The sequence below is a fragment of the Artemia franciscana genome, chromosome 12 (genome assembly GCF_032884065.1).
Source record: "Artemia franciscana chromosome 12, ASM3288406v1, whole genome shotgun sequence".
In the NCBI taxonomy this organism is placed as follows: Eukaryota; Metazoa; Arthropoda; class Branchiopoda; order Anostraca; family Artemiidae; genus Artemia; species Artemia franciscana.
This window is the reverse complement of record NC_088874.1, coordinates 9,502,259-9,790,616: the sequence shown is the minus strand read 5'-3', so window position 1 is coordinate 9,790,616 and position 288,358 is coordinate 9,502,259. Positions and strand designations below refer to the sequence as shown.

Here is a 288,358-nt window from a genome sequence, read left to right as displayed (position 1 = left end):
GTCCTGAAATCAATTTTGACTCCTAAAATGGGCACTATAATTTCCGGTTTCCAATTAAATGAGCCCCCTCCGAAGTTTATACGACCATTCCTTCCATATGAAATGCCTCGAGAAAAAATTGGAGCCTTATAGATTTTTGGCTGATGGGGGGAGGCAATTTGTCATCGGATCCCTTTTGACTCTTAAACAGGGAACTAGAACTTTCAATTTCTAATAATTCGAGTCCCCTTCAAAAATTATGCGACTACCTTTTTCGTAGAAACCTTATATGCCAACGGGGCATAAGTTACAAACCTTCCCCCGGGTTTTGAGGGGGGCTATGTTGATTTTGAAGTTTGGGAGTTTTGGAGCTTTTCTGTTTTCCTGAAAGCGTTTTTTTTTTACTTTCAAGGCATTTTTTCCTCAAGATAATTGTCTGCTTTGGGAAACGAATGTAAAACCAGAGATTTCCCAATGCAACTGTGCCTTGGACAGCTGGACCAAGAAGCAATTGATTTATTATGATTCGGGGAATAGATTCTGCGTAACAAGCTATTGATTTTATGTTTCCAATCCTTTCCACTAGAGGGTGTGCAATTATCCAACATTGTTATTGCCTATTACTCTATTAGACGCAATTGCTTTCTAAATTGTATTAAGGTTCTAGCGTCACCTACACAATACTTTGTTTTGATTCTCAAATAGCTTTGTAAGACACATACATGTACATTGTACATCCATTATTGTACATACAAGTTTTATTCAAAACAAATTCTCAACCATCATTGAACTACGTTATTCTTAGGGCACTGAAATTTATATTATACATGTAAGAAAGGGTATTTTCAACTAGAAAGTCGTTCAATCGAGGATTGTCAACATAAATGCTGAGAAATTTGCTATAGGTATATCCAAAACATCAAAAATATTATCCTGCAAGAAAACCATTACTTTTAATTAATAAATCTAGATCCATTGGCTAGGAGGGGGCAACTTACTAGAGGTAAATTTAGGGGAGCACAAGACTTGTGACTTAATTCCATGTTTTGTTCATTTTTGTTGGTATTAAATTAAAAAAAAAAGTTTTTTTAACTGAAAGTAAGGAGCAACATTAAAACTTAAAACGAACAAAACATTACCCCGTATATGAAAGGGGCTGTTCCCTCTTCAACGCCCTGCTCTTTACGCTAAAGTTTTTACTGTTTTAAAAATTAGAGTTGAGAGAAAGAGTCAAACTTTAGCGCAACAGGGAACGTTGAAGAGGGAACAACTCCTTTTTTTGCTGTAGCAAAAAACGCGTTGTTTGCCGTAGCATAAAACAGCAAATTTGCAGTCTCCAGTATTCGTCGTCATTACCTCTAGGATTAGAATTGGCCAGAAGGGATAACCCGCAAATTTTGGCTAGGAATAAATCACCGATTTTAATGTTCGGAGGATTCATGCTTAGTAAATAAAAGATTATAAAGTGAAAGAAACTTATCTTTCCGTGAGGGCTGAGCCCACTATTATATCCAAGTGAAAGAGTAAAACTGTCCAAACTCAGTCCAAACTGTGCGAGGTCGGCCCAACTGCTAATCCTTCTCTACACTAAAAAGTGTAATTAACGCGCAGGCAAATTATATCCAATTTTCTCTATACACTACACTTGGCTATCGTATCTAATTTTCTCGATTCAAAACGCCAAAAATCTGATTGTGTGATAAATTCAAGTATCAGATTGCAAAATTTCTGTAGTCACTGAATTAATTCATGGCTAAGGAATCAAGTTCAAACAATTCAAAAGTTAAAACAGGTGTAATCCCTTTGAGAGCTAGTTCAATACTGCAGCATATCAGTATACTGCAGGCATCTTCTTTAAATTAAGTTCATTTTTTTCGGTAATCTCGGTTATAACGTTTTTTTCTGATATTATGAGAAATAGAAACATTCAGATCGAAACAAAGAATTTTAATTTTATGAATGGCTTAAGAATATTCAGTGGAAACTTTCAGGGCATGATGAGGGGGATGTAATTTTCCCCCCAAGCAAAATCAAAGTATCAGAGAAATCAATTTTTCATAGTATAAAATTTAAACAAGAGGTTCTAAGCCCCCCTATCTTGAGAGACCAGGGGAGGTCAGGTAAGAGGGGCGTTTACTGCCATTTTGTAACATAAAACATTAATTTTTGCTCAAACAGGATCAAAATATCAGAGATATCGATTTTTCATAGTTTAAAGCTTCAAAACAGGAGGTTTTAAGCCACCGAACCTATTATCGAACCTATTGTGTCGAACCTATGGTGACACCATGACATCACAAGGAAGTTCATATTGTCTGCGGTTAGAAGACTAGCGACAAGGAGAATCAGTATATACATATAAGCCTGCAACGTAACCGCGCCAGTGCCCGGTGGTGAAGCCAGGCGTGCCGGGGCTGGGCTCCTTATACTTATATTAATGGAAACCAAAATACCAGAAAATAGAACGTTAGTATAACGGTATTACGTGAAAGATTTAGACCAAAACAAAGATCTTAATGTAAAAATGTACAATACACAATAATGCACACATAATGCATCGAAAATGGCGGATAATAGTGGAAAAATAGACTGTTGTCGGTATATTTTCCTAATCATTATTTTGGAATGGAAAAAATCACATCTTTCCAAGTGAAAATAATATTTTCAATATTATTATAACAATAATTATAAAATCTTACCGAAATCTTTGTAAAAACATAAAGCAACAGTGAAAGTACAGAAAGGTAAATTCTTATCCTCTGACCACCGAAGCGCTTTCTGATGTATTCAGGCATGGTTACTATCCCACTTGCCATATATACTGGAACAAAAAGCCATCCCAAGATAATCGCTATGTAAATAGCCTGAAAGTAATAAAACATTTCATTTTTTAATCAATTATAAAAACACAAGTTTTTTTAACAGCATGTAAGGAGCTTCAATCAACCTTAAAACTATTATTCTGTCCATGAGGGTTCCCCCTTCCTCAACGCTTTCCTCTTTACCCTAAAGCTTGGCTTTTTGTCAAAATTTGTTAAGAACCACTGCTGAAGCACAGGGAATGAAATAAAAAGTTTTTGAAACCACTAAAGACTTTTGTGTAACAAACAAGAGGATTGAGGAGAGGGCAGCCCCTAATTTACTGGAATAATTTCTGATCGCTTCAATTTTTAACATCTTATTTTCCATTAAAACGCCTTTTAATTTTCAATTAAAACCCCTTTTTTAGTCTTCTTGCTGACCTTTTCTGAATCATTCTGGGTTGTCCCCCCGAAAATTTTCTCTACAAAAACTCCTCTCTCGGAAAGTTCCTCCCAAACAATTGGAAAAAAATCCTCCTATTCTCGCTGAAAATTCCACCAGAAATTTCAGGCTGGAAAAATTTCCCACAAAAAAATCCCCCCGTGGGCTTCCCCTCCAACACACAGCCGAACAATTTCTGTGTATTCTCCATTAACAATTACTATATGTAAACAATTGGTCAGTTACAGAACTTAAAGTTCTTTCCCCTCGACTGTGGCGGGGAGGGTCATGTCATCACCAAAGGCATAGTTATTGAACCTTTAAACTATGCTAATCCACATAGTTATTTCGAAATCTGGATCAGATGTCTACTGGGGTTAAGAGGAGGTGAGAAGGGAGCTAGCTGCCCTCTAATCTTTTAGGTCACTTAAAAAAGGCACTAAAACTTTTAATTTCCATTCGAATAATTCCTCTCCTGGTCTTTTAGGCCTATTGATTCCATAGGATCTCTCCTAGAAAAAAATAACCAAGAGGCAACGCTCTAGCGTTGTCTACACTAAAGAACCATTAGGCTTCAACGTTTTCTTAACATTTTTCTCCAGAGGCACTTCATATAGAAACAATGGTCATATCCTTCAAAGGGGACTTAATCAATTGCAGATTAAAAGTTCTAATGCCCTTTTTAAGAGTCAAAAGTGACCAGGGGAAGACAGTCAGCTTGATATATTTTGAGATAGTCATTTTGCTCAAAATAGTCCAGAGGTCAAATAACTATACCATCGTGGGTGAAATAATCCCCCATAGTCTCCAGGACAAGGGATGCAAACTATACAAGTTACCCATTATTAAAATATAAAGAGTTTTTTTTTATCCTGGCATGTTTAATCCCGGGTCTCCAAAAAGGCTTAGGATATTAAGGTCAAACCTTAAAGAATTGATGAGAGGGACGTCGAATACAATCAAAACACACTATTTGCATAGTGGTTATCAATGGGGATTATCAACAGTATCTAAGGAACGGTTGTAGGTATTAATTTAAAAATGTCACGATATGTTGAGTGGATTCCCCCTCAATTTCCATTTTAGAAGCTCCCTCCCTCATCAATGACCAAAATGTTATTTAAAACATTTTGTTAAAAACAGTCATGCAGTCTAATAGCCATGCCTCTAGGGATACCATACTCACCAAGGCCTCGAGACAAGGATTGCAAATTGTGTATTTTATGTAAATTATATATCATGTTTCAACGCTTGGAAAATGACATGTCTGAAAAGTTCGATGATGATCATTGATTTGTCTCAGTTTCATTTTTTTTCACAACAAAGTTAATCCCAGACTGAATAAGGCTGAACTTTATCCAACAAAAATTACAATTATCCACTTTTCAAATTCCCTCTCTTCAAGAGCGTCGTCTCAGTTTGATCCTTGAATTTGGCCAATAGCTTCTCAGAAGTGATAAATACAGATCGATACTACCACCAGTTTTAGTGAAACATCGAAGTACTAGGTTGAAGAAAATTGACAGATTAGTAGCACCTCCTTCACGCACAAATCGTTTTTCCAACTCATTCATCCCTTTCTTTGTATCAAAGTATAACAATTGTGATTTTATCCTATTTGTCTTCTGATTTTTTTTTCGTTTGATTTAATCCTTTTTTTTGTAAGCACAAGCGCCATTTAGTTTTATGACTACGAGAGATTGTGCAAATAAAACCGATTCTATTCTATTCTATGCTATCAAAAGGAAGCATCTACAATATCTCACGAATAGATAAGGGTGTTAATTTAAATCTTTCCTAGTAAGATTTCGGAAAATATTGAAGGGCTTGTTAAACTAAATAAAAAAAAACACTATTTGCATATAGTTGTTCAAAAAAGAATATGTGCAATATCTTAAGGATGGCCAAGGGTATTAAATAACAACTTTCATGGTATGTTGAGGGGGATGTTGAAAAGTGGTCAGAGGACAACCAACTTTCTCCTATGCACTATTTATATTTACCTATCCCCAAAGAAGTCCTATCAAAATTTTAACTAGTTATCTTGTTCGAAATAGTCTAAAAGTCAAATGACTATGCCTTGGGGGACGAAATAACCCCCAGAGCCCCTGGAACAAGGACTGTAAGTTAGGCAGGTCGCCCATTGTTTATAAGGTTGGCTATTGGGAAAAGGGTGAATCTTTGATCCTAAATCTTCAAAAAGGCCTAGGGTATTAAGGCGAAATTTTCCGAAAGCGTTGAGGGAGATGTTGAACAAAATCAAAGCACACTACAGTAAGTAAATTTTATAGCGCTAAAAGTCGTAGGGCCTTGGCAATACAAAACAAAAAAGAAAATTCACTTTTAAATAATTAACATCACATAAGCATAATGTAACATAAGCATTATGTAACACAAATAAACATAAGTACAATTAACAAAAACCTACTTCTGTGCTCCAATGGCAGCCTGCGAAACGGTCCTAACGATTTCTCAGGCTGTCAACCTGATTATGCAGAATAGATGTCAAAAAGGGCAAAGCAGCAATATCTAAGGAAAGCTTGGGGATATTCAGTTGAAACTCTCAAGGTTAGTTGAGGGGTGTCTTGAAGAGTAATTGGTGGGAAAACAGCCCCCCCAGTTGCCCTTTTAGATACTCTCTTCGATGCTTGAAGAAATTTTCAAAAGCCTTATTTTTCGAAATAGTCAAAGGTATGACAATTATGGATACCATGTTCCCCATAACCCCCTGGGCAAAGAATGTACATTAAGCATTTTATCTGTTTTTACAAGCAGGTTTTATCACTGGGAAAGGCGAATGTTGGATCCTGTGTGTCCAAAACGACTATAGATACTGAGGTAAAATTTCGGGGAATGCTGAGGGTATACAGAGCTAAATCAAAACTCACTATTGTGCATCCAAGTTGTCAAAAAGGCGCATCTGCAATAACTTAGGAACGGGTAAGGATGTTAATTTGAATATTTCCTGGTCACCACTGCTGCAACTGTTACTGTAACTGTGACTACTCGCTACTGCTTGTGACTTTGACTAAGATGACCTACAACGGTGACTACAACTACTTTTGACTGCAACTGCGACTGAGACTATCTTTACTGGTGACTACTTTGTACTATTACCGTGATTGAGACTACTTTTACTTGTGAGTCCTTTCAGGGGAATATTGAAAAAAATCGAAACACACTACGTGCCTGCTGGTTGTCAAAAGGACCTATCAACTATAGCTTACGGAGGGCTGAGGGTATTTAGCTGAATCTTTCAGGGTATGCTGAAAGGGATGTCGAAAGCTGTTTGGAGGACAACCACCCTCCCCCGAGCCCCTGTTTAGCTTCCCTATCGCCGAAATTCGATCAACATTTTGATATGGTCATCCTGTTCGGAATAGTCCAAAGGTCTAAGAACTATACCTACAGGGATTCTAAATCCTATGAAACTCCCGGGGTGGTGGTTGCAAATTACGAAATTTGCCCAATGTTTGCATACGGGATATATAATTAGAAAAGTGGGATCGAAAAAGGTCGGTCCGAAATGCTCTGGTATTAAGGTGAAACTTTAAAGAATGTTAAGGGGGACGCTGAACCAAATCAAAAGACCATCTGCGTGCATCCATATTGGAAATGGGACGCATCCGCAATGTCTTAGAAAGGGATAAAGGTATTAACTTGAAACTTCCAGGGTCAAGATTAATCTTGGCCTTAAAATTAATCGAAATCATAAGTTACCATTCCTAAATCAACTTCAAATATCAATTGCTCCTGGCAATCACTGCTAGTAGTTACTGTTTTAAAACAAAATTTGACATTTTTTTCAAAACAAGTTTTAAAAATTTTTATTACTATGGGCTGCCGCTCGTCTTTTATTACTAGTTCAAATCCAAAATCTTTCGAAACGTACAGTAAATATATTAGTAAAGCATTCTATGATTCAAGTAGTAATTCCATATGCACTTTGAGCGCACAGTACCCCCTTCAAATCCCTGTTCCGATGTTATTTTAAACCTTCTTCAAGATACAGATGCGCGTCGTAGGAAATGTTTACAGGTGTCTGAAACTTACTTGGGGTTGACAGTGACGCAATCTTGCATGACTTCGCTTCAGTATTAAAAAAGAGTTCAATTTGTCAACATCAAAGATACCTTAGTAATGGATACTTTTACTGTATTGGATATTGGAGATGCCAACAATAGCGAAAAGAAACCTAGAGTACCTAATGTCGCAGTAAAAATTACCAAGGGTTGCCAGCTAACCCTAGAATGGGATGAGATGTCTGTACGATATGTCATAACATATCATTAAGCAAATTCAAGTCAGAAGAACAGTCATGCTTTGCAGCAAAAGTGAATATAATGCATAAACAAAGATTACAGGACAGATTAAATGCATTAGTGAATATGTTAAAGACAATGATCTACATAAATATATAAAAAATGGAGTAAGTTTATTACTAGCGAGATTTATTGTTAGTCTATAATCGGTGGTGATATTAACAGGATTAAAAATGATTGGATTTGAGTAACAAAAAATCTTAAGGGATGTAGTGACTTCGGAAAAATGTTTAATTTTAAATGATGATTTTCTAGAGTTGATTTTCACCAAAGGAAAATATTATCTCAAAGAATGCTTAACGATATAATGAAAAATCACTCTCTATTTTTGGATTATAGCATGATACTTATACATCGTGGTCCAGATGCATTTAATCAATTTATTATATATTAATTGAAACAAAGAAATAATATTATTTCGCTTCGAACCTTACCTAGATGGCCATTTTTCAAGGCAACAACAAATAAGTAGAATAAGTTTTGTGACATCACTCTTCATCCTCCTAGAAGACTTTCATTGTCCCTAAACGTAATTTAAGTATATTTTCTAGAGACTGGTATCGTCGTGGTTTCAAACTGTTTTGGGAAGAAGTCAAATTGTTTCACTTCAATTACTGGAATAATAAAAGATACTGGCTTTTGCAACATCGCTGTGAAGATACAGACTACTATGATTATAAACCTACAGACTTTTATTCGACTCTTACAGATAGTGATTCTTCATATGAGAATTTCGTATGTGACATTGCTTCAAATAAACAAATTGAAATACGTGAATTCCAGACTGTCAGGGTTAGCAAGGAAAAAAACGAGCCCCCTCCCACCAACTATTAAATTTTGTCCGGACCAAGACTCCCTCTGTAATCTACAAATACGTCTTGATCTGAAGTAAAATAGTGACCATGTGTCAATACCTTCACATCGCCCACACGTACATAGACTTTATTCGATTTGGTTAATATGGCATTTTTTTTTTACTCGAACTGTGTAGTTTTTTTTACTCTTGGAACTAATTTATTCTCTACACAATTCCTATAAGTAGGCCTACTCAGATTGAAATTTTCCTGTGCACAGTGCTAAGGCACTGCATAGTGCAAACTTTTTGGTATCCTCGCTGTGTTTTGTCACAGAGTACACCTGTGAACCTGCAAGCACTCCTTGGGATATCAAGTCACTCCCCGTCCCGGATTTAAAATTACAACTTATTTTGGGCCTGGCACTTCACTAGTTCTGGGTAAATGGACACGTCCCAGTTGGTGTAGTCCGTTTGAGGGCTACTGTGCTCACCATTTTCTTAATCATCCAATAAACATTCAGTTTTAAATTTTGACAATAATGAATCAGCATATCCATAATACACCAGAGCTTGCCCCCCCCCAGGCAATTGGAGCTTACACACATTGTAATAAAATTCCAATGTGAGTTTTTTCGAAATTTCTAATATGTTACTGCCAGCCGCAATGTTTTTATTTAATTTGACATTTCTTTTCTTCTGTGTAAGAGGACCATATTAGAGTCTATGATCATGAACAATGTGAGATTCAGATCTGTAATGATTCGGGCACAGTCTTTTGGGTCGGTCACGACGTCTCGGCGACTCCTATTGCGCGAACTTCCACACCTTTTTCCAAAAGCCAAATTTAAAATGAACTTAAAGATTTCTTTTTCGACCTTTGTTTTTGTTCGGAACGTTTACTGACAAAAGTGTCAATAAATGTCTTCATAATGGATTCTGATCAAATTTGAGGGCTCTTTGAATCTTCGTGACATTGAAAGCGTTGGCCATCGTTAACCGCAAAAGAACGTGATTTACAGTAATATTTTGTTTGGAATGAAGGTCGGCAATAAGTTTTTGTCTTGAAGGTGTCCATTGCATGCCCCCATTCACTGCCAACGATAAATTATAGGGTTTCAATGAATCCCTAGGCACCGTTCTATTTATGCACCGGAAAACAAAGTCCTTTACCGAGTCATGAAGTTCCCTTGGTATTTTACCATCAATTTCAAAAAACAATCCTTGTGGTCCATTCTCCTCAATAGAGGTAATATCAGGTAAGTTTGGCTTAGAAGGATAGTCCAGCCCTGTGTAATGCCCCCAGGGCAAAGAGAAGTGAGACATTGCCGACAAATAAAGGGAATTCATATCCTAGAAAACCACATTAGACTTTTCACCGGTGTGGGGTCCAGTCTGATTAGTTTCCAGGATACGATCCCCATGAAAAACATATCCACCCCGCATTGATCTCTCTACAAATAATTGCTGATCCACGTCGGTGATCAGACCTATTTTTGTATTACTGATTTTAAGAATTAAATCCATCCCAGATGAGGGTTTGAAAAATGACAACCCAAATCTAACTCAAATTCTTCGTAAATTTTACCCGTGTTCTTACAGACAATATCCAAAAACGTTAGTCACTGGCCAGGTAGATTTTATAATAATCCTCCATGTGTTTACACCCTCCCTTAGCCAAAACGGTTTTAGCAAATTCATAATCGGTATTGGTGCATTGACGATCATGAAGTGAATCATAAAACGCTTGGATAGTTGGTAATTTTCCCCACGTAGCCTCGAGATGGAGTTGTCGTACTGAAATGATTATATGCCTTTACACATTAATAAATCATAAATTTCACCATTTTGAAAATGCTGTTTGAGGAGAGGAAAACTATTCATCAGGCAAAAATCATCACTTTTTTTTACTTGAATCAATTGGCTTAAAGGTTTGGTAAAGAAACTATAAAAATCTTAAAACTGAAATTTTATTCGAGTACTTAGTACCATTTCAATCATTTTCCATTTGAATCCTAAGAGTAACAACTTCAGCGATGACTTGGGTATGATGTCACAAGAAAAAACCTATCAACCAATGTGCCATCTACAACTTCCCCTTTCTTCAAACGTGCCGACGCTAGTAATATCAATTTCAAATAAAATTTGGAATTGTGCGTGTAAATTTGTAGAAGATATTGCTGCCTAACATCTACATTACACGATTGATACACCAACACACGAAAGTTATTCCCTCTCGATAAAATGGGATCACTGAAGTGATCATGGTCGCGGACTTTCATATCCCCACTACCCTCGACAATTTTTTCTTGCAAACCCAACACAAATCTTTATTTTTAAAGGCCAACTCGTCTTTCGTTGAAAGAGTCATTGGATAATTTGTACTGGGCAGCCGTGACATTGACTTATTATCTGTTGTAATAAATGCAACCATAGCTGCGCCTATACAATCTTCCCCATCCAATGTCTCAAGTGCCTCTATCAATTGTAAGGTATTACTCGAGTCTCTTTGTCCGTGGGAAAAAGAGGCCGCAATGGCTTCATATTTTCTAACAAAATTAACACCAACATATAAGTAGAAATCCAATTTTTCTTCAAAGTTCAAGAGGCGTCCATTTCTTAAAGATGAGTTGTGTCACTTTCAGAATCTGATAGAAGACTGATGATATTTCCGTTCTATTAACCAATTTATATATCCCCCCGGAGACAATGGAATCAATTGGTCCTCAGTTAGAATAGTAGCATATTTTTTCCAGGAAATAACGGGGATTCTTTGTTCTATAAAATCAATTTCTCACACGGTTCTTTAACGGTTGTGGTCAAAGAAAATGGCCGCAAATTTGCTTGTATAAAATGGCCGGTATAATGGGATGATGCAAGGATCATGTCCTTGATTGGGTGGGAGGGGCACCCTGGTGGTTTTTCAAAGGAAATCTTGATTTAGTGGGCGGAAGGAATGTTTTTTAAAGAGCATTCAAAGAAATCCTGGGGTAACGAAGCCCCTTTAGGTTTTCAAAGAACATTCAAAGAAACCCTGGGGATCTAGAAGGCCCCTGAAGGTTTTTAAAAGACTCTCTATGAAGCAACAGCCACGGTATTCCTGGAGTAAAGGACGTCTTGGCGCTTGTGTGTCTTTTAAAAAGAAAATATGACATAATTAACAACTGTGTCTCTTAGAAAATATTCCCTACGACGTAATTAACACCTACGTCTTGAAGAAATTAGAAAAAATTGTTGGAACCGAGATTTAAAGAGGGTACAGCGCGGTCAAAGAGCCTATGATATTACCGATGATTTACCGATTTGAAAGATTGCTTGAGCGATCTGGAGTAATTTATTTTAAAATGGCAAATTTATGTTTTAATAGCTGTGTTTAGGCACCAGGTTTCAATAGTTTCGGGAAAATGGTGGCAAAACAGATGATTTTTTCAAACAGCAAATTAATTTGAAAGTTACAAATGTGTTCTTCGCAAAGAAAGTTATTTTCGTAAAATAAGCTTTTTATTGTTGCCTGTGAACTTGAATAGCAATTTTTTAATTGTTCGAAATAAATATAGACTTCAATAAAGGACAGATGGCACTCTAGACCTTAAGAGGCTTGAAGGGCTGTTATATCACTTCTTATTGCGATAATTTGCTGCAAAGAGATAAAAGATGAATAGGGTCGTCAATCCAAAGTCACTCCAACAATTTGCAAAGCTAAAAGGATTCCAAGCGAAAATTAAAGGAGAAATAAATATAGATATGCTAAAAAGCTCTTTAATGAATGACATGTATGCATGTATTGGATCAACGACGCTTCTTGACTATTAAGGTCTTTGTGTCGGCCTTGCATTGCTTTGACACAAATCAGTTCCTAATCAGGGTTCCGTATTACCAAGCTAGGATCGGACCCACTGCGCCACAACAGGACTTAATGAATGACAAATTAACGCTCATCTCACAAATTTAAAGCATATTTGGTACTTCCATATTACAAAGTACACACTCGAGAATTTGGATCGCGAAATAGCTTTTCACTGTCCTTATACAAGACAATTAGCTTTGACTCGCTGGAAAACTAAATTGTTGCTATATTTAAATTAAATATTTAGTTGGTATTTGGTTAGGTTAGGTTAAGACAATTTGGTATTTAATATAATGCGCTCTGTACCGCCCCCCTACCATAATTTTTTGTTGTAGTTTTCATAATTTTGCTACTAAAGTAATGTATTTTTCATCATATACTGTTTTTTTTTCATTAGCATATACCAAACCTCACTTCTCAAGCGTGTACCATACAGTGCGGAAGTACCGCATATTGTTAGATATGACTAGTATGTAAGGACAAGATAACTTACACTGAGTTCATAAGCTCCTATGCCAATACCAGCCGCTGCTGCTGATCCGGCAACACCGACGAAATGGCCACTTCCTATATTGCTGGCAAATAGAGATGCCCCAACCTATAATTAAGAATAATACCGAAGACTTAGGCAACAAAAATATGCATATTTCTTAATAGCCCACAATACATGTAAATTCATTTCTTGTTCATTTCTAGATAAAATATTGAGCCCTCAGGTGCTGACTAAATTAAATGCCACATTGTTTTACGTGAGAATTTGCGTTTTCATCAAAACTTAATTAGTATTTTGTTTTATTTTTATTAAACTTGTTTTATCAAAGCACTGGTGGTACTTTAGCCTCAAAAATGGTTTTAAAGGAGACTTGACTCTAATCATACTTGTGATAACTTCTGTTCGATCATTTTTTTCTTTTTAATTCTGCATTCTATAGCTTGACAGATTGTTATAATATTACCTACTAGCTTACCCGTTGCGTATGCCGCTATATTAAAATAAATCAAATTCAAGAAAATTACTCCCTGGAAAATTCCAACGAGGAAAATCCCCTCAAATAAGCGAACTCCTCAGCTTTCCCTGAGCGAGTTTCGATTCCCGATTTCAAAATGATGCATAAAAATGTAGTTTTAGATAAAACAGTGGACCTCATTTTATGACGGTTATTAAGGCTAAATTTCTGGAACCCTAAGAGGGCCCGTGATTGAAACAACAACATCACTAAACATGCATGTCTATTAACAGCGAAAGAACAAATTAGTGTTGCACACGCGCAAACCCTTTGTGACTCTCTTTCAATGGCTGTCTCTGTTTTCAGCATAATCATCATAATTGTTCTTTTATGCTCTGGGATAAAATTGCAGTTTCATTTCCAACAGTCTTCCGTTAAAAAAAACATTTGCAATTGGTTGCATTTATTTTTAAGAATTACAAGATACCAAAATCAGACTTATTTTGTACAGCTCTTATCAATTAGTTTGCTTTTGTTTTTATTTACATTTTAGTTACGAGACTTCCTTCATAAAAATTTTCCCCTAATTTCTTCGTATCGGCATACAATTTAAGAAAATTAATTGCTTATAAAATAATAATGACTCTAGGCAATTGTTATAGGTACACAGTAATGAAAGCTTAATAAATGAAAAATGTCTCGTACGAAACATATCAATATATTTAGCACAAATTAAAAGGATAACAGATTACAATTTACACAATATACGTTTTGGAAATGTCACTTTATCTCGTCGGTTGGACTCTGAAGCCCTAACTGCATGGAAAATAGATCAGGGCTTATTGTATCAACCAAGTGCCCCCTTTGTCTTATGGAGGGACTCGGTAAAGGGAAATGTGGCATCCATGTATCGTTCTTCACCCACTTCGTACACATGGGACAGTGATAGGAACTTGGAAAGATAAATTTCTGATTCAATTGGAAATTTAAATTTCTAGCAACTTTGTAAGAATTGAAAGCCACTGGATTGAAAAAAGATTCAAATTTTCTTATTAAAAAAGAGGAAAATTTTTTGTATAAAGATAAAAAAAAAACTGAATCGAATAAAGGTTTGATCAATATTGACATGTGGGAGAGGATCCTACTCACTTTGGGAAACGTCACTTACATCTTACTTATCTGATGGAATAGTGTAATTAAATTAAAGATCCTAGAACACTTTTTGGTAACAAAAGAGAACAAATAAACATAGAGAAGGAAACAAAATGAATAGAGGAATATAAACGAAAAAATAAGTAAAATAAACAAATTAAACTAACTTGTTTATAAACAAAGAAATAAACAAATAAACCAATGAACATAAACAAAGAAAATATGAAATAAACAAAGAAAATAAACAGCGGACAAAAACAATAGAGGAAACTGACTACGCATAGCCTGTAAAAAGGACATTGGAAAGGTCAACTTTATTTTCTGAATTCTGACTATGAATAAATTACATAGGAAAAATGAGAATTGTTCTAGTATTATTTTTTATTTACGGACGTTTGCGATCACTGGACCACTAAGAGGGTGACTTCTCAGACTACTACTACTACTACTACTAACTCACTGCAGCACCAAGCCGCCTGAGGCCAACACAGCTACGCACGCTCCTCCTCCAACCTAATCTATTTAAAGCCTCCCTCTTTACACCCTCCGAGGAAGTTCCCATTTCCTTTAAATCTTTATTTATTACATCCTCCCAACCCAGACAAGGACGACCTGCTTTCGTGTAGCCACAGACGGTTGGCCAAAAAGGACAATCTTCGGTAATCTGTCATCCTTCATCCGTAGAACGTGGCCTAGCCATCTCAATCTTTCTTTCATTATAACCCTAGAAAGCGGGATTGAACCACATTTTTCGTACAACCTACTGTTTGAAATACGGTCAGTCAGCCGGGTACCTAGAACAATCCGTAGGCAATTTCTCTGGAAAACATCTAGTAAATTTTCATCTGCTTTTCGGAGCGCCCATGCTTCAGAGCCATATTTGACCACTGTCATCACTGTAGCTTCCAATATTCTAATCTTGGTTTGCAGACTTATCTTTCTATTCTTCTAAACTTTTTTTTAACTGTGAAAAAACACCCTGAGCCTTAGCTATTCTACTTTTAACATCTTCACTGCTCCCGCCATCTTTACTAATAATACTACCAAGGTAACTGAAGCTCCCAACCTGATCAATCTTTTCGTTGCCTAATGTCACTTGTTCATCTTCACTTATTCCTAGCCTTAGTGACTTGGTCTTCTTAACATTAATTTTCAAGCCTATTTTAGCACCCTGAACTCGCAAAACCTCTAAAAATTCATTCTTTTTGCTCACACTTTCATCTAATATGCTTAAATCATCAGCATAATCTAAGTCCAGGAGAGTTTCCTCCCCACTTGATTCCGTGGTCTCCAATTGCCTTTACTGTGCTCCTTAAGACGAAGTCCATCAAAATAATCCATATAAAGGGGGATAGAGCGCAACCCTGCTTAACTCCTGATTTAATACAAAACTAGTTGCTAACCTCATTTCCTACCTTAACCACAGCAATATTATTCTCGTACATAGCACAAACCACTTTAATGTATTTTTCAGGTATACCATATAACGATAAGACCTTTGTTAACGCTCTTCTATCAACAGAATCGAAAGCTTGCTCATAATCGATAAAACTGAGGACCAAAGGTGTTTGACAACGAAGGGACTTCTCAGACCACTTACTAATACTGAACGAACATGTTTATTAAAATATCTGGAAAAATTTTGATCCTGAATATTGATGAAACAGAAACGTCGACATCGACATATTCTATATTTTAGAGTTTTAAGTTTTTTCCATTTCAAGAAGATCAGTGACAGAAAAATACCCCCATTTTTGTCTAAGTCCTTACAGTTGTCCTACGTGTGGAAAGATGGATGATTTTTTGCATCATTTTTTAGGGAGGTGCAAGGAGTTGAGGGAATTACGCCTGGAAATATGTGATAGGAGGGTCGAGGAAAGAGATTGGATTTTGGAAATTTTGTAAAATAGGGGTTACTTAGGGGTTACGTAGATACAAATAAAATCGGAAAGTTCGTCTTGGTAGGTATGAGACGTAGTGATGACTTTCTTAAATAATCACTTTTAGTGTTTTTCCTTTTACGTTTTTTGTGCCCCGGCAGAAAGGCGCCCGGTAAGTATATATAGATAGACTATATCTATATATACTATTATACCTATTATATACCTATTATATACCTATTATATATACCTATTATAAATAGCCTATATCAATATACCTATTTATATATACCTATTATAAATATAATCCAGCATCAAGCATCTTTTGAATTAAAATTGAGTTCCCAGGTTTTCCTAATGTTTAAGACATATAGAACAATTGTGTATATAGATAGTGTAACTTTCAAATTTTCAATTTCAAAGTCAGTTTTCCATTTTAGCATCTTTGGTACTTTAATACCATTAAACCAACAAATGAAACTCAGTATCTTACTTTGGCCATGCAAAAGACCCATTTGATGAATAGCGTAATGAAAATTAGCTAAGATTCTCAGGCAATCAAAACAGTTCGTGGCAACGAAGAGTAAGGAGCGACTCTACTCAATAGTAACCGAAACTATACAAAATTTTTTTAATGTCAACAGTTACAGAAAAAGAATAGGATTTTATTGGGATTTCAAACATACAAGATCTATTTAATTAAGTGTTACCGATCAAAAGCAACGGGCCTGAGAAAATTAGCTGGAGAAAAAGGGGATAAACACCCCCAAAAAGTCGAAGAATCTGACTGAAAATCAAATAATCAGTTTTAGCGTATCACAGAGCCCTACCATAGAGGTTTCAGGTCCCATCTGCAAAAATGTGGAATTTTGTTTCTTTGTCATGAGAAAGATCATAGTTTTTTTTTCTTCTTTTTTGTTATTGTTGTTGTTTTTTGTTTTTGTTTTTTTTTTTGTTGCCTTTTTTCCGGGGGTGATCGTATCCATCCTACGGTCCTAGAATACCAGGAAAAGACTCATTCAAACAGAAATTAGAAGTAATAGTTTCCTTTTTAAGCGACCAAAAAGATCATAGAAGAACTAACCCCCCTCTCGCGCCCCCTTTTCCCCAAGTTTGTCGAATAAAGATTTTGAGATAGCCATTTCGCTCAGTATAGTAAAAAGATACAATAATTATGTCTTTGGGGATAACACTGGTTTTGAATAATTCTAAAGCCATATGAAAATATTATCTTTCGGTTTATTTACTCGGTTCCTTGGCAAAACATGGCAAGAGGCCACTTACTAAAAAATGAACTCTCACCCATACTAACCGAAACTTTAAAAAGACGTTGAATAAACTTTCAAATGAGGAAGAATTGTACTTAAAAGCTAATCCAAGAATGGTGATTATTATGCAAGTGATTATAATTGGTAAAATTTTGGGAAAACAAATTTATGGGAATATCAAAAATTAGAAAAATATTATTAAAAATTTCAAAAATTAGCCTGAAGCGTTACATAAATTATGTCGGATCGAAGTAAAACTATACCATTAGAACTACCATGGACAAAAACCTATTTAGGAGAATTAGAGTCCCCTATCTTGAGTAGAAGGGGAAATCACTTTTATTGCCCAAGATAAACGACCGCCTGTCTGTATATTCGTTTGTCTGTGCCTGTATGACAAATATAACGTAAGAATACTTTACCAAAATCCAATGCATATTTCTAGATGCCAAAAAGTATCCACTTATATTATCAGTTTTTGATCGCCATGAGGCCTGAAAGGAAACGTAAAATTAAGATACAAAAATTTGAAAGCTGAAAAAAAAGTTGAAAGCTCATCCAACAGCTGCTCCAACAATTAATTTGTTTAATTAATTAATGTTTAATTAATTAATTTCAGAGATATACTTATCCATACCCAGTTTGAGTACTGTAAATCATAAAAACGAAACGTCTAAGGAAGTAGTTGGACACTCACTAAAGATTTTCAATTACCCCTCTCCCCAGAAGGAAAATAGAAGGAAAAATGCTTTCTCTAACACAAATGCGATTTCTTTGCTATAAATTGAAAAAGTAAAACAAAGAAGAATAGAAGGAAAAGTGAAGGAAACTGTAAATGGTTGTCAAAACGTTGGGATTCTTTTGCTAAAAATTGAAAAAGTAAGATAAAGGAGAATAAAAGGAAAAGAACAAGAAAACTGTATACAGAATGTTGGAATTCTTTTGTTAAAAGCTGAAAAAGTAAAGCAAAGGAGAGCAGAAGGAAAAGAACAGGAAAACTGTAAATGGTTATCGAAATGTTGGGATTCTTTTGATAAAAACTGAAAAAAGTAAAGCGAAGGAGAATAGAAGGAAATGAAAAGGAAAATTGTACACAAAATGTTGGAATTCTTTTGCTAAAAGTTGAAAAAGTAAATCAAAGGAATTTGGAAGGAAAATAGAAGGAAAACTGTAAACGGTTATGAAAACGTTGGGATTCTTTTGCTAAAAACTGAAAAAAGCAAAGCAAAGGAGAAGAGAAGGAAAAGGAAGAGAAAACTGTAAACGGTTATCAAAAGGTTGGGATTTTTTTGCAGAAAACTGAAAAAGTAAATCAAAGAAAAATAGAAGGAAAAGAGAAATTAAACTGTAAACGGTTATCAATACATCGGGATTCTTTATCTAAAAACTGAAAAAGTAAAGCAAAGGAGATTAGAAGGAAAAGAACAGGAAAAATGTAAAAAAAAATGTTGGAATTCTTTTGCTATAAGCTGAAAAAGTAAAGCAAAGGAAAATAGAAGGAAAAGAGAGGAAAAACTGTAAACCAAATTTTGGAATTATTTTGCTAAAAGATGAAAAAGTAAAGCAAAGAAGAATAGAAGGAGAAAAAAAATAACAGTAAACGGTTATGAAAACATTTGGATTCTTTGGCTAAAAAAACTGAAAAAGTAAAGCAAAGGAGAATATAAGGGAAAGAGAGGCAAAACTGAAAACGGTTATCAAAACTTTGAGAATCTTTTGATTAACACTGAAAAGTAAAGAAAAGGAGAATAGAAGGAAAACTGAAAACAGTAGTCAAAACTTTGGGGTTCTTTTGCTAGAAACTGAAAAGTAAAGCAAATGAGAATAGAAGAAAAAGAGAAGGAAACTGTGAACGGCCATCAAAATGTTCGAATTCTTTTACTAAAGACTAAAAAGTGAAGCAAATGAAAATAGAAGGCAAAGAGAAGGAAAGCTGTAAAGGTTATCAAAACATTGCGATTTATTTGCTAAAAACTGAAAAAATACAGCAAACGATAATAGTAGGAAAAGAAAAGAAAAACTGTAAATGGTTATCAAAATGTTGGAATTCTTTTGCTAAAAACTAAGAAAGTAAAGCAAAGGACAACAAAAGGAAAAGAGAAGAAAAGCTGTAAACAGCCATCAGAATGTTGGGATTCTTATGCGAAGAGCTGAAAAAGCAAAGCAAACGTGAATAGAAGAAAAAGAGAAGCACAACTGTCCGCGGCCATCAGAATGTTGGAATTGTTTTGCTAAAAGCCGAAAAAATAAAGCAAAGGAGAATAGAAGGGAAAGAGAGGGAAAATGTAGAGGGTTATCAAAATATTGTGATTTCTTTGCTATATTCTGGAAATGTAAAGCAAAGGGAAAAATGTAAACGGTTGCCAAAATGTGTGGATTTTTTTTATAAAAACTTAAAAAGTCGACTAAGGGTAGAAATTCACTCAAATAATAGTTTTTAAAATAATTCTTTCGAGGCCACTGAATGTCTCTAGTTTCAAATATTTAATTTAGTATCAATACATTCAACGGTTGACTTTCCTTTACAGTCTGAACTGTGTAATCTTTAAGATACACTTTGAGCATAACTGAGACTAGATATTTTGTAGAAAACTTTACCCAATGGGAAACGCTTGTGCACAGTTCTGCAGACGTAAAAAAATTCATAGCAACTAATCCTAACCAGGTTAAATTGGGATCAAACAGGCTTATCTTGTTACAATGACCAAATACTTATTTAAAAAATGAAACCTTTCAGTTATAGGCACACAGTCAAGCACAGACAATTGGTCCCAGGGTTGCCACCCCTAGTGATTTATCACTATTTCTAGTAATTTTTCGCATTGCCAAAAAAAAAAAACTTTGCCAACTCATTACATAGATCACTGCATTATCGAAGAAAATGATTAAATCAACCAAAGTATCACTTAAATCTAGTGATTTTTTCACCGGGTGGCAACCCGATCGATCCCGTAGCAAAGGTTTACCAGGTTCTGCAGAATTATCTTTGCCAGCCCGTCTAGTAATTAGGTTGATGCAAATAAATTCGATAAGACTCCCTCCCATGCGATTCCAAGAAAGTTGGGTCTACTGGATGACCATATATTATGCACGATACATATTTAGCCGTGACCCCCTCCTCCACTGGGTCATGTTGAGTTAAACCCCCAGTCTTACAACTACCCACCCAACACTGAACAGTGTATTCCACGAATCTGCCCCACGAAACATCCCTCCTTTCCGAGAATTTTCGATTTAATTCTTTTTAAATTTTATCAGTTTCGTCTTTTTAGCCTGTTTTGACACTACGCAGTTTAATTACTTTGACAAACGATTGATTTTTCATTCTGAGAGTATTGTTTTGACATTTTTTTGAAGTTTTTTAGTTTTCTTGTTTTTTATGATTTTTGCTCCTTGTGTTTTTTTTATGACTGAAATTGCAGTTCGACCATTCGAGGCCTATGATAGAAGTTTTCCAGTTTGAATATCCTATCAGATTCGGAACAATAATAAATAAATAAAGGCTAAACTAAACTCTGCCGACAAAGAGAAAGAAATAAAAAAATGAATAAAACACGACAAACGGTCAAAATAAAGGGGCATGTAAATAAACAGAGGGCAAAATAAAATTGCCTGTTCACATGGAAAAATGGCTATCAAACAGTTCGTGGTAACGAACTGTAGTAAGGAGCAACCCGGCTCAATAGTAACCAAAACTCTAAAAATCGAATTTTGATACCGATAGCTACATCAAAAGAATCGCATTTTAATGCTGATTCTAAATATATAAGTATCATCAAGTTTAGTCTTACCCATCAAAAGTTACGAGCCTGAGACAATTTGTGCTATTTTAGAAAATAGGGGGAAACACTCCCTAAAAGTCATAGAACCCTAGTGTTGAAGTTTCAAGCTCCTATCTACAAAAATGTGGAATTTTGTATTTTTTGCCAGTAGGCAGATCACGGATGCGTGTTCATTTGTTTGCTTTTTTAACCCCGGGGTGATCGTATCGACCCAGTTGTCCTAGAATGTTGCAAGAGGGCTCATTCTAACGGAAATGAAAAGTTCTAGTGCCCTTATTAAGTGACCGAAAAAATGGGAGGTCACATAGGCCCCCTCTCACGCTAATTATTTTCTCAAAGTCAACGGATCAAAATTCTGAGATAGCCATTTTATTAAGAACGACTTACTACCCCATAGTCCCCGTCGGAGGGGTTACAAGTTACAAACTTTGACCCTTGCCTACATAGCAATGGTTATTGGGAAGTGCACAGGCGTTTTCAGGACGATTTTTTGGTTGGGGGAGGGGTTGAGAAAAGGACGATATGCTGGGGGAACTTTCCATCGAGGAATTTGTTGAAATTTTCCATCGAGAAAATTTCCATGAAGGGAGCGCAAGATTTACTAGCATTATTTAAAAAAAAAACAATGAAAAAATAAATATGAAAAGCTTTTTTTTCAGCTGGAAGCAAGGAGCAGCATTAAAACTAAAAACGAACAGAAATTATTACCCATGTGAGGGGCTCACCTCCTCCTAATACCTCGCTCTTTACGCTAAAGTATTTTTAGTAATGTCAACTATTTATTCTATGGCCTTTGTGATTCAGGGGTCATTCTTAATGAATTGGGACAAAATTTAAGATTTAGTATAAAGAGAGAAGTACTGACGAGGGGGCAAACCCCTCATATATGTAATAAAAACATGAGAATACAAAGGTTCTTTACGTAAGCTAATTTATAACTTGCGTATATCTTTTACTAATAAAAAGATTCATAAAAAATTAAAGGTTCCAGTTGCCTTTTTAATTAAGCGAAAAATCGCAGGGCAACTAGGCTTCTTCCCCCGCTCTTTATTTTTAAAAATCATTCGATCAAAATTATGAGAAAGCCATTTAGCAAAAAAAATATGCAAATTTCATTTTAATTATTCCTCTACGGAGAGCCAAAATCAAAACATGCATCGATTCAAAAACGTTCAGAAATTAAATAAAAAAAAAACAAGTCTTTTCAACTGAAAGTAAGGAACGACATTAAAACTTAAAACGAACAGAAATTGCTTCGTATATGAAAGGGGCTAAAGTTTTTTACTGTTTTAAAAAGAAGAGTTGAGAGAAAGAGTCAAACTTTAGCGTAAAGAGCGGGGCGTTGATGAGGAAGCAGCCCCTTTCATATACGAAGTAATTTCTGTTCGTTTTAAGTTTTTATGTCGCCCCTTACTTTCAGCGAAAAAAAACTTGTTTTTTATTTAATAAGAGAAAGGATAAAGTGAAAACTGATTTTATGGTTCGTAAAAATAATAAACTGAATGTAGAAATATCTGTCTAAAATATCCCTTTTTTTCAATTTCATGGTCACAGCTTTAGACGCTTTACTTTCAGAAACATAATATAATTTTACCTTGAGAAGGGGTGGACACTAGCCAAGAAACTCCTTAAAGTTAGGATAAATACCGAAAAAAAACTCCATTCAAGGGGTTATACACTTCCAAAAACTGTACACACCAGTGGACACACTTAGAAATACAGAAGAGAGAATAATGAGGATTTTTTCCCAAGACAGTGAACGAACAAAACCTATTTGAATATTTCGGCTCTATATCTGAGGACCGTCTTCAGCAAAGAAAATAACAAACAATAATGCACTTACAATAAAAGTTCTCGGTTAAAAATCCAGTTTTTAAAATAGCCAAGGCATCATCACTTCCTAACGAAAAGTTCAGCCAAGACTGTGTGATAAAAGCTATCATTTTACAAGCTTAAACGGTTCATTCATTTCACTAACTTTATTTATTAAAAATTTGAATAATTTCTTATTGCGATTAAATAAAAAAAAAACGTTTGACTCTTTGCCACAATTCTTCTTTTTAAAACAATTAAAAGCTTTAGAGTAAAGAGCGAGGCGTTGAGGAGGGGACAACCCATTTCATATACGGAGTAATTTCTGTTAGTTTTAAGTTTTAATGTCGCTCCTTACTTACAGTTTAAAAAACTAGTTTTTTTATATTTAATATCTGAACGTTTTTGAATTAATGCATGTTTGATTTTGGCTCTCCACCATAGGACTTGTCCAATCTTATTGAATTTTTTGTATTGAATCAGATTAACAGATTATTAAAATGAAATTTGCATATTAATTCCTTTTTTGGCTAAATGGCTTTCTCTTAGTTTTGATCAAACGATTTTGAGAAATAAGGGGTGGGTTAGGAAACCTAGTTGCCCTCCGATTTTCTGGTTACATAAAAAAGCAACTATAACTTTTAATTTTTAACTAACGTTTCTATTAGTAAAAAATATACGTAACTTAAGAATTAACTTACGTAACAAACTTTTATATTCTTGTGTTTTTATTATGTATATAAGGGGGTTTGTACCCTCGTTAATGCCTCGCTCTTTACACTAAATCGTAAGTTTTGTCTCAATTCTTTAAGAATGACCCCTGAATCAGACAGGCCGTAGAGTAAATAGTTGAAATTACTAAAAATACTTTAGCATAAAAAGCGAGGTATTTATCTCCTCCTAAATACCTCGCTATTTATGCTAAAGTATATTTAGAGCCCCTCATATGCGTAATAATCTCTGTTCGTTTTAAGCTTCAATGCTACTCCTTACTTTCTCCTTAATTGAAAAAACTTTTTCATGTTTATTTTTTCATTGTTTTTTTATAGTAGTTTTAGAAAATCCTGCGCCCTTTCCATTGAATTTCTTTTCCCCCATAACATATTTCTCCAAGGAAAGATCCTCCCAGATAGCCCCCTCCCCTCAGCCCCACCTCTAAAACCAAAAACATCCCCCTGAAAACGTCTCTATACTTCCCAATAACGATTATTATATGTAAACACTGGTCAAAGTTTGTAACTTACAGCCCCTCCCCCAGGGACTGTGGGGGAGTAGGTCATTCCCAAAGACTATTATGGTTTTTGACTATGCGGAACAAAATGGCTGTCTCAAAATTTTTATCCATTGACTTTGGAGAAAAAATGAGCGTGGGAGGGGGCCTAGGTGTCCTCCAATTTTTTGGTCACTTAAAAAGGGCACTAGAACTTTTCATTTCCGTTAAAATGAGCCTCTTGCGACATTCTAGGACAACTGGGTCGATACGATGACCCCTGGGGAAAAGAAAAAAAAACAAATAAACACGCACCCGTGATTTGTCTTCTGGCAAAAAATACGAAATCCCACGTTTTTATAGATAGGAGCTTGAAATTTTTTCTATAGGGTTCTCTGATACGCCGAATGCGATGGCATGATTTTCGTCAAGATTCTATGACTTTTACGGAGTGTTTCCCCCTATTTTCCAAAATACAGCAAATTTTCTCAGGCTCGTAACTTTTGATGAAAAAGACTAAATTTGATGAAACTTGTATATTTAAAATCAGCGTGAAAATCCGATTCTTTTGATGTATATTTTAGCATCAAAATTCCGTTTTTTAGAGTTTCGGTTACTATTGAGCCGGGTTCCTTACTACAGTTCGTTACCACGAACTGTTTGATATTTGCCTTTTCTGCAGCTAATTTATCCAGGGATGTATTATTATTTAGGTTTCGTTTGATTTCGATTGCCTCGCGGACAATTTGTTTGATTCCCAGGTCATTGCTAATTAGAATTGTTTCGTCAAATGGAACACAATGGATGTTCTATTTAATATAAACCATTATGTTCTATATCATAAACCATTATGTTCTATATCATAAACCATTATGTTCTATATCATAAACCATTATGTTCTATATCATAAACCATTATGTTCTATATCATAAACCATTATGTTCTTTTTGACGAAACAATTCTAATTAGCAATGAGCTGGGAATCAAACAAACTGTCCGCGAGGCAATCGAAATCAAACGAAACCTAAATAATAATACATCCCTAAATAGAGACTTGTGTGAATACACACTCAACCCTATGTACAAAAAATTAATTATAGAAAATAACCTAATTCAAAATAAGACAAAAATAGGAACGAATAAAAACAAGCCCAATCCCAACAGAAATACAAGATTAGCTGCAGAGAAGGCAAATATCGCAATAAGAAATTATTCCAATTTTTAATAAATACAGTAAGTGAAATGAATGAACCTTTTTAGCTTGTAAAATGTTAGCTTTTATCACACAGTCCTGGCTGAACTTTTCGTTAGAAAGTGATGATGCATTGGCTATTTTAAAAACTCGATTTTTAACCGAGAACTTTTAATGTAAGTACTTATTGTTTGTTATTTTCTTTGCTGAAGACGGCTCTTAGATATAAGGCCAACATATTCAAATAGGTTTTGTTCGTTCACTGTCTTGGGAAAAAAAAGTCTCATTATTCTCTCTTCTGTATTTCTATTATGGAAAGGCAGTGTGGTCTTCGTCATTATTTAGGGGACACACTCCAAGTTTGGGGAAGTGTGCTTTTTGTGGCGAGAATAATGCCATCATAATTGGAAAAGGAATGGTCTGGAAGGATATGCCAACCGTAACAAAACAAGGAGTGCTCCAAGATGTAGACTTAGTGATAGAAAGCAGGTATTTTTGGGTCTTTTGGGCATTTTTGTTTCTGTTTTATTAATTATTATTATAATTTATCAATTTGATTGATTATAATTTATATTTTCGGATATAATCTTTGGAAAAGAGTCATTAGCCTTAATAACTTCTTGATAAACAAGTTGAAAAAAGTAAATATAGGTCGGCAAAAATACTCTTTTATTTTGAAATAAGGCAAATAAACTTGTGGATAAATTCAGCTTTGTCAATTATTATTAGAAATTAGAAATTTAATATGATTGATTATAATAATAATTTTCTATAGTTTTCGGATATTATCCTTGGAAAAGAGCCATTAGCCTTGATAACTTCTTTGATAAATACGTTGAAAAAAGGAAAATATACGTCGACAAAAACACACTATTATTTTTAAAAAAGGCAAATAAACTTGTGGATAAAGTCAGGATAACTGAATAATTCTTATCATGAAAGTGAATAATTCTTATCATCTATAAGGTTATCAAATAGGTTAATTCTTATTGGCTATTTAAAGTCTCTACAACATTTAACATTCTCTTTATCTATTGTTAATTAAACATTTGTCTACGAATTGTAAGTAATAAGTACTTTAATCACAACATTCAAATTTTTAACCTTTTTTGTCATGCTGCCAGATATATGACGTCAAACAAGCTGAAGAACTAAATTCTGAGAATAAAATTTAGTAAGAACAAGTCTAGGAAACATTTGAAGTTGTCAAACTTGTTTTGCCTTCATGAGGGATTTTGTTCCTTAAAGTATTAAATAAAAAAAAACAAGTTTTTTTTAAATGAAAGTAAGGAGCGACATTAAAACTTAAAACGAACAGAAATTACTCCGTATATGAAAGGGGCTTTTCCTCCTCGACACCCCGCTCCTTACGCTAAAGTTTTTTATTGTTTTAAAAAGTAAAGTTGCGAGAAAGAATCAAACTTTAGCGCAAGGAGCGGGGTGTCGAGGAGGAAAAGCCCCTTTCATATACGGAGTAATTTCTGTTCGTTTTAAGTTTTAATGTCGCTCCTTACTTTCATTTAAAAAAACTTGTTTTTTTTTTATTTAATTTCTGAAAGTTTTTGAATTAATGCATGTCTGATTTTGGCTCTCCGTACATAAATTTCTAAAATGAAATTTGTATATTAATTCTTTTTTTGGCTAAATGGCTTTCTCTTAGTTTTGATCAGACGATTTTGAGAAATAAGGGGTGGGGAAGGAGGTCTAGTTGCCTTCCAATTTTTCGGTTACTCAAAAAGGCAACTAGATCTTTTAATTTTTAACGAACGTTTTTATTAGTAAAAAAAACGTAACTTAAGAATTAACTTACGTAACAAACGTACATAACTTACGTAACTTACGTTACGTTTTATCCCAATTCTTTAAGAATGACCCCTGAATCAGAAAGGCCGTAGAATAAATAGTTGAAATTATTTAAAAAATTTTTAGCATAAAGAGCGAAGTATTTATCTCCTCCTAAATACCTCGCTCTTTATGCTAAAGTATTTTTAGAACCCTTCATATGCGTAATAATCTCTGTTCGTTTTAAGTTTTAATACTTCTCCTTACTTTCAATTGAAAAAACTTTTTCATGTTTATATTTTCATTGTTTTTTTTTATAGTAATGCTAGAAAGTCCTGCGCCCTTTTCATTGAATTTTTCTTCCCCCATGAAATACTCCTCCAAGGAAAGATCCTCCCATATAGCCCCCTCCCCTGAACCCCACACCCAAACCAGAATCCCCCTGATAACATCGGTACACTTCCCAGTAACCATTACTGTATGTAAACATTGGTCAAAGTTTGTAACTTGCAGCCCCTCCCCCAGGGACTGTGGGGGGTAAGTCATCCCAAAGACATAGTTATTATGGTTTTCGACTATGCGGAACAAAATGGCTATCTCAAAATTTTGATCCGTTGACTTTGGGGAAAAATGAGCGTGGGAGGGGGCCTAGGTGCCCTCCAATTTTTTTGGTCACTTAAAAAGGGCACTAGAACTTTTCATTTCCGTTAGAATGAGCCCTCTTGCAACACTCTAGGACCATTTGGTCGATACGATGACCCCTTGGAAAAAAAAAAAAAAAAAAACAAAAAACAAATAAACACGCACCCGTGATTTGTCTTCTGGCAAAAAATACGAAATTCCACATTTTTGTAGATTGGACCTTGGAATTTTGTGTATAGGGTTCTCTGATACGCTGAATGCGATGGTGTAATTTTCGTTAAGATCCTATGACTTTTAGGGGGTGTTACCCCCTATTTTCCAAAATAAGGCAAATTTTCTCAGGCTCGTAACTTTTGATGACAAAGACTAAATTTGATGAAACTTATATATTTAAAATCAGCATAAAAATCCGATTCTTTTGATATATCTTTTAGTATCGAAATTCCGTCTTTTAGAGTTTCGTTTACTATTGAGCCGGGTCGCTCCTTACTACAGTTCGTTACCACGAACTGTTTGATTGTATAAAAATAAACTAGTTTTTTTACCTGAAAGTAAGGAGCAATATTGAAACTTAAAACGAAGAGAAATTACTCCGTTTATGAAAGGGGCTGTTCCCTTCTCAACGCCCCGCTTCTTACGCTAAAGTTTGACTCTTTCTCTCAATTCTACTTTATTAAACAATTCTACTTTCTACAATTCTACTTTCGTACACGGAATAATTTCTGTTCGTCCTAAGTTTTAATGTTGCTCCTTACTTTCAGTTAAATCAAGCTAGATTTTTTATTTTAATTTCTGATAGTTTTTGAAATAATGCATGTTTGATTTTGGCCCACTGTCCATAAATTATTAAAACGAAATTCGTATAGTAATTCTTTTTTTTTGGTTAAATGGCTTTCTCTTTGTTTTGATCAGACGATTTTGAGAAAAAAGGGGTGTGGGAGGAGGCCTAGTTGCCCTCCAATTTTTCAGTTACTTAAAAAAACGTTTAATTTTTAATGAATGCTTTTATTAGTAAAAAATATACATAACTTAAGAATTAACTTACCTAACGAACTTGTATATTCGTATATTTTTATTATGTATATGGGGGTTTGTCCCCTTGTTAATACCTAGCTTTTTACACTAAAGCTTAAATTTTGTCCCAATTCTTTAAAAATCAGAAAGGCCGTAGAATAAATAGTCGAAATTACTAAAAATACTTTAGCGTAAAGAGCTAGGTATTTAGGAGGAGAAGAACCCCTCATATAGGTAATAATCTCCGTTATACAATCAAAAAAATCACTCTGAAAACGTCCGTACACTTCCCAATAACCATTACTGTATGTAAATACTTGTCAAAGTTTGTAACTTGCAGCCCCTCCCCCGGGGACTGTGGGGAGTAAGTCATCCCCGAAGATATAGTTATTATGTTTTTTGACTATTCTGAACAAAATGGCTGTTTCAAAATTTTGATCCGTCGACTTTGGGAAAAAATGAGCGTGGGAGGGGCCTAGGTGCCCTCCAATGTTTTGGTCACTTAAAAGGGCACTAGAACTTTTAATTTCCGTTAGAATGAGTCCTTTTGCGACATTCTAGGACCAATTTGTCGATACGCTGACCCCTGGGAAAAAAACACGCACCCGTGATCGGTCTCCTGGCAAATAATACGAAGTTGCACATTTTTGTAGATATGAGCTTGAAACTTCTACAATAGGGCTCCCTGATATGCTGAATGCGATGGTGAGATTTAAGATGGTGTGATCGTTAAGATTCTATGACTTTTAGGGGTTGTTTCCTCCTATCTTCCAAAATAAAATTTTTATCTTCCAAATTTCCTCAGGCTCGTAACTTTTGATGAGTACGAATAAATTTGATGAAACTTATATATAAATCAGCATAAAAATTTGATTCTATTAATGTATTTATTGGTATTAAAATTCCGTTTTTTAGAGTTTTATTTTCTAATGAGCCGGGTACCTCATTACTACAGCTTATTACCACGAACTGTTTGATAGTATCGTCAGTTTTTAGACGGATTGAAAAACCTAAACTCGGCAAATAGATTATTAATAATCATATTTAGCAATAATTTAGCAGTTTCATTCAGAAACAAAATAAGTAACAATAAATTCAGAAACAAATGCTTAAGTAACAATAAAATTTTTCTCGGTATTTCTAATGGTCTTTTTATATTGTTTTTGTGATAATTTTGTATTTTTGCATAAGATTCGTTACAATAAAACATCGAAAGAACTATTTCCAAAACCCATGGATAAAATTTAGCACAGTAACAATAACTTCACTAAATATCTGCATTTGCTATCTTTGGCGTGCCTTAAATGAATCCAAAGACCATTAGTCTAGGAAAATTGTGAAAAAGAGGGGTCAACCTCAAACAAATTCCTATACAAATAATTATTTCACTGCCCGACCCAAAAATATGTGCTGATTCTGAATCCAGAAAGCTTACTGCTCTAACTTTTTCAAAAATTTAATTTTTTTATGGTTGAATTTAGGTTGAGGCGAAAAATGCTGATTGAGTAAATACCAGGAACTACGCTCTTTTTTGGCTGATGAACATGAAACTAAATTAGTTGTTTTTTTTTTTTTTTTGTTTTTTTTTTAAACTGAGATCACACACTGAACTAATTTGCCAACTGCAAAAATTAAACTAATTTGACTGAACTAATTTCGCCACCTACACAAATTGAACTAATTCGCTTTATTGTTACAGTGACAAAATGTAAAAAGACGCCAAATATTAGATAGTGACGGTTTTTCATTCACCACTAAAGCCGGTTTCTATTCTTATAAGCTACTCATATTCTTAAAAACAAAAAAAAATCAACAACAACAAAAATTTAAAATTAAAAAAAAAATTAAAAAAAATTTTTGATAAAAAGTTCTTGAACCTTCTATTTTAACAGTTTCGATTAATAGTTTACTTTGATATCTGTTTCTCCAGTCATGGCTACTTATGGTCTAGATTCTTCAAAACAATTGCAGCTAATTGGAAAAAAACAGCAAATTTAAAACTTGAAATGACCAGAAGATACTTTGAAGAAGAGGAGGACTTTCTACACGCAAACCCCAATTTCTAGCATCAAAGTGGGTCTTACACCAACTACTGCTGTTAAGAAACTCACTGCTGCATCAAGTTGCACCAGCACCAACACAGCTATGCACGTTTATCCCCCATCTCAGTATGTTTGAAGCCACCACTTTAAATCCTCACAATAAGTTCTAATTTCCCTTAAATTCTTCCTTACGACCCCTCTCTCTCCATTCAGGAACCAAATACATTTGTTTTGGTTCTCTATAGTTGGCTGAAAAGGATCTTCAGAAATTTGTCATCCTTCATTTGCAGAACGTGTACAAACCATCTCAACCTTTCTTTCATTACATCCCTAGAAAGCAGGATAGAACCACAATTTTTGTGATGCTCATTGTTTGAAATAAATTCAGTCCGAGAGGTATAATTCTTAGAAAAAGAGCCCAAAGGAATCTAATTATTCTGAAAAACATCTAATAAACCCTCTTCTGTCTTTCGGAGCACCCAGCATAGCGTGAAGATCAGAGAGTTGGGTTAAGGTAAGTTCTAATCCTCTCTTTAAATTTGATAAGTCTGGAGAGAGTGATCAGGAGAGAGCGAACAAGGTGGGAAGTGGGACAGAGCTTAAAAGAGAGAGAGAGATAGAGATAGAGAGAGAGAGAGAGAGAGAGAGAGAGAGAGAGAGAGAGAGAGAGAGAGAGAGAGAGACAGAGAGAGAGAGAGAGAGACAGAGAGAGAATAAATTCCACAGAAATGAATACACTATAAATAAAGTACATACCCACATTCCAACAGCTAGGACGAAAACAAAATATAGTCCAATTACAACAAAATCTGGCCATTCTAAGCGAACCTGAGACATGACGAATCTTTAATGATACTGCTCTAGACTGAAGTTGCACTAAATTCTTCCTAATTGTATTGTTTTGCCGGATTTGAACTTTGGCCGTTTCCTCTGAAAGTGTAAGTTCTAAGTCCTATCTCTAGCAAATGGTAATAAATTCAGAACAACCATAAAACAATAAACAATTCCAAACAGAAAATAAATAAAAGCTGAAAGGATTTTGGGTTAGGTGGTAAAAACGATATATATATATATATATATATATATATATATATATATATATATATATATATATATATATATATATATATATATATATATATATATATATATATATATATATAGTGGGCACTTCGCGCCCCCCCAAGCCCCTCCCCCGCGTGTGTAAGTCGTTACGCACCATATTAGTTACGCGCAATTGTAGCTGTGTCCCTGTGTCCCACCTATGAATATATATATATATATATATACAAGCCCCCCCCGCGCGCGTAAGTTGTTACGCGCCATATTAGTTACGCGCCATTGTAGCTGTGTCCCACCTGTGAATAGAGATATATATAAATATATATTTTTAACTACGTAAAACATGCGAATATACAACATTCTTCGCTGTCCCATTGTCTGTGCATATAAATAGCATTTATATTCCCTGTGTCCCGGTCGTCATTTGTGTCCTAGTGTCCCAGTTTGTATTTTCTCTTTGAGTGTCCCGGTCGTCATTTATATTCCCTGTGTCCCAGTGTCCCGGTTGTCATTTGTGTCCCGGTCTGTAATTTCTATTCAAACAATCCCTGTGTCTCAGTCGTCAATTATATATCCCGCCTGTGCCCCCGGCGTCCCCGTTGTAGTTGTTTCCCTGCGTCCCGGTCGTCATTTATATTCCCGGTCGTGATTTGTGTCCGGGTGTCCCAGTCTGTAATTTTTCTTTGAGGTTCCTGGTCGTCATTTATATTCCCTCTGTGTCGGTCGTCATTTGTGTTCCGGTCTGTAATTTATCTTTGAGTGTTTTTTCTTTTTAGTTTTTTTAGTTTTTTACATTTTTTCAGTTTTTTTTTTCTTCTTTATTTTTCAGCGTCACTATGAAGTACATATCGCCGAACCTTTGTTTTTTAACTTAAATCTGGTAGGCATTGATGACTTTATCCAAGTCAAAATCCCAAACCCAATCATCATCGCTATCATTTTCAGTTTTGATATGTTTTGACTCTCGCTTTCCAGGTGGATTTTCATCTAACTGCGCGGTTTTGCGTTCTTTAGCCGCAAGCCTGTTTTCTTGCTGTTCTTGGGATTCCTCGGCACGCTTTCTTTTCTTACTTTCTCTATCAGCTGCAAGCCTGTTTTCTTGCTGTTCTTGTGATTCCTCGGCACGCTTTCTTTTCTTACTTTCTCTATCAGCAGCAAGTTTTTTGGCATAGACTCTTTGAGCAGCTTTCTCGGCTGTTGCCATTGTAGGTTCTTCAGTCATTTTACAATTAAACATTTTTCCATGAACGCATGTCTTAAATACCATTAATGACGTCACCGTCATAGCAAAAATGACGACAACTAACTTCATGACGTCAGCTGACACAGAAACATGACGTCACCTGATCCACAGACAGACACACAGACAGACAACTTATCAAGGAGGCACACTCGTGCCTCTATAAAGAGGCGACACACGACAATGTTAAGCGATCTTCGGTTCCAGTGGTCGCAGACGGATGGGGAGGGATGCATTTCGTAGCCCGAGCTCCAACTAAGAAACCTGCAAAATTTCATCCCCCTCCAACTTTTTCTTCATGGGGAAAATCTGGCCGAAAGTTTCGACCTGTCAACCCAAGCCCCCCTTTAACGTTGTCCGATCGGGCTGAAATTCACAAGTTAAGGTCCCCTAGGGCCCAGGAGCTTATCCGCGAAATTTCAGCTTGATCCGATAACTCCTTCCCTGTTTTCCAGAAACCACCCATTAGCTATTTAATTAACGGATTTCTTTCCATAAGAGCCCATGTTAATTTGAAATTTTTAAAAGCTATTGAGAAGTTATATTTACACACATGCAAGTTATTAGCTCAGTTGGTAGAGCGTGAGACTTTTAATCCTCGGATCAAGGGTTCAAGTCCCTTACGGGCGGTTTTTTTTCACAACATCAAAAAAATTTTGATAACACCTGGACAGCTTATCATTTGAGAGATAACAGAATATTAGCTTCTTATGAGCAAAAGAAACATTTCGGTCATGCTATCTATTTTTTTTTCTATTTTATACAATGATTTAAAAGCGGGGGGGGGTTTCCTCTCCTAATTCCTGTACGAGCAGTACAGGAATTATTAAATTACATCCACCATGGATTGTAGAAAAACGTACAGAAATAATATGAAAAAAACTTCGTTTTCTTAAAGAGTTAAAGAGGCTGCGTCCCAAAGTCGAACCTTAAAACGTACAGGAATTAGAAGAGGCAGTTGGGGGGCTGCCGCCCCCCAAACCCCCAGCTTTTAAAGACTCTTTTGTACAGGTTTTTTTTGTGGGGGGACTTCATTGTTACTAATTACTAGTTTCGGCGCAATGGTTCTCCTGTCCTCTTGTGTTTAACATTTTTCGAAGTTATTCCATTATTCATTCATTTCAATGTTTTGTTAATTAAAAGAGGGCCTTTCCCAAGCCAAGAGCGGGGGGTTAGCAAAAAGACAAAAAACCTGTACAAAAGAGTCTTTAAAAGCTGGGGGTTTGGGGGGCGGCAGCCCCCCAACTGCCTCTTCTAATTCCTGTACGTTTTAAGGTTCGACTTTGGGACGCAGCCTCTTTAACTCTTTAAGAAAACGAAGTTTTTTTCATATTATTTTTTATATATATAGATATATATATATATATATATATATATATATATATATATATATATATATATATATATATATCTATATATATAAAAATAAGTTGTCTGTGGATGGATGGATGGATGGATGTGTCAGGTGACGTCACCTGAAAAAACTGGATCAGGTGACGTCAAAACTGAAAAAACTAAAAAAAGGCAAAAACTACAAAAAAAACTAAAAACTAATAAAAAAAATAAAAAAGCTAAAAAACTAAAAAAACTAAAAAAAGGCAAAAACTACAAAAAAAAACTAAAAACTAATAAAAAAGCTAAAAAACTAAAAAAACTAAAAAAAAGGCAAAAACTACAAAAAAACTAAAAACTAATAAAAAAAATAAAAAAGCTAAAAAACTAAAAAAAACTAAAAAAACTAAAAAAAGGTAAAAAACTAAAAAAACTAAAAACAAAAAAAAAATAAAAAAGGTAAAAACTAAAAGAACTAAAAAAGAAAAAAATAAATGACGACACTCAAAGAGAAAGCGACCAGGACAAAAGGAATGTTCGATTAGCAATCAACAAAGCACCGGGACACAGGGAGTATAAATGACGACCCGGGGGAAACAGGGGGATATAAATGACGACCGGGACAAAAAAACTAAAAAGAAAAAAAAACTAAAAACTAATAAAAAAACTAAAAAATCTAAAAATCTAAATAAGCTAAAAAAGAAAAAAAAAGGAAAAAAATACAAATGACGACCGGGACACAGGGAATATAAATGACGACCGGGACACAGGGACACAACTACAACGGGGACACCGGGGGAAACAGGGGGATATAAATGACGACCGGGACAAAAAAACTAAAAAGAAAAAAAAACTAAAAACTAATAAAAAAACTAAAAAATCTAAAAATCTAAATAAGCTAAAAAAGAAAAAAAAAGGAAAAAAATAAAGGAGAAAAACAAAACTAAAAAACGAATGTATATACAGACCGGGACACCGGGATACAAATGACGACCGGGACCCGGGACACAGGGAATATAAATGACGACCGGGACACAGGGACATAACTACAACGGGGACACCGGGGGAAACAGGGGGATGTAAATGACGACCGGGACACCGGGACAGGGAATGGTCGATTAGCAATCACCATCAACAAAGCTCAAGGGCAATCATTAGAATCATGAGGTATAGATCTGAATACAGATTGTTTTCCCATGGACCATTATATGTTGCATGTTCAAGAGTCGGTAAACCTGACAATCTATTTATATGCAAAGACAATGGGACAGCAAAGAATGTTGTATATTCGCAAGTTTTACGTAGTTAAAACCATATATATATATATATATCTATCTATATTCACAGGTGGGACATAGGGACACAACTACAATGGCGCGTAACTATTATGGCGCGTAACGACTTACGCGCGCGGGGGGGCTTGGGGGGGGCGCGAAGCGCCCCCACCAACTAGGTGTTGGGGTGGCGCGAAGCGCCACCCCAACAGCTAGTATATATATATATATATATATATATATATATATATATATATATATATATATATATATATATATATATATATATATATATATATATATATTTGTTTTTAACTACGTAAAACCTGCGAATATACAACATTCTTCGCTGTCCCATTGTCTGTACATATAAATAGATTGTCAGGTTTACCAACTCTTGAACATGTAACATATAATTGTCCATGGGAAAAACATCCGTACAATCCATATTCAGATCTATACCTCATTATTCTAATGATTGCCCTTGAGCTTTGTTGATGGTGATTGCTAATCAAACATTCCCTGTGTTCCCATCGTCATTTATATATCCCCCTGTGCCCCCCAGCGTCCCCGTTGTAGTTGTGTCCCTGTGTCCCAGTCGCCATTTATAGTCGACAAACATGACGTCAGTCAACACACACGTCCCAGTCGTCATATGTGTCCCGGTGTCCCAGTCTGTAATTTCTCTTTGAGTTTCCCGGTCGTCACTTATATTCCCTGTGTCCCGGTCTGTATATACATTCGTTTTTGAATTGGTATATGATGAAATAAATTGTTTGTTATTTTCCTTTTTTTCTTTTTAGTTTTTTTTTCTTTTTTCTTTTTAGTTCTTTTCTTTTTCTCTATTATTTTTCAGTTTTTTTCCTTTTTTTCTTTTTTTTTCTTTTTCAGTTTTTAGTTTTTTATTAGTTTTTAGTTTTTTTTTCTTTTTAGTTTTTTTTGCTGCTTTTACCCTTTTTTTAGCTTTTTTTATTTTTTTTATTTTTTAGTTTTTAATTTTTTACCCTTTTTAGTTTTTTTTAGTTTTTTAGCTTTTTTAGTTATTTTAGTAGTTTTTACCTGTTTTTAGTTTTTTTTTCTTTTTTAGTTTTTTTTCTTCTTTTGTATTAATGCTAAAGCCAAGGTTCGAACCCGGAACCTCTCGGACCTAGAACCTGGAACATAACGCTTTACCAACTCAGCTACTTCGGCTTGAATCCATTTACCTTTTTTAGTTTTTTTTTTATTTTTAGTTTTTTAGTTTTCTTTTTTTCATTTATTTGTCAGTTTTTTTCCTTTTTTTAATTTTTTCTTTTTCAGTTTTTAGTTTTTTTTAGTTTTTTATTAGTTTTTAGTTTTTTCTCTTTTTAGTTTTTTTGTAGTTTTTACCTTTTTTAGTTTTTTTTTAGTTTTTTTTACTTTTTAGTTTTTAGTTTTTTACCCTTTTTTTAGTTTTTTTAGTTTTTTAGAAATTTTAGGTTTTTTAGTATTTTCTTTTTAGTTTTTTTGTAGTTTTTATCTTTTTTAGTTGTTTTTCTTCTTTTGTATTAATGCTAAAGCCAAGGTTCGAACCTGGAACCTCTCGGACCTAGAACCTGGAACATAACGCTTTACCAACTGAGCTACTGTATTTGTATTTGTATCGGATTAACGACGCTTCTTGACTACTAAGGTCCCTGCGTCGGCCCTGTAGTGCATTCCTGCAGCATGGTTCGATCTCTGGGTCCCGTATTACCACCCTAAGGTCAAACCCACTTCGCCAACACAGGTAGTTATATAACTGAACTACTTTGGCTTGAATACATTCGTTTTTGAATTGGTATGTGATGAAAACAACTATTCCTTAAATCCTCCAAACTTTGGCAATTACTCATAAAATGTTCCAGGTTATCCCCATACTCCTCACAAAGTGGGCGGGCACACTTACCTCCTGGGTAATCAACATTGTAAAAATTTCAATGTCGTCTATGCAATGGCACACAATTCGCTGCCACCTACAGCTAATATTTCAACGCTCTACGTGGTAGGTTCAGTCTCAAGTAAAGCTCCTCTTCATATACTACTTTAATCTGTTTATAAAACCTTTGAGTAACTGACTTCTGAACGTCGACATCAAAAACCTGGATTACCTGGTCCATAAGCCGCGAATCTAGCAATTTTAAGCAAGGCATATGCTGCTTGTCAAGAAAAGAGTACCATTGTTACAGAGTTCCATAATAATAATAATAATGTCAATAATAATTTATTCCAGAAACAGCCCGTGGGCCATAAGAAATTTACATAACAAAAACAAACAACAAATTAACTAAAATAAATTAATACTATTTAAAGAAAACGCTCACGGTGTGTGCGTTGGGGAGGACCCTTAGCTTGAAAAGATTACCCCTGGGAAAAACTTGGGTAATTGAAACGTAATTCTTTAAATATACTATCTTTACCCCCCTCCCTTTTCTTATAATGTAATTTAAAGAACATTAATCTAACTAACAAATATTGAATATTAAGCCAAAATAAAAGAACTAATGGACATGTTTTTTTATATAATTTAAAGAATATATAGTCTAAGTAAAAATTGAACATTGGAAATTATACTGAATTAAAATTGATATCTACTAATTTTAAAACATGCTTTATGTCATAATACGTCACGACATAATATGTCACAACTAATTTTATGAATTTTAAGGTAATGACATGTAGAGATGGCAGGGGGCTTAGGGGGTCATAAGTTTGAAAAACGTGGGAATTTCATGGGATTACGGAATTCAGATGTGGAAAAAGTTTTTTAACATAAAATGATTCCAAGTCTTCTGGCCTTCTTCTGCCATATTATTCCCTTAAGAAAAGAGTTTCATAAGGGTGCTATCCTTGCTAATTATGGCCTAGATTCTCATGAGTACTTAAAACACTTCCAAACTCGATGATCCCATGAAATGCCCGTGTTTTTTTTTTTTTTTTAACACACATCTAATACACGTGTCCCGACAACCGCTCTGATTGTTTTGTACTTAGGGAGGGAGGGAGATACCTCAAAGAGTGCATCTTAATGCCGAAACATCTCAGCTCTCATTGAGCCATAAGACAAATATTGAATTAGTTTTAAGGGAGAAACGAGGGTAAGGTGGAGATAGAAATTGGAGAGATGGGGTGGTGCAAAAGAAACTTTTAGAAACGCATCAGAAATGTGAAATTGATATCTATTCCCTTATGATATTTGGGAATATTTCTGGTCTAAGCTGTTATTATGAAAGCAAAGAGTAACATTAAACCCCAAAATGAGCAGAGTTTATTCCGTCTAGGGGGGAGGGCTACCCCTTGCTCATACACACCTCCACCTAATGGTCTTAGAAGCTACGGGAGGTGCTCATTAGACGAGAAATTGAGAGTTCTAGTCTTTTTTAAGCTAACATTGACTGGAGACCAACTAGCTGCGGGGAGGTGGGGGTGTACTTTCCGAAGGGTGTTTCTGTGAGGGGAGGGGGTATTTACCACGAGGGGTTTTTTGGTGGTATTTTACAGTGGGGTATTTTCCATGGTGGTATTTTTCACAGGGGGCGGTTGTTATCTGGGGGGGACGCCAACCATCAATGGTCTCATGCATGACAAAGTCAGTCTAGTAGCGATGCTCATACTTACGTAGTTACTTATAAGCCAGGAAAAACATGTTTTTCATCAAAACATATTTACAAAATCAAGCTAATTACCTAGATTCAGTCGGAATTTGGAATTTCATTTGGTTTCTTTTAGTTTTTTTTTCTGAATTAAAGAATTATATATTCATAAACGTTTATGGTAATTTTATATTTTTATTGTATTACATCTTCTTGTCCCCAAAAATGGTGTTAATATTTCTAAGAAAAGGAAAAAGAATAAGAAAAAAATGATGGATATTAGGTAGTAACTGTTGTTATGTTTCCAAGAAACGGGAGAAGAATAAAAAAAAGGGTGCATAGTAATTAGTAACTGTTGTTATAATTAATATTTCTAAGAAACGGGAAAGGAATAAGAAAAAAATGGTGCACATTAGGTAGAAGCTGTTGTTACAGTCAATGTTTCTAAGAAACGAAAGAAAAACAAGAAAAATGAGTATATTACTCAGTAATTGTTATTAGTAACTGTTGTTATCATTAATGTTTCTAAAGAAGGGGCGAAGAATGAAAAAAAAATTGTATATCAGGTAGTAATTGTTGTCATAGTTAATGCATCTGAGAAAGGGGAGAAGAATAAGAAAAAATGGTGCATATTAGGAAATAATAGTTGCTATAGTTAATACATCTAAGAAAGGAAAGAAGAATAAGAAAAAATGGTGCATATTAGGATGTCATTTTTGTTACAGTTAATGTTTCTGAGAAAGGGAAGAATAATAAGAAAACAATGGTTCATATTAGATAGTTACTGGTTATGGTTAATGTTTTCAAGAAACGTGAGAAGAATAAAAAAAAATGCTGCATAATAAAGAGTAACTGTTATTACACTTAATAATTCTAGGAAACAGGGAAACCATAAAAAAGGTGCACATTAGGTAAGAGCTGTTGTTAAAGTCAATTTTTTTTTTAAGAAAAGAAAAAAGAACAAGAGAAATGTGCTGTTTACTAGGTAGTAATTGCTGTTAAAGCTAGTGTCTCTAAGAAAGAGGAGAAGAATGAGAAAAATGGTGCATATTAGGTAATAGCTGTTGTTAAAGTCAATTTTTTTTAAGAAAAGAAAAAAGAACAAGAGAAATGTGCTGTGTACTAGGTAGTAATTGCTGTTAAAGCTAGTGTCTTTAAGAAAGAGGAGAAGAATGAGAAAAATGGTGCATATTAGGTAATAGCTGTTGTTAAAGTCAATTTTTTTTTTAAGAAAAGAAAAAAGAACAAGAGAAATGTGCTGTGTACTAGGTAGTAATTGCTGTTAAAGCTAGTGTCTCTAAGAAAGAGGAGAAGAATGAGAAAAATGGTGCATATTAGGTAATAGCTGTTGTTAAAGTCAATTTTTTTTTAAGAAAAGAAAAAAGAACAAGAGAAATGTGCTGTGTACTAGGTAGTAATTGCTGTTAAAGCTAGTGTCTCTAAGAAAGAGGAGAAGAATGAGAAAAATGGTGCATATTAGGTAATAGCTGTTGTTAAAGTCAATTTTTTTTTTAAGAAAAGAAAAAAGAACAAGAGAAATGTGCTGTGTACTAGGTAGTAATTGCTGTTAAAGCTAGTGTCTCTAAGAAAGAGGAGAAGAATGAGAAAAATGGTGCATATTAGGTAGTATCTTTTGTTACAGTTAATATTTTAAGAAAGGGAAAAAGAATAGGAAAACAAATGGTTCATATTAAGTAGTAACTGTTCTTATGGTTTTTGTTTCTAAGAAAGGGCAGAAGGATAAGAAGAACTCAAAATTTGATCCGGCTAAATAAAACGATAGTGTAGTCCCCCGTGGGAAGGTGTCCGATGAGCAGAATATATCAAGGGAGGAATAGTTGCCTTTTCTGAATGTATTCGCAGTGGCGCTAATTGAGGGAGTATTTTCTTTACCCTCCAAGAATTATTTGCCAAAAGGATTTTGAAAATTACTTTTTATTGTTAAAAATTAAAAAATTAGTAAAACTATCTCTCGTGATTTTAAAGAATATTTTTGTATTTTTTTTTACAAAAGTAGACAAAAAATTCTTATCTATCACATTTTCATTTATTAATGCCTCTGTACCTTGGGTACCTAAAGCGGCATAAAGGAAATTAAAGTCTGATCCACAAATAACCGGGCAACTATAGTGGGGGAAGAATAGAGGCACACCTTGTCTGAATTTTCATGTTTTTAACGAGTTTTCGTCAGTCTTTCAACATTTGTTTCATTTGGATACTGTTTTGCTACAGAAGAGTGAAAATAAGGTATTTAAGCTTTTAGCAAAGCTATCTTTTATTTGGGATTCAAATGACAATACATATCAACGAGTACGTAATCTATATATATAAAAATAAGTTGTCTGTGTGTGTGTGTCGAGTGACGTCATGTTTGTGTGTCGACTGACGTCATGTGTGTCAACTGATGAAATTACATACCAGGACACCGGGACACAAATAACGACCTAGACACAGGGAATATAAATGACGACCGGGAACCTCAAAGAGAAATTACAGACTGGGACACCCGGACACAAATCACGACCGGGACACAGGGAATATAAATGACGACCGGGAAATAGGGACACAACTAGAACAGGGACGCCGGGGGCACAGGCAGGATTTATAAATGACGACCGGGACACAGGGATTGTTCGAATAGAAATTACAGACCGGGACACAAATGACGACCGGGACACAAGGAATATAAATGACGACCGGGACACTCAAAGAGAAATTACAAACTGGGATACCGGAATACAAATGACGACCGGGACACAGGGAATATAAATGACGACCGGGACACAGGGACACATCATTAGAATAATGAGGCATACATCTGAATACGGATTGTTTTTCCCATGGACAATTATATGCTGCATGTTCAAGAGTCAGTAAACCTGACAATCTATTTATATGCACAGACAATGAGACAGCGAAGAATGTTGTATATTCGCATGTTTTACGTAGTTAAAAACATATATATATATATATATATATATATATATATATTCACAGGTGGGACACAGGGACACAACTACAATGGCACGTAACTAATATGGCGCGTAACGACTTACGCGCGCGGGGGGGCTTGGGGGGGCGCGAAGCGCCCCACCAACATATAAATTTATGTACCATACGTACATAAAGCAAATATGTGGGCAGTGCGTTTATAAATAATGGAGTTTGATTTCCGTACATAACCCACATCAATATATTGGGCTGTCTTCAAGCAAGAGGCACTGAAACGATAGCGTCTAAGAATGACCTTTCTCCAGCCTTCCATCTTTAAATATGGGTAATGGATGATGGTAGAAAGGGTAGTTGTAGATGGCTGAAGTGCTGTATTACCATCTACCCATGTAGATGGGTAAATTGTAGAAGATCCAAAAAAGCAAAACTTAATCTTTTTTAGCCCATTTTTCAACAAAAAGTGTAAGCAATTGCACCCTTTTGTGTGTTTGAAACGATATGGTTGCAAACATGTAGAAAAATTGGGACGGAAATGACACATTTATTAATTAGTGCATCGGACACAAAATACAAATTAGAATATCACATAATCACAGAGGTTCTTTAGAATAAACAGAAGAAATTATCCGAAATGAAGGTACCACGGATATAAAAATATAAACATTTCAGGCTACCCTTGACCCATCTTAGGTCTGTTCATACCTAAAAACCATGATAGTTTATGGTTTTCTTTTCATTATTTCAAAACTATGACTCTTTATCAAAATCATGGCTTAAGGTTATGGGTATTGTAATATTTCTGTTAGTGCTGGCAAGTCAAACTGTCAAAGTCGAGTGGATTGGTATGCTGAACTTAGGATCCTTTGTCCTAATAGGTAGGGTTCCTAGTGTACCCAACTATTTGGTTTGGGATGGGGGTCAGTGGCTTGACTCTGTAAGCTCAGCCAGAGTCGACCCAGCTCTAAATGGGTACCTGGTGAAATCTGGGGACGGTAAACAGGAAGGATATGCGAAAGCACAGGATAGCGGGCCTCCATCCCCCTGTTGCACTTTCTGGCTGAAGGGTCTTGAGACGGTAATCAGTACCATCGATTTGGACCTTAAGTGTCTAGTGCCGCATCCATTACCTTTTTGCTTTTTCTAGTCAAGCTGTGAAAATAGATAAGAAAGGGTATGGATAAGTTTTTTTCAAAAAACAATTGTTAAATTTGACAATGCTTTTCGGCCATGTTTATAACATCATCAGTCTTTTGATTCCCAGAGACAACTACACCTCTAAAAGGAATTTAGAAACAGGTTCATAAGCTGCTTGGTGTCATATGTGTTGGTTTGTTTGGAATGATTTTTCACACGTTTCTTTTCTTTTTAAGGGGATTCGATACAACAAAATCATTCTCCAGCTCTCAGCGTCGGCTAACTGTCTCAAAGACAAAAGGTTGAATAATGAGTATTTCAAACACCCCATGGAACTAACAAAGCAATTTTCGTAAAAATCAATAGTGGATTTTATATGTCAACAGTCCGAAAGTCTAGCAAGAAGCAAGTTTAAAATGAAGAAAACGTGCAACTTCTTGCTAATTGTTGAGCAAAGCGTTGTCTACTCAATACGCGTACATGGTAAATAATACGCTCCCTATATCGCCAAGGTTTTCAATCGAAGTAGGAGGCACAACAGAGAACTCCTAAAAACATCAAGCTAGTCAAAGGTGATTTTTAATTTTTTCCAATCAGGTATTCTAGAGTTGTTTTAGGGACTATTCTTTCCTGAACTTCAAAAATAAAATTCTGCTCTATTCAATAAAAAAATTACACTTTTTAATGACGTAAGTTTCATTAAATCAGAATGTTCCTATCCCCAAGACAAAACGGATGAAGTTAAATGGTTTTCTAAGATTCACTTGGAATTAGGTTTCGGCTTTTAGTTTTTGGCGTTTAGTCGGATCTCTTATCTAAATCCTACAAGTTAGGGAAAGACCATCTAACTAATTCTAAATAGATTTGGGAATAAAAAATAATGTGTCGTAAAATTGAGGTATTCAATTTTAGCTATACTATATAGCTAATTTGGTTGAAATTAGATGAATGAAATAATTAAAAGCAATTGAGGCCTGGAACAGATACATGAGGTCAGAGGGGGTGACCCTCCTCCTAAGACACTTCCGGTACACTTATTCCGCTCTTTTTCTTTTTATAATCTTTTTTAAAATAAACTTTTTAATTTGGTGCCCACCTCGAGTCACATTGGCCCCCTTGGCTCAGCAGCCCCCTTACCTAAGATTTCGCTCTTGATCTGTTAGAGATTCAGACATGAAACTGCTCGCACGATCAGTTTACGAATCATTTCGTCATAAAATTAATCACATAATTAAACTTGCTTGCCAGATCTTCATCTTCAGAATATGTTTTCTTTTTTCCTTTTTCTGGCAGATTTGTTTTATTCTCTTTATTGTGAGCCCCTCGATTTAGTGTATGGTGTCTGGGCTTCAATGACGGGGATACGACAAGGTCACTTACGACATTGATTTATGTTAAAGAGTAATTATTTTTTAACTGCCCCTATCCACTCCCCACTCAAAAAAATCTTAATTTTAGTTTTGTGACTATTTAAATAGCCAATGGCCCAATAGGGCTTCCGTGTGAAAAATCTGTCTATCTATTTATTTGAAACTATATAGCTAATTTGGTTGAAATTGGATGAATGAAAGAGTTTAAAGTAATTTAGGCCAGGAACAGATCCACAAGGGATTTTAGTTTACTAGCGGGTGATAAGATCTTAATGAATTTGATATTTAGAAGGATATCATGTCTCACACACGAAAAAGAAAAAATTAGACATATATGTAAAAAAAAATCCACCTTCAGTAGTTAATATAGATAAGAACTGGAACGAGGCCTAAACCTTGCTCACTCATCGAATTACCTAGGACAAACAGTTTTTCCAAATTCATATTTTGGAATATCACATAGATTCATATTACCATTTAAAAAAAATAGCTAGGTGTTGGAAGTTGGTTTTATTGTTAGGAGTGCGGGGATGACGGGGCAGGAGTGGTGCTGGAAAACCTTCATGTTGTTGCCCCTGTTACTACTAATCTAACTCCAGCATTTCATTAGAATTTATTTTCTTATAAATTCTATGTATTTTTAAATCTATGTGTTTTTTAAGGGAATTTAAAGGAATGAGACATTAAATTTTAGTGTTACAAATAATACCATGTAAGGCTATTAAAGGCTAGTATTAAGGGCTAGTAAGAGCTAATACCCTTTACTTCCAAGCCCCCACCCTTATGAGACACTGGTTTTTTTTTTGTAGTTTACAATTCAAACAAGTTTACAAAATTACATAGCTAGGGTTTAAGAATCCTCGAAAAAAGGAGCCCTTGACACAAGTAAAAACCAAATATTCCTTTGCTTGTCGAGGAACGTCTTCAAAGCATTTTCTAGCTGCCAAAACAGCAAGGCAGGACCCTCACATTTCAAGTGCTACTCAGATATTCCGCAGCAACCGGACGTGCGGTTGTTTTTCTGTCTCTTTATAGAAAACGTTGGAATCTTGTAGCGGATCAAGGGGCTGCTTTACAATTCTCTACCTCTTGTAAAAACAGTTGTATTTCCGCTCTTAGAAGTTAGAGTTTTCCCCATTAGTTGATTTTTTTTATCCAACTCTAAAGAAAAAGAAATAGGAATTAGTCTGGTCTACTCATTCAGACAGTCTCAATGAAGCCATAGTAATTTATTCATCAAAGAATCTGCTCGCGTCTGTTGTTAATACATATTTTACTGCTATAGGAAAACATTATTGTCTTTCAAATAGGTTTCTTTGTTGTTTTACATCAGCACCAACCAGATTCACACAAACGAATTGGTCTGACGAAAGCGTTATCTACACCCCTCCCCCCTGTCATTACGCTCGAATCATATTGGCGCCCTTGGTCCAGTGCCCTAAGATTTTTCTCTAGATCCGCCCTTGAATGCGGTAAGTGATTCTTATGAAAGTTACACCATCAGATTTAGTGTATCAGAGAGCCTTGCTCTAAAGGTTCCAAGCTCCCATCTGCAAAAATATGAAATTTTGTATTTTTTTTGCCAGAAAAAAGATCACTGATGCGCTTTTTTTTTCTTATGAAGCAATTTCAATGATAATATAACCCAAATTAGTTGGTACTAATTGCCAGTCAGTTGGTAAGATCCATTGCCCAACCACACGTCCCTGCTATGATGCTTCAACCTGCCGACAACACGATAAAACCACTAAAACAAATAAAGATGTAAAAATAAACGCTACTGGATATCCTATACCACATATTCTGCCTATAATTTAGAATATAGGTACAATATTCCACAATCGTCTCTTTTCTTCATTAAATAAAAAAACAAGTTTTTTTTAACGGGAAGTAAGGAGTGACATTCGCTCCTTACTTCCCGTTAAAATAAAATTGTTTTTTTTTTATTTAATTTCTGAACGTTTTTGATTCAATGCATGTTTTGATTTTGGCTCTGCGCAGATGAATTATTAAAACGAAATTTGCCTATTTATTTTTCTGGCTATTTGGCTTTCTCGTAGTTTTGATTTAGTGATTTTGAGAAAAAAAGGAGTGGGGGAAGAGGCCTAGTTGCCCTCCGATTTTTTGGTTACTTAAAAAGGCAACTAGAACTTTTAATTTTTTACGAATGTTTATTAGTAAAAGATATACGTAACTTACAAATTAGCTTACGTAACAAACTTCTGTATTCTCATGTTTTTATTACATATATGAAGGGAATCACCCCCTCGTTAGTACCTCGCTCTTTACACTAAAGCTTAAATCTTGTCACAATTTCTTAAGAATGACCCCTGAATCACAAAAGCCGTAGAATAAATAGTTGAAATTACTAAAAATGCTTTAGCGTAAAGATCGAGGTATTAGGAGGAGGTGAGCCCATCATACACGCAATAATTTCTGTTCGTTTTAAGTTTTAATGCTTCTCCTTACTTTCAGATGAAAAAACTTTTTCATGTTTATTTTTTCATTGTTTTATTTTTAATAATGCTAGAAAATTCTGCTTTCCCTTCATGAAACTTTTCTTCCCCCATGGAAAATTCCTCCAAGGAAAGTTCCCTCATCATATCCTCCTCTTCTCCACCCCCACTCAACCTAAAAATCCCCCAGAAAACGTCTGTACTCCTCCGAATAACCATTACCATATGTAAGCACTGGTCAAAGTTTTGAACTTGTGGTCCCTCCCACGGGGACTGTGGGGGAGTAAGTCGTCCCCAAAAACATAGTTATAAGGTTTTTTGACTACACTGAATAAAATGGTTATCTCAGAATGTTGATCCGGTGATTTTGGGAAAACAGTTAGCGTGGGCAGGGGCCTAAGTGCCCTCCAATTTTTTGGTCACTTAAAAAGAGCACTAGAACTTTTCATTTCCGTTAGAATGAGCCCTCTCGCAAGATTCTCAGACCACTGGGTCGATACGATCACCCCTGGGAAAAAAACAAACAAAAAACCAAAAAAAAAAAAACAAATAATCACGCATCCATGATACATTTTTGTAGATAGGAGCTTGAAACTTCTACGATAGGGTTCTCTAATACGCTGAATCTGATGGTGTGATTTTCGGTAAGATTCTATGACTTTTAGGGGTTGCTTCCCCCTATTTTCTAAAATAAGGCAAATTTTCTCAGGCTCGTAACTTTTGATGGGTAAGATTAAACTTGATGAAACTTATATATTTAAAATCAGCATTAAAATGCAATTCTTTTGATGTAGCTATTGGTATCAAAATTCCTTTTTTTATATTTTTGGTTACTATTGAGCCGGGTCGCTCCTTACTACAGTTCGTTACCACGAACTGTTTGATTATCTTTATTTGATATACTTTCTCCGCAGTTGCTCAATTTTTCATGGAAGGGAACGTTTTCGCGGGGGAATTTCACATTATCAAAATTTTTAGAGAGCCGAGCCTACCACCATATAAAATATAAAAAATAAAGGTTAAAACAAAATAATAAAGAAACTTTGAAAAGGTGGGTAAAAAGTACATACAATTAGAAACTGACCAAATAAACAAGTTGGTGAATAAGAAAATAAATGAATAAACAGAAAGTTTGCTAATTTACACTCACAGCTAGAAGAAATTGACACATACGATTTCACATAATCGTTCTTTTTAGAATTAAAAGTCCAAAATATTTTTAAAAAAAATTTCATCACTGTCCGCATTTCACTGAATAGACTGCTATGCAGGTTTTAACAGCCGCTTAAAACAAGTTTTAGTGCCAAATTTGTTCTTTGAGCATAGTGGGTGCATTATTCTGGATATTCTATGTGTATTTTTCAAAGGGTATTTTTGAGATTCTTTATATTCTTATCTAACATTAGCTAAGCAAGGCGTGACGCTACAACCAGTCTTTTGAAAGAGAAAACAATTGCCAACACTGCTAACAGTAACTACCATCAATAATTGCGTGACAACAGTCAATTACCATTAATTTATTATTAATTCATCTGTTCAGTCTGAAAGGGAAGATAACAACAAATTTATTCCCTGCGATGGTTATAATCAAGCAGTTTATGGCCAATAAATGTGGCGAACTTCAATTAGGGAAGGGATCGTGCTCATAGCGGCCGAAACTCTAAAAAGAGAATTTAGATAAAAATATTCCCAACGACAGAATTGTTTTTTATAGTGACTCTAAATATAAAAAATTGTTAAGTTTAAAGATACCAAGGAGAAAGTTTATTTAGTTTTGAAGGAGGAAAAAAACATAAAATAGGGAGTGATCCTGATTAAAATTACATCTTCTAATTTAGTATTTCAGAAAACTGTCTTGAACCGGTTTTATAACCCTAAGTAAAAAAGTGAATTAAATAATTCTTTCAGGGATGATGGCGTCAAACCAATAGTTCTAGAATATCAGAAGAGGGCTTGTTTGAACTACAATATAAGGATCTAGCATCCATTTAAGAAGGAGAAGATATTGTGCCACAGCACAATGGGGTTAACAACAAATTCAGACCAATATAGGAACAAAGTGCTATCGAGCATAAATTATGAAATAGCCAGTCAACTTATAATCATCAACAACTATACATTGAGCTTCGGAAACCAAAGAGACTTTGTTACAGAGGTTCTAATATTACACAGTGGCAAATTTGGTCTTAAGTATCCACGCAGTCCATGCTATATAAACAAGTTATGTAAATATTCATTTTAAATATTAAACTGAAGCTTTCAGGAAATGTTAAGGAAGATGTTTTCAAGGGGTTGAAGGGCTGCTAGTTTACCTACCATGCCCTTTTTATTTCCGTTCTCTCCAAAAACCTTAGATCAAAATTTTGAAACAGCCATCTTGTTCAAAATAGTCTAAAGGTCAAATAACTACGCCTGTAGGGATGTCATAACACTCTGCAGCTTTAGAGAGGAATTCCAAAGACAAATTAAACACACTATGCGAATGCAGGTTATCAAAAGGGCGTACATCAATATCTATCGAATGGCTAAGGGCATTGAATTGAAACTTACACATTGAGCCTTCAAACAATTATAGCATTAGTTCTAACGAAGGGGCAGGGGAAAGGATGTATGATTATATATATAACCACTTTTATTTTCCTGGAATACCTCTGGTCTTTGCTGCTATTATTGTGAAAGTAAAGAGTAACATTAAATCCCAAATTGAGCAGAATTTTTTCCGTATAAGAGAGTGGTTGCCTTTTCCTCATCCAAGCCCCCCCCCCCCATAGTCATAGAAATTTGGGAAGATACTCATTCGGTTAGAAATTGAGAGTTGTAATCCTTCTTATAAGTCAAAAGTGATTAGAGACCAACAAGCCCCTGTCCTAAGATTGTTTTGATATCTGGTGCTTTTGTTATCCTCTGCAAAATGTGATCGACATGTTGAGGAACCTATTTCTACTTTCTCTTCGGCAGCTCAATCTTTTGTTTGAGGGAATTTCCTGTGGAGGATATTTATCCGACAATAGGGGGATTTCATGCAAGGGGGATTTTCCACGGGATGGATTTAACAATGTTTTTTTCCTTCTACAAGAAGAAAAGTAAACACTAGCCGTAAAAATCCATCCGCTGAGTGAGCACTTTTTATAAAGATATGGATCAGTGGCCGGTATTTATCCCCGCTCCAACCGGAAAATACCCCATCAGAAAATCCCCCCCGGATATGCATGCAAAATGTGTGAGGTACAATTATTTTGCCTATTATGCTGTAAGAATTGATTTCTGACTTCAACTTTCCAAATACTTTACCCTCCTCCCCCCCCCCCCTATGTGCAAATATATAACCCAAATTGTATATTTCTCATGTATTATGTCACTTGTCCTTGTCTTGTTCCGCACTAAGCTGGAAGAAACTAACGAAGTAACTCGTTTGTTATCGAGTTTTACAAAGTAAACTTGAGTGAGTGGTGCATAATACGTAAGCATCGAAATTCCCCCCCCCCCACGGAAATAAAAAAAAAACTCAAATAAAACTTTCAAATTTGGAAAGCCTTGTTTTCCACAGGAGGTAATTTCTGCGGGGGTGTATTTTCCAAATAAGGGAGTATTTTCCGGGGGGGTATTTCATGGGGGTAACATCAGCGGCATAGAAAAAACGGGACAAAACCAAAGTGTTACTCTCGCAACACAATTAATAATTTTGCACTTCTCATACATTTACTTTCTATTATACAAATCCCCTAAAAAAAACTATGTCGTAAAACCCCCCTGCTTTGCGAAAAAAAGCAAACCCAAAAAAACCAAAACAGACAGTCAAAAGATTAATGATGTCCATTTGTTTGCCAAGACTCGAAAACAAATTGTTGACAGTGAAAAAAATTTAATATTTTGCTTTTCCGCACTGTTATGACAGGACAATCCTAAAATGTATGATGATGTCAAGAACGTACAACTTCTACCAAAACAACTGAAGAATACAATAAACCATACACTTTTGTGTAATGAATGTTCACTTGCTTGAGTGAAAGATTCAATCGATGAGAACCATGATATCCAGTCAGGTCGCAGCTTAGAAATTAAGCTTATGTGACCGCATTCGTAACAACCGTTTCCCGTGAGAAGTGAAAACTTGATACAGGGCTAGGCATCGATATTTTTGGTGTTCTTGAGATGAGACACTTAGTTGGATTTTTATTCCCTTTTTTTTGGAAGTTCCTATTTTTCTATCAGGGCCATCTGCAATAGTTTTTTATCTTTATTTCTTGGTTCAAAAAGTTAAAAATACTTCATTTTTTCTAATTTTTCCGAATTAACCGTCCCCCCACCCCCCAGATGGTCGAATCGGGGAAACGAATATTTGTAATTTAATCTGGTCTGGTCCCTGATGCGCCTGCCAAATCTCATCGTCCTAGTTTATCTGGAAGTACCTAAACTAGCAAAACCGGGAGAAAAGCAAAATTTAATATTTTGCTTTTCCGCACTGTTGTGACCTAACAATCCTAAAATATCATTTCGACAGCCTATAGACATTGAGATTATAAATTCCCCCTTCTTTTTATTACGAAATTAAGATTTTCACCTTCCAGTTGGCTTTTGTGGTAAAACGAACGGATTCCCTCGAAAAACCTAAATTTAATTAAATACTTTTTGGCAGTATGCATCATTAGTAAATATCTAACAGAGACCGCAAAAAGTGACTAAGGCCTGGTTTCAAACTTGTTTGCAAAAAAAAACAGTCTTAATAATTATAAATTATTAAAAACTAAACTATTAAAAACAATTACAAAAAAAGCTTGCTTCCCAACCCAAACCAGAGCAAGCGAACCCAACCACAAATCCACCATTACATCCAGGGGGGCTAGCCCCCCAAGCCCTTCCCCGAATCTGCCACTGCAGAGGCGCCATTTGGAGGGGTCAGGGGTAGGCAAATGCCCACCCCAGATTTTCCAGGGGGCCCTAGCGTCCACCACAAAGGGTCCTTTGCCGGCCATAATAATCCATTTTGTCTAACATAATCCATTATGTCCAATTGATTTGAAATTACTGCACGCCTATTAACCAAAGAGCGTGATGATTACTTGGTGACCCTTGGGGTAATTATGCTATTTGCTATTAATCATTGTAAACTTTGAAAGTAGGTTAGATGCATAAAAAAATTCTCGAGTTCTGTCAAATGCCCATTTCCTAGATGATCACGCGACACGAAACGATTTGGGTGGGGGGGCCAAGATGGAGTTCATGCCCACCTCAAGATTTGGTCCAAATGGTGCCTCTGTGCCACTGTGCCAAAGGCCGGACATGTTTTATTTTATCTTGGCTCAACATTTATACGACAATCCACGCCATTTCCTTTTTATTTGACGACACCATTATTGCGACACCTCCATGCAAATTTCCAGGGAGGCAGTTGTGATTCAAAAAGCACATACACCAAACAGTAGCTGTGAATAGAGACACTGGAGAATTTTCTATTGGCACAATTTTTCAACTTTTTCACTGGTTTGTTCTCCTTGTTTTCTTACTTTCTTCGCGATTTTATGTTTTATCGTGATTAGCCAGTGTCATCTCAGAAATTATTCATCCAAAATGCGTTAGGTACAATTATTCCTTATGTTATGAATAAGAATTGTTTTCTGAATTCAAAGGGTCCAAATAACATTATTTGTAAATATATAGCCCAAATTATATATTTCCCATTTATTCTGTCACTTGTCTTGTCTCAAAGCTAAGCTGAAGGAAACGAAAGAAGAAACAGGTTTGTCCTCGATGTTTTACACAGCGTAAGGTTGAGGGAGTGGTATATAATCAACAAGTAGCAAGAATCCTTCCCCCTACGGAAAAATAAAAATCAAATAAGATTCTCAAATTTGGAAAGCCTTATTTATCAAGCGGGTTGGGTATTTTCTGTGGGTGGTATTTTCCACGGGGGAGGGAATATTTTCCGCAGCAGGTATTTTCCAGCAGAATGCATTTTTATTGGGGGGCTATTTCTCCTCGGAGGGGGGAGCACTTCGTCTTAAGGAGCACAGGAAAGACAATTGGAGACCACGGAATCAAATGGGGAGGAAAAACGCTCCTGGACTTAGATTATGCTGATGATTTAAGCATATTAGATGAAAGTGTGAGCAAAATGAATGAATTCTTAGAGATTTTGCGAGTTCGGGGTGCTAGAATAGGCTTAAAAATTAATGTTGAGAAGACTAAGTCACTAAGGCTAGGAACAAGTGAAGATGAAAAGGTGACGTTGGGCAGCGAAAAGATTGATCAGGCAAGGAGCTTCACTTACCTTCGTAGTATTATTAGTAAAGACGACAAGAACAGCATAAAAACTGGGTTTGCGGCTGATAGAGAAAGTAAGAAAAGAAAGCGTGCCGAGAAAACACAACAACAGTGTGAAAACAGGCTTGCGGCTGATAGAGAAAGTAAGAAAAGAAAGCGTACCGAGGAATCACAAGAACAGCAGGAAAACAGGCTTGCGGCTGATAGAGAAAGTAAGAAAAGAAAGCGTGCCGAGGAATCACAAGAGCAACCTGAAAATTATCGCCTGGCATTTAGGTACAGCCCAGTCGATGATTATAGCTTGAGTAGATTTGTTCAAATCGGGACTATGTCTAAAATTTGTCCCTATTGCAATGCCTTGAAATTCAATGGTGAAACAATGGGAATGTGTTGCGCCTCGGGAAAAGTTGAACTTCCTCTCCTGGCTGCACCACCAGAGCCATTGAAGACTTTACTTACTGGAACTACCTCAGAATCTAAGCGTTTTTTATCACAGATCAGAAAATATAACTCATGTTTCCAAATGACGTCGTTTGGGGCCCAAATCGAAAATCTAGATCAATTTATGCCTACTTTCAAAGTAAAAGGGCAAATTTATCGTAGAGCAGGGTCCTTTATACCATTCTCAGGCAAGAATTGTAAATTTTTACGATTGTACTTCATCAGTGATAGAAATTCTGAATTGAATGCACGTTGCAAAATTTCTCCCGACGTTGAAAGGACAATCGTTTCCCAATTGCAACATCTTTTCCACGAAAATAATAATTTATTGCGTCTGTTCATAACAGCCATCAATTTGATGCCTACTGATACGCATAAAATTGTTATTTTCGCTGACAAAACGCCTCCTGGCCAACATGTGCGTAGATACAATGCTCCAACTGTCGACAAAGTGGCAATCCTTATGGTCGGTGATCAGTTTTTACCTCGAGATATTATTCTTCATAAGCAAAACACTCAGTTGGTAAGAATTGCTGAAACTCATCGATGCTACGATGCCCTACAATATCCTATTATTTTTTGGGATGGAGCCGACGGCTATCACTTTAATATTAAATTGATAAATCCAGCCACTAAATAAGAAATGAACAAGAAATGCAGTGCGATGCATTATTATTCCTATAGACTAATGATTCGGCAGGATGAAGCCAACTATATTTTAAAATGCCGTCAATTGTTTCACCAATACATTGTTGATATGTATGCAAAAATTGAATCAGAACGTTTGCTATTTATCCGTCTGAATCAGACCAAGCTCCGCTCTGAACAATACATTCATTTGCGAGATGCAGTTGTAACTGACGGTAATACCACAAACGTTGGAAAATTAACAATTTTACCTTCGTCATATGCTGGCAGTCCCCGTCATATGCATGAATATGCTCAAGATGCTATTGCGTATGTTCATCTCTATGGTCGTCCAGATTTATTTATTACATTTACATGTAATCAATCTTGGGACGAGATGCAGCAGCTTTTACTTCAAGGACAATCGGCGGTTCACAGACATGACATCACAGCCCGTGTCTTCCGGCAAAAGTTAAAATCACTGATAAACTACATAGTAAAACTTGAAGTGTTTGGGTCAGTGCGATGCTGGATGTACTCAGTGGAATGGCAAAAATGAAGATTGCCACACGCACATATACTAATCTGGCTACATTATAAAATTACTTCAAATAAAATTGATGATGTGATTTCCGCTGAAATACCTGATGAAAATATTGATAAGGGGTTATATCATATTGTTCTACAAAATATGATACATGGACCTTGCGGTGCACTGAACGAAAATTCACCATGCATGGCCAAAGGAAGGTGCACAAAGCAATATCCTCGACTTTTAGTACCCAACACAATTACTGGCAATGATGGTTACCCACAATATAGAAGAAGTTCTACTGAAGATGGTGGTAAAACAGCAATAATAAAGAAGCGTAACGGTACCACCATCGAAGTAGATAACCAGTGGGTTGTTCCATATTCCCCTTTATTATCAAAAACATTTAATGCACACATAAAAGTTTAATACTGTAACTCCGTAAAGGCAATCAAATACATATATAAATACAACAACAAAGGCAGTGACATGGCAGTTTTTGGCTTGCAGTCCGAAATCAGTGATATCGACAAAATCATACAATATCAGGCTGGAAGATACATAAGCAGTAATGAAGCTGTTTGGCAAATTCTTTCATTCCCGATATTCACTTAGCGGTAAATTTACAGAACGGTCAACGTGTTTATTTTTCAAAATCCAACGTGTAACCTAGAGCCCTGAATCCACCGGATACAACGTTAACTGCTTTCTTTTCGCTATGCAAAAATCATCCTTTTGCAAAAAAAACTGCTATATACTGAAGTGCCTTCGTATTACACGTGGAATACTAAAAATAAAGTATTTGAACGTCGAAAACAGGGTAGGTCAGTCGACGGCCAACCCACCATCTTCAAAGATACCACGATAGGAAGACTCTACACCGTTCACCCCAATCAACATGAATGCTTCTTTCTGCGCCTGCTTTTGGTGAATGTACCCGGTCCGACGTCCTTTGAGTATTTGAGGACTGTAACGGTACTATACATGACACTTACGGTAGTGCATGCCAAGCTCTGAATTTATTGGAGAATGACAAACGCTGGGATAACTGCATTATTGACGCGTGCGAAACGTCAACTCTAAGTCAAATTCGTGCATTGTTTATAATCGTACTAACAACTTGCTCCCCTTCAGCTCCTACAGAGTTATGGGGAAAATATAAATCGAAAATGTCCGAAAATATTCTCCATCGAAAACGGTTAGAGACGTCAGACATGACTTTTGATTTTACATCAGAAATTTATAACTACACTTTAGTTATTATAGAAGATTTGTGCGTATGAATGGCAAACAAACGTCTTCAGGATTTGGGAATGCCTTCACCTAAACTTACCGCTGCTGTTTCGACATGTGTAAAATTGGATCGCGAACAAAGTTACAGTACGAGTGATCTATTGTCGTATGTACAAAATAACATTTCTAAGTTAACGTCGGAACAAAAAGACACTTATGATACGATAATGCATTGTGTCGATAACAACGTTGGAGAAATTTTCTTTTTGGATGCGCCAGGAGGTACTGGTAAAACGTTTGTTATAAAACTGATTCTGGCATCAATTTGATCAAAAAATGATATAGCGTTGGCAATTACGTCGTCTGGAATAGCCGCAACGTTGCTGCCTGGTGGAAGAACTGCTCAATCCGCTTTGAAATTGCCTCTGAATTTGCATTCTACAGAAACTCCCACGTGCAATATTTCCAAATCATCTGGGATGGGTAAAGTATTGCAGCAATGCAAACTTATTATTTGGGACGAGTGCACAATGGCACACAAAAAATCGCTCGAGGCTCTGAATCAATGTTATTTTTATTTAAGAATTAACGACGCTTCTTGACTACTAAGGTCCCTGCGTCAGCCCTGCAGTGCATTCCTGCAGCGTGATTCGATCTCTGGGTCCCGTATTACCAAGCTAAGGTCAAATCCACTGCGCCACCACAGGACTCTGGATCAATGTTTGAAAGATTTGCGAGGGAATTCGAAACCCTTTGGCAGCACATTAATATTACTTGCGGGAGATTTCAGGCAAACATTACTTATAATACCTAGATCAACCTCTGCAGACGAAATAAATGCTTGCCTGAAAAATTCTAATTTATGGGCACACGTAAAGACATTAAAATTAACTACAAATATGCGTGTCCGATTGCAAAACGATGACTCTGGACAAACATTTTCAGATCAATTGCTGCCAATTGGAAACGGGAAGCTCCCAGTAGACTCAATTTCAGGACGTATACAACTGCTTGATGAATTCTGTAATTTAGTGACGTCCAAAAATGAATCGATTGAAAAAGTATTTCCAAATATTCTGAAAAATTATAAAAATAATAAATGGCTAAGTGAAAGAGCGATTCTTGCACCCAAAAATATAGACGTCCACGAAATCAACAATATTGTTTGACCAAGATTCGAGACCAGGCAGTCCTTTACAAGTCAGTCGACACAGTTTTGGAACCAAATGAGGCGATTAATTATCCATCTGAATTTTTAAATTCCCTGGATCTTTCAGGGTTTCCACCACACGTGCTACAACTAAAAAGGCGTACCAATAATAGTGTTACGTAACATAAACCCACCAAAGCTTTGCAATGGCACGCGACTTGCCGTAAAAAAAACAATAGAAAACGTAATAGAGGCAACAATCTTGACAGAGCCTTTTGAGGGTGAGGCTGTTCTTATTCCTCGCACTCCTATGATTCCAACGGATCTGCCTTTTCAATTTAAAAGATTGCAATTCCCAATTCGATTAGTATTTGCAATCACCATCAACAAAGCTCAAGGACAATCATTAGAAAAATGTGGTATAGATCTTAATACTGATTGTTTTTCCCATGGACAATTGTACGTTGCATGTTCGAGGGTCGGTAAACCTGACAATCTATTTATATGCAGCGACAATTGGACAGCGAAGAGTGTTGTATATTCACAAGTTTTACGCAGTTAATTTGTATTGTATCTATCTATCTATCTATCTATATAAAAACGAGTTGTGTGTATGCATGTTTGTTTGTTTGTAAAAAGAGCGTTTGCATATGACGTCATTATAAAGACATAAGGCTTTGTATATGCACAGACAATAGGAAAGCCAAGAATGTTATTCGCAAATTTTACGTAGTTCAAAACACATATATAAATCTATCTATATTCATAGGTGGTACACAGGGACACAACTACAATGGCGCGTAACTAATATGGCGCGTAACGACTTACGCGCGCGGGGGTGAGGGGGGTTTGATGGGTGTGAAGCGCCCCCACCAACTAGGTGTTGGGTGGCTCGAAGCACCACCCCAACAGCTAGTAAATAATAAAACTAAGAAAACAAATAGTGCAACTAACCACTATTACTACAACATTACAAATAAGACAATATATCAACAGTACAAATATCATCACGAATAATTCAATACAGTAGCATTAAAAATAAAACAACTAAGACAACAAACTGTGTAACTAAGCCAGCAACTGCAGGTACAACCTGATAGAATCCATTTGACTTTAGTATATTGTATATAGTTCTTTATAAATCGCTGGACAGTTAGCCTTAGCAAAGTGGTCAAACATTTGACCTTTGCCTTTTTTGATAGGAATCATTTTCGTTATACTGTTGCTAAACTCAATGGCATAACCTTTTGTCACGTGTTCCAAATTCAAAGTAATAAATTCTTTACTAAATAATCTCTTCCATAATCCATAATGTACTGGCAGAAACATTTTTGCATCAAGAAATTTTATACGGCAATTTAAAGAAGCCTCTTGAAAATTTTTTCTCAAAAATTTGCAGACGTCTTTCGCCACTTCCGTTATGATTTTCTGACCCAGGCCAGTCCAATTCTTAGGGTTATATTTTGTTTTACTTAAACGGTGAAATATTTCTTCAATTATTGGATGTCCTTTGTTCATTTTAATAGCTCCATTTTCAAAAGTACTTAACAAGAAAGCTGGTAGCTCCCTGGTAGACTTAAGTAGCATTGAATCTAAATCAATATACATTCCACCAAATTTTTGGAGCAAAATTATCCGGAACACGTCCGATAAGTGCTCAGTTCTATGGTATGAATTTCTGTCTATATCATTTACTAGCTTTTTCAAGCTATTGGATGGTAAATTTTCAAAAAACTCTTCAATATCCAAATTAATGAATTTTAAATTTTTATATTTTGACATCAATTTATTCTGGCTTTCTGAACTTGATTTTGTACCGAGCATATAAACCAACACTTTGTCAGGATATTGTGCTCTACAAGCTGCCTCAACTACACAAGATTGTCTTGGATTTAAAAATCCTCTGTTACTAGTTTCAAGGAAAAAAGTCGTACTGAAGGTGTGATATCCTTCAGTACGTTCCTCGTTTAAAGATCTTAATCTATCATCCTTATTTCTAAGATTACTTAAAGCAGGTTTCAGTTTGTCAATGATTGTTAGATTCATCTGTTCTTTATCAACAAGTATTGTCGTATCCACTGATTTTGGAGAAGTTGTAGAAGTTTTTGTATCAAATGCTGTTGAACCATCAGTATTTTCTTCATGAGATACTGCATTGTCAAATGCACGTATTGAATACAATGAACCTTCATTTGTTGATGTATGACTACTACCCTTGTGTTCTTTGTCAACAAGTGTTGTCGAAACTACTGATTTTGGGAATGCTGTGCCCTGTATACATAGACATAGAGTTCCTATAACGTAAAATGCTATAACTCTTAAAATAAAGATTTGTTTCATTTGTGTATTGCAAATAGAAATGCTAACAGAAATAATATTAAAATGCCCCTGTAATGTTCAATGCTAATTTGTTGGTTTACAGATTATATTTTTCATTAATAATTTTTTTGCGGTTCAAAGATATAAGTATTGGCCAGATTTCTTCCAGAAATTTTAATGAATTTAGCCAATTAAAAATCTTTGAACTTTTTTTTATGTTTTTTACAGATTAAGTTAACTTAATTATAAGTGATACATTTACTAAAACAAAACCAATATCATGACACCGAACAGCTTAAGAGTACAGAGCAATTTGAAATTGTAAATGTCTTTGGTAATTGAAAGAAAAGACCCGTATTTAAAGATAGAAACTGTGTAGGAAAATAGTATGGAATTTTGTTAAAATTTCACAGAAAAAAAATTGTAAAATTTTATAATCAGGTAAGCTTATAAATTTTCACGCCTCGACATGGTAACCATGGTATTGAACAATGTATAGCTGAAGTACTTTTTACATTCAACCACTGAACTTTACATTTAATATATTTTTATAGTATATTTTTATAATTTAAAATTATAATTTTAAAAACTAATAAAAACAAAAACTAATTTTCTAAAACAAAAACTGCATTTTCATCTACAAGATTGATGTACGACGTCATAATCGTAGGTTGTAACCATATATGATTTAGATTAGACATTAGAGAAAAAAACAAAAACAATTAACATAGATTGCTTATAGTTTCCAAGAAATACAGTTTGATTGCAATGTTGTTCAATTGAGTTACAAGTGGGCTTTAATTCAATGTGGTAAATTTACAATATTAATCTCAGGAACAATTTAGGTCTGTTATTTATCATGCTCTACGACGGATCCAAATCTTGCCTAAAACCCTGAACTCCTTCATAGTTTTGACTGACAAGGTTAGCATACACAATTCCTCTGTTCTAAAAGATTTCAAAAAATATATAATTGTCTGTTTCCCTCGAAGCTCATCAATGGATATATGTCCTTGTGCAATATCTCATCGTTTAGATTAAATAACTTTCTATGATGTCAGAGTTCCCCGTTATCAGTGGAGGAAAAAGTAAGAGAACACATCTGTGCTGCCCATGTAAAAAAGTAATTTCCCTTGTTATTCAACCCAGGGAACTGAAAGTTTCCTGCATAAGTTCTTAGGCCAAAAAAGTTCCGATAATGTGCTGCTTATTTTGACCCAAAGACAGATTCAGGGGTGTCGTAATATTTTCCAAAAATTGCTTAAATTTATTTTCAAAATAAAACTCTACTATCAATATTAATTTATACAATAGTTACCACTTCTGAGTCACCTAGAAACGATTCAATTGTGAATTGTTCTCAAAAATTTATTTTTTATTCGTGAATGCTATGGGTCGTGGCTCCTTTACTAGGATGCAGCAACTGCCGCAACCAAGACACTGAAACAATTCCTCACTAGATAGCATAGTTTTAGTCTCCTGACGCGAACATTAGTAACGAATCTGTGTAACCCATCAGTGAACATTCATTTTAAGCAGCCACACTCTTCTTTTCTCTGGTTTTGCCCTTCATGCATCCAATAGAAGCATGCCAACGCAGCCTCAAAGAAAAGAACTGTTAAGTTTTCTTACCATTGTTGTGTATGAGCCAGACACTAGGGGCAATAATGTCTTGCCACTAGTGTAACTTGATATTATCTTTTCTTGACTAGTTTGAATGAATTGGCCAACTTTCAGAAACTTTCTGCATGATTGTCCCATTGATTATACGATTGTTGTGCTTAATAGAAATCTGATTAACGAGATAGGTAGACTATAGTGTGAAACCTCTTTCAGAAACAAGAATATAAACCCATTCGATGAATGAAATCTTGATTCATCACCATTTTTCTTAGACTAATAGAATCATTTAGATTTTCACCCTTCTAAAGGGCAGAACCCCACAAAATATTTTTAAAAGCGAATAACATTTTCATTTCGTAATTTTTTGGAGTCCCTTACATTTTATGTGCATGCAATCGGGATTGCTCGGTAGATAGTAATCTAGTAAAAGAGGATCAAGTTTCACATTAAGAAATATAATTGCCCATTAATTATCAAAATAGTTTCCGATCCAAACAAAAAGTACCCTACTAGAATCACCTTGTCCTTGTCACCTTTTTTTACAGGAAATTTACCGACCCTTGGCTTGAATAACTAGGAAAAACTATTGGCTTGAAAAACAACATAAGTTGCCTAATCTACGAGATTCTATATCGACAGCATCTTTGTTTTTTTTGTTCTTTCTTTTCCTCAGATAGCGGGGCACTGCAACCTCGTAGAGCTCTTTAATGGCTCATTTTAAAGGAACTTGATGTGGGTGAAAACCTTTATTGTTTAAGAAATAACGACGCTTATTGACTACTAAGGTCCCTGCGTCGGCCCTGTAGTGCATTCCTGCAGCGTGATTCGATCTCTGGGTCCCGTATTACCTAGCTAAGATCAAATCCACTGCGCCACCACAGGACTGATGAAAACCGTTTGTGATTGAAAAACAATTTTTAAAATGAAATCAATTTTTTACGAAAAACTGCATTTTTCAATAATAGTACATGTTATTAACATCAGGAATGTGTCAAATCGACATGCTTTTGTAATGAACAAAAAACTAAAACAAAATCAATATTTTTACGAAGAAATGAACAATCATATACCAGATAATGGAAGTTGTCGTAGCTTTATTAGAACCATAAATGACGTAAATAGCTCTGATGCTAGCTTAGTCAGTAAGATGGTTTCTTTTGAGCAAGCTTTACGCAAGTTAGGACAATAGCACTACACAAAAAACAGAGATACCATAATAAAAGGAGAAATTAATTTAACGATCAATATGGTTTTATATTAGAACACGATCGTTAGATGAACGAACTATTGCATAACTCCTTATGCAATAGTTACAATTGCCCATAACTCCTAAAAACAGTGTCAGATCAAAAGAAGAAGCACAAAATTAAAACCGTCTTGTTCAAACCATTACATAAGAAACTCACTGTCCCTTGGCTCGAATAACGAGGAAAATCTATTACTTTGAAAAACAGCAAAAATTGGTTGAACTAAGATATTCTGAATATATGGCATCTTTTTTCTATTTTTTTCTTTTCCTCTTCAGCTAGCAGAGAACTGGAAAATCATAAAAAGCTGTTTAATAACGTAAGCTGTTGAATAACGAGGAAAATCAACTCATCAACATGAAATCAGCATGAAAACCAAGAAAAGTTGCTCGGACCACGATATTCTGCGTTCCCATTTAAGGAATGGCGCCCGTAAAAGAAATTATAGCCTAGTAAACAACACAGCATTCGTAAGGGATTCTGATCAATAGATAAATGTCCTGGGTCTGGTCTGATTTGACGGGCGCTTTCGGGCTGAAAATCCTCTTCCTAGGTAATTTATCAGCCAAGGGCTGCCTCCCCGTTGTAGCATAATATTTGTAGGCATGAATATATAATGAGTCGAAGATAATAGGCTGCGTTCTTTGAGGCTGCGTTGGCATGCTTCTATTGGATGCATGAAGGGCAAAACCAGAGAAAAGAAGAGTGTGGCTGCTTAAAATGAATGTTCATTGATGGGTTACACAGATTCGTTACTGTTTTTGCACGTCAGGAGACTAAAACTATGCTATCTAGTGAGGAATTGTTTCAGTGTCTTAGTTGCGGCAGTTGCAGCATCCTAGTAAAGGAGGAGCCACGGCCCATAGCATTCACGAATAAAAAATACATTTTAAGAACAGTTCACAATTGAATCGTTTCTAGGTGACTGAGAAGTGGTAGCTATTGTATAAATTAATATTGATAGTAGAATGTTATTTTGAAAATAAATTTAAGTAATTTTTGGAAAATATTACGACACCTCTGAATCTGTCTTTGGGTCAAAATAAGCAGCACATTATGCAGGAAACTTTCAGTTCCCTGGGTTGAATAACAAGGGAAATTACTTTTTTACATTGGCAGCACTGATGTGTTCTCTTACTTTTTCCTCCACTGATAACGGGGAACTCTGACATCATCGAAGCGCCACCCCAACACCTAGTTGGAGGGGGCGCTTCGCCCCCCCCCCAAGCCCCCCGCGCGCGTAAGTCGTTACGCGCCATATTAGTTACGCGCCATTGTAGTTGTGTCCCTGTGTCCCACCTGTGAATATAGATAGATTTATATATGTGTTTCAAACTACGTAAAAATTGCGAATATACAACATTCTTGGCTTTCCCATTGTCTGTGCATATACAAAGCCGTATGTACTAATAATGACGTCATATGCAAACGCTCTTTTTACAAACAAACAAACATGCATACACACAACTCGTTTTTATATAGATAGATAGATAGATAGATGCAATACAAATTAACTGCGTAAAACTTGCGAATATACAACATTCTTCGCTGTCGAATTGTCGCTGCATATAAATAGATTGTCAGGTTTACCGACCCTCGAACATGCAACGTACAATTGTCCATGGGAAAAACAATCAGTATTAAGATCTATACCACATTTTTCTAATGATCGACCTTGAGCTTTGTTAATGGTAATTGCAAATGCTAATCGAATTGGGAATTGCAATCTTTTAAATTGAAAAGGCAGATCCGTTGGAATCATGGGAATGCGAGGAATAAGAACAGCCTCATCCTCAAAAGGCCCTGTCAAGATTGTGGCCTCTATTAGGTTTTCCATTGTTTTTTTTTACGGCAAGTCGAGTGCCATTGCAAAGCTTTGGTGGGTTTATATTTTTTAAAAGTATTATTGGTACGCCTATTTTTAGTTGTAGCACGTGTGGTGGAAACCCTGAAAGATCTATGGAATTTAAAAATTCGGATGGATAATTAACCGCTTCATTTGGTTCCAAAACTGTGTCGACTGACTTGTAAAGGACTGCCTGGTCTCGAATCTTGGTCAAAACAATATTGTTGATTTCGTGGACGTCTGTATTTTTGGGTGCGAGAATCGCTCTTTCACTTAGCCATTTATTATTTTTATAATTTTTTAGAATATTCGGAAATACTTTTTCAATCAATTCATTTTTGGACGTCACTAAATTACAGAAATCAGCAGGTAGTTGTATACGTCCTGAAATTGAGTCTACTGGGAGCTTTCCGTTTCTAATTGCCAGCAATTGATCTGAAAATGTTTGACCAGAGTCATCGTTTTGCAATCGGACACGCATATTTGTAGTTAATTTTAATATTTTTACGTGTGCCCATAAATTAGAATTTTTCAGGCAAGCATTCATTTCGTCTGCAGGAGTTGATCTAGGTATTATAGGTAATGTTTGCCTGAAATCTCCCGCAAGCAATATTAATGTGCTGCCAAAGGGTTTCGACTTCCCTCTCAAATCTTTCAAGCATTGATCCAGAGCCTCGAGCGATTTTTTGTGTGCCATTGTGCACTCATCCCAAATAATAAGTTTGCATTGCTGCAATACTTTACCCATCCCAGATGATTTGGAAATATTGCACGTGGGAGTTTCTGTAGAATGCAAATTCAGAGGCAATTTCAAAGCGGAATGAGCAGTTCTTCCACCAGGCAGCAATGTTGCGGCTATTCCGGACGACGCAATTGCCAACGCTATATCATTTTTTGATCGAATTGATGCCAGAATCAGTTTTATCACAAATGTTTTACCAGTACCTCCTGGCGCATCCAAAAAGAAAATTTCTCCAACGTTGTTATCGACACAATGCATTATCGTATCATAAATGTCTTTTTGTTCCGACGTTAACTTGGAAATGTTATTTTGTACATACGACAATAGATCACTCGTACTCTAACTTTGTTCACGATCCAATTCTAAACATGTCGAAACAGCAGCGATACGGTTAGGTGAAGGCATTCCCAAATCCTGAAGAGGTTTGTTTGCCATACGTACGCACAAATCTTCTATAATAATTAAATTGTAGTTATAAATTTCTGATGTAAAATCAAAAGTCATATCTGACGTCTCTAACTGTTTTCGATGGAGTATATCTTCGGACATTTTTGACTTCTATTTTTCCCATAAATATGTAGGAGCTGATGGAGAGCAAGTTGTTAAAATGATGCCAAACAATGCACGAATTTGACTTGGGGTTGACGTTTCGCACGCGTCATTGATGCAGTTATCCCAGTGTTGGTCATTCTCCAATAAATTCAGAGCTTAGCATGCACTACGGTAAGTGTCATGTATAGTACCGTTTACAGTTCTCAAATACTCAAAGGATGTCGGACCGGGTACATTCACCAAAAGCAGGCGTAGAAAGAAGCATTCATGTTGATTGGGGTGAACGGTGTAGAGTCTTCCTATCGTGGTATCTTTGAAGATGGTAGGTTGGCCGTCGACTGACTTACCCTGTTTTCGACGTTCAAATACTTTATTTTTAGTATTCCACGTGTAATACGAAGGCACTTCAGTATACAGCAGTTTTTTTGCAAAAGAATCATTTTTGCAAAGCGAAAAAAAAGCTGTTAATGTTGTATCCGGTGGATTCAGGACTCTTTGTTGCACGTTGGTTTCCGTGAAATAAACACGTTGACCATTCTGTAAATGTAGCGCTAAGTGAACAACAGCTGGACTACGTTCATGTATCGGAAATGAAAGAATTCGCCAAACAGCTTCATTACTGCTTATGTATCTTCCAGCCTGATATTGTACGATTTCGTCGAAATCTTTGATTTCGGGCTGCAAGCCAAAAACTGCCATGTAACCGCCTTTGTTGACGTATTTACATATGTATTTGATTGCCTTTACGGAGTTACAGTATTCAACGTTTATGTGTGCATTAAATGTTTTTGATAATAATGGGGAATATGGAACAACCCACTGGTTATCTACTTCGATGGTGGTACCGTTACGCTTCTTTATTATTCCTGTTTTACCGCCATCTTCAGTAGATCTTCTTCTATATTGTGGGTAACCATCATTGCTAGTAATTGTGTTTTATACTAAAAGTCGAGGATATTGCTTTGTGCACCTTCCTTTGGCCATGCATGGTGAATTTTCGTTCAGTGCACCGCAAGGTCCATGTATCATATTTTTTACAATAATATCATGTAACCCCTTATCGACATTTTTATCAGGTATTTCAGCGGAAATCACATCATCAATTTCGTTCGAAGTAATTTTTTTATGTAGCCAGATTAGTATATGTGCGTGTGGCAAACCTCGTTTTTGCCATTCCACTGAGTACATCCAGCATCGCACTGACCCAAACACTTCAAGTTTTACTATGTAGTTTATCAGTGATTTCAACTTTTGCCGGAAGACACGGGCCGTAATGCCATGCCTATGAACCGCCGATTGTCCTTGAAGTAAAAGCTGCAGTATCTCGTCCCAAGATTGATTACATGTAAATGTAATAAATAAATCTGGACGACCATAGAGACGAACATACGCAATAGCATCTTGAGCATATTCATGCATATGACGGGGACTGCCAGCATATGACGAAGGTAAAATTGTTAATCTTCCAACGTTTGTGGTATTACCGTCATTTATAACTGCATTTCGCAAATGAATGTATTGTTCAGAGCGGAGCTTGGTCTGATTCAGGCGGATATATAGCAAACGTTCTGATTCAATTTTAATATACATATCAACGACAAATTAGTGAAACAATTCACGGTATTTTAAAATATAATTTTCTTCATCCTGCCGAATCATCAGTCTATAGGAATAATAATGCATTGCACTGCATTTAATATTCATTTCTTTGTTAGTGGCTGGATTCATCAATTTAATATTAAAGTGATAGCCGTCGGCTCCATCCCAAAAAATGATAGGATATTGTAGGGCATCGTAGCATCGATGAGTTTCAGCAATTCTTAACAACTGAGCGTTTCGCTTATGAAGAATAATATCTCGAGGTAAAAACTGATCACCGACCATAACGATTGCCACTTCGTCGATAGTTGGAGCATTGTATCTACGCACATGTTGGCCAGGAGGCGTTTTGTCAGCGGAAATAACAATTTTATGCGTATCAGTAGGCATCAAATCGATGGCTGTTTTGAACAGACGCACTAAATTATTATTTTCGTGGAAAAGATGTTGCAATTGGGAAACAATTGTCCTTTCAACGTTGGGAGAAATTTCGCAACGTGGATTCAATTCAGAATTTCTATCACTGATGAAGTACAATTGTAAAAATTTATGATTCTCGCCTGAGAATGGTAGAAGGGACCCTGCTCTATGATAAATTTGCCCTTTTACTTTGAAAGTAGACATAAATTGATCTGGATTTTCGATTTGGGCTCCAAACGACGTCATTTAGAAACATGAGTTGTATTTTCTGATTTGTGACAAAAAACGCTTAGATTCTGACGTAGTTCCAGTAAGGAAAGTCTTCAATGGCTCTGGTGGTGCAGCCAATAGAGGAAGTTTAACTTTTCCTGAGGCGCAACACATTCCCATTGTTTCACCATTGAATTTCAAGGCCTTGCAATAGGGACAAATTTTAGACATTGTCCCGATTTGAACACATCTACTCAAGCTATAATCATCGAGTGGGTTGTACCTTAATGCCAGGCGATAACTTTCAGGTTGCTCTGATTCCTCGGCACGCTTTCTTTTCTTACTTTCTCTATCAGCAGCAAGCCTGATTTCTTGCTGTTCTTGTGATTCCTCGGCACGCTTTCTTTTCTTACTTTCTCTATCAGCAGCAAGCCTGATTTCTTGCTGTTCTTGTAATTCCTCGGCACGCCTTCTTTTTTCACTTTCTCTTTTAGCAGCAAGTCTGCTTCCGCGTTGCTCTGGTAGTTCCTCGGCACGCTTTCTGTTCTTTCTTTCTCTATCAGCCTCAAGCCTGTTTCCTTGCTGTTCTTTTGATTCCTCGGCACGCTTTCTGTTCTTTCTTTCTCTATCAGCCTCAAGCCTGTTTCCTTGCTGTTCTTTTGATTCCTCGGCACGCTTTCTGTTCTTTCTTTCTCTATCAGCCTCAAGCCTGTTTCCTTGCTGTTCTTTTGATTCCTCGGCACGCTTTCTTTTCTGACTTTCTCTATCAGCAGCAAGTTTTTTGGCATAGACTCTTTGAGCATCTTCATCGGCTTTTGCCATTGTAAGTTCATCAGTCCTTTTAAACTTAAACATTAATAGATTTCTACGTGAACATATGTCTTAAATATCTTGAATGACGTCACCGTCGTAGCAAAAATTACGACAACTAACTTGATGACGTCAGTCAACACAGAAACATGACGTCACCTGACAGACAGACAGACACACAGACAGACAACTTATTTTTATATATATAGATATATATATGTTTTTAACTACGTAAAACTTGCGAATATACAACATTCTTTGCTGTCCCATCGTCTGTGCATATAAATCGATTGTCAGGTTTACCGACTCTTGAACATGCAACGCATAATGGTCCATGGGAAAACAATCCGTATTCAGATCTATACCTCATGATTCTATTGATTGCCCTTGAGCTTTGTTGATGGTGAATGCTAATCGACCATTTCCTTTGTTGCCGTCGTCATTTATATATCCCCCTGTGCCCCCCGGCGTCCCCGTTGTAGTTGTGTCCCTGTGTCCGGGTCGTCATTTATATTCCCTGGGTCCCCGTCGTCATTTGTGTCCCGGTGTCCCAGTCTGTGATTTCTATTTGAGTGTCCCGGGCGTCATTTATATTCGTCAGGATATTGTAGGGCATCGTAGCATCGATGAGTTTAAGCAATTCTTGTCAACTGATTGTTTCGCCTATAAAGAATATTATCTCGAGGTAAGAACTGATCACCGACCACAACGATTGCCACTTTGTTGATAGTTGCGTATCAGGAGGCATCAATTCGATTGCTGTTTTTAAGCAGAAGCACTAAATTATTATTTTTGTGGAAAAGATGATATATATAAATATATATATATATATATATATTTTCTTTTTAGTTTTTTTGTAGTTTTTACCTTTTTTAGTTTTTTTCTTCTTTTGTATTAATGCTAAAGCCAAGGTTCAAACCTGGAGCCTCTCGGACCTAGAACCTGAAACATAACGCTTTACCAACTCAGCTACTTCGGCGTGAATACATTCGTTTTGAGCAGCTTCCTCGGGTGTTGCCATTGTAGGTTCTTCAGTCATTTTACAATTAGAAATTTCTCTTTCAACGGTCTTCTTACAATTAAAAATTTGTCTTTGAACGATATTCTTAAATACCTGTGTCCTGGTCGTCATTTATATTGCCTGTGTCCCGGTCGTCATTTGTGTCCCGGTATCCCAGTCTGTAATTTCTCCTTGAGTGTCCCGGTCGTTATTTATATTCCCTCTGTCCCGGTCGTCATTTGTGTCCCGGTCTGTAATTTCTCTTTGAGTGTTTTTTCTTTTTAGTATTTTTTAGTTTTTTACATTTTTTCTTTTTTCAGTTTTCTTTTTCTTCTTTATTTTTCAGCTTCACTATGAAATACATATCGCCGAACCTTTGTTTTTTTTAACTAAAATCTGGTAGGAATTGATGACCTTATCCAAGTCAAAATCCCAAACCCAATCATCATCGCTATCATTTTCAGTTTTGATATGTTTTGACTCTCGCTGTCCAGGTGGATCTTCATCTAACTGCGCGGTTTTGCGTTCTTTAGCCTCAAGCCTGTTTCCTTGCTGTTCTTTTGATTCCTCGGCACGCTTAGAGGTAACTCTAAGCGTATGTGCGTGTGGCAACGAGGTTTGCCACACGCACATATACTAATCTGGCTACATAATAAAATTACTTCTAACGAAATTGATGATGTGATTTCCGCTCAAATACCTGATGAAAATGTCGATAAGGGGTTATATGATATTGTTGTAAAAAATATGATACATGGACCTTGCGGTGCATTGAACGAAAATTCACCATGCAAGGCCAAAGGAAGGTGCACGAAGCAATATCCTCGACTTTTAGTATTCAACACAAATACTGGCAATGATGGTTACCCACAATATAGAAGAAGATCTACTGAAGAAGGCGGTAAGACAGCAATAATAAAGAAGCGTAACGGTACCACCATCGAAGTAGATAACCAGTGGGTTGTTCCATATTCCCCATTATTATCAAAAAAATTTAATGCACACATAAACGTTGAATACTGTAACTCCGTAAAGGCAATCAAATACATATGTAAATACGTCAGCAAAGGCAGTGACATGGCAGTTTTTGGCTTGCAGTCCGAAATCAAAGATATCGACGAAATCGTACAATATCAGGCTGGAAGATACATAAGCAGTAATGAAGCTGTTTGGCGAATTCTTTCATTTCCGATACATGAACGTAGTCCAGCTGTTGTTCACTTAGCGGTACATTTACAGAATGGTCAACGTGTTTATTTTTCGGAATCCAACGTGCAACAAAGAGCCCTGAATCCAACGGATACAAAGTTAACTTCTTTTTTTTTTCGCTACGCAAAAATGATTCTTTGCAAAAAAACTGCTGTATACTGAAGTGCCTTCGTATTACACGTGGAATACTAAAAATAAAGTGTTTGAACGTCGAAAACAGGGTAAGTCAGTCGATGGCCAACCTACCATCTTCAAAGATACCACGATAGGAAGACTCTACACCGTTCACCCCAATCAACATGAATGCTTCTTTCTACGCCTGCTTTTGGTGAATGTACCCGGTCCGACGTCCTTTGAGTATTTGAGAACTGTAAACGGTAATATACATGACACTTACCGTAGTGCATGCCAAGCTCTGAATTTATTGGAGAATGACCAACACTGGGATAACTGCATCAATGACGCGTGCGAAACGTCAACTCCAAGTCAAATTCGTGCATTGTTTGGCATCATACTAACAACTTGCTCCCCATCAGCTCCTACAGAGTTATGGGAAAAATATAAATCAAAAATGTCCGAAGATATAATCCATCGCAAACGGTTAGAGACGTCAGATATGACTTTTAATTTTACATCAGAAATTTATAACTACACTTTAGTTATTATAGAAGATTTGTGCGTATGTATGGCAAACAAACCTCTTCAGGATTTGGGAATGCCTTCACCTAATCGTACCGCTGCTGTTTCGACATGTGTAGAATTGGATCGTGAACAAAGTTACAGTACGAGTGATCTATTGTCGTATGTACAAAATAATATTTCCAAGTTAACGCTGGAACAAAAAGACATTTATGACACGATAATGCGTTGTGTCGATAACAACGTTGGAGAAATTTTCTTTTTGGATGCGCCAGGAGGTACTGGTAAAACGTTTGTGATAAAACTGATTCTGGCATCAATTCGATCAAAAAATGATATAGCGTTGGCAATTGCGTCGTCCGGAACAGCCGCAACGTTGCTGCCTGGTGGAAGAACTGCTCATTCCGCTTTGAAATTGCCTCTGAATTTGCATTCTACAGAAACTCCCACGTGCAATATTTCCAAATCATCTGGTAAAGTATTGCAGCAATGCAAACTTATTATTTGGGACGAGTGCACAATGACACACAAAAAATCGCTCGAGGCTCTGGATCAATGTTTGACAGATTTGCGAGGGAATTCGAAACCCTTTGGCAGCACATTTATATTGCATGCGGGAGATTTCAGGCAAACATTACCTATAATACCTGGATCAACCCCTGCAGACGAAATGAATGCTTGCCTGAAAAATTCTAATTTACGGGCACACGTAAAAACATTAAAATTAACTACAAATATGCGTGTGCGATTGCAAAACGATGACTCTGGTCAAACATTTTCAGATCAATTGCTGGCAATTGGAAACGGAAAGCTCCCAGTAGACTCAATTTCAGGACGTATACAACTACCTGCTGAATTCTGTAATTTAGTGACGTCCAAAAATGAATTGATTGAAAAAGTAAAATAATAATAATAAAATATAATAATAAAATATAATAAATAATAATAATAAAAATAAAAATAATAAATGGCTAAGTGAGAGAGCGATTCTTGCACCCAAAAATATAGACGTCCACGAAATCAACAATATTGTTTTGACCAAGATTCGAGACCAGGCAGTCCTTTACAAGTCAGTCGACACAGTTTTGGAACCAAATGAGGTGGTTAATTATCAATCTGAATTTTTAAATTCCGTGGATCTTTCAGGGTTTCTACCACACGTGCTACACCTAAAAATAGGCGTACCAATAATACTGTTGAGAAATATCAACCCACCAAAGCTTTGCAATGGCACGCGACTTGCCGTAAAAAAAAACAATGGAAAACATAATAGAGGCCACAATCTTGACAAGGCCTTTTGAGGGTGAGGCTGTTCTTATTCCTCGCATTCCCATGATTCCAACGGATCTGCCTTTTCAATTTAAAAGATTGCAATTCCCAATTCGATTAGCATTTGCAATCACCATCAACAAAGCTCCAGGTCAATCATTAGAAAAATGTGGTATAGATCTTAGTACTGATTGTTTTTCCCATGGACAATTGTACGTTGCATGTTCGAGGGTCGGTGAACCTGACAATCTATTTATATGCAGTAACAATTGGACAGCGAAGAATATTGTATATTCGCAAGTTTTACGCAATTAATTTGTATTGTATCTATCTATCAATCTATCTATATAAAAACGAGTTGTGTGTATGCATGTTTGTTTGTTTGTAAAAAGAGCGTTTGCATATGACGTCATTATTAGTACATAACGCTTTGTATATGCACAGACAATGGGAAAGCCAAGAATGTTGTATATTCGCAAGTTTTACGTAGTTCAAAACACATATATAAATCTATCTATATTCATAGATGGTACACAGGGACACAATTACAATGGCGCGTAACTAATATGGCACCTAACGACTTACGCGCCCGGGGGGCTTGGGGGGGGGGGCGAAGCGCCACCCCAATAGCTAGTCTGAAATAATTTTATTCTTTTCTATTATTTCATTTTTTAACTATTTTTTAATTCTTGAATAACATTATATCTGTAGGATGTCTTATCATTTCGATGTTTTGAATTACACACTATCTTAATCAAATTATCTTCTAGTAATATTTTATTATTAATGCAATGCTTTCTGGTCACTCGGATCACTGCAACTGAAGACTGTACTAGCTCAACGGTCAAATGTTTGAAGTGGATCTTTCTCGGGGGTCCTTAACTCTCCTTAATCGAGCCCGAATGCCTAGGCAAATATGCACTGGGTTCTGACCGAGTTCAAACAAAGGAAATTCAAGGTTATCTGTCAACTACTGTATTAATTGAAATGCAGGGCAAGCACGAGACAACCTATAACACTTGACAAGACCTAAAACACCTAACCACACTTACTTATGACTTGTGATATATCCTTTTTCGCAGTATAGATAAAAAATAGTTAGAAGACAAAAGACTTAAGACCAAGAGAGCCAAGGCTAGAAAACTTTACCTTTTATACTTTTCCAAAAAACCGCATTTTCCCAGCCAGCTACTTTTCTGTGGTCAACTGACGTGCGCCGAACCGGCAAAAACTTGATAAAGATTTTCGAATGGGATTTCATTGGATTTTTGAAAAAGAATATTTTTTAACATTTAATCAATAATAGTTTATATTCATTTAGTTATACTTATTACAATACTCCCCCATATGAAAAGACGTCCTCGTCTTTTTATTCTAAGTATATGTATTGCTATATTTTTTTTTCAAAGGTTATTCATTCTGTTCGATCCTTCAATCATATGGGTCAATAGACTTCTAATGCTGCATCTATCCCGCAGACAAGTTGGTCTTTAGGTTTGATAAGAGATTGTTGAAATAATTAGCAGTTAACCCACAAGTTTATACCATGGATTTATTAATACCAGTGTCTGCCCAACACTATTTGATTTGTTCTGCACGTATTTGTCTTATGAAACTCGCATGCCCCTTTCGATCGAAATGTCTTTATCGTACACCACCGATGGGATTTGGTTTGGTTAAATAGCCCTTAGAAGACAAATCCACACTTATTCTTGTCTTCAGAAAACAAATCTCTATTCTCCATATCTAATGTAAAATGCAGGGTACCCGTAACGATCTTAATGCGAAAGAACGAATTCCCAAGAAACTATATAGAAACTATAAAGAAAGAAATCTGAACTTTAGTAAAACAAAATTTAAGTAAATTTAGTCTCTTATTCCCACTTACATCTTTTTTTCAATTTTTTTTTTTTGTAAATGATATTACCACAGAAAAATATATGGCTTCCTGATTTTTGGAATGAATAATAAAAAGTTATTACAGCAAGGAGATTTATTAAACTTTACATTAGCATTTAAAGAAATAGATTGTTACATTTGTCCTTTTTTTATATAGACGCTGACTTTACTAGTGGAAAATACTGAGCTAAGGAGGATTACATTGGAAATGCGTGACCCGTATTGCCTTTTCCCCGAAATTTTAGAGAACGAAAAATCCCGCGGGTACCAATACGGCTCTTCTGAATAAATCCACGCTCTCTTCTGCAATGTATTACCTATGGTTAATCTAGTTCCTCTAGTGTGCATCAATTACTTAGCCTAATATTCATGTTTTTTTCCCTCAATATTGCTGTCCTTTTTCAGTTGTTCTTGCTTGGAGCGTGCCGGATTGTAGCGATGCTGCATCCCTCTTATGCATTTGTATAGCTTGGATAAGTTAGTGTCCTACATGTCTATGAGCTGAAAAATAGCATGAGTTTATATATGAAAAAAAGAACTAAAATTAATAGGTTTATACATGCAGCTTTCAAAAATTATTATACCATAATCTTATGTATATAATCTCATATAACGCATCACATGAAGCATTAGCCATAAGATAAAGATTATTCGATACAATAAATATTATTGAATATATTAAAACATGATTTTGGATAATACACAAATTTTTACACATTATTTATAGTGTTATTAACCAACCTATCCAAATCCACACTATCTCCAGTTTTGATTCACCCATTTAATTTTGATACATATTTTTGATTGACGACTACCCTCCAAATGTTCTTCCCATACCTGCTCCATAATCATTTCGTCGACAATTCTATCTAATTGCAGGTTACCTACTTTAGTGCTTTTTTCTTTTATCCTACTAAAATTGCAACAACAGTTACGCTTCGAATGGTGGTTAGCTGTATCTCTCCTTTCTTCATTTATTATTCCTAATGATCTACAGCGATCCTACTTAGTGTTAACGGATACTCTAGTTGTCTCTACGCCGAGCAAAATGCCTTTTTTTGGAAAAACCTTTGGGTCCGTGTTGCAGTACTCGCTACGCCCTTCAATCAAATTCTTTTTACTTGGATCCAAAACAAAAATTTCACTATATACCATTTCTATAGAATCTATACATTTTCCCTTTAGTAACTTAAATGCTCCGTCACTAAAATGAAATGCCAACCCCATTGTGGTTGCTGCCTATATCCATTTAAATAAAAATTATCGCACTATATATACATTTTCCACTAATTGCTCATAGGTTAGTAATAAGACACTTAGATTTTCCATTATTTACAACAATTAAAGAATATTCCTCAATAACGTTAAAAGTAGTGCAACTGTTTTACTAAGAAAAGAAAAGAAAAAATAATTGTGGTTTCTTACATTGTAATGTTTTCCGCATATTATTATCATACTTATTTGCGGTTTCACGTGTTTCTCTTCTCTTTTCTTTCTTTTTTTCAAGAACACACAAAAAAATAATCTATGCATCAGATGTCCAACAGGTAGTCGGCTCTTTGTGCACTTGTTCTTGAAGCTTTTTCTTGGAGCACTTACTGCTGACAAAAAAATCGAATTCCTAGATTAGCTAAATAAAGAACCAGCATAATTGCAAAAAAATAAGCAAATCCGTGAAGCAAAGAATTATTATAAAAAGATATTCTCTCTGTTTCTATTTGGAATATTGGACTATCAAATTTGGTACTCTCCTTTAGCTGATCCAGACTAGTGATCAATTTTGGGTATTCTTTGGAATGGCGTCTGGTATTGCAATTGAATTTAACTTATCAACAACCTTTTGCAAGTGATTGTTATTTTGGCCGTTATTAACCTGTTGCGGGTACAAAATTTAATTCTAGAAAAGGTCTTATTTGTATGGAATTGTAGAAAACGTTTGTCCTGCTATTGGCGAAACTATCAGTGCCTCTTTTGTACTAAGTTGACAAGACGGTGAAATTGTTAAGATTCCGATCCCTGAAATTCGTATGTCTTTGTTGGCTCCCTTTCTGCTGTAATTCTGGCACTTCAATGATTGGTTTTGGAACACTAAAAATAAAATCAGTTTCGTTCACTGGCTTCCATAGTTCTAACTTGACGTTACCTACTATTTCGGCTTCACAAACCTTGGGTAGTGGATTGATGCCATCTACCTCTTAAGATTCCGATCCCTGAAATTCGTATGTCTTTGTTGGCTCCCTTTCTGCTGTAATTCTGGCACTTCAATGATTGGTTTTGGAACACTAAAAATAAAATCAGTTTCGTTCACTGGCTTCCATAGTTCTAACTTGACGTTACCTACTATTTCGGCTTCACAAACCTTGGGTAGTGGATTGATGCCATCTACCTCTCCTAAAAGTTGAATGGTGCGAATCCTTCGGGATCGAACATGGGTCACCGAATTCAGTTTCCAGAGTGGGAGCTTGTTTTGTTGACACTGCAGAACGTCTTCTCGATCAAGTAACATGCAGCTATTGATAGAAATCGCTATATAGGGGAGTAAAATTTGACATGACAGTGAAATTGTTAAGATTCTCATCCCTGAAATACGGAGGTCTGTGATGGCTCCCTTTCTACTACAATTCTGGCACTTCAACTGGTCAGTGAGTGGTTTTGGAACGTTAAAAATAAAATCAGTTTCGCTCACCTGCTTCCATAATTGTAATCTGACGTTACCTCTTATTTCGACAATCAGTTTCGCTCACCTGCTTCCATAATTGTAATCTGACGTTACCTCTTATTTCGACTTCCCATTCCTTGGGTAGTGGATTGATACCATCTACCTCTTTTAACAATTGAATGGTGCAAATTCTTCGGGATTGAACATAGGTCACCGCGAGTCCAGATTGTAGAATGGTAGCTTGTTTTTTTTGTTTGATCGAGCAGAACATTATCTCGATCTGGTATCATGTAGCTATGGCTAGAAGTCGCTATACAGGGGGATAAATTTTAAATTCTTATCCACCAAGTGGTATTAGCAAGCTTAGTTGGAAACGGATTGATTTGATAGAGCATTTATTCCTCGTTTCGAACTAATGGAACTTTTAAGGCAATCAAAACTTCCCGTTGTCGAAGTTCAAAATGAGTGGTCGCCAAGCTGTAGAAATAAAAGATATTTTCATGTTAGTAAATTTATATGAGAGGTCATATGACCTTGCTCATATATCCACACAAAAAAGTATCAGATTACAGTCATTTAACTTGTCAAGAACAGAATATAAAATAGCCATGAAGCTGACATAAAAATTTTCAACTACCTCTGCCGAACCTTTTCTTAACTAAGCATTGAGATGCTGTAGGCTGGCATTTTCGATGGTTTGCAGATACGGCAGCTCATAAAGTGAAAATCGTTTGTGTAGGTGGTAAACAACCCGTTTGCGTAGGTGGTTAAATATTTAACGCCTTTTTTAATACCATTAAACACTTTTTTTGTTTTTTCATTAAAAAACATTTTTTTTTTAGAGAAAGAGGAAAGTGACTCTGACAGGAAGTTTTTAGGAGGAAAGGAAAGTTTTTAGAGGAGAAAAGTGATTCCGAAATTGAGGTTCTCCTGGATACTGCGGCAGAAGATGTCACATCAGAAGCCTTTTTTAGAGGAGGGGGAAATTGACTCTGGCAGGAAGTTTTTAGAGGAGGAAAGTGACTCTGACAGGAATTTTTTAGAGGAGGAAAGGAAAGTTTTCAGAGGAGGAAGGTGACTCTGACAATGAAATCTTTCTGGATGCCACGGCAGAAAATGTCACAGCAGAAGCCTCACAGTTATGTTTGGCACTTTCTGCTGGAGAATTAGAGAAAGGAAAAGTAAGTCTGGATACAGTTTATTCGCTGGTCCAGAGATGCCTTTAGAATAAAGAATTTATTCAGTGTCTTATTTTTTTAGAAGTTCTAATGGATGGAAGAAAAATGACAATACTTAAAGCTAGTTATCAGTGTCAGCTATCAAATGCTGATTAGAAATTCTACTCTATTCTATTCCATCTTGATACTTACTGATTTGATGCTTTTTAATTGAAAGGTTTCTGAGAAACCAATACAATGGAAATGTACCAACTAGTGGTTAATCCCATAATTTTGAGGCCCTTCACATAACTATTTTCTATTTAAGACCATTCACTTGGTTTATTTATTAGCAAAGGAACAAAATAAAATGACAATTTCTAATAATAATTTATTGAAAACTTGGACCTTCTGTGAGACAATGCTGATTTTAAGTTATTTAGTTTCTAAAATGTGTATATAAGAGGCAAATAAAGGGCTTAATACAATTTCATCGATATTTCTCTAAAATTTTCGACACATCTCGGCAAAAAGTACCACTTTGAAAGCTTTTTCTTGTCTGTAAATAGAAACCCTCATTTCCGGCTTTTTTTTATATTTGTGCTCCTCATAATCGGTAATTTTAAAATGATATGTCCTTCAGCCTCTCATCCCCACCTCCAAGAAAAAGTGACAATAACACCCTTGTTTCTAATAATATAGAGGTGAAAGAATATTGAAATTGGTCGAATTTCACTTTATTCTTGATTATGTACGCCCAGCATAATACAAAAAGCCTAGAAATATTGTTACCAACTTTTACACTACCACACACGCAAATGGCTATTCCGAATAAGGAACCTTCCAATAACATACTAATCTATGCGGTTCAACGCCTTATGGTAGAAATTTGACATAATTTTACATAAAGATAAGTTTTCCCTTTACATATTTATCTATTAAAGCCTTCAAAAGAAATTGACAATCTGGTATCCCATTCCCAGTTCTTGAACCTTTGATCGGCTTGTTTCTCATACATGATTCTTATCTTTGTTTAATCAATTAGCTAGTCTGACCCCTAATACTTTTTGTCCTTTAACTAACTTAGCGCTATTAACCGCCACTTCTCGTGTGGCAGCGGGCTCCCTTTCTTACAAAGCAGTCAAATAGTGACTTCTTCCACTCCCATTGCCTCAACCCAGAAGTTAGCGCCTTATTACAAAGAAAATCATTCTCGGTTTAAAATAGAGATTGAAATAAGATACAATGGAATAGAAGATAGAATAGAAATAAGATAGGAATTTGAAAATGCAGTCCTTCCCGTAAACACTAAGAAGTCTTTAATCTCCTCATAACTCACTTTACTTATAAAATCAAACTCATATTCTTCAAAGGTTGAAGAACCACTTCTTTGACCTGCACTGCCTCTTGTATTTCTGAGCATTGATCTTCCAAACTTAATAAGCCCTCGGGCCATTTTTATATAGCCATTTTGATCAAAAGAATTGATAGGTAAAAAAAAAGGCTCCGGGGATGACATGAACCCCCACAGCTTCTGGAGCAACGACCTTATTAGGTAATTTGCCCATCTTTTACACAGCCTATATGATTTACTATTGGAAAATGAGGGGATGATTGATCCTGGACGTGTCCAAATCTAAACTTTGAGCAAATTTAAGCCAAATTTTAATATTGGCTTCTTTTATTTAATTTATATTTAGTATTGTCATAGGAAGTTCCCTTTGTATGTGTATCATTTTTCATTTTTGTTACTCCACTTTATTACCAGGTGGGTCAAAAATTAATTATTTGCTATTTTTGTAGGGCAAAAACGCAGAAACATGGCATCAGATTACCTACAAGAAGAGACACCTGGCAAAGATTATTCGATGAACAGGTTCGCAAGAGACTAGACTTACATTTTTAGTGGTTTCTCACTACAAATGGATGGCCAGGTTCACGAATGTTGCCTACATTTTTGGCCTCCTTAGTGGATTTGGAATGGCAGTTTCGGGAATACCAAATAAATGAGTTCATGTTCAGAACTGAAAAAAAAAATATTTTTTTAGACCAAGCGATTGGTCTAAAAGAAAGTTTTATTCATTTACTTGTCAGACGAAAGGCACAAAAACGAAAAACTTATACTCTTATACTTATATAAGATTATAAACTTATAATAAAACTTATCTTAGTTTATACTCTTCTGTATGTGCCGGAGCATTTAACGCTGACCCTCCCATTCATCATAAAATTTCAAGTCCCCTATCGCCCTCCTCCGCCTGAAAAAATTCGATCACCTAAAAATACTTCGCAAAAGATAGACTTTGTCCCCTCTAAAAGAAAACTATCTTTACAATCTCTATATTGAAAAATGTTTCTTTGGTTTAGACTCTAGATACATATAGTGTAACACTCACTGGTTGTTTGGCCGGCTAGGAGTTATGGAATAATTACCAGTGATCTTATGAACACTTACAGAAAGTTTCGTCAAGATTATTGGCAAATTACCCTTTAAATATGTATCGAAATCTTCAAAACTCTATGATTTATCTTACTTCCTTTGTAAATACACGGACAAGGCAGTCTGAAACCACCCTTTTGTATTTTTGTGACTCGCATCCCCCCTACCCCTAGTAGAAAAAACTTGATACCTTTCCAAGGATCAATTTTCATCTACTATGCTAAATAGCTAAAAAATTACCTATCCATAGCTGAATTTTTTTCAGAGCCCCGCTACAGGGGAAATAATTGGGGTGGAAAATTACATCAACAGAAAAAAACAAGAGCTAAGAGCTCATATGGCACTTGTGACGAGGTCGGAAGAGCCGAGAGCTCATATGGTACGAGGTCGGAAGAGCCAAGAGCTCATTTGGACGAGGTCGGAAGAGCCAAGAGCCAAGAGCTCATTTGGCACTTGTGAGAAGGTCAGAACCTAAAGTTAAACTTTATAGCACAAGATCCTTCTAAATATCAAATTTCATTAAGATCTGGTCACCCTTTCGTAAGTTACAAATACCTCAATTTTCAAAATTACCTCCCCCCTCCCAATTCCACCAAAGAGAGCAGATCCGGTCCAGTTATGTCAGTCACGTATCTTAGACAGGTTTCTATTCTTCCCATCCAGTTTCATCCTGATCTCACCGCTTTAAGTATTTTCTAAGATTTCCGGTCCCCCCAACTGCCCCCCCCCAATTACGTTTGATCCGGTTGAGATTTAAAATAAGATATCAGAGTTACGAGGTCCTTCTAAATATGAAGTTTCATGAAGATCCGATCACTCCTTCGTAAGTTAAAAATACGTTATTTTTCTTATTTTTCAGAATTACCCCCCCCCCCGCCATTGAGCGGATCCATTCCAATTATGTAAATTACGTATGCAAGACTTTTGCTTATTTTTCCAACCAAGTTTCATCCCAATCCTTCCAATCTAAGGGTTTCCCATCATTTTAGGTCTCCCCACCCCAAACTTCCCCCAATGTCACCAGATCCGGTCAGGATTTAAAATAAGAGCTTTGAGCCACGATATCCTTCTAAAAATCAAATTTCATGGAGATCCAATCACCCATTCGTAAGTTAAAAATACCTCATTTTTTCTAATTTTTCAGAATTAACCCCCCCCCCCCAACTACCCAAAAGAGAGCGGATCCGTTCCGTTTATGTCAATCATCTATCTAGGACTTATGTTTATTTTTCCCACCATGTTTCATCCCGATCCCTCCACTCTAAGTGTTTTCCAAGTTTTAGGTTTCCCCCTCCCAACTCCCCGCCCCCATCACCAGATACGGTCGGGATTTAAAATAAGAGCTCTAAGACACGATATCCTTCTAAACATCAAATTTCATTGAGATCCGATCACCCGTTCGTAAGTTGAAAATACCTCATTTTTCTAATTTTTAAGACTTACTCCCCCCCTCCCAACTACCCCAAAGAGAGCAAATAAGTTCCGATTATGTCAATCATGTATCTGGGACTTGCGCTTATTTTTCCCATCAAGTTTCATCCCGATCCCTCTACTCTAAGTGTTTTCCAAGATTTTAGGTTTCCCCCCTCCAACTCCCCCCAATGTCATCAGACCCAGTCGGGATTTAAAATAAGAGCTCTGAGACACAATATCATTCCAAACATCAAATTTCATTAAGATCCAATCACCCGCTCATAAGTTAAAAATACTTCATTTTTTCTATTTTTCCGAATTAACCGGCCCCTTCTCCCCCCCCCCCAGATGGTCAAATCGGGAAAACGACTATTTCTAATTTAATCTGGTCCGGTCCCTGATACGCTTGCCAAATTTCATCGTCCTAGCTTACCTGGAAGTGCCTAAAGTAGCAAAACCGGGACTTTAGGTTTTCCCCCTCCAACTCCCCCCAATGTCATCAGATCCGGTCGGGATTAAAAATAAGAGCTCTAAGACACAATATCATTCCAAACATCAAATTTCATTAAGATCCAAATACCCGCTGATAAGTTAAAAATACTTCATTTTTTCTATTTTTTGCGAATTAACCGGGCCCCCACTCCCCCCCAGATGGTCAAATCGGGAAAACGACTATTTCTAATTTAATCTGGTCCGGTCCCTGATACGCTTGCCAAATTTCATCGTCCTAGCTTACCTGGAAGTGCCTAAAGTAGCAAAACCGGGACAGACAGACAGACCGACAGACCGACAGACCGACAGACAGACAGACAGACCGACAGAATTGGCGACTGCTATGTCACTTGGTTAATACCAAGTGCCATAAAAATGGAAATCAGATTCGTGAGAAGTTGATCTCGATTTATTACACCACTTATATATTAGAAAACAAATGCAAACACACAGAAAGTAGATTAAAAAAAAAGAAAAGAAAGTAAATTAAATATACAAAAAGTAAATAATAAAAAGAAAGTAAATATACATTCATATTTTAAAAGCTATAGGATACATCAAGATTCTAAGCTTTCAAAAAGTTCATATTTTTTCAGCAAGTTCAACAATATTTAAAAATGATCACAATATCAGCTGGGTATACTTCCAACATTTCCTTGAACCCGACTTGATTTATATCACCTTGTCTTAAATTAAGCCACATAAAAGATAAGAAGAAAAATAAAATAATACAGTGACTAACAATAATGAAAGCGTAAAAAAAAAAAGAATTTTGGAGAAAGTTCCTTATCACGAAAGCAGCTATCGTGTATTAAACAATAAATCGACGATACTTGAAGGAGACACAGCTTTAAAGATTAAAAAAATAGCCCCCTTGCCCCTACTGCTGATACGTAACTTACTGATACGTTACTGCTGATAAACTGCTGATACGTAAAGTTTATACAGACATTGATCACTATAACGACACTAAGATGTACTAGAAAACAGAATTTTGGAATAGAGATTATTAGAGCGGGAACTCATTATGATTTTATTAATCATTTTTTAAGATTTTGTTTTATCTTTTTCAAAGTTGCGAATTTTTTAAGGCGCGACTAATTTCCGTCAATATTACCGCATTGAACAGGTGAAATAAGTAAGCAGAAGGAATTAGTTAAACATTAATTAGACATTTAATTTTAATTAATTGAATTTTATGTGTGTGTGTTCTTAATTAAAATTTTGTGTGTGTTCTTAATTAAATTTTAATTAATTAGACATTTAAACATTAATTAATTAAACATTAATTAGTTAAACAAGAATTAAGACAACGCATCCCGACCGTAAAGTTCGAATATTAACCATCTTTTGATATTCAAAGATAAACCCAACTTCAAAGGAAAATTAGACCTTCTTCTGTTGTTTGGGGCCACGTGTTTTCCCCTAATTTTTTCTGATTTCCCCCAAGTGCCCTTTTTAAGTTGGCGCCCACTTCTATTAAAAACTACGCAACTGCAAACAGAGAACTATTCATTAAAAATTGGGCTTTACAATTTTTCCTACTTCTTTAAGAAATATAAAGTTGTGTAAGTTTCCTACTAACCAAGTCGAATAGTCAGTTTACATTTTCACTGTCCTCGGCACTAAAAAGGTACTTATTATAAGGCTATATCTAATGTAATGTACTTAAAATTCGAAAATAATTATATTTTGTGAGTCACGATGCTACAAATGAAACATTGCACTTCATCTTCCTCGCCAACGTGGTCGTGATCGAATAAGCAACAGGTATCAGAAATGTTTTCAGGTGCGGCACGTTATTTTTTTTAGCTTGTCACAGATTTATCAGAATATGGCTAATTACTTGGCAATTGTGTAAATATAAGTCACCGGTAAAAAAAAAAAATACTAAGGTCTTTCATTTCAAAGGTAAAGAATTTAAATGTCCCTAAGAAATTCATAGAAGAAAACATCACAAAATACAAACGAAAATAAATCTGCTAGAATTAACAAAACTTGGATTTTATTTCACTAGAAGAATGGCCGAACCAGTGCTCTGCGAATAAAGCACTTGGACAAAACACTGACTTAACAACTAAATAATTTCTTAGACCGTACTTGTAAATAAAATAGAAATAGATATATGTATAGATATTGGGTAAAACTATAAACAAAACGGTGAAAATAGAGCGAGAAATTCTCGAATATTTTAGCTTCACATCCGGAAATCATTATAAACAGAAAGGAAGAAAAATAGACGAAACAAATCAAATATATGAATAAATAACAGGGCAAACGCTAAACGCGAAAAAACACGCCAGGGAAAGGCAGGAGAAAGCGGGTTCAAAAAAAATATGATCATGGACAGTTGATTTTTAGATGTGAATTTTTTCTTCTTTTTTTTTTACTTTCCGATATATTTTATATCTTTTACGGTATTTGTTTGTATGTTTTAGCAGTTTGGTGTTTCCTTTCTTTTTTTCCCGTTTTCTATTGTCATAACCCAAGTTCTACCCAAATCTTATATATATATATATATATATATATATATATATATATATATATATATATATATATATATAGATATATATATATATATATATATATATATATATATATATATATATATATATATATATAAATTTTTCAATTGCAGTGATTAAGATAACGAACAAAACACTTAGTAACTCTAAACACTTAGTACTTAAGCACTCACAAGAAAGAATCATCACAAGATCATCAAGGGCGTAGCTCCAGCAAGTTTATTGTTGGGGCAAGAGGGATCCATATCCGGATAGTCCAGGGGCATGGGCTATATAATCACTTTTTTTTTCTCCAAATTATTAGCGGTGCAACTGCCCCCTTGCTCCTTCGAAAGGACGCCCCTGATGATTATACACACTAGTTTTTTATATATGATTTGTTTTCACTATTTTTTGCTCTTTGCTATATACAGCGTTTTACATCTATTATGGTATTTTTGTATGTTTTAACAGTTTGGTCATCTCTTTTTTTTTCCCCGTTTTTTCTATCGTCATAACCTAAGTTTTAACCAAATCTTACATATATGAAGTTTTTCATTGTACTGAATAAGATAACGAACTAAACACTTAACACCTCTAAACACTTATTACTTAAGCACTCAAAAGAAGAATTACCAACTAACCACTCGGGACGTTTTTACTAGTGCGTAACAGAAGCGAAGTATCAATCAAAGTTATCTCACAATTGATGTTGATAAATTTCTCAAGGCTTCTGAGTTGTATTTTGGTCTGCCATTTCCCTGTTCAAGTATATCACAGAAAATACCACAACTGCTGCCTATTATCTGAGCCTTGTATAAGAGCTAAAGCCGTGTTCACACTTTCTCTCGGTCAAAGGCGCTCAAATTGGTAAGGGTCTTTTTGATTCGCAAAGCAGTTAGCCGCGCGGCAGCATTGGCGTACCAGCATTCCTTCATGATCTGGGCAACATTGCGCAGAGGCTATAATGAAAATAATAGAATTAAATTACATTAATAATTCGTATTACTGACGACACAATTTTTGTTACAAAAATAAAAAGAGAAGACGCAGCATTACGGCTGAAGTGGAAATCGGTAGACGATGCTAATAGACTTCATCCTTAGAATTTTTTCAATTTTAGTTTCTGGAAATTATTAGGGAAAATTAGTAAGTCATTCGATTTTAGGAGATTAATATATTTGAGGTTCAAATTTGAAAGAATTTAAACAGCTAATGGATTTGGATTTAAATCAGAGGTTTTTTTCGATATCTTTGATTTACATTTTGTTCTAGAGGGTAGGTAATGTTTGATGAATTGCGACAAATAATAAAAATACTTCAAGATTCTTTGGTTATTCTTTGGCATTAATTAGTAACTTTTCTAATGTAACACAGTGAACCCCTTATCCTTTTCAACAAAGCCTCAGCTTTAATTGCAAAGTTACCATAAATTTATCGTTGGAACGCAACAGCCAAGGTTTCAGCAATCATTTTCCCATCCCTGAAGCAAGAAACCTAGCCTCTTTGGTAGGCTTAAGAGAAAAAAAATCACCAACCACTAAGCAACATGATCAACTATATTCAATTTAAGCACCACCAGAAGCAAGAAACCTAGCCTCTTTGGTAGACTTGAGAGAAAAAAAAATCACCAACCACTAAGCAACATGACCAACTATATTCAATTTAAGCACCACCCGAAGCAAGAAACCTAGCCTCTTTGGTAGACTTGAGAGAAAAAAAAAATCATCAACCACTAAGCAACATGATCAACTATATTCAATTTAAGCACCACCAGAAGCAAGAAACCTAGCCTCTTTGGTAGACTTAAGAGAAAAAAATCACCAACCACTAAGCAACATGATCAACTATATTCAATTTAAGCACCACCCGAAGCAAGAAACCTAGCCTCTTTGGTAGACTTGAGAGAAAAAAAAAATCATCAACCACTAAGCAACATGATCAACTATATTCAATTTAAGCACCACCCGAAGCAAGAAACCTAGCCTCTTTGGTAGACTTGAGAGAAAAAAAAATCATCAACCACTAAGAAACATGATCAACTATATTCAATTTAAGCACCACCAGAAGCAAGAAACCTAGCCTCTTTGGTAGACTTGAGAGAAAAAAAATCATCAACCACTAAGCAACATGATCAACTATATTCAATTTAAGCACCACCCGAAGCAAGAAACCTAGCCTCTTTGGTAGACTTGAGAGAAAAAAAAAAAATCATCAACCACTAAGCAACATGATCAACTATATTCAATTTAAGCACCACCAGAAGCAAGAAACCTAGCCTCTTTGGTAGACTTAAGAGAAAAAAATCACCAACCACTAAGCAACATGATCAACTATATTCAATTTAAGCACCACCCAGAGCAAGAAACCTAGCCTCTTTGGTAGACTTGAGAGAAAAAAAAATCATCAACCACTAAGCAACATGATCAACTATATTCAATTTAAGCACCACCAGAAGCAAGAAACCTAGCCTCTTTGGTAGACTTGAGAGAAAAAAAAATCATCAACCACTAAGCAACATGATCAACTATATTCAATTTAAGCACCACCCGAAGCAAGAAACCTAGCCTCTTTGGTAGACTTGAGAGGAAAAAAAATCATCAACCACTAAGCAACATGATCAACTATATTCAATTTAAGCACCACCAGAAGCAAGAAACCTAGCCTCTTTGGTAGGCTTAAGAGAAAAAAATCACCAACCACTAAGCAACATGATCAACTATATTCAATTTCAGCACCACCAGAAGCAAGAAACCTAGCCTCTTTGGTAGACTTGAGAGGAAAAAAAATTATCAACCACTAAGCAACATGATCAACTATATTCAATTTAAGCACCACCAGAAGCAAGAAACCTAGCCTCTTTGGTAGACTTGAGAGAAAAAAAAATCATCAACCACTAAGCAACATAATCAACTATATTCAATTTAAGCACCACCCAAAGCAAGAAACCTAGCCTCTTTGGTAGACTTGAGAGAAAAAAAAAATCATCAACCGCTAAGCAACATGATCAACTATATTCAATTTAAGCACCACCAGAAGCAAGAAACCTAGCCTCTTTGGTAGACTTGAGAGGAAAAAAAATCATCAACCACTAAGCAACATGATCAACTATATTCAATTTAAGCACCACCAGAAGCAAGAAACCTAGCCTCTTTGGTAGACTTGAGAGGAAAAAAAATCATCAACCACTAAGCAACATGATCAACTATATTCAATTTAAGCACCACCAGAAGCAAGAAACCTAGCCTCTTTGGTAGACTTGAGAGAAAAAAAAATCATCAACCACTAAGCAACATGATCAACTATATTCAATTTAAGCACCACCCGAAGCAAGAAACCTAGCCTCTTTGGTAGAATTGAGAGAAAAAAAAATCATCAACCACTAAGCAACATGATCAACTATATTCAATTTAAGCACCACCCGAAGCAAGAAACCTAGCCTCTTTGGTAGACTTGAGAGAAAAAAAAATCATCAACCACTAAGCAACATGATCAACTATATTCAATTTAAGCACCACCCGAAGCAAGAAACCTAGCCTCTTTGGTATACTTGAGAGAAAAAAAAAATCATCAACCACTAAGCAACATGATCAACTATATTCAATTTAAGCACCACCAGAAGCAAGAAACCTAGCCTCTTTGGTAGACTTAAGAGAAAAAAATCACCAACCACTAAGCAACATGATCAACTATATTCAATTTAAGCACCACCCGAAGCAAGAAACCTAGCCTCTTTGGTAGACTTGAGAGAAAAAAAAATCATCAACCACTAAGCAACATGATCAACTATATTCAATTTAAGCACCACCCGAAGCAAGAAACCTAGCCTCTTTGGTAGACTTGAGAGAAAAAAAAATCATCAACCACTAAGCAACATGATCAACTATATTCAATTTAAGCACCACCCGAAGCAAGAAACCTAGCCTCTTTGGTAGACTTGAGAGAAAAAAAAATCATCAACCACTAAGCAACATGATCAACTATATTCAATTTAAGCACCACCCGAAGCAAGAAACCTAGCCTCTTTGGTAGACTTGAGAGAAAAAAAAATCATCAACCACTAAGCAACATGATCAACTATATTCAATTTAAGCACCACCCGAAGCAAGAAACCTAGCCTCTTTGGTAGACTTGAGAGAAAAAAAAATCATCAACCACTAAGCAACATGATCAACTATATTCAATTTAAGCACCACCCGAAGCAAGAAACCTAGCCTCTTTGGTAGACTTGAGAGAAAAAAAAATCATCAACCACTAAGCAACATGATCAACTATATTCAATTTAAGCACCACCAGAAGCAAGAAACCTAGCCTCTTTGGTAGATTTGAGAGAAAAAAAATCATCAACCACTAAGCAACATGATCAACTATATTCAATTTAAGCACCACCCGAAGCAAGAAACCTAGCCTCTTTGGTAGACTTGAGAGAAACAAAAAATCATCAACCACTAAGCAACATGATCAACTATATTCAATTTAAGCACCACCCGAAGCAAGAAACCTAGCCTCTTTGGTAGACTTGAGAGAAAAAAAAATCATCAACCACTAAGCAACATGATCAATTATATTCAATTTAAGCACCACCCGAAGCAAGAAACCTAGCCTCTTTGGTAGACTTGAGAGAAAAAAAAATCATCAACCACTAAGCAACATGATCAACTATATTCAATTTAAGCACCACCAGAAGCAAGAAACCTAGCCTCTTTGGTAGGCTTAAGAGAAAAAAATCACCAACCACTAAGCAACATGATCAACTATATTCAATTTAAGCACCACCAGAAGCAAGAATCCTAGCCTCTTTGGTAGACTTGAGAGAAAAAAATATCATCAACCACTAAGCAACATGATCAACTATATTCAATTTAAGCACCACCCGAAGCAAGAAACCTAGCCTCTTTGGTAGACTTGAGAGAAAAAAAAATCATCAACCACTAAGCAACATGATCAACTATATTCAATTTAAGCACCACCCGAAGCAAGAAACCTAGCCTCTTTGGTAGACTTGAGAGAAAAAAAAATCATCAACCACTAAGCAACATGATCAACTATATTCAAATTTAAGCACCACCCGAAGCAAGAAACCTAGCCTCTTTGGTAGACTTGAGAGAAAAAAAAAATCACCAACCACTAAGCAACATGATCAACTATATTCAATTTAAGCACCACCCGAAGCAAGAAACCTAGCCTCTTTGGTAGACTTGAGAGAGAAAAAAAATCATCAACCACTAAGCAACATGATCAACTATATTCAATTTAAGCACCACCCGAAGCAAGAAACCTAGCCTCTTTGGTAGACTTGAGAGAAAAAAAAAATCATCAACCACTAAGCAACATGATCAACTATATTCAATTTAAGCACCACCCGAAGCAAGAAACCTAGCCTCTTTGGTAGACTTGAGAGAAAAAAAAATCATCAACCACTAAGCAACATGATCAACTATATTCAATTTAAGCACCACCAGAAGCAAGAAACCTAGCCTCTTTGGTAGATTTGAGAGAAAAAAAAAATCATCAACCACTAAGCAACATGATCAACTATATTCAATTTAAGCACCACCCGAAGCAAGAAACCTAGCCTCTTTGGTAGACTTGAGAGAAACAAAAAATCATCAACCACTAAGCAACATGATCAACTATATTCAATTTAAGCACCACCCGAAGCAAGAAACCTAGCCTCTTTGGTAGACTTGAGAGAAAAAAAAATCATCAACCACTAAGCAACATGATCAACTATATTCAATTTAAGCACCACCCGAAGCAAGAAACCTAGCCTCTTTGGTAGACTTGAGAGAAAAAAAAATCATCAACCACTAAGCAACATGATCAACTATATTCAATTTAAGCACCACCAGAAGCAAGAAACGTAGCCTCTTTGGTAGGCTTAAGAGAAAAAAATCACCAACCACTAAGCAACATGATCAACTATATTCAATTTAAGCACCACCAGAAGCAAGAAACCTAGCCTCTTTGGTAGACTTGAGAGAAAAAAATATCATCAACCACTAAGCAACATGATCAACTATATTCAATTTAAGCACCACCCGAAGCAAGAAACCTAGCCTCTTTGGTAGACTTGAGAGAAAAAAAAAATCATCAACCACTAAGCAACATGATCAACTATATTCAATTTAAGCACCACCCGAAGCAAGAAACCTAGCCTCTTTGGTAGACTTGAGAGAAAAAAAAAATCGTCAACCACTAAGCAACATGATCAACTATATTCAATTTAAGCACCACCCGAAGCAAGAAACCTAGCCTCTTTGGTAGACTTGAGAGAAAAAAAAAATCATCAACCACTAAGCAACATGATCAACTATATTCAATTTCAGCACCACCAGATACATTGATTCTTATAATTCTTACGTTTCAGGACCATACTTGACCACTGTCATCACTGTAGCTTCCAGTACTCTAATCTCAGTTCAAAAATTTATCTTCCTATTCATCCAAACTATATTCAACGGTAAAAAATCATCCTGAGTATTGGTTAATCTACTAAAGTAAAACAGTTCAAAATAGGGATGATACCTTTTTATTGACAGTGAATAGATATAAAATTATTTAACTGGATATTTCGAACACATATACAGTGTTCATCATCAGCAGTAAAACTCATCCCTATTTTGAACTTTTTTACTTTCGTCATGGAAAGGCATACTGGTCTTCGAAGTTATTTACGTCGGGTTAATCTACTTTTTGCATCTTCACTGAACCGACCAACTCTAGTATTTTACTACCCAGGCAATTGAAGCTATCCACTTGGTCAATCTTTTAATTACAAAACATCACCTCTTCGCGTCCATTTATTTCTAGTCTAAGTGACTTTGTCTTTTTAACGTCAATTTTCAAACCTATTCTTACACCCTTGAACTCTTCACGGTATGCTCACTTCCCAAAACATAAGATAAAACGAAGCTCTTATCCTCGACAACAACAGGCCACTCTGGAGAAGACTAACATTGCTGACGTCTGGTTCTCTCTACACTGGTGAGATACCAAGTAAAAGCTTTAAGTTAAGCAAGTCGAAAGCAGTGCCAATAGGCCATTCAGCTTGCTCCTATTCTGAACGTAACCTTTCATCTTAGCAAGCAGCATGGGCACATAAAGTATCCCTGGTTTTGACGATGTTGACATCAGAAGCAACGAAAAACACTGCGTCTAGTCAAATTGACCACCGTGACCGGACGTGAAAATGAGTAATCCAAACACTCTACATCACCCGCTTCACAGAAAGAGCATTTTGTTTACTGTGAATTAAGCCGGGCCTTATTATGTTTCCTCTCTACATAATACTAGGTCTCAAGAAGAAATTTTCAGAAGAGTTTTTATTTGAAGGAGACAGTATTTAAAGTATCTCAGTTTAGTATTCCATCATTGTCAGTATTTCAGCAGTCAGAATTCCAGCATGCCATTTAGAAACATGAAGGCGAGTTTTTTTTATCAAACAGTTCGTGGTAACGAACTGTTTCGTGGTAACGAACTGGTAACGAAAAGTTACGAGCCTGAGAAAATGTGCCTTATTTAAGAAAATAGGGGGAAACACCCCCTAAAAGTCGTAGAATGTTAACGAAAATGACACCATCAGATTCAGCGTATCAGAGAACCCTACTGTAGAAGTTTCAAGCTCCTATCTACAAAAATGTGGAATTTTGTATTTTTTGCCAGAAGACAAATCACAGGTGCGTGTTTATTTGTTTTTTGTTTTTTTTTTGTTTTTTTTCCAGGGGTCATCGTATCGACCAAGTGGTTCTAGAATGTCGCAAGAGGGCTCATTCTAACGGAAATGAAAAGTTCTAGTGCCCTTTTTAAGTGACCAAAAAAATTGGAGGGCATCTAGGCCCCCTCCCACGCTCATTTTTTTTCCCAAAGTCAACGGATCAAAATTTTGAGATAGCCATTTTGTTCAGCATATTCGAAAACCATAATAACTATGTCTTTTGGGATGACTTACTCCCCCACAATCCCTGGGGGAGGGGCTGCAATTTACAAACTTTGACCAGTGTTTACATATAGTAATGGTTATTGGGAAGTGTACAGACGTTTTCAGGGGGATTTTATTTTATTTGGGGGTGGGGCTGAGGGGAGGGGGCTATGTTGGAGGATCTTTCCTTGAAGGATTCTGTCATGGGGGGAAAAAATTCAATGAAAAGGGCGCAGGATTTTCTAGCATTACTATAAGAAAACAATGAAAAATAAACATGAAAACGTTTTTTCAAATGAAAGGAAGGAGTAGCATTTAAACTTAAAACGAACAGAGATTATTACGCATATGAGGGGTTCTAAAAATACTTTAGCATAAAGAGCGAGGTATTTAGGCGGAGATATATACCTCGCTCTTTATGCCAAAGTATTTTTAGTAATTTCAACTATTTATTCTACGGCCTTTCTGATTCAGGTCATTCTTAAAGAATTGGGACAAAACTTACGATTTAGTGTAAAGAGCGAGGTATTAACCAGGGTACAAACCCCCTCGTATACATAATAAAAATATAAGATTATGAAAGTTTGTTACGTAAGTTAATTCTTAAGTTACGTATATTTTTTACTAATAAAAACGTTCATTAAAAATTAAAAGTTCTAGTTGCCTTTTTAAGTAACCTAAAAATTGGAGGGCAACTAGACCTCCTTCTCCACCCTTATTTCTCAAAATCGTCTGATCAAAACTAAGAGAAAGCCATTTAGCCAAAAAAAGAATTAATATACAAATTTCATTTTAATAATTTATGTGCGGAGAGCCAAAACCAAACATGCATTAATTCAAAAACGTTCAGAAATTAAATAAAAAAAAACTAATTTTTTTAGCTGAAAGTAAGGAGCAACATTAAAACTTAAAACGAACAGAAATTACTCCGTATATGAAATGGGTTGTCCCCTCCGCAATCCCTCGCTCTTTACGCTAAAGTTTGACTCTTTGCCACAATTCTACTTTTTAAAACAATTAAAAACTTTTGCGCAAAGAGCGAGGGATTGCGGAGGAGACAACCCATTTCATATACGGAGTAATTTCTGTTCGTTTTAAGTTTTAATGTTGCTCCTTACTTTCAGCTAAAAAAATTAGTTTTTTTTTATTTAATTTGGCTTACAGATTCGGCAGCTCGTTGAAGTTAAACACTCGAAACACACAGCTCCACTCATTAGAGAAACAAGTATCGAAACACTCTAGAAATAAGTATTTCATCGAAACAATGACGATGAAACATCGTTTCAATGAAATGATGATGAAATGACAACGAGGAAATCTTCGTTGATATTCAAAACACTTTGAAACCCAATCTCAGTGCTACGCAAGCACATCATTAAACCAATGTTGCATAGTAACTCTTGTCGAGCTAAAAAATATTGGCTGTACAATCAGTTTCAAACTGATTTTTCGCAGAGCCACCTTGCTGACTTCCTGGCAAATTGTGATGTAGTCAGTTATGAGTGTGATAAATCATTCACAGAAATTTGAAGGTTGGGCGGAGTAACTATATATGGCGTTTGTAAGAGTACACTAATTTGTGAAGTATATAGCCCCTTTTCCCCATGATGAACATTAAAATATTTAAAGCAGAATGTAATAGCAAATATTTAATGTAATAGAAATAGAAGAATGTAATAGAAGTAATAAGAAGAATGTAATAGAATGTAATAGAATGTAAATAGAATGTAATAGAATGTAAAGAATGTAATAGAAGAATGTAATAGAAAATATTTAAAGCAGAATGTAATAGCTATCGTGGCATAACTTTGCTCTCGGTACCCGGCAAACATCGCCATGCTGCTCCTCAGGCGGGCAACGAAATATCTCCAACACCTTAGTTTCCACCAGCAAGCTGGGCTCCCACCACGCAGCTCTACTACTGAGCAAATCCATACAATTACACAGCTGATAGAGAAAACTCTAGAATATAAAAGGAAGGCATACATTGACTTCGTCAATTTTCGATCTAATTCCAACACTGTCGACGGACAGTCACCTGATCCTTCAATCTGCTGGTGAACCTAAGAAAATTGTAAATCTGTTCAAAGAAATATACAATAAGACCGAAAGTGCTGTCATTGTAAATGACCAGCTCTCATCACATTTTCAAATTAGAAATGGTGTTCAGCAAGGCTGCTACTCCTGAACTCTTCAACTGTGTCATTGACCATGTTCTCAACAAAACACTGCTGGCGCATCCGTTTGGCATCGATTTTGCTGGAGTTCTTTCAGATGTTGACTTCGCTGACGATGTTGCATCGGTTTGCAAAAATCTCACTGACATCAAAACTACCCAGGAAACGCTAGCATCTGCTGCAGAAAGACTTGGTTTAAATGTAAACTGGACCAAGACCAAAATATTGCCTATGGACAAGACACCAGGCAGCCCCCTGACAACTATAGAAGCGTGGTCAAGATGTTGAAATAGTCAAGCAGTTCACCTAGCTTAATTCAATTGTTTTCTGAAATGGAAATCTAGGTGCAGAGATACAGCCGTCTAACGGAAGCTCATATCTACTCTACCTCGGTAGAAGGCGCTATGTTGTACTCGTAAGAGACTTGGCCTTTGACTCAGTCGCAGATGAGGACAAAAAACTGTCTGGACAAAACACCTCCGCAAAGTCAAACACGTTAGGTGGCTTGACAGGGTAAGGAACATGGATATCCTCCGGTCTTTTAGATTACCACCCCTGTCCCAACAGCTTAAGTTGCACTCGCTGCATTGATACAGTCATTTTCTTCGCCTACCCACTGAAACATCTGCCCGACTTATATTCGACTTCGATCCTACTGCAAACGGCTGGAAACGCCCCAGAGATATACCACGTATTAGATGGGCGGATATCATCCGCGATCTACTCGCAGCGTGAGGGATTGACTCCAGCGAAGCTCCTACTCTCACCCAAAACAGGCCACTCTGGAGACGACTTACGGCGCTGAAGTCTGGTTCCCTCTACACTGGTGAAGCTGCAGAGCTAGATGTTTTAGTAATTAAGTAAAGTTTGAGACAAGGAGAAGCTATCCTGTAGCGCTAAAGTGACATGATCGATAAAATTGTGGATATTTTTAGATCCACAGAAAAAGAAATAAATAACCCTCCCCCCTAAAAAAAATTAACGCAAATTTTAAATGGTCACTTCCGGAGCAAATACTTGTTCTAAAAATGGGAGAAAACGACCTAGTCTTATATTTAAGAAGAAGTGTATACTGATCCTCACCTCGCATGACTGCCATTTATTAGGAATGGAGGGCCGTTGCTTGTCAATACAAACAACTTTTCTCATTTCTTCAATCGTTGGATCGGACGGCACAAGGTCGTAGAAAGGTAATTGAAATTCTTCGTAAATACCTAGAAAATGTTATTTTGATTGAAATAAAGTATAACGAATTTCAGTAGTTTCAGCCATTTCTAACCACTGCTAATTAGTATTAAAAAAGTAGTGCAGAATTACCAAAAAAATTGCCAAAATGGTGCAATGTCTCTGAACTCTTTTTAAATTAATTACTATAAATGAGGAAATGAAACAGCGAAATAGAATCATAATAAATATTGAATCCAAGCTCGACGCAGTGATGTTTTAAAGGGTGTTGAAAATAACTAAATAACTACCAAAATAACTAAAAATCAGCTAGAGTGGCAGATTGCCAAAATACCACAAAATTTCCAGAATAGTAAAAAATTGCCATAATAATGCTTTTTGGTAGGCAAATTCAGTAGGGATCAAACCACAAATTCTCAGCTGGTGTAGGAAGAAGTCATATAAAATTGATTAAAAAAAAGTAGGGACTTCAACGCGGGGTATGATGAAGCTCTAAGTAGAGTGGTTTGGAGGATGTATTAGTCTCAGGCGGTTTTGAACATAGACTAGATGTGCAAAGCAGTAGCATATCTAATTTTTTGGCATTTTCTTTTGGAAAAGAAAACTGACTTGGAAAAGGAAACCAGAAAAGGCGAAAGGAAACTTAAACTGAGTTTAAAAAGAAATGCCTTTTCCTTAATATTTTTACCAAATAATTACCAAAATAGGTTGTTTTTTTTTTTTCAGACAAAATTTTCTGAACACTTTTTCAGTTACCCCAGTTTCATAGTTATTCAGTCATAATACCTTGTAGTGCTTGTACGAGATTTACCAATAACACCTTTATCAATGAGGTGCAATGTCACGAGTAGCAAAGCAAAATTTATCTCAATGCCTTTTCAATTACCCCAGCCTTATAGTTATTCAGTCACAATACCTGTGTAGTACTTGTACCAGATTAAAATACTAATTCCAATAACACATTTATCAATAAGGTGCAACATCACTATATTTTATGTTGCTAATAATAAAAGCATACCTCCAACATTACAACGTCTGGCAATTTCCCACAAAACAAGACCAAATGCATAGACATCAGCACGTTTGAAACCATCAAAATGACTCATATTCATTGACTCATCTAATACCTAATAAATAAAATATTTAAGCATTAAAACTTCAGCAGGCAAAAAGAATAGCTTTCCTAAGTTTCACCGTTAAGGAAACAAAACCTTCTAAACATAAAATTGTTCCAATGATTTGTAAACTTCAATGTTTATTTGGTTTTATTATATTTTACTTAGATGAAGCTGTGTTTAAATAAATTTTCCCTTTTTATTTAGTGATCGTTCAAACCGTTACTAAATGAGTCACACTCATTGACGCGTTTAGTAACTAAACAATATGTACTTACTCATTGCAACTCCATTTAGCTACAAAAACTCTCTTCACTGTCACCATTAGGAAACAAATGAATAACTTCGAAACTTTACAAACTGATCAGGTGATATTACGAAGTTTACGTAGTTTTTTCATTTATAATGTCGAGAAAGTTGCGTTCTCGGGCTATTATTTTCTTTTCTAGCGATATTAGAATAATTATGTAATACAACCCTACAAGGCTGAAAAACCTTTCCTTACTTTAATTATTAGAAAGGAAACGAATATCTTCGAAACTTCACAAACTGATCAGCTGATTTTATGAAGTTTTAGTTGTTTTCATTTATGATTTCAATTGTAGTTGTGTTCTGGAATCAGCCATCCTTCGAACCATTACATTATGGTTCGAAGGTTCGAATTAAAGGGTAAATAGCTGTGAACTCATAGACTCCACTAATACTTTTAAACACTACAATAACTATGTAATACAACCTTACAAGGCTAGAAAAGCTTTCCTCACTTTCAGTATTAGAAAGGAAACAAATACCTTTGAAACTCCACAAACTGATCAGGGGATTGTACGAAGTTTTAGTTGTTTTCATTTATGATTTCGGTTGTAGTTGTGTTTTGGAATTTTATTTTCTTCTTCGGCCATCCTTCGAACCATTACATTATACTCCTGCTCATAGACTCCTCCAATACTTAAAACACTAAAATAATTATGTAATACAACCTTAAAAGGCTGAAAAACCGTTCCTTACTTTCATCATTAGAAAGGAAACAAATACCTTCGAAAGTTCACAAACTTATCGGGTGATTTTATGAAATTTTGGTTGTTTTCATTTACGATTTCGATTGTAGTTGTGTTCTGGAATTTTATTTTCTTCTTCAGCCATCCTTCGAATCATTACATTATACTCCTGCTCATAGACTCCTCCAATACTTAAAACACTAAAATAATTATGTAATACAACCTTAAAAGGCTGAAAAACCTTTCCTCACTTTCAGTATTAGAAAGGAAACAAATATCTTTGAAACTCCACAAACTGATCAGCTGATTTTACGAAGTTTTAGTTGCTTTCATTTACGATTTCGATTGTAGTTGTGTTTTGGAATTTTATTTTCTTCTTCAGCCATCCTTCGAACCATTGCATTATACTCCTGCTCATAGACCCCTCCAATACTTAAAACACTAAAATAATTATGTAATACAACCTTAAAAGGCTGAAAAACTGTTCCTTACTTTCATCATTAGAAAGGAAACAAATACCTTCGAAAGTTCACAAACTGATCGGGTGATTTTATGAAATTTTGGTTGTTTTCATTTGCGATTTCGATTGTAGTTGTGTTCTGGAATTTTATTTTCTTCTTCAGCCATCCTTCGAACCATTACATTATACTCCTGCTCATAGACTCCTCCAATACTTAAAACACTAAAATAATTATGTAATACAACCTTAAAAGGCTGAAAAACCTTTCCTTACTTTCATCATTAGAAAGGAAACAAATATCTTCGAAAGTTCACAAACTTATCAGCTGATTTTACGAAGTTTTAGTTGTTTTCATTTACGATTTCGATTGTAGTTGTGTTTTGGAATTTATTTTCTTCTTCAGCCATCCTTCGAACCATTAAATTATACTCCTGCTCATAGACTCCTCCAATACTTAAAACACTAAAATAATTATGTAATACAACCTTACAAGGCTGAAAAACCTTTCCTTATTTTCATCATTAGAAAGGAAACAAATATCTTCGAAAGATCACAAACTTATCAGCTGATTTTACGAAGTTTTAGTTGTTTTCATTTACGATTTCGATTGTAGTTGTGTTTTGGAATTTTATTTTCTTCTTCCGCCATCCTTCGAACCATTACATTATACTCCTGCTCATAGACTCCTCCAATACTTAAAACACTAAAATAATTATGTAATACAACCTTACAAGGCTGAAAAACTTTCCTTAATTTCATCATTAGAAAGGAAACAAATATCTTCGAAAGTTCACAAACTGATCAGCTGATTTTACGAAGTTTTAGTTGTTTTTTATTACATGAGTAAACCAATACATGGTATTTCACAAACTACACAAAAATACATAAGAGAACTACTAAAAAATAATAAAAAATAAATAGGAAAAATAAACTCTAATAACAACTATATATCATAAGTCCAACGACTGCCCGTGGATATCTGACACCTTTGAAACAGATTTTCAGTCTAAAAAAAAAAAGATCAAAGACAATTTTCGAAATCTAATTCAGTTGGATAAAGCTGAATCTCAACTGTCGCTTCGTTGATACATTAACGTCGTTGGTCTGCAGAAAATAATTTAAAAAAAACTTAGACAGGGAACATGAACCATAACAAAGGCACCTAAGCTAGCTTTAGTATTAGTATTTGAATTAGACACGAGGATGACGGATATCTCCTCTGTCAATTATTGTTAAGACAAAACAATATTTTCGAGACAATTTACATACAATTATTGTCCAGAATATATTGTTAAGACAAAGCAATATTATTCTGGCAGTTGATAAACTATATTTTTCAGACTACATTGTAGAGAAAAACAATATTATTTAGACAATTGACAAACTATATTGTTCAGACAATATTTGTTAAGAAAAAATAATATTAATCAGACAATTGATAAACAATATTGTTATGACTACATTGCAGACAAAACAATATTAGCCCCCATTGAACCAACTGATGGAGATACTAGTGACTCAGATGAATTTTACTTACAGTTACAGGAGCAAATAGACAGGGTACCAGGTAGAAATATGGTGTTTTTGCTAGGAGATTTTAATGCCCAGGTTGGTAGAAATAGGGATAGATGGTATCCTAGCCTAGGTAATTTTGGTGTAGGAAAAGAAAACAGTAATGGCTATAGGCTTATGCAATTTTGTAGGTATAACAACCTAGTTATAACCAATACGGTGTTTGGTCACAAAATGGCCCATAAGTTGACATGGTATTCACGTGATGGTAAGACAGCAAACCTTATTGATTATGTTATTGTAAACAGAAGACTAGCAGGATCAATACAAGATACTAGGGTGTATAGGAGTGCCGTTATTGATGTTAAAAGTAAAGATCACCATCTAGTAGTGTCTAAGGTTAATTTAAAGCTGAAATTTCGGAAGAGTAACTCCCTCCCGGAAAGTTATGATGTTGGTAGACTTCAGGATGAAAATTTGAGAAAAAAATTCCAGGAACAGTTGAGTACTAAACTTGAGGGTTTAAAATTTGACAATGTGGAAGATGGATGGAATAATTTCAGAAAAACAATTTGTGAAGTTGCTGATGGTGTCCTAGGGAAGAGTGCTAAGACAGCAACTAGGAATATTAGTGAAAAAGCTTTAGGTTTAATAGAGAGTAGAAGGAGTTTGTATAAGAATTATCTGAGCGATAGGTCGTATGAAAACAAAAGGAATGTAAAGAAAATGGAGAAAGCATTAAAATATGAACTAAGGAGATGTGAAATGGAGGCGATGGATAAAATTGCTGAGGATCTGGAAGATGCGGCTAGGCGGCATAATAGTAAAATATTATACTGGCATGTTAATAAATTGAAAGGGAGTAGCCGATCCGGACTAGTCCCAGTTAAAGATAGAAATGGGGTCACAATTAGTGATAAGCAAAAAGTTAAAGAAAGATGGGTGGAACATTTTGAGAATGTGCTAAACCGAGATACAGTTGCAGGAAAAGATATAGATGAAAATGAAAAAGTTTGTGATACCTTGGATGTGAAGGAAGATTTGTTTAGTGAGGAAGAATTAGCGACAGTACTAGAAGGATTAAAAAATAATAAGGCCCCAGGTGCTGATAGTATGATTAATGAGTTCCTTAAATATGGTGGCTCTGAGGTTAGGAATAAGCTACTGAAGATTTTGAACATGATTTTTGAAAAAGGGGAAGTACCCAATGATTTTAGGAAAACCTTAATTAAACCACTGTATAAGAAAGGTGACAAGAGTGAATGTCGGAATTATCGAGGCATTAGTCTGGTCTCTGTAGGTAGCAAATTACTGAGTAATATGATACTTTTTAGACTGAGACATGCTGTAGACAAAGTTTTAAGGGAAGAACAATGCGGTTTTAGAAAAGGTAGAGGATGTGTCGACCATGTTTTCACTCTTAGGTTAATAATTGAGAAGTCCCTTCGTTGTCAAACACCTTTGGTCCTTAGTTTTATCGATTATGAGCAAGCTTTCGATTCTGTCGATAGAACAGCGTTAACAAAGGTCTTATCGTTATATGGTATACCAGAAAAATACATTAAAGTGATTTGCGCTATGTACGAGAATAATACTGCTGCGGTTAAGGTAGGAAATGAGGTTAGCAACTGGTTTTGTATTAAATCAGGAGTTAAGCAGGGTTGTGTTCTATCCCCCTTTATATGGATCATTTTGATGGACTTCGTCTTAAGGAGCACAGGAAAGGCAATTGGAGACCATGGAATCAAATGGGGAGGAAGAACGCTCCTGGACTTAGATTATGCTGATGATTTAAGCATATTAGATGAAAGTGTGAGTAAAATGAATGAATTTTTAGAGGTTTTACGAGTTCAGGGTGCTAAAATAGGCTTGAAAATTAATGTTAAGAAGACTAAGTCACTAAGGTTAGGAATAAGTGAAGATGAACAGGTGACCTTAGGTAACGAAAAGATTGATCAGGTTGGGAGCTTCAGTTACCTTGGTAGTATTATTAGTAAAGATGGTGGGAGCAGTGAAGATGTTAAAAGTAGAATAGCTAAAGCTCAGGGTGTTTTTTCACAGTTAAAAAAAGTTTGGAAGAATAGAAAGATAAGCCTACAAACCAAGATTAGAATATTGGAAGCTACAGTGATGACAGTGGTCAAATATGGCTCTGAAGCATGGACACTCCGAAAAGCAGATGAAAATTTACTAGATGTTTTCCAGAGAAATTGCCTACGGATTGTTCTGGGTACCCGGCTGACTGACCGTATTTCAAACAGTAGGTTGTACGAAAAGTGTGGTTCAATCCCGCTTTCTGGGGCTATAATGAAAGAAAGGTTGAGATGGCTAGGCCACGTTCTACGGATGAAGGATGACAGATTACCGAAGATTGTCCTTTTTGGCCAACCGTCTGGGGCTACACGGAAAGCAGGTCGTCCTTGTCTGGGTTGGGAGGATGTCATAAATAAGGATTTAAAGGAAATGGGAACTTCCTGGGAGGGTGTAAAGAGGGAGGCTTTAAATAGATTAGGTTGGAGGAGGAGCGTGCGTAGCTGTGTTGGCCTCAGGCGGCTTGGTGCTGCAGTGAGTTATTAGTAGTAGTAGTAGTAGTTTACGAACAAGTCCTACCTCAGGGGCCATGTACCGTTTTGTCCCCACTCTGTGGTTGAGGGGGATATCAACTTTGTCCATGCCAGCGTCGTAGCGAACTGCAAGGCCCAGATCGCCGATGGCGCAGGAGCCGTTGGATTTCACTAGGATATTCTTTGATTTGAGATCCCTGTGAGCTATTGCAGGTTTTCCTGAAAAGGATTTGAGATTAAATTTAGAAGTACTGCTTTCAGTTAACTAATTCAAATCTTAAATTCACTGTCCTCACAGAAGAAAAAGCTTAAATTAAAGCTGAAGCGTGAAAACATACAAAACATCGAAAATAAAAAAATTCCTTAAAGATTCACATATTGATGGAGATTATCAGAGCCCCATCTGGATAATAAACCAAATTAATCTCCTTTCCCCAATAAGTACCACTCTAAATTTTAACACAGAGCCTGTTGAGGCTCAAATGGGCTAAACCTGCAGGTTTTCTCCGATCAATCCCCAATTTCTACTGGTCTAACGCCCTCCTCCCCACTTTGCAGGCACTGCAATGTAAGAAATGAAACAATTTGCCACTAACTAATTGAACGTGATATACTGACGCTTGCAAAGCTAATACTTGAAAATAAACTTTTAAAGTGTTCCAAACGCCACAATATTCTACCATTAGTAAATAGCCTGGCTAATCTAACCTGCACGAAGGGTAGTCCAACTCAACTCAAAATATCATCCCTGATCATCCAGTTTCTGAAATCAAAGGAGCTACTACAAGGCATATAATCAAAACTGAGCCTTCTCAAGTCAAAAAACTAGCAACCACCCACAATAGTCTCACCCACCTAATAAAAAGACGATACAAAAAAAGGCTGAATGGTCTTGACTGTAAAGCACATTTAATGCCTAACATAAAAAGAAGAAGAAGAACCACAGTTTCATCTCGGTTAAAAAATCACGAAACCCATGCTTCTTATTGTAAGATCTCTGAGGTTAAAATTCAGCAACTAGTCTTTTCATCAGGACCAATTCAAGCTCCGACTTCGTTTTACTCAAAGAAGAAGAAAAAGAGCTTTTATTTTAGTGGTTAGTTTGTTGTGTCTTTATTTTGTCCTGAGGACTTCTATCTATATTTTTTACTTTTTGGCACTGACGACGTTTAAGCAGAGGTCTCGAGCGAAATCTGCTCTAATATCAAACCATTCCTTTCTCTTCTTTCTGGAATTCAACATTAGTTCAGAGCAACTACGTATCCAAGGGAGGAGGCATTACCGGATTTGAACCCCCTCCCCCAAAAAATGTTTGACTCGTCAAAAAGTAACAAAAATGTATAGAGATAAATTATTATACGGTCCTTAAAGTTTTTCTTCTTAGATTCAATGTGTACAAACACATTGAATCTAAAGTACCGTATGTAGCCATCAAGATGGGTGAAGGGGGTGAGATGTCCCCCCCCCGAGCTATAACCAAAATTGGTTATAGCTCGGGATAAAATGATAAAGCGTTTTTTTTTCTAAAAAAAATATCTCAGGTCAAATTTAAGAAATAATGTATTTTAGTAGGTCTTATTGAAGTTCCAACCTCGTTTTTCTCCCAAAAGAAGAAGCATAAATTCAAATTGAAACTTGGAAAACAGACACCATTTTTGCTGTTGGTCAAAAACCTTGCTTCACTGTTGCAATACCAAAGTCTTACTTTCTTCTTTTCAAAAAGTTCGTGGTAACGAACTGTAGTAAGGAGCGATCCGGCTCAATAGTAACCAAAAGTCTAAAAATGGAGTTTTGATACCAATAGCTACATCAAAAGAATCGCATTTTAATGCCGATTGTAAATATATACGTTTTATCAAGTTTAGTCTTACCCATAAAAGGTTCCAAGCTTGAGAAAATTTGCCTTATTTTAGAAACTAGGGGGAAACACCCCCTAAAAGTCATACAATGTTAACGAAAATCACACCATCAGATTCAGTGTATCAGAGAACCCTATTCTAGATGTTTCAAGCTCCTATCTACAAAAATGTGGAATTTTGTATTTCTTGCCAGAAGGCAGATCACGGATGCGTGTTTATTTGTTTTTTTGTTTTGTTTTTTTTTTTTTTTTTTTCCCAGGGGCGATTGTATCGACCCAGTGGTCCTAGAATCTTTCGAGAGGGCTCATTCTAAAGGAAATGAAAAGTTCTAGTGCCCTTTTTAAGTGACCAAAAAAATTGGAGGGCACCTAGGCCCCCTCCCACGCAAATTATTTTCTCAAAGTCAACGGATCAAAATTCTTAGATAGCCATTTTATTCAGCGTAGTCGAAAAACCTTATAACTATGTCTTTGGGGACGACTTACTCCCCACATTCCCCGTGGGAGGGGCTACAAGTTACAAACTTTGACCAGTGCTTGCATATAGTTATGGTTATTGGGAAGTGTACAGACGTTTTCAGGGGAATTTTTTGGTTGGGGGAGGGGTTGACAAGAGGGGGATAAGTTGGGGGAACTTTCCATCGAGGAATTTGTGATGGGGGAAGAAAATTTCCATGAAGGGAGCGCAGGATTTTCTAGCATTATATAAAAAAAAACAATGAAAAAATAAATATGAAAAGTTTTTTTCAACTGGAAGTAAGGAGCAGCATTAACGCTTAAAACGAACAGAAATCATTACGCATATGAGGGGCTCACCTCCTTCTAATACTCCGCTCTTTACGCTAAATTATTTTTAGTGATTTCAACTATTTATTCAACGGCTTTTGTGATTCAGGGGTCATTCTTAATGAATTGGGACAAAATTTAATCTTAAGTGTAAATAGTGAGGTACTGACGAGGGGGTGAACCCCTCATATATGTAATAAAAACATGAGATTAGAAAAGTGCGTTACGTAAGCTAATTTATAAGTTACGTTTATCTTTTACTAATAAAAACATTCGTAAAAATTAAAAGTTGTAGTTGCCTTTTTAAGTAAGCAAAAAATCGCAGGGCAACTAGGCTTCCTACACCGTTCCCTTTTTTCTCAAAATCATTCGATCAAAACTATGAGAAAGCCATTTAGCCAAAAAAAAAACTTGCAAATTTCGTGTTAATTATTCCTCTGCGGAGAGCCAAAATCAAAACATGCATTGATTCAAAAACGTTCAGAAATTAAATAAAAAAACAAGTTTTTTTTAGCTGAAAGTAAGGAGCGACATTAAAACTTAAAACGAACAGAAATTAATTCGTATATGAAACGGGCTGCTTCCTCATCAACGCCCCACTCTTTAAGCTATAGTTTTTTACTGTTTTAAAAAGCAGAATTGAGAGAAAGAGTCAAACTTTAGCGTAAAGAGCGGGGCGCTGATGAGGAAGCAGCCCCTTTCATATACGAATTAATTTCTGTTCGTTTTGAGTTTTAATGTCGCTCCTTACTTTCACCTAAAAACACTTGTTTTTTTTTATTCTTAGGAAAAGAGCTAAAAAGCATAATAGCAAAAATTACATAAGCAGTACTAATTATAGAATCTGAGGAATTACAGCAGAGATTAGATCTTGAACATCCAACCTGAATATCCATGACAAAGGAAAAGATATGTATACAACAGGGAATAAAGTAAGAAATATCGTAACTCATAAAATTTTAATAGTAGAAGAAAAACCTTAAAAAAGAAGATATATCTATTGATACCGTAAAAAACCTGCACTTAAATAGGCATTCAGTCGAATCTTAGAAGCATAGCTTATTAAATCTGTTCTTGAATTTCAAATGACCACCATTTTTTTATTATTAAACTATTAACCCTTTATTTCTCTTTCGAAAAAAAATTCTCTAAAGTTTTATTAAGTTTAAGCAGATGATGTTAGATTTCACCATGCAACTTCGTTCGCTTATAGAAAGTCGTAAAATTTGCGCCGACCGGGAATCGAACCCGAGTCGCAAGAATGGGAATCTTGCATGATACCACTACACCATCGGCGCTCATAAGCTCACATAATTCAATCAATAGTTATTAAATGCTTCCCGGCGAAAAACACCGTAAAGAAGGGATTCGTACATGTGATGGTAATAAACTAAAAGTAATATACCTAGAGAAGGACATGTTTAAGACATGTTAAGAAAACAGTACATGCTTCATAACATGCAGAATAACTGTAGCTAACACATTTTGCATTCAGTCTGCTATATACTATGTTATATTTATCTAATGCATTCTACCACCTGTAACTTGTTTTTCTGGTTCTTGTTGCGTCACAGTTAATTCAATCTACAGGTACACGGGTCGAAACAAGGGAGACGCATTGGGAAAATCGCCAGGAAATAAATAATTTTGGCTATATATGTGCATTTTAGGGGGAATGGGCAAAATATACCGGGACTGCAAGCAATATCCTATTAGCTACAATTAGTTTGCATATCATGAAGTGAATTGCTTTTTTAACATGTTTCCTTCTCCATAGGTCCTTCTCTAAGCATATACCACCTAAAGCACAGTAGATATACACGTCTCCACATAATTTAGCTAGGAAGAAAGTGCATTAATTCATCATTTGATGGGTTTTTTTCCTTTGCTTTACATGCTAGCCTGACACTTTCCTGAAAGGAAACTTCTAAAGAAGTTTAGCTCGTTCTATAGGCTATATATGCAATTAGGTCCAACAAGTAATAAACAATTACCAGTTACGTCTATAAAACCACAGAAGTAACTACGTTTATCAGTTGCTTTTTAGGTTCAATCGGGTTTAGACGTAGACGTAGCTGGTAATTGTATATATATATATATATATATATATATATATATATATATATATATATATATATATATATATATATATATATATATATATATATATATATATATATATATATATATATATATATATATATATATATATATATATATATATATATATATATATATATATATATATATATATATATATATATATATATATATATATATATATATATATATACTATATATACTATATATATACTATATATATACTATATATATATATATATATATATATATATATATATATATATATATATATATATATATATATATATATATATATATATATATATATATATATATATATATATATATATATATATATATATATATATATATATATATATATATATATATATATATATATATATATATATATATATATATATATATATATATATATATATGTAAATATTTTTACTCATATTGTTTTAGATTCTAGTTCGTTTTTTTCTCTTGTTTTTTGTTACAATTTCTTTTTTGTTATCGCTGGCCAGTTCGGCTTTAGATCTTTCAGATAGGACCTGCTAACCAAACAATTTTTTGTCAGGATTTTATGTTTATATAAACTATTTGACTCTTGAATACATAACTTAGCAACACAAACACGATTTGGACAGCTTCCAGGACCTTAAAAGTTGATACAGCTACCTAAAGTTCCTTTTAGGATAGCAATTAGAGGCCCTCCCCGTAAAACTAAGAAATAGCCTACTACCATATGAACAGTTCTTTTGCACAATTGCTTACATATATTCCGGGTAGACTGGAAGCTAATTGACTGGAAAAATACTTGGAAAAATAATTGACTGGAAGCTAATTGACTTATAATTGGTATAAACACCGTGAAAACCGGGTACAGTCTCATGCTCGTGATACAAGTTCCCAAGTGTGTGTTATATATAACTTCTTACTCGGTCAGTTCCACTATAAACCAATGATAAGGTGAGATATGCCAGAAAAATGGTCTCCCGGGGTACAAAACGGTTGCTTAGACTGGAGAAAACATTAATGTATACATATGGCTTTTTAGATAGAACATACTAACCAAATCATTTTTGTTAGGTTTTCATGTTTATATAAGCCATTTCATTCTTGAATAAACGCATAAACATAACTTAAAATAACGAAGAAACGTAAAGAATATGAAATTACAGTACTTATGTGTTATATAATACACATTCGAGAAGTGAAATTTGACAAATGCTAATGAGCAACAAAATATTACGAAAATACAATACTTTAGTGACAAAATTATGAAAACTCCAACAAAGAATTATAGAAGGGGGGCCACACAGAGTGCATTATATTAAATACGTAAACCTAAACTAACCTAACCAAAATACCAACTAAATCTTTAATTAAAATATATCTATAATGTAGTTTCCCACCAATCCAAAGCTAACTGACTGGTATAAACACCATGAAAACCGGATACAGTCTCATGTTCGTGATACAAGTTCCCAGGTGTTTATTATATAACACACAAGCACAAAAATTACTATAGTGAACTATCCAAGGATAATGGAACTTACTTATTTTGACAATGCCTAATACATCTTCATATATAAAATGCCCCATTCTGTGCTTAAATGTTTCACCATTATAGTGTGGGGTTTACCCGTTTTTTCACAGCCCTTTTTTACGGGGGTTAGAGACCGTCTTACATGTGGGTCTGAACCTTCCATAAACTATTTGGAAATTGAAACGCTGCAGCGCAAAATCCTTTGCACAGGGCACAGCTTACTGTTTACGAAATAATTGGGCATTGCGACAAAAAGCTTTCAGTAGTGTTTCTACATGTTGCAAAGAGCTTTAATAAAACATGAAGACTTCCATATTCTGCATTTTTCAAAACACTCCAAAGCATTAAAAAAAATTCGAAAAAATCTACTTGATTTTAAGCATTTGGAATTTAAAACTTGTTCGAACCAAATGACCTTTAAAAAATACCATTTATAGATGTTCTTTCTATTTTAAAAAATACCCCCTCCCACTCGACTAAGAACAAAAATGTCCAAATTCAGGGAAAATACGCTATGTAGCCACCCCTATTTCACCGGTATAGTCACCCCTAATTCTCAAAAACACTCAAAAGCATAAAAACAAATCAATACTTGGAAAAATTGACTAAATTTTACGCAATTGGAAAAAAATTTGTTCGAGATAAAGGACCTTTAAAAGATGCTATTTATAGATGTTCTTTCTATTTTGAAAAAATAACCCCCCCCCCCTCACTCGACTAAGAACAAAAATTTCCCACCCCTATTTTACACCAGTGAACGGTAGTTCGCTAGCTAGAAAATAAAAAAAAAACATATTCCCACAGATACCTTAATAAAACATAAAAGGCAACTCCTAATAGCTCACATTTAAGCCCGAGTCATGCTAACTTATGCATCTTTCGTTACGAATAAGCTATATTTCAACCGACGTCTATTTTCAAAACACTTTAGCTCTGTCCCTCAGCCGCATTATTTACGCAAAGCATCGTCTTGGGAATTATTTACAAATTAGTTACATATTCACAACTTTTGTTCTGCAAATTATCGTTTTAACGTTTTTTTAAATAACGTTTTTCTTAGTAGTTTTTCTTTTTCTTGAATTCACTAGCTAGAAAAAAAAAAAAAAAACATGTTCCCACTGATACCTTAATAAAACATAAAAGGCAACTCCTAATAGCTCACATTTAAACCCGAGTCATGCTAACTTATGCATCTTTCGTTACGAATAAGCTATATTTCAACCGACGTCTGTTTTCAAAACACTTTAGCTCTGTCCCTCAGCCACATTATTTATGCAAAGCATCGTCTTGGGAATTATTTACAAATTAGTTACATATTCACAACTTTTGTTCTGCAAATTATCCTCTACGTTTCTCCCAGGGAGCCGCAATTTTTATCATGCAGAAAATTCAACTAAGTTGACCCTGTTATCTCTGTAGAAAAGCAAGTGTCTGTGTATAATACTCGTCTATTGAAGATGAACCAATCGATGGTCTTCAGTATTAATCCAATAAATTACTAAAGTACGTTTTATATTTGTTGTTCTCGTGCTTATTGTGATTTTTTTTTCCGTTTCTCTTTTATTTATGCTCCTTATTGCTATTTTTGCATGACGGGTTTGCAAACAAATAATAAAAAGGAATTTAAGCTATACCTTGAGTTCCTAATATTTCCATATGGAGATGAGCCAGGCCAGTACCAATACTTAGAGCCATTCGAAGCATTCCTTGAACGTCGACAGTGGCTCTACTCAAGTAATCAAACAGAGAACCGTTTTCATGATAGTCCGTCACGAGCCATAGCTGCGTCCAAGTGCCATTATCTGAAATAAAAACAAAGCTTAAAATATAACAACATCAAAGCCAGACGAATCCAAACTGCTGTCCTAGGGGAGCATGCCCCGAAAAAGATATTTTCAAAATCTGGGAGTAGGGGTAAAAATTCTAGCGGGTCACAGCCCCTCACTAATGAACGTCAATGCAAGCAATACAAAAAGTACACAAAATGCAGTAGAAAAAAATTATTATACCGTTAATCCAAACAAATAATAAAAATAACATTTTTAAACACTAAACAACAGTCACATACATACTGCTTCAGCGCCACCGATAAAAACTGATTCTATAGCTAAGTTTCGAAATAACTTTTAACAAAGCTATTTCTATGTCGGCTTTTTTATATTTCCAGATTAATTTTAAGTTTCGGTTCCATGCTGGTAAGTGAAGCAAGTATTTTAAGAATTTCGAATATGCTGGGAAAGTTTACCCTATCTGTTTCTGTACAAAACTTCCAAATTGTGTTGTGCTCAGGATAATGGGAGTGATGTTGAATTATAAAATGAGCAAAAATCATTCAGTTAAAACATTTTTTTTTACTGCAGACGACTGAGGCATAAAACGACAAAAAAAAGGAAAAAAGCGCGGTCGTCATTCAGACAAAAAAGAGACAGAAACAGTGAGTTCGCCATCCAGACCATTAATTGATGGAGAAGCTCCAAAGAATGCCTTCTCTTGGCACGAAATCGGATACAAAGCCTACAGAAGCAAATGATCTCGTCTGAAAATTAAAAACTGAATCTCAATAACTAATTTGGAGACTTGGGGAAAAATAATAGCAATTTAAGATATTTTGGATTCAGAAAATATAAGAATGATTTTTTCCATCAAGGGAGTTTTCAAAGAAAAGGAAAGAGCTACATTGAATCTAAGCCGAACAAAAATAAAGTTTAATATAATTCTTGTGTAAAACGAACATAAATTGAAATCAATAAATAAAATAAATCCCAAACAAACAGAACATGGTTGCAACAATAGCAGCAGCCTAGTAAAGATCTAACACCGGCCTATAGTAACCAGAAGTTTTAAAAAGACCCGTCTAGTGAGACAAAAATTTTTCATTTGTAGCTGATTCATGAATGGTAACGATTATTTCAATTAATCTTACAAGTCAAACATTATTTTGAAAACAAATTCAAAGAAATTTCGGAAAATAGCCTGAAAACCCCTCGAAAATTGCGTCGGATTGAAGCGAAAATTTGCCATTGTAATCGCCATTGCCAAAAGAAACTCATGCGAAAGAGCCCCCTCGCACCTTGAACAACAAGGAAAATCCTTTTTTTTTACATAAATAGCATTGATCAAGTTTTTTCCTAGTTTTTTCTTCATAAAATTAAAGAGCGATTTAGAAATTGGAACAAACATAAATTACCTAAATTTTGGAGTTGGGGGGTATTTAGTTCAACAGAAACTTATTAGCATGCAACAAATATAGCCGAATGGGATTTGTAGATATTTTTACCTTTAAAACTTTTAAGGGACAAAAAAGTAATCGAGTCAAGCTTAAAACAAACATAAATTACTACAATCAGGAGTGGGATTGACGCCCCCTGTGCCTCCTAAAGACCAGAAATTCATTTGCGGGTTACTGAAAATAAATAAAACGTTTTCACTTTTATTAATAAATCTAGAATTGTTGACTTTCAGGAATGAAGATCCACATATATTCTAAACTGTCAATCTGCATTTCAATAGTTTTTTCTCAATAATCTTGGTTATTATAGGTATTTTCTTTGACAAACAAAAACGCAGAGCTCGAAATAAAAATTACTCTCAAAAAGGTTTTTTTTTTCATTAAATGTACGGGCCTAAAACCTATATTTTCCAAGAATTTCCAAGAAGACCCCTGACCAAAAACAGTGTTATGGGATTGATAAAGATTCTAAGCTCCTTCTTTTTAGGTTAGGAAGTACTGAAATACAATTCACAGCTGGAAGGGTAATCATTGGCAAGGATATACAAAGATCACACGCCAGATAAGGCTATAAGAGGTCCTTAGGACCCTTGCCCCGCCTCCAAACCTCAAAATTTCGAGGTTTCTCGAAACTATTATTTAATTTTCTCGAAACTAATATTTAATTTTTCAAGCCATTCTTAAAGAAAATAGGGTAAACCTTTTTTCCCTAGAAAAAAAAAAGGAAACCTTAAAACTTGAGACGTGTTTTTAATATTTAAAAAGAAGCAGAGCAAACTTCATAAATAATAGATAAAGATAAATAAAGCTGAGTAATAGATAAAGATAAATAAAGCTGAATAACACATAAATATAAATAATAGATAAAGCGGTAGATGGGTAAAGCTGAATCTCAACTATCAAATGATATAAGAATTGAATATTAAAGCTATAGGACTGCAGAAAAATATCACACACAGATGATATATAAGCCTAAATACACAATTGACAGTGGTAAGCATTTACGAAAAGCGGGATGGATCTTCACCCCATGTCTAAAGTTTGTCATTATAACTCACATCTTGCTCACATCTTGCTATTTGACATATTACAAAAAGTTTGTAAGGTTTGCCCAAAAAAGGGCAAACCCCTTTTTTTGTAAAAGTTTTACAAAAAGTTTACCCACTACCTAAAACCAATTCTAGCGTACATGGAGGCTTCACTCCCTTGAAAAAGAAAGTAGAAAAGACGATACTGATCAATATTTGTTTATTTTGTTCAGAGAGTTTTTTGTTTGTTTTTATCAGTTTCTGTTATTTGTTTCAAAGCTGGAAACATTTCCGTTGGATTGCAATTTTCTACGTAGTAACAACTAAATAAATAAGTCATAAACTCAAAACAAAACTACCTTTCAGTGTCATTTGATAAGCAAAATTGCTTATCATCAGCGTATAAAGCTCGACAATTACGCCAAAGATATGGCAAGGCAGCAACGTGTACGAGGGGGGAAGCTTGATGCCGTGCCCCTACCAAGAAAATTTTAAAATAATATGCCGTATGCGTCTGCTATAGGAGGTCAAATAAGAGATAACTTCAGAGAAGAATATCATATAGGTACAAACAGGGAAAATTATTCCTTGTGTATGTACGTCTAGATGTCACCTTACACTACCTGGTGAAACGAATACCCGACATAGCTACAACAAAGATAATTGACAAGTATTGATTAAAGCAACTATGTAATGTTAAGGCAGACTCCAAATTATTATTGAAAAGAAATAAAAAATTTGGCTGGCAAAAATGACAAACATTGCAAAGGAAGATAAGAGACAAGATAATACCAGGACTTTACTATCAGGATTTAATCCCTGTTTGTACTATCATTGCACAATTGTTGATCTGATTTAAATTTACAAATGTTTACTATTCTTCTGAAATAAAATGCAAAATAGTAAAATTTCAGCGTATCTATAGACTTAACACCGTATTTTTTATCCAGTACTATTCTTTTTACGACGATAATTGAATAATATCAGCCGCCATTTTAACGATTTTGAGCTATTTCTTTTCTACTGATAATTTCTGAATCAAAAGGGAAAAAGACGGTTTAACTTTTTTTACATTTTCTTTGGACATTTTGGAAAAAAATCAATCGAGTTATTTGAGTTTGTTGACCCACGAGATGAAAGAAGAATTTTGGTCGCTTCGACCGATAGTTTGGGAGGGAATGTCGGTTCTAAAACTTTTATATGTTTATCTTTTAATGAGTAAAAAAGTATTTTGGATTTTCAACATTTTTGTTACAAAAGCTTTAAAATTTGTAAAGGGGACTTGAATTTTCAGAAAACTAATGACTCTCTAATCTTCTTTTACTAGTGGTCCCAACTCCTCAAAATCTAGGAGAAGGAAGGGGGATTCGAAATGTATTTTTCAAAATCTAGAGTGGGCAATACTGATGGTTTTCGATTTTTTTAGACTGAAATACCAAAAACAATTCTCAATACAAAAAAGGTATTTTTTTAAATCTAGAAGGGGGCAAATGCCCATCCTTCAATTGGCAACACCTATTATTACAGTAGGTCATGCACCAAAACGGACTAATTGAAAGTTAAGAAAAAAAAGTCACACAAAATAGCAATTACACAAATTACTTAGTTATTACTTTATTTTTCCATCGTTTCCTGATTGGTAGCGTACTTTCATTTACCAATAGAGACGAAGTCACATCATTATGAATTCTCACTGATGAGATGGGTTTTTAAATTGATGAATTTTCAAGCAGCGGTGTCATTTTTCAAAGCCCCCCCCCCAAAAAAAAAAAAAAAAATTACCCCCACAAGATTTCACTGGAAAAAAAAACACCAATATTTTGAAAGATACACCCCTCCCCACCCCCTAATTTCTGTGAATTAAACACCACTGTTCTCTATGATTCACTATCATATGATTCACTGTTCACTATGATTCACTGTTCACTATGATTCACTGTTCACTATGATTAGGTTTTCAAATTTAAAAATGATTAAAACCTTTTGCATATATATTGGCCATGAGCGCAATACTCATGAACTATTAAAAGAGGGTATTATTTCAGTTTAGGATAACGCAAAGGATATAAATTATCAAGGCGTAGCCAACAAAACTGTAAAAAAAAAACAGGGAAAAACTATTCGAAGGGAGTGTCACTTCCTGGTAATGTAATAGGAGGGGCTTCGTATATTTTTCAAAATCTAGGAAGGAGTTTAGTTTTGTTCTTTTTTTCAATTCTTTTATGAAAATAAAAAGTATTTTTGAAAACCTACTTTGGGGAAGAGGGGCAATTACCTATATTTCCTCCTTAATCGACGTACGCCAAAATTAAAATATAAGCCCCCCTCCCAGTTATCCTCAAGCATACAAACGTACCTTTTTACGGTAAATCTCATTCTTTTACGCCCATGTAAATTCTTTGCTAAGCTAACACATGTTCGCCACAGACAACAATACATCTTTTTGACGGTTGACATAAAAATATTGCCAATGTCAACTTGAAAAAATTTAAACATTTCATCAAAATAATAATTCATAGAACACAGAACAAAAAACTAGAACGAACTTGAAAAGATAAGACTCTTATCCGCTGCAACCAGACAGCAAAAATACAACCTTTGTCTTGCACCACAGACAAACCACACAAAGACGTACTGCACCCCCATATTTTACTTTTTTAAAAGCTGGTGCAACGCTAAAAACGCGATGAAATTTAATGTCATTATTCTGAAGAGTATAGAAGAAGGAAAAATAGGTAGATGTTACCTTTATTATCAGCTGCGATGAAACCAAGGATATTGTCGTGGCGCAACATGACGGTTTGATAAATTTCAGCCTCCCTGAACCAAGACCGTTCGTCACGAGAGGAGAAAATTTTAACTGCAACGTTTTCACCACGCCAACGTCCACGCCAGACTTCGCCATAACGTCCTTTTCCAACTGTTTCCAGAAGCTGAATCTGTCTAGCTATACTTCGTTGAACCAGCAGAGGAAGTCCTAATAGAAAAGAAATATGGTGTGTGAATCAGTGGAGCTAACAAAAGTATTCACAGTCCTCCAATCATACTACGTACGTAATTTTCAATACTAAGTGATTAAGTTACGTTACGTTAAGTATAGCATTTCACGCTTAAACAAGTCCTTTTCCAATAGGCCACCGTAAAAATCCACAAAAACATCACATTCATCGTCTAAAACCATCATAATCGTTATAAGTAAACTAAAAATTAAAAGCGTGGAGTGGAGATGGAAGTTGAAGGTGTAATCAAGCGTGAAAGGCTTTCTAGGCAAAGTTTATCAACTTGTTGTTTACGAAGTTCACTAAAAAAAAAACGGACTAAAAATTAACCATGAATCTACAGTAGTGTTCAATCTATTTAAAAAAATATCATATTAAACGTGCATAGAATTCGTCAGAGCTTTTTCCTTCATCTTTTTTGTTCTTATTTAAGTCATATTATGTGGGTTTTTTGTTGTCTGTCTCTTGTTCCTTAGCAAAGTAGAATGACAACATCTTAAAATAAAAAAATCTGCAATAAGATGACAAAAAACTCACTAGCTTACTATAATATAATAATAATATTTATTTATAACCCACAAAATACAATGATGAAACTGTGGAGTAAACAAAAAGAAAAAAACAACCATAAACATACGATTCTTCTACAACATAAATAAATTAACCCAGTTCGAGAGCATTCGTTCTTGAAACATCTGTTATAAAATCAAACTGTAGCTTAAGGGGGAGCCACCTTTCTGTACATTACTACTGTTATTTTTAAGTTTGAATGTCTATCTTTACTCGCGTTTGAGTTTTTATTTACTTGTCTCCATTCTTAAAATCCTATCAGGACGCCCTTAAATATGCTTTCCTCAAACCCCCGTTCTTTGTAATAAAGTTTAGTTTTTGTATAGCAATGCTTCAATGAATTTATGTGTATTTACTATTCAAAATAAACCATAGTTTTCGTAAATAAGAGAAATTATGTCACTCCCGTAAAGGCGTCGCTAACTTCAGCAAGTTTTTATCATAGCGCTTCGATATTCTTAGCAATACCATTTAAAAAAGGAAGCTACCTCCCCCCCCCCACCCACACGACATGCCTAGTTAAAGTATTTATCTTCAAATAAAGGAAGGTAGGGGTGAAATCCCCTTCCATGTATATAAGTAGCATTTCTCATGAAAATTCTGAAAATTTCTTCCTAAGTTATAATTCTGAGGCTACAGGTACCCTAATCCCTCAAATGAAGACTCGCATATCTTCCTCTCAATACCTAGTACCCAACTATTCAATGCTGTGTAACTGTTAGTTTTACTGGTTAAACCGTCAGTTACAACAGTTTGTTATTATGGACAGAACATACTTTTCGAACAAACGCGCCACCGCGCGCCAGTATGGTCACTGAAACTGGTAGGCTACTCAAATAGCCTTTCAATAACTCTCAACTGATTAAGTATCTCAGACCTTCTATTTAATAGCGCTTTACAGATAAGTATGTAGAGTTGCAAGAGAGTTATCTAGAAAAAAAATAAGAGGAAATATCCTGTTAGGTCAGAGACTTTCCAGACTTCCTCACAAGCCCTATCCGGATCAAAATTGCAGTTTTGCTGCAAAAATAAGTGGCAGAAACCGGCTCTCAGATGTCGCTTGATCCCCTTTCGGCTACTTAAAATGGGCACTATGTTCGAACCAATTAGTTTAATACGATAGCCGTTAAGAACAACAAAAAATGATACGTCTGTCAAGACCCACCCGTGGGCCAATGTTTTACAGCAGTAGTCGACATCTGTTTCTGATTGGTTTTTTTTTTTTTTTAGAAGAATTAATGTCTTGTGCTTTTTTGTTTTCTTTTTTGTGCCCCATCTGTTTTTCCATTGATGGGTATTAAATACATTCATTCAATTAAGCCCACATCGATTACCATCGTTCACGTAAAAAATGCAAATTTTTTTTTATTTGCAGATAGTTGCTGTTCAAAGTTTGTTGTAGGGGTTTCAGATATACGAGACCAAGGTGTATATTTCAAAGTGTTCTTTCCCTATTTTTCTAAAGCTACGCAAATTTTATTATGCTATGAACTTTTGATTGGTAAATTCAACATTAACGAATTTTGCATAATTTGAATGAACAGGATGAGCAAATTCTTTGGTGAATGGTAATACAATTTCTTTTGGGTTGCTATTTACTTAAGTTCCTTACCATGAGCTGTTGGATACAGTAGCTTAATATTTAGAACAAAAACAACAACTGTCTAGCCCAATAAATGTCAATTTTGTCTCAGATAAATAGAATAAGTAAGCTATCAATTATTAGTTCCTTTGAAAAGTAAAAATCGAAACTGGAAGCATGGATAAAATATTTTGTTTTCGACAGCATTGCCAATTGATCAAATAATTTCGGCGAATAAAATGTCGTCATGCAAAAAATGTTGCCTTGCTTGTTTATTGCCAAGATAAGCGGAGTACTTAAGCACACTCATTGGACAACGTTGTAGGTAGTTTCCGCACCATCTACCCTAAACCAGCTGCACTAAAGTAGAGATATAGCATTCGTTTTAGTTACTAAACTTTATTCCATCATGGCGTCATGGCTATCCCACAAGCGCTATAAATATCGTCCAGTGACACTCCTTATCAAAGACGCGATCAGGGTTTTGCCGTTATTTGAACTTTCTATATACGAGTGTTGTTTAGCATAATTTTGTACTTTGGAGTAACAATGTGCTTTGTATTTGTGTTTTTGCTTGTATTCGTTTAAAAGGAAAAGTTTCCTTTTTGTGATTTTCCTTTCTTTTTTATTTATTAACTCTGCTCCTTTTCATACGCTTGTAAGCGGACAAAAATAAACATATTTTAATTACGTGTTGCTCCATAACGATAAGCGAATTCCAAGAGAAATAAAAACTTGCTAAGCCCGATCCTAGTGAAAGTTCTTTGGAAACAAATCAAGTAAAACTCTTCATATTTATTGTCACTGAAGAATGTTTTTTTAAGTATATGTATGCTACTTGAGACAGGCCAAGCTGTTTATTATCCAGGGCCAAGAATTCATGCATCAAAGGAAACAAGAAAAAACATGGGGAAAAAATGCAGAGAACCAAACAAAAGTGCAATACGAAGATATTTATTTTTGACAGGTGTTGGAGTAGCTTAATCGGGGTTATTGTAAAGAGGCCAAGGACAACTAATTGGTATAATCCATCTCCACAAAAATAGTAATCCTAAGTAAGAAACTTATCATGGGAACGCTTACTGGTCTTTGGAGAACTGAATTCTAACACACGTCACACAAATTTTTGAGTCGTCAATGAAAGTCAGGAGCAGGCAGGTACACAGAAATATTTTTTCGGGGGGAGGAGAATTAAAAAAAAACATTTTCGGGGGAGGGAGAATAATAAAGAAAATCAATCATTTTTTTTGATAATTTGAATAATTAGTGCCCAGAAATCTAAGAAAATCCAGGATTGGAAGGGCTTTCCCCAATGCCCAATGCCAACTGGTGACGGACCAAATGGTGTTTCTGCAAAATATATTTTCCAGAATAATATAAGGTGATAAGGGCAATTTATACGACAAAATATCCCGTCTATCATTCCTCTGTCACTAATCATTTTATTTTTGCAAGGACACAACAGCCCATTATGACCAAGATTGAGCTTAATACCATTTGAAATAAGGTATTTCCTTTTATCACACATTACACAAATTTTGAGTTGTCTCTGGAAGTCACGACTAGGCAAGTACGTAGGAATACTTTTTCAGGGTGTGGGATGGGGTCAAATATTTATAAAATTTCAAAAGGGACAATGATACAAAACGAATTTTATTCGATAATTTTCTGCAAAGCAGTGATAATTCAAGATACACACACACACACACACACACATATATATATACATATATATATATATATATATATATATATATATATATATATATATATATATATATATATATATATATATATATATATATATATATATATATATATATATGACATGGACAATAGGTAGATACTGGTTTATCCTGGGGGGGGGGGGGGCTGGTGTTTCTTAAAGGATCAGGTGATTTTAATAAGGAGTAGGGAGTCAGATTTAGAGTCAATCTGTTTTAGGGGGGCTGTGCCACCTCTCCTGTATATAAGCACTTCATTTCTTCCAAGTTATGGTTAGACATTAGAATATTATACGTTTCCCGCAAAAATATAATAAAACAACTTTCTTTTTTCATTTGAATTACCTTAATTGGAAAATTATTCCCAAGATGGCGTCTGTCGCAAAATATTTTTTACAGAATGACAAAAAAAAATACTAACCAGATCCTGAGCCACTGTTAGTCAAATCAATCAGGTCCCGCAAATTATCCACTTGTTGAAGAATGGGGACACTCTGGTCATCCGGACATTCAATATCCAGAGGAAATTTCGTAATGCCCAATCTCTGACGCTGTTGATAAAATGTCAGTGCCAAAAGCCCAATTATACAAATTAGGCCAATTGGACCAGCAATCAGGAGTATAAGCTCCCCAGTTGTCCAATCCTGAGATTTCTCTTGTTGAACTAACGAAAGAAAAGATTAAAGTTGATATAACCAGTAGCTTACCTGTATTGAAGCTTAAGATTAAAGCGTATCTACAAAAGATATACTAGCAGAGATTTGGTTATCAAGCTACTCCATATCTTATTAAATGAATTCTGCACAAGGCGATTTGTTATTGCCTTTTATTTGCTAACTTTATCCAGTTGTTTTTTTTTTATTTTTTTATTTACTTTTTTCGTGTTGAGTAGCTAATTCATATATTCTTTATACCCAACAATTACGAGTCCAGCTCTCCGTCGGGGGTGTATTATTTTCATGCACTATCAATTTATATGCAGAAATTGACTAAATGGATTCACTGATTCAAGTTTGCACTTTTACGAATGCAATTCGCAATCATGAAAGTCAATTTTAGCCTTTGGTGTAAAAACAGGGATATTAAACTGTGTTTCTCCCCTCTGTGGGAGTATTTCAATTTCTTTCAAAATAAATAGGGACCTTCAAGCCCCCAAGCAGGGTCTTCAAGGGTCCCATTGGGGTCAGGTCTCCAAAATCGGGTCCCATTGGGGTCAGGGTCTACAAAATCTTTGAAATTTTTAAAATCCCAATAAATCCCAATATTTTTCATATTCACCCTTTTTTTATGTTTCCAAATTAGCTCGCACCCTCCGAGACTTTAAGCCTCAGGGAATACAATACACTCTCGTGTATGGGGCAGTGCCAAAGGCACTATCACTTCCTATGAATATTTCAATTTTCCGTTCTATTGATGGTCAGTCTACATTTTTCTCTCCATTTCCATCCTTTCCACAGCAGCCATCTACAAGGGGGTCCCGTGACATAAATTCATAAATATCAAGGGAGGGGGTAAAATAGTATTATTAAAAATCTAGGGGGGGGGTAATTTTGTTTTTTTCACTGTTTTTAATGAAAGTGCCAAATAGCCATTTTTCAATGGAAATACCGAAAGGGGGTGTTTTAAAAGTCTAGGAGGAGATCTAGGGAGATAATACCCCCCCCCCCAATTGACGCCACAGCAAGGATAAACTGAGCATGGTGATAGTAACCTACCAATTTTGTATAAAACCCATTTTTAGCGCTTTCGATTAATAAAGATTATTCAGCTAAAATTAAATAAACATTTCCCATAATCTGTTCTTAGATCTTATGTTGAGAACCAGAAAAAAAGGGTAATCCTCTCTAATAATCAAATACTGGAGCACTGTAAAAGAGATTCGGAATAGCTGATAGATAAAAGAAAACAGCAATGGCAGTGAAAATGAAAAACAAAGTTTAAGGTAAATAAAGAATATGAAATGGCAAAAACTGGGGAAATTTTCAGACAGCCAACAAAGTAAGAGAAATGTAGGTGTTTCAACAATGATCTCCACTATGCCATCCTCAATCCAAGAAAAAAGTAAAGAAACCGAGAGAAATGACCCCCGAGAAACAAGAAAAAAAATAATGAAAATAAGACTGAAGTGAATAAAAGGGGAACCGAAGAGGCGCAATAAAAACGAAGAATTAAAAAGCGAAGTCTTGAGACGAAAATTTTCCTTGACTTTTGCCCCTTTTTCGTTTTGTCCAGTGTGGACTCATAACTCGATCAAAGGAGGGACGGAAAGAATCCACAACAAAAATATCACAATGCCCTCTAAATTAAAAAAATATCGCTCGCAGCGATTTCTTTTTTACTTTGCACCCTTTTTCCTTTTTTCTTCTTCTCATTTTACAAAAAAAGCAAAAGTACAAACATTGATATGCAATTGGTAAACTTTACAAATATGGAAATATTGCTTCAATCCTTTTATAATTATAAAATATTTTAGGTTTAGGCTAAGATTCCGATTAAAAAAAAAAAAAAAAAAACTGAAAAAAAAGAAAAAAAACTTGTCGTATATCGTATAAAGCCTGCCTAACTTTATTTGCACACAGACAAGTACATAATTGTAATCTCCTTTAAAAAAAAAATCAAAAATATTAAAATAAAAAATTACATATTGAAACCAAAGCTTTAGAGTCAAAAATTTTAGTTTATACTTAAATAAGTAAAAGAAATTGCTAGTAGCTTTACCAAGGGGTGGTAAATTTTTTTCTTTAAGGCTTATGTTCCCTATAAAACATGCTATTTTAAGAAAAGGCTATAGCTGCTACATGCAACGAAAGAACAAAATAAGTATATAATTGGATTCATCAATTAAATACCTATTTACCACCCGAGACAGAAATTTTGTATGAGAAAAGGTCTAAACCTGCTGAAAAAGTAGAAAATTTGCGTACTAAAAAGCTTCTTTTTTTTTCAGTAGATTGGTAAAGATAAATCTCAGCTGGCAAAATTGCCGTTTCCAATTGAAACATTAAAAACGTAGGACTGCACAAGAATAACATACCATAAATTTGCACTAGAAACATAAATCTTAATACCAAAATAAACTATTCACCAAAGATAACGGAATCACTAATGACGTCACTTTGTCTTCTATAAATGGTATTTTTAACAGCTTTTCGCAAATTCTTCCTCGTTTCGTTTTATTGGTTTTTACATATTTCACTGCCATGGCTAAAGGACGTATGTGGTACTTAAAAAAAATACAAGTTATTACCAAGGCCATATCCAGAGTGAGGGTTAGGTGGTTTGAAGCTCCCCCAAAATGTCTGTCAGGCCCGCAAAAACGTAAAAAAAAATACATATAAACAAATTTTTTATATTCTCTTTTAAGTTTTTTCTCCTCCTCCCCCCCTCGAACAGAAATCCTGGATACGGTCCTGGTTATTACGCTATAAACAATCCTGAAATAGGTATATAACCTGGCCAAATTTGCAGACTTCACAGAGGGTAGCAGAAAGCGGCCATGAGTTGGACAAACAAGTTTAAATATCCTTAGCTCAAAACTACCTGACATGATTTTATGTTCCTTTTACAAAAAGTCTCAAAATTTAGGCAACACTACAGTATTTTACATATTTGATTTCCTTATTTCTATTCTCCAAGCAGAATTTTAATATGAAAAACTTATTTCCGATCAATTTTCAAAATTGAGTTTGTTTTTTTTTCTTTTTTTGCTTTCAAAAAGTGTAGCATTGCAAACATAGTAGTAAAATTATAAGAATTGTTCAAATGTTCCAAAAGTATGGGCTACAATATAAGACATCAAAATGCTACATTTTTCTGCAAAAGTTTAAGATGGCTAGGGCACGTTTCGCGAATGAAGGACGACAGATTGCCAAAGATTGTCCTTTTCGGCCAACTATGTATGGCCAAACGACAAGCAGGTCGTTTCGGGTTTGGGGGGGAGGATACCGTAAGGAAAGATTAAGGAGAAATCAAAACATCCTGAGAGGGTGTAAAGAGGGAAGTTTTGTATAGATTAGGATGGAAGATGCATTGAACTGTTAGTAGTAGTAGTAGCAGTTTAAATATTCATAATTTGTCAGGTACAACCTTTAGCGGTAACAGCGAGGATATGTTTTAATTTAAGAATTAAGAATTAACGACGCTTCTTGACTACTAAGGTCCCTGCGTCGGCCCTGCAGTGCATTCCTGCAGCGTGATTCGATCTCAGGGTCCCGTATTACCAAGCTAAGGTCAAATCCACTGCACCACCACAGGACAAGGATATGTTTTAATATTAAAGAAGATATGGGCTTGCGAAAAAGGAGCCAAAAGTTGAAAATACCAAAATTAAACATATTTCATCTCTTGGCTAGGTAAGTAGGCCTATTTATTGTAGGCCAAATTTTTGGTAAAATTTATTTTAGTAAAATTTTACTGCTATTATTTGTAATGCTAAGCTTTTAGAAAGCTATAGAATTCAACGATGAATCTGGAAATATATTGATGTAAAACTATATAGTTATACAGTTATTTAGTTAATATAAAATATATTGATGTATTCTTATAGCTTATTTTAGTTCAAACAATTTACTCTTTGCGCATTAAAAGTAGCAACATCGCTGAAACCTAGTAAAGAGCGACTCACAGGCAATGGTAATAGGAGATTTGAACAACCATTAAAGAGAACTGTGTAGTTAAAAAATAATACCATTTGTAGCTGATTCCGTGCGGTAACTAACATTTCGATTAATCTAAATAGTAAAGTTTTTTTTTGAAAACAAATTTATGGGAACTACGAAATTTAGAAAAGCAAATCAACAACTCTTCGATGATCAATCTTGAAAAATATTCCTACTGAATAGAACAGACTAGAAAAACTATAAAAAGGAAAAGTAAAAAACATTCCATTAGAATTTGACAATATGAGCAGAACAAAGATCTAAGAGTATATATCCGCAGAGAGAGAGAGAGAGATAGGGGAGAGGGAGAGGGAGAAATGGAGAGGCGGAGAGAGAGATATGGAGAGAAAAGGAAAAGGCAGCAGAGGGAGAGGGAGATGCGAAGGGAAGGCGACAGGAAAGGAGCAAGATAGAGAAAATGAAATAAACCAAAATGCGGGCAGCAAAATTCAGAAAAAGCACAGTAAACGAGACATGGAATTTTTGACATAATTACAATTTGCCCCCAAAAGCCCCTTCTGGACACGTTCACGTTACCCTAAAGGGATACCTTCAAGGGTCAAAAAAGACAAAGTTTCAGCTGTAATGCTGTTGCAATAGTTGCTGTCATTGCAACAGATTTCCGTCTTGTCAGCTAGTCTCGTTTCACACCATTTTAAGTTAAACTCGCTAATGACAGCATTGCCAGGTAGGCACCTAAAACGGCAAATATAATCGAAGATGATGATCAAGCTCTCATGCTGAAGCTGAGCAGGTCAATTTGTTCAATAGGCAATAAAACGAGTTAGGTCATGCTTAGAATTAAGCTTAAATCAATAATCATGATCTATACTACATCTATCAAGTATATATTCCAGGGCGTTACGTGGCACATTAAAATTATAAGGAAAAAACTGAAATATTTTTTTAAACGAACGGGACTCATAACACTCTAATTTTTATTTCCAAAATACTAAATTAGCAAAAAGGGCGTATAAATTAGATTATTGTCAGTTAATATTAAAAGTATCCAGTAATTTAAACGGTAAGAATTTAGTTTGAATGATATAAGAAACTTCGGCCAGCTACTTATTTCTCTTACCGGTGAGTTTATATGTTTTCTTTAAAACCATGACTCATTAGTGTTTCGTATCTAAAAATCAAGCACGTACGAACGATTTTTTTTTTTGGGGGGGGGGAATGATTTTGGGCAAATACTCCTCCTATTGTACTTTATGGGTTTACATATGTTCCTTAAAACCATGACCCATTAGTGTTTCGTATCTCAAATTCAAGCACGTACGAATGATTTATTTTTGGGGGGAGAGGGATGGAGAAGGATAAATTTATCAAAAGTGCATTAGCAAACAGACTGGATAAAAATTACTACAAGATCTCAATTTTTTTATTGGGTAAGCTTTGAGCCCCCTCGGTACTTGCCTGTTTAAAAAGCATTAACTATATAGGCAACTATCCAGAACCTTCTTTTGGGGGGGGCAATAACGAAAGCAATATGCATCGACAATTTACATAAGAGTTGCCCACAAATTCAAGAATTTTTTGGATTCCGGGGGGGGGGCTAGTCCCCTCCCTCTTCACATGTCTCTTATGGCACAAGATTATAGCTTACCCATTTTTACCTTTTATGAAAAGTTATTGCTAATAGAAAAGTTGCTAATTAGAAAATAATACAAAAATTACAATAGCAGATTCCGAAGATTATATTTATTCCTTTGATCTTCAAAAGAGAGAAATAGCAGCTAAGTAGACCAACCTCCCCCCGATTACACCTTGTCTACGAGTCACCTAATAGAATTCCAAAAATATTTTTACAGCATTAGATTGAAGAACTAGGATGTTAATGCAGTATCCAAAGAGTCAAAACAGTAAAGTGGAGTTCACATGCAGGTTCAACAAGGTATCAATGCCTAAACGTGTATGTCTGACCATGCACTTGTTTAGGCAGAGAAGTACATCACACTGACGATTTTCAATGGTTTTAGATGATGACGGTTTCAATAGTGTTCATTTTATTTTATTGTTCAAGACAAAAAATTATTGTCCTGATAAATCTGTATAATAGCTACTGAAAGGACCTTGGATAGTTTTTACTGTTATTATCAATTATCGTTATCGTTATTATGATCAATTATACTATTGTTATTATCATTATTGTATTATCAATGCCTAAACGTGTATGTCTGACCATGCACTTGTTTAGGCAGAGAAGTACAGCCAGACTATGAACGCCACCTGCAGGAGCATCTGATAAATGTAGTGACAAAAAGATCTTTCTGATTATTAGAATTTGAAATCCTAGACACTGAGTTCTAGACTCTGAGTTCTCACTGATGCATTTGCAAGAATTGGATTATTGCTAAATGTAGATAAATGTGAATTTCTTATATTTAATGGGGTTAGTTCGTCTCATCCTTTGGATTGTAGTTCTTTTTCTGTACCACAAGTCACTTCTTTTCGATGGCTTGGGATTTCTGTTTGCAATTCTCTAAGTTCATTCGTTTTCAGACGATTCGGGATATTCAATTTAAGTTTAAACCGTGGTATTCTGAAATTGTTGGAAATCTTGGACATCTCCGACGACAAGCACTTATAAAGATAATAATAACTTATACTCGAGTATAATTAATAATCGAGTATAACTTATACGAGTATAATAACTTATACTCGAGTTTCTGCGACCATTCTGTGTTATTTTGTGCTGGTTTTTATATGCTTTTGAATAAAGGTGACGTAAAGAGGGTCAAGACGGATTACTATCGGTATTGAAAGTTCTTACTTAATTTACCACGATCATTTCGGAACCGAATGTTAATTTGTAAATATTAGGCAACGGATATTGTTCTCTCAGTGGAAAAACAAAGTTCAAAATTAATTGATGAAGCGTCAATCCACCTTGGTCCTAACAATCATTTTATCCGTCTCTTTTGCTAAATTGTTATTTCTTTTTCTTGTATTTGTGTTTTTTGTGTTATTTGTTTTTGTGTTTTTTTTTAGTAAGTGGGTAAGAAACAAATTATTATTATTATTAAAACCCGATACTTAGCTGTAACTTGTTCCGGTCAAGCAAAGAACTGAACCGGCTGGGAAAAAAAAACGAGAACCGGCTGGATATTGATTTCTGGACAGATACCCGTCAAAGATACGCTAGTTACACATATGAACGCCACGTAAGCACCCTGGAAGTTGAAACGTAAGCGTTGTGTCAAGAATGCAGAAAAAGCACGTGCAATTCGTCATATAACGAAGTCAGCACCGGTTGACTTCAACCGACAAAAAATTGGAAATGGGAGTCATTAAAAAAACAAAAAAAAATCTTGCTCCATGAGATTAATGAAGCAGTAAATTTTCGTCAAAACTTTCTTTCAAGAAATAACATTAATATAAACACAAATTCAGATTGTTATCTAGTTGTCTATTAATGGATGTAAATGGTTTTAGTTTAACATGAACTAATTAAGCAAATGAGTACAATTCCAACCATTGAAATTTAAACTGAAAGATCAAAATTATCTAAAGTTCGCCAATATTTACTTTAAATCAATATTTTACTTTTTATTATCTTACTTTTTGGCTTTTTAGTTTTTACTGTATTACTTTTTATACGTTTTATTTATATATCTACATTTACATTACATTTAGTTTAAATTACTTTAATTTACATTTACTTTAGGTCAAAGTTTATCAATATTTACTAATTAAACCATTATCATTTTTTTCTTGAAAGACAAATCTCCCTCTCCTTCTAATGAAATCAGACTTTTCAAATTACGGCGCATAACGGTGCTGAACTCGCATATGACTCCAAATCCTATATTAATATTAAAAAATAGTGCTGATACGTAGCAAAATAAGAATAAAACATTGATTTTAAAATATTTATAATGGCCCAACACCTAGAAAGGTTCTTTTTGTACCTTCCTCCGGCACCAAGAATGGTGTCAATTCCACATTGCAAAAATCACGATCATGGCAACATTTAATTGCTGTTGTATGTCGATTAGTTTTCCGTACTTGACAACCAATTGGATGTTGAAAAATTCCTCCGATTGACTCGTGTGAAAGACACCTGAACATAAACAGGGCCCTAATTACACTACGCCTCAAAGGGATAGAACGTCATCTATTTAGATCAAAAATAAATTGTAAGTTTTTCAATGCTTAAATATAGTTGTTATCATTGAGCAAGTGAAAGCATTCCGAACCTTTAAATAGTAAAGTACTGGCCATAGAAAACTTAAAAAACTTACAGTAGGAAAATAAGACATCTCAGTAAACACTCAACCGTCACAAATTTAAATACACAAGCTAAAAAGTCTGTCCGACGACCGAGAAAAAACATTGAGAATACTACTTTGTGAGGACTGGAGGAAAAATAGTTTGCCCCCTTTCCCCAAAATTTTAAGGCCTCTCAAAAAAAAGAAAAACTTTTCCTGGAAGTTTCAACCCGATCCCTAGCAGTGTATACTTATGAAACTACGTATATTAAAGTCGTCACTTTTGAACTATTAACTAAACGTTATTTCCATAATGAGATCTAGTAGCTAGCCTTTAGGCAAAAAAACTTATACTCTTTTGTGAGTATCTAGAAACCAACTGACTGAATTGCTAGACCTCCACTCTCCGAGAATACTAGTCCTACGTACTCTTAAACATCCCTTTATAGTTTCTAGATTAGACACTGGCTGGGTGGGTTTCAACAATATTGTTAATTATGTATATTAGATATTTTTATAGTTTCCATTTAAATACACTACACTTACTCATTAGGCCTGCTGTATCAATTTGTCATACTCAAGCTCAGTGCCAACGTTCAAAGTTAGATTGGCTCAGTGGCTCAGTGCTCGTTGGCTCAGTGCCAACGTTCAAATATTTAAATGTACCCTTTTTCATCATTACCATCACAAGCTACATTCCTTTGGCTTTTTACCTTTGCTAAAAAAAAAACTATAAATTTATTTTTCTATGGAGATGAACGAATTTTCATGTTATTATTTGCCATATACTGTCACTGATTTTGTACTGATTTTGCAATAGCTGAAGATGGTGAGAATATCGGAAAAGTAATTCTAATTAGTTTACCAGGATTGCTGATTTTGTTCAAGGTCAATTGCTGACATCTGAAAAACCGTATTATCTCTCGTTAGCTACGATTCAAAACGGATTTCAATACTCCTTTTTTTTCTTTTTTTTTGTTAATAAAGACGTCAATTGGAGGAGGAGCAGGAGAAATTGGCCCCTAGTTTCTCCCTAGAGTTAGAAAAAAATATATTCTTTTAAAGGTATTTCCACTTTAAATGTCTGTTCATTTTCACTGAGGGCATTTATTTAAAAAATTCCCCAATCCTAGGTTCTGAAAATAAGTTTTGCCCTCCGTATCACCCTACATTTCACGAATTGAAGCTAACATTTTTTTTTCTTGACAGAAAAAAACATGATTGCTGTTTTTCAGACTTTGTAAAATACATCCTTCGAGAAGAACCCAAAACAGGCAAGTATCTTGAGATTATAAATTTGCACAAAAAAGGACACCTTATTTAGTTATTAGTCAGATTCATGATTCGGCCCGACTCACTAATTGATTTTATACTGAACTGTCTGTCACTGATATGAGTTGTTGATCTGAGTTACAATGTTTAGTTCCCTTTATTCGTAGCTACATGTGTGATCGAAGGTCCCCGATTTGGAATTTCCTTTTTCACGCTCCCCCTATTGTATTTTATAGGTTTATATAAATTATCATTATAAATATGTTCCGCAATGCTGTCTTTACTACCCAATGATCCAAAACCAGGATTACTAAAAAGTTACTTCACTTAGTGCACCCCTGCTATTGCAATTCAAAACCCGCTATGTGAGTTTTTCTTAAATTGACATTCATAGTCCATAGCCAAAGAGAGAATGAGATATTATTTTCCCATAGTTCTGAGGCGAGTAAAGGTACTTTAATTTTATTGGTTTACGGCTTTGGAGTACTTCTGTAACCCAATTGCATTATTCCTTGTTTCTGGAGAGACAGCTAATCCTCTTTCAAAAACCTGAATGCTCTGAAAATCTCATGTAAAAATTTTAAACCAGTAGAAGAACGAAAAGTTTAATTCTATTGATTGATTCGTCTGTGATAAAATTTAAACCAATGAAGAAAAAAAAGAGCGTTGGAGTCGCAAGTTTTTTTATTACCAAATTATGTTTCTCAATGCTACAGTCTTGAGCTCATCGGATTATCATGGATAAAAAAAAATCTTTTTCATAAAAACAATTAATAACACTATATTTAATCGGTAAGCTTCCGCAACTCCCAGCCATTGGCAAATCTAAAAACAATCACGTGGTACTATTACCCATGCACTTATTTATGCGGGGTAATTTTGCAATCAGTCAATTGGTTTCCAATCATCGGAAGGTGTTGACCTTTTTTTAAGTCTGAAGATAGGCGAACATAGCATACAGTGCCATTTCATTCATACACGAAATGATGTTTTCATTCATACATGAAATTGTATAGTTTGGTAAGCAAAACCTGTTTTGTCTCATAACAAGGAAATCCAATTGAAAATCTCAATCTTTTTTTTAGGGGAGAGGTAGGGAGAAGATTCAGATTTTGTAAGGAGGAGCAAAACATTTTCCTGTTGTCCGACAGACTCTTTGCCAAGTAATTAATAATGATAAGCTAAAGAAACTCTTTAGCTGTTTTTATCTATAAAATTGATGTCATGTAGCATATAGGAACCTTCACAATGATAACGCAAGACTTTATGTTACGTTTAACATTAAGGTTGTTACGTTTCATATTACGGTTCTCACATTTATCTCCCTTCACACTGGAAAGCTGTTTTGTTATAATGGAATTTAACACCATTACACACAAAGATCACATTGATCATTCGCAGAGGATTTGAATTTGCATTACATGGCACCAGTAATGATTTGGTACTCACTGCTGCAGCTACCCTTAAATTGCTTACACATATTAGTTAGGCATATACCTACCATACATTAATAAATGACTTCATACATAGACCAACATATCCACAAGTAACAAGATATAAAAAGAAGCTTGACCTATTATAAAGCTAGCAATCAGCAGCACCAATTTACGAGAATATAAGAGGGGGGGGAGCAAAGACTGTTTTTGATTTTGTCATAAAGATACAAAAAGGTATTTTTCAAATCTGGGAGGGAGCATTGTTTTTGATATTTTTATAAAAAATACCAAAAAAGGATATTTTCACAAGCTGGGGAAGGATTACTTCCTTGTAATCAGCAAGTCTAATCAGCAAGAAAAGCATGTTGTCCCATTTCTTATATGTTTTGTAAGGGAAAAGTTTCAAAGTTGTCCAAACCTCTGGATGTGCTTCGCCGAGTTAAAAACCTAGTATCCCAGAAAATTCTTCGATTGCTTTATTTTGCTATTTTTTACCCGTTCATTTGTTATGGTTGCTCAGTAGGGGCTAGTAAGTTTGTGTCCTGCTATAGAAAAATCCATAATAAAGCCGTTAAACTTTTGTCACCTAAAACTTTGTTTACTCATAATATTAATGAACTTTACACTAAAAATCAACTTTATGATATTTCAAAAACAAGAGATTACCAAGTTAGTATTTTCACATATAAATTTATCAGTAATATTCTTCCCTCTTCTTTCGAAAAATTGTTCTCCATTAATACTGATCTAAATTCTAAATAGCCATGATACAGGACGGGCATCAAATCTGGTACACCCATTTAGAAATACAGTTAGAGCTTCTTTTGTAGTTAGGAATTTTGACCCCTATGTATGGGATATTATTCCAATTGAAATAAGAAATTCGAGTCGTCTGATATCCTTCAATCCTGCAGTTAAGAGATTTTTCTTTGCAAAAGAATAGTATGTTTGTATGTGTGTGTATGTAATTTACATGTTTATATGTGGTAATATGTAGAGAAGATTGCCACCTGCTGCCAACAAACCCTTTGGGGCTTTCTTAGCAGGTGCTGCAAAGTGTTTTGTATACATTTTTAGAATAAAATTTATCTTATCTATCTTATCTTTCTATTTTCAATTTTCTTTACTTGAAAGTAGGATTCCTTGATCTATACAAAAATTTTAAAGCTTCTAAAAATTCAAATAGTTTTTCCTCATAAAGACTCATTTCTTGCGTCAAGGATCTTGTACTTCGTTACGTCTTGTGATTTAGTTAAGCAAGCTCTTGTGTAGCGTCACTAAGCCTTGCTGAGTCCAGTGTGAGGGGGAGAACGTAACGCCAAAACGCAATGTGAAGGGTCCATCATACCTTTTAAATAAACGCAGCTAACCTTATTTGCGAGAGGCCGTAATTTATAGAAAAGGCCAAATTACTCCATGAACGATTTGTTAGAAAGACCAAAATGCATTCACTTGATATGAAATTAGGTCAATTTAGGAAGAATTATAAAAAAAAAGTATTAAAACGTATTTAAAATAGACAAGAATTAGTTTTTGAGCACTCTACAGCAAGAAGAAGAACTTCACTAGACTACATAATTTTAGTGGTGTAGATATCAGAATAATTAAACTTCAAGTTTTTTCTAATATTTCTAAACACCTAGCAAACACATTTTTACCTTTAACCCAAACTTATTGAAATTAGTACAACAATTTAGCCATGTTTATTTATGCAAATACAAGTGTTTATCAATAAACATATGCCTAGCCTTCTCATGGGATATCCAATTCAAATTATGAACTACTCTACATTTACATTGAGGGGTCAAACACCGTATAACAAATTAACACCGTATTCCACTCTTGAAAATCTTTGTGAAACACCTTAAAGTCCCCCTTTTAAATATTGGAGTAAATTTTCTAGGTCGTAACGTAACTGGCAAAACCATTAACCATCACTCCATGCATTGTCAATCATAAAAAGCTGAGACTTCAAAATGCAATTAACTCGCACAATAGAACGAAACAACAATCAATCGGAGATGAAGGCCAGAAAATTTTTGGTTGCTTTGGAGACATCCATTTTTGATGGGGATTATATAAACTTATTATTTTAAAAAGAATATAGTCTTTAAAATGTGAATTTTCATTAAAGAGTGAGTTTAAGATACAACCTGTAAGCTAGGGGAGCGGAGGTTTAAGACTGATGAGTATCTAACGTGTATTTCATTCCCTTGAGCGTATTTCAATTTATTTAAAACACAAATAAAACAAACAATCTAAGATTCACCAATTTTTTTTCGAAAAAAAAATTCCGATAATTGTATAGATGTATACGAAAATAAAGCTGGTAAATTCGCTTAAACTAGCCCAGCGGGGTATTTTTGGCGATAAATTTTGGCGGGGTATTTCCGCAATATTCGTGCCGACATAACGAAAAAAAAACTTACTGGCGTACTCAGCGACCTTATCCTAAAATTAATTTAGTCTCTTTTGAGAAATATGTAAAATTTTCGAGTTCATTTTGTAAAGTGTCAACTTTTCATAGTAACACATTTATAAAAAAAATTGCTTTTTGTTGAATTATCCATATTCATAACAAACATGTATTTTTAATATGTCTTTCTTTCCTTCTTGAAATTGAAATTTTTTAAAAGACGAAGAGTACCTCGTCGTTTATGCGGTTGTCCAATGAACTCCTCGTATATCTCCCTTGACAATAAAAAATAGCTAGGGAGGTTTTCCAAAAAAACAAAAACTTTTCAAGTTTTACCCGCTTTTAATGGTGTCATCCACTCAAACCTCTGACATTGCAAAACAGATAAAATTATCCCTGATTTTCTTCTTTTTTTATATGTAAATCTGACAAATATTTGTACATGTTGCATCATATCTGTTACAGATCACCAAGTTCTTAATGTTTGAATTTATGACTTAAATATACCATAATTTTTTATCTTTTTCCGCTTTATTCATTATCATTACCAAGGAAACAAATGCTGGTAAGTTTGTTTGTTGTTTTTTACCCTAAAATGTTTCCTACCCTCAATGTTTTGACACACAAAATTTTTCAAACAGGCATGTTTGAACCTTTGAGTCACCAAAATAAATTCCGGCATGTGTGCATCTTATGAACTGTCGCTTCTTATTAAGTAGAAAAGATAACTCATGAAAAATATTATAAATTGTCTTATTAAAGATGTATTTATTTATTTATTTCATTAATTTACTTAAAAATCATTTTTTTTTTATTTATTCATCTATTAATTAAATATTTGTGAATTAATCAATGACTAAACTATTTACAAATAAATTAAGTCTATTTATAAAAAACACAAGAAATATTTACGATTATTTAGATAGAAATATCTAATTCGTATTTTTAATTGACCTCTCCCCCAAATAAACCCCAGTGTGCGTGTGTGACACAGAAGGACGTCTCATTTTAGACGAAACAGTTTCTTAACAAAACAAAATTGCGACCAACTATATATTCAGTTCATCATGTCTCTTTTTCTCAACTTCATAATTTACAAATTTGTGATTTCAATTAAGTGAAAGATGGGCGGAGCCTGCCAAGTATGAGAAAAAGAACCACAGGAAATATATGCACACGCTTGTTTATTAGACTTGGAAAATTTTCGTCACTAATTAGAAAAATAAACTTAATGAAAGGGGTGCCAAAGAAGCTGGAACCAAGAGCTATTCAGTATTTGTTGCTAGAGTATGTAACTTGATGGCTCGGGCATGGTATTTTTTATATCTGACAAGGCACTCAAATCCAATGAAAATTCTAGGTCATCATTCCTGCCCTCGAACGGCTAAAAATACAAGTATTCAAAACACACAATACAGCAGTTCTTTAGAAGTACAATATTTAAAATTGTTTTCCCCCTTCCATACCAAATAACATCCTTGACCAGCATATAACTGAAAAAAAATATACCGACAAGAATTTTTAATAAAGATAGGAATGATTTTCATCAATAGTTCTTACAGAAAGTTCGTTTTTCAAATCTATAGTCTGAAATGATTACTTTATTGTAGAATAATTCACTTCACGATTCACTTATTTCAAATAACTGGCTTCGCAACAAAAGAAATTGCTCCAATACGTAGTAACCATTAAATGGTGTTCAGAAAGACACACATATTTTTTCAATATCTTAATACAATTAATACAAATGCTACTTTATCATTATCTTTATTACTGTAGTTTTTAGAAAATGATTAGTTCATCTAGTCAACTTTTTTTCTCTTGAGAATTTTCAAATCAATCATCAAAATTAGGAGTAAGACAAATAAATTTGTATAAGTCAAATGCGCTATCAAAGGCTTATACTGGAAATACATTCTGACGCATTAAAGAATTTAGGATAGGCCTAACATGTATTTAGTCATATTATCAAGTTCTATTCATTTATTGGAATCAAGGAATAAAAAAATCACGCGGCCACTTTTTCCTGCCAAAATACTCCGTTGAAGTCTCAAGCCAAAAAAAATTACAAAAAAAAAGAAATTGGCAAGTCTTTCTTCTTTCTACAAAGTGCAGCCACCCAAGTTAGTTACAAAATTATCGAAAGTGCCGTTAGAACGGTATAAACACAAATTCGGGTTAGTTCCAGCGGAAAACCACAAGACAGGCAAAAGTACCTCCGACCAACAATTCAGCCTCAAGTGACGGTTTAAGTTCAGCATTGCAGAGATCATGACTGGAGCAGCAAGTTAACGCGAACACATCTTTACCAGTTTTGCTCGGACGACAAGACACAGGGTCTTCCGGCGGGAAAAACTTGGCCTTGTTGAGGCACCTTTTAAACAAGACATTCTTAGATACAAGCAGTCATGCATGAAGTGATGGTCTAGGATGTCACTTTTCCCTGCTGCTTCTTCGCAGCTTAGCTTACTTTATTACTATAGTTTCAATTATAGGCTATTGGTTTATATGTCGGGGTTGAAAACAGGTAAAGGAGCTACAACGAGGTTATTTTCCAGAAAGGAGTCTTATTCTTTCAATTGCTGCTACTTGTGCAGTATTTATATGTAATTTTGTCTCTAGGATGGTGGGGAGGGGGCTAAACCTAGCATATCTTGGTAATGTTGTGTACTAAAGTAAAGAAATGACAATTATAAAGACGGGTATTACATTTTAATAAAGACAATGAAAAAGAAATCCAGAAAATTCGATTTCAGATCAGAAAATCTTTCTCAACAGAAAGGAAATATAAGAAGAAAAAAAAGGCAAGAAAAACCGAAATTAAAGTCAATTAAAGATAGTCTAAACAAATCAAAAGAAAAATGACAAACCACTCACATCTAATCAAAATTAAATTACGAAGTGAATAACAGTTGCCAAATTATAAGTCAAACTGAGGGAGTAAATTGAAGAGGAGCTTCTCACTGAAGAAAGTTGAAGAAGAATTAGATCTTTGATGGTTGAAGAATTTATATGGAGTTGTTCATTTTAAATTCTACTACTACTACTCAATGCAGAACCAAGGCCCTGAGGCCAACACATGGTCCTCCTTCATCCCAATATATTTAAAGCCTCTCAATTTATACCCTCCCGAGAAGTTCCAATATCCCTCAAATCCTTTCTTACGACCTCCTCCCGCTCTATTTTGGTTTGACCCTAGATGGTTAACGAAAAAGGACGATCTTTGGCAATCTGTGATCCTTCATCTGCAGAATATGCCCTAGCCATATTACCCTTTCTTTCGTTATATCCCTAGAAACCAGAATTGAACCGCATTTTTCGAACTGCCAACTATATGGAATACGGTCAGTCAGCCGAGTAACCAAAACAATCCGTAGTCATTTCCTCTGAAAAACATCTAATAAATCCTCATCTGTTGTTTGGAGCACCCATATTTCAGAACCATACTTGACCACTCGTAGAGTAAAAATATTCTAATTCTTTTGTTTGTAAACTTATCTTCCTATACTTCAAGAATTTTTTCACCTGTGAAAAAACACCTTGGGTCTTGGCTACTCTACTTTTAACATCTTCACTGCATCCACCATCTAGGTGGTGGCTATAATAAGAAAACACATTTGCAATCCAACGCTATAGGAATCCGTCGTTTCTGATGATGGGACAAATTCTGTCCCCTGTGAAGCCCAGAAACCTAAACCGATCATTTTTTCTTTAATTCATCAGCCATCAAAGATCAAGGCTCACTTAAAGCTTTTTTTGTTTACATATTGTGGGGAAACTATATGCAGGAGAGATTTTTTTTTCTAACACAAAATAGAAGTTTTTCCTCGAGATTCCTTAGATATACCTACAAGATCAGTTTCTCTGGGGACATTATCGCAACATTAACGTGTACTCTGCTATTGTATATTATATAATATATGTGTGTTTACCAATTTTGCATGTTATGTTTTTATCACGAGTCATACTAGTCGAGTTACTGGCCAACTATAATTGAAATTCAGTGTCAACAAGGGGGGAGAGTTCGAGCCCTAGTGTTGCTGATAATTACCTTTGAAACGAGGGACAGTGGTGTGACTCTGTAAGCTCAGCCAGAATCAACCCAGCTCTAAATTGGTACCTTGAGAAACCTGGGGGACAAAATTTGACCACGCATTGCACTCCCAGTCATAGAAACAGAGTCAGGAGATCAGTAGCTGCACAACCAGTTGGCAAAAATGTTAAGTTTTAAGTTTTTATAATTGAAATTCGATTAGTGCTGCTTTGATCGCAGAGAGCATAGTTCATGCTGCATATTAATTGCATCGGTGAATATGGTCGACTTTAAAATGGCACCGCCCATTGAGAGACAATTTTCACCTTTTGTTATCTTTGCTTTACAAAAGATATTAGTAAATCCATAAATACGGTAGCAAATAGCATCTCGCAGAATTAAGACCCAAGATGCCTTCAATAGGCTTAACTTACAAGAATTGACTAGTTTGGCAAAGTGTTCCTCTCTAAGACTCTAGGCCTACCCAGGGCATGGGTAGGCTGAGGTCCCTTGCTGAGGTCAAGGTCCCTTGCTGAGGTCAAGGGACCTCAGCAAGTTTATAAGCCAAGATTTAAATTCTTCAAAGCAATACACTATTTTCATATATTCTTACGAAGGCTTACAAAAAAGGATGCAGCAGAATTTGAAATGCCTTCTTGAGCCCTAATGTTGAGGTAAGTCCATTCTTGAAAGTTTCATTTATCTAGAGCAAAAATTTTACAGTTTTTGAGAAGTTAATGCACTGGAAGAGGGAGGGTTGGAGGTAAACACTTCAGTAGGTCCAATGATTTAAAGTTCATCTGTGCAATGTAATTATTTTTCAAGTTAGCGAAGTCCCTCTTTTATGCTTATATTTTTGTCCTTCGTTCGTCAGTACTTTTGAAAAGCTCCGACAGCCGTGTACCCATAAAAAAATATTAAAATGAAGGGTTTTATCCCTTCAGGGCAAGTGAAACACTACAGCTGCAATTCACACTAGAGTAGAAAATTCATATCTTAAAGGACCAATATTTTAATCTAAAATATTGCTCAAAAAACATGATTCCTGAGCCATAGCTTCATTCACTCATCTGTGTTTTAACTACATATTTTTAAATATAATTAACTCCATTCTAGGTCAGTACCAATCATGTAGATGATATAACTTTTGTTATTAATCAACATTTCCTTGACGTGATATTTATTGTTATTTGGTGTGGCTGAATATATTAGGAAGAAAACTTAAAGAACCTCTATTTTTCAATCAGAATTACTTTTACCAAAAATATCTCACATAAATTAGGCTATAACATTTTTTAATAAAAATTTGTTGATGGCAAAGGAAGATGGAATAAAGGAAATCATTGACGTGACAAGGGAAGTGGGTACTGCAACATAAAAAGTCTTTCCATACCTACAGGCATATTTCTCTACACCTGGGATGGAGAAAAACACCATTGCCAAGGGGAACTAAACTGAAATAGAGTCAACATATCTAGTACCTGAAAAACACATCTGAACCAACGTTCAGAACCAAATTCAACTTTGCGTCTCATAAAACGAAAGCTTTTTTGCCTGATGACCAATGGTCTGTGTAGTGCAGGTACCAATCTTCTGATTTTCTGCCATCAGCAGAGAGTGCAATCCATGGTCGGGGCAAATCATCTGATGCTTCCCATGTTTTCCAACAAATTTCTCCAAGTATCCATTTACATCTTGGTCGACTCTGGCTGAGCTTATAGAGACACACCATGACTCTTACCTAACCTACTGCCCTAGCGTTTCACTTTTAACAACCGATTAGGTTCTAAAAGGTGAAGATATTTGTCTCCAGAAATAAGGAAAAAATCTTATTTGGCTATAAAACTAGATCACAGATGTAACCCAATGAAATCAAAGCATAATTTTTACCAAGGGATTACAGGAGCATAATCTTTATTTGTATCTTTGCTTCAGCCATTTTTCCATGATGGCATATCCTAGAATGTTGGCACATGATCAAATAATTCAGTTACCAACTTCCCCAGTCCAACGTTTTATAAAATAAACAAGAAAGAAAAGGGTAATGAATAGGATATGGTACTGGTGTTGATTGCTGTATAAGAATGTTGTATACAAGCATAAAACTTATATACTTAACAGGCTTAATTACTTAACAAGCAATTTCATTTTTTTTTATTTTATTTAGGCTTAATTACTTATATACAACTTATTAAGCGTTATACAATTTACACACTTAAATGATGTTTAATGTATGAAGAATGTCATTTTGTTTTTACATTTACTTTCAGTTTGAGCACATAAAATATATATTATCAGATCCTAGTAAGCTACAGTTATTTAAAATAGCCTAATGAACTGTATTTAACAACAAAAAACAAGTCAATTCGAAGTGTTGGTTTGCAGTTTCAAAGTCCTTTCTTACCAGATGAGAAATTAAAATACCAGATGAGAATTTAAAATTTAATTAAAACCTTTTATTATAAAATCTCAAAACATTAAAAGTGTAGTTATATATATTACAGTTATGCATATGTATATATATATATATATATATATATATATATATATATATATATATATATATATATATATATATATATATACAGCAATAACAAAACAATAACAGCTTTCACAGAGTTTTTAATTTTACAAATAGGGAGGCTTACTTATAAGAGGAAAATACCCCTTGCATCCCCCAAAGGCATCTACATTATCTAACCAAAGCATATTTTATTCATTAAGCAAGGAAGACAGTAACAGTTTTCACATCTTTATCCATTTTATAAGTAGGGAGGCTTCCTTTAGAGAGAGTAATACCTCTAGTGACCCTAAAGTTTATATATATTTATCTACCCAAAGCAACTATCTGTTAGGAAACTTGGTATAAAATCTACATGTAGGCTATTCTTTAACAAAATAAAACATTGCATAAGTTTACCTGTATTCATGAACAATAGAACCAGTAGGCTTTTTTATAGTAGCAGTGAAGCAAACCCCATCAGTTTCACATGTGTTGTTTAAGCAATCTTCTGAATCCAAGTCACATCTACATTTTAGTAGACCTAAAAAGTAATAAAATTTCTTCTGTCAGAGATGTAAAAATGAGAATCAAAGATAAATCATACTAAGCAATGTTTCCACTACCCCTGAATCTTTTTGATGCTTCCCTTAACTCCAACAAATAAAAATGAGTTCTTTGAAGCCTGCTCAAAGATAGCCTTTGCTGGTAAATACACAATCGTTCAGCACAAAGAACACATTATGAGTTTAAATTATTAAATTAATAATTAGCAATTGATAATAAGATAAATTATTCTAAGTATTGTTTCAACTCTCCCTGAATTTTTGGGGTTTCTCTATATTTTCCCAAATGAAAATGGGTTCTATAAAATGTGCCTGAAGATAGTATTTGTGTGGTAAATACACAGTCATTCAGCACAAAGCACACATCATGGGTTCAAATTAATAATTAGTGATTAATAATAAGACAAATCATTCTAAGTATTGTTTCCACTCTCCCTGAATTTTTGTTGTTTCTCTGTTTCTAAAGATTCCTATATTCATTCCAATTCATTGCAAAAACAGACAAGTAGGGAGACTGGAGTTATCCTGGACAGCTACATTTGGGAAGCTATGTTCAGGAAACTATTTAACCAATTGGTTACTTCAAAGTCTTAAACTACCAGTTTTACCCTGAAGTTACCTTCAGATCTGTTTTACCCTTGATTTGTAATAGTTTAGAAACAAATTTGGTCTATATATTTGCACATCAGGGGGTGGGGGTAAAGCATAGCATATATTAAATACATAAACTAACCATTGCTGTATTTTTTTTTTTTTTTTTTTTTTTATGTGTTTGTGCACATCAAATTTTAATGAGAAGAGAAATCACCAGTGCAACAGCACAAACACATAAAAAAATAAAGCAATGGTTAGTTACGTATTTAATATATGCTATACTTTACCCCCACCCCCTGATGTGCAAATATATAGCCCAAATTTGTTTCTAAACTATTACAGATTTGTAATGACCCCATATATAGGTCATTTTTAAGAGGTCAAAAATAGCTTAAATCTGAATTTCTGGTAGAAGTGATTTTTATATTTGGAAAAAGCATAAAAAAAGGCATTGAGTAATATATTCACTTTATATGAAAGCCAGTAATACTGTTTGCTCTAATTTTACCCAAGAAAATTGGTTTTCAGCTTCACAACTTTGCACAACAACATCAGCTTCACAACAACACACATAATCAGCTTCAATCCTAATTTATAAGGTTTTAAAGATATGCAAGTACATTTCCTAAATTTTGAAAGAAAAAAACATTGATATGGCTCAGAATTCTACTCAAATAACAGAAATTGAATTTCAGAACTAATAGCAGAGAAAAAGCAACTGCTAACTGAAAATTAATGTAAAATGCTGTTTTCTCAAAATTTTGATAGATATAGACCTGTCATGTAGGCAAATCTCAGGACCCTCTAGAGGGAGAAGGAGTAGAGGTGGGTACTTTAAAATACCTCAATAACTTCCCAGGATATACTTTAGCCTGTAGACCCATCACAAAAAGTTTCATTTTCTTAACCTAACCCCTTTCCAAGATTGCAAGATTTCCAATATAGCAAGAAGTCACTGAACTAGAATTTTACCCTCAAATGCTACAGGCAAGGAAGCAAGTGATGTTTTCTTCTAGGTGGGCCTAATTGTAGCCTATTTTGATTTATTAACATCAAAATATGGTATGATTTATCAAGCTTGTGCAACATACTAAAAAATATATAAGCTACTATAAAAGATAATTTTATTCATAATATGTGCTACATCCAGAATTTTGCATTGTCTGAGTTGCCTATGCTCCTTACAATTTTACCATACTTAGATTTTTACATGAAGAGGCTAATCAGAATTTTATCCAAAGAGGCTGATATGAATTTTACCTGAAGAGGCTGGTAGTTGAAAGAAGGCCTAAAGGGGCTATGCTGATCAGACAGAACAGCAAAATTGCAAAAAAAGTAAACAGTGGGAAGAGTTGGTTTGACAAATTAACCTACCTTGTGCAAAATTAGACGTAAAGAAGACCAATGTAAAAATAAATCCAATAGCAGCTTTCAAGTCCATATTGAATTAGGAAGGAAAAAATGAAACAGGTGTCAACTTTTTATAACACCATGACACTTTTTCATTTCTTCTTCTTCTATTAGAGCTAACTTGGCTTTCTGAAGGAACTCAAATTTTTAATTCATTAAATTATAGAAGTCTATTTCTTCTTGAATGTGATATAAAAATACTACACATGTCAGCATCTACCATCTAATTTAAGAAAATAATAGGTAGCGTGATAGGCCATGCAAATCAGAAACTCACTATAGTGGGTTGGTTTTAGCTAGTTAGGCAATTGACATTGGTTTACATAAGTTCTATCGACATAACGTAATTTCTTACTAGTCAACTACTTTTAAAAGCCAGATAAATTTTAAGCTTATAAACGAAAGTCCTTGAGTAGCAATGCTAAAGACCTGTATTTTGTATAATGAGAGCACGGTTTCAGACAAATTTAATGTTGCTAGTAAATTAATTCAGACTAGCGTATTCATATTTCTTGTACTATGAGTACTGTATCAAAATGTCTCAATACATGGTCTCATAATCTTTGACATTGGAAGGTTTTATATGAGTATTTTTAATGCTTTTAAACTAATCGGCAGTCTGAGGGCTTTTTTCAAACCAGTTTGAGCCGAAATTCCAATTTTGTGGCCGATGTTTACATCTTGCTATAATGACAATAGATCTTGCTATAATCTTGAATAGAGTATTGGTACTCAAATATTTTTCCTAAATTTTTATTCAATGTATCTCTGTATGCTTAATAAGTTAAAAAAAACTTTTATTTGAGACTGTGAGAAATTCAGTTTTATTAGCAGTAACTTCCACTTTTGAGAAAAGCCTATGCAAGGGTATATATTGTAACAATAACCTGAATGATTTGCAATTCACCTAAGACATAGTTTAAATATATTTTCAATATTTCTTTGCTCCATAAGTATCTTATAAAATAATAAGTATTTTTACTTATATTTTCAAGTAAAATAAAGAGCAAAAAAGTAAAGTGCGTTAGGTTTTCACCAAATGGTGCTATCTAAGGAAATATTGCGGCTAGTGGAACCGTTACTTTCGAAAATTTATCTTAAATAAAATAAAAAGACTTCTGAATGTACAGACAAGCAATACAAACTAAAATAATAGGTTCTTCACATATCTTGCGTTGCTAGATTTATTAAGGCTATCCAATTTATATTCGGCTATCTGGCTTTTATAAGTTTTGGGCGGCCGGTAATTTTTCTCTTATTTGTGGTAATTTCTGTTTGTTTTAAGTTTGACCAGATTTATTAATTTGGCTTTTCTTCAATGAAAGAATACTTTTCATTTATCAACTTTATTCACTGGATTCGAGGATCTGTAGAAACTTCATTTGATAAAATCGATAAATAGCTTTTATTGAATACGAGTTAGAGTCAACTGTGTAGCTTCGCGTCCGTGTTTTAGCTCTGATAATCTTTAAAAAAAAAAAAATAGAAAAATCTCCTCAAGAGAATGTGAGTTGCTTTAAGTTTCCAAAGCTTTACCATAAAACAGGCAGCAATATTAGGTAGCATGTCCTAAGCAGGACTTCTATTAAAAGATGGTCAAGATGGACAGAAGAAGGCCTAGGGTCAAAAACGACTTATAGGTTTCTAGCAGAAGAGGATCTTCGCGGCACATATACCAATAAAGAGCAGCTCAGAAATAATTTGCCAGAGGACGAACATCATCAGCCGTCTTAACGGCGTCAATTCTAAAGATGAAAATGCACGACTTATGGTGAAGAAATAAGCTACTCTTGTGTAAAGCTGACCATCCAAAAGTAATTTCATGGTATTAATTTTAATAGTTTCATCACATTTTACTATTCAACAAACCACCAATATATATATATATATATATATATATATATATATATATATATATATATATATATATATATATATATATATATATATATATATATATATATATATATATATATATACGTAAAGTGACAAATAAAAAGTTTAAGCAGGGATAAGTCTTTTTAAAAGACAGTGATAAATTTCACAAAAATACTAGATATTTCGTGTTCTTTTATTAAATAAAATAGTAGATATTATTTAAGTAAAGTGAAACATCTGCACAGTTTTGTAGTTCTGCAAAGACATAAATAAGATTAGGAGTTTGTTACAGGGTAATTCAAGCATGAAAATTATTGATTTAAGGCGGATTTTTTCCTTTTAAAGCTAAATAATATGAAAAATAACTCTAAAAAGGACCCTACGTATTATTAAATGTTGCTATTTAGTTAGTATTTTTGGCACAATAGATTAAAAAAAGAAAATTAATAGAATAACCTTCTGAGTTTTAAAAATATTCATGGATGATATATCTTTTGTTTTCAAATTTTTAAGGTAGGCGACATTTGAGAAGAAATGTTGCTCCCATTGGTACATTGTCTTCGTTTCTATGATCCATCAGTGTTAACGAAGTTTTTAAGAAGGGGTGGATTAAGGGCGATTGGGCCCGATTGGGCACCTTGTTTTAAAGTGCCTGGCGCTGGCATCAAATGAACATTTTTTTACATTATTATATAGCCTATTCTTGAAAACCCCAGTAAGTGTTGCTTTCGAAGATAGATCATTTTCCAGGCTAAAACAAATTAAGAATCAAGATAGATTGATTGGCTTATCAATTACATCGATTGAAAGTAAGACTCGAGGAATTGAGATTTTCAGTCAGTTTTAGAAGAATCTATAGAACAAAGACATGGAAATATTGTAATTCATATAATCATAATCGGTGATATAAATTTCAAAAGGCACTTTGATCAGCTTCATAATATCTAGAAGAAAAGAAAACGATTAACGTAAGTTCAAAATGAGGACAAAAAAAACATGAGCTCAAAATAAACAAATCGGACCATCCAATGAGACAAAATTAAGAGAGCCACCTGAGAAATGTAAATGTGCGGGTGTAAATGAACAACCTGGACCATCAATCCAGCAGCACAGCCATCACAGACGCTCTGAAGGTAACTTTGAACCACATTCATATGGACAAATGTGCATTTATAGACCCTGTTGTTGTTGGTAAAGGACATCTTGTATATTTTATGAATTATAGGATCTATCGTAATTCAACGTATCTCTTAATAGAAATATTGCAATACACAAACAACCATGCAAAGATGACATGAAAATTTGAGAAGTGGAGGATGTTTTAAAGCAACTTGGTGCTTTACTGGGGCATTGTAAATTCAAGCTAATACTGATGAGGAATATGTAATATTAAGTATTACAAATGCTGGCACAATCGTTTTGAAGAACTGGCAGCAAAATTGATGAAATATATGCAATCGATAAAGAAAGAATCCAAAATTTCTATATGACAAAACTAAAATTAAAAGAGCTGTCTTGAGCTAAGTGGATTAGCAAATATGAAACAAGTATATTGTTTTAAATTTGAAATAGGTAGCTTTCGTGCAGTACTAGGGTGTTCTTGTAAGCTTTATTGATTCGGTTCCTTTGTAACTCAACCCTCGTTCGAACCAACTGTGTTGAACCGAGATTATTATGTTTGTTCGTTGGTTATCCACATTTAAAAATTGTGTCTAATAATATTTCATCCAACAATTTTATTGAAGTCTCTTTGCGGAAAACTTTTCATTGCGTTCAGAATATAAGAAACCCAGTTAATAAAGAAAACATGGTTGATCACGAAATGCGAAACAACGGAGTAAGGCTGTATCTGGCGTAAAAGAAGGGAAGGTGCATTGTCAGAACAGCAACTACAATATGTAGAAATAGTATAAAGTAAGGAATCTAATAGTATTACTTTTATTTATTAGCATGTGCTCTTGAGATGTGGTCACCCCCATCTAATTTACCGAAAGGCGATGAGTTGCTTTGGGTTGAATCGAAAGGTTTGAATTGAGAGTTCTGTTCAATAGGAATTGTATAGTGGTTGAATTAAACGATGGTTAAGCTGAACATGGTCTAATGAAACGGGAGTTGTGTTGAGCGGAGGTTAACTTAAATAGGTATCCGTAATTAATTTTAGAATCAGAAAAATTGTGAAACTAAATGTTAAGTGGTATTGAATTCTTCTTAAGAACAAATAAATTTCTAATTTTGAGCGTCACCACTCGCATCGTTAGTAGTAGTATTTTTTTACTCTTGCATTCAAATCCTCTTATATCAGCGAAATCCAAATTAAAAATTTTTTGCTTTTAAATTGCGGGTCAATTTTATAACGCCAGAGCATTTTGTAATTTAGGTCATTCATTCAAGTTCTTTACTTCATGGGTTTAATAAGTAATAATACCTACCTGGTATAATTGCTCGCAGTTCAATGGTCTGAGTGAGTGTGGAATGCTAGAGCAAGGACAAAACTACGCTATACTAAATTGCTCCCTAAGACGTGAATAGCAGGAGAAACAAATAACTAGAGGAGCTTTGGTTACCGATCTAGAGTCGTGCAGCTAGGAAGAACTCTGTTTTGGTCTTTATAAGAACGTGGAAAGACCTAATTTTAAATAATATATTTAATATAATGCTTTTGGTGTTAGATAGGCCCAAAGACGAACGGCAGTAAAAGCACAGGGGCTCAGGTCTTAGGGTAAAGTTTTTATTATTTTTGTTTTTCCAAAGTGGGTCATTACCGCATACTAGCACTACCCATGGCGAAAAAATCAACAATTTGTCAGAAAACAGCAACATAACTGTCAGAAAACCTTATAAACATTAGTAGACCTGTTGTAAACCACTGTGATATATCTGCTTAACCAGGACGAAACCACCATTGGGTTTTTAACAGTTAAAGCGCAGGTTTTTTCGTACAGGAAGACATCTATTAACAAGCTTCAAAGTTCTCTATTTCTTTTAAGCATGTGTTTCCAGTGGAAAATTCAAATAGAATATTTAACGTGCTTAAGTAAATAAAGATTCAACATTGTGAATTGCATCTCATTATACAGCTAAACTTCCTGTTTCTTCAGATTAGAAAGTTTTTTTTTCAAGGAAGATCATTAAAAAATTTGGGTTAATTTATAAATTAGCTTTCTTTTTGTAATATTGATAGGCCTAGGTAAGGACTAATCCTGGCTTAGGGCTGGTCCACATGTCAGCCTAGTTGACAGCTTTAGCCTGTCGAACCTTTTGGCTTTCATTATCAAATAATTGTTTTTTGGATTAAATTCTTTTTGGTTTACCATACATGAAGAAAACATTAGCTGCTTTTGAAATAAAAGTAGGCATAGGCTAGTGGCCTAGGTCTACCATTAGCCTAGATTCCTTAGGCCTATTTCATGGGTAAATTTGCAGTTGGCTATAGCCTATAATTGGTAATAGATTAGCTACTTTTTGCTATCTTGGGAAGAGGTTTGGAGGTGTTTAACCTATTATGCTGTTCATATTATTGACTTGTGAATAAAGTGAACATACCACTCAATGCCTTCTTTGGTAAAATTCTAGTTGAGTGACTTCTTGCTATCTCAGAAAGGGGTTAGGGTAAAATTCTAGTTAATTGACTTCTTGCTATCTCAGAAAGGATTTAGGTTAGGGAAATGAAACTTTCAGGGATGAATCTACAGGAAAAAGAAACACCTTACTTTGCTTACTTTACTTTTACAATTAGCTAAGATGAAAGTGAAGACACCATTTTATACCTTTGTTTATGCTCTTTCATAATTCAGTAATGAATTTTTGGGCTAATTGCATCTTGAGCCCTTAAAGTTGTCCCAAAGGTATTTTATGCAAATTATGCAAGAGCATAGAAAAAGCATCAAATGGCATTTTCAGTGTCACCTTAGCTAAATTATATAGCCAGCTGCAAATTTACCCTAAACTTTGCCCCTTCCTAATATGTAAATATATATCCTGAATTTAAATAAGCCCTGAATTGTCACCAGCAAAGTTTCAAATTGCAAATTCAGCTCTGTTTTGAGTTGAAAACATTTGAAAAATGCACACTTAAATTAAAACAGTAGGAAAATGGTTTAAATTTAGTGGCCTAATAAATAAGGTTTGAATTGTTATAAATAAGTATTTTTGGAACATATTATTCTTGAACAACTTATTTTCATATGTTTTAACCACTCTTCAATACCTTAACAACTTCTCTGTGTGACTACAAAAATAAAGTTCCTTTGGAATCCCTTTAAGGGCTCAGATGCAATTAGCCCCAGAAGCAACTATTGAATTATGAAAGAACATAAAAAAGGCAGCAAATGACATTTTCAATTTCATCCTAGCAAAATTATATAGCCAACTGAAAATCTACCATTTTATGTTCTTTACCAATATCATGATCAGTTTTCTTTTCTGGTAACGCACTATCTCCTCCCTGAAGGTCTTGGATATGGTCCCTAAATGACATATTTTTGTCTGTTTGTATCTTTTCATGTGCTTTGTTTTCTTTGTAAGTTTTTTTTGTATGCTTGACCTGGTGAAATCCAGTTTTGCCTGTGTGATTACAATGGAATTGTTTGGTAGAATTCTTATTTGAAAATGGCTTAATAATGTGTGTAATGATGGAAGAAAACATGATAGCTTAATAGTAATCTGTTTAATAGAAACATATTGCTTAGGATATGACCCCATAGTGCTTGGACAGTGCCTAATTTTGAACAGATATGCTTATAATTAGGACCAAGCTAGTCAGAACCAGCTGACTGAACTTCAAAAAATAGTTTTTCAATATTTGAGTTTAGAAAAAAATGTCTCAACTATAGCCTAGACTATTAAAAAATAATTATTTCATTCACAACCAGTTCTTGAACACTACTACTACTACTAATAACTCACTGCAGCACCAAGCCGCCTGAGGCCAACACAGCTACGCACGCTCCTCCTCCAACCTAATCTATTTAAAGCCTCCCTCTTTACACCCTCCCAGGAAGTTCCCATTTCCTTTAAATCCTTATTTATGACATCCTCCCAACCCAGACAAGGACGACCTGCTTTCCGTGTAGCCCCAGACGGTTGGCCAAAAAGGACAATCTTCGGTAATCTGTCATCCTTCATCTGTAGAATGAATCTATTCAAGATTGAGTCTGTCTATGATTTGGATGCTTTGTTCTAACTTTAATATAATGTGTCCAAGATCAGACAGCATTTTTGTAGATTGGGGTCAAGCTTTAAATATGTGTTTAAGATTGGGTTCCACTGTTATCTGTGATTATATTTTGAATTGTTGGTGTTGTATAGGTTTAAATTATTCAAGCCAATCTTATGCTTATTAAGAAGATTTTGAGAAATTCAATGGTGAGACACTCCATTTTGTAGGGGATGTGATTAAGATTTTTCAATGATTTAACTGTCAAAGTGGTGATCCAAGTACTGGGTATCTTATCCTGTAGTAAAGCAAGAATTTTATTGTTCTGGTATTTTCTTTAGGTTTTTCAAACTATCACAAATTTGGATATTTCTTTTTGTGTGTGTTAGCAGTCTTGTGTAAGACCTATTCTGAACTAAACACTATAGCAGCAAAAAGTAGTACTAGTCACTTCTTCATGGAATATTGTTGTCAAATATAAAGTACTTTTCAGAAAAATGAGAATAAGATCTACACAAAAACTTACAAAGGAACCTTGTATATTGAAATGTGAAAGAGTCTAACTATAAAAATCAATTTCTAAGTTCTTTTTTAAATAATTTTCTTCTTATTTAGATGTTTGATTTGAATTCTTAAAATATAATATTCTATTGATTATTTGGCACAAAGAAATTAATATTGAGCATATGAGTACTTGGGAATTTGAGCACACTAAAGTGTATGTCCAAAGCACTGCAGTGTATGTCAAAGGGTAAAAGTGTGAACCCTCATTGTCTTGTTAATCCTGTCATCTATTATTTTTAGTCTATTATAGACATCTATTATTTATACTCTATAATGACTAAATAGTAATCTTTCCTTGTATTTGAGCCATGATTTCAGTAAGAAATGATAAATTTTAATACACGTTAATGCTCTTTCCTTACAATTTTGCCTCTAGTGTACAAATACAATATAGTTATTATAATGTGACTTGTTATAAATTTTTGATCAGTAATTCTTAACTTAGTAAGTAAATTATTCTTTTGAATTTTATTTGGTTTAAATCTGTTTTAACTTTAATACCTTTATGGTAAACTAGACTCCTCGCCTAGTTTACCTAAACTATTCAATTATTCTTCTAAATTTTAACTAATTTAAATCTGTTTTAGCTTTGATATCTTTATGGTAAATTAGACTGCTTGCCCTCATCATCAGCAGACTAGCATGTCCCACTAAGAATTCAAAGCGCTCAAGGGCTGTCTTATAATTACAATAATTTTGATCCCATAGTAAGCTAATGTTAAGAGGATCTGCATGTCTTTGTAGTTGGTAATGGGGAATCAAATGACATTGTCAAACTTCTCCATTAAAAAAGAAGAAAAAAAATTATAAATCCTTATTGTTTATTTATAACCTGTCATATAAAAAGCTAAAAGAAGAAAACTTCATTTTGACAACTCTGAATCAGGACAAACAGAAATGACCAAAGATCAAAGTACTCGTGTAATTCAGTACTAATACACTTCTCAATAACTCCAGCTGTGTTTACCAATTGATACTTTCTATATGGCTTGGTATAGAGAAAATGATTGATTCCTTGGTAGATTCTTCTGTCAGCAGGCTAACTTGTCCTATTAAGAACTGAAAACAGCACAAAGCAGCTCAACGACTATCTTATAAATTATCTTAATTTGGAGTTCAGAGTAAGCTAAGGCTAAGAGGATCTACATGTGTCTGTTGTTGGAAATTGGTAAACAAATGACATTTTCAAAGTTATTATCAATACGTTCTTTTTTATTTTCTTAAATTGTACTTGGAGTAATTTAAGAAGATCATATCCTGCAAAGTTAAAAATGCATTTCAAACCCATGACAAGCCATGATCCTTATATATATAATTCAGGAGAGATGCAATATAAACCCAGTTGACAAGGGTGGCCAAAAGGTGATTATAGCTTGACAGCCATTCTCAGTGTGTTTTGAAAGAACCACCATGAAAATGGCAACTTTGGATAAAGTATTTGAGGTGAATTAGTGTGGCAAGCAGTATCTATATCCTGGCAAACTCTAACTATTTATCAGTAACGGTTAATGAGGCATCATGGTTGAAACAACATGACTTTTATCCCATTCTTTGTCTAACTGTTTTTTTAATGCTTTAGTGAATGTAGCTCAGTTTTCCCTTAAACTGTCCTAGTTTTTAACAGTCCATTGGCTAATGAAGCCATACCTTATCCTTGTCTTTCCTATTCAACTGTGTCTTATACATCTTATGGAGTAGTGTATTGTTACTGAGATCACCTTACCATGTGAATATATTTATACTCACATAGTAAAAAAGAAAACAGGGTAGAAAAAAGAAAAGGGGCTAAAACACATGAATCTCAACATATGCTGAAGTTTGCCACTGAAGTTGGTCTTTGCTTCTAATTGGTATGATTTTTATGTTTTTCATAATGCTGAATATGCACACTATACCAATTAGGTCTACCTCTCTGTCCTGGTGGTACTTTTTAGAGCATGTTTGGTGTAAAAGGTAAAATATTGGGTAGTATTCGAGTCTAGAAAGCGTTTGCTTTTGGTTGCCGCACAGCCATTAGTGGAGAAATAACACACAATGGAAGAGTTTTTGTTAATGAGTCTGAATTTAAAAATATTTATAATACTGTGAGACTCTGGTAATGGCCAATATTTAACAGTTAACCAGGGGTTACAAATCCCTCCAACCTTTAAAGAAATGGTAGAGAAGTCCTCAAAAGGGTTGTGTAACCAGAAAATAAAGTTGTTTCAGTTAAGAAGCATCTAGAATAAGCTGTTATTTGTAGTCATTTTGCTAGTTATCATAATTTTGCAAATATTGCCCTTACTTAATTACAATTTGCCCTTGTAATGAGTTTGGTGAGAGGGCTCGGAGATTTTGAGGTCCATATGAAAATTAAACAAATGGTTAAGCTTGTTCTTTTTTCCTTATGCTTTGGTTGAAGGACTTCAATTGTCCGTTACGACCTCTTCTTCCTTTTGGCGAACGGGCCTCCAAAAATGTTTTTATCACGAGGTTCCAATTCCAGAATTTGTATGAGGGTATATCCTTCTTTGTCATCTTCTCCTCCCTTCTGTTTGGTTTGTGGGAAGTGCTAGTACTTGAGCTGCCTGTCCCCAGCAGTTTAAGGCGTAGAGGCCGGCTGGTACCAATAATAGCTTAAAATAATTCAAAGTTTTACACGTGATATTAAGATTTAAAGTGTATCCCTGTGTATACGTGCAGAAATTTTTGCGTGAAGGGAAGTGAGATAAATCTACACTATTTGTCTCTACAGAGGGTAAAGGTTTTGAAAAGTTTCTATCTATTTTTTCTTGGGAGAGGGGGAATTTAAAATGTATTTGTGCTATTCCTATTCCTAACTTCTGTTAATTCTTCAAGTTAGATTATATTTATATTCTGTTTAAATGTTTAATACTTATAAGACTTTCTGGTTTGTGGGAAATATTGCACAATAATTAAAGCTCAATATTCTCATAGTGTATTACTGTATTAATTCATAATTTTTTGATAATTAATATGTAATTAAATAATAATGGTGTTGTTCAAAGGCTCTAAGACATATGCGAAAAATCACCTTATGTGTGTATTTCAAAGTAGGTTTACAAAAGCCACTTACAAAACTGATACAATTAAGTGTAATAAACAGGCAGATACAAATAAATAATAACTTCCTATCTTCGAGACTTTGAAATCTTTGAAAATAAAATTGCTTGTTGCCAGGCAGGAACAGGCCAATGAAGGATATGGAGGGAAGGCATTTTGGCATTCTAAATCCTCTCCTAAAGCCTGAAAAAAAATCGATTTTTTTAACATAGAGCTAGATTTTCTTTACTTGTCTACATTAAGCAGCTTTTAAGTTTTGAAAATGTACAATGTCAGCTGTAAATGAAACAAGTGAAATAACAATAGATTGTTCGAAATAAGTGAAAATATTAAATACATAACATACAAAAATGCCACATTTTAGAACTAAATAATACAAACTTTACACATTATTTGGTTGATGCTAAACTAACTGGGAAAAGTGTAATGAAGCGAGGGGGAGGCAAAAATTCTTTGGCAATGATCGGAAAGCAAATGTTTGAAGTAGTGATTCTGAATTGGCCAATAAAAGGGATGGATTATAAAAAATCAAATTAATATAAACGTTGACGTTCTGGTAATTTAATCAATTCTTGAAGCGGTAACCAAGAATGTATCAAGGATTTGTTCAGAAGGGGGGGGGGGGTACAAAGAAAAACTTGGAAAAACGCGTTTGCTTATATGCGTTTTGTTACGATTTTACGAGTCAGACATTTTTTTTTGGGGGGGGGAGGGATATACAAACCTTGAAACCCCCCTCCCCTTGATAGGACTTGTAGCCATATATTGCTTATTTGTACTTTGCAGAAAATTAAGCATGAATTAGCTCTATTTCATTGTTAAACGAATTGCGGAATGGATTGCCATTAATTACCAAAGGTAAAATATAATTCAATTGCCGTCACGTCTAAAGGCTCTAACTGACATTTTCGTGCTTGTGAGATAAGTGCCAAAAACTGTTTGTTATGCCCTTCTAAAAGGAAGGATCAGCAGGGCAATGCAGGTCAGGAGGATCAAAGTCGGCTTAAACATACATTAACATGCTGATCCTCCCTTTGAGAACAACTTGGCAAACAGTTTTTGGTAATTATTGCACACGTTTGAAAGTGTCAGGTACGACCCCTTAGTCATGATTGCGATGTTAGGCCTTTATTTAATGACACGCTTGTTGATAAATTAAAACATGCTCGTTTACTAATGTTAAGTAGTAAGATAAAAAAAAGTCAGTTGCGCCAACTCACGAAAATATAGGGTGAGTGCAAGGACTATCTTTTTCTTAAAAAAAAATAAAAAAATCAAGATATAAGATCTATTTTTAAAATCTAGAGTGGTAATCCCCCCCTCCTAATTGGTGGCCGTGAGTACAGTAAATATCTTTACTTCAATGGCCCTTACCAAAGTTGACGTTGATAAGATATTAGCAGCCAGGGTCCTCCTAGAAACTTATTCCCCCCATCAATGCTTTATCTAGTAGGGGGGGGGGTACCCGTTTCGACCACCCCTCGAAATTTTTGTTCGACTTGTAAAAAAGTAACAAAAATAACTACTTTTTGCAAAGCTTTTTTGTGCCCCTTGGTAACCGGTGCAGCAAGCACGCACCGAGGAGGGAGGGTTGTCGAGTGTTTATCCCTAAATCTCAAGTTTTACCCCGTATTATATACCGCTAGTATAATTTTATCAGTTTTTTTCCGAATATGGACCCTCCAAAATAAATTTCTGCGTATGGGACTGGCTAAGAACTTACGTTTAGACCCAAAATGTTTAGCTTTTTTAGCCGATGAAATAAACAGGTTTTATCCGTAAATTTGTTTCTAAACATGCCTCAGTAAAAAATTAAAACGTTTTTCGTCAAAAATCAAATCATGCTCATTAGTTATTGCTTATAATCATTAAGGAAACTAGTTGTTTTATGATTAGTCCCTCTAATCAAAGCAACAAATCTTGACGGTTTGCAAGCCTTGAGGTCACTATTCCATTGCACAAAATAATTAAATAAATTATAATATATGGTAATAATTGTCGACCTGGTTTTGACGTGGTCAATCAATGTTTAAGACGCATGGGTCACTCCGTAGCTCCAGCGGCACCTGCGCTCCACTGAGCTCACACTGGAACTAGAAAATCAAACAGACAGAAACAAAGATCAGTCTGTCTCAGAGCGCTTGGGGTGTTAGATACTTAGTATCTTTAGTTAGCCTAGTTTAGGCTGTTTTTCTTCTGTAGGCTTGTTTTGTTTAGTGCTAGTCTAGCTTATAAATAGACTTAGCACTTTGAACTTCTTCTTTTCAAGGTTTTTGTTGTGACGTTTATTTTTCGTGTTACTGAAAAGGGGAATCATGATCGAATCACCAGTAAATGGAGAAGCCGAAGTTCCCAATGACCCAGGGTAAGAGCACTTTTCTGTCTTTCATTGTTTCGCGTGCTTTTTTGTTAAACCCTTTCTGAGATAGCAAGAAGTCAATTAACAAGAATTTTACCAAATTTTCTAATTAGCTAATGAGATATCTAAGAAAAAGACATACTTTTAGAATAATAATTTCATTCCGAATCTAAATATAACATTCGGTCGTGTTGGTAATAAACTTTACCCCAACCTTGATGTGTAAATATATACCCTGAGTTGTATACATATACAATATTCTCTGTAATTCAATCTCCCTCACATTGATTTCTAACATTTGGTCAAAATTATGGAAAATTGCATATAAACAATTCAGGGTGTATATTTCCGCACTTAGAGGCGGGGGGGGGGGGATAAAGTTCGATAAAATTCTAGTTGATTGACTTCTTGCTATCTCAGAAAGGGGTTAGGTTAGGGAAATGAAACTTTCAGGGATGGGTCTACATGCTAAAGTATGTCCCGGGAAGGTATTTTGAAGTACCCACCTCCACTCCTGCTCCCTCTAGAGTGCCTTGAACTTTGATGACCTTCAAAAATATGTAATGTTATAAAAGTGAAATCTTCCTAAATTAAAAAAAAAACAACATTGATATGGCTCAGAATTCTACTCAAATAACAGGAATTGCAGTTTTAGAACTAAAGGCAGAGAAAAAGCAACCGGTAACTGAAAATTAAGGTAAAATGTTGTTTTGTCAAAATTTCAATAGGTAATAGACCTGTCATATAGGCGAATTTCAGGGCTCTCTAGAGGGAGAAGGAGTGGAGGTGGATACTTTAAAATACCTTCCCGGGATATACTTCAGCCTGTAGACCCATCCTTGAAAGTTTCATTTTCCTAACCTAGCCCCTTTTTAAGATAGCAAGAAGTCACTCAAAAAATTCATTTCCAACGTAAAGGAATATTGCATTAAGGCTCGGGATGAAATTATCATTTCCGAAGCGGGGATTAAAGGATGAAACTATGATCTCATTAATGAGTTAATCGGAAAATTTAACGTCATTTTTTGTTCTGTTAATGCAAGACGCATTTAAGATTAATTAATTAAAGATATTGAAAACTAAGTATTGCATTTTCTTTCGCACGGTGCTGAAAAAGGGGGTTAAAATCGCTTGGAGATGGTCTCCAAAAAGACGAACCGAGTGGTGGGAGAAAACTGAATGTTTGACTTGTTCGAGCCCAGAATCCTATGTAGGCCTACATATTCCATTATCGACGTAGGCCAATCCTCATCAGACCTGTTTCGGGTAAGGTGTATATTAACGGACAATTCAGGTAGCTAAGAAATAAGCTTACCTCTATAGTCAGAATTGCATCCTGAATCCAAATTTAACACGCATTTGTATTGGAAATGAACTTTACTCCCACCCCTGTATATACCAATTCGGGGTATGTATTTAAATACATCCTAAGACCACACTGGCTACATGACGGAGGAACCAAGAGAGGAAAGGATATAATAAATGAAAAATCAAATAGATGAGAAAATGAAAAAAGTTTGACAAATACGATTTGCATATTTTTGTCACTGTCTGGCAAAATCCTCATTTTCTCACCTATTTTATTTTTATTTTTCATGTATTATATTCTTTCCTCTCTTGGCTTCATACGTCGGGTATATATTTGCACACTAGGGTGGGGATAAAGTTCAAACTTACCTCTATAGTCAGAATTGCATCCTTAACCCAAATTTAACATTCATTTGCATTATATATGAACTTTACCCCCATCTCCGCAATGTGCAAATATAGACCTTGAATTGGTATATATGGGGGTGGGGATAAAGTTCATTTCCAACATAAATGAATGTTAAATTTGGGTTCAGGATGCAATTCTGACAATACAGGTAAGTTTGTTTCTCAGCTACCTGAATAGTCCGTTAAAATGGATTTTTAAGGAAAGGATCCATAACCGATTTACGGCCTTTGTAGGTTGTACTTTGATTTCACCTTCCAAAGCAGTGACTTTGGTAAAGTTCGAGATAAGCGGTTTTTAGGTACCTTGAAAACTTAATGAAAACACCCCCAAAAAGAATTTTTTTCCAAAATCTAAGGGGACTGAGTTTTCCTTTCATTCTAAGAACTGTCTAAATTCTGACAAAAGACATTATTTTGGATTTTAGTCACATTTTCCTTGGCTTTAGGTTTAAAAACACAATTTCTGTGATCTCAGCAGGATTTTAAGCAATATCAGTTTTCTTTTTAATTAAAGGAATGGTTATAAAAGACTTTATAATTTATGGTTGAACTTAATAAATTAGTAAGTAGTAAAGTAAGTAAGTAAGGCGGCACTAGACCCTTAAGGTCCAAACAGGCGATGCTGATCTCCGTTTCATGGCCCTTCAGCCAGGAAGTGCTATGGGGGGCTTGGGGCCAACCATCCAGTGCTTTCACACATCCTTCCTGCTTATCTTCCCCAGATTTCTCCAGGTACCCATTTAGAGCTGGGTCGACCCTGACTGAACTTACAGAGTCACGCCACTGACCCCCGTCCCAAACTAAATAACTGGTCACAACTAGGATTGAACCCGTGTCCAATTTAATAAATTACGATTGAGTAAAGGTATAAGACTCAAAACACTTTCCTTGAGCCTCATTTGAGCTGCAGATCTGTTTCTGAGGATTTAACTTTCATGGCACAAATTACACTAAAGGTCAATGCTCCTTATTAGGGGAAGTGTCAGAGGTAGATACTTCTAAAGACTTTACTGAACATAGTGCAGGCTATGAATCTAGTCTTAAAACTCATGGTGCTACTGAATTGTAACTAATGAACCACAAGTCGAACTAGGATATATAAATATTTTTTCAGATTTGAATGAGATCTGCAATCAGGTATGAAAGTTGGGAGCCCGGGATCTCTCGAAATTCTAAATTTTCCTGAATTTCTCGGCCGTCTTATTCAAATTGTCATTTTTTTATTATTACTCCCTCTCCCTGCCGGAATAAGTGTTCCAGATAGCTCCAAGAATCAAATTGCTGTTTTATGTTTTCAAGTCGTACAAGAGATACTACTACTTCTATTACTAACAAATCACCGCAGCACCAAGCCGCCTGGGACCAACACAGCTACGCACACTCCTCCTCCATCCCAATCTATTCCCTTTTTAAACCCTCCCAGGAGGTTTCTATTTCCTTTAAATCTTTTTATGAAGTCCTCTCACCCCAAACGAGGGCGACCTGGTTTCTGTTTAGACCTAGACGGTTGGCCGAAAAGTACTATCTTCGGCAATCTGTCATCCTTCATCCGCACAAGTTGCCTTAGCCACCTCAGCCTTTATTTCATCATAGTCCTTGAAAGTGGGATTAAACCACAGTTTTCGTACAGCCTTCTGTTTGTAATACAGTCAGTCAGCCGGTTACCCAGAAAAATCCGTAGGCAATTTCTCTGGAAAACATCTAGTAAATCTTCATCCGCTTTTCTTGCGCCCATGCTACAGAGCTATATTTGACCACTGTCATCACTGTAGTTTCTAATATTCTAATCTTGGTTTGGAAACTTATCTTCCTATTCTTCCAAACTTTTTTTTTTAACTGTGAAAAAATACTCTGAGCCTTGGCTATCCTTTTAACAATCTTCACTGCTCCCACCGTCTTTACTAATAATACTACCAAGGTAAGTGAGGCTGCACACCTGATCAATCTTTTTGTTACCCAGCGTCATCTTTTTCATCTGCATTATATTCCTAGCCTTAGCGCCTTAATCTGCTTAACATTAATTGCCAAATCTATTCTATCACCATGAACTCGCAAAACCTCTAAAAGTTCATTCATCTTGCTCACACTTTCATCTAGCTCACACTTTCATCTAGGATGCTTATATCATCAGCATAATCTTAGTTCAGGAGAGTTTTCTCTCCCCGTTTGATTCCGTAGTCTCCCATTGCCTTTCCTGGGCTCCCTAAGACAGAGACCACCAAAATGATCCATTTAAAAAGGTTTAGAACACAACACTGCTTAACTCCTGACTTAATACAGAACCAGTTGCTTACCTCATTTCCTACCTGAATCGCAACAGTATTATTCTCGTACATAGCACTAATCACTTTAATGTATTTGTCTAGTATACCATACCAGGACAAGACCTTTGCTAAAGCTCTTCTATCAAGAGAATCTAACGCTTTCTCATAATCTATAAAACTGATGACACATCCTCTACCTTTTCTAAAACCGCACTGTTCTTTTCTCAAAACTTTGTCTACAGCATCTCTTAATTATTTGCTACCTTCAGTAACCAGACTAATGCAACTCTAATTACGACACTTGCTCTTATCACCTTTCTTATACGATGGTTTAATTAAGGTTGTTTTTTAAATCATTAAGTAAATCCCCTTTTTCAAAAATCATATTCATTATCTTCAGCAACTTATTTCGAACCTCAGAGCCACCATATTTAAGAAACTCATTTACCGCACTATCAGCATCTGGAACCTTATTTTTTTTCTTAAATCCTCTTAATACTGTTGCTAATTCTTCCTCATTAAACAAATCTTCCTTCAAATCCAAGATATCACAAACTTTTGTATTTTCCTCTTATATCTTTTCCTGCAACTCTATCTCGGTTTAGCACATTATCAAAATGTCCGAAATTTCTTTTTTTCTCCTTGGATTTAGTCAGCGTTGCCAGTCAACTTTTTCAGTTTTATGCAAGGTTTGATGGTGACAGGAAGTAAGGTGTAAACCGCACAGTTTCTGAGAGAAGAGATCATTACCATAGCTCTCGTAGCTACGAAAGTAAAAAGTTAAATTCCGACTCGAGCTGTGGAAATTAGGTTGCTAAGTATTGTGGGCTAGAAAAAGCGGATTTTTATCTTAATATTCCTTTTCTTCAAATACACATTCACAGTTCACCCGAGAATCTCTCAGGTATTAGAGGTAGGAGGGGCTGGTAGGATTTCGGAAAAAAACCTTTATTGTGCCATAGATGAATTCCTTAAAGTTTCATTCACTTAACGCCATATTTTTCAGAGTCTGCAAACGGTTGTTATTCTTTATTTTTGTTACAAATAACTACATTTTATCAATAACAATATTTTATACTCTGCAGTTTCTGGGCTCGCACCTACAACACCCATTTAACTTAAGCTATGTAATTGTCATATGAGGTGCGTCTAACTATGATAAAGTTGGTTTGATTTTTTTCTGCTGTTTTTTAAAACATCGCGTCCCTTTACCTGTTTTCATTTTAACATAAGTTAGTGTAGGGTTTTATTCTTAAATAGCCATACATGCAAACATGGATTAGATGAAATTTTACGTCGAAAATTAAAAGGTAATGCAAGAAAAAACAGATGCATTTGTAAAATCTCAATAAAACATACAAAAGTCAATGGGTCATTATGGTAAACTCGTTAGAAGTCAACTATTAAAATAACAGCAGAAAAGATATCCAAAAAACATAGTATTTTGGTCAAAATTACTAACCCATTTTATGAGGTGAAGTTCTTTTAAATGTTGTTTTATGTGAAGTGATTTATGTTCCTTTCTGTCTTTGAAGGTACGGGGCCAGTTTAGGGTCTTCAAAGTTTATCCCTTGGTGGTCTGGGTCGGATTAGTCAAGGTCGAAATGGGAAAACTGTCGAGGACTTGAGACTGATTGAGGATTTTAGAAGCTTTAATGTTTGATTACAGTCAACTGAGATGGATTGTTCCGTAGTAAGGCTGTAGTGCAGGACAGGGCCTGAATTTTCTTGAGTAGTAGTCTGTGAATATAACCTTATTATTCTAAAACACGGGGCAACCAAAATAGAAAAGAATTGTTGGAATACGAAGTGAATTACTTGTTTTCTTAGTAATTTAGTTTATTTTTGTGCAGTGGTGGTTCTGGCCTCTCTTGCGCCCTTGACAAAATCTTGATCATTTCCCTCTCTCGTCTCCTAAAAATTTTGAGGCAAGACCCCACTCAAGTTCTTGATCTGAGAAGAGCTGCTATATTTAAGAAAAACCGGTTTTAGCTATCTGTATTCGGAGACAATTAGCTTAGGCTCGGCGGAAAAACTACATTCTAAGTATATTTTAATTAAATATTTAGTATATAGAGTTGGTGTCTTGGTTAAATTAAGTTGTGTTTGGTTATGATGGGTGTTGCGTTCGAGGCCATCTGCTTTTTACTCTTTTAGTCGTTTTCTTTTTCGTATTCCTGGCCCTTAGTCAATCTAAAGTACGTTAATATTAATTTAAGTTTACAAAACGACCTTTCATTACTGCATCCAACACTACAATTGCTAAAAATATTTTATAGGCAACTCTTACGTTTACGAAGACCTCTCATCTCCATATTGCACAATTAATTCAAACCACATTACAATTAATTATTCTCGGACTGCTTACTTTTGTTTTAAAGGAAATGTGATGAAGATGTGGGGAAAAATATATGAAAATTTCGGATTCAAGTTCCTTTTACTTCCTGCCAACTGCGCCCTCTACTTTATTCTAATAAAACTAAAATTACAAAATGATTATAACCGTTAAATTATTTATTTGAAGTTTCGCGCCTGGGGCATCCCTCCTGTCCTCCCCAAAGCCGGCACTGTTTTGGTGAAAAATCATCATTAATATTATAAACTAGAATTAAAGATATTAATGGTGGCTCGGAGTTGCCCGTTTTGGATTGCTACCAGACCTGCATCCTATGGTCACTGAGGCTGCTCAGAATGAAAAGCCTTGGATTTACCATTCTTCTGTTTACTCATGTTGTTGGTGTGCTTATTATTAGCATTTATTAAGGACGATTTACCTATGTCTTGAGGGATGGGCCTTTCCACCACGTGGTGTATATGTGGAAACGTCACATGTGCCATACAGTTCCGTCATGCATGGCAGACAGTTCTGCCACGCTTGGCATTCGCCGCCTGATGTGCGCGATTTCTCGAAGTTGGTCCATTAAATATTCTAATGATTAAATAAAAAAAGAGTTTTTTCAACTTAAAATAAGGAGCAACATTAAAACTTAAATGAACAGAAATTAATCCTTATATGAGGGGGCCACCCCCTTGTCAATACCTAAAATGCTCTTTACGCTAAAGTTGAATTTCGTCTCAATTCTTTAAGAATGACTGCTGAATCACAGGCAATTTAATTAGAACACATAGCTCTTTTAAAAGTAGAGTTTTGGTTACTATTGACCCGCATCGCTCCTTACTCACCAGTTGGTTACCACGAAGTCTTTGAAAGAGGCTGTGTATCTATTGGTTCGAAGCACAGCTTATATACCAATATTGATATCTAAGCTGTGGTTCGAAGGAAAGTACAAAGCGCTTAAAATTTACAGCAAACATATACTACCCTGTGTATGACCTATTTACTTACCGTTCGCTACCATGAACACTTTGATTTGTAAAATAAGGAAATAATATAATAATATAACAGTTGATAGTATAAAAGATAGTAATATAATATGCTATAAAATTGTTTATTTAAACTATAAATATAATATAAATTGCCGTATAATGCTATTAAAGTATATGATATAACAGTAGGTATTATAATATAATAACATAAATGTTGTTTTTATTCACATAAACTTTTTGGTAATGAATTCAGTGTATGGTTCCTATATTTTTCTGATTATACTTGCCCAAATTGAGAAATTCAACTGTTCAATTTCTGGCTAATTTGCGTTTTTAAATCGAGCTGGGTTTCATCCGGTTGGGCCAACCTTTTTTAAATTTAACTTTACTAGCCACATTCACTTTTTCCTAACCCATTTGAGGGAATTTATGAAAAGACTTGCCATCGTCTGCTCCTGGCCCTGCAATCTGCAAATGTACGTTTGATCCCATCTTCGTACATCAATCCTTGTATGTAAGGTGTAACAGACACTCACACTCAGATAATTCTTTTTAAGTACTAAGGACAATGACAACTGTATATTTTAAATAACCAGGAAAATTGAAACTGTGCAGTTTTTGGCACCAAACTAAAAGGAAAGAAACATGGGTGAAATACAGGAGCAAACTAAAATAATTCTGAAAAAATAGTGCTTTACTGAAAACTAAGTGCGCATGAGTTTTTTACAGAATTAAAATTGTATAGTAAAATTTATTGACTTCATGGCCGGAAAGACCAGAATTCATGGCCAGAATTATACTAAAATAATTCTGAAAAAATAGTGCTTTACTGAAAACTAAGTGCGCATGAGTTTTTTACAGAATTAAAATTGTATAGTAAAATTTATTGACTTCATGGCCGGAAAGACCAGAATTCATGGCCAGAATTATACTAAAATAATTCTGAAAAAATAGTGCTTTACTGAAAACTAAGTGCGCATGAGTTTTTTACAGAATTAAAATTGTATAGTAAAATTTATTGACTTCATGGCCGGAAAGACCAGAATTCATGGCCAGAATTATACTAAAATAATTCTGAAAAAATAGTGCTTTACTGAAAACTAAGTGCGCATGAGTTTTTTACAGAATTAAAATTGTATAGTAAAATTTATTGACTTCATGGCCGGAAAGACCAGAATTCATGGCCAGAATTATACTAAAATAATTCTGAAAAAATAGTGCTTTACTGAAAACTAAGTGCGCATGAGTTTTTTACAGAATTAAAATTGTATAGTAAAATTTATTGACTTCATGGCCGGAAAAGACTGTCGATGGCTTTATAAATTAATCTTTTATTCTCTGCAGGCTAACTAACAATATTTCTGTTTCTAGTCCTGTTTTGTTTGGTCGGTTTTGTATTTTCAGTAAAGCGCAAGTTTTCCAGAATTATACAAACACAGATATAACGAGCTAGTTTATTTGAAACTGTCAAGGAGGCACACTCGTGCCTCTATAAAGAGGCGACACACGACAATGTTAAGCGATCTTCGGTTCCAGTGGTCGCAGACGTATGGGGAGGGATGCATTTCGTAGCCCGAGCTCCAACTAAGAAACCTGCAAAATTTCATCCCCCTCCAACTTTTTCTTCATGGGGAAAATCTGAACTTTCAAAGTTTCAAATGAAACTTTGAAAATACTTTCAAAGTTTACAATGATTAATAGCACATAGCGTAATTACCCCAAGGGTCGTCAAGTAATTACGCCCTTTGGTTAATAGGTGTGCAGTAATTTCAAATCAATTGGACAGAATGGATTATGTTGGACATAATGGATTATTATGGCCGGCAAAGGGCCCTTTGTGGTGGAAGCTTGGACCCCTGGAAAATCTGGGGTGGGCATGAATGGGGTGGGCATGTGGGTTCTGGAAAATCCAGAATTATACAAATACAGATATAACGAGCTAGTTTATTTGAAACTGTTTTTAGATACGTTTTCCATAAAATGCGAAGCAGTATCATTTGTTAATTTTAAATTTTACTCTTTACTTTCATCAGAAAAACTTCGTTTAAACAAAAATAATAAATCTTATGGACGATTTGATCAAATGACAACCTGATACTCATAAAATTCAATCTTGCAATTTGTTCATTACAAGTTCTGGATGAGCTTAATCAGTGTGCAACCTCATGTCCTTCCACATGCCTTTGAATTCATAATTCTCAGTTTCACCTGACCGTTCCAAGACCATATCTGAATTTTAGATTTTTCTAAATCATTTGGCATGCAATGATGGGAATTATGAACAGGGGTTGGGTAGAACTTAGATAATGGGCTTCCCGTACATGCTCGAAATTATCTAGTATATATTTATGTTAGGCAAGATTTGGTCAAGACCTCCGCTTGACCGTCTTCAGTGCAGAGTAACAAAATAGCCTAATACAAATAAAAATCTAAAGGTGAAAGGAATCACCTCCCCCGCTAATTCACCTCTCCCCTGTTTTATCCATGGAAGTTTTTAGTTAATTTGTTAATTTTAAATAAATTTTAATAAATTAAAATCTCATATGCCCCAGCAGACTTTACTACAAAAAGGGTTCTGAGTGTTCTGATTCAGGTATAAATTGTTATACTATGTCTCCAGGGGGTTTGGTGCTCTTCCGTAGCTCTAATTTATGGAATATTCAAAATTATATTCTATGCATAAACAGCAAAATGTAATATTCAATTTATTACCTACTATAGAAATTGTAAAAATAGTGGAGTATTTAAATAAAAGAAAGACAAGAAAAAAGACCAACAAAAAATGGCATACATGGGGGCTAAAAAGATACTAAAAAAAAATCTAAATCTGGACTGTACAATGAGCCTGTTTTGTTTGATTGCAGTAAGACACTAAAATAATGAACTCTTTCTCTTAACTCTACTTTTTAAAATAGTAAAAAACTTTAGCGTAAAGAGTGGGGTGTAGATGAGGAAGCAGCCCCTTTCATATACGAAGTAATTTCTGTTCGTTTTCAGTTTTAATGTCGCTCCTTACTTTCCGTTAAAAAAAAACTTGTTTTTTTTTATTTAATTTCTGAACGTTTTTGAATCAATACATGTTTTGATTTTGGCTCTCCGCAGATGAATAATTAAAACGAAATTTGCATATTTATTTTTTGGCTAAATGGCTTTCTCGTAGTTTTGATCGAATGATTTTGAGAAAAAAGGAGCGGGGGAGGAGGCCTAGTTGCCCTCTGATTTTTTGGTTACTTAAAAAGGCGACTAGAACTTTTAATTTTTTACGAATGTTTTTATTAGTAAAAGATATACGTAACTTACAAATTAGCTTACGTAACGAACTTCTGCATTCTCATATTTTTATTACGTATATGACGGGGTTCACCCCCTCGTAAGTACCTCGCTCTTTACATTGAAGCTTAAATTTTGTCCCAATTTCTTAAGAATGACCCCTGAATTACAAAAGTCATAGAATAAATAGTTGAAATTACTAAAAATACTTTAGCGTAAAGAGCGTGGTATTAGGAGGTGGTTCGTTTTAAGTTTTAATGCTGCTCCTTACTTTCAGTTGAAAAAACTTTTTCATTTTTTATTTTTCATTGTTTTTTTTTAAATACTGCTAGAAAATCCTTCCCTCCCTTCATGGAAATTTTCTTCTCCCATGACAAATTCCTCCAAGGAAAGTCCCCCAACATATCCCCCTCTTTTCAACTCCCCAATCAAAAATCCCCCTGAAAACGTCTGTACACTTCCAAATAACCATTACTATATGTAAGCACTGGTCAACGTTTTCAACTTGTAGCCCCTCCCACGGGGTCTGTGGGGGAGAAAGTCGTCCCCAAAGACATAGTTATAAGGTTTTTCGACTACGCTGAATATAAAAAACGGAAGTTTTTGACATTGTGCAGCATAAGATACTAGCCAGTTTGATTAATTCAAATGCATAATAAAAGCCACATAAAAAAGCAAAAAATCCAAACAATAAACCAAACTCCCTCAACAATGTCATTCCCATAACACTTGACACTCTAAAAGATTTTCAGTTTAGCTCTAGTTAAACTTAAGTATAAAGACAGGAGGGGAGTTGAGAGCACGCCTCATAGGCGAATAATTTCTCTTCATTTTGAGGTTTAATGTCGGTTTTTTTTTCATTCTTGTATAAAACAGAACGCTCTATGGCGTCAATCTTTTCATTTTTTAAAAAGCGTATTAGCCTACATTATTCTTTAAATGGTATTTGAAAAGGGAGCCAACCTAACCCTACCTTTTCGCCTGTTGATATATTTACGTATGGTTATTATGAAAAGTATTGATCAATTAAAAAAGAACGCTAAACTACATTTTTTCGCACGAAATTTCAAGCAATCAAAATATTGAAGTTTTTAGTCACAATTGAGGGGTTGCTCAAAAATCATGTACACCAGGTGTTGCGTTCTAAGCATGGCAGAAACTGTACTTGGTTGAACTGTGCAGCAAACGTGGCCTTCTATGATGTACTCCAGATGGTGGGAAGTGGTTGCGCTCCCGGTCTTAACATTTTCACTTGTGTACCCTCTGTTTTTCTGTGCTAGCACCTTCAAATGCACTGATGTTGGCCTAATACATTCTAAAACCACACTGGCTATACATCGGCATATAAGTCGTCCACAGTGCCAAGAAAAAAAACAATCTAACCTTTTGAAGTAGACTACACAGACACTCGTCTATTTGTCTTGCGTGTAATCTACTTCAAAAGGTTATATATATATATATATATATATATATATATATATATATATATATATACATGTATTTTTTTTTTTGGCAATGAGGATGACTTGGCAGAGGTCCTTGTCAAAATATTTACTTATTTTCTCTTCATGTTATTCCACTGGCTGACACTACCCTCGTTTTTCTCTGCTTTTGGACTTTTTTCATGTATTATATTTCCTCTTCTTTATTTCATAGGTGATGTTGGCTAAAAAATGATAAGAAAATATAGAGGGGTGCCAAACCAACTATAGGTATGAAGATGTCGGTGACAAGACCAATGGCTCAGTGCTGTTGACGTTTTACATAATATTCCCCTTTTTTAGTTTTATGCTGTGTGACGTAATACAGTGATTATCATCCAAATAAAAAATTAGACAGACCTGCCAGCATTTTCTTTTAGCTTAATGGTAATTTAAAGGCACCTAATAGGAAAACCATTAATCTATTATTAAATATTCCAGATATTTTGTACATAACTCTTTTCTTTTGCGTCTTTTTTTGCTGAAATTCTCCGCCAAAATGTCTGGTTTTCCTTTGTATCTAAAGTGCCTATCACATTTTTACTATTACACATGGCGCCTTGAGCTGTGCACGGGACGGTCAATACGGCAAAAAACCCTTCTATCCGCAACAAAGGCCTGTGCATAAACAGCCGCATAGCAACATGTTTGAATTTCTGCCGTTTATGCCTAATTTGAAAATCCTGAAATCTTCTCAAGTGCAATATACTCTGATAAGAGTTATAACGGGCTATTTGTTTATTTACTTATCTGCCATAAACAAACCTAAATTATTGTTTGAGATTTATGCTCCGTTTGTAAGTTGTTGGTATGTTATTTTACCGTATTCAAGGTCGTATCAGAAGGGGGCACCCCCCCTGTAATTTTGGTCCGACTCGTAAAAATTTAATATAAACGTATAAGCCAATTTTCGAAGCGTTTTTATTTTTGGTACCACCCACCCCCAAAAAAGTAAGGTGTATCGCCATGTCTACAGTTCTGCGGTATTGAAATACTGAGGACAGTGAAAATGAAATTGAATTGGTGTAATGGCAACTTAAATGACCATATATATGGTAAAAGAAATGTGCAGTTTTCTGTGTTATGGTTGCCAAATTAAAAAAAAAGATGTGGATGAAAGATCTGTAACAAATAAGCTATTAATATATTATACCAAACTGCTTAAGAAGGAATAGCTCCCCTTTGAAGATATAGTTGTTCTTGGTATTAAGCAGATTGTTAATGTTTGCATTTTTACGGACAGGAAGCATTATAGAATGTAACTAGATAGTTCTGCTTATCTATTTTCACAATCTAACGTGGTAACACTGACGAAATGGAACTTCCCTAAAAACTTCATAATCTCTGAACAACCAAAAGAAAATTCTTAGGGAATTGCATTTTTCAGGAACGAATACACCTAAGATGGACCCGGGACAATCTATCTTTTTATTTTGACTCCATTTATAAGATTCGTTATATAGCTGCAATTCAGTTTTAGTCATATGCTAAATTAAATTTTAGACATGGATTTTGTATTTTTTTTTTATTAAAAATACATTGAAAATGTAGAAACATGGAAGCTAGGAATATTTCCTATTCTTTAATATGAAGCCCCCCCCCGTCCCCTATTTTTGTCTGACTCGTAAAAGCGTAACAAAAATGAATTAAAATAAATTTGTGATGTGGTTTTTAAAGTATTTTGACCTCCACCCCCGAACACAAATTCAGGATACGACCCTGGTTTGGAGGCAGTTTTGAGAAAAAAGAAAACTTCTAAATATCTTGAGAACCAAATAAAATAGTTTAAGAATGATTTAACTAATTGATAGATTTCGCTTCGCGCAAGGGAGCGGTATCGAGATCTAAGTTTGATAAAATGTCGCATAAACCGCTCCGGATTACCACAGTCAAATCATGAGAATCGTGTATTTTTTGCTGGGGTACACAGACACCTCCCTGTGCGCGGGCGTGTGACTCCCTTGAGCTACTGCAGAAGGCATCCTGAACCGAAGTATTGAACAAAAATCGGCACCGAATCAGTAATGAATGCAACTCGGTATCGAACCATTGTGTCAAACTTGTTTTCTGACTAGTTTAGTTCCCACCAGTCGAATGTTTTCTAGATACAATACTTTATCATTTATTCGTGATGTAACTAATCCATTTTTTTTTAGATGCAGCTACCTTAAGTTCTATAACTGCCATAATACGACCTGGGCGGTAATTTCGCCTCTCATGGATTTTATTTTGGGTTTTATATTTTTGCCGATTGTCACACTTTTTTAGTGTGTTTTTCCTTTTTTTTTCTCTCATATTATCTTTTTCCCTGGATTACCAGCAATAGAGCCTTGCGGGTGTGTTGATGTTGAATATGCTGTAATTGTTTACTGTCGGTTGTTGACTATATGAATAAAAACTTTCTATAAATGAATAAATTAAACCCTCCTAAATCCCCCTGGATATGGGCTTGATTATTGTGCAATTTTTTTCGGATGAATACAAAAGGCTAAAGTACCAAGGACATAGAAAAGAAATATTTTTGTGCACTGGACCCAATTTAGGTTAATATATACTCGAAAAATGTCGATTATCTATGATTTTTGTTTTGGTTGTTTCAAAATTCTGAAGCTTTTTGTGCAGTACCACATTTTTGCCAGTGTTGCCACGGTAAACAGTGGAAATAAAAATGAGAAAGTGATTAGTTTTAATTTGAAAATGCTTTTTGATCGCAAAAATTCAAAAATTTACCATTTGTTTTATTTCTAAGGACAGGTGCGCCTCCAAGGAAAAATACCCCTTCTTCTGCTCTTTGGTGTCATATTCACCCATATTTAACATATTATTTTTTAATTAGTTTGTTAATCTATTTATGTCTGACTCCAATATTTTGTCAATCAATATATGATTTCAATATTTATTTATGTCTTATTTCAATTTTCATTGTATCTTCTACTTCTTTTACACCTTCTATCTTCTAATTTTTTTACACCTTTCTCTGTTAGTTTAGTTTTATCAATCACGTATCAATGAATTTAACATTTAATATTAAATTGCTAGCAAGATTCCCAGTATCAGATTATATTCCCTCCTCCTTCCTAAAGACCTCAAGAGGGACTCGTGGTTCTCCCTGGTTCGGCTCGTTTTAAGGAATTTGTGTTAAATTTCATTTTCTTTTGTAGCAAAATGTTTATTGGTGGACTTAGCTGGCAAACAACTGCCGAAGGTTTACGGGAATATTTTAGCCGTTTTGGAGATGTGACTGAGGTCATGGTAATGAAAGACCCCACAACGAGGCGATCAAGGTAATACCTTGTTATTTGTTTTTGTTATTTGATTCTTGTTAATTTTTGCTTTCTTTTCTCCTCGCTTCTACTCCTCTCTTGTTCTCTTTCATTTTTCTGAAAGATGTTAAATAGTTATCTATTGACCATTTACTTCTAATGCTTATACCTTGCTAGGCTGCCAGATGTGGGGGGAGGGTAGCTGGGACAAAGTGGGCTAGTTCTCTTGGGATCAGTGAATATGCTAACATAAATAAATATATTTGAAATAAGTAATTTCGATTTAAATGACCTAGGAAATGACAGATTTGACAGCAGTTCTATCGACACAGAGGTTAAGGCTAGATATGGCTCTGTGCCCCCCTCATCTCAAGAGTTGCTCACTTGGCTGAGCCAAGAATCGCTCAGTGCGACTCTGTTTTAGGTTAGCGCCCATTTTGACCCCTTTTTTAGGTTGGCTCATCTAGGTTTGACTTAAAAACCAAATATAAAACCGAAAATTATGGATGAATGAAAATACTTGCTATAGAAGTTCTAGTTCAAATTCACTTACTAGCGTAATGTTGGTGTTGGTGCTTGTGGTGTAACTGTGTAACACTGGTGTAACGAAGTTTCTTCTGTGAGCGTCCGTGTTTTTCTTTAATTACAGAAAGCGCTGTCTTTGTGAAAAAGCTAGCTTATTTTTCGCAACTGCAAGATCTTAAAAAGCTAAAAGAAAACGCTATGTGTGTGTAACGCTTTAACCAGGGTTGCCATCCAGTGAGAAAATAAATAAATAGATTTTAGTTTTTTTTTTTTGGGCTGATTTAATGATTTTCTTCAATAGTCTAATGATTTATGTGCTGATTTAGTGATTTTTTGTTTGTCTGGGCAATAGAAACAAATCACTAAAAATAGTGATAAATTAGTAGGGGTGGCATGTTGTAACCCTTAAGACTGTTGAACAGATTATGTAAATGTTTTACGCCCCCTTTCTGAATAAATGACTTATCCATATGCCGCGGAATAACGTTGCTTAAAGAGCGATGCGAGATCTACGTATTTTTTTTTTCCAGGGATGACTGTATTGAGCCAATGGTCTAAGAAACTTGGAGGGGTCTCATTTGATTGGAAATTGAAAATTCTAATGTCTTTTAAGAGTCAAAAGTTATTAGAGGGCAACCCCTTCCACGCCAGGCATCGTTATTTGAACTTTGCTGGAAACAGGTTTTATCTCAAGCTATACTTTTTATTTGGCATAACATGGACAAAAAGAAAGAAAGAAAATCACTATCTTAACCAAGGTTATTAAAAGAACTAACAAATGTGGATAGACAGTTATAATATGTATCGAATTTAGTTCCTGACATTTTGAGCAATTTTGGATTTTTAACGTTATAAAAGAGAAGATGTTGAAAAATTCCAGTAAATTGAAAGTGACATCCTGACTTTTAGAAGGGTGTGACTCCTACTCCCGTTTGTGGTAGTTTCTGTTCGTTTAAGCTTAAAATGATTATTTATTGTAATCTCTCATCATTTTGGGTTGTTTATTGATTGTGATTTTTGCTCATATTAGGCTCAATTTAGCTGTTTATTATCCTCTGAAAAACTTCTTGTGGATTTTTTTTAGATTTACGCAATGTAAATATTCACATAATTATACCGCATCCTTTGTACGTTACCCATAATAAAATAAATATTAATACGCAGTATATTTGATTCGATATTTTTCCTCCTTTGAATAGTAATGTCAGGCAAATTAGGCATAATTAGATAAACAAGCCTGTGCCTAGCAATGGAGCCTTATCACCCTCATAACTTTCTTCTTATCATGATTTGGCCTTTTCCAGTTGGAAGATTTTTTTGCAGCTGACATTATTTATACGTTCGTAGAAAATTGAGCTACAAACTCAATGAATTTTAGTTTTTCTAAAATATTTTAGGTAAATTTGGTTCTAAATATCATAAATGGGTTAAAAACCTAACCTCACCTGTCATCATCAAACCTTGCATTAAATTTAAAAAGTTGACTAGTAACGCTGACTAAATCCAAGAATAAACAAGAGCTAAGAGCTCATATGGCACTTGTGACGAGGCAAGAAGAGCTACGAGCCAAGAGCTCATATGGTATGGTAAATTTTAGTTTTTCTAAAATACTTGAATTTTAGTTTTTCTCTGGCGCGCTTTTAATCGATGCATTTGCAATGATTTCAGTGAAGCGATTTTGCAATGAAACAGTTTGTTGTAACAAAGTAAAGAGCAACCCGCTCCAATACTAACTGAACTCGTTAGATTTTGATTAAATAAAAAAAACGAGTTTTTTTAACTGAAAGTAAGGAGCGACATTAAAGCTTAAAACGCACAGAAATTACTTCGTATATGAAAGAGGCTGCTTCCTCATCAACGCCCCGCTCTTTACGCTAAAGTTTGACTCTTTCTCTCAATTCTTCTTTTTAAAACAGTAAAAAACTTTAGCGTAAAGAGCGGGGCGTTGATGAGGAAGCAGCCTCTTTCATATACGAAGTAATTTCTGTGCGTTTTAAGTTTTAATGTCGCTCCTTACTTTCAGTTAAAAAAACTCGTTTTTTTTATTTAATTTCTGAACGTTTTTGAATCAATGCATGTTTTGATTTTGGCTCTCCGCAGAGGAATAATCAAAACGGAATTTTGCATTTTTTTTTTGGGGGGGGGGCTAAATGGCTTTCTCATAATTTTGATCGAATGATTTTGAGAAAAAAAGAGCGGGGGCGAAGCCTAGTTGCCCTCCGATTTTTTGGTTAATTAAAAAGGCAACTAGAACTTTTAATTTTTTACGAATCTTTTTATTGGTAAAAGATTTACGTAAGTTATAAATTAGCTTACGTAAAGAAATTTTGTATTCTTATGTTTTTATTACATATATGAGGGGATTCGCCCCATCGTCAGTACCTCGCTCTTTACACTAAAGCTTAAATTTTATCCCAATTCATTAAGAATGACCCCTGAATCACAAAAGCCGTAGAATAAATAGTTGAAATTACTAAAAATACTTTAGCGTAAAGAGCTAGGTATCATAAGGAGGTGAGCCCCTTATATGGGTAATAATTTCTGTTTGTTTAAGTTTTATTGCTGTTCCTTACTTCCAGGTGAAAAAGCTTTTTCACATTTATTTTTTAATTTTTTTTTAAATAATGCTAGTAAATCCTGCTCTCCCTTCATGGAAGTTTTCTTCTCCCATGACAAATTCTCGTTGGAAAGTTCCCCCAGCATATCCCCCTCTTCTCAACCACTCCCCCCAACCAAAAAAATCCTCCTGAAAACGCCTGTATACTTCCCAATAACCATTACTATATGTAAGCACAGGTCAAAGTTTGTAACTTGTTGCCCCTCCCACGGGGACTGTGGGGGAGTAAGTCGTCCCCAAAGACATAGTTATAAGGTTTTTCGACTACGCTGAATAAAATGGCTATCTCAGAATTTTGATCCGTTTTTTTGGTCACTTAGAAAGGGCACTAGAACTTTTCATTTCCGTTAGAATGAGCCCTCTTGCAACATTCTAGGACAACTGGGTCGATACGATCACCCCTGGGGAAAAAAAAAAACAAAAAAAAAAAACAAAAAAACAAATAAACACGCATCCGTGATCTGCCTTCTGGCAAAAAATGCAAAATTCCACATTTTTGTAGATAGGAGCTCGAAACTTCTACAATAGGGTTCTCTGATACGCTGAATCTGATGGTGTGATTTTCGTTAAGATCCTATGACTTTTAGGGGGTGTTTCCCCCTATTTTCTAAAATAACGCAAATTTTCTCAGGCTCGTAACTTTTGATGGGTAAGACTAATCTTGATGAAACTTATATATTTAAAACCAGCATTTAAATGCGATTCTTTTGATATAGCTATTGGTATCAAAATTCCATTTTTTAGAGTTTTGGTTACTATTGAGCCGGGTCGCTCCTTACTACAGTTCGTTACCACGAACTGTTTGATACCAAAATATAGATAAAAACAATCTTTGTTTTATGGTGCTTCCAAATATGTAACTTGAGTTTTGGGTGATATGTTTTATAAATTTAAGGTTCTTGGCAGGAAGCCACTTAGCATAGGAAATTTGGTACGTAACGTTGAAGTCGCTATGTTACTGCTGGCCTTTTTGCAAAAAGAACATTTGGTTTCGAAACGCGCTATTTTTCCAAATTACTTTATTCACCTTCATTTATAAAATCCAATTTTTATAAATATATTCACTATAAGTAAGTTATTAAATATGTTTGTTACCGCGAGTGTCCGACATCTGGTTAGGCTAATGTCGATATTCACCGGTGAATGTCCGAAATTCTCTTCCCTCTGTTTTGATTCAATTATCTTTGCGAGTCAGCTTTTTCACTCTTATGCAAGCTAGGTTAGATTATGTTAGTTTTGGTCAAATTAGTTAAATTTGGTCCTAAATATCATAAATGGGTTAAAAACCTAACCTCACCTGTCATCATCAAACCTTGCATTAAATTGAAAAAGTTGACTAGTAACGCTGACTAAATCCAAGAATAAAAAAGGTACTTCGGATATTCACCAGTGAAAGTCGGCATTCACCAATTTGCGGACGTTCACGGTAACATTAATTGTAAATAAGATGGTCTGTGTCAGTCGACTGTGTTATACAATCGACTGTTGTTTACAATTTCGTCGCCCTTGACACGTGACACACTTCTTGATAGCCTGCCTGATCTACACACTTCAATCTAAGCCTCGATTGATTATGATACACTTCCTGGTACATTACCAATTCATATTTCCGTTACAAGTTCCATATAAGCCCTCATATTTCCTTCCTTTCGCCTCCTTACCTTTTCTTTGTTCCAGGATATCATCTTACTTCTCGTTTGTCGCTTGATATCAAATGTCAATTTCTCCTTGAATTTTGTGAGTTACACCTCTCTTGAATAAACGTAAAAAAATATGGCTAATATCTCCACCTAGGTGCATGCGAATTGGGGGTTTTCTAGCCTACCCTCTTCTCCAAAATATTGGAATTCTTACTAATATTCACATAATTTCCAGGAGATTTACTGCCCCCCTTCATGTTTAATAGCCGTTGGCGTCAATTCACGAAAATTCACAGGGGTAAGGGCAAATTTGTCATTTTTTAGTTTTTCCAATAAAATACCCTTCCAGAAAGGTATTTTTCAAATCTAAGGGGAAGGGGCTAAAATCTTGGGGGCTCCTGGCCTTTTCTCCCTCCCTTACGATTAACGCCACTATTACAGATGATATTGCACATATCAGAAAGTAAAGCTATCCCATCGGTCAGTTCGTTTTATGCTTATCATCACCTGTTCATCCACACAAATTCCCAATTTGAGTGACTTAGTCTTTTTGTCGTTAATTTTTTAACTACTCTCGCGCTCTTAACTCTCAAAACCACCGAAAATGTATTCATGTGGCTCACCCATTCAAACTGTCTACATTATCTTAGTCTACTGAGCTTCAACTTCCTGTTTCATATCATGTTCTCATAGGCTTTGCTGTGTTCCGTACGACTAGATTCGTTAACTCATCCATGTGTATCATACTATCAAAGGCGTTTTTAGAAGGGGGTCAGAGGGGGTGCTTTGCCCTGGGTGCAGAAATTTTAGAGGCGCATAATTTCAAATACATAATCTAACGGTTATAATTATTTTGTAATTTTGAATTTTTTTTTTTTATTAAAATAAAGCAGAGGGCACAGTTGGAAGTAATTATAACCAAATTGAATCTGAAAATTTTATTTTTCCCATATCTTCATCACCCCGACACCCCGCTCCTTACGCTAAAGTTTTTTATTGTTTTAAAAAGTAGAGTTGCGAGAAAGAATCAAACTTTAGCGCAAGGAGCGGGGTGTCGAGGAGGAAAAGCTCCTTTCATATACGGAGTAATTTCTGTTTGTTTTAAGTTTTAATGTCACTCCTTACTTTCATTTCAAAAAAACTTGTTTTTTTTATTTAATTTCTGAAAGTTTTTGAATTAATGCATGTCTGATTTTGGCTCTCCGTACATAAATTATTAAAATGAAATTTGCATATTAATTCTTTTTTTGGCTAAATGGCTTTCTCTTAGTTTTGATCAGAAGATTTTGAGAAATGAGGGGTGAGGAAGGAGGTCTAGTTGCCCTCCAATTTTTTGGTTACTTAAAAAGGCAACTAGATCTTTTAATTTTTAACGAACGTTTTTATTAGTAAAAAAAAAATATATAACTTAAGAATTAACTTACGTAACAAACTTTTATATTCTTATATTTTTGATTATATATATGAGGAGGTTGGTCCCCTCGTTAATACCTCGCTTTTCACACTAAATCTTGTTTTGTCGCAATTCTTTAAGAATGACCCCTGAATCAGAAAGGCCGTAGAATAAATAGTTGAAATTACTTAAAAATTGTTTAGCATAAAGAGTGAAGTATTTATCTCCTCCTAAATACCTCGCTCTTTATGCTAAAGTATTTTTAGAACCCCTCATAAGCGTAATAATCTCTGTTCTAGTTTTATATAATAATCTCTATTATATATTAGTATATTATATATTACTCTATTATTATATAGTTTTATATGATAATCTTTTTATATAATATAATAATCTCTGTTCTAGTTTTAATGCTTCTCCTTACTTTCAATTGAAAAAACTTTTTCATGTTTATATTTTCATTGTTTGTTTTTGTTATAGTAATGCTAGAAAGTCCTGCGCCCTTTTCATTGAATTTCTCTTCCCCCATGAAATATCCCTCCAAGGAAAGATCCTCCCATATAGCCCCCTCCTCTGAACCCCACACCCAAGCCAAAAAAATCCCCCTGATAACGTCGGTACACTTCCCAGTAACCATTACTGTATGTAAACATTGGTCAAAGCTTGTAACTTGCAGCCCCTCCCCCAGGGACTGTGGGGGGTAATTCATCCCCAAAGACATAGTTATTATGGTTTTCGACTATGCGGAACAAAATGGCTATCTCAAAATTTGGTCCGTTGACTTTGGGAAAAAATGAGCGTGGGAGGGGGCCTAGATGCCCTCCAATTTTTTTGGTCACTTAAAAAGGGCACTAGAACTTTTCATTTCCGTTAGAATGAGCCCTCTTGCAACACTCTAGGACCACTTGGTCGATACGATGACCCCTGAAAAAAAAAACAAAAAAACAAATTAACACGCACCCGTGATTTGTCTTCTGGCAAAAAATACGCAATTCCACATTTTTGTAGATTGGACCTTGAAATTTTTTCTATAGGGTTCTCTGATACGCTGAATGCGATGGCGTGATTTTCGTGATGGCGTGGTGGCCTGATTTTCGATGGCGTGACTTTTAGGGGGTGTTACCCTCTGTTTTCCAAAATAAGGCAAATTTTCTCAGGCTCGTAACTTTTGATGACAAAGACTAAATTTGATGAAACTTATGTATTTAAAATCAGCATAAAATTCCGATTCTTTTGATATATCTTTTAGCATCCAATTTCTGTTTTTTAGAGTTTCGTTTACTATTGATCCGGGTCGCTCCTTACTACAGTTCGTTACCACGAACTGTTTGAAAAGTGAATAGATTGAACTTAAATAATTTTAATCTTTTCGTGATATCTTGTATTCTATTTTGCTAATAAATGAAAATTTGGAATGCAAATTTTTGGGATACAGTATAGGGGAGGGGGTGCTAATCAAGATATTGCCCCAGGCACGAGAGAGGCCAGAACCGCCACTGCATACTATGCACTTTTCTGCCTACTGAAACGAGACCAATCTAATTTATTACTTAATATTTTTTCAAATGGAAGTTTAAAAACATCGTCAGAACTTTAACGAACATAAATTAACGAAGGGGGGTGCCATCTTGAGCTCTTTAGGATAAAGTTTATTTCATACTTTTTAAGAGCATGATTAATATGTATATGTTACTGTGACTGTACGTGGTTTATATAAATCCTGCCATTTGCAAGTGCCATATGGCACGAAAAAGGTACTTTACGTCGTTTCTCAAGGGGTGGGGCTAGCGGGCCACCAGAACATCTTAGATAGATTTTTGATAGTTCATATAAAAAATATTGCTTATATCTACGTCCTTCCTTTAAATTCCACTATTTGCAGGTTTCATATGGCACTAAAACGGCACTTTTGGTGCGATGTCTCAAGTGAAAAAGCTGGGACTAGTGGGGTACTAGAACTTTTTAGAGTGATATTTAATGGCTCATTTGAAATTTTTTGCTTTATTTTAAAGCCCTTAACTGGAGGTTTATAAGAACCCCTCACATATACTCTTTCTCCAGACCTTCTTAGTAAGTTTCATAAATCGCCTACTCTTCTTAAAAGTAAAGGATTATTACGAAAACAAATCAGTTAAAACTAAAAGCTTTTCAATTGAAAAAAAGAAGCTTGAATGGTCAACAGTTTTGAACTGAAGCTTCAAAATTTACTCTGCGATGAGGCCTATGTGCCTCATCGCACTATGTGCCTCTATTCGAACGAACGTCCTTGTCCCCTTATTTTTTTATTTTATTTATTTTTATTTATTTTTTTGCATAGGTTTTGATAAACACCTTATTTTGGTCATTTCATTCGAAAAGGCACTTTTTTTTATCAAAAAAAAAATGGGGGAAACAAGCGAAAGTGTACTTTTGCTGCAAGCGAAAATGGGGAAAACAACCGAATGTGCAATTTACTTCATTGGAGCGCTGAACGGCTTGTTAACTTCAAATTGAGAAGTAGATACGGAAAAGAATATCGGAAGTTGTTAAAGTGATGAAAAATGTTTTCTTTGAAGGCATTAACAATCTTGTAAATGTCCTTGATAAAAATAAGTCTCTTTGCTATCTGCGGTGCCAATGTGGATCGTTTGCCTGATCTATTCAGTGCAGCCCATGTGAGAATCTTCTCTTCTGTCGCAGTGGCTTCTCACATAAATGCTTGCCTTTCCCTCTTGCTTTACCATCCCTAATTGCCTTTAATTACCCTCAGCGGCTTCATATTCAATCATATCACTTTTCTCACAAATGGTTTTGATTAAATTTTTCCTAAAATCGCAAGGCACTTTCGCTTTACCAAGAATTGTATGTGGATTTATTTTAAACTTGCTACAACCGCTCGTTTACTTTTCCAAGCAAAACAAAACAGTTCGATTCAATGCCTGTTAACAATGGAAAAGGAGCAAGGGTCGAAAAATAGCTTTTCATAACTAGGTCTTTCAGGTACATCACCCAGTGCATACATTGAATGGATGGGGGGGGAGAGCCTTATTCATGATTTTATATTTTTATATCAGTTAGCTGTTATTTCAGTTTTGACGAAAATTATTTATCCCATCTGTGAAATAATTATGTTGTCAATTAGTGAACGGTGATATCTAGTGGCTAGTTCGGTTGATACCTTGCCTCTACAGTTTGTATAAATAATTTTTTCTTCCAAAACTGATGAAAGATTTGAAGCCATGATTCTTAGACCACGCACATAGAGATCTATTCCAATGGATTTTAATTTTATTTCCTTTCTTTATTAGTCGAATACCTTTTTTGATCGATTTGTAATTTTTCAGAGGATTTGGCTTCGTGACATTTGCGGATACAACCGGCGTCGATCGAGTCATGGCACATGGGACGCATGAGTTAGACGGAAAAAAGATTGACCCTAAAGTGGCGTTCCCGAGACGAGCCCATCCAAAGGTACTTGTCTCTTTCTTTTAAATCTAGGATCTAATTTAGATTTTGTGCTTGAATAAGATATCGACAAGCTTTATAAGTAGGTGCTTCAGAAAGAGAACGACTTTTGGGGCTAGACGAGGATCAGGCAGCGGTGTCCTCGTATATATTTAGCTAGAGATACAGACTGCCAGGTATCAGCACCGTCCTGCCAGGTATCAGTTTCTAAACAGATTTGTTCCAGACGCAGAGCGGGCGCCAAATAGGATTAGGAAGGGGATTGTCCCCTGCCATAGAAGATTTCGGAAAATATCTTTTTGGTATTTTCATTGCAAAAAAAGACCAAACGAAATTGTTCCCCCTAGATTTTGACGAAGATTTTTTTTTGTATCTTGCCAAAAAAATAAAATATTTGCCTCCTTCCATATTTTATGAAATGAGTTGAAATTTGATTGAAGTGAGATTGAATGACATCCTGTTTTAGAGCCAAAATTCTGTGTAGGATTGTAAATTTAGCCTATCAAGAAACTTTGGTCATCAGTTTGATAATATTTTATTATGTTTTTCTTCTTTTATTGGTATTGACATCCATGTCTAGTTAGGCCTCTTAGAGGTTTGTACCAATATCAAAAGTCATTTAAAAGTCAACTATGGAGAAGAAGTGGCAAACTGATCGTGTTCCAGTTTTTAAATTTATTTAGAGTTTCATATTTAAGTTAAAAATTGTTGTAAATTTGGAATTTTGGTTAAAACGTGTCCGACCTTTAATAAGGGTAAAAAGGATAATATATTATTCTATTGTTATGCAAAAAGAGACTAGATTATGCGAGAGGGAAAACTTAATAGTGATTCCTAAAACAATGAATAACAAAAAAGAAATGTTCAACTTAGTTTTGTTGGGTATCTCTGAATATTTTATTTACGTAGCCCACGTCATTATCTTTAACTTCAGACATGCTAGCTAAAATATGCATTTCTGGAACTGGCTATCGTCATCTAGCTGTTTTATTGGAGTAGTTCACTACTTCAAATACTACTACTAAAAATTCATTTTAGCAGCAAGCCAACTGTGAACGCTCCTACTCCACTCCGGTATTTCCAAAGTTTCACTGTTGAAGTTCCAATTCACATTTTTTATGGCCTTTTCTATCCATTTTCGGGTGCTACATGTCTTTCGTCTGGCCCCGCACGGATGCTCAAAAAGTGCAATTTGGTTACAATTATTCGTTATGGCTTAGCCATCTTTACCTTTCTTTCACCTTACTTTGACTTAGGTCCCATCCATCCTTGGTGGTCGCTTTGGGGCCTCTTTGTTCACCATTCTATCGATGTAAACAGCTGTGAAATGCAAAATTTTAAACAAAGGGCTGGGGAAATTATTTCATTTGTAACTACCAAAAATGATTTCAGTTGCCAGATGGATTTTTTTTAATGGTATAGATCTAAAATTTCCATACTTGATTTTAATATTTCGTCTATGATTTGTTATTATTTCAGAAGTTGCGAAAGTGTAACAATTCTTCTTTATTTTCTTTATACTTATTCTTCTATACTTTTTCTTTATACATATTCTTTATACTATATTTCTTTATACTTTATTAATTCTTCTTTTTTTTTATCAGGTTTAGCATCTAGCTCTGAGTAAATTCTAACTTTTTAATCTTATTTATAGAAGAAGAGTTCATTTTTCCTTATTGCGCCTGCCTTAACAGGGCCTAGAAAACTTGTGTTTTGAGTATGTTCCTCTCCTCTCAAATTCAATATTGGTGGCAAGGCACGGATAATTTCAAATTTATGCTTTTGTTTTGCAATTGAAATGTCAATTGATAGTTCAAGGCCATTAACTTTATTCAGATTTTACCTTATTTGGCATTCAAATTCAAATTAAATCTAAACTAGAGTGAACAAAAATTAAATTCCTCATTTCCTTGACCTAAAACTTTGTTAACTCGATCGTAGATGAGGAAATGTCATGCTTTTCAATTTATTCGCAAATTGAATAATAAAATTATTTTGAAGTACAGTCACGGCCGTATTTAGGGATGGGGGGCTACCGGGCTATGAATCCCCCAAGAAAAGTAGTGGAATATGGAAAGTAAAAGTATTTAACTTTACAGTACTTATTTCTTGTAACTTCTTACAGACCTATCGTCTTTACCGCAATAAGAGTTTACTGCTCGTTAATTTGACATTACCCATGATTATGTTTTGCATATATTTTTCTCCACTAAAGTGGACTACATAAATTTTTCATTTGCATGTGACTTCCTTTTTTGACGTTTTGACATATTTCCTGTCAAAGCGATAATATTTCTTTTCTGCTGTTTGAATTATATTTCTGTATTGCTTATATTGCTTACCTTAAGTCAACCATTACCAATTAAAACGTTAATTAGTGAAAAGCAATGCTCTTCTTCCGGTTGGAGCTTGTGTGAAGTGTTGACAATAATCAGAAGATTCATACAAGGAGCCATGTACTGTGAAAATGCAAGGGCGGATCTACAGCAAAACCTTGGGGGGCAATGCAACAAGGGCCCCAATCATTCACTAACTTGACAATATTTTTTTTTAAAGAGGGAAAAACATGGAGATATCGTGCCAGAAAAAAATCTTGGGGGCCCAGGGCCTCCTGGATTTGCCTGCGTAAGAATGAATTCAGATTTTTTTCAATTGGTGTGGTGGAAATTCGCACAACCATAGAAGAAAGTATAAGGGAAGGGTAGAGTTGGAGTTAGGTCCTTACTTTTGCCCAATGGTATGGGGAAGACGACTTAATTCTTTTTTTTTCGGGATTTTGTGAAGAATTAAATAGTCTGAGGGAGAGAATTTTTTCGGAGGGGAATACTAAGTAGGAATGGGTGGAAATATATTTAGTGATGTAAGTTAAATGGTATTAAGAAGTTGGTTAAGTTTGTGGGTACAGGTATGATAGATATGGACCATTTTCTGTAGTTTATTTATAATTTAATTTGGATTTGAGGTGTATATTTTTTTAAGAGTTGTATTGTGTTATTTTTTTTTATTAACCATGGCCCGTAAAGGCTTAATGTTAATAAATATTATATCATTAAATCTTATATAAAGTGAGGAAAGATCATGAGCTCAATTTTTCATGAAAAAGACCTCCATTTGTACTTGTGCAGCATTCGATTGTAGCAGATGTCAAATTAAATAAAAAGAAATATGGCTGAAAAATAGGCAAAGTAAAGTTAAAAACACTCGGCACCATATAGCTTAAAAATATCTAGTTTACTTTGACGATGAAACTGTCTTCGGGAATTAATAGATTGTTTTTATTTTTATTGTCAAAAACTGTTGGCAATTTTCAACTCTTAATTGTGCTTATTTGATCAGACGGTTCAACGTGATAACACTGAAGAAATAAGGTATTGCCTTATAAGCCTCAAAATTTTTAAACCATTGAAGGAAAATCAAGGTTTTCAAGTGTTAACAGAACTTATACTGGTCCAGCGGCAACAGTGTTTTTGTTTTGCTTTCATTGGTAACTTTAAAATAAAAGAAATTGACTTAGCGTCTTTTTTATTTCAAAGAGAAATGTTATTTCAGTATTTATTGACGTGGAACTAGTGAAAAGACCCATAAAGATTAGTTTTCTGGAATTAACCTTGGAGAGGGGTGGAATTATGGAAAATCATTTTGAAACGAGGACGCTTCGCGGAGTTAGTGCTATTAGGGTAGGATGGTAGTGGGAACTGGCAAACATCTTTTCGGACCCTAATAATTTCAGCTTTTCACTAGTACTAGTATTCGAAGCAGGGATGAAGTTAGTAGGCCGCCCTGGCCGAGTGGGTTGGTGCGCTGGATTCGGGATCCTGTGTCTGAGAGGACGTGGGTTCGAATCCCGGTGTACCCAATTCTTCAGTTTGGGACGGGGGTCAGTGTTGTGATCCTGTAACCTTAGCCAGAGTCGACCCAGCTCTAAATGGGTACCTGGAGAAATCTGGGGAAGGTAAACAGGAAGGGTGTGCGAAAGCACAGGTTGGCTGACCCCCAACCCCCCATTGCACTTCCTGGCTGAAGGGCCAAGAAACGGAGATCAGCACCGCCGGTACGGACTGTAAAGTCTAAATGCCGCATCCTTTACCTTTTTTTTTTTTTAGTACGAGTAGAGGGTAAATGGGGCACAAAGCAATGTCGTGGTTTTTTTAATGGAATATTCAGTGATATCTGACGTTTTTTATTTTTGTTTACCTTTATGCTTATTACTTATGACCTGGCCCCATTTCAGTTAATCTGGGAATATTAAATTGGGTTTTAGTTGTTACTCTATTCTAAGCAATTATTAAGGATGCGCCTCCCACCCAAATACGCGTTCATTGCGGTGTCAGTAAAGGTTGCACTATCGTGAATAGACTACCCACCCAATATCTAGACTACCCACTATCTATATACCCACTATCTAGACTACCCACCCAAATACGCGTTCATTGCGGTATCAGTAAAGGTTGCACTATCGTGAATAGACTACCCACCCAATATCTAGACTACCCACCCAAATACGCGTTCATTGCGGTATCAATAAAGGTTGCACTATCGTGAATCATTTTCTGGGTAGTCTAAAATAGACAAAATATAAAACTAGGTTTTCACATAGATGTAAAAACTCAGAACCAATGCTTTTTTTGGAGAAGAGGAATACGATACAATATTTTACTAATTAATACAATTATAACTCTTTACTTTATACGTCTACTGCACTGTTGGAAAAACATACGTTTTTGTTAAAACGTAAGATGTTGCCCAGAGTTTATGAATTTAGGTGAGAAAATGGTCGATGAAGTAGATAAGTTACTTTATTTCGAAGGTGTAATAACTAAAGATGGAGGCGACAAGGAAGCTATCGAAAGTAGAATAGCATATGTTATGATAAACGTACACGATATTTCATCGATGGGCTCACCACTTGCCGCCCCTGGTGTACATTTTGGAGAGCTACGTGTGCCGTACAGTTCTGCCGCGCTTGGCACATTTCCCAAGACTCTTGGGATGCTCCCCAAAACGCTTGGCACGAGTTACTCGGTGTATATGAGTTCTAAGAGTGGAAGTCACTCAGATTCTTAACTGATATATGGATAAGGTTAACATACTACTGTGCTTGATCCTTTTTTATGTTCTTTCAAACATACTAATCGAATAACTCGGAAATGCACCTCCCCCATTCTAATGGTCCCATATATGGCCTTAATAATGCATTTCTCCGCCGCACCTCTAACATTATAGCGCCTATATTAAACTGGTTCTCTTCTCAGTCTGTAATCTATTTCTATGTTTGATTTTGTTCGTAATTTACCAAAATATTTTTTGAAATGATTTTTTTGCTGCGTTTACCACCATGGACAAGCAGTGTGTATTTTACGCGGCAGTACAGTGTTGCCAACACTGAAGAAGCGATTTTGTTGCGAATTGACCGATATAATTCTTATAAATCTTTTTTTTGTCCGATGAATCAATGTCTTATGCTTTTTTTGTTTTCTTTTTTTTTGTCCTGCATCTGTTTTTCCATTGATGGGTATTAAATACATTCATTCATTTTTGCGCTAATCTGGATTTTATTGGAGAAAAAAATTACAATAAAAATTTTAGGAAACGAATTTGTCCGATGAGAAGATCTTACAAAATTACAAAATTTAAGTCTTAGGAGTAGGCCTTTCCTCTGCCTTCAACACTACCGACAATAATAGTGTCCCAGAATTATCCAGATATTTTGAATACAAAAATATAAATGTGGACCTTGGTAGATTTTGCTTCTGGTGTCTTAAGTATCAGCATCGAAAGAAGCCGAACAAAAAGCTCACCCATAGGGCAATTAGCTCTTACAAACAGTGTTCTAGCTGGTGAAAAATTTCTTAGAAATAGAAACCTCAAAATGTTTTTTTTTTCCAGATAGATAAGGTTTAATCTCTTGTCTATGCAGAAATGGCATGGCTATTGTCAACGCTTCATGTTGGAATTCAAGATAACTTTCCCCTCATATTATGGGTAAACAATACGTTAGATAAGCCCATGCTATTACCTCTAAGGTAAAGCTAGGAATTTCCCTTTGACCAGCCAGTGGAAATCAAAATACACTCTGTCAAGACTTTGAGTTAATTTAACAGCAGTCCCAGTCGTTCTTATTCATCTGCGAAACATAATGTCTTTTCGATTTTTCTTACTAGAAATTTGATTGAATATAAGTTACGATTGTTATACGTATAACATAGTAAACATATAGTGTTTTCTGTATCAGATTATAAGCACATAACATCATCAGAACCGTTTCTTAGGTCATTGGCAATCGAAGTCAAATTAATCCCCTCCAAAAAAAAGAAAAGAAAAGAAAAATGTGAACTAGAAAATGACTAATAAAATCGCCTGTAAATAAAAGATTGGCTGCTGTGCCCCCTCCCCCAGCCACGGCGCCGGGAGCAGCATGCCTGAGTCGCCCCCTTGGACACATCTGAATATTAAAACCCATTCTCTGTCTACTAATAAATAACATAGATATTATCAACCGTATTTAAATGACCCAAGATAACTTTTAACTTCACTTTTGGGGTAGCCTATTCGTTTAATAAGCCTTACCTCTGAGGTAAAGCTATAGTTTTTAGAAGCGATCGGTCACCCAAAAACAAAGCACGTTATTTGTCTATTCCTAAGTATGAGTTAGATGCATTATATGCTGCTACAGTCCCCGTTGTTTCGATTAGTAAGGTTGGAGAAAACAAAGATGTCTCTGTTTCAAATTGTCTTGATTAAAAACTTAGTCGATCGTAATTTGCAAGTATTTTACATACTACATAGTAACTTAAAATGTAATTCCATGTAGATATCTAGCTGGGAATCTATTTAGTGTTCGAACGTTATTATCGAAACAGTGCAATTGTAACAAACGTAATAATACCTCTCGACAAAATAACATTAAAACATATATTTAAATGTGTAATCCATAGCTACTTTTGGTAGTCAACTTTAAACTTTATTTCTAACTATGACACACACACACGACTTTACCCTTTAAGTTTAACCCTTTTAAACTTAAAAGCTTGGCCTTTTAAAGGCCAATTTTTAATATTTTTAAGATTAGATTTAGAACTAGGAAATAATTTTCAAATAGTTTTCAAGAATAAAAAGCTGGAACTAAAGCTGAGTTTCAAATGTCAAAATGTCTTCATAAATCGGAAAACGTTGGAAGTACTTGACATGATTATATTCAAACAAACAAAAATGCAGAAGAAAAACAAGAATTTCTGTTACAGCAGTGTTCAATTGAGATGTATGACATGAGAAAAAAAGCAGTTAGTAGTTTGTTCTTAGTATAAGCCATTGTTAACTTTTTAATCCCTTTAGGTAAATTATTCAATACTTTGATTAAAAAAGTGTTATTGGGCTTTACATTTCACGTTTTTCTAAATTCTCACATGATTTTATATAATTCTAATAATTATAATATGTTTTATGTTTGGCAACCTCCCCACCACATAAAGTTCTTGGTATGTAATCCCTCTGATCCTCGTATATTTTATGTTTCTTGAAATGTTTATGCTCACCCAAATTATGAAATAAAAAAATTAGATGCCAGGTTTTTGCTACTCGGTGACCAAAAATATACCCAATTTTTTTCATGGGGTGGGGGGGTATAAAAAACCTTAAAAAAACATCAACAATTTTTATATTCATTTTGTTACGTTTTTACGAGCCAGAAAACATTTATGGGGGCTTTAAACCCCCTACCTCCCCCTTTTTCTATATGCGGCCTTGTCGGTGGCACTATGACTGTATTCCTTGCTGGGTTGGTCTTCGTCTTGATCTGTTCTATTTGTGTCTAATAATGAAAACCAAACATTTAAAAGTCGAAAAAATACAAGAGTTTTCCTTCAACATATTCCAATTTACAGTTATGCTATAAGAAACAAGAATAGCCAATGTGTTATGTAAATTATTGTTATATCATTCAATTTTTTTGTAGAGTATTTAAATATGTGTTGGATCAGATTCGATCATTCGCTCTTTTTTGTCTTTCATTGACCACCCTCTTCCTGATGCATACCCATTTACGTACTTGTCTAGAAACACCATATCCTGTATATTTACGTTTAGTTTTGCAAATTGTTTCTTCTCTCCCGGATGATTTAAAAAAAAGTTCAGATGGGAGGTCGATTCAGGTACGATCAACCGTGAGTTAAAGCAAGATAATAATATATACGGTAAAGGCCAAATCCAGGGGGATTAGGGGGTTCTACCCCCCCCTTAATGTTTGCCCAACTCGTAAAAACGTAAACAAAAATGAATATAAACAATTTTTCTAAGTTTTTCTAAGTTTTTTTGCGTGTGTTAAACCCCCTCCAAAGTATATTTTTGCGAACTCCACCCACCCCTGAAAAAACCTGGACACGGCCCTGTATGTGCTGCAGTAAATTTTATTTTTATTTATTAGCTCCGAATCTTAACAACCCAAAATGTTAATTTATGTTTTCAAGTTTTGATTTTCATCAATTGAGTTAATAATATAGTAATACCATCGTCAGTAGAAGTTCATCGATTGAACTTGCTACAAGTTTAGGAATAGCCTTTGTTCCCTTGGAAACCTCTGCTACTTCTTTTCAATAAAAGATAGAAAACTTAAAAGTCTGTCTACTGGAAACAAAAACAAATTTAAATGCAACTAAGAATTATGGGGGGGGGGTGCACAGAATGCAATATATACCAAAGCTAGCCTAACCCAACCGAAATACCATCTCTATATGTTAAATATTTAACAAAAAATATACTTACAACTTAGATGTCAACTGTGCCTAAGCTAATTTTCTTTGGATACTGCTGGCCAAAAACCGGTTATTGTCTGATCCTTCTCGAGTGTGTGTACCACATAATACGGAAGTACCAAGGTTCTTCCTGCAAATTTGTGCCTGCAAACTTTGTTGGTCAACGAGAAAAGGACCATGCTATAAGGATAATATCCTCAAGGAACTTTAAAATTTTGGCTTAAGAATTTATGTAAAATTCAGATAACTATGAATATAACCTAATGCTTAACAAATCTAAAAACACAGTTAATAATCTAGAGGATATCGTAAATAATTCGTCAGGAGAATGGTCCCTTTGCTATTCATCAATTCTATTCAGGTTTCCTCCGAACCTAATGAAATTGATAATGAATATTGTCAAATGTTGAAAATATTATGCTGTTGGCCTAGCACGATTCCAAAATCATACGAGTTTCGTTTATACGTTTGCTAAATCCTATGCCCTGGAATGGTCACTAACAGGTACATCTGGATGTTATTGGAGAGGGAAGGTAGGTGGTAGCCAATTTGAAGTGATTTATTTTAAACATTGAAAAGTATTTGGGGTGTAGGCAAGGCCCTATCCGGAGGGAGGCCACGGAGTTTGAAAGTTCCCCTGAGTTGTGTCCGACTCGTATAAATGTAACAAAACGTATATAAACATATTTGCGATGCGCATTTAAGTTTTTTGTAAATCCCCCCCCACCCCGAAAAAACAACCCTCTTGAAAATAAATCCTGGATAGGACCTTAGGTGTAGGGATATCCCTCTCGCTCGTGGCATGCCTTCCTTTCTTCGATTTCTTATCATGGACTTGATTCTCAAAGTAAACCGGCAAGTGGCAGGCGATGAAAAAAAGGGTTGTAGAAAAAAAAATCTTATAGCACCAATGCCTTGAGATATTCTTATGAATGATGATAATCACAAATTTCTACCCCCTTTTGGATTTTCCCTCGTCTGGTTCCTGATCTGAAGAATCAACAACATCTGTTTACTCTGCAAAACGGTTGGGATCCATATGTGCGCAGAAATCCTGAACAAAGCCGAGCTTTAAATTTGTTTCTTACGGGTAACTGTAGCTATTTAAATAGAAACCTGTTAGTTATCTGTAGCGGCTTTGAATAGTTGGAAGCATTTCTTGTTGCTGAAGACCAGATCAAGACCTCTAAATGAAGATATGACGGTCGATCGTTTTGCTGAAAACTAAGGGGTGCACCACAATTTTAAAACTAGAAAGAAAATAAGATTTCTCTGTTGAGTTTCTATCCCATAGGAGGGACCAGTCCTAGCATAGGTTTAGTATAATACCCAGAAGTTTTTACTTCCCCCCCCGACTACGTACAACTATTTGAGTCTGTCGAATAAACAAAAGGGTTAATGAAAACTGACCATTCGAGAAAGCCCATAATTTCAGGTTGGGGAGGTAGATTGGGATAAACATTATTTTTGTACCATCAACTCGAGGATTGCCAATTTCAGATGTGTTTATGCGGTGGATTTATGTTTTGTTTTTAAGATGGCAATATTCCACTATGAACAAAAAGTTGTTGCCATAAAGTAAACAATATTTACAATAATGTATGTCTCATTCACACGAAGAAGGAAAGTCGATCTGTAAAAAAAAGGTTGGCGTTAAGTATAAACTATTGAATATACCATGTTCTACCTCAGTACTACTTTGTGGATTAAACCCTTTTGGATGTACGGCAAAAATGTATTCAGAAGTTTTGCTCAGAGAGAGGGGTTATCTTTGTCCGAGGCCTGGGGTTTACCAAAAAATCTAAGAAACGAATCAAAAATTAGTTTAAACGCATTTTTCTACTTTTTGATGGGTCGGGCAAAATTTGGGGGTGCGGGCTCAAACCCGATATTCCTCCCCCCGTGGATACGGCCTTGATGTACGGATAAGTGAAGTTATGAACTGCTTTCTGACAGTATATTTAACCTAAAACGTACACGGAAAAAACTAAATCTTAATTTATACGGTGTTTGTTACGGTGTTTATACGGTGGATATGAAAATTTCAGGGGATGAATTTAAAAATACTTCGTCTACACATATACATGGTGATCTTTATAATTTGTATTTTGGCCCATTGTTTATGGAGGGAAGTTACTACAAAAGTGAAATTACAATCAACAAACGGATATTACGTGAAAACGGCAGATACATCGTTTTCGAATTCCTACAGCCGGAGTGTTTCCGTTGATAAATGATGAAGCTGGAAATATAAGGATGTTTAGAAATAATTTCACTAGAGACAGGTGACTTTTTTGTCTCTTTGGATAGATTGTTGTTGTTGTCGTTGGTATGAAGACCTAATTATCCTTTGGAGGCGGACTTACGTTGATTGATTGACAGGTTGTTTCTGTGTCAATGTTAGTGGCAATTTCATCTTTTGTTGAAAAGATACCACCTTGACGCAATAAGGGGCTTTTTGGCCACCTTCGGGAAGGATAAACATGAAGACCGACATTTCCCAATTTCGGAAAATGCTTGGTCAGTGAGTGAAACCTTCAGGAATGGTTATGCAGACCAGATTAGGGACCAGGAATTATGAGGTTCCATTAGCCCAAATTATTGCCCGGGACTTATGTATCTCCCCACTTAAAGGGCCTGATATCGTACGAAAATAGGCATGGTAAAGAAAAATGAATTCTACTTAAAACTTGACTCGCACTAACCTCGACAAAGTCCACAAATACAAAGAAGCAACATTTAAGCTTAACTTGAAAAGGTGAAGATATGATGTAGATTTGTCCCCAGAATACCTGACAGCTTGCAAGGAGGGGAAAATGTTGATAGGAAATCCAATTTCCTGGTCCCTAATTTGGACTGCAGATCCATCCCAGGTGAAAACTATTCCAGGAACAAGACATATTGCTTAAATGAAGAGGAAACGAAAATTCAAACTTCTGGAATAACCATTTGTCTTTGTTATGCCTAATTTTTGGGATTTTATTTAGAACGTTTTCTGTTTCTTTAAAGTTTAACATATATTTTTTACCATGTGGGGCTGAGAGTAAAGATTTTTCTTAAGGAAGGAAGACAAGACTTTGAAAATATTTATAACTATTTTGCTAAAATCCTTTCGTGTGTAATGATTTTTTTTTGTATAGAGAGCATATTGTTTGATCGCTGCTGCTCACTACGGCAGGACCGCAATCTGCTCGCTACTTGCGTTTCCATTACTTTGAGCATAACTGTAGCTGAAAGTTTAGGTGTATAAAGTCTGTTTATGTAACTTTATACTCTCCTTTCTGCTTGTTACGAACAAGTCAGCTTGTAAGAAGCGGACTAGTATGATAGTAGTCGAGTACACACATAATTCCTCGCTTACTTAGCAGTCAACTTGCTGGCATGTGAAATCCCCATGTTTCCGCTAGAACCAACTCGTCCAACACCTTTAAGGTCAGTGTTGCTAGTAACTTGTGCACAAGCTAATACGAATAATACATAATAACCTTATAGCTAATACGAATAATACATAATAATACATAATAACTTGTGCACAAGCTAATACGAATAATACATGCGGCTAGTGTGCAAGCTAGCTCACTCAATATTTGGCGTCTCGTTCATCTCGTTTGCGAAAGGTACTTTGTTAACTTTGATCCTTTATTTATTTTGATACTTTGTTGTAGCTACTTTGATACTAGTTTTGTTAATTTGCTGAAAGTTTAATATTGAAAAAGATCTTATTTTAAAATAAGGAGTTTGTTCACTAAACTAGTTTACTTGCTGCTTGTTCCGGCTTGTAGCTTGGAAACTCGCATTGTATACTTGAGCCTTTACGCTGAAAGAAGTTGGACTGTAATCACGTGATCCGGTTATACATTCTGTTAACCCCTGAAAAATATTTGTCGCGATATAGTTTCCAAGAGTTAAACAGTAAAGTCGATTCTTACTCGGCTATATCGGTGTGAGACCAATAAATAATTTTCGGAACATTTTTCTTAATGGTAGTTTTCTCGAAAATTCGAGTCCAATGAACCAAAACAGATCTAGGTTGAGTTTCAGTTACTATGAAAAAAAAGCGGACATTCCTAGCAGAGGCGTACCTAGGGTTTTCAGCATCTCGGGACAATGCCCCCCTCAACCATCACCACGACAATATGAGTAGATCATAGTATTGACAAAAGTGTCACACCATTCAGACGCTGTGTCTGGGGACGTCCGCCCCCTTTGTTACCCTAGTTGCGACACCGACTTTTGACTTGGTTTGTGCACGGACTTTAAACTATTATATTTATTTACTGTTTAAAATGTACTCCGAAGGTCATGTGAGTACTTCGAAAACGTCACGAAGAAAGCAGAATCCCCCCCCCCGGTCCCTGGTGAAAATGCAGACCTAAGCTCTCTTTTTGTTTTTGGGGGAATATGGCATATAGTTTTAAATGATAATAAGGAATCATGATCCTGATTTGAATTTGAACCTGATGATGACAGGCGAAAATCTCGTTTAAATTATCGTTTAAACAAAATCAAGATCCATTGTTTAAGTAAGGTTATTACCATCTACCATTATTATGTACAAGAATCAGGTTGGCCCCAGTCGCCACACGATACACTATAATTGGAACTAGTAATTTCTGTTCCCTATCTTTGCATCTTAAATCGCCCAAGGTCCGTCATATAAATTTTATTTTCTTTGATAGAGTCCTTTGGTCTAAGGAAGTATTTATCTTTTTGTTAGTGGTATTAACTTTTGATTTCACGAAATTGCGCTGTTTGCAGGATTTGGGTAGCTCATGGTTGTAAAAAGATGCCCTCCTGGAGATTTTGGGGTAGTTTACGCTAGTTTTATGTACAGGACTCAACCGGTTTTCCTAACTAGTTTATGAATATATCCCGTTTTTATTTAAATTGCCTTCTCCTAATGTAGACCCAAACTTTTACAGATTGATTGCTTTGCTCTCATTTTCGGGCGGTCTATTCTTTAGGCATGGAGTTTTTATGGCACTTGGTATTAACCAAGTGACATATAGCAGTCGCCAATTCTGTCGGTCTGTCTGTCGGTCTGTCTGTCGGTCTGTCTGTCTGTCGGTCTGTCCCGGTTTTGCTACTTTAGGCACTTCCAGGTAAGCTAGGACGATGAAATTTGGCAAGCGTATCAGGGACCGCACCAGATTAAATTAGAAATAGTCGTTTTCCCGATTTGACCATCTGGGGGGGAGTGGGGGCCCGGTTAATTCGCAAAAAATAGAAAAAATGAAGTATTTTTAACTTATCAGCGGGTATTTGGATCTTAATGAAATTTCATGTTTGGAATGATATTGTGTCTTAGAGCTCTTATTTTAAATCCCGACCGGATCTGATGACATTGGGGGGAGTCGGAGGGGGGAAAACCTAAAGTCCCGGTTTTGCTACTTTAGGCACTTCCAGGTAAGCTAGGACGATGAAATTTGGCAAGCGTATCAGGGACCGGACCAGATTAAATTAGAAATAGTCGTTTTCCCGATTTGACCATCTGGGGGGGGGGGAGTAGGGGCCGGTTAATTCGGAAAAATAGAAAAAATGAAGTATTTTTAACTTATGAGCGGGTGATTGGATCTTAATGAAATTTGATGTTTGGAATGATATTGTGTCTCAGAGCTCTTATTTTAAATCCCGACTGGGTCTGATGACATTGGGGGGAGTTGGAGGGGGGAAACCTAAAATCTTGGAAAACACTTAGAGTAGAGGGATCGGGATGAAACTTGATGGGAAAAATAATCGCAAGTCCTAGATACATGATTGACATAATCGGAACTTATTTGTTCTCTTTGGGGTAGTTGGGGGGGGGGGAGTAAGTCTTAAAAATTAGAAAAATGAGGTATTTTCAACTTGCGAACGGGTGATCGGATCTCAATGAAATTTGATGTTTAGAAGGATATCGTGTCTTAGAGCTCTTATTTTAAATCCCGACCAGATCTTGTGATGGGGGCGGGGAGTTGGGAGGAGGAACCTAAAACTTGGAAAACACTTAGAGTGGAGGGATCGGGATGAAACATGGTGGGAAAAATAAACACAAGTCCTAGATAGATGATTGACATAAACGGAACGGATCCGCTCTCTTTTGGGTAGTTGGGGGGGGGTTAATTCTGAAAAATTAGAAAAAATGAGGTATTTTTAACTTAAGAACGGGTGATTGGATCTCCATGAAATTTGATTTTTAGAAGGATATCGTGGCTCAAAGCTCTTATTTTAAATCCTGACCGGATCTGGTGACATTGGGGGAAGTTTGGGGTGGGGGAGACCTAAAATGATGGGAAACGCTTAGATTGGAGGGATTGGGATGCAACTTGGTTGGAAAAATAAGCAAAAGTCTTGCATACGTAATTTACATAATTGGAACGGATCCGCTCAATTGCGGGGGGGGGGGGGGGTAATTCTGAAAAATAAGAAAAATAACGTATTTTTAACTTACGAAGGAGTGATCGGATCTTCATGAAACTTCATATTTAGAAGGACCTCGTAACTCTGATATCTTATTTTAAATCTCAACCGGATCAAACGTAATTGGGGGGGGGGGGGCAGTTGGGGGGACCGGAAATCTTAGAAAATACTTAAAGCGGTGAGATCAGGATGAAACTGGATGGGAAGAATAGAAACCTGTCTAAGATACGTGACTGACATAACTGGACCGGATCTGCTCTCTTTGGTGGAATTGGGAGGGGGGAGGTAATTTTGAAAATTGAGGTATTTGTAACTTACGAAAGGGTGACCAGATCTTAATGAAATTTGATATTTAGAAGGATCTTGTGCTATAAAGTTTAACTTTAGGTTCTGACCTTCTCACAAGTGCCAAATGAGCTCTTGGCTCTTCCGACCTCGTACCATATGAGCTCTCGGCTCTTCTGACCTCGTCCAAATGAGCTCTTGGCTCTTCCGACCTCGTACCATATGAGCTCTCGGCTCTTCCGACCTCGTCACAAGTGCCATATGAGCTCTTAGCTCTTGTTCTATTTCTGATTTAGAGACGACGAGACTATGTTGTTGCTACGCAAACAAAAAATTAAGTAGTTTGCACAGGGTTAATTGATTTATTTAATTGAAGGTAATGGTGCTTTCACATCATACCCTCCTGGAGTTATTTTTTGAATATTGGGATCTCAAATTAAAGCTTTTCTAAAAAAAATGAATACAGAAATTTTACACGAATTTGGCTGGAGTAGCCTTAACTATAAATTTTTTTTTGTGGCATATTAGCTCATGTCTTTTTATGTGGCATATAGACTTTTATGTTGCATATGTTTACATATGCGTAAGTTTATTTTCTTCAGTCACTGCATCTAATGCGGTTATTCCCAAAGCGGGAATTACCACCAACTAGTGGGCACTGGAGTGACTCAGAGGGGTAATGATGGCCCCATGCGCATTGTATGACCACAAAAATGCATTGCAGATGCATTGCGAACAGTTAATCGCAGTGATTTAAGATTACTACTGAAGGTCGGTACACACTCGAGAATTAGGATCTATAAAATCAGACTATAACCGGTTTATTGCTTTTTGTATATGGAGACAATTAGCTTCGGCTCCATGGAAAACTACATTGTAGCTAAATTTTAATAACCATTTATCCCAAGCGTCCTAGTTGTTTCAACCCGGTCCCTGTAGATACAAATTCTTGAGTTTGTACTCGCTAACAGATAAGTACCCTGCTAAAACAAGAGTTAAGTGCTCATGTGGCACTTGTGACGAGGCGAGAAGAGCTAAGAGCCAAGAGCTCATATGGTATGAGCTCTAACAAAATTCTAAGAATCAGTAGATTGATTTAAAAGGAAAATCAGAGGCTTAATGCCGGTCAGGATTTAAAGTAAGAGCTCCGAGTCACGATGTCCTAAATATCAAAATTCATTAAGATTCGATCACCCACTCGTAATTTATAAATACCTAATTTTTTCTAATTTTTCCTCTCCCTTTAGCCCCCCCCCCCAGATGGTCGAATCTGGGAAAAAAACTTTATCAAGTCAATTTGTGCAGCTCCCTGACACGCCTACCAATTTTCATCGTCCTAGCACGTCCAGAAGCACCAAACTCGCCAAATCACTGAACCCCTCCCCCCAACTCCCCCAAAGAGAGCGAATCTGGTACGGTTACGTCAATCACATATCAAGGACATTTGCTTATTCTATCCACCAAGCTTCATCCCGATTCCTCCACTCCAAGTGTTTTCCAAGATTTCCCCCTTCAACTCCCCCCAATGTCAAAAGATCTGGTCGGGATTTTAAATAAGAGCTCTGAGACATTAATTCCTTCTAAATATCAAATTTCATTAAGATCCGATCACCTATTCGTAAGATAAAAATACCCCAATTTTCACATTTTCCAAGAATTCCGGTTTCGCCCTCCAACTCCCCGCAATGTCACAGGATCTGGTCGGAATTTAAAATTAGAGCTTTAAACCACAAGATCCTTCTAAATATCAAATTTCATTAAGATCTGGTAACCCTTTCGTAGGTTACAAATACCTCATTTTTCCAAATTACCTCCCCCCCCCCAACTCCACCAAAGAGAGCAGATCCGGCCCGGTTATGTCAGTCACGTATCTTATAAAGGTTTTTATTCTTCCCATCCAGTTTCATCCTGATCCCTCCGCTTTAAGTATTTTCTAATATTCCGGTCCCCCCAACTGACCCCTCTCCCAATGACGCTGGATCCGGTTGAGATATAAATTAAGAGATCTGAGTTACGAGATCCTTCTAAATATGAAGTTCCATGAAGATCCGATCACTTCATGATCGGAGTTAAAAATACGTCATTTTTTCTAATGTTTTAGAAATACCCCTCCCCTCCCCCCAATAGAACAGATCCGTTCCTATTATGTAAATCACGTATCTAATACTTCTGCTTATTTTTCCCACCAAGTTTCATCCCGATTCCTCCAATCTAAGCCTTTTCCATGATTTTAGGTTCCTCCACCCCAAACTCCCCCCAATGTCACCAGATCCGGTCGGGATTTAGAATAAGAGCTTTGAGACACGATATCCTTCTAAATATCAAATTTCATTGAGATCCGATCACCCGTTCGTAAGTTAAAAATACCTCATTTTTTTCTAATTTTTTAGAATTACCAACCCCCCCCCCCAACTACCCCAAAGAGAGTGGATCCGTTCTGGTTATGTCAATCATGTATCTAGGACTTGTGCTTATTTTTCCCACCATGTTTTATCTCGATCCCTCCACTCTAAGCGTTTTCCAAGGTTTTAGGTCTCCCCGTCCCAACTCCCCCCACAATGTCACCAGATCCGGTTGGGATTTAAAATAAAAGCTCTGAGACACGATATCCTTCCATATATCAAATTTCATTAAGATCTGATCAACCGTTCGTAAGTTAAAAATACTTCATTTTTTCTATTTTTTTCCGAATTAACGGTTCCCCACTCCCCCCGATGGTCAAATCAGGAAAACTACTATTTCTAATTTAATCTGGTCCGGTTCCTGATACGCCTGCCAAATTTCATCGTCCTAGCTTACCTGGAAGTGCCTAAACTAGCAAAACCGGGACCGACAGACAGTCCGACAGAATTTGCGATTGCTATATATTACTTGGTTAATACCAAGTGCCATAAAAAAAACAGCCATGGAATTCTAAACTGATAGCAGCACCGAGGGCCTGTCGACTTTCATAAATCATACACCAGGTGGCGCAGGCCAAAGCGTTACAAAGCGTTTTGCGAACTGCTCCAAGGGTGGAGGAACTGTGCAGCATACATGGCGCTTTGAAATGAAAACTATGTGGCGAAAAGCGGACGCCCCTCAAACAGCACACCAGGTTCATTCTTCTCAATAAGAGGATTTCGAATGTTTGAAATATTTTTGTGTTAACTATCTGTGGTGAGTTCAATGAATAGCCCCATAATTGCAATCCGAGATGCTTTTAATCTAAACCTCGTGTTTTACTAAAAAGGTCTAAAATTTTTATACATATCTCTCTCTGTGTAATCGTAATTACAATTGAAAAAGCATCACTTCCATGGGCGTTGGGTATTATCTTTTTCTGGAATGGGGACTGTAGGCCAAATAAGTTAGGGAACTGCTGACCTAATTTACCAAGACTTGGGAAGTGCAAGGACTACCCAAAAAGTATTATAACACAAAGGAAAAATTATTGTGTGCCATGAAAAGATTATTCAAGACAAATTATTAAATTAGAAGTATATGTAAAATGTAAATAATATGTATACATATATATTATATATTATTATGAATAAATTATTGAATACATGAAAACTTTATTTTTAAGGTTTATGTTCCCTATGAAACTTGCGATTTTGCGACAAGTCAGCAGGCGTAACTTGCAGGAAAGAACAAAACTTGGATTAAATTTGGACTATAGACTTGTATTAGATACACTTAGGTTATGGACTGGAATTGTAAACTTAGATGTAGACTTCTATCATTGATTGAGTAGTTTTAGATTCGTCCATTCACAGAGGCAGTTAGGCAGTCTATGCATAATAATTCTATTATTAAGTAATAATAATTCTATAATAATTCTATAATTATAGCAGTTATAATTATAGTTATTAATTAAGTTATTGGAATTATATAACAAGTTAGACAGAATTATTATATTACTTAGACTTTTTCTTAGAGAATGATCTAAACTTGTATAAAAAATTGAAAATGTTCCTATTCTCCTTTTTTTTTCAACCTTTTCAACGTATTTTTGAATTTAAAAGAATGCAAACCAAATCACAAAAATATGATTAGGTAGACGGATAAAGCTGCGTCTCAACTATCGAATGATGACAAAAGTGTTGTCTTAAGTTGAAACATTAAAATATAGAAAAATAAAATGCCAAACCTAAATAACGGTAAAAAAAGGAAACATTTTTCTTGTTCAAATCCTTATTTTTGTATCATGACACCTTTTGAATTGTCACAGTTGCGTTGTCTTCTTTGTCATGTTCACTGAGGTTCATCCTTTAAAGGTGCGATATTGTGTAGGATTATCACTTCACTTTTTAAAGCTCACTATCTTCCCGGGAAAAAAATACTAGAAGACAAAAAAGTGATCTTATAGTGTTTGTGTAGTAATAAAAGTGGTAAAGAAGTACTAAATCAAGACAAAAAAGGATTTTTTTTTTAATTTTTCCCATAGTTCTGTTTTTTTTTTCCAAATTTAATGGGCAGTTTTAGTTTCTTTAGGTGTTCTCATGGGAAAAGACACTACAATTCTTCCTAATGTATTGCCTTTCACGAAGTAGCCTCTCATGCGTGAATGTTAAATAGCCACTAACCTTCCCTTTTTCTTTCAGATGGTAACTAAAACAAAGAAAATTTTCGTTGGTGGACTTTCCGCGCCATCTACCTTAGAAGATGTTAAAGCATATTTTGAACAATTTGGGAAGGTAAGAACAACCCAATTTGCCCTGTCTTTTTTTATTTCATATGCAGATGTGTTGCCCTCATTGCTTTGAAATTTCTAATGGAACTTTTTCGGGAATACAAAAGGGAAATTTATAAAATACACCAAAAATCTGACAAATAACTGAGCAAAAATTCTTCGTACACCTAATAAAATTCAAAAGCTAATATTTTGCAAGTGCAAATGGCAATAGCCTAGCCAGGAAGAGGATTACGGACGATCATATACCCTTTTACCTTCTCTGGAAAGTTAAGAAAATTTACTATCTGTACTTTTTGGTTAGGTATTGGCCAAGAGAAGCCATTCTGATGTTAGACTCCTCTAAAGAAAAGATTTTTAACGATGTTTTTCTATAATTTCTCTATTTTTGCATCATTTTTCTTATTTATTTGTAGGCTGGGAAACCAACTTTTCGATTCATTACCCCTCCCTCTTAAGTAAATTTCTATGAACGTGAATGTTAAAGCATATTTGGGTCTGATAAAATTTGTGCCAGGCACATACCCATAAAAATTCTACTATTAATAACTCACTGCAGCGCCAAACCGCCTGAGGTCAACACAGCTATGAAGGCTCTTCTTCCATCTCAATCTATTCAAGCTTCCCTCTGGACGCTGGGAAACTGAAACCGAAAAAAGGCGATATCCAAAAATATATGAAAATCACAAAATTGGGTAAAGTAAGGACAGGCAGCGATGCCAAAATGTTTCGGGAGGGGGGACGGGCTAATGAATTTTACCAACTGACTGGTTATTTTTACCGAGTGATTGGGTGATATTGCTTTTAAAATTACTTCATTCTTTTCTGTCCTCTGAGACTAATCTTCTTCCATTGATTATATGTCATCTATCTCCATCAGCCCATTTACCTCAAAAACACTGAACTAGTAAAATAGCAGCACTTTGCGCCACTATTAAACGGCCTCAATTTTGTGCCGATTGGATAAAAACAAGGAGTTCCATCTCCCCCCATATGTAACTCCCCTGGGATCTGGTCGAAATCAGCACCTTGCTTCTTTCCACTGTGCCTGATTTGTGTCCGTGAGTGGATAATCTATTTGATGGAGATGTGCAAATGAGTGCCCTTTGAGTATCAATATTAGTAAGTTTCGAAACTTCTCCGAAGGGAAGACATCGTTCATTTTCTTGGCACACTTGAGCTCGTTTTCTGTTTTGAATATTTGCGTGAACATATATATGTTTTGTTATTAACAGCTTGTGATATTTTTCATGATTGTTTAATAAGTCAAGGCTCTTCAAAAAAAATTGAATTAGCTTTTTTAAACAGTGGTTTGACAAAGAACTAAAAATCAAAGAAATGAGAAATCGGTGAGTGTATCTTACTCAGAGAAAAAAATGGGGAAAGAAGGCTAGAAAATAAATCCATATCTTAGTCAGTGGGACTAATCGCTGCGCCTTTACCCCAACTGTGAGAATAAAAATTAAGTTAAAAGTTAAAAGGCTAAATGCTGTTGATAAGCTATCTCTGATAAGGCTCTGATGATAAGGCTCTCTGTTGATAAGCTATCAACACGCAAAATGTTTTAGAAGATCCGAGATTTTTGATCAAGATTTTACCCTTTTTCACCAGTTGGTTTAATCTGAATCCATCTTTTTGCAAATTTTCAACCACTCCTTTTCCCCAACGAAACCTAACTTCAGCTTGTAGTATATTTCTAAAGACTGTCCTGCTTTATACAGATCTTCACTGGTAAAGTAAGGATCATTTTTTATTGTGTGTTACTACAAACTGTTTGATTCTGATAAATTGACTATGCTGAGACCAAAATTGTTGATTTAAGTTGTGTTTTCAAACAATCGTGATAACGAACTGTAAGTAAGGAGCGGCCTAGCTCAATATCAACCCAAGTTCTAAAAAATGGATTTTTATACCAATAGATGCATCAAAAGAGTTGTATTTTTATGCTGATTTCAAATATATGTTTCATCAAGTTTAGTCTTGCCAATCAAAGATTACGAGCCTGAGAAAATTTGTTTTATTTTTGAAAACAAGGAGGCACATTCCCTAAGACTCTTATAATCTTAATGAAAATCATACCATCAGATTTAGCGTACCAGAGAACCCTATTAAAGAGGTTTCAAGCTGCAAAAATGTGGAATTTTGTATTTTTACCAGAAGAGATCATGGACTCGTGTTTTTTTTTTCATTTTTGTTTTCCAGGTGTGATCGTATCGACTCAGCGGTCCTAAAACATCGTGGGGGGGGGCTCATTCGAACGAAAAATGAAAGTTCTAGTGCCCTTTTTAAGTGACAAAAAATGGGAGGGCAACTAGGCCCCCTCCCTCGCTCATTTTTTCACAAAGCTACCTGATCAGAATTTTGAGATAACCATTTTGTTCAGCATAGTTGAAAAATCTAATAACTATGTCTTTGAGGATGACCTAATCCCCCACAGTCCCCGGGGGAAGGACTGCAAGTTATGAACTTTGCCCGTTGCGTACATATAGTATTGGATATTGGGAAGTATACAGACGTTTTCAGGGGATATTTTTCTGGTGAGGGAGGGAATTGGGCGTTACGTAGGAGGCTATTTTCATGGAAAAATTTTTCATGGGAAGGGAATTTTCTATGAAGGGACGCCAGATTTCCCAGCATTATTCAAAAAACAATCAGAAATTAAATATAAAAAAAAAGAAGTTTTTTTCAGCTGAAAGTTAGGAGCAACATTAAAACTTATAACGAACAGAAATTATTTCATATTCGCCCCCTAGTCAATATATAGCTCTATGTTAAAGTTTTTTTTTTAGTACTTTCAAGAGAGCTAAATATTGTAATTAAACGCTCTCTGTGATTCAGGGGTCATTCTTATAGAATTGGAGCAAAATTTAGACTTCAGCGTAAAGAGCGAGGTACTGACTAGGGGCGGACCTTCTTTTATATTTAATAATCTGTTTGTTTTAAGTTTTCATGTTGCTCCTTACTTTCAGTTGAAAAAGCTTGGTTTTTTTATTTAATATCAATAAGGGTTCCTGCTCTTATAGGTTACCCATGCTCTTTGATACACATCTTCAATGGTAAACTCTTTATTTTCTTTTTGGTCTAGCAGCCTCCACTCAGGCATTAAGAAACGTTCTAAGAATGTCAAGATGATTAGAAAGTATGGAAACCCTTTCATAAATCCTTTATGGGGGAAAGATCTGTCTGGTTTTCCCAGCCATAGTCTATATCTCCATCCTTCGATCACTGTCAAAAAGTAACTCATCCAAACTTGGCTTTCAATAATTGATGCCCGTCTGATAAACTTAAAAACGGCCCCAAGTTCAAGCTGAGGTTCAGACAGATCTATAATTCTAAATTTAACCGGAACAGCCATTTATAATACAAAATGAGTTGAAATTTAGGTCATCAAACTTAGTGCAAATTTAAGACCTTTTGAACTCGTAGCAATCAGGGCTGCCAATTTTACGAAATGTTGGGATATAGGGAGGAGTAAAGAGCATGGGTAAGTTACTAGAGTGGGAACTGGCACTAGCACTGACAAAAAAACCTCAGTGCCTTCTAGCGTTGGTGCCGTTTGGCTTTTTTCCGTGTAATAATTAGAATAATTAATTTAATTTGTGCAGTTGGTAATATAAGTCTAGTAATGAGTCTGATCTTAGTTCCTGACGCTTGCGAACTATTAGAAAGCTTAAAAAACGAAGTGTCGCCAGACGCTTGATGGTGCTGACGGTTTTTTGCTGACACCAGCACAAGTTTTTACTCTTATAAGTTATCCATCTTTTTTTCGAGGGGTGGGGGATCAAGGGATCAGTTTTTAAATGAAGATAGAAACCGTATTTTTTTAACTCCACGCGGGGTGGAAGGGGTGGTTTAAATTTTTTTTTTAATGAAAATACCCAAAAAGTGTATTTCAAAATCTAACGGGGAGCAAAAAAGCAAGGGGTCGCTTCTCCTCCTCCCCTCATTTTTACACTGGCAGGACTACCTTAAGTCATTTGCGATCTTGTTTTGATCTAGGAAAAAACTTATAGGGTATGATTGTAAAAATAAGATTTTTTTAAACATCCAGAAAGTAACCCAAATTATAAGGTTTGTACCTCATTGGGTAACAAATAGTTCGATGCAAGATAACAGGAAAGCATATAACGTTACCCGAAACACGACAATATGTACACATATTTCTTGTAGGTTTTATTCTTCATTAGTCTCTCACACAATGTATATTTTCTTTCTCTCCGTTTCCATAGCTCCATCCATCTCCATTTTTTCGCTCTTGTGACGGCTTTATAAACAATAGCTAAGAGCTCATATGGCACTTGTGACGAGGTTCGAAGAGCCAAGAGCTCAAATGTTATGAGCTCTAGCAAAATTCTAAGAATCGATAGATTGCTTTAAAAGGAAAATCAGAGGCTTAATGCCGGTTGGGATTTAAAATTAGAGCTCTGAGTCACGAGGTCCTTCTAAATGTCAAAATTCATTAAGATCGGATTTTTCAAATGAAATCCCGATCCCTCCACTCTAAGCGTTTTCCAAGATTTTAGAGTTCTAAAGCACAAGATCCTTGTACATCTCAAATTTCATTAAGATCTGATCACCCGTTCGTAAGTACAAATACCTCATTTTTTCTAATTTTTCTAAAAAAACACAAGATACTCAGACTCTCGACTTTCGTACTGAAATGAAGTTCTCAGACGCTTCTAGGGTGTAATCTCTTACTGAACTTTCATCTCACCCAACTTTCATCTCACCCACAGTTACTTATTTTTGTACTAATAACCATGTTAGGGTGTCTTTTGAACATGTGGTTCGGTTTGGGTTGAAAAGAAACGACCATTAAAACAATGCATGACTTGTACTACAGGGTTGAAAAATAGCCAGGAAAACAGTTCTATTAATTTTGATTGTTAACTGCTGACCCCAAGTTGACGGGGTGATTAATTACGGAAAGGAGAAAATTAATTATGGGATAGGTTTGTTTTTGATTTGCCTTTCTAAATTAATGGGAGAATTAGAGTCTTTACTAAAGCCCTTTGATCTTTTTGTAAGTAGAAGCTATGGTTATTAGAGAATAATATCGATAATGCTTTTGGCCAAATATCTGGCGAGAACTATTTCTAGTTTCTAAGGAAGGAAAAAAAGATTATTTTTTTCTTTAATGTAGGATTAGGGCATGACTTTCCCATGGATTCAACCCTTTGAAAGAGGGGGGGGGATCTGGATTAGGTAAATGGTGGGAGAATACAAAAAACAACACTTTAGACTGCAAGGTTTCTTGAGAGGGGCTTCAGACGAATATTACATGAATCTCAAGTTCGAAGAATTTGTTTTTCTAGTGAAGACTGCTTGTGATTTTTCTTTTCTTGTTTTGACTTCTTTTTTTTTCGTCGGCAGCGAGGCAAGATAAACAAACTTTAAATTTATATTTTTTAAAAACTTATTTTCAGTTTTTTTTGCTCTTTTTTTGTAGCATTGCAAGATTATAATTCGAATTTTTCTACCTCACTTTCTTACAGAGCCTTTTTCTTGGGGACGCCTTCCGTCCCATTGAGTTTTTTTCGGGGACAGTGACAGATGTTTTCTATTTACTGTCAAGCACTTGTACAGGATTTTCTTTTTTTTTTGGGGGGGGGGGTGTCATTCACCCCCCCCCCAGCGTGAAATTACGTGAAAACTATAAAATTGGGGGGGGGGGGGATCGGAAAGATTTTGACAAAAGGTTTGGCTGTTGTCTTACTTGGTATATGCTTGTAGATAAGTATATATATCAAAGCAAAATATTCAAAATAAAAACAGTTCAGTAATCAAAACTCTAGGTCCTGGTTATCCAGTTTGACTATTTAAGCTGCTACACACTAGGAAAAAAATTAAATGTAATGCAGAACAAGAATAGTCAAATAAGAAAATAAAACAAATAAATAGAGAGAAAAAAGTGGGGGGGGAGGGTATAAAAAATATAAGAGAATGGACTAGTTAAATATGTAGGTTAAATTTTGATTAGTAAGTATTTTGAAAATTAACGAGCATCAACTTAAGAAAACTTCCTTGCCTTAAAGAGTATCTGCACTCTGACTCTTAAAGTTTTAATGGCTTTTATAATTAAAATAATTTTAGTTTAGAAAAAACTTGTTCAATTATCAGGTATTTTGAACGGACTTCCATGAAATTAAGAATTTGTCTTTATGTTAACATCGAAGTACATTCTCTTAGATTAGTGTTGAAATATGTAAATACTTGATGTGTATTAGGCTTCAGAATATTTAAAGCAAATGTTCCGCAGTTAAAACAACACTTCAGCAGTTAAAGCAACTCGAAGTGTGGTTGCCGGCTATTTATTATGTTGATAATACTGTTAGCCCTTACTGTCATTTATCCAATCGCCATCTATAATTATATTCTTAGGTGCGCGTCTGTGAATACAAAAATTTGCACACTTGAAATTACAATTATTTTTATTGTAATTATTTTTTGTGTTTTTATTTTTATTTTTTTATTTTTTATTTTTTATTTTATTGTAATTATTTTTATGTGTTTTTATTTTTCAGGTTGAAGACTGCATGCTCATGTTTGATAAGCAGACGAATCGACACAGAGGTAGCTACTATTTTCTAGAAGTTTTCTTTTCGCTTTCAATTAAATGCATATATTCATAGGCCCATACACTTATATCCCCAGAAGGGATTCATAGCATTTATCAGAGAAGCAGGGGGAGGGAGTCGAAACAGGCCAAGTATTTTTGAGGTAGGCTCAATCATAACCTTGAAGCAGCGGAATTTAGGTAGATTTGCGTTGATAACATTCAAAGTAAGCTTTACTAGCTAAAATAAGGGATAAAGCGTATCTTAAAGGAGAACAAAACTATCTTTTGTAGTTACTGCCTATGTTAGCCTATGCTAGCCTATGTTAAAGGAGAACAAAACTGTCTTTGGTAGTTACTGCCTATGTTAGCCTATGTGTAAGAAGAACAAAGCTATCTCTGGTAGTTACTGCCTATGTTAGCCTATGCTAGCCTATGTTAAAGGAGAACAAAACTACCTTTGGTAGTTACTGCCTATGTTAGCCTATGTGTAAGAAGAACAAAGCTATCTCTGGTAGTTATTGCCTATGTTAGCCCACATTAAAGCTTATGTTAAAGGAAAACAAAACTATCTTTGTAGCTCAAACCATGCTTGCAAAGTGCTTACCAAATAAAACTTAATTTTATCAGTAATAGTAATTTTATTAGTAATTTATTTATTAGTAAGATATTAGTAATTTTATCAATGATATATCAAAATTAATCTAATTAATTGAAGGAAAAAAGGAGAAAAGAAGAAACAATAAAAAATAAAACAAGCTAAATAATGATTAGAAATTAATAATAAATTAATAGTTATTACTAACATGGAATTATTAGTCGTTAATTTTTGGAGAGATATCAGAAAACCCAATTTTTTCTGGAGGAATTTGTTGAAACCTGAAAAATTTGGGAAATGCTGAAGCGCTGTTCCACTCCTTCCCTCTGTAAGGGATTGTTGGGCCTCTGTGTACCTACTACTACTATCAACAACTAACTGCAGCACCAAGATGCCTGAGGCCAACACAGCTACGCACGCTCATCCCTCATCCCAATTTATTCAAAGCCTCCCTCTTTCCGCCTTCCCAAGAAGTTCCAATTTCCCTTAAATATTTCTTTAGGACATCCTTCTACCCTATTCAGGGACAACCTGCTTTTCATTTGGCTCTAGATGGTGAGCTGTCAAGGACGGTCTTTGGCAATCTGCCATCTCTCATCTCATCCTAGCCGTTTTAACCGTTTCAAAATTTTAAGGTCATAACCGTAAAGGTATTGAACTGTTAAAAAGATTTTCAGTTCCTTTTCAGGGTTTAGTCACTCGTTCGGTTTGTCTCAGGTGTAACTCTAGTCCTCCCTCAAAGCTACTGCCAATTTATCAAATAAGTTTGAACTGTTCTATAAGAAGTCGTTAATCACCACAGTTCTCCTCAATAAATCCAAATTAATTGTCTTTTTGCACTCTCAAGTGTCAAGAGTGGTACATCCGAATTTAAAAGTATATTGTTTTTATTGTCATTAAAAATGTTAATTGTCAACCTCAGCAAACATTCTTTGGGTCAAGTATTTTAAACATGTCTTTCATTGAGAAAAATGTATGACGTCAGTACGCTAATTTGTGTTTTTTTCACGTGATCATTTTTCAACCTCATGAGTTTTGTCTGGGAACTGAAAGAACCGCTTCGAAATGTTTAGACTGCCAGTTAAGTTTCATTGGCTCTTTTCGGTTGAGTTCAAAGGTTGAAAATGTATACCTTACTAACAAGATGTTTGAGCTCCAGTCGCTTTGACCCATTTCAATAAAAGTTAAATAGCTGATTACTGTTCTTTAAGCTAGGCTTAAGCAAAATACCAGGAATTTTTTTTCTAGAATTGGACAGCAAATTCATGTTCTCTCTTCGACTTTTATAAAGATTGTAATTATCTAAAATATCATAAAGATTGTATGAATCTTCATCAACCCTATTCAACTCAGCCCCATTCAACTCAATCCTCATACTGCTTAACCCTCATATAACTCAACGCCCATTCAACTCAACACTCGTACAACTCAACCCCCCTGTAACTCACCCCCTGTGTAACTCATACCTTATTTGATTAAATCCCATCTAACTTAACCCCTGTGCATGTCAACCCCGTTTAAATCAACCCCGACTAGATTCAACTCCAATTTAACCCAATACTCATTCAAATTGTTCTAAGAATAAGTTTGAACCTTGGCTAGCTGAATGAATTTGATTTGAAAGGGGTTTGGGTTGAATTGGGGTTGATTTTAAGGGGGTTGCATTAAATGAATGTTAAAATACACGTAGGTTGAGTTGACTGAGGGTCGAATTAAGTAAGGGTTGAGCTGCATGGGGTTGTAGGTGAACAAGGATTGAGCTAATGGATTGAGTTGAATGGGGCTGAGTTAAACGAGGGCTCAGTTGTACGGGAATTTTCGTATGTTTTTTTTTCCTATTTGGACAAATTTGCGTTCTTTCTTTCAAAATAAATTCCTGGTTAAGGTGCATTTTTCTTGAAGGAGTAGTTACCTACGGGAATTGACAAGTTGTAAATGTTTGAAGTTTGAAATGTTTTGAAACGAAACTTTGACTGGTGCCATAAAAGAGTAACTCACCGTAGCCTGGTGCACGAACTCCGGCTCTTCCACGAGCCAAATTGACTAGAAGCCTAGAAATAATTAGTTTAGCTTAGAAATATTCCAAGTTTTCTTTTCTTAGGTTGAATGCAAGAAAGCTCAACCAAAAGAAGTAATGTTGCCAGTCAATTTGGCTCGTGGAAGAGCCGGAGTTCGTGCACCAGGCTACGGTGAGTTACTCTTTTATGGCACCAGTCAAAGTTTTCAAAACATTTCTGAAGTTTTTGTACTCTTTTGAAACTTGTTATAAAATTACTTGCCGATATAGAGCATTCGTAGCTAATATATGGGCAAAATATGGAAAAATAAATCATTTTTAGAATCTTTTTTTGGGACTAGATTTTTAATTCTTCGCATCACCACAAGACCTCTGCTCAATTTTTCATCTATCGCACTTGAATGGTTTTTCCACGACAGTTTTCATCAATTAAAAACCCCAAATACTTCGTTATTGCTACTCTGTTTTGTCACATTTCCTCGAACCGTGATTTGATCATTTCCAGCATTTTACGAAAGTCTAGAAAATATCATGGAAAAAATGTTAGAAAAGTTTAGGGTTAGCAAATTTTGTTGAGAAAAAGTTAAAAATTCAGACTCAGAATTATGAGTTTTATTATACAAAACATCAAGCGAAGGCGCAGCTAGAAAGATCAGAGTGTCGTCTGCAAACAGGATGGCACCAGTCTTCGACAGGTAATGCTTCAATCGATCAATAAAAATGATGAAAGGGGGTCCCAGGATTGACCCTTGTGGGACCCCGCACTCTATTTTCTTTTTTTAAGATAAAAATGATCCATTCTGTACTATCTGATACCGATTGTGTAGATGAACCCAAATTGGTTTTCCATTAGAATTGTATTCTTTTCAATATAATAGCTTAGCTTGGGCATGTACCGCTTTCTCATATAACTTAGAAAAAAATATTCTACTGAGCAACTCCTCAATTGTGTTCTGGATTATACAGGAGTACCCTAACTATTTGCTATATTGTGAGTAGCTGAAACTAATCTTTATAATTATTTTATAATAATTTTTATAATATATAATAATAATTTTATAATAATTTTATGACTAAAAATGATACTAACTCTTCTTTTCTTTATGACAAAAGGAGTTGAACTTGAATATTTAGAAAATAAACTTTTTTTTCTTTTTTCTTATAGCAAGATTTACATCCTAAAAGCATATTCTAGTATATAGCCAGCCGTTTTTTAAAATTCTTAAGCCTTTAGGCTACCAGGCGTGTCAATTGGGGAGAGGAAATTTTTCTACTTGATTTTTAGCCACCCTCTCCTTATTTTGGAAGTGTTTCTTTTGTATTCTCATTAAAAATACTCTTTCTTTATTTTTATTGAAAAAAGTGGAAACAATTACAAATTTACCCCCTCCAGTAGATATTGAAAGGTACGTTTTACTCCTACCTACATTTTCATGAATTAAAACTTCTTAAAACTACAAAGAGAATAGTAGGCTATAGAGAAAACAAATTTATCTAAAAATCGACTAAAAAAAAACAACACACGTTCGGGAATTATAACTTCGAAAAGGTAAATAGAAATACTCAGTCACTCTGGTTCAAGAGCACCGTAAATAACCGCAATTGTGACCCCCTCCCCATGCTTGACTGAAAGAGAAATCTCACTTTCCATGATCGTGAAAAACTTTCAAGTCACTTTGCATCAGCAGCGGGATCAGAAGAGGGGGGGTACGTCTCATGGCCTAGGCAAAGTTAATACTCTTATTCCGTTTTAGATTATATTGATTCGATAGGCCATGCAAAAGTAGCTAATTTAAGTAAGTTACTACCCTATATTAAATTTGCGGAAATGAAGTCATTTGAATTAAAGGTTTTGAAACGCCTAAAGATTTTGTGTGCCGTTCTTTGATTTCATGAGCCTCGTCTAAAATGCAAATGAGAACTAATAACGAAACAATAAGTTGTTTTAATGTAATTATTTCCTAGCTTGGGAAACAGCGGTGGAACGAAACTTGATATTTTCCAATTATAATCCGTAAAAGTATAGTTTAATTGTTAATTTGCGTGTGAATGGTGTAAACTAATCCCTCAAAATCGAGGGGGAAATAGCAGTGCGACTATCTGTTAGTTAAATTAAAGATAGACTTAATATTGTTAATTGATAAAAATATCAAAATATCTACATCTGTTTTGTCAAGCTAAGATCTGGTGTAAAAAAAAAAAAAAAAAAAAAAAAAAAAAAAAAAAAAAAAAAAAAAAAAAAAAAAAAAAAAAAAAAAAAAAAAAAAAAAAAAAAAAAAAAAAAAACAACTAAGGGAAAGGCCAAGGCCAGGAAAATTTATAGACCGTTTTAGGCCAGGATAATTCATAAATGGCCTGGCTATTTCAGCCAGGGAAATTCATTGAGGAAAAATATATTGCAGATTTTTCGTCTGTAGCCTACATTGAGCAAGGCGTCCTCACAGTAAAATTCAGTAGCGGTTTTAGGCCTCATAATCTAGGGAGGGGTAAGGTACCTTAATAGAAGTGTAAAAATATAAAATAAAGGGAATTTAATCTTAAGTTCTATTTGAAACCCTTTAAATTTTTTACTCAATTTATTCTTTATAAATTTTGTTCAATTTTGTAGCACAATCAATTTGTAGTTTCGTCCATGTTCAGTCAACTCCGTCGATCTAAAACAATTTGTAATTTTCTCAGTAATTAATGTTGAAAAAGCCTAACTGAAACAACTAAATAAAGAGATTTATCATACTTGATTGTAATAAATCTATGCATATGGAATAGATGACTGAACTAATAACTTAGCACTGAATTTTCAATCGATTGGTGTATTGATGTTCCAGTTCTACTATCAAAAACCAAAAGGAATCATCGGTCACTTAAACGGTTCTCAATGGAACCTGTGACGGTAATTGAAGGAGCGCTGAAAGGACCTTCAAATTGTGTGTTATTCTTTAAGCAAGCGAGTTATTAGAACATTCCGCAATTTTGCTAAACTTTCTCCCTTAAAGATCCCCATTGTTTAAGTTTTTTTTCGATTCTCTCTTTTCTTTTTTTTACATCTTTTTTTAATCTGCACTGAACAGGTCCTATCGATTATATTGGAAATATATCTGGTAGATTTGTATGCGGTGATATTTACTGGCCTTTATTTCTGTTTCTTAATTTATTTTTCCTTCCAAGTCTTTTCATGGCCGTTCAGTTTGGCTCAGATTTTTTTTGCTCATATATTGATTGAAGTTTTCTGATATGTCAGAACTACACTATTAATACCAACAATTCATAACAACACTGAACCACCTAAGACTAACACAGATGCGCGCTCATCCAACCTCTTATTCAGAACCTCTCAATTTACTCCTTCCTTGGAAGTCCCCAATTCCTTTAAATCTTTTCCTATGACATCTTCCCTCCCCATTCGAAGACGTCCTATTTTTCGTTTGGTCCCCGCTGGACCATAAAGTGCCATAAAGCACACACGACAGTAAATTGATTCCTAAGTATTATGTCATTTCAAGTCAAGAATTTGTGACTGCGAATTGTTCAGTACTTGTTTGTCTTATTTAGTATTAAAGGAAATGTTCTCAATAATATTAATTTTTTTTTGGCATATGACAATAAGAATTAAGTCTATTAAATTTTTGCAAGGCAACAATTTCTAGAGGTGCAAAGAGTAAAAAATTTCTTCAGCCTACCGTCCGGTGCTAAAACAAAAATTGTTTCATTTCCTAGAGATACAGGTTTTTAAAGTATTTACCGGTTTTCATCAACCTTTTGATAGGGGAAAGAGGGTCATTGACGTGTACATATTCCTCCAGCTGCCCACTGGGGAATCCCCTAGCCTCCCACTGGGGAATCCCCCAGATGCTTTCTGGAGAATCCCCCAGCTAGCACATTTCACTCAATAGTGTGAATGTTCATCTACGATTTGGGCATCAAATATAAACATAAGTATGTTCTTCTGCTGCCAAGTTTTGTTAACCCTTTTTTTGTAAATTATAAGAAAACCTTTAGTCGTTGCTGCTCAGTCAAAAGTCACCATGAGATTGGTTCATGAGGCTACCTGAGCACACCCTTCCTCCCAAATCAATTTGGAGTCCCGTTGATTTATCAAACCGTCATGACGTTCTGATAGTTTTTTTTTTTTAATTAAGGTTAAAAGTCAGTTCGCAGGTATTTATAACGGAATCTATTTTAGGATTTGCATTCGTCACTTTTGAGTGTGAAGATGTAGTTGACAAGGTTTGTGAGATCCACTTCCATGAGATAAACAACAAAATGGTAAGACGTTTTTTTTTTGTCTTTTCTTTAAAATGAATATAGATCGGTTGCAGTGGCGTCAATTCACGAAAACATAGGGGGGAGGGACAAGTTGCACGTTTGGAACAAGTCAAGGCGTTTCCAAAATTGATGGGCGGGTAAGATCACCTTGACCCCCTCTCTTATGGAGTTGCCAGGTGAATTATTATGAATAATAATCCATTATTTGATGGGTAGGATTTAAATACAGTTCTATTTATCAAAGTATCTTTAACCCTACATAACATTTCAAATTAGTGCTTTTTAGTCAGTGCTTTCCGAATTTCTCTCACTTTCTAGTCATCATTTTTCGAGTTTCTTAAACTTTCTATCTAGCGCTTACCAAATTAGGGCTTTACGGAAAAAAAACTTAACAACTAGCAAAGAAGGAATAAATCACGCTAATCATTCATTTTACGTCATAAGCCCAAAGAAGTCTACCAACCATTCAAAAGCAGCAAAACAATTTTTTTTGAAAACAATGATGAATAAAGAAAAGTTATAGGAAAAAGATGTAGGGTGAAACAAAAAAGGAGAGTATGAACTGCGGCGTCGAGGACTATCGAGGGGGACGGGGCTATTGGGCATTTTAGGTATTATATATACATTCACTCGAGATTGGCATGAAGCTTTATCTGTTTCGTTTGTAAGATGTGGAAAGCTGTAAAGGACTATGGAAATAAGTTCCATTTTTTAAATTATCTTCCTGGGGACTATAATTTGAGAGGTGGGGTTGTGGGGCACGACCCTATGCTTTTTTTCTTCAAGAAACAAATAAACATGCATCCGTGATCTTTCTCCTGAAAAAAAAAACTGTACTAAATTCCACATTTGTGTTGATAGGAACTTAAAACCACTGCAGAAGGGTTCTCTGATACGCTGAATCTCATGGTATGATTTTTATCAAGATTGGCTTGACTTTTTGGGTGTGTTTCCCCCTTTATCAAAAATCAGGAAAATTTTTTCAGGCTCGTAGCTTTGGTAGGTAACATTAAACTTAATGAATTTTATATATTTGAAATACGCATAAAATGCTAATTCTTTTGTTGTATCTATTGTTATCAAAATTCTTTTTTTGAGAGATTTGATTACTAGTTGTTTTGATTGGCTCCTTACTTACAGCTCCTTAGTTACAGCTACTACGAATTGTTCGACAGAATTATGAGAAACATCTATGTAGGGATGGTAAAATGAAGCCTGGTAGTTTCAGGATAGTGTCTATGCTTGGAGTCCTTCTACAGTTTTATTGAATTGCTCCTCTAGTAAACGTAATACAAAAACTAGCTTGAGTTAAAACATAAATGCAATTAACAGCTTTATTAGGAACAAAAAATAACAAAAGGAAAAGCTCCCCTCTCCCCAATTTCCAAGTCAAAATGTTTGGAAATGATTAATACCCAAGAGTGAAAGATTATGCTTGAAAATAGTTTTGCTAAAATGAAACTATCCCATTAATTTTTTTTCATGCTTCAGAAGACGTTTGGTGTTAACTAAATCACTAAACTATATAATTTGAGCTACAATATATAATATGCCTGTTTTAAGGTCTTAGATTTTACTTCTCTGGTCGTTTTTCCAGAACATTGTAGTCCATTTTCCTCTGATCTATGGCCTAATAACTTTATGATGATAACATCAAAGTTCTCTGTTCGATGTCCTATTGGGCAAAAAGAATTCAAATTTAAGCTCTTGTGATAATCAGTTATCTTAGCACTTTGATTAATAAAAAACGATAATCTTTGTTGATAATAGCTCTTTAATACGACTCCGAAGACTCCGAAGTTATCATTTATTTGTTGTAGTTTTGCTTCTGAACAGGGACATTTTAGGTCCCTAATTGAGCAGCATATTATTGATTGTAAATGTAATTTTAGTATTTTTTTTTTATTGAAATAAACGTATACCTACCTACCATACTTTAAGACTATGTCACGTTATGCAATCTTGCGGGGCAAATTTCATCCGTAGCTTATACAGTGCTAAATACACTTTAGTTCTACTTAAAGTTTTACATTACGTCAGTTTATTTTACGTTATGGGAAGTCGAAGCGATAGCAGCACAAAAATAGAATTTCTGGATGAGTCATTAATAAATTTTTGATATTAAATTAGCAAACTTTCCTTGAGAGCGTTTCACGCTTGATTATAGCTTGAACCTCCATCCCAGTTCTGCATTTCTATTTTTGAATATACTTCTCGCGATGATTACGATGATTTTAGACGATAGTTATCATATTTTTTTGAATTTTTACGTTACTGTAGTTTTGGAGGAATTTTCATAAATTACACTAACATAAGTCTCTTCATTTGAGCAAGTATTTATGCGGAATGTTGAAGTCCTTTGACACTTTGGTAGCGTGAAAATTCACTAAAACATAATAGCAATTGTCTAAGATTACCATAATCATCACGAGAACTCTGAAAATAAAATGCGGAATGAACTATATGTTTTCATTCCGTTTGGTATGAAATTATTCTTTTTTGGCTTTGGGCTGAAAAATTCGTCTTTCCGGGAGGGAAAATTGTTAATTGCTTGAAATATGCTTCCTGCTTATGCGCTAGTAAAATATTTTATTGATATTCGTTTTATTGATTTTTATTTAGATATTCAAAAGAGCTTCTATTTTAATGAATTTATCTAGGAAGACTTCAGAGAAGTTTGCTTTCTGTTAGATTAGAATACTTTAAAATCAGACAGCATTTTGACAAGATTTAGGGGGTTAACTGCCCCCTAGAGTCCTCAGACCATCTCAAAAAGTGAAGAAATTCCAGCTCTCTGTACCCAGCCTATCCTCCTCAGCGTATTTGTTGGGCATAGTTTGAGCTTAGTAAGAGTAGTAAAAACTTTAGCTATATTATAATTATAATATCTATCTATATATCTAATAATTTAAATACAATAAATTATTCCCTAAATCTGTAACACTTATCAGCCAACAGTTAATCTAAAAACTATGAGGTAATGCTATAGATAGTATAGAAAGGGTAACAGTTTCCCCAGAAAGTGAAGACTTTTCAATCAGAAAGTCAGTTGGTTTCTGGATGCTTACAAGATTGTACGCGTCCCCCCCCCTAAGGACATGCAAATATATTATTATTATTGTGATTGGATGCAGTTAATAGGTTTGATTAAAAGACACACAATTTTACACATTTTATTAATAAGTAGAATTTTTATTGAAGAGATGGACTGTTTTCTCAAATCCCCCGAAACAGTTAATGCTTCGACTTTCTTCTTTTTTATACCTACTGTCTGTTAGGCTCTTTGGCTAGTGTTGAATAACAACAAAAGGTATATATATTTTTTGTTGTTGCTGACTACAAATACCTCGATTACTCTTTTTTGTCAATAGCGATGAGATAAGCAATAACTCACTGTTGCGGAAGGAGCTATTCCTTTGTCGTCAATTGAAGATCATTAGGATATTAATCACTCTGAATTGGACCTGCCCTCTTTTCCAAAAATCCCTTGATTTTCCCCCGCTTTAATTCGAATAATAATCCAGCTGACATACCCAGGAAATAATTAGAAAGGATTGGGATACATCTAATTGGCTAACCGATATAAGAAAATGCTGAGTTGTTTTTCTCGCGCTGTTTTGGTAGAAAAGGGGAAGGTCATTGTTTCCCAACACTGACTAGATTGATAAGGGGGATGGAGTCGGGGTGACTGTTCATCCTTCTGTTTATTCATTCCTATTAACAAAGATTGATAGCTCTTGGGGAAACGTGGGGAAAGCTGCGACTCGGAACTCGAAATTTGTTATATACAAAGGGTTTGGCGTTCGTGAGCTAAGTCAAGAAAAAAAAAATATAGCTTTTTCGATATGGAACTACTAGGTACATTTTATATTAAAAGTTAAAATGATTATTTAAAAAAATATAATTTAAGGATTAAAAAAGACTAGGACATCGAAAGTATATAAGCCCTAGTGCTATCAGGAATCAAATGCGTATCTTAAATGTGTTGTCCAGTAATTCCCTATAAATATAGAGGTATGTAAATAAATTGGTTAAATATAGGGAGCTATATTTAAAGATCCTTTTTAATGTTTTATTTTGTTTAAATAAATATAGTGAGCATAGTTTCTTGTATTTACTTTGTTTTATTAATAAAGATACTAATTTAAATATTAAAAAAAAATATTGTAAGGCAGACGCATGGAGAGTAGATGAGCCCTAGTGCTTGGCTCCTCTTCAAAAGGATAACATATGTTCATTTTCAAGGGATATTAACCAGGAGCTCTTATTCGGTTGAGGGGGGATATAACTTATAAAAGAAACCGACTGAAAGGTAAAATATTTAAAAATACTAGAAATTTTTGAAAAAAATCTTAACATTCTTGAGATTTTAGGACATGGAAGGTTGTAAGGACTACCATAAAGTGTTTTGAAAATGAAATTTTTTCATAAGTTAACTGGAATATCATAATACATAATTTTTCTTCACATTATTCCCCTATTTTCCTCCAAATTATAGTTCTGCTAACGCGCCAGGAACTCGTGACCTTATTTTTAATATGATCCCTATAGAAGACATTACCTTGGGGAACGGGGGTGAAAGATTTTCCTCCAAAATTGTTTTATTAGTTGTGACCCTTTTTTTCATTAGTTATGCCCTTTGGATGCAATTTCTTTGGATAACATATTTTAGCATAAATACTTAGATAGGAGGAAATTTTTTGTCTACCGCTCCCTGAAACCTGAAAGTATTTGTATTACTTTTCCTAGTTACCGAGAATTTTCCCCCTCGAGAACTTGCCCCTCAAAAATTAATAAAATGAAAACTGAAAATTTCAGAATTTAATGAAAATTAGTTGATTAAAAATTAGTGAAAATTTATAGTGACATTAGTATATATTTTTTGAAATTAGAAAAGATGAAAGCGTGAAACAGCCGTTTTATATCTTTCTGATGAATTTGGCAGATGATACGAAGACATTTGTTTACTTACGTTAATGTTTTACTGATGAAAATTTATAAGGATTTTTTTTTTAATCATGATTTCTAAAGCCAGGATTGCTTGAGAACGGATAGTACTAGAATGTGTAGCTCTCAAACGGGTAGCATCACATTTTGCCACTTAAGTATTCTTAATTAAAAATTTACTCACTACCGTGGAATAGTGACTTTGTTCCAACATTCATTTCGAGGCGTTGTACAATAAACACGTAAAAACAAGTGCAGCATGCAGCTAGTGCCACGGGTAGTGTGATGTGTATCGCGCAGGGACGGGAAGCGTGTCATGTGTTTTGCTAAGAGTAGTGTTGTAGTGGTGTAGCGGAACATATGGGGCTTTGAGATATACACCTGGCGATGGGAAGTGAACAGCTCTGCGACTCGTAGGTTTTGATAGGTTTTTTTTTTCAATTTGATTGGTAGATGTTGAGGTTTTACCGAAAGAATAATCCTTGTGCTTTTCCAATCTGAAATACCAGTAACATACTCGTAACTGTAATAATTTTTCTGACCGTTGGAAAAAATATTGGCAGTTTTGGTTGAGATAATTTAAAGTTTCAAACATTTAAACCTAAGTTACGAATTGTTTTGGAGTATTTGAATGGATTAATTTCAGTGTTTTCCTTTCCAATTTTTGTTTAGTAGCACTTTAACTTGCTCGTTTATTTGGTGTTTTTTTATATGTTTGCATTATAGTTTTTTCTTTGGCTTGTCTAAGCTGTGTCGCGAAAGCTCTAGGCAATTATAAATTGATTAGACCTAGAAGCCTAGAAATAATTAGTTTAGCTTAGAAATATTCCAAGTTTTCTTTTCTTAGGTTGAATGCAAGAAAGCTCAACCAAAAGAAGTAATGTTGCCAGTCAATTTGGCTCGTGGAAGAGCCGGAGTTCGTGCACCAGGCTACGGTGAGTTACTCTTTTATGGCACCAGTCAAAGTCCAAGTCCTACTCCAGCGAAATCCCTGACCTCTGCTGGCACTCCCCTTCTTGCAAATATGCTTGGAAGTGTTGGAGTTATGCCAACAGTTGCGGCATATCGCTTTGCACCATATAGTGTCCCTGTTTCAGTTGCAGCGGCTCGTTCAACTGTTCCGCAGACTGCAGCACAGCCTGATTGTAACGTTTATTCTTTTGATATAAATGCGTATTTAGCTGCTCAGCAAGCTGTACAGGCAGCACAACAGGCTGCTGTTGCAGCAGCAAATGTTGCAATGACGTGCAAGAGGGCACTAGCTAATGCCAATGCCACAGCAACTCGTCCCCGAATGGTCCCTGAATCAGCTACCAGTAGCCTACCATACTCAATGAATGATCTATTTGGGATTCAGGGTCTAGATCCATCGGCTTTATATCAAATTCAAGTTGGACTTTAATTGTTTAGTGGTTGTTTCTTTCTCGGTGTTTCTAGAGAATTTTTATTCTAGTCACGTTATATCTTTTTTTGTACTTATTGCGTGATTTGATTTGTAATATGCAGTCTCTAAATCTAGATCTGACTGTTTAGTTGTTTTCGTATATTGTAGCTGTGTAAAGTAGGGTAGCAGAATAGACTTAGTTTAGTTTCAAATGATTGTTGAGCAGTGATGCCATTTACGGGGGAGAGACAGGGTTTGGTTTTGAATTTTTTTCTCAGATCTTAAATTAAAAAAATTGAGTAAGTGGTTCCCCCAGATTTTCGAAAATAGCTCTTTTTGTATTCAAAAAAAAAAAAAAAAATTATGCTTTTATGCTGCCCCAGCCGTACGAGTTCCGCTCTCTGTTGGGGCATAATATTGTTTTTGTATATTTTTAATTTGAATTAATAAATATTGATTGATTGATTGATCCCCCCTTTTCAATTTTTAAGAGTTGGTGCCACTGTTGTTTTGGTTACTGAAGAATGTTTTAAATAGTATTCGGATATAATGTATCCGAATGATATTTGTAATAAAATTTAGCTAATTAATTTTGAAATAAAAATTGAAGACAGTGGTCTGTATTGATTCATACCACTGGAATTGGTGCTTCATAGTTATAGAGATCTTATTATTTTTGTTATAAAATTTTTGGAATTTTCGCATTTATTTTTTATCTTGTGTATTCAAAGCTTCCGTAAGGTACATAGAGCTTCCCATTTTTTGACTTTTTTCTCCTTTTAAGGAAGATATTATTTATGCAAATTTCATATTTATCCTGCCTGTAGTTCTTTAAAACAAAGGCGTGCATGCCTAGTGCTTTGAGTTTATAACACGGTGAAGAACTTTTGTGAGGAAACCGGGGCATAATAAGGGAAAATGCTGGGTACAGACAGGGCTACCAACTTTTTGGTCCATGAATGTGTCCCCTGAGCATCCAAAAATGTGTCTGGTTATTTTTTTTTTTGTAGCAGCTACAATATTGACCAAAAGATCGGCAAAAAAAGAAAAGCGGCCACATTAAATATAATTAAACTGAAAAAAAAATCCATATAAAACAGTCATATTGATGACTTTGTGTGAAAGTACGAAATCATATAAACATGTAAATCCCTTAATTTGAAGAAAATCCTTTACTTGCGACATCTCTGACAAAATCTGAATGTTCAAAAAAAAACTTCATTGTTGTCCCCCTCCCCCCAAATATTATGTCTATATGTGCCTGTACAACCATATACTTATTTATTTAATGGCGGAAATCGCAAGATTAAGAAAATATCACAAATTTAACCCGCCTGGATTATCAAAGATCTTATTTTTCGGTGCTACATATAAACTACATATTTCTGTCTCTTCATTTCCGAGCACGGACTAACAGTGTATTATTCCTTTTTACTAAATTATTAAATTACAAAATTTTGCTAAATTATTATTTATTTTTGCTAAAGCCTAATCTGCTGCCTTGCTTTATGGAAAATATTACATAATCAGCTCAGTTTGTTGGACCATAGTTATCATATTTAGAACTGTTTGCCTTAGTTGAACTATTGCAATATTAGTGTATTTTTTGTAGTTTTTTAAATAGGATTGTGTGTTTTTTTTATAGTTTAACATTTTTAGGAGTAGAACTAACGTGATTTAGTGAAAGCAGTAGATATATCTTTTTTTAATTTTCGCAGAAGTTTTTGGCTTTATTCGTTGATATTTTTTTATACTTCTAACAATACTGAATTCTGTTTTAAAAGGTAAAATTGGGTGTGGGAACTGTGGTTGTCACATGTACACCTTGTACGTTAGAATTTTAGTAAAATATAGTGGGATCTTTATGGTCAGTATTTCAAAGTATTTAGTACAAAAAAAAAAACTTTTAGCAACCAAAAAGTTCTTTATTAATTATCAGCTTGTTTGTATTAGCTTTTTTGTATTGAACGAAATATTTGCTAATAATGTATTCGCCAAGATATCCAGCAATTTTTTATTATGCTTTATCTACTTTATGATGCGACCTTAATTATAATTAAGATATAAAATGACCTTTCTCTTTGGGAAAATGAATTTTCTTGCCAATATTCGACACATGATGCACTATTTTTTGTAATTATTAATAATAACTGAATTGGCTAATTTCCAAGTCCCACTGATCGTCTAGGATAAAAGGAAAACTAATTGACCTTGTACCTAGGGTAGAAGGTAAACAACTGACCTAGGATAATCGCTTTCCGTGCAAAGTTTGGTTTAGCATTTTGAAGAATCTGGTTAACCCTGGCAAATAAAGATCTCAGGAGATATTCAAATTTTGGTTGTTAAGCTGATGCCTGAAATTCTCATTCGCCTGAGTATACTAATTTCTTTGAAATATTAAAGAAACGTTTTCCGAAAAGTGATTATTCTAAGATAACTTGTTTACCTTGGTGCTAATTTTTCTTTTTTGAAGAAATTGATATTCATTTACATGCTAGGTGTACAAGTGACTACTAGAAAATACTTTATCCCTGTTTTTTTTTTTTTTTTTTTTTTTTTTTTTTTTTTTTTTTTTTTTTTTTTTTTTTTTTTTTTTTTTTTAGCGATTTCGGCTGAAACTTCGTAAAAAGAACAAATAATAAAAAAAAAATGTACCTCATTACACACTTTATAATCTTCCTACTAATGAGGAAATTCTATTTATTGAAGGAGGATCAACTGAGAATTAGCATGGTGCTAATTCTGGTTGTTTCAAGATGGAAGGGGGAGGGTAAACCACTTTCCATATTTTATAATTTTGAATACTGTGTTTGCACCGAACTCTACCGATATTGTCCTTCTCCAAATTAAGTCCAAATATTTGACGACAAATGTATAAGGCCAGGTTTTAAGTTGACAACTCTCGTACTTTTTTGATAAAATTATGCCTTATACGAAAACGTATCATTTTTTCAAATTTTTCAAGAAACTTGGTTGAATTCTTGCCCCCTCCCTTTCAATTGATTTCTGTATAAGGTTCTGCCTAGTACATACGATCAAATTTTTTTTTCAGTTTAGAACAATCTAGAAATCTCAAATTGTATATTTGGTAATGGTCTCCATAATTATTATTTTATTGTGACTATTAATATTTCTCTTGTTAAGTATTGCAGTTCTACCTTATATATCGGTAAAGTGGAAAGATGCTGATATTTTATGTATAAATAACCTCTCACCCCAATACCTACCCCCTTCCCGATTAAATTCCCGCATATGTGCCTCACTTACAATTATGTCAATTTCTTCTGCGATTTTATTTCTGAGAATGTCCTAGCTCTCTATTAAAAGCTGACTATGGTCATATTGGATCTGATTTTACTATTTTCAACACTTTCGATAATTTTTCATATATTATGTGTACACAGTTGTGATATTTGCTTTATAAAAATGATGAGTATACATAGCATGGATGCAAATCGGTAAATCTAATTTTGGAACCTAAATTAGAAAGCCTAAATTATGGCTTTAACGGCATACGTGGATGAATCGTTCCCGTTCAACAAATTTGCTGTCAAGGAGGTCCACACCCCTCCTCCCTTTTTACTGAAGTTTGTAACAAGTCTAAGTATGCAGGGTCTTAGAGGTCACTCTTAATTATTGATTGCTCGATCAATTTTACCTGTTTTAAGTTGGGTGCGTGAAAATATATTTTACACGATTTTGTTTAAAAAATGTGTTACTTCGATGCTTTCCTAAATAATAAAGAAAGACTTCAAGTAGGATAGTTTGTCTAAATAAATATCTTTATTCTCTAAGAAATTTGTTGCTTAGCAGAACCTCATGCTTAGGCCAAAATGGGAATTTTAGTGTTTTCCTCATTAATGTCCTGATATTGTATTATCACACATTCTGTATCACGCTAAAACCGTTGGGTTTAATTTTTCTAGCTTCTCATTTAATTAGCTGTAAAGAAAACTTGAATCTTGTTTTAGTTTTGCTAGGTTTAGGATGCTAATTTTAGCAATAATACTGAGGCTGATGCTTAAAGGATATTTGTGGTAGATTAGATAGATATTACTTGTTTGATGCAATTTTGAATGATAAAAAAAAAGATAAATAACAAATACGAGGAAGCTATTGTTAATATGAAAAAGATCAAACAATATAAAGAATACTACCCAAGAAACGGAGGGGATGGATGAAAAAAAGTAAAGTACTTGTAAACGTTTCCAGTATTGGTTGATATTTAAATATTGATCATACATGTGTATATAAGTTATTTAAAGATTTCTTTTTGCAGAAGGGGGAGGGAGACTTTATAGTTTCCCTTTATCACAAAATTTGTACACACCACCACGGAGTACTGTAGTTTCAAAAAAAACGTAAACCTACAGAGAAATTTATAAGTCATCAATGGGTTCAATAATAAAAATAATTTAGGCCCATGTATCTAAGTGCTTGTGTATTTTAAGGATGTGAGTAAAATGCTTGTGTATTTTAAGGATGTGAGTAAAATCTGGGGGGGAGGACTACTTTGGCAGGCCTTAAGGCAATATTTCGGTATTTCCCCGTTTGCATAAATGGCTGGTCCGTTATGAATCTTACTTTAATTAATTTTACTGATCTGCTCATCCTGCTTGTATATTCATTATTAGAGTTTTGACGAATGATTATTCAAATTTATAAATATTGCATGATTTAACGTCTTGGAAGATATGGCTATTAGCTCCTGAAACTTATACGAACTGAGAATATAGGTACTGTCTATTAAAAGTTTTGGTCATTTGAACCTTTTCGGAATATACTGACAACCCAGAGTAAAATATGCGAAGTAAAATTAGAAAAAAAAACAACAAGAATTCCGTACCGTTAAGCATAAAAGTGTTCTGTCCAATTTGTAGAGAAAGAAAATTAAAATCGAGAAGTCTTCCATGTTTTTTCCGCTGTTGACGATGGTGGAACTTCGACGAGAGAACCCCTTTATTAACCCGAGAGTAACGCCTTTATTATGACTAAAATGAGACCTCCAGTTGGATCCCCGAAGTAGACTCGGCAATATTCCCTCTTTATGTATAGGGTAATTCACGTTCGTTTGGTGTTTTACTGACGCTCACATCGTTTGAATAATATATTCAATTTTTTGCTCGGTTTTATATCACATTAAGGGTTATGTAAGTATGAAGGGACCTGCTGCCCCATTTGATTTTGCAGAGGCATATTTACCTTACATGAGACAGGGAAGGCCATCCATTAACAGAGTTAAAAAGGTTAGCTACCTTTAGCTCAAAGACTCACGCATAATTTTATGCAAGTCTGCTATAAAACTACAGTTTTTAGTCACGTCGTCATATCAAAGTTTTAGCATTGCGTTTAAAAACTATAGGTTAGCTCTTTTTGAAAATAAGAATTGGACTGGGCATACCTTTTTAAGCCAGCTGCCGCCATCCTCGAAAAAAAAAACCAACTATGTTGGAGGAATTGAGAGTATTTCTTCATTGTAGAAAATTGAGAAAATCGAAAACTTGTTCTTTTAGTAAATAGCTATGCACGACTTGTATGTTTTAAAGCTTTATTTTAGACTTTCTTTTGATTTTAAAGTTTGGAATGCATGTTAAATCCTTGTTTGCATTTGAAGGTCCGGTTTTTAAATCGCCCTCCGAACTACATATTTCCAAATTATACATGTTCAATTAATATTTCAATATAATTAATAAATAATGTAATATGTTGTTTTTGGCAAATAATAGTTCTCAAAAATTGTACCGCGACCTAACAGGAAAATGTTAGCAACAATTAGGATGGTGAAAATAAGCTTTATATGTACTGTAGTCTAAAACCATAAAGTGAAAAAACGTCAGATTGGAAGCGTTGATAAGGGTGTCCAGAATAATAAAACAGATAAACAGAGGCTCCTATCAGTTTCTAAGACGTCACCAATCGATGTCACCAGCTAAGATTGGTGTTGTAAAATAAATTTAAGACTAGAAATGTACATAACGTGTTTTGACTTTTGGTAAATCCATATCTAGGGAGGGAGTGGGGTGGTTGAGGTTTTGAATCCCCTCCCATGAAAATATCCCTGACTCGTAAAAACGTAAAACGTATATGAATAAATTTCTAATTCGTTTTTAAAGTTTCTTGTACCCAATCCTCTGGAACAAAAATCCTGGGTCGCTCTTGACTCTTGGAAAGTTGTTAAATTTAGCCATATCTTTCCAGCAATTGTTGCAGCATATAGAAACAGTGTATTATAGTAATGTGTCTGTTTAGAAGAAGTTGAGTAATATGTGCCAAATGTTAGACGTATTCTAGTCATATTGTAAATTAAAGTGTAGAATAAAATGCTTGACTCACTATATACTGTTTTTTTTTTAACTTTAGTATTTTAAGAGTTTGCATAAAGCTGATCCCAACGGTAAATATGTGTGTTTTGTATTTATTTAGTTTAGAACATATTAAAGCTGTACTTTGTTGGCTGTTTGAATAATAGGCGCATCTGTAGTGTCTCATTTGTGAAATAAACCTAAAATAAGCTTTTACTAGGTTGCAGCAGTAGCTTCAACCTAGTGAAAGAAGAATACGTTTATCATAGCCATTTAATTTATTATTTTTGATTGTCATATAATCTAATCTTAAGTCTTCAAATATAACTTAAATTTCGTTGTAATCAAGTCCCCACAAAGAATTTTTAACTCCTAAATCCCGGTTGTATATATCATGTACACTTATATCTACTAGTCTCTCAAGTATTATACAATATTATTGACATGAGATCGTCATAAATAGTTTTTTTGATGGCATTGACTCTTTCAGACGGTTTTTCCCTCCTTTTATGTATGTCAGTCCTCCTTTTTGTTTTATTGGCACCAAATTAAGATGACTTACCTTAGAAACCACTCGAGTGATACGAGCAAGGTTGCCACTATTTCCAGAAAGCATCACTAGACAAATTGTTCAAAAATAACTAGACTAGAAAAAATCCTAAATAACACGCGCCTATTTGTTCTTTTTCGTCAAATTTTGTGAAATAAAAAAAATCAAAAAGAAAGAAAAATTATCATAAAAAAAAAAATAAAAAAAGACATTTTATTTTAAAAAAAAAGTACTAAATAGCACGCATCTATTTGTTCTTTTTCGTCAAATCTGTAAAAGTTGTTTCGATCTTTTATTAAGGTTGATTTTAAAACTTTCCTTTAAGATTTATTTCCGAAACACCTTTTTTTACATTTAACCCTAGAAAATGCTTAAAAAACAAATTCCAGACTAGGCAATGAAAAATTGCGGAAGGTCATTAAAATATACTGAATAAAAAAAGAAAAAGAAAATTAGATGGATTACTAGACTAAATGGTAGCAATGGGTATGCTAATGTGTTTTCCAAAGCCTTTTTTACATTTTTAGAGTAGAATCCTTTGATATATCGTTTTCCAATTTTGGGACATAACCTCAACAAAGAGGTAAAGATGCGCCTTAAGCTCAAACTCCAATTGTCTATTGTGGTCTTTTTGAAAGTACAACTTTGATTTCCTAGTGAATAGTCAGATCTAGATTTAGAGCTTGTGTCGTGGTAGAAATTAGTTTGAGTGATTTAAAGAAGAAATATTTTGTGAGAAAAAAAGAATATAACGTGACCAACTGCATGTTCAGTGTTGTCTTGTTTTGCCATTTAATTCTCCTTTTTTTGTTTTGCATGTTACTTCGCATTGCTAATTAATGTTTTTTGTTTTTCCTATTGCAGACTTCCTGTGGTCAATAGGAGCTTTCCAAGAAGGTAAATGCTTATTTTCTTCTTCTCTTATATTCTTCTTCTTCCATTTGCTTTTCTTTCATGGTTGTCATTGTGTTTGATTTGACTGTTGTTCTTGGTCACGCCTAAAAAACCGTAAAAGTACCTAAAGAATTTTCTGCACTTTTCCCTGTTTTTCACGCTAATTAACTTAAAAAAAATAATAAGAATTTGGGTTTAAATAAATAAAGTGACAATGCTGCATTGTGTATGTACTCCCTTAATCCCTTATTGCTGATAGATACTTAATGGTTATTCTAACGGTCGGCTTCCCTCCCCTCTCAGCGTTGTTTCGTATTAGTTATACATAGGAACTCAGTTCAACTTATTTTTCTGCAAACAGCATGATTAGAGGTTTTGAATAAAATACTCTAAGCCGTATATAGTATTGGTTACTTCTTTGAGAATAACTGCAGTCAACAAAAGCCCATGCGCCAAGGCTCTATACAGGAGTTTTGTTTGGAGGGAGAGTAAAAAAAAAAAATTAAAAAACGCATCAAAGATGTGTTTATATTTATTTTTGTTACGTTTTCACGATTTGGACAAATATTTGAGGGGTTCACATCCTCTAGCCCCCCTCCCCTGGATACGGCCTTGACCAGGGCTTATTTAATATCATTGGAGAAGGTGGACTTGTTTTGAAAAGGAACTGGAGAAGAATACACCGACCGTTGGCTTCAAAGGAAGACTGTCTAATTTGCCGGTCTAAAGCTCGCTTTTAATGTACTTTTTGCAGCAAAGATTAATAATTATTTCAGTGTGGCTTTATCAACTTGTTTTTTCTTTAACAGGCGCCTTCCTGAATTTCCATCCAAGGTAAGTATGGGATGTTAGATTGCATTGAAGAACTAAAGGCAATTTAATGCTCCGGTTCACGTCATACATCCTCCCCTTTTTTGTTGTCCTCTTTTATGTGGTTCTCCCCCTCTCTTTCTTTCTCTCAATTTCTTTCTCATTCACCCATTTTCTCTAATTCTACTTCTTTTGTTCGTAGTATACAACATAATTATAAAACCTAATTTATTCTTAATGTTTTATGCAACGTAATATCTTTATTATTAAGTTTTTCACCTGCAATGTTCCGTAGGATTCTCACCTTTTTATCTTTCTCGTCCTCTTACGCACATGCTCATATACTTACAGCTTCTCTACATGTATATCTCCATTCCTCTCGTTCACCCAATTTCTCTAGTTCTTCCTCATTTTGTTTGTAGCGTAGGCCTGCTATATCTCTGAAACGCTTGTTGTTTTTCTTATAGTTCTATATAACAAATTTCTTTATTATTAGGTTTTTCACCGGCAACATATGCAGCTTACGCCGGTCGTGGCTATCCAACTGGGCTAGGATTCCCTTATCCAGGTAAAACATTCCCTAAATTTAATTCCTGTTGTGTAATTATAAATTTTAGCTTCTCGAAAATATTTGTAAAAAAGAGAGAAAAATGAAAGTATTGTGTGATCCTTGGGACTGGAATCGTTGAGGCCTTTTTTTGCGTAGTATAAATTGAAAGTTCTCTTTTAAATTTTGATTGGGAAGTTATTTACCCATTGTTTGTTAACTGATCCTTCAGACTAAATGCAAAAGAGTGGACATACCTCAGTGCTCCAAATTTCTATATCGAAGATAATATTTTTTGTTTTATTTTGCATTAAATTTTAGTTTTTTGATAACTTTTTAAAGGTTCTTCACTCGTTCAGTAGTGATTTTATTTTGACGCATGGGTTATAAACCAAACGGTTTCCCAATAGAAGATATCAATAAATTCAATGAATATTTCACAATGAATGGCTTTTAACCCATTTGACTAATCATTTTGACCCATTCTTTTAGTTCCATTATTCAAATATGTCAGCAATATTCTTAACACCAGTGTCAGAGTTGTCAAACCTAGATCGGCCGAAGCATCAACGTAAGCTTAAATCGAACATTTCTAATGTTGATGCCCTGAAAATTGGAGGGCATCGAAGAATGGTTCTTGGATTTTCAGTTAATTGTCTACTTTTACTATTTTTTTCTTCCCTATTGGGAATAAAAGTGGCAAAAAAAAAAATCCTAAAAGGCGACATTTAGCAAAACCGCTCAAGGTGTACCGCTACTCCAAAAACTGAAGATTCATAAATCATGAGTCCAATCGGTGAAGCCAACAATTTTTTGTTGGACGGCGGTAAAAATAAAAATAAAGATTCGTAAGTTGATTTATTTGAAGCTTTTAGCCTGCATTGGATCTAGTTCGTAACTTTTACTCCTTATCAGTAAAAGTCGAACATGGGCTAGGACTTAGTCGATGCATATACCCTTTGGCTACAACTGAGTGAGTAGCCACCTTAATTGGATGAGTGTCCTTCTCATACATATTGACTGTGTTTGCGAACATATAAAATAATACAAAATTTGTAGAAATAATGTGTTGCCTCTTGGTTCTGGCATAGTTAAAAGCCTACAGGAAGGTATTTGCCAGCATCTTAAAAAAGTATTTAACTGTATAATTTTCCATTGACCCTTAATTTATTACACCCCCCTGTTTCTGAAGCTCATGCTTTAATTGTGTTTTTGGGCTCTTGAAATTATTATATTTTATTGTTTTATTATGCTTTTTACGTGATAACTCATGGTTAAATATCTACAGTAAAAACTTAACGGTGTTTTAATAAGTATTAAAATGTATAAACTTTCATTAGCCCTTAATATGTTACGTTCCCCCCTTTTTTTAGACTCATGCTTTAAGCGTGTTTTTTTTTGTGGTGGTGACAATTTTGACATTTTGTTGTTTTTTTTTTTTTTATGTTTTTTACGTCCTGCCTCAAGGTTCTAGCCTAGTTAAATGCCTACAGGAAAATTTTTACGGTGTCTTAATAAGTATCAAACTGTATGAACTTGTCATTGACCTTTAATATATCATATTCCCCCCTCTTTGTTTTTGAGGCTCATGCTTTAAGCGTGTTTATTTGTGCTCTTGAAATTTTAGAATTTTTTTTTATATTTCGCAAAGAAGCAGATATAGTAATTTGTGCAAAATCGAAATGATCCATGGGCTTGTGTTCTAGCTTGTTTTGCTTTTTTTTTGTTTAATGAACTCTTCTTATTCTTTCTGCTTCAATCTCTTAGCTTATTTTTTGTGGTCTTCGGGCTATTGGACGTTATTTCCTTGTGGTTTCCTACTCTTACTGTCCGCTTTCCTTTGTGTTACTGACCTTTTTCAGTAAATGTTTTTGCATGTTCTATTTATACGAGGCTCCCCAGTCGCTTTCACGTTAAATTAAGGCCTAGCCAAACTCCAAGCATTTTACTCCCTAGTCAAATGTTTTTCTTAGGCGGCAACTCGGTCAAATACAAAGGTGTCAGTTTTCTTCGTCGCTTCAACTAAACAAACATGAAAAGGTTGAACATAAGGGGTTTCTCACTCAAAATTACGATTAGGCGCAGGCTATCCTTAGCAATTCTTCTTGTAATTATTTTTACAATATAATTTTTTATATGTATTTATTAAGCGGCAGCTTGGTGTCTGCACGCTACTTATTCTCTAGACTCTGTTTAAACAGGTTACTGAACCGCTCCTGAACAATCCGAGTGGTTAGTTCCTTGGTGTAATTTATGCCTTCTTACACGTTCCGATTACAGCTGGATCTAGTCTTTTGAGGGGAATTTTTGACTTCGGAACACAAATATGTAAAGTATTTGAAGGGACTGCAGCCAGAAAGTATATATTATTGTATATACTTTATTATACTTGTGTATTATTGTATATATTGTTTCTGATTGTTGAATAGAAAATTTTTTGATCTATTTTTTGATACCCCACAACAACAATGTCAAGCATAGCAATCTAGAATGCAAACCCGAAACAGGTTTTATGATTATTTTGGAATTATAAAAAAAAATATAATTGTCGGCTTTAAGGTTCGATTAGACCAAAATATTCACCAGATTTTTTTTTTTATTTCCATTGACATAAAAACCGCCGAAATCACTAATTCAGGAAAGTCAGGAAAACTCCAATGTTTGGCATGGGAGGTATAGGAAGATTCCCTGAGAAACCGTCCTGCCTTAAGTAACTAAAATATACTTTTTACTATGTACAGTCCAAAGTCCCACTCTTTGATTATTTCAGCACACAATCTCTGTGGAAACTAAGGTGCATTTCCTGAATGACCCATGATGCTCTTCGGAGTAACATATGCGCCACCTCTTATTTCTCTAGATCCACGTAAGGTCCTTTCGCGATTGCCCTCGTACCAACGAAATAAACTATTTCATGAGAAAAGGCGGTAAATAAATACGAGATTCCATAACTCACATAGGGACAAGGCGAACACGCTACTTTATTCTTCTTTTTTCCTTTTACCAAATATACAAATTAATTCACTGATTGATTACTGCACTCCCCCCTTCTGATGGTCCCATATTAACCTAGTCATACACTATAGCTCCTATGTTAAATCGGTTATCCTCTCAGTCTGTTAATTTATCTTCGTGTGTGATTTAGTTCGTAATTTACTAGAATTTTACCTTCGATTTTAAAAAGTGTATAATAATGGAAGGAAACATGATAATCCGATTAATAAAAACATTCTACGTATTACAAAGTAAGAATTCCATTGCTTAAATGTTTTCCTTTAGTTTGTATATATTTTCCTTCGGCTGTATATGGGAACGTCAAAGGAAAAGGTGCAGTTGCAAGTGGAGATTGTTATTTTAGGAAAGGGTATAAAAAAAGGAAGCAAGTAGTGTGTTCACCTTGTCCATATGTCGGATATAAAATTATTATATATTTACTAAAAAGGCATTAAATTGATAAAAATGTGTACATATATTTCCTTTTTTTTTTGCTTTTTCATTTTGTCTTCTGAATTTCGCTAACTTTTCTTATTGGTTGTGCTATTCTCCTCTTGTTAACCTCACTTCTTTTTGTGTTCTTAGGGTTGTTTCGCCTTGTATCCGAACGGTTTCCTGCTCTCACTGATGTGCCTGGGATAGGTGTAGTGGGATACAATTAAGCGATAGTTTGTGCATAGTAATTTGATTGACACGAATATTTCGCCGATTTTGTTTCATCGTTGTATTTTGCCATTTATCTCTCCTTTGCTTTAGCTTCTGTCAAATCCTCTATTTTTAGTTTGTATGCTGTTATGATTTTATTGTTTCCAATTTTTCTGTACTATTTCTTGTTTATCCTTTTGTTGCTACTTTTTCCTTTTCTGGTTGTTATTTCTTTTAAAATCTAATCTACGAAAAAACTACAAAATTAAAAATCGAAAGAGTAAAATCGTTTCTCCAACCGTTTTTTTTTCTATTTCGAAATACATACATAATAGCTTGTAATACACACACACACACACACATATATATATATATATATATATATATATATATATATATATATATATATATATATATATATATATATATATATATATATATATATATATGTAATATATGTAAATATTTTTGATTATTAATGAAGAAAGTGCTAAGGCAAAGCCGCCGTTAAGCGGAGAAAAAAAGAAGTAACTTTTCTCAAGCATAAATATAGCATTAAGTATAATATTATCCTCTATAATTATATTAACGTAGAATTTGAGACATCTACGCACGAGTGATTGATAAATCCTGGAAGAAGAAACTGATATGAAAATTGCCAAATAAATAAATTTGCTATACAGTTTGCCTTTTCACCCCTCTGTTGATTCTTTAATAGTTAATACGAATTCATCGAAAATTATAACTACATTTTTAAATTTTGTGATCGACCACAATTTTATTTTTTATTTTTCTCTATATTGACTTTAGCATCGTTGATTTTTCATTATTACGTATTTAATTCTATAATTCACGTATCTTGAAAACTATCTCAATTCTTGCTTAAGTTTATCAACAGCCATGCCAATGTTGTCAGACGGGATGCTGTTGCCTCATTTGAGCACGTTAATGAGGCAATTGTACTGTAAAATTTTCAAACTAGAGCTCTTAAAAAAAAAAAAATATTAAATCTTATGTATTCTTGCTTTTATGGTTGTGGTATCTTATGCTAGGTATCTGGTAACGCTGAACCATAGTGATTTGTATTTCAGCCAAATTTGAATATGCTATGGACTGAGTAATCAAACCCTGAAAGGAAGAATGAAAGAAATAAAATTCTGAAGTGTGAAAACATAATTTTTATCATAAATTTTTATCGTTGCACGTAATTTCCTATCCTTCACTTTATTCGTTACACATTTGATCATGTCCAAAACCATTGGGCTGATCTTGTATTTTCACAACTTAAGAGGGACATCAAAATCATTTTTTTAGCTTTTCATAGGAAAAATTTCTGTTATTGAAGCTTTACATGAGAAAAAATTTGTAAAATTGACTCGTTTAGTGGAAAAACGTGGCTTCAATTTGATATAAGTGCACTAAATTTATGTTGAATAGCTAGATGTACCAATATACTTTGTTTCTAATGTTGGCCACTCTTCAGTACCTTTTTAGAAAACGTCATCCAGAGAAAGTGAGATTACGTCCTTTTGTTTTTGGCTTGATGGTTGCTTTTTTTTCAGAAATGAGATTTGGAACCAGGCTTCTCATCTTGAAATTATTTTTCAAAATGACATTTTAGACCTTTAGTTTTAATTTTGATACATTGTAGCTTGGATATCTGTGTTTCAGGTTTTGAGGGATTTTAAACTTCAAAAATTAGATAAGTAAATGCACAGAAGCTATATTAAAACAGTAGCAAAACACATTTATTTTACCCATCTGCAAATTAAATCCTTTTTTTATCCGGTTTGAGAGACGTTTGAGAAAATTATATGGCAACCCCGTTTGTATCATTATTTCCGTATTTTATTGTGTTTTAACCATTGTTTGTATTACCCAGGCTTAGCACTTACACATCGGACCATTGGAGGATTGTCTCGGATACGACTGAATAATTAGGTACCACTCTCATCATGGACTGTTTAGAACAACTGGGAGGGTGGGTCTGTTTAAATGGCTGTGTGCTTTTGAACTTAGCCCCATGTTTTGATTTACTGTCCTTACACTAATCTATTTCATGACTAATGTGTATTTGCAGTAATGCCAAACTCATGTATAAACTGTCCAAAAATGCCCTTCTGCACCTTTGAAGCTTTTTTTGGAAAAAGACACGATAGTAATACAATAATAATGGTTACTTGTCATAGTTGTCGCGTGCATGTCTCTCATATGATAATTTTGGCAATATTACCCGAGAGTATAAAAATCTGTAAAGAGTGTGGACATCCAAGAAATAATCTAAAAAATAATAATGAAAAAATCAACGCCATCTACCCGCTCTTATCTGAAAAAGGTGTTTAAAGTCAGCTACAGGGCAAAGGAACGTACAAAGACCAGTTACATAATATGAATACAATTCCAAATTTCTTTTACCATATCCTTTGCAATCTCTCCTCTCCCCTTCTTCCCCTTCTCTCTTCTGTTAATGTATGTGTATGCTGACAGAGTTTTTTTTTTTTAGTTACATGCACCCACACACACGCATGTATCAACTCTTTCTTTTCTCTCTCTCTCTCCCTCTCCCTCTCTCTTTCTCTCTCTATTTTCTTTCCCTGTCACTCTTTCTCTTAGGTTAATGTTTGCATGTGTTGACTGTTTTTTTCTGCTTACGCGCACATACACACAGGCATATATAGTACCGGAACCCGGTTGCCTAGTACTTGGCACGCGGCAGGCTTGCATATATTTGACTATCTAATTACACAATAGCATAGTAATCTCATTAATTTTTACTTTTAAGTCACGAGGTCAGATAGAACTCCAATTCGATTAAGAAATTCTGGTGGGCACTTAATTCCTCCTTCCTGTTAATGCATCAAACAATCATCATTTTCTACGCCTCGCCTTTCACGCCTTTTGCCTTAGCTGTTCGGATTCATTCTAAACCATGTGTAATTTTACATGACGTCATAGATACCAAAAAAAATTCTTCCCAGCTTTTTCTCAGTCTTTATATTTTTGCTTGAATTGCATTGTTATCTAATCCAGTAACGGCCAGGATTGTTCCAATGCCTATGTTCTCTGACGCATCTAAATTATGTATTGGCATAATCATCGTTATTTATTCTTTTGTTTCAAGTCTCAGGGTGGAAAATTTTTAATTTCGATTTTTCCTTTATCCTTTTCGATTTTTAATTTCGATTTTTCCTGTTTATCCTTTACAGATGCTTAAACAGCACGGTTCCAATTCCATAGTAAATTCTGAAGCTATTGCCTAAATTGTGCAATAGTATAATTATCTTGTTAGTCTTTAATTTTAAGTCACATTTTCGTTTGCAAATCAATGTGATTTTTGCTGTTTCTTATTTCTTGCCTTTTTCTAGCTGTTCAGAGTAATTTGTCATCTTGTGTAATTTTGCACGTGTCATATACATAAAAAATGATGCAACCACTCCTGAGGGGAAAATGGTATATTTTTTATATCATTGGCAATTCCTTAAAACGACTTTCTTCGTCATGTTGCTTAAAAGTTGAATTTTTTACGCCAGACATTGACGCGACAATTGGGTTAAGAAGCAATGTTAACTTGCGCTAATTTGAACCAACTCAAAAATTTAATAGAATGTCTCAGCCAATCAGAAAATTCTCTAAAAATCTGATTGGTTTAAATTTCGGTAGAGGCAAAATACCATGGACATTTTGAAATTTTATTAAGAAATGCTTAATTGCTATATTTAAAAAATTGGACAGATTACATTCTTGATTTTGCATTTTTAAATATACATTAGTTTTGAACTAGGTTAGCTCTTTGTAGATTCTTAAATTGTAGCGTTCAAGTTGGTTTTACACGGTGATCTGTAGTGATAACAAGGGCGTATCCAGGATTATTGTCCGAGGTAGGTTGCAAAAAAGACTTTAAAACGCATCAAAATTTGTTTATATGTATTTTTGTTACGTATTTATGAGTAGGGCAAAAATTTCAAGGGGGAAGAGATCAAACCCCGTAACCACCCCATCCCCCCTGGATACGGCCTTGAGTGATTAGTGATCTGCCGTGGTCACTGTTTTTAGTGTCGTAAAAATTACTGCTAGTCTTAATAGTGTGTAACCAATAGAGTATTGACAAATAATCATGGCGTAGCTAGGAATGGGCCAGGGGGATTGACTTGTATATCAAAGAGCTGCTTGTTTTTACAAACCCCACCGAAAAATTGAAATCAATGTAAATTTAAAGAACGTGAACGATTCCATTCACAAAAGTCAGATTGCCATAGGTAATTCATAAAGCGTTTATTGACTTCTCTATTGTTGTAAAATTTGGTTTTACCTCGATTATCTAAAACTAAGTAGGTTTTTCAAAGAATTGAATTTAAAGGCTGTATCAGTTGGCTCAGTTCGCCATCTCCTACTTAATTCGGTACTCAGAATTAAAGTTCACTTAAAGTAGAATGAATTAAATTTTTTTATTAAATTCTAAATCAATTAAATGTCATATGTAATTAATTAAATAAAATATAACTAGTTTTAAATTAGAATTACGGCAAAATTAAACTAAGGGTTCTATCAGTTGGTTCAATCCACTACCTGCTACTTTTTTTGGGTTTAAATATTTGTAGAATTTTCTGACTTCTTACATTTGGGTTATGCCCATCTATCACTCGGAGAAACGGAAAAAATTGCTTGGATACCCCCCAAAATTTTTGTTACCTACAGCCAAGGGTGAATCTCTAGCATTTTTACTGGGGGAGACAAGGGGGTCCATATTCGGATAGCCAAGAGGCATTGGATGTATAATAATTTCTTCTCCGCATTATTGGGGGGTAATGGTTTCCCCAATTGAAACAAATTTTTCAGTTGTTCCCATCTTCCATAAAATGTATGTTTTTATAGCATAATGACCGCTGAATATTTCAGCCGCTTCGATAATTACTGAAGCGGAAATATCGTGATAAGTGCTACTAGTAGTCCACCTATTTACGCTTATTGGTGTCAGGCCATAGGAAGATTTCAGCTTCTCCTTTAACTATCGTGCTAGCTGCCCTAGTATCAGACAGTGTGTTTTCCCAATGTTAAGTTGCAAACATATTGAATTGACGTCTTGGTTAAGGACCCATGCTACGAAGCTTACTTTATGAATTCACTGTGAATTGGGGTTTAGTGACAAAAAGGTACAATTTACATGTGATTCCTTGAGTAACAACCGGAGCCATGATTTGACTTGATAATCCAAAATTAAAAAAAAAAAATTTTGTTGCAACGCAGTGACAACCTTTGGCCCTCATTTTTCTCAGATTCATATGGTTTAAGCTGTAGTCCTAGGATTAACCAGAAAAAACGCACAGAACCAACTAGTGCTTGGGAGTTTATTTTGGTACGCTGTTTTTCAAGTCAGAAGGAGGGGGGACATTATTGGCCTAAAAAGGGTAGTCAACTATTTTTATATTATCTTGATAACAGTGATTGTTTAGTAAATAATTTAAATGAGCTTCCCAACCGGGTTCTGCCTTGGCATAATTATTTCTGATGTATGTAGCAGTTCTCTATGAGTCAGTTTAGCCCAAGTTAGTTGAAGATCTAGTCGTTAGGTGCTGTTAACTGTCTGAGTGTTGCTCATAATTAAGCCCAGTGGATTTTTTGTATGTTACGAAACTTGGGCTACTTTGCCTCAAATTATTTTTGGTACAAATATTTTTGTTTCTTTTTATTCATGTTAACTCCTTGAATCTTCGAAACACTTTGTTTTAAAAGATTCTGTGAATCTTAGGAAAAATATTTTAAAGGCTATTTATGCTAAATTTTTGATTTGTAAGCAGTGAAGATAATTTTAGTTAATTTTTCTTCTTTTTTTTTTAAAGTGGCATCCTAAATTTGCAGTTTTTTATTAATGATAATTTCTATGTTTGAGGGTACTATATCTTAAATACAGCTTGATTTATTTAATTACTTACGGGAAAAAACAGTAAAGAAACAGCATCATATTTCATAGTCCAGGTTGGTGGGGCTGATGTGTTTCATGACCCTTCAGCCAGGAAGTGTAATAGGAGGCTATGAGCCAGCCATCCTGTGTTTTCGCACACCTTTCTTGTCTGCCTCACCCAGATTTCTCCAAATAATTATCTAGAGCTGGGTCATCCCTGGCTAATAATAGAATCAGGTCACTGACTTCTGTCCCAAATCAAATTGGCTACTCCCGAACTCGTAACTCAAACCTAAGGGAAACAGGATTGCAAGCTTAGCGCGTTAACCACGCGGATAATTACTTACGAGTCGGTATTTATTAAATATTGGCTCTCAAAATTGCATATTCTCCCACTTCTCTCTCCCACCTCTCCTCTTTTTTACTATTTAAAGAAGATTGGTAAGAAGAAGTGGTAAGAAATGTTATATATGATTGAAAACTATAAATGATTGATTATTATTTTCAAAAATAAAGTTTGTCTCTATATCATTTTAATTATTTATTCATCTAAAAAAGGGTACAATTGACTATGGAGGCCTAAGAAGGATTTATTAAGGTTGCTTTAGAAAATGAATGGTCTAGGAAATTACCTAATTTGACATATAAGTGAATTAGAATTTCAATAGAAATCGTGTAGTCAGTTGTAAGGACGGCGCAAAATCATTTGAAAAGATTTGGGATTGAGTGCGTCTTTGATAACCTTGCCTACGTAAGGATAAGCAATCTTGATTTTTCGTGCTTGTACACATGGGTAGATTTGCTTTTTTCTCAAGTGGTCGAAAGCCCTTTTTGGAAAGTTGTTTTTAGTAATGAATATCGGTCGTTAACTCAATTCCTTATAACCTGATTATTACTACTACAACTTCTTGTCGCGGTACCGTGCTGCTTGAGGAAGTCCAGTCCAAGTGTAGCCCTACCCTTTAAAGAGGCCTAACCCAAATATTTTTCAGCCATATAATATTGCACAAGCGTCAGTTTTAGATGCATTTAACAATTTCTGTGCATTAAACTTTTTTCTTAAAATTATCACGGAGAAGGAGTTCGAACTATTTTTTTTTGGGAGTTCCACTCTATAAACATGGTGAATTTAAGCTGAACTAGGTCTGATCACAGATTCACAGAGTCTTCTATTTTTATATTGTTAATAATCACGATTTAAACATGTGACGATCGATTGTTGTCAACTTTTGTCATCTCGAAGGGTCACCCCCTTTCTGAAATTGCGCAAACCGAGTGTTGTACACAACACGGGTTGAGGCGTGCGACGTGGGGTATGGACCTGTCATTTGTGGTGGGGAGAGGCTTGGCCGAATAAGTAACGCCCTAAGATGTACGTGAGATGGTGGAAAGTGGGTGACTCCTCGTGTCATTTGTTTTATTTGCTACTTGCGACGCAGAATTTTGACGATACTATGTATTGTATATTTTATTGTTTTGGAAATATAAAACTTTTAAATTTCGGCAGTAGTTTTGCTTTCCTCAGTATCCTAGCATAGTTATGTGGAAAACAGTATCTATCAGAAGACGAAGAAAAAAGGGGACAGTTGGAGCAAGAAGTTCTGCATTCTAGGTTAGGATCTAATTAGACTTGATGTTTAACCTAGTGAGATGGCTTTGTGACTAATTTTGTGTTGAACTTAGATTAGTTTTATGTCCTTTTTGTTATGTTATAATTGAATCCAAATAGCTTAGTTCAGTCGTATCCCGAGGTGATCCTTTTCACTTTTTCATATTCTTATTTTGGTTAATATTTGGTTTATTATTTTTTTTTTATTTCACCGATTTTATTTTTTATTGTGTTAGTTTTTTTTGAGAATATTAGAATATAGAATAGTTCGTTCAAAAAGATTGAGCTCTTGCTTTTTTTTTTTTTTTTTTTTTTTTTAGTCGCATTTTTTGATAACTTTGATTTGTGCAATGGCAATTACATGAAGAATTTAATTATCTGAGCAATACATGTTCTAGCCTATAAGGCTAGTAAAAGGGGCTATTTAAAAACAAATCAAATACTTAACCCTGACTAACAAAAAAAAAAAAAAAAAAAAAAATATATAAAAAACAAAAAAGACGAGGAAACATCGAAGTTATACGGGTTCGCAGAAATGTATTCCTGTTCCAGATGTGTATTGGTGCATTCTATTAATAAAAAAGCGGCATTTTTGATCGGCTGCATTACTGTTTGGGTTTTTACTTTTCTTTGCGAATTAGTTTCTTGTTAGACTGAAAGGAATGGAATAAAAATTGTTCCTATTCAAAAATTCGCATAAATGCATTTCCACATAATTTAAAATAACTTGGAAAAACTTTAATTTATATAAGACGAAACTTCCGTGTTTTTTGTTTATTATTGGTTTTATAATCCCTTAGGAGTATTCAAAAGCTGGAGTACTGCACAATGGTCTTATTTCCTAGGACTAAATTTCATGATGCAATTCCATTACAAGTAGGGCAGTGAGTTCTATACCTGTCCATCATTATTTTCGTTCAGAATTTTTGTCTTTTGTGAACTTGTTTTCTTTTCAATCTTTTTCCTTTTTATTCATTCAATCATTCTCACTTTCGTTATCATTATAGATTTTTAATCATGTTAACATTCAATCATTTTTATTTTTAATCCAAACTTTTCTAGGTTGCAGCGCAAATAACAATTCTCGCGTCCCTCTTTTTTACCCCTTCCCCCTTCCGAATAAAAATCCTGTATTCGGCCTTGTCTCTCAATATAAAAGATAGAGTTTTTGAATCGTTATCTTCAAAATTGTGCTACAGAAGTGGAAAATTAAAACGGGAACGGGAACAAGGTTGCCATAAAATGCACATTTGCTGATTTTAGTTCAATCATTTTCTTTTCTGAGTCATTATTTTAAATTGTTTGAGAATAAAAATTTGTTTTAATATGTTGCTGGGAGTTAGTTTAAATTGTATCTATTCATTTATTCTCTACTTAGGAGGGGAACAAGGGGAATGTGAATATAACACATGCAAAATATAAAAAGTTCCTTGAAGAATCATAAAAATCTAGGGATTTATTTTGGGATGGGGGCATAGGAATGGGTACGGGCTACAAGAGAAACATCTTTTTAATGTGTTGAAAAAAATATTATGTTTTATCAAACTTTTAACACATGTGATTCTTTTATTTATAATTTTAATCGAGCTAAATAATTAAGCAAGTGCCTATTTTGAAACAAGAATCATTGCGCTAATTCTTCACAGAAATGGCTTCCGATTAATTACTAAAAGTAACGCAGTTAATTAAAATTTGTAACGGCATAAAAATGTATAATATAAGACAGCATAAGACAACCAAGAAAGAACCCCCGCCCCTCCATTGCAGTCCTCTCCCACCGGCCATGTTTACCTCTGCTTAAGTTTTGTATTTAATGTGATCACATTAGTCTTCAATCTCAGTCTAGTTCGTGTTGTCTTAGATTTAATTACTTGCTTTACTCTAAAGGACTAGGCAGATGTTGCGGCTTTTATGAAGTAATGATGACATTATTTATATAATACGCGCCCGTTTTCTCCCAACTTTTTCAAACTAGGAACTTTTTCTAGATTAACTCGTTTTGAGTGTTTGCCCGCTCATTATGCCCAAGGCAATATATATATACCTCTTAACGAGGCTGTGTCTATGGGGAGTGTCCCCCCATCGGAATTTTTGTCCGACAAGTAAACAAAAAACCATATAAATTAATCTTGTAGTGTTTTGTAGTCTTTTACCCCCTCCCCCTTCTAAATAAATATCCTGTATTCGGTCTTGTCTCTCAATATAAAAGAGATAATTTTTGAATCGTTATCTTCAAAATTGTGCTAAAGAAGTGGAAAATTTAAAGGGGAAGAACTTGGTTTGACAGGCCTTTATGTTGGTAAATACTGTTCCCAAGTATCGCCTACTAATACAATTCGTTTATATCATTAGCCGTATTTATCATAGAGATATAAAAATTGTTGTTTGTCGTCTTTTCTAATTTCTAAAAATGAGAAATTTAATCTTCTATCTGATTGGTCAATCATAAAGATTATGTTTGAAAGATGAACAGGGTTCAGCTCAAGAAAGTAAGCACTAGAGACAAGACACACTATTTGCTCTGTAGCCGTGTAATTTTAATTCATCCATAAGTGTGACTGAAATGTGTTCCGGGTGTCATTTAAGTTTGAGAGATTAGACTGAATAAAGCTGAATTGTTTTCAATACTGGGTTTGTACAAATACTTGCTGTTGTTTAAGTATATTCAACTGCATTTACTGATCTGATTTATAACAAATCTAATATTTTTTTCCTTGACTAGCCAGATTTTACGTACTTACAATTTTAGCCTAACAAGCACAGCCATTTATTCGAAGGCCAGTTTTATTTTGCAGACGTACGCTCTTAAAACGCTAAGTCTGTCTGGTCCTTTAGACTAGTTCTAGGAATGCATCTTTGTATTGTTTGTTCACGATGATTATTCTGCTACTTATGTTAGTTTCTTGCAAAGCTAAATATTTATCAATTATTGACTTTACTTAACTATTGAATTTGGATTTAGTGAACAGCATTAAACTTTTATGGCTAATGTTTACGCTTGAATCAAATTCATATACAGTAAAATAATCGAAATAAATGTGATTTTATTTCGTTGCTGTCACAAAGATATCTTTGCTGTCACTCGTAAAGGTTGGCCCACACTTCTGAGGTAATTGTCAAAAAATCTGCTAAGCTCTTCCAAAAGGGACAAGGTAAAGGTAAACAATACAGCACTGGGCTACCGGGATTGCTACTGATCTCTGTTTCATGGGCCTTTAACCAGGAATTGCAATGAGGGGGGGGGGCATCCCGTGCTTCGCATACCTTTCCTTTTTACATTCCCTAGGTTTCTTCAGATACCCATTTAGAGCTTTATCGTCTCTGGCTGAGCTTACATAAACACGTTATTGACCGTCTTTCCAAACCAAATAACCAGGGACACCAAGACTCGTAATCCTGTCCTCGCGGACAAAAGATTTTGACACGCAGGGCAATAATATGCTCAATCTCACTTCATTCCTCATAGTCTCTATTATTTTGCTGATCTTGTCAGTGAGAATAGTTTAGCAAACGGATTTTTATGATTATCTCAGAAGTTTGAAAATGTCTGGTACAACCTTCAAATATAGTGATTCTACAAAACAATGACAGTTGAAATGTTAACTTTCAATATTGATCGAAGCAATAGCCGGCCTCAGCGAAACAGAAAAGCCAGGCAAAACCATAAAATATTTTAATTTTAAAAAAATACGCAACAGCCCACTCGCAACACTAATTAAATTTTAATTAGTCGCGCAAAGAAGTTATTCGGTTGAGTTTCCCTTCTTGAACATAAATGAATAAAATAAATTGGATTTAAGTCCATCTTTAAGATGGCCAACCCCTTAAACGGCTGGTTCTTTTAGGGGGGGGGGAAGTAATTTCTGTCCAAATTCCAATGAAACCATTTTACCTGCAAAATAAATTCATTCATTATTAAAATTTTGAGCTATTGATTCGCTTGTTTCCTCCTCTCTCCACAAGCCCCTTTCCCCTTCTCTCTTTCTCTGTTTCATCCCCTTGTCTCTTTCATTTTTGTCGGAATTTGATTTTACATCAGTAATACTTCTGAACTTCTCAAAGAAGGGCAGTGCTTGAAAAGAAAGAAAAATTTTTAGAACTTGAATGATGGAGTTTAATTAATCCCCACTGTACATAGCTTTGATTAGATATTACTGTTTTTGCCTAATCTAATATTTAATTTAATCTAATCTATTGCTTCATGTGCTATGCTTCTATCGCATTATCGAGTCTTCACTAGTTTGTGTAATTAATGTAGCTTTCCCTTTTAGCAAATGTATCTGGTTTCCCGTATTATTCTCCTTCTACACCCCAAGGAAATGGAAGCACAGGAGGACCAGGTAGTGGTGATCGATCCACTCCAGCAACAATGTATGATTTCTCAAATATGGCAATAGCACTTAGCAATGTTGCAGATGGTGTGATGGCTCCCAGGGGAATGGACCCGCATTCTCAAGGCCTGTTGAGCACATCTCCGATGCATAGAGATCCGTATAGTGGTATGAGAGGACGTAAGTATCTTGCTTTTCGTAAATCCGGTGTGTCTCAAGGTTCAGCATACATAATCAAACTAGATGTGATCGATAATCTTGTTTTCTAAGACTAAGTCCTTTAAAATTTAAAACTCATTAATGTGTGTAGGTCTTTGATTAGGGTTTCTCAGATCCTTTTATACTTTCGGAATTCTTAAAATGAATTATATGGATCATGGACATTCTGCATTCTATGAGATTTATCTCTTTAGGTAATAATTCTATATCCTTGCTAACTTGTTTTCATGTAACCTTTCTATGGAATTTAGTATGTTTGGAGACTCGTGGTTGAAAAGCACTTTTATTATATTTTTAATTTCTAATTCAGCTATTTATTTTTCTTTGAGTATCCCGAATTTATTGATTCTTAATTGTCAGAAATTCACAAACTTTTTTTTCCAACAAGGGGAATTTTCAATTTATATCAATTCAAAATAAGTCTTTATCACCTTGTTCTTCCGTGGCCATGCAGAAAGAAAGACAACTCCCATTCCGTAACGGATCTCCTGCAAAACAGAAGATTCAAGACGAACATATTGTAAGCTTTTTGTCTGGAATGGGAGTTTACTGAGTTTTTCCTCAGTAAAGTCCTTACTTATATCTTTCAGCGATGAAATTTATACTATAAGTAAGGCCAAATCCAGGATTGTGTTTCGGGGGTGGGATTTACAAAAAACGCTTTTCAAAACGCGTCAAAATTTTCTTATATGAAATTTTCCTTTCTTAAGTCAGAAAAATTTGGAGGGGGGGGGGCAACTCGGTAAATCCCCCCACCCCCTAATACGACCTTTACTATAGGTTAATATTAAAACTCATTAGAACATTTTATACTAGGACTAACTAGTATGATTTTCCGTTCTAACTGATTAATTTGGTTAATTAAGTTAGCCTAGGATAAACTATTCATCCACCTGAAATGTCTAATTCTTTGCGATTCTGATTTTTTTTTTTTTTTCAATTATTTTAGCCAATATTTCTGTAAGATATGAGACGGTATTTTTTTTTTTTTTATAAAGATAATTATTTTATAATGTATGTCGTTATATAATGTTACGTAATGTTTTGGGGTATAATTATTATATCTTGTAATGTTACTGTGTGTATATATGCAGTTCACTTTTGTGCGCAAAAGCTTTAGTTATTTGTGCCTCCTCTTGACATCCTTGAAAAGCTTCCTTAATTTAGTTTTTCTTTTGTTTTTGAAGAAGTAAGTTCACGGTGCTAACTTGCATATGCAATTCATTTATTATTATTTACTAGCTCGACTTATGTTGCTGTCATTGTTTTTGAAGCAAAGAATATATTTTTACAGTTTAAGTGTAAACATAGAAGACGAATATCCTTCAATAAGGATATTCTAACTTTTATCTAAAATTATTTTCTAAACTTTATCTAAAATTATTTTTATCTAAAATTATTTCTAACTTTAATCTAACTTTTTAGTCGCCTAAGTTTATTTTAACCTACCAGTGCTATCGGGCGATTCAATATGAGTTTCATACAACGCTCATTTTTTTTCAAATTTGGGTTTTTCGTGTCTGGAAAAAAATAAAATAAAAAAAAACAATAACTTACGGTCAGTAAAAGTTGTGAAAAATGCCTTTAAAATGAATAATAACTACATTTATGTCTCATTCTAGTTGACATGAATGGAAGTATGACTCCGAACACGACAAATCAACTTCTTCCACAAGCACTGTCTGGTAAGTTTTATTAAGTTTTGGTAAGTCTTACCAGACTGGTAAGTCCGGTAAGGTAAATAAGATCATGTTTTGAAGTACCAACGTTTAGATTCACTCAGGGGGAGGAATAAACATGGCAAGCTGCTTTCTTTACTTATCCTGAGTTCCATTGCTCTCTAGTACCCCCTCCATATTACGATTTCTGAACTCCTCCCCCAATGAAATTGTGCCTCCATTACCGAATATTTTATACTTTCCGAAAGTAAGTACGGCTTAGTGAGTTCATTATTAAAGCACGACTTTGAAATATCTGTTGGGATTGAAAGTCAGAATCCCTGGGATAGTTTGATTGAGTATCCCTGAAATGGTAACGAGAAAAGCTAGACATTTTCCAAAATAGTCTTAAGGTGAATTTTAAGAAAATACTTCAAAGGGAGGGAGAAGTTCCAGGGGGCTTAACACTGCGTACTGGAGGGCAGAGGGCTTTGCCTCTCTAGATTTTGATAAATACCTTTTTGGGGCTTTTTGGTATTTTCATTGGAAAAAAAATAAAAAGGTGATATATTAACCCCCCTTAGATATTGAGCAATGCAACCCCCTCGTCTTATTTTTTTGGAAATTGACACCACTGATGCTGCGATGATTATCGTGTATCGATACATCGAGTGTATCGATGATACACTGAGCTGTAGTGATAATAGATAAAATTGGAAACCTCGTTCTTAGAGGCTACATTCTCTTTAGCTAGTGTTTACAACTCAATGCCTCTTGACGTGTATTTTTTGTCTTCAATTCTGAATCTCAGTCTGCTTCCATTTTTATATTTATCATTTCTTATATACTTCTGGTATGCAGTGCTTTATGTCTCGAAACTTCTTGTGAGCCATTTGGTTTGTATATTATATGGCGTGTAACCAAAAACTTGAAATGGATCCCTATTATTTGACGTCTGTGCCTTGATATATATCCAGAAGTTAACCTGTCACAGAGTCACATCAATTGACAGTTATATCCCTTACTTACACACTGATGTCCCTGACAGTAATATCTAATGTAATAAGTACACGACTTGTTGAAATCAGTGAAGTATCCCTAATGAATGGCACTGATTGACGCGTGTAGACTAATGTTTGGATAGGATATTGGATTTTGGTCACGGTTGCCGGTTAATATATGGGCCAGATTCTCCGTTGTATTCATTTCTCTGGCGTCTGTGTCATGTTCAGCCACGGTTGTGCCGGTGACGTAAAAAGCGACAGGCTTGTTGTTTTATTCACAAACATTGTCTTCTCATTATTTGGGCTATATTTTCACATAAATAAAAAGGCTTCTGGGAAAGCGTATGTTTTCAGTGGACGTTATTAGTGGTACTGTAAATCAGCACTTAAATTGCGGTATTTCATGTTTTGTCTATAGCCGTGGTTCCCAACATGAGGGGCAGGCCCCATCGGTAAGGCATGACAATGTTTTAATAGATCTTGGGCAGGACGTGTACCCTTTGGCTGTCTGTTTTAGAGCCTTAATTTTGAAAAAAAAAAAAAAATACGTGAAAGACGTCATATTCGTATGCATTAAAGAGCAAAAAGATAGGTGATAGTATCTGAGTGACGTCGTGCGTTATATATGAGATATTTTATATAGACAATATTTCTCATTAGCATAAAATATGCTATGAGAGCAATACTTAAAATTTCCAATGACATAATTTAAATATCACGAGGGGGAGTATCCGGATATTAGAAATGCCTAGTTGGGGCATGGCCTGAAATCGGTTGTGAATTACTAGTCTATTGTATAATACTTTTTTGAAATAGAATTAATTTAAAGATACGAGTGTAACAGAAATTTTTTATTGCAAGAAAAATACCCATTAATTAGCTTTTCTAATGTTAGTCAGTTCAAGAGTAGGTTGAAATGTTATCTGCTGGGAAGTCATTGATTTAGTATCTTAGACTGCTATTATTTTTCCTTTTATTCATATTCAGTACTTAATTTTTTCTTAGTTTTGTCATTTTTTGTTAGGTTTTTTCCTTTAGTTTTTTCCTAATTCCTTAGTTTTTTCATCTTAGTTATGGTTTATAAGGGAAGTTAACAATATATAGTAGGTTACAATAATGAAAACAACCATCATAAATAATAATGGCGCTTAATTGGTACCACTGGCACATGTTGAATTAGTACACGATATTTTCCACGATATTATAGTACACGACATTAGTACACGAATTTTTCTCTTATGTAGTACAAGTATGACGTTAAAATCAAAGCAAAACCAAGCTATTTATAAATATTGGTTATTTTATTGAAGCAAAATGGTTGGTACCTTAAAGAGCCGCTCAATATAGTCTATTATAAACTTCGTTAGCTTGTTTGGCGAAACTATTTAGAATTGACTGAGCATACTTGGCATAACTTGTAGAGCTTGGATAAGAGATCCGAATAAACGACGGAAAACTTAAAATCCGACGCTTACTTTCCCGGAAATCTTATTACTTTCTAAAATGTAACAAACAATGTTGGTTAATGAGAGAGTCATACTTACTTTCGCCGTTTACCATTGCCATTGCCATTTAACCAAACACTTGAAAAACTATAGGCTCTATGACTATCTTTGTTCTATGACTATCTTCCTTAGTTCTTCTACCCTAGGAATGACGCATGGACGGATAATAGATAGACTTATCTGTTAACAAATTAACTAAGATCATTTTATACAATCCTAATAAGGGGATTAATGCCAGATTTGCCTCTTACTCAATCGGACTATCTGTCCTGGCTTTTTCTACGATTAGCCATGGCTTAATACCCACAAGCATTCGATTTTTATCCAAAATCAACAGCTCTCCCGTTTCATGCCGGAGATAGAGGTAATTAGATTTAAAGAAATTTAAAACGTTAGAAAGTGTAAATTTAGTTTTTTCGATGAAATGGAGGACAATTTTCTTTTTAAAGCTCAGGAAAGGGTAATCCCTAGAAATATTCCAGCCTACCTAATAGGAAAACGTTAAAAATCAGCCCAAAATAAATATCGTTTGAGCAATTTGACAGCTTTCCCTATGGTGCTACCCTCTTTTTACTTATGCTTTATCTACATTGAATACACAGCGTTTTGTTTAACAATTAGCAAAAAATTACATCTTTTTGTTTGAAACTAGTTTTTCTTTAGCCTTTCTAACTGTTGACACATTCAAGATCCTCTATAAGTTTTCGTCAAAATTGTAAGTAAATTGAGGAAATTAGTAAATTAGCAAAATCATTTGAGTTATTTGGCAGTTTTGGAAGTTCCCTTTGGCACTGTGAAACTTCTGAGATGGTCAGCCGACGCTGAGACTTGAAAAATAATTTTTAAGGTATCGAATTTCCTTAACGGACGTAGCTATGGTATAGCTCAGCATTAGTCTTGACTTACCTACAAGAAAGTCTTAATAGCCCAAAACAAACGGGGAAGTAGTTAATCAGATTGCGATTGAATTGACAAATTTTTTCCCGATGCTAGACCTAATATTCCCCATTGGCTACAATTTGGCATGTCATCAAGATATGCAGGCAAAAGAGATACATCAAATAACGATTTGCTTACTGAGCATTTTTCTGAAACGTCTTTTACTTGTTGACAGTTTGGCCTCTGTTCAGAGCACCTGTCAATATTAGCCTATAATTTTTAATTTGAATCATTTCATGTCAACCTTGTTCGCTACGGTCCGCAGGTGTATTTATGGCAAGGCCTTTCTCCTCTGAAATTGACTTTTTCCGGGTAAGATGGAGGGAGGATGAACTTTAAATTAATCATTTTTATATACACTATCTGTGATAACTTATTTAAAAGAGGTTTAACGTACGTTTCTTCTTATCAAACAGTTTGTGGTAACGAACTGGAATTATATATATATATATATATATATATATATATATATATATATATATATATATATATATATATATATATATATATATATATATACATAATATATATATATAATATATATATATATATATATATATATATATATATATATATATATATATATATATATATATATATATATATATATTTTATATATATATATATATGTATATATTTTATATATATATGTATATATTTTTTATATATATATATATATATATATATATTTTATATATATATGTATATATTTTTTATATATATATATATATATATATATATATATATATATTTTATATATATATGTATATATTTTATATATATATATATATATATATATATATATATATATATATATATATATGTATATATTTTATATATATATATATATATATATATATATATATATATATATATATATATATATATATATATATATTTTATATATATATATATATATATATATATATATATATATATATATATATATATATATATATATATATATATATATATATATATATATATATATATATATATATATATATATATATATATAGAATATATAAGAAAATATCTGGAAGGGAGGGAGAAGTTCCAGGTGGCTTAACACTGCGTAGTTGAGGGCAGGGGGCTTTGCCTCTTTAGATTTTGAAAAAATACCTTTTTGGGGCATTTTTATAAAGGTTTTTGGTATTTTCATTGAAAGGCTACAAGCCTGAGAAGATTTACCTGATTTTCGGAAAAGGGGGGAAACCCCCAATAAAAATAAAGGAATCTTAATGAAAATCAAATCATATTTAGCGTATCCAATAACCCTGAAGTAGAAGTCTCAAGCTTCCATCTGAAAAAATGTGGAATTTTGCCAGAAGCAAGATGCGTGTTTATTTGTTTGTTTTTCCCAGGGGTAATCGCATCGAATCAATAGTCCTAGAATATCAAGAAAGGGCTCATTCGAACGGAAATTAAAAGTTCGGATGCCTTTTTAAGTGACAATAAAGAAGAAGAGGGTAACTGGCCCCCATTCCGTCTACTTTTTTTCCTAAAAGTCACCCGATCATAATTTTAGAACGGCCATTTTGTTCAGCATAGTTCAGTAACTATGTTCATATATTCAGTAACTATGTCGTTGATGATAACATAACCCCCACAGCCCCTGCGGAAAGGTTTGTAAGTCAGGAAATCTGCCCATTGTTAACGTATAGTATTTCTTATTGGCAAGTATACAGCCATTTTTCTTGGAGAGGGGAGAATTTTCTGCTGGGAGATTTTCTATGGGGATCATTTTCCATGGGGAGGGAAGTTCTCATGGGGTGAACTTCACAATGAACATTTTACAGTGAAGGAATTTGCCAAGATTCCTATTCAAAGTTCTTTTCATTTGTCTTACTTTCTGTTTGCCGACTCAATTTTACATGTGAATATATTAAAAGGAATTGTCCGGGGCAATATTTGCAAGGTTGGAAGTATCTAGAGTATCTTTTCATGCTTTATGGGATTTTTCACGCGAGGAATTTTCCATGGAGGAGTTTTCCACAGGATAAATTCCCAGAGAGAATATTCTGCGGGCGCACCTTTCTACTAGATGGTGGGGGGTATTAGCAAGAAGAATTTTTCACGGAGGGAGCATTTCCAGCATGATTTTACAAACAATCAGAAATTAAAGTCTTTTTCAAATGAAAGTGGGCCAAGAAAAATTTTTCAGCCGGAATCATCCGCAAGTAATTTTCCTGGGGAATTTTCAACTAGAATGAAATTGTCTGGGAGAGATTTCCTGGTAAGGGGTATTTTATGTGGGAAAAACTTTACATGGAGGGATTTTCCGTGAAGGGAAGGAATTTTCCATGGAGGAAGAGCCAGGTTTCCTTGCGTTATATGAGGAGACAGCCCCCTCATACACATAATAAATGATTTTTGTTTTATATGGTAAGATTTTCACATTGGAAGGGTAGTTTCTGGAGGTGAACTTTCCAGAGGAAATTTTACGTGGGGGTAAACTTAGTTAAAATTAATATGCAAATTCTTATTCTAATTATTAGTGTATCGTGAGCCAAAGTCGAACCTTCATTAGTTGAAAACGTTCAGAAATTGAATAAAAATCAAGCTTTTTAAACTTAAAGTAAAGAGCGACATTAAAACTTGAAAAGAACAGAAATTATTCGGTATATGAAAAGGGATGTCACCTCCTCAACACTTCGCTCTTTACGCTAAGGCTTTTTATTACCTTTAAAACTAGAGTTGTGACAAAGAGGTAATCTTTAGTGTAAAGAGCGGGGCAATGAGGGTGTGACAGCCCCTTTCATATACGCAATAATTTCTGTTTGTCTTAACTTTTCATGTCTTTTCTTACTTTCAGTAAAAAAAATATTTTTATTTATTTAATTGTAACAAAAGATCAAACAAGTCTGGTTCGTAAAAAAATAAAGTAATAAACGGGTCTATTAAAACAATCAAATTTTGTAACGGTCATTTCACAATGTTTTGCGTTGTGAGATTCAGTCTCCTCCTTGTTTTTGTCTTTTCTCTTTTTTTTTTTACTACTTCTATGTGATTTTTTCTTTTTTCTTTTAAGGTTGTGTTTAATTCTTGAGTACATCGGATGCTTAATTTTTCTTTTGTAATGTTTTTTTTTTTCTAGCACTGAAGTCGGTTTAGTGAAGGTCCTAACTCATCTTATGTCTGTATAAACCAGAAAACCGCGATTCTTTAGTATTGTTATTTTAGTGGGTTCAAAATTATGAACTTGAAGGCTGCTGCATCTTCTTAAGCTAATGATGCCATTTGTTTTTGGCTTGTTTTTCGCTGATTTTTCTCCCTCGCTTTTTTTTACGTTCGCTGCTACCAAAATCTTAATAGCTGCACATGGAGGCCTCTTTATTAAAAATAGAATTCATGATTTTCCCCTTTTATCTCAGAAATATATTCTTGTGTAAGCTTTTACTCACCCATTCAAACAATCAGATTATGGTTTCACTATCCCGGGTTGTCTAAAAAGGAACAGCAAGATGTTATGTTACAAACATCTGGCGAGAGGTTTTCAGATTGTAAACTGAAATGATTGAAAGCACAATTTTTTTTGGAGATTAGGATATCCCGTTGCCTTTTAGTACCAAGGATAGTGAAATTGAAGTCTGGTTTTCGGATTCGGGTAAGTAAACACTTACACAACCATATATATATATATATATATATATATATATATATATATATATATATATATATATATATATATATATATATATATATATATATATATATATATATATATATATATATATATATATATATATATATATCCAACTAGTCTAGCTTATTATTTTGATGGTCCAACATGGCAACACTAACAAAAGTGTGGCACGCTGACGAAAGTGTTTGTAAAAAATAAACACTTTTGTTTTTACAAACAACCAAAAGACTAATCTTTGGAAAATCAAGATTTTCAAGTATGAATAGACGTAGAATGGGTCCAAATGGGCAAAAAAAAAAAATATTTTGATGCCCTTGGTACTTTGAACTATGAGCGTTCCCTTTTGTTTAAATGACTTAAAATTCTTATGTATTAACATATTTGATGACCTGGCATAAAAAGGGGAAACTAAAATACCTGTTGACCCTGCCTAAGTAGCTTTTTTGGCAGTATAACCTGTTATATTCTTGTTTTAATTGTTTTAGGCGGTTTTAATGTTTTCGGCGGTGTTTTTTTTTTATTTTACCCTCATATTTTCTTATATAATATAAAATTACTCCCTAATATTAACCTCATATATCATTCTGTTATAATCTCATATATCATTTGGTTTTTCAGCGATCTTAATATTTTCGGTCGTCGCTTTCTAATGTTACTCTTATATTTTTCTTATATAATATTAAATAACCGTATAATTCTACCCTTATGTATTATTCGGTTTCTCGGTGGTTTTAATTTTTTCGGCGGTGCCTTTTCTAAATTTACCCTTATATTTCTGTCGCGTTATTAATAATCATTTACTAGTAAGCAAGGCTGTATTGAGGTTAGGGGAGTCACCGGGTTCGAATCCACCCAAAATATACGTTTGATCGGTTAAAAACGTACCAAAAATGCATATAAAATGTTTTTGGTGCGCGATACGTTTTGTGGTTTTCTTTTATAAACCCCCTGCACGAACGAAAATCCAGGATACGCCCTTAATAGAAAATCAAAAACTCATTACAAATTGATTTACCGGATTTTGTATAAAATCCATCAATATAAATGAAATTACGCGAGAAATCCCCCCCCCTCAAAATCGAAAATTTGTGTCTTACTTTTTTTTTACTTGACCAATTGTGATAATTATATTCAAATGCATTTCACCTTTTCTATTCCCAATTATATAAGGAAAACAGATAAAATATTTCCCCATTCTTTTGTGTTTACCATTTTTGTGTTTACCATCAGTGGAAGAACCTTATTTTTTGTTGAAAGGTGTATCCCCGCTGTGAAAAGCTTGTTTGTTCCGGATGCTACTTTCTAGCTGAGATTCCCTTTAGAACAAATATTAAGCGATGTTCTTTATTACTTCCTGTTCCCGAGATTTATGTTAAAAATTGGTTGTTCATTCCTTGTCCTGCTAAAAATAAATTGTATTTCAGATTTTTCTATTGACGCACTCATAAACATTCTGGGGGGGGGGGCAAGCTGAAAGTAGCTTCTTTTCCAAAAAAGTATTTTGTTCTGAAGTTCAGCAATTCGAAAGTGCAGATTTTTGTGTGATATTAAATTTTCAGGGAGGAACAAATAATTCCTGGTTCCCAGTCCCCCTCGTAATTGTCCTTGCATTTTACTTGTTTGGACCCCCTCAGAAATTTAATTCTAGCCATGCCTCTGATCATATATCCCTTTCCCTGAAATTAGACTAATAAAGTTTGCTATTTCTATAAGTTGTGGAATTGTTCAAGACTGTAATTATTGAGCCATTGGAATTCAAATTGGTCATTTTTCTGTAGAAATTTGTAAGGGGTTGTTTACTTTCAAAAACGATTTATACCAGTTCGTTTGTGCACGCATGGCGTAAAATGTGCCACATCTGGCGCAAAATATGCCAGACGTATTGTGAAGAAGGGTGGGTTGATGGAATGTGCCAGGCGTGGCGGAACAGGGAGTGCTCCATGATGTATGCCTAGTGGGTTATCGATACTTTGTTTCTATTTGATATTTTGAACTACTTACAGGGCCATATCCAGGATTTTTTTTTTTGGGGGGGGGGGTTAAAAGGATTATTTTTCAGGGAGGTGGGGTTAAAAAAAATCTTTAAATAATGTATGAAAAATTTGTTCATATTTATTTTTGTTACGTTCTTACGAGTCGTACGAACATTTCAGGGGGAGGGGTTAATCCCCATAAACCCTTGATTATAGTAGTTAAAGAAAATATTTATTCATTTCCAGGATGTATCGTTATGTAATCTAATTTTTTTTGAAAGATTAATATAATTCCAGGTTCTATCCTGAGTTTAAGCAGTTTTCTTATCCTATTATTAAAGGCTTAAATAAAATTAAATGAAGCAAATGTCCATGGGAGGGAACAACACATCGGTACCGAACGTGAATTGCCATAAGTAAGGGCAGTGTTTTCACCTCTCAAAGCCCATAAAGGGTTGGAAGAACTTTTCTTTTAATTAGATTTCTGTTCGTTTATAATTAATATAGTTTTATTTTGCGCATGTTGATACTAGTAATGCTAGCTTACAAGTTTTATTAATAGTAGCACTTAATGTAAATTAATTGTAGAGATACGTGATCAAGACACACGTATAATCTGGGTTGGAGTAGCCTTAGATTTTTAACCAAAATCCCGAAATGCTTACTATGGTGAAAATCAAGCACTGTATGTGAAATATACTTGAGTATTTTAAATTGAGCTCCTATATTACAATGTAAGCCTTAGATTTGTTATCAACAATACTGTAAATCCTAATATGCCTCATGTTGTTGAAATAAAACATTGAAAAATGTACTTAATGTACTCTGTTGTGGACTTCAATATTATAATATTAGTCTCATTCTTGTAGTGTACTAGCTCAGAAGGCCTTGAAAGTCAATTTTGGTCAAAATCAATTACCATTTGTGGAAGTGTACATATTGTGTTTTGATTTATGACATTCACCCCGCAATCATACTGCTTTTTAAAGATTAATGTTTTAACCATTTGACTTTCGATGCTCATACTGTAATATTTTTCTATTTATAATGATTAATTTGTGATATTTTTTTAAATATTCGTGCGGTGATCTTAATCATTTTTAATGAGGATAATGGAGGAGAAACGGACTTGATTGAAAATCATCGCAGGACTCAGATTTTAGCAGGGCGTGATGTATCTACCAATTGTGAAGCATGTAATTAAAGTGTTTTGAAACCATATACTATCTTTGATGGAAAAGAAAAACAGAAGTAGAACAAACCAAAAGGTTAGGGAGTGGAGGAAATAGAGGAAACACAGTCCCAAGAGCCTCACTTTTGGCCCTTATTTGGGTCAATAATGTATGTTACAATCCTAGTACTTTGATACCGCCAAGGTTTAATATTTCCACCTTTCTATTGGAATGCATCTTTTAAGCATCTCATTAAAACTGGGATATTTGCTTCATTTGGAGCTTTTGTCGTGTGGCTACATTTATCTTGTCCCCTGAGGCATATTTTTGGAACTTTCCGATCGTTCTAATTGAAGGCCATATCTTGGAATTTTGGTCACGCTCCCTCTCAAGACGAAAACAAGCCCGATTACGGTAATTTTTAGCAGCGTGAATTTGTTGTTCAAAGCCAAAGTTTGCTTCTAGAACTGATCGGTTTAACATCTTAGTCATTTGTATAGCCAGTATTTAGCTGTTTTTTGTTTTATTTCAATGAATAAATGCCTATTAAATACTTTTTTTTAGCTTCGCATGGGTTGCTGGTCTAGAGCATCCTTTCTCAACATTTTTGCCCCCTTCCCACCAAAAAAAGCTGAAAAAATAATGTCATTTATCGGTTATACTAGTATTTCCGTTTCTATCATTTCACTAGTCTTGAGAAGTTGCAATATAATTTTTTGCTAGTATTTTTAAAATTCAGACTCTACGAGTTCTGATTTATATTAATGACTGAACGCATATAAAAAATCAATTTCTCATTTTTAAAGAATTTTATTCTTATCTGAATTTTGGCAATATTTTTGTCAGTAAATAACATACTTCCCTAAATTAATGATGGATTTAGGTTGAGTATATAAAGTTCTTGACATAAAGATCCGTCATTGGAGCGCCGATAGAAGTGTCATTAGATTATCTTTTTCTTCCATCTTGTGAAGACGGAAATCGGATTTCTACTTGTTCCTTGAGAGGTAGACTTTTGACGTGGCTAGAAAAGGTGACATCCAATGAAACTAAAGTCTCTTCATCTGATTCACAAATATTTCTTTGAATAAAGTGTATTTGAATAAAGTGCAATGTAGGATAATCGTGCACAGATGTGTTAACCCTGGATGACTTAGTAGTTTGGCTTTTTTTTTATGCATATATTCTCAAGAGCAAATACATGTGATTCTAACTGCATCTTTTCATGGAGAATTGTTTTACCCCTTAAGAATTAAGCGTATATTTTTGCTACGGCTTAAGGTTTTTTTTTTAGTTAGAATTCAGTAATTTATCTACCATTATTTGTAATTAACGAAAAAGGTTATACATTTTATTGCTGTTTTGCCTAAATGAAACATTTGACTATTTCACGCCTCTGTAGTATTTGCGAACCTATTTTCTAAGTTTGGACCAACAGGGCAATATATAAGGAGTTGTTTTAGTAAAAAAAAAAAAGGTAAAAATTTCGTGTTGTTAATCCTTTTGTTTGTATTCTAGTTATGAACAGCTACCCGGCATATGGAAATGGCACGGCGCCATCTACGGCATACCCAGCTCATCCACCTCCGGGTCGTGCCTTCTCCCAGAGTGGGCCTCATCAAACAAACTCTCCCGGACCTGTTGATCTGTACAACGGAAGCTTGGACGCTCTTCCTGGCTATATGTCGAACAATTCGCATTCGGGTGCTTATAGCCCATTGACATTGGCTAGGGTGAGATATAACAATCCATGATTTTCTTTTCTGCTCTTCATTTGTTTTTAGAACTTTCTACTAATTCTTCTGTAGTTTTGTATTTAATTTTGTTAGTCTTCTTTTTTTCGATGTGTATTAGATTTGGTCTTATGATCCTTTGCTTAAACTTTAGGGGGAGTGGGACGTTGTCATTTTCTATGTTCTACTTGCACTTAATTTAATAGCGAATTAGACTGGGTATTTCTACCTGCAGGAAGATGTCATCAAGGACTTTTCTTTATTATTTTCTTTATTTTACATTCAATCTTATAATCCTACGTTGGAACCTTAGGCGAGGGGGGATGTTTTCTTTTTAAATATTATTTCGTCTTTAGCTAAATATCAAATCTGTCTGGGTAGATGCAGCTCACTATTAATTTTTTTGCTGTTCTGGCGTGGCCCTGTCAAGGTGATATATATGTGGATATTATATTGATGAAACTATGGCTTTAGACCTAGGGATAGTGTAAAACTTAAACTTGCAGAAGAAGCCTTTAAGCAGTAATTTCAGTTTAAGCAATAATATCTAGTCAAAATTAGGAATTTTAGTTATTTTAGGACTTTCCAGACAATCCAATAAATATTTGCGGATTTGTTTTCAAGCCTTGAATCTCTGAACTATTGCGTATAATAGTTCTCGGAATTTTCATGAAGACATTCGAAAAGCAACTAGAGTGATATTTTTCTTCTACCCTTTTCACTGTGTTCAAAGTTTTACTATAAGGTTTATTAGTTTAAAAAAAGTTTTGTTCGATTTACCGTAATACTAATAAGAACCTTTTTGCTGCTATGAAATTTTGACATATTTTTTTTCTATCAATTTGGCCTCAACTCGACTGTGGAAGGTGGTGTAGCAGAAATCAGTTGACTTCTCTACCATCTTCGACGTGTGTATAAGTCCTTCTCTATCATTGTCTGGTACACTTAGGTGACCCCAATTAATTTTGATCTACATTGCCTATACCATCTTCGACGTCGTGTGTTTAAGTCCTTCTCTATGATTGTCTGGTACTTTTAGGCGACCCCATAAAATTTGAAGCTGGAGAAAAATTAGTTTTGGTCTACATCACCTTTATTTTATATATTACATCACCTTTCCAAAAAAATGAAATGGGGGCCAACTTTTTTTTCTTATAAAGAAAAGTAGAATCAAATAACCCTTTTTTCACTAACGAAACTATGAAAACTTCACTAAAGTGATTCTATGAAAACTTTCTGCTAAACTTGCAGAATTTAGATTTAGACAAAGTTAGTAGAACTATATATATATATATATATATATATATATATATATATATATATATATATATATATATATATATATATATATAGAACTGTTTACTATATATGGAATAGTAAATGTTACATATAAGTCTTTGGGACCCTTCAACGTTGCTTGTATTCACTGTGGAGCCCCTCCATTTTTCGGAGGAAAGATTAGCATAACTAAGATAATTCATTTGGAGATTGCTGGTTGAATGGTCGAATTGCAATGTCACCACCTCAATTTCCAAATGAATTGGTTTGCCTTTTTTTTAGGACGTCACTTGCTCTCTGAAGAGTCTCATAAACGTATTCGAAACTTGGAACTCGTGTTTTGCTCTAGCTTCGTTCAACGTTAGCGATAATCGAACCATAAATAGTCGTATTATATTCTGCTTTAAAGTACCTGGACAAATTTATCACAAAATCAATTTAGTGGCACATCCGTCACAAACAACTGAAGGTGAAATTGAGCCAATTGATTCGTATGGTCAAATGTACTTTATAGACCCCATTGAAGCTGTTGAGGAACTTCTCGTTATGGAATCTCTCGTGGTCTAATGAAACTCTTGGATGAAATATTGAGAGACACAGACAACTATGCCAAAAATTACGAAAAAATGCGAGAAGTGGAGGATGGCGCAGATCAACTTGCTGCTTCGTTGGGACCACAGTCTCTAGTAGGGAAAAACAGGAAAAGAATTTCATATCTTTCAACTTACAGTGGAATCTAGTAAAGGTCTGTTCTGTTCAACGTACTGTACTGTTGAACGACATCAATTTCCATTTCGACCCGGATTTGCCATGATTATACATAAGTCGCAAGGGCAAACTGTTGAATTGTTGGTGTCGTCCTTAACACTCCGGTTTCAATCATGGAACGTTATACGTGGCATTTTCTCGTGTGAAAAGACAACGTAGCTTAAAAGTTCTGCTACCACCTGAAAATGACCAAAGAACATATAATGAAGTGTGGAAGGAACCCCTGACAACTACCAACAAAACGTTTATTCTTAGAGTGATATATCTTTTTTTTTAAATTAGTTAAAAGATTAATAATTATAATATACATTACATCATTGACATTTTAGGTCACAAGAACGATCTAAATGGGACAGGACTTCAAGCAAAAATTCATATTTTTCCCATGGTTGTTGTAACGAACCTGTGGTGCCGTTCTTTACGCCAGCTCTTTAAGCTAAAGTTTTTTACTGTTTTAAAAAGGAGAGTTGAGAGAAAGAGTCAAACTTTAGCTTAAAGAGCGGGGTGTTGATGAGGAAGCAGCCCTTTCATATACGAAGTTATTTCTGTTCGTCTCAAGTTTTAATGTCGCTTCTTACTTTCAGTTATAAAAAACTTGTTTTTTTTTATTTAATCTATATATAGAAGCCTGCCGCGTGCTGAGTGCCGGGACCCGGTTCCCGGGTCCAGGTACTATATATATATATATATATATATATATATATATATATATATATATATATATATATATATATATATATACCATTTCTTCAATCTTATTTCCTTTATAAATTTGGTGCATTAACGAAGCCTTTCAGTTTTTTTTTTTTTTCGAGCCGGTAATTTCTTTAATTAGCTCTTCAGAAATTTGAATTTTAATTGCTAATTTGACTATTCCCCCTTTTAACCCTCTTTAGTGTCTAATGGTTCTTATGCTCATAATAATAATCCCTAAATAAATAAGAGATTATGCCTAAATTACATACTTTTTGTTCCTTTTTTTTAAATTAATTTTGTCGAATATGGTTTTCCACATTAAAACGATTTTCTTTTTCATTTTCTGCTACTTAAATAAATACCCAAACAATATCAAATTTCTTTCCAATCAGATGATTAGTATTTGACAATCAGAAATAAATCACCTTTCTGAATTGTCTAACTGTTTGATTTACAAACTTGATCAATTTGGATTCTGAATTCTTCAATTATTTATCTACCTCTGTCCAATTGCAAACTTTGCGTCATCAATAAAAGTCAGGTGATATAGCCTTTCTAAAGATTTAGCATAAAGACGAATGCCAGCTTCACTTTTTACGATCGCACTGAAGTCAGAGTTTTGGCCAAGTTCCAACATTAGTCTGAATTAAATATTTTTTTTCTAAAGTTTGGCTTTTTTCCAGGCCGGTCAGTTGATTCCTCCCCACTTCGCTAATGGCTATCAATAATGATGACTTCACATAACCTGTGTCACTTTGGCAGCCATTTTCCAGCAGTAGCTTTAGTCTATTAAAGCAGCGTTGTTCTCTTTTTTATATCATGTTTGTGGTAAGATCTCCAGTAGAGCTGGGAACGAACTATTCACTTAGATCCTTAGAACAAGTGCTGAAATAAATTTCTCTGGAATTGACCTAGATTATGAAAAAAAAACCTTTGTTTTTACAATTGATGTAGCATGTAAAATTTAAGCAGCATGAAGTGTGTAAGGATATATGCGATAACTTGATATGAAATACTTTTTAGGAAGAAGAAGGAGGATGTATTTCTTGTACTTTTTTTAAATTAGGGATACGAGAGTCAGTCAACCAGAGGAGTTTAAGGTTTATAAGTGTTGTTCGTTCCCAGATGAGTTTTAATGTCCTAAACTTGAGCTCGATTCGTTTTTTTTATTATTTTGTTATCTTATGTAGGCACTTGTACTGTTTTATGCGTCATTTTTTAAAAAAATAGTTATTTAGCTAATAATGATATATTTGTTACTCTAATAACTTGTAATAATAATTTATATATATTATAAATGGCGTACTTAAAAGAATACATTTACCTACACCACTTCAGGAAAAAAGTACAATTCCTTTTTGTATAAAAGTTATTTTTCTAATATCTAGATAGTTTAGAAAGCATAAATGGTGTGAGTCGAGCTTAAGGTAATACATACCTCTTTAGTCTAGATAGGGCGTAGGTATAGAAATTTTTTAAAACGAAAACATTGGTGCCTCATATTCGCCTTTCGAATAAGGTAATTAGATGCAGGATTTCCAAGCTTGCCCGCGTAGATTCCAGTTGATGCTTAGCAAAGAATATAAACGTAATGAAGAACTGACATCAACATCTTTTTAGAAGGCTATTGTTTGAGCAAACCCCTCAGAAATAAATAAATAAACATAATATTCAAGTCTTACTAGAATTCGTTGAGCGAAAGGCGCGTTCACATTAATAGGGAATTTCTTGTGTGCTTTACTTAGTCGACATTGGACATACACAAGGTTTCAATCCACATATTTTAATTTATTTAATGTTTTAAAATTTTACATATTGTTATTGGGATATAGTTCCATATCCACCGTGAGAGTCTACATATAAATAGACCAATAACCAAATATAAATAAAGTTTAGATTGGATGTTTTGTATTCCTCCGTTGAAATGTTTTCGCCCATGATATGGACTAGTGGTCTTTATATTAGAATTGCCTCTACATTGTTATGGTTATAGTGTGTAACCCTAATGAGTTTTACTCAGTTACATTCACTGGGTTTTGCTTCACATTTTTCAACTAAACAGAAGGCTTTAAAATCTTACATATTATTTTTGAGATATAATTCTACATCCACGTTAAATTCTAGATATAAACATACCAATAGCTAATGATAGATTTGTTGGCATTTTTCAAGTTTCTATTAAAGGTGTTCTTTGTGCCCTAAATTTGAACCTGTTGAGAAAGGCCTATCCCATATCCTCATCTATCTAATCAATGACAAATTAAGTTCAGATATGGTGCTTTGTTTTCCTCTTGTTAAATTTTCTTGTCCCTACTAATGACTAGTGATAGGACTGCCTCTATAATCTTATGCTTAGAGCGTCTAACCTTAATGGGTTTCACTCATTTTTGTTAAGTATATTTTCAACAATAATGTTTGATGGCCCTTATATTCGGACCACTATACATTCTTATGCTTATTATGTGTATTCCTAATGAGGTATACTTAGTTATCATTTGATATTTACAAGGCTTTCCTCCGTATACTTCAACCAATCAAATGGTTTTAAGATTTAAGGATCGCTTATGAGCTTTTCAACAAATACCTAAATGCCCCACTTGTATTTAATTTATCAAAATTTATTTTAATCAAACTTTTGAATCAAATTCAATTCAATTTAATAAAAAATTAAATATAGTTCAATTTAGTCAAACTCAATTGCTCTAAAACATGAGCACTATGTCTGTGTAATGTACTGATTTTTTACCCTTATTTTCCCCACCCAAGCTTTAGGCCTTTGTCGGTCCAGTAAGCCTACTATATACTTCGTTGTTTATTAATTTTTTTATACGTTCCATTCTGGTATTAGAGCAATACTCTCTTTGACTTTCAACTGTGGAACAGTGGATTTGTGCTATTGATTCGTTAAGATTGATTGATTTATTAATAATGTTAGTTTGCTTTGTTCACTTGGTTGAGCTTGAGAAAAACACGATAAATCTAATAAAGAAGAAACAGATAAAGTATAAAGGTAATCATAGTTGATTATTTTTGAAATTTGTGAAGTAATAATTTGCGAAATGAGTGTATATACAGTGGCAGTAATTCATCAGTCTCGAATAATATCAGGGCCCCAACTGATTAAATACCTTTCTAGTATATTTGTTTTTCACGGAGAGGGGGACTTTTTTATATTTAAGTAATGTTGCACAGTTTTGACAAAATTAGGTAACCCCCCTCAAACGTTGATATGACCCCAGGTGATACAGCGTCAAAAGGTGGGCCTCAAAATGAAAAGTTCTTTGGGAGAAAATATCTATCTTTGGGTTAAAAAATATGCACTCCTAGCAATGGATGCAATGCCACGATTTTAATGTGAATTGCCTAAAATTTGTGACAGAAATTTTGCAAAAGCTAGTATTTGCCTCTAAAATATCCTCGAATGTCAGATCTTCTTATTCTATGTAATCTTTGCTACTTAGTTTAAAATATTTTTATGAGCAATAACTTTGTTTTTATCTTCCTTGTCCCCTTCATATGTTTGACTCTACCTCGTGCCTAAATCTCACGACTTGCCCCCTTTCTCCATTTTTTATTAAGTCAATCATGTATTCTTGGAATTTGATTCTTGGCTGCCCTTTAGATTTCTAGGCAATTATTCTAAGGTTTATTTCAAATTTGGTTCTGAAGACATAAGTATCCTTGACTATTCTGGAGCAAGGGGTTTAAAGGGCATATGTTGAAAATGATAATTTGTAGTGCGTAATTTCCTAATATTTATTCAGTTATGTCAAAGCAGTAATATAATTCACAAATATGTTATAAATTTTGTTTCTCCTATATTGAATTAAATGATTCCCATAACAGTTTGAAAATGTATTTTGCACAGTATGTATATAGACTTCTTAAATTCATTATAATTTTTTTTTAATTATAGTATTGTTTTCAAAATGTCAAAAAAACGACGATATTTGAGAGGGAAACAAGAAGGGACCATCATGTGGCTCCCATAAAAACACCCTAATCCCTATCTCAATTGCCAAATAAGGGTATTTCGAGTCTTTATACCCCGGATATATGAAAAATGGGTTGAAGAAAGGTGTTGAGTTGTGATTCAGAACCAACTTTGCTATAAGCCTTTAAGAATAAGATCTCGAGTTTTTTTTTAATGCAGAAAACGCAATAATATTGTGAAAGTGACATAAGGTTTTGCCATTCTACTACAAAGTGTCGTCACCGCCCGAATGTCAGCATTTTTTCTACCGATTGTACATAATTCAAATTTTGAAAGACTATACTATAGGGCAAGTGGCGACCAGATGTAGGTAGCTCGTAGTAATTCTCTAGATGGTAGTGTTAGTGGTGTTGTAGTTAGATTATGTGTTTTTATGGTTGATGCAGTGTGTGTTACCTTTATGGTATACAGTTTTTATACAGGGCCATCTCTGGTTGTTTAGTTGAGCCAGGAGGGGACGCAGTAATTGAAGGGAGCGCTAAGAAAATTATTGGTGCTCCTTAGTTATGTTGGTATTAACCTGATGGGCTATTTTTGCACTAAGATTTACGCAAGATTTTTAAAATTACTGTTTCATGGCTTTGTATGTTCAATAAGTCAGATTTTTTTTTCTTTTGGAATATATAATTTTCACCTAACTCAGTTCTTTGGGTGTTCGGATATAATTAATCCCCCACGGGGGACGGGGTCCTCTTACTCAGTGCTAATCGCGGGAAACAATTGGTTTCAGTTGTATCATCCGATGCTCACTCAAATTGAGTGGTTAGTAACTCTGATTCAGATGAATTACTCTTAGCTTGAAATTATGCATCTTAATTAGGACGATTTTTCAGTTGAAATATATGTCCTTTTTCAAGTTTCCAATATTACTCAGTTGCGACATAGAATTCAAGTAGGCCTTCAATATTCAAAAATCCATATAGCTCTCATTAGCAGTGAATTTGCAAGGAAGGAGGGGTAATGGGCCCCTAGATTTTGTTTTTTATGTATCTTATTTTTTTGACTGAAAAACAAACTTGCCCCCTTCCTTCGGAATTTGGTGAATCGGCGCATCTTGTGCAAGACGTTGCAAATAATGGACTTTGAAGCTAGTACTTAATATTAAAATATCGTCAATTTAAAAAAATTTTTGAAGAGTAATTTTAAAAGGATGTGGTAATCTAGATACAAAAGTACTCCATTTGGTGGACGTTAGATGGAACTGTAATACAATTAACTGTTAAAGGTGTTGATTCATAGGAACCCTCGAATTTTTCTTACCAGTTATGGCCTTGTTTTTATATCAAATCAATGACTCAGACTTGCCCCGATTCTGTTTGTTAATTTGTTAGAGTTGATCCTCTTTTAGCTGAGATCTTTTGAGTCTAACTAGCATTTAAATTGATCAATACGTAAAAATGGTTAGATTATCTATTTTACCTCAGTGCAAATTTGATTTTTGCAAATTAAGAAAATCGATTTTTTGCAAACTATCATGGTATTATAACTTTTTGTTATCATAATCAACAGAATATTTTTAGTTCTCAGATATCTCAGTTTGTATGTTTTTTTGAAACGAATTGCCATATTAAGTTTTTTCCCAATTTTTATTCGGTTGTCACGTGCATACTTCTTGATTTTGCTTCCTCTTAGAACACAACCATTGAATTTTAATTCTGCTTGAAATTAATCTGGATCTAGCCAATGATATACTAACCGATTATGGCTATGAAAACGTTGATGTTACAGCTGATACGCATTCTGGTTTCCTATTTGTGCCATTAGTGCACTCATAACATAAATTCTATTAAAAAAAGATTTTTTTAACCCTACAAATCACTCGAGTTTTTATATTGACTTATTTAAGAACGTTTTTTAGATTCCTCCGTGATTCTAGCCACTGATCTAATAACCAATTATGGTTATAAAAACGTTGACATTGCAGCTGATGTGCTTTCTGGTTTCCTGTTTATACCATTAGTGTACACATAAAATAATTTCTGTAAAAAAAAGATTTTTTTAACATTGCCTGAACTGGTCCTTTTTCAAAAAATTTTGCGCACGTTCCCTGCAAATCACTTGAGTTTTTATATCGACTTATTTAAGAACGTTTTTAGATTCCTCCGTGATTCTAGCCACTGATCTAATAACCAATTATGGTTATAAAAACGTTGACATTGCAGCTGATGTGCTTTCTGGTTTCTTGTTTATGCCATTAGTGTACACATAAAATAAATGCTGTAAAAAAAAGGATTTTTTTTAACATTGCCTGAACTGGTCCTTTTTCTAAAAATTTTGCGCACGTTCCCTACAAATCACTTGAGTTTTTATATTGACTTATTTAAGAACGTTTTTAGATTCCTCGGTGATTCACTTCCATTCATGACTAGCGAAATAGTGCAACTTTTTTTTTTCAAAATGTTATAATTTGTGGTTATATTGGGGTGACCAGATTTATAGAATATATCTTGCATTTCTTTGATTGTGCTAGAAATCGGATATTTGAGCTTTAAACTTTTGGTTTGAAGAATTTTCGTTGAAGGATTTAATTAAGAAGAAAAACAATATAAGTCACAATGTAGAACTGAATACTTGGGGTAACATATTATGTTACTATTGCAGATAGTATGTTGAATGCAGGGGCAAAATAATATAGGGGAGGGGGCAAAGGTTTTCCCGATACAAAGACAAAAAGAACTATTTTTTCAAAGTATGTGGGTGATAGTATGTTTTTTCGATTTATTAATGAAAATACCATAAAAGTTACCTCTAAAAATGTTGGAAAGCAGCCCCTCATGATTGGTACACCAGATTGAATATATTTATTTTGAGTTTAATATATAGTACTATAACTCCTGTTGAGAGTAGCCTTTAGTACGAAGGTATTGGTATTGTTTCAATTGTTTTGTTTCAACTGGCCTCATCTTTTGTCTGGGAGATAAGGATCCACTTAAAGAAGGAGTTTTGAACCCTTTTCTGTTCTGAATCCATTTGGATCCTGTAACACGATCAGTCATCCCTTTTAGAACATGCTCTAATATTTTTGAATTCCGAAAGAATTCTGAGATGCGTTCTTTCATTTTGGTCAACATACAAATGATATAAGAAATTTACATAAGAATGGGATTTTTTTAGTAGGGAGGGGGGGTCCAGAAGATATAAGTGTGCTCGTGACAACCGTTTTATGCTATTAAATAAATCAATTTCATTGAAATTTGTGATACACGTAGACTCTAGTATCATAGAAATAAGTGAATACTAATTTAGATAGTAATTGTATGTAAGGACATGCTCTTCTCCAAGGACTATACTATAGAGTCTAGTCTTGATTGACATCATTTGCCCTCCCAGCAGCAAGACCAGCTTTGGCTGGGCAGCCAATCATGATCTTGGAAATTTTTGAAGGCTCTCCATTTATATTGGCTGCCCAATCGTAGCCAACTGTCCAAATATAATCCATCTACAAAAAACGATGATAGCAGAATGAATGATGTCAATCAAGACTAGCCTTAAGATCGTAGAAGTAGACATAAAAACAGGTTTCAGTGGTCAATTACTGTAATTAACTATTTCCTCCTTGTCTATTTAATTGAACCTTATCGAGTTTTCTTTAGCAGTATCATTCTCTTGTCTGTTTTTGATTGCTAAGGAATGAATTTAAATTTAAGAAATGTAGAATAGCCTCAGATTCAGGATTTGAGTAATTTTTAACTGTTATTGAGTTCTCTTAATAATCTGCAAAGCTTCTGTATAAACACGATCATGGGCTTAACCAGCAAAGGGGTAAGGTGTTTTTGTGAAACTAAAATTTCTGGGAATTTTATATCTAAACTGTGAATCTTCTTTGTACGTTTTGCTAGTTCCTTTAACACTACTTGCATGAAAAAATATGATCAAAATATAAATTTAGTACGTTAATGTAAAAAATAATAGACTTTCATGAGGTATATATATATATATATATATATATATATATATATATATATATATATATATATATATATATATATATATATATATATATATATATATATATCTTACAGGCCGTTAAATTAGTTAAATGACCTAAACCATTTGCTAACCTGTTCTCGAGAGTAGGATCAGGGTAATATAGATGAAGAGAATCAGAGTGTAGTTGAACATAATTGCCGTGATGCTCCTCCCTTCGAGAGCGCATCTGCAAGCGGTTTTTGGCAATAATTTAAAAACTGAAATGTCATAGTTCAACCTATAGACATAACTGTGCCAATACAGAAATTTATATTTTAACTTAAATGGCTGCATAATGTTAAACTTAGCAGTTAATTTCTCACTTTGCATATAATATGGGACATTTATGGACTCTATCCACTTTTTTTATAGATTGGCTGTTCTTACAATTGTTTAGTGTAGTTTAGTAAATATTTAATTAATTTAATTATCTTGTATTGGATTTCGTTTGGAAAATTCTCAAACATTTTACTAATTAAATGTAAACAATTAATTTAATTGGATTACGTCTCATTTAATTTTACAATATTTGATTTAATTTGAATAACTCGTATTTTTTTAATTATGGCCTTTTAAAATTTCACCATATGAAATTTTATATAAATTTTTTTATTTTCTATAGAAATAATTTTCTATAGATTAGCCAGTGTGGTCTCGGAAATTATTCACCATATCCGAAAGTCCAGACTGTAATCCGAACTTCCCCTGGTTACAAATAGAAAAAGAATTACCAGATTTTATTATTTAGATCTGTAGAAAATTGCTGTTTCATAGCTATTTATAAAATTAGTATTTTTTTTATTTACTTGTAATTTCCCAATTTCTTTTTTATTCACTCTTAATTTGTCAAGTTCTTTCTTTAGGTGCATCTATGATTAACGTTTTTCTTAGGGGGGGGGGGACTAGTTCATTAGTTTGATGACCGATTATTCCGCTGTTTGATAAATTAGTTAATTTTTGTGTTGATCCTGAAACTTGTACAATTGTGATCTCTTGTTTCTTAACCGTGAATTTTTTTAGAAATCTAGCTGAAATTTGAGAATTGTGGTGATAAAATGCGCATAGATGTAGGCGCCTATAGACTAGCTGAACGTTTTTTAGATCCCAGATTGCGTAATCAGCGATTGTTTTAATTGATCATTGCTAAACTTGACATTGGCTGACATCTTTTTTTGTAAAAGTGATTCACTGACAGTATATTTTGATGTTTGTTTTATGTCATGGTGTGAGAATATCCACATCGTTCATCAATTTATGAAATAAAATCAGAAGCACACTGAATTTGTCGTTTCCTTACTGAACAAGATAGGATACTGTTGTTTGTAGCTAGATTTAGCCATAGAAGGCAAATGCCCCAAAAAGGGGTCTCGCAACGAAAACAAAAAGTAAAATATAAATTAAAATTGTTGACAAACACTAGCTACGGATATAGAGTGAGATTTTTATATCATATATTAGCAGTTCTCAACTTCTCTTTCGCTCGTGTTTCCCGTATGATGGCTGATCTTTCTCTCTCACACCCTCCCCCCTCTCTCTGTCTCTTCCGCAATCCTTCCCTCCCACCCTCTTTCTCTCCCTTCTCCTCTCGCACTATCTTTATGTGTCTTTCTCTCCTCCTCTATTCCGCGCTTTCTCTCTATCTGTCGTGAATTGGAAATTGGAAAGTTTAATAAATGGATTAATCTTCAAAAGCCTAGTTTGACAGTGGAAACCGCCTGTGAGAACTTGGTCGGCCGGTTTATCAACTGATTACAGGAAAAAATTAGTATTGTTCTGCTCTTCTAAACGCAGCCTTCCTCTGGGATAAGTGGTTCTCTGGAGTCTGGGATAAGTAAAGTAGCTGTTATGGAAATTGAGTGTCAATTCCCTCCTCAACTCTGATTGAAAAATATTTAACGCCATTCTAGAAGTAAGTAAGACATTATAAAGTCCTAGATTGTTACGTTCACCTGAGTTACTAACTCCAAAAGCCAAAAGGCTCGTTTTAACGTCAATGTAACGAAAGAAAACAAGGATCGTTACCTAAAAAGCATTTTGCGAAATGGCACTCTCTGGTACCTCTCGTCATTCCTAAGATATTTTTCAAATATTTTTTCAATAAAGTGATATCCAATTCCACTTCCCCCCGCTTCTGGTCCCCGGTTATAATGCTTCCACCTCCGATTCTTCCGGCTTCCACACCAGTTCAACCGGTTCCAGTTCCCACTACGCTCGTACCAATCCAAGTTCGAAATTGGGCTTCAGTTATGTCAGTTCCGGGTCCCCTATGTCTGCTCACGAATCCGCAGCTCTGATTCCACCAATTCCGCTTCAAGTTCCACCAATTCGAAGATTTTGCATGCTGCTGCCTCTGTGGTAATCTGGTTGGTCATCGACAATAGCTAGTTTATTGTGCGTTTTCGAACAGTATTACTTGTACATTGGAAGGAACAACACTTACATCTTATTTGAAAAGGTGAAGATGAAATATTTTGAGAACTGTGCGTTCAGGATAAAGTTATCGTAGCATTGAATGCTGAAAAAGAGAAATATGAAAAAAACATTAATGGGGATCTTATTGGGAACGTATGCGTGCGTTATCATGACAGTGAGGAGTTAAATTCCTTTTGATTGCCGAACAAATTCAACATCACCAATGGTGGATATACCAGAGTAAAATTTCCAGAGATGATATTGCTCAAAGAGAATGCAAACATAAGACTTTTAGTTGATAACAAAGGCCAATTTCTTGGATATACAAACTTTACTGCTATCGTCATGTGTTTACTAGCAGATATAGTCCGTGAACCCTATAATATCAATGACAGGTATTAAATGGCAATCAGATCTCCGACCTTAATTGAGCCTGCAACGATTTGAAAAGGACCCTTGGCTGATACTTTGTCACTTGATAAGGTTGAAAACGTTTGCCATGCTCATGAGCCTAGGCATTGATTGTACATGGAAGCAGGATCGTATCTAGGATTTTTTTTTTTTGGGGGGGGGGGAGGTACAAAAAACTTAACATATTAAAGATGTGTTTATATTTATTTTGTGTCTTTTTTACGAGTCAGGCAAACATTTTCGGGAACAAGAGTCAAACCCCCTACTCCCCTCCTTATAAGAAAATCTGCCAAAGCTCTTCATGCGGGAAACTAGACTTTCCCTACTCGTTGGGAAAAAGGAGTTGTTGGTTTTTGAGAAAGATACAAACGGTCGACAGTGATTATTGACACGAATGATTGGATGCAAATCACCAGGGAGCAAAAGTAGAACGTCTACGAAGACAGTTAGGGAGAGGTCGTAATAAAAGATTTAAAGAAAATAAGAACTTTATAGTAACGAGTAGATACTGAAACTTTGAAGATATTTAGCTGAAGGAGAAGCATATCCAATTGTGGTGGCCTTATGAGGTTTCGTACCGTGATGACTTCTGAGCTACAGTTTGAAGTAGCAGTAGCAACAGTGTCGTCCCATTCTAAAGGCTGTACATCTTATCCAGAGTTTTACTATGAACTGTACAGTGGTGGTTCTGGCTCTTTCTGCACCTAGGACAAAATCTTGATTAGTGCCCCCGTGACTCCAAACAAAATTTCTAGGCCAAATTTTTGCCCAATTTTCGTATATTAACAGTTATTTTCAAATCATTAATTAATTAATAATTTATTTTTTGTTAATTTTAATTGATTATTTAATTGTTATAAATTATTTTGGTTTAACTATTTAATGATTATTACTTAATTATTTTTTATTTTAGTTTATTTTATTTATCAATAGTTTATTAAAGATGTTTATTTTGTAATAACCGCATCTTCTTCTTTTCTAAATAAAATTTTTGAAAATATTACTACTTTGATTGCTCGTTTAAATATTTGCGACACATATACTTCTGACACGTAGGATTGAACCTGTAAACCTTTACTCATAAGGTGCAGTTTTGTCCACTACGCCATCGCAAAGTACAAGGTACTTTGCGTACGATACTTTGATTATGAACCAAAAGATTATTGGTTGGAAATTTTGTGCCCCTAAAATTTCTGCACCCGGAGCAAGTGTCCCCTCTGGCCCTCCCGTAAAACTGCTTCTGGAACTGTTTCCAAATGAAACTGTTTCCAAATGGAACTGATTTTCCAAATGAAAATCGACAATGGCTTGAGAGAGAGAGAGAAAAAAAAAGTTAGGCCGCCTGATCCTAACTAATCTGATATTTAGATTATGTAATGTATCACAAATTAATACATTACAACTGACTAGAACCACTGAAGCTTGGTTCAGTGTGAAGTTGGTAGAACCACTGAGCCACTGAAGCTTGCTTTCGGGAGAAACTAAGTTTGCACAAAGTAGAACCACTAAGATAATTTACATAAAGTAAACTGAACCATTATTTTTTCCTTTCATTTACTAGTTCCTCAATTTTTCGTCTTTTCTTCCTTTTCATGTGTACTGACCTTGCAAAAAAGTACAGGAGATCTTAGCGAAAACTGCGTGTTACCGGCGAAATACAAATCATGGCGAGTCTCCTAACGTCGAGCCGAAACATAATTCCTATGTTTCTTCAGGCCTGGACCAAGAGTAAAAAAATATTCTTAGGGTGAATAGATGATCTAATACAATACAACGTCCATGCAGACACTTTGAACACATGCCAATCTTTGGATACCAGTAGTATGTTTAGCTTTGTGAAGTTTTCCGCTAGCCCTGTTCTAAAGGCTTCCCTTCTAGTGCCACTAATTCAAAAAAATGTAGGAGATTGCAAGGGTTCTTTCAGTAACAAAACAAGAAAAGTTAATCTCCTTCTCCGCCCTTTCCGCAATTGGTGCCCATGTTTGCTTCATAATAAAATCTTGAAAGAAAAGTAATAAGCCAATAAAAAAAGTTTTATCTAGTCTAAGATTCGGGCTTAACTCCATCAAAGCCGTAATTAGCATCTTGTATCCCCAAAGCTCGTAAATCACATGATTACCTTATATCCTCATGTTTCTAAAGCTGTTCGGGACAATAGAAATGTATCATTGGCTAACCTGATCCAATCATGGATCGAGGGACCGTTTCACAAATTAGCTGTTAGAAATAGACCTTGTATTCTCTTGGGATACTTTGATTAGTACCTTGTAGAAGAGGGGGTATTTTGTAGAAGATAAAAAGCTTTATCTTGAAGAGACAAGGAAACATGTCCAAGGGCTTCGTGAGTGTCAATTAAATAATTTTGGAAATTAAACTTTCAAAAGTAGGTAGAATAATATTCAATCCTTGAGAATGTCTGTGGACCTAATAAATTCTTTGAAAAAAAAAGATCAGTGGCATGAAAATACTATACCATTTTGAATAACCTTTTGAATGCGTCATGTAAGGGCCATAGGCATGAACTGCTAATCGTGGTGAGTGAATCGAGTGGAGGAAAGAGTAGGCTGAGAGAGCATCTCTGTGCGGGCCGAAGACCATACCTCCCAACCATATCAAGTGGACACAGGTAACAACAGTTCTTAAAGCGATCGGTTTGCTCACCCACATTCATAGTTTACTATACATGATTAGCTTATTATGTAAAGGCTATAAGAAAATAAATGAAACTTGCCTCTCCCGGAAATTTACATTCATACCCTAACTTTTGGGATAGATCTAACTTAGGAAGGACTTTTAAGAAGGGATTCAAGCGGACAGATGGCTTCACTAAAAATCTGATCATACAAAAGCCGATTTTTCGCATTTGTCTATAAGTCGTGTCGTCATTTTCCTCCTTCCGATGGTCAACTGTGTGACGTCAACAAAGGTGACCAGTCGGGGCCCACCCAACTAAGGTGATTCTCGTGACGTTCCCGGAAGCCGTGAATTAAATATTCATTGGTCCCGAAGTAACTTGACCAACTTTGTAAATGCAAATGTAAGAGTTAGCAGACATTGCTTACTCTAAGCCAGGGTTCCCATCCCTTGTGATTTATAACTATTTCTAGTTGTATTTCATATTGCCCAAACAAAAGTCAATAAATCAGCAAATAAATCACTAGACTATTAAAGAAAATCACTAAATCAACGAAAAAGTGACTAAAATCTATTGATCTTTTTCACCGGGTGGCAACTCTTTGAACTCGGCAATGGTATAATCCCTTGACTGGATAAAATCAAGGCTTCGCTCCATATATTTGTCTTATCCCAATTGTAAAATGAACGATAGATAAAGAATAAGACAAAATTATAAAGCATTGGCTGGGAACCAGTGTTTTCTTCCACGAAAATAGAATAATCCCTTATTAGTTTCCGTTGATTTCCATTGATGTTTGTTTTTCGGATCATCAGGAAATGAAGCCAAACCCCAAATATGATTTATGAGAGATACTTTTGTTTTCCCTAAATCCTTTCTTACTACGAGATGACAATTCCTAATCGAATTTCCCTTTATATTTATTACAGGAGTACACATCCTTCATCTCAGACGCGTGCCCTCTCTCAGAGTGGCATGATAACAGCCCATTTACAATAATATAATTAAAACAACACGTCTATCAAACAAAAGTAAGAGTGGTATTAAAACTTAAAATGAACAGAAGCTGTCCTGCATACGAGGGAGCTGCCCGTCTCTTAACCCCCCAAGTTTGCCATTTTCATGACAGTGCCCTGAGACTTCGGATTTGGTTTACGCGGTGACATTTTCAGTTCAAATCTTTCAAAAGGCATTCAGTGAATAAAAATCTTTCAAATACAAACTTGCAGTATATCTTGTGCTCTAACATGTTTTCAGTAAAGCAATGTTCAAACTATAGGTTGAAGAGCGGGGGACGGAGACAGCAGCAACAGCAACCACTCGTACACAAGACGAAATTTATTCGGTTTAATGTCGGTCTTGAATGTTGTTTGAACTTTTTATTTATTTAATTTACGTTCGGTATTTATGTCATAACCCAGGTTCTCTTAAACTTTAAAGGGGCTGCAACTGCCATCCCTACGAAAAAACACCCATTCTTTGTTTGCATGCGTAAAAGCTACATGAATGATAGTTGTCCCTGAAAAAGTGCACCCCTTACAAATTCTATCGAGAAAGGAGGGAGGGGAGGGTTGAGATGTCAAAAGTATTTTGGAATCATGATTTTGATGCTTTTAAATCCAAAAATTCTTCCCGCCCCTCACGACAAAATGTTTAGTAATAAGAAAATCGTTCAAGTGTACACTTCTACGTTCCTAGGTAGCATTATTAGGCATGATGGTGGATGCACTAGAAATTTTGTACTTTGATCTTATTAACGCGAACCGTAATGTTTTCTGTAAACAGGAACGGAGTGGATCTGAATTCTTCAGTTATTATACAATTTTACTCAGGAGTATACAATTTTACTCGGGAGTTGCCAAATGCCCTGGGAAAGTTGCAAAATGTTTACTTGGGAGTGGGAAAACGAGCGACAGCAATCATCACATTTAATCGCAAACAAAAATGACGTGCAATGGAATCTACGGCTAGACGACAAGTGACAAGTAGACAATTCTGAACAGCTAAAACAAAAGAATTGAACAAGCGACAGCGAGAATCATACTAAACCGGCCATGAAAATGCTCCATAGCAAGATCTGTGCCTAGAAAACAACTAGAATTACAATGTCATGCTAAATTATACAAGATAATGAGTTAATCTGAACAGACGAGGCAAAAGGCACGGAAGAACAATCGGAAGTAATGATTAACAAAAAAGAAGCACAAAGAAATCTGCGGTTAGAAGACGTGTGACAACACGAATTTCAACGGATCACAGATAAAATGAATGACAACAAAATATGTGAATAAAAGGCAAGTTAAAGCACAATGGGCGAGAATCACAACGAATCGCAAACTAAAAACTGAATTGTGTAAGAAGAAAATTAAAGAAAAAGTAATTACTGGGGAAATGCTAGAAAACAAGTAACATTAATATCTGGCTAGAAGACAAGCGACAGCGAAAACCACATATATACAAGTCTGCAGCGTCGCAGACCTATGGTTTTTGTGGTGGCAGAGGTAGCTGCAACAAAGTGAAAGATACTAAGGCGCTATTGCCTAATCATCACAAATAATCTTGCAATTCCTTGATAAGACAGTGATCCACGAGAGGAGGAGGCTTGACTCCTATGTAATTTCCATAAAGTTTTTCTTCCCTATCAAAAATGTGATTTTGTGAAATGCTCACTGCTGTATCATGGGTCCGAAACGGCAAGATACTTACATCACTAGATTCATTATTTTCAAGTGTATCCTTTCATCGATCCAGACTTGTGATACTATTTAATTTATTCGTAGAGGCTCTTTAAGTCAGCTTTAATAAGCGTTCTTTAAAACAAAAAGTATTTTTCCAATTTTCTACACGTTATAAACCTATTTTTGAAACATTCTTCTATCTTACAAAACAATAAGAGCAAATTGGAAAAACTTCTTTCGATACATGGATAAAGCTGAATTGCTGCTAGCAAATGGTAGTGAAAATTAACATATTACTTTGGAACACTAAAATTATTGGACTGCAAAGAAATAGCATACCAAAGATGGATGCAAGCAGCACAAAATCGAAGGTTAATCCCTTGTTTTATTTGAGCTATGGCGATATGGAATGACAGTAGCCTAATTTCGAACCACATTTCCAGAAGTTTGATCCACTTCTGATGCTGGACCGTTAGGCAGTCTAATGTTGAGCGTTTCCGGTTGAATTCATATTTGTGATTGCCTAGAAGGTCGTTTGATTCCAGAAACTGTTGAAATCCTTTAGTGGAGGCACTCTTATAGACTTTGCTACCGCAGGAGAAGAGGCTAATAGGACTATAGGGTAGGTGTAACATGGGTGGACTCACATGTTTGTGGAAAGTTTCAGAGCAAAAATATATAAAGAAAAGCAATGACAAAGGTCCAGCTAGTTACACACTGCAGGAATTGAGGACAATATTTGGTATGTTGTTAGGACCTGTGTCTTTGATCACATCAATGTCTTACAAAATGCAAAGGATCTTAGGAGCATAAAAACGCATACGATCCGGGACAGTATTAGTTCGGTACGAGAAATTTGGCACTTTACAGTCGTCCAGGTTCAAAAATTCGGCAAAAACCTTAGCAAGAGCTTCATCCTTTGCCTCTGGATCTTGTACCACAGTCCCCTAATCTCTAGAGAAGGAACTCAAGTCCCCTTGGATAACGGTAAAGCCTTCTTGGCGAATTTCCCCTTATACTGAAACCGGGACTGTCGAATCGTATTAACCGCATATTTGTTTGTGTAATGAATGCAATTCCGTCCTCTTCGCTCTTTGAAAGTAGCCATCGCTTGTATGCCTTTTGCTTTGCTCGAATGGCCTTCTTGCACTGGGCTTTGAGCCAAGGTCCGTCCTTATATTACTGGACACCTATGATCCGCTTTCAGGGGACAAGTTTTTCAGCAGAGTCAACTATGGCCTGTTGGTACTTCTATTCAGCTTTCTCTGGGCCTTCAAGGAAGAAGGTTTTCCACTGCTAAGAACAAATAGTGTTTTTTAAACCGTCATAATCACCTCTTTTGTATAGCCATATAGTTTGCTCGTGCTTTGTTGTAGGTGGAATACGAAGCTTTCCACTTGCAATGACGGCAACGTGGTCACCTGTGAAAGCATAAGCGTCTACCTTAAGGGAGCCGAGTGATCTGTAATGAAGAGGTCAAGACAAGATAATCCGTTTGGACCGTGATGCATGCCGACGTTGACAATTTTTTCAAGCCTGTATGGGAGAGATAGGTCATATAAGGCCAATCCTTCCTTAACAGTGTTTTTGATGCGAAGCCACACGCTATGCTAGACTTTGAAGTCTCCATGGATGATAATAGTAGACTTAGCGTACTTACTTCCAATCTATTAAAGGGAGGGTTCAATGTTGCTGGTAATCAGGTAGGTTGGAGGGTTATACATGATACCAATAAGAACCATGAAGCTTTTTCACCGGCTTAATCTGGTATATATAGGTATGACTATGGTGTATGGCTTTGCAGATAAACAGCAACACCTACTACTACAGATTTTGATCTGTTACTGCACTCACGATTTTACCTGAGGAGTGTGTGTTCCTGTATGGCAACCTCACTGCGCTTTATTGAGATTGGTCATAGTGGTACAAATGATAGATGATTTGACCAAGCTCACTAATTATAGAAACTGGTCAAATTTATACCTAAGTCCACGTACATTGCAGCGGGGGTACCGTAAACAGGTCCGTTTGGATGGTCGATAGACGTGCTACAGGTTGTCTACAAAAATGCTGTTTGGTCCGATGCTTTTCATTATTGGTAAAAGAAGGTAAAAGAGGCTTCGTAGGGTGGTTAGCCCGACAAAATCTATACATTCATTATGCGTCATTAGACAGGCAACAGTGCCAACGCACCTTATTACTGCATCTTCAACATGGAGGCGATACGCCATAACGGGTTTGTGCCAACCATTCTTAATGAGATGACTAGCGAAGCACCTGATGGAAAAGCAATTGAATGTGAATTTGTCTCAAGAGTTACAACGAAATGTGTCAGCAGATGAAAGCTGTACTGAAAACATAAGGTCCAGTGAAAAATTAACTGCATAGGAACGTAATTCCAAACCTATCAGGAGAGACAGAGATACAACTCCAAGGAGTGATTATGCCGCAAGGCGTGGTAGACCTGTATATCACCACATACGAGGCTATGGGTACAACATGCCAGAACCATAGATAATGTTAATAGCATTACCTGAAAATTCCCAGTTAATGCCCTTTTTAAGAGGTTTTATGACTGAAGAATGGAACTGGGAGTGAAAGCGGAGATACTACCGAAGCTCGGGCCGTGGACAGTCTTGGATAATTGGGCAGAGTTGGTACAATAGACGACCATCTGCCAAATATTCTTCAAGGGTTTTTCATAGGAAATGCCATGCAAAGGACCTGCTGTATTATAGAGGAAACCCCGAGGAAAACCCTAAGGAAAATATTCCCAAAATGGAAATGATAAATCTGTAAGAGAACATAATAGGGATTTGAGAAGTCCCAGTGAAAATGTATGGAGCAATGAAAACAATCATGGCCGGGAAGAATGGAATAGGTATCCACAGAAATGTTCAGACAATAGAGGCTAAGGACGGGGTTTTACAATAACTCTATGGAGGAGGAGTCAGCCAAGATGAGCAGGATTATAGAATGATCATGAGACTATTGAACTTTTGCCCTCCAAAATCCGATTCTGATTACGACTCATGATTTTCTATGTATTATACCTTCTACAAGTGCAGAAAACGGTAATTTTGAAAAGTGAAAAAGTAAAAATTCAGTGAAAAATGTTCAAGTACGAAAAAAGCAAATAAATTTTCATAACTGAAAAACAAGGCACGTTAAATATTGTTTTACCGGATATGCTACCGCAAGTTCTTTATTTAAGTATAAACAACATTCTATACTATATTGGGTGCTCGAGGGGATGGCAGCCGAACTTTTATTTATTGAAATTTTTGTTTTAAGTTTGACTTGATGAGTCTTTTTAATTGCTGTTTTTTTTTTCTTTTTTGTTTTTTTTTAGTTTAATCATGCTATGGTAGTTATTGTTTTCACCGATTATACTAATTGTGGCTTTATATTTACCTATTGATGAACAGATTATAAAAAAAAAAATAGGCCGAATAGTGACCGAACATACAGCACTTTCAATAAAAATTGAATGCAAAGCAAATAATTAAACTGAAAATATATTTTATTTCTAGGACTTTTAACAGTTGAATAAAACCTATGCAAAAAAAAAATCAATAAACAAACAGTAACAGGGATTTTTTCAAATAGTTTACTCCAAGGGCAAATGTGGAGATGAAGGAAAAGGCGTGATTCATGTCAGTATGGAAGGAAGTCCAGTAAACCCTAAATGACCAAGAAATCAAAGAGTGGCAAGCCCAAAAGGACCAATATATATCTTTGAGGTTTTACTCCCGAGCTAAAGAGTGTTGGGGGAGAGGTTTATTTTAAACTTGTTTCTAATAAGAAATTTGTTGTAGGTGAGGGGGATGGTTTAAATTTAGGGAAGAGAAAGAAATTCATGGAGTAGTTTAAGTTGGCGGCCCGTCCCCCACTTTTGCCCTATGTGTGGATGAGAATATCTTTCATTTTTTATCCGAGTGTAAGTTTTTGCAATAAACCTTATCTTACAAACATGGAATGTTTTTATTGTGTGTAACAAAACCGTTGTAAAACTCTCTAAAAATACCCAATAAAGAAACTCTTAAAAATGGTATGTGTTTTCTACCTAATCCAGCGTTTGAGATGGCCACGTATACATCTCAAGGGCAAAGGTTAGAATTTGTAGGTGTTGGTCTGTGCATCCTGTCTTTAATCATGATATGTTGTGCTTAGTATTTTTGCATGTTAAACGAAAAATAGCTTGAGAGTTCTATCACCACCTAAAAATTTAAGTTGCCCGTATAATATTGAGTGGATGGAATCTGATGAAACCTCTGCAAGTATTGATAGCGGTAACACAACGGTTACCTCAGCAGCATCAAGTTTTAAGTCTCAGTCTATTAAAATAAGATGAAATTAGAGTTGTTTTATGGAAAAGATAAAAATAAAATGTCTTTTTCTTCTGAGTTCTGAGTTTTTTATTTAACAGCAAATTTCATAAACAAAAAAAAATACTTCAAGACAATCTCCCCCATAAGGCTCCATGGCCAGGAAAGAACAGGGGAGAAAAAAAATACAAACACACAAAAATATAAACAAAATCCAAAAAAATAATTGAGTAACCCACCTTAATAATCGCCAAAAATGACAAGCTAGGTAGGGGGTAGCACATGATTTCACCAGCTCAATTAAATATCCAACTCAATCCAGAGACATCAACTCCAAGGGAAACCGGAATAAAAAAAATAAGTACTGAAAGAAATATGAAAAAATTTGACTTTGTCTGCTGTTGTTCTATAGAACTGAAGGTAATGAATGGCTTGAAGAAAATATCTTGCCCCAGTCTTATGTGTTTGGTCTTATTTTCAGTTTTAGTTTCTCAGTTATAAACTGAAGAGCTACATTAACCCGAATAGCACTCCTGTAATTGGTAGATGTTTTTTACTCCTTTGATTCTTACAGTTGGTTCCAGGTCCCTATTTATACCAATACTTTAGCTGAATTCAGCAAATGACAATCTTAGCCCCAAAACTTTAAATACCGTACCTAGTTTATCAGCCCACCTACCTTAGGTTTGGGCAAACGGGTTGCTAATGGAATAAATGAAAGTCCTTTGACCTGTACCTGCTCTGGAATTCTACAGGAAGGGAAGTTTTACCGCAAGTGCCAAGTAACTGGGAGGGTACCTTAATCACCAAGATATCTGAATAAAAAATGTTCGGAATTAACAAAAGAGATCAAAAACAGGCTCCTGGTCATGATTTTGTTTAATTTTGCCATTTACGCTGGTTTGTAGACACATCTTTGTCCAGGAGAAAATCCAAGGACAGTTGGATAGTTGGGCTGTAACGGCTTTGTCGCGAAATTTCGTGACCGCCAAGTATGTTCAAGAAAAGAGAGTTTACCATTGATCTTGGAAATAGTTCCCAGCACCTCCCTCTGATAAATATTTACCTTGGCTTAGATGCAGATAAAGAAATTGCCAAGTTGACCAGTGACGTGGAAACTGATGATCAGCCAGACGATGAAAAGGAGAAGTTAAAAGTCGAGACTGAAAAACTTATTTCTCAGCTCACAGGTTTTATAAAGAGGCTATCTTTTAGATACAGAAAAGATTCAGTTTTGACAATGATATCTATGAGGTGGTTAGTTTTATTGAGACCGAAAACGCTAAATTACTAAAGTACACAGACACTTGTGTCTGTGGTAGTTACCACAGACACACTGACAGTAGACCAGCCACTCGAAAAAGAGGCTAAAAGGAGCAGCATCGTCAGCCAGCGCAGCTGAGTTACTGCGTGATCAGTGTGGAATATTTATATATAAAACAATGTGATAGAAGCAGATTAGCAGCTTTCGTTTTCGTCCTTTATCTCGCGTTCTATCTTCTTCGTGTATAGCCTTTCCTGTCCATTTTTCAAACGCAGTTTTCCCTTTTTGCTAAAGCCCTTCGTTTTACCATTGTCCTACTTCAATTTTTACCATAATTGCGAAACGGCAGGTTTCTTAAGTTCTTAAATTTAACTAATTAATTCACAACACAATACATCAAAAAACAAACAAAAAAACATAATAGCAGAACGAATAACGGATGATGAAACCCCGCTTTGCTTCCTGTCAATCTTTTAGAGTGCCTTCTTATTACTTTTCGTAGACTGGTCTTCAACCATTTTTCAGCCCTTTTAAACAGCGGTGGGAGATGGATGGCCGAAGTGAACGCCGATATTCCTTTGTTTTAGTGAATGTAATGCAGTTTAATGTATTTGAAAGTTGTGCTAATTTTTATGCTTTTTGCAGTTATATGTTTATTAATGAGCTGTGACTTTGCGTTTTCCCTTTATCGTTCGTAAATAACTGTTTGGGAAGGGTGGTAAAAAAAAAGTTTATCCGCTTCGCTCAGACTCAGTGTTTAAACACCTGGTATCTGGAATTCGTCCAGTTTTTCTGTTACCATCCTGAACTTTGCGGGCTGTTGTGTGGAGCCTGAAAGGGGGAGAAAAAGTAGGAATTGATGATGAAAAATGTCTTAAATAAACAGCTTTAAACTCTGAATGTAACAAAACAACTCTTAGTTTCAAAATCAAATTATTTTATTATTTTGTAGGGCTTCTAGCCGCTTCCCTTTGTCAAGTTTGATAAAATTGATCGACGAAGTCCCGCTTTTTTTCTGGAATCCCATCTGGCCCCTTTAGATCTGCTCTCTGAACTTTTAGAATGTGGTGCTTTATTCGCAAATCACTCAAACACCTCCAAAAATATAGTACAAAAAAAAAACATTCTTCCTGGAAATTCTACCGAATCATGACAGCCATGTACCGATTTTCTACCGAAAATCGCCAAGATTTTACCGATTGTTTGAAAAGAAAAGTAAAAAGACTCCACGAATGTCTGCATTTTGGTTGGGCAACTTTTGACCATGGTAGTTCCATGCTTGTTACGTCATTCATCATCTTGTATATGAAGATGCAAGTTTTTTGTCAAAAAATTGGGTTTATTTTAAATATTATCTTTTGATAGTTGTAAAAGGCACCAAATATAGCAGTTTCGCTTAAAATGAGTCCTTAAATAGTTCTTTATGACATTCAAATACCCCGCTAGGAGTGGAGGAAAAAGAAAAGAAAAAAGAGGGTACATCAGTTCTACCCACGCAAAAAAGTGGTTTTTCTTGTTGTTCAGGGCAGGGGACTTTAAGTTTCCTTAATAGTGAAAAATATGAGTATTATGAGCTACTTGTTGTCTTCCTTTTTGTTGAGAAGTGTAATTTTATATTTTTCAGTTTTCTTTTCATTTATTTCCTCACTCCTCTGTGTACATACATGTATGTATAGAGGGCATAAATAAATTATTATTAATGGGGTTTTTGGCCACGACAATTCCGAACGGTATTCTTCTTCTTTTAGAGTTTCACGCTATTTTTCGAAGTTCCCATATTTATTTTCAAACTAACAGTTTTCTACTAAGACTAATTTAGTAACAGTTATCATTCCTGATTCAGCTATAAGTGACAATTTTACCTCACTTGCCATTTTTTTAACGCGTTTCTTAATTTTTGGTTACTATGGGCCGTGATTCACCTTTAACTAGGTTACATCTACCGCCTTAACCATGGTTTTGTGAAAACCTTCGTTAGAATGTGTAAAATCCAGAGTGGGTTTTAAAAACCTTTTGTAGCTTTAAGTCCTTCCCCATGAAAAGACTCGTGTCTACATTTGGGTTGTATGCAGTTATGTGGGATTCTTTTAAATCAACTCGACAAAAAGATAACACTTTCGAAAGCGAGAAATAATTTTCTTGTCATATTATCATGACACAAATGACGCAAAGGCTAAAAAGCTAAAATTATATTTCACATCTCCTGAATCTATCCCTCTCTGTCGCCAGCATAGATTTCCTAATTGGGATAAATGATCTCTTTCCAGTCTAATTTCCAACTCCTCCCTTACCGTGTACTGGATAAGAAATCGTCTCCTTCAGGGGCTATCAACTCTTTTCCAGACGCTTTTGTAACAGGATTGTGAAGATTTAAAATGCAGTTTCTAAACACAGGTACAGCAGTCTTTTTCGAAGAAGATTTTTGTAAACTTAACAGAGAAAGTTTTGTTTTCCCCATAAAATTGGAGATTAGTGCAAGCGCCACTATCATGCCTGCAGGTATTTTACTTTGAGGAACCCCCCCCTTCTCATAGCTTCTTTTATTAGGATAAAAAGCGCTCTAACGAAATTCTGTATGTCCAACTTGAAGATACATATGTTGGGTTGAACATAACTATTATGAACTCCAGCATATACGCAGACTTTTTTGTAGAAGACCTTCGGCGGAAAGGAAATCACATCTTTAGAGAAAAGCCATAACTTCTTAAGCTCCTTGGTGCCATGTATTTAGCTTGTTTACTGAGTTTCCACCCAAATATCATTCCTTTAAAATTTAACGTTTTCCTTTCAAATTTTCCATGTAAATGCAAATTTTTCCTTTTAAATCTGAAACAAAAACTTAGTAACCGCATGAGGTGTTTTTTTTTTTTTTTTCATTCCAAATTGAAGTCTTGATTCGTCCTTATTTTTTAAAGTATTTAGGATTGTGGTGAGTTTTCCTGTAACCTATTTAAAAATCAGATTTAACTCTATTGTCTTGGCAATTTAGACTTAAGAGAAACCTAATGTCAGTTATTTCTAAAAACTCCTTTTTTTAATTTTTATAATTTAGAAGGGCTCTGATCAGAGAGTCTGAATCAATTTTCCATACACTATAGCAAATATCTTTGGAAGCATAAAAATATTTTATTTTCGAAGTTGTTTTTTTCTGAGTCGACCTTTGTCCTCGACATCCAAGTTAGATTTTTTTTTTTTTTTTAAGAACTCTCTTTATTAACTACTAATTACAAAAACTATAAATACACACAACCGCCCTGGGGAAGGCTCAAAGAGCATAGTCCGTTACTCTGCTTCTTATATTTACTTAAAGACAGCTAGGGGCCTTCCTCCCCCATAATCTTACGAATATCATATTTGTTCCATGATTTCCTTTTGTCTCCACATTAACTGATTTTTTCGATAGCACCCAAGTTATCCTGGTGGCCAGTTAAGTAAGGGGGGTCTCTCCCCCTTGCCCCATAACTTACGAACGTTCCATGGTTTCTTATAATTGCTTCATAAACTAACTTCTTTTCTAAACTTAAGTAAATGAGATAAATTTTCCGATAGGTGCCAATACCACCCAAACTTAAAATTAGAAGTTACGGATCTTCTTAGCGTTATCAACTCTTTGA

At 34.9% G+C, this 288,358-nt stretch overlaps 6 protein-coding genes and 1 non-coding gene across 14 annotated transcripts in view; 2 read left to right on the top strand and 5 right to left on the bottom strand.

Annotated features, from left to right (window-relative positions):
• LOC136033661 (uncharacterized) overlaps positions 1-8,296 on the top strand; it is a 19,770-nt gene extending 11,474 nt beyond the window's left edge. The window contains exon 3 of the mRNA XM_065714493.1: positions 8,096-8,296. Within this exon, the coding sequence (XP_065570565.1) occupies positions 8,096-8,167 (72 nt within the window). The 3' untranslated portion in view covers positions 8,168-8,296. The remainder of the gene's footprint in view (positions 1-8,095) is intronic.
• Positions 1-48,599, bottom strand: part of LOC136033658 (sodium/glucose cotransporter 1-like) — a 120,194-nt gene extending 71,595 nt beyond the window's left edge. The window contains exons 1-5 of one of the 4 annotated variants that reach the window (XM_065714486.1): positions 48,468-48,599; positions 31,664-31,837; positions 17,854-17,925; positions 12,678-12,782; positions 2,679-2,843 (exon numbers count right to left, since the gene is read on the bottom strand). In XM_065714486.1, coding sequence (XP_065570558.1) covers positions 2,679-2,843; positions 12,678-12,782; positions 17,854-17,925; positions 31,664-31,744 — 423 coding nt within the window. In that variant the 5' untranslated portion in view covers positions 31,745-31,837; positions 48,468-48,599. Of the gene's footprint in view, positions 1-2,678; positions 2,844-12,677; positions 12,783-17,853; positions 17,926-23,056; positions 23,079-31,663; positions 31,838-48,467 lie in introns of those variants that run through there. The other 3 variants (XM_065714483.1, XM_065714484.1, XM_065714485.1) reach the window with 3 other exon arrangements.
• Positions 48,600-58,122: 9,523 nt separating this feature from the next.
• LOC136034186 (alpha-1,4-N-acetylglucosaminyltransferase-like) lies at positions 58,123-59,919 on the bottom strand. The gene has a single exon (XM_065715364.1). The coding sequence runs from the start codon at positions 59,899-59,901 to the stop codon at positions 58,675-58,677; it is 1,227 nt and encodes a 408-aa protein (XP_065571436.1). The 5' UTR covers positions 59,902-59,919; the 3' UTR covers positions 58,123-58,674.
• A 5,772-nt stretch (positions 59,920-65,691) lies between these two features.
• Positions 65,692-82,298, bottom strand: LOC136033652 (uncharacterized). Its single transcript, XM_065714474.1, has 2 exons — positions 80,660-82,298; positions 65,692-68,965 (listed from the first exon to the last, which is right to left on the bottom strand). The coding sequence occupies exon 2, from the start codon at positions 68,939-68,941 to the stop codon at positions 68,156-68,158; it is 786 nt and encodes a 261-aa protein (XP_065570546.1). The 5' UTR covers positions 68,942-68,965; positions 80,660-82,298; the 3' UTR covers positions 65,692-68,155.
• A 3,794-nt stretch (positions 82,299-86,092) lies between these two features.
• Positions 86,093-144,233, bottom strand: LOC136033651 (TGF-beta receptor type-1-like). Of its 3 annotated transcripts, none has more exons than XM_065714472.1 (10): positions 144,016-144,225; positions 141,902-142,025; positions 129,525-129,676; positions 121,374-121,616; positions 116,824-117,054; positions 111,455-111,622; positions 103,586-103,758; positions 97,912-98,020; positions 96,792-96,922; positions 86,093-86,572 (listed from the first exon to the last, which is right to left on the bottom strand). In XM_065714472.1, the coding sequence occupies exons 1-10, from the start codon at positions 144,080-144,082 to the stop codon at positions 86,447-86,449; spliced, it is 1,524 nt and encodes a 507-aa protein (XP_065570544.1). In that variant the 5' UTR covers positions 144,083-144,225; the 3' UTR covers positions 86,093-86,446. The 3 variants fall into 3 exon arrangements, with proteins under 3 accessions (XP_065570544.1, XP_065570545.1, XP_065570543.1); XM_065714473.1 differs by lacking the exon at positions 129,525-129,676 and adding an exon at positions 126,161-126,306; XM_065714471.1 differs by lacking the exon at positions 129,525-129,676 and adding an exon at positions 137,165-137,322 and having other exon boundaries at positions 86,213-86,572; positions 144,016-144,233.
• Trnag-ccc (transfer RNA glycine (anticodon CCC)) lies at positions 107,411-107,481 on the bottom strand. The gene has a single exon. It is a non-coding gene; the product is annotated as a tRNA-Gly (tRNA).
• Positions 144,234-148,926: 4,693 nt separating the features above from the next.
• Positions 148,927-271,015, top strand: LOC136033647 (RNA-binding protein Musashi homolog 1-like). 3 transcript variants are annotated; one of them, XM_065714465.1, is made up of 14 exons: positions 148,927-148,963; positions 156,981-157,076; positions 172,290-172,412; positions 181,890-182,016; positions 202,028-202,120; positions 208,641-208,689; positions 215,468-215,550; positions 221,345-221,432; positions 229,598-229,630; positions 230,934-231,005; positions 246,403-246,642; positions 248,304-248,366; positions 260,097-260,311; positions 263,737-271,015. In XM_065714465.1, the coding sequence occupies exons 2-14, from the start codon at positions 157,027-157,029 to the stop codon at positions 263,779-263,781; spliced, it is 1,281 nt and encodes a 426-aa protein (XP_065570537.1). In that variant the 5' UTR covers positions 148,927-148,963; positions 156,981-157,026; the 3' UTR covers positions 263,782-271,015. The 3 variants fall into 3 exon arrangements, with proteins under 3 accessions (XP_065570537.1, XP_065570536.1, XP_065570535.1); XM_065714464.1 differs by having other exon boundaries at positions 148,949-149,070; XM_065714463.1 differs by lacking the exon at positions 148,927-148,963 and having other exon boundaries at positions 156,816-157,076.
• Positions 271,016-288,358: the final 17,343 nt, after the last annotated feature.

Coding starts and splice junctions, on each gene's coding strand:
- LOC136033652 (XM_065714474.1), bottom strand. CDS start 68,941: ATGGCAAAAGCCGATGAAGATGCTCAAAGAGTCTATGCCAAAAAACTT.
- LOC136033647 (XM_065714465.1), top strand. CDS start 157,027: ATGATCGAATCACCAGTAAATGGAGAAGCCGAAGTTCCCAATGACCCA. Junction 157,077..172,289: donor GAAGTTCCCAATGACCCAGG/GTAAGAGCACTT, acceptor TTTCTTTTGTAG/CAAAATGTTTATTGGTGGAC. Junction 172,413..181,889: donor CCCACAACGAGGCGATCAAG/GTAATACCTTGT, acceptor GTAATTTTTCAG/AGGATTTGGCTTCGTGACAT.
- LOC136033651 (XM_065714471.1), bottom strand. CDS start 144,082: ATGGACTTGAAAGCTGCTATTGGATTTATTTTTACATTGGTCTTCTTT. Junction 117,055..121,373: donor TAACAGTGGCTCAGGATCTG/GTTAGTATTTTT, acceptor CTTTTCTATTAG/GACTTCCTCTGCTGGTTCAA. Junction 96,923..97,911: donor CAGACGTTGTAATGTTGGAG/GTATGCTTTTAT, acceptor AACATTTTCTAG/GTATTTACGAAGAATTTCAA.
- LOC136034186 (XM_065715364.1), bottom strand. CDS start 59,901: ATGAAACAAATCTTTATTTTAAGAGTTATAGCATTTTACGTTATAGGA.